Consider the following 263,910-nt stretch of genomic DNA (forward strand, 5'->3'; position numbering starts at 1 on the left):
ACCTTTCGGATTTCACCGGTCATTTTTTACAGATTTTGATTGCAAAGTTCTTCTCACACATTTGGGCCCCTAAATTGCCAGGGCAGTATAACTACCCCACAAGTGACCCCATTTTGGAAAGAAGACACCCCAAGGTATTCCGTGAGGGGCATGGCGAGTTCCTAGAATTTTTTATTTTTTGTCGCAAGTTAGTGGAATATGAGACTTTGTAAGGAAAAAAGAGAAAAAAAAAAAATCATCATTTTCCGCTAACTTGTGACAAAAAATAAAAAATTCTAGGAACTCGCCGTGCCCCCCACGGAATACCTTGGGGTGTCTTCTTTCCAAAATGGGGTCACTTGTGGCGTAGTTATACTGCCCTGGCAATTTAGGGGCCCAAATGTGTGAGAAGTACCTTGCAATCAAAATGTGTAAAAAATGCCCTGCAAAATCCGAAAGGTGCACTTTGGAATATGTGCCCCTTTGCCCACCTTGGCAGCAAAAAAGTGTGACACATCTGGTATCGCCGTACTCAGGAAAAGTTGGGGAATGTGTTTTGGGGTGTCATTTTACATATACCCATGCTGGGTGAGAAAAATATCTTGGTCAAATGCCAACTTTGTATAAAAAAATTGGAAAAGTTGTCGTTTGCCAAGATATTTCTCTCACCCAGCATGGGTATATGTAAAATGACCCCCCAAAACACATTCCCCAACTTCTCCTGAGTACGGCGATACCACATGTGTGACACTTTTTTGCTGCCAAGGTGGGCAAAGGGGCACATATTCCAAAGTGCACCTTTCGGATTTCACCGGTCATTTCTTACACATTTTGATTGCAAGGTACTTCTCACACATTTGGGCCCTAAATTGCCAGGGCAGTATAACTACCCCACAAGTGACCCCATTTTGGAAAGAAGACACCCCAAGGTATTCTGTGAGGGGCATGGTGAGTTCCTAGAATTTTTTATTTTTTGTCGCAAGTTAGTGGAATATGAGACTTTGTAAGAAAAAAAATAAAATAAAAAAATCATCATCATTTTCTGCTAACTTGTGACAAAAAATAAAAAGTTCTATGAACTCACTATGCCCATCAGCGAATACCTTAGGGTGTCTACTTTCCGAAATGGGGTCATTTGTGGGGGTTTTCTACTGTCTGGGCATTGTAGAACCTCAGGAAACATGACAGGTGCTCAGAAAATCAGAGCCGTTTCAAAAAGCGGAAATTCACATTTTTGTACCATAGTTTGTAAATGCTATAACTTTTACCCAAACCATTTTTTTTTTTTGCCCAAACATTTTTTTTTTATCAAAGACATGTAGAACTATAAATTTAGCGAAAAATTTATATATGGATGTCGTTTTTTTTGCAAAATTTCACAGCTGAAAGTGAAAAATGTCATTTTTTTGCAAAAAAATCGTTACATTTTGATTAATAACAAAAAAAGTAAAAATGTCAGCAGCAATAAAATACCACCAAATGAAAGCTCTATTAGTGAGAAGAAAAGGAGGTAAAATTCATTTGGGTGGTAAGTTGCATGACCGAGCGATAAACGGTGAAAGGAGTGTAGTGCCGAAGTGTAAAAAGTGGCCTGGTCATGAAGGGGGTTTCACCTAGCGGGGCTGAAGTGGTTAATGACACCATGAGGGGCAAGCGGCAATTTCGGCCTTGCCCCTATCATTCCTATGAACGGAGAATTCTACTAGACATATCGGACAGTTTTCTTTATGCCAGTTCTTGGTTGGCTTATTTTAGACTAATATTTTGTGCCAAAGTTTCATCAGTTTCCATCAGTTTTGTGCAGCATACTAAGCCCGAATTCTAGTGCATTTAGCTTACTAATCCCCCCCCCCCCCCTTTTTTTTTTGCGAGAACATCTGCAATCACAACATCTGTTGACATTTTGGTTGGACAAAACGTTGTCACTTCGTATCCTAGTAAAATGTGTCCAGAATGACCCTTGCTCTGCATGTTTTCTAGGTTTACAGTAGCAGGAATGTGTTTGGGTCAGAGTTTGGTTAGTTTCACATGGTCTCTTTGGATTTTGCTAATTAGACTTTTGCTGTAAAGTTGACCATACACATAAAATTACTGCCAGCCAGACACTAGTTTTACCAACAACTATAAACAACTATAGGATAAAAATCCCTTATGTTATATTTGAGATGAATAAATTACTAATCTGCATTTCTGGGTGCAGAGATGTAAAAATGTGATTGTGTGCTATCATAATTACATAGTACAATTGAAAAAAAAAGATATTGTATTTCTATACCTTTAAACGGGAACCTGTCATCAACTTTATGCTGACCTCACTGAGAGCAGCATAACTTAGTGACAGAAATGCTGATTTCAGCGGTGTGTCACTCATGAGCTAAAAGTAAGTAGTTGCTGAGAACCAGCATCATAATCACTGCAGCCCAGGCCTTGAAAAGAGTCAAATCTACCTGAGAAGAGTCCTGGTTATTCATAATCTCCTGCTCTCCCCACCCATCTGCTGATGATTGGCAGTTCTCTCCTCGAGAGAAGGGGAGAAATCTAGGTAGAAGACTGTCAGTCATCAGGTGGGCAGGAGAGGAGGAAGTCATGGCTAACGATGACTCTTCTCAGGTGGCCGTGACTCTTTTCAAGGCCCAGTCTGCAATGATTGTTGGTTTTCGGCAACCACTTACTTTTAACTTTTAAAAATCAGGCCGCTGAAATCAACTCACCTATCTCTACTTAATTCTGTCATTAGTATGGACAGCATAAAGTTGATGACAGGTTCCCTTCAACTTCAAGTCCTGTGATCACTTGACTACAGAGATTGCAAATACATATACAATACACAGCTTAATTATAAAGATAATAAAAGAAAGACGAGATTACACAAATTCAGCAAAGCACTAGGATTTGTTACATGAGATATAGGGACCTGAGGAGGGCCACTTCTCTAACTGGGGAGAGGGCAATTTCCTAAGATTCCGTCAGCTCTGCTGATTATAGAGAGAACTGTGCAGCAGTTAAATCACATGGTCCTCTCTCTGTCCCTTGCCTGCAGTGATCTGTGAAATTATTGAAGGGTAGGAAGGGAAAGCTTAACATGTGATCAGTTCATTGTGCTCCGCTACCTGTCAGAGACATGAGACATTATCAGAGACTAAGGAGAAGAGTACGACCACCTGGATTTTGGTACAGTACTATTGTATTTACTACCCAAGACCACTAAGTAAGCTGTCAATCTATCAGTATTATGTTATAGAGCAGGAGGTAATTGAGCAGATATATATATATATATATATATATATATATACACACACATACATACAGTCAGGTCCATAAATATTGGGACATCAACACAATTCTAACATTTTTGGCTCTATACACCACCACAATGGATTTGAAATTAAACGATATGCTTTAACTGCAGACTGTCAGCTTTAATTTGAGGGTATTTACATCCAAATCAGGTGAACGGTGTAGGAATTACAACCGTTTGCATATGTGCCTCCCACGTGTTAAGGGACCAAAAGTAATGGGACAATTGGCTTCTCAGCTGTTCTATGGCCAGGTGTGTGTTATTCCCTCATTATCCCAATTACAATGAGCATATAAAAGGTCCAGAGTTCATTTCAAGTGTGCTATTGGCATTTGGAATCTGTTGCTGTCCACACTCAAGATGAGATCCAAAGAGCTGTGACTATCAGTGAAGCAAGCCATCATTAGGCTAAAAAAACACAACAAACCCATCAGATTGATAGCAAAAACATTATACGTGGCCAAATCAACTGTTTGGAACATTTTTTAAAAAGAAGGAACGCACCGGTGAGCTCAGCAACACCAAAAGACCCGGAAGACCACGGAAAACAACTGTGGTGGATGACCAAATAATTATTTCCCTGGTGAAGAAAACACCCTTCACAACAGTTGGCCAAATCAAGAACACTCTCCAGGAGGTAGGTGTATGTGTGTCAAAGTCAACAATCAAGATAAGACTTCACCAGAGTGAATACAGAGGGTTCACCACAAGATGTAAACCATTGGTGAGCCTCAAAAACAGGAAGGCCAGATTAGAGTTTGCCAAACGACATCTAAAAAAGCCTAAAGTTCTGGAACAACATCCTATGGACAGATGAGGCCAAGATCAACTTGTACCAGAGTGATGGGAAGAGAAGAATATGGAGAAGGAAAGGAACTGCTCATGATCCTAAGCATACCACCTCATCAGTGAAGCATGGTGGTGGTAGTGTCATGGCGTGGGCATGTATGGCTGCCAATGGAACTGGTTCTTTTGTATTTATTGATGATGTGACTGCTGACAAAAGCAGCAGGATGAATTCTGAAGTGTTTCAGGCAATATTATCTGCTCATATTCAGCCAAACGCTTCAGAACTCATTGGACGGCGCTTCACAGTGCAGATGGACAATGACCCAAAGCATACTGCAAAAGCAACCAAAAAGTTTTTTAAGGGAAAGAAGTGAAATGTTACGCAATGGCCAGGTCAATCACCTGACCTGAATCCGATTGAGCATGCATTTCACTTGCTGAAGACAAAACTGAAGGGAAAATGCCCCAAGAACAAGCAGGAACTGAAGACAGTTGCAGTAGAGGCCTGGCAGAGCATCACCAGGGATGAAACCCAGCGTCTGGTGATGTCTATGCGTTCCAGACTTCAGGCTGTAATTGACTGCAAAGGATTTGCAACCAAGTATTAAAACATGAAAGTTTGATTTATGATTATTATTATGTCCCCTTACTTTTGGCCCCTTAACAAGAGGGAGGCACATATGCAAACTGTTATAATTCCTACACCGTTCACCTGATTTGGATGTAAATACCCTCAAATTAAAGCTGACAGTTTGCAGTTAAAGCACATCTTGTTCATTTTTAATTCCATTGTGGTGGTGTATAGAGCCAAAAATGTTAAACTTGTGTAGATGGCCCAATATTTATGGACCTTTCTGTATATATAGGTCATTGGTATCTGATTGATGGGGGTCAAACACCCTGGTCTCCCGCTGATCAGCTGTATGAAAAGGTACTGGCACTCGTGTGGGTGCTGGGGCCTTCTAACAGCTTTTCCTAGGCCAGTGATGACATGTTCATCACTCAAGTAGCCTATGAGCAGCTCAGCCACATTGAAGTAAATGGGGCTCAGTGCGATACCAAGCACAGCCGCTGTACAACTTACTGCACTGTGCCAGTACCTTCTCAAATAGCTGAATGGCAGGGGTCCTGGGTGTCGGGCCCTCACTGATCAGATACTGATTACCTATTCAGAGGATAAGTCATCAGTTATAAAATCTGGGAAAATCTCTTCTCATTATAGTCCTAGAAGTCCAAGGATGGTCTTTCTAAGTGACTGATAGTCATGCAAGCTCATATATCAATCAATGAATCTCTTCACCCTCTGGGCTTCCAAGCTCAAAATAAGAAGGAATTTCACAAAATGACAGGTCATACTGATTACTGATTCCTTATACATGAAGCCAGTATTAATCTGCTCAGCTCCTCCTGCTCTACAGTATAACCTCTTCTATAGATACAATTCATGAAATATTGCCTAATTATTATATTAATTGCGGTCACTTTATTTACCGATGCAGAGAGAAGCAATTATATAGAAATCCTCTAGGTGTCAGCACTCTGCAGTGAACTGCTGAGGTTTGCTTACTGGAGAATGCTGATTTTCTAACCTGTGACAGAAAATACCACGGGGTCAACTATAAAAGTGTACAAAATGATTAAGAACACAAATTGGACCTTGCATTTAGAAAAAAGCCTTGTTCATTGCCTGAGAAAATTCAAGATCAGCCAGCGTCTTTCATTCAGATCTTGCCATATCAGCCATCATCTTAAACTCTTCAGTACTTCCTTGCAGGCTAGAATACTTAATACTTAAGGTTTTGTGCGCACAGGGATGGTGTTTCAATACTGTAGATTTGTATAGCACTGCTACACTACAGGATCATCATTTTGATCATTTCGGTCAATATGCCACAAAGGCTAAGTTTGCACAACCCCTTTAAACATACTTCTTGTACCCTTTAACTAAAATGCTATTTACTAGAGGTGGGCGAATTTCTTGAAATTAGTTTCTGGTTAGATTCTAACTAGTCGGTCAAATTTTTTTATTTGGCTCTGAATCGATTTGTATCCAAATCATGTTCCAATTGACCTTAAAATTGGTATATGGCACTCTGGTGTCTTTTTCTCTTATTTTATTTTCTTTCTCTCTTCCCCTTGAAGGGGTTATCCAACCCCTAAAATGCCTCCCCAAATGCCCGGGTTCCTCACACAGATTGTACTTACCTCATTCCCCTGCTCCTGCGTCACTTCTGATGCCCGCCGAGGTTCCTTAGCATCGCGGGTGCGGCTATGGAGGCTCGTCCCCGTCACGGCCTGCTATTGGCTGCTCCTCCCGTCACCGGATGCAGGGAGATGCAGTAAAGGCTGTGTGGGCGTCAGAAGCGACGTGGGCACCGGGGAGCAAGGTAAGTACAATCTGTGTGAGGGGCCCAGGCATTTGGGGAGGCATTTTAAGGGTTGAAGAACCTCTTTGCTCTAACATGACATATATAGCTATGGGTAAACGCATGCTTGGTATTAAAGAAGAGCCTGTTTAAAAACACAAGTCACATCCGTTATGCTTTTTAAAACTGGTATTGCTGTACTAAAATGCGCAAAATTGTGCACTTATAAATGGTAGCAGAATTCTGTTAGCTTTTTTGTCATAAATACAGGCACAATTAAAGTCCCCTGCTATGAACACACTGAACACTGGTATTGACACACTAAAATGCGCTGAATTGTACACTTATAAGCAGTAGCAAAATTACAGCAAGTTTTTTAAAAGCAAAAGGTGCAATTCTGCAGAGTATGTAGACAGGAATCCACTGATAAGTCGCTGTTTTTTGGGGAATATGGGTTTCACCCGCAGTTTGGCACATTTTCTGGTTCTGATACTTCTATTATTCTTGAGGAACATTTTTTGTCATCATTGTATTCTATATGGCGGAAAATTCTAAATAACTTGAGGAATATGGGCAACAAGTATAAACGTATTGCTGACAGGAAACATATGAATGGTCCGGACTAAGAGTGGGTTATTCTGTGTGGCTGTCCACAAGAAACATTAAGTTGAAGGTACCTTCTTGGAAGGTTTATTGGTCCATGTAAGATCACTGCCATTATTAATCCAGTAGCCTTTTGTCTTGAACTTCCTCAGGCTCTTAAAATTCATAATGTGTTTCATAAATCTATGTTAAAGAGATATGTTGAACCTTGGGAACCGTCTTCCTTGCCACCCGCTCCTGTCATGGTGGACGATAGTTTGGAATTTCAGATCGCCAAGATAATTGACTCCCAATTCTCCATAGATCTTTTCAGTATCTCGTTCACTGGAAGGGTTATGGACTGGAGGAGAGGATGTGGGTACCAGCATCCGACGTAAATGCCAGTCGCCTGGTGAAAGTTTTTCACAGGTCTCACCCAGATAAGGTCGGTCCTGGGTGCCCGGAGGTCACTCGTAAAGGGGGGGTACTGTAACGGACGTTCCTGTGACAGGTGCTAGGAGATCAGTGAGACTGGCAACACGTGGTTTGATCTGACAGGTTCCTTGTGGATCAATTCATGTCTGTGTTGTTTCTGATAATGGCCACACCCCTTGCCTCAGGTGTTGCTTATGTGGTCATTTAACCTTCCCTATTTATTGTGCCTTTTCCCACCATGCTGTGCGGTTTAAAGCTTCAGTCTTGTTGTGGCTTGCTGGTGTTTGAATTTCGGCATAGGCCTGTGCTTCCATAGCATTTGAAGTTAAGTGTCTTCTTCCCCTTTTGTTTATTGTTTGGGTTTTCTTGTGTTGCTGTTTTCCCTGTCATTTGTGTTTAAGCCTGAGTGAGATTCCTGTTTGTCCTACCGTTTGGAGGAACAGTGTCATGGTCTTACCTCCTTGCTGTTCCCTTCGTTTGACATGTGCTGGCGGCCATCTTGGTTTCTGGGTTTTCTTGTAGCCTCCCACCCTGCGGCTCCTCCTTCCCACTGGGAGGAGCTGGATGCCCAGCTCATATATATAGGAGGTCTGTGGCTTCAGTTCCTTGCTTGGTCCTCCTGTGTTCACATGCTTCCAAGACTGCTGCTGCTTCTGGTTCCTGATCCTGGCCTCGTCTGACTACCCCGTTGGTTCCTGATTCCGGCTTCGTCTGACTACCCCGTTGGTTCCTGATTCCGGCTTCGTCTGACTACCCCGTTGGTTCCTGATTCCGGCTTCGTCTGACTACCCCGTTGGTTCCTGTTCCTGGCTTCGTCTGACTACCCTTCTGGTTCCTGACCTCTGTCTCCGCAAGACCCTGCTTCGGTTTAGCCATCCGTTCGGACTTTGCTTACGGCTTGCTCTTCAATAAAACCTTCTTATTTTCCACTTATCTCTTGTTGTACGTCTGGTTCATGGTTCCATGACATTAGGACCAAGCCATGAATTCTGACGGTACAGGGCCACCCTCGCTACCTACGCTGGTTGCCAGACTTGATCAGCAGGATCACCTGTTGGGTCGGTTCGCTGTGGCGTTGCAAACCCTGCTTGAACGCACGGCTCATTTAGCTTCCGTTGCCGATGGGTCGGTTGTCGCTCCTGGGCCCGCTCCTACTGCCGCTCCGGTTGTTGCGCCAGAGTCTACCCTGACACCTGTTGCTGCGCCTGTGGTGTTTCAGGGTATGACCGGTTCTGCCCCCCTTCCACAGCGCTTTGGGGGAGAGCCAACTCAGTGCCGAGGTTTCCTTAACCAGGTGGGCATTTACTTCGAGTTGCTGCCACATGCCTTTCCTACTGAGAGATCAAGGGTGGGCTTCTTGATCTCGCTGCTCTCGGACAAGGCCTTGGCCTGGGCCAGCCCTTTATGGGAGAACAACAATCCGGTGGTTGCCGAGTTTTCCGGTTTTGTTGCTTCTCTTCGGAAGGTATTCGATGTGCCGGCTCGTGCTGCCTCTGCTGCGAAGCTCCTTATGTCCATCAGACAGGGTTCACGATCCGTAGCTGAATACGCCATTGAGTTTCGTACCCTGGCAGCAGAGGTGGGCTGGAATAATGAGGCTCTGGTCGCTGCTTTCTCTCATGGTCTCTCGGATGCCTTGAAGGATGAGGTTGCAGCTAAGGACCTACCAGTGGAGCTCGAGTCTCTTATTTCTTTCCTGATTTTGATTGACACCAGACTCAGGGAGAGACCTTCCTTTAAGGAGAGCCTGCGGAGGTCTCCTAACAGATTGGCGCCTACGTTTGCTGTCCCACCCGTGCCTCCCTCTCCTCCCACGCCTCCTGGGGATGACTTGTCTGGGGGTGAACCCATGCAGCGGGGGTTTGCTCGCCTGTCTGAGGGGGAGAGGGTACTCCGGAGACGCGAGGGCCGATGCATGTACTGTGGTCTCGGTGGGCATTTTCGGTTGGCATGTCCGAACCGTCCGGGAGAACGCTCGCACCTGAGGTCCTGTCGGGGGCAGATCTTGGGTGGAGTCTCCTCGTCCCCGGTTTCCCGTGTTGACAAACCACTGATCACGGTTGTCCTCTCCTGGGTCGGGGGCTCGGTGACGACCCAGGCGTTGGTGGACTCTGGTGCTGGTGGTTTGTTCATTGATAGAGTGTTCGTTGCCGCCAATTCCATTCCTCTGCAGCCTCGAGGTTCCCCACTGGCTCTTGAGGCGATAGACGGCAGACCCCTTCTGCCGCCACACGTGACTCATGAGACCCTTCCAGTGGGGATAGCCATTGGTGCCGTTCACAGAGAGTCGGTCTGTCTCCAGGTTATTTCGTCTCCACACTACTCGGTGGTCTTGGGGTACCCCTGGCTCCAGAAGCATAATCCGACTTTCGATTGGAGATCGGTCGAGATCCTCTCGTGGTCACCGCAGTGTGGGGCTAGTTGCATCCATGGGCCTGTCAAGTTGCTGTGTACTTCCTCGGACTCTCTGTTGCCTCCTGAATACGAAGAGTACCGGGATGTATTCGATAAGGTGCGCGCGGTTGCCCTACCTCCGCACCGCCCATACGATTGTGCCATAGAGTTACAATCCGGTGCCGTTCCTCCTCGTGGCAAAGTCTATCCACTGTCAGTAGCGGAGAATGAGGCCATGGAGGAGTACGTGAGGGAGGCGCTTTCACGCGGACACATTCGCAAATCCTCGTCCCCGGCAGGGGCTGGATTTTTCTTTGTGAAAAAGAAGGGCGGCGAGTTGAGGCCTTGCATCGATTACAGGGGTCTCAATCGCATCACGATCAAGAACGCTTACCCGATACCCTTGATTTCCGAGCTGTTCGATCGCCTCAAAGGGGCCACGGTCTTTACCAAACTCGACCTGAGGGCGGCATATAACCTGGTAAGGATCAAGGCGGGCGATGAGTGGAAGACCGCGTTTAACACCAGGACCGGTCATTATGAATCCTTGGTTATGCCCTTTGGGTTGTGCAATGCGCCCGCAGTCTTCCAGGAATTCATCAACGATGTTTTCCGTGACCTGTTGCAGCAGTGTGTGGTGGTCTATTTGGATGACATCTTGGTATATTCTGCATCCATGGAGGCCCACATTCTGGATGTCAGACGAGTGTTGCAACGCTTACGAGAGAACAAGCTGTTCGGTAAGCTTGAGAAATGCGAATTTCACCGATCCCAGGTAACTTTCTTAGGTTACATCATTTCCGCTGAGGGGTTCTCCATGGATCCTGAGAAGGTTTCGGCTGTCTTACAGTGGCCCCAGCCCAGTGGGCTTCGTGCCCTGCAGCGCTTTTTGGGCTTCGCCAATTATTATCGGAAGTTCATCAGGGACTTTTCCATGCTAGCCAAGCCTCTCACGGATCTGACCAGGAAGGGCAGTAATCCTCAGGTCTGGCCGCTCGAGGCCATCCGAGCTTTTCAGGCTCTAAAGTCCGCCTTTGTGTCGGCTCCGATTCTGTCGCATCCCAACCCTGGGTTGCCTTTTGTCCTCGAGGTGGACGCGTCTGAGACGGGAGTAGGCGCCCTCCTGTCTCAGCGTAGAACACCAGAGGGTCCTCTGCTTCCTTGTGGGTTTTACTCCCGGAAACTGTCTTCCGCGGAGTGCAACTATCAGATTGGTGACAGGGAGTTATTGGCCATTGTGCAGGCCCTTAAAGAATGGAGGCACTTGCTCGAGGGCTCGGTGGTTCCGGTTCTCATCCTGACGGACCACAAGAATCTGACCTACCTCTCTGAGGCCAAGAGATTGACACCACGTCAGGCCAGATGGGCTCTGTTCTTGTCACGTTTTAATTACGTGGTCTCCTACCTACCCGGCTCCAAGAACATCAGAGCGGATGCCTTATCACGGCAGTACTCCGAGCTGTCCGGGGAGGAGTCGATTCCGACTACGGTCATACCCCCGAATCAGATCCTGGCCGCTATTCGCACCAGCCTGACTTCTCCTCTGGGTGAGCAGATTTTGGCGGCTCAATCTGGTGCTCCCTCTGGGAGACCCAACGGCAGATGTTTTGTGCCTGAGGAGTTGCGCACTCGGTTGTTGCGAACCTACCATAACTCCAAGGCCGCGGGGCACCCTGGAAAGAATCAGCTGTCCTGGGCGGTTTCACGTCTGTTCTGGTGGCCTTCTCTACGTTCCGACATCGCCGCATATGTAGCGGCATGCTCCGTTTGTGCCCAGAGTAAGTCCCCTCGGCACCTTCCGTTGGGCCTTTTGCAACCCATAGCCACCGGGGAGCGTCCATGGTCACACCTGGGGATGGATTTCATTGTGGACCTCCCTGCATCCCGAGGCCATACGGTCATTCTCATGATTGTGGATCGGTTTTCCAAAATGTGCCACTGTGTTCCTCTCAAGAAGTTACCCTCTGCACAAGAGTTGGCCTCGATTTTTGCCAGGGAGGTCTTCCGGTTGCACGGTTTGCCCAAGGAGATTGTGTCGGATCGGGGGAGTCAGTTTGTGTCCAGGTTCTGGCGCGTCTTTTGCTCCCAGTTGGGGATTCATCTCTCTTTCTCCTCGGCCTACCACCCTCAGTCCAATGGGGCCGCAGAACGATCCAATCAGGCCTTGGAGCAATTCCTTCGTTGCTATGTCTCCGATCACCAAGACAATTGGGTTGACCTCCTGCCTTGGGCTGAGTTTGCCAGGAACACGGCGGTGAACTCTTCCTCTGGGACGTCTCCCTTCATGGCCAATTATGGGTTCCAACCTGCCGTGTTACCGGAGGTATTCTCTCCCCAGGATATTCCGGCTGTGGAGGATCACCTTTCCGTCCTACGTGCTTCTTGGGTACAGATCCAGAGGTCCCTTGAGGTCTCTGCGCAGCGCCAGAAACTCCAGGCTGATCGCAGACGAGCGCCCGCTCCTTCCTACCAGGTCGGAGACCGCGTATGGTTGTCCACCCGCAACCTCAACCTTCGAGTGCCCACTCCCAAGCTGGCGCCTCGCTTTGTTGGTCCCTTCCGAGTGCTTCGCAGGGTAAACCCGGTAGCCTATGCCCTTGCGCTTCCTCCTGGCATGCGGATCTCCAACGTGTTTCATGTCTCCCTGTTGAAGCCACTGGTGTGTAATCGTTTCACTTCCTCGATTCCTCGGCCTCGTCCGGTCCAAGTGGGCAATCGTGAGGAGTATGAGGTGAGCAATATCCTGGACTCACGCCTGGTCCGCGGCCGGGTGCAGTTTTTGGTCCATTGGCGTGGTTATGGTCCAGAGGAGCGTTCCTGGGTTCCCTCCGCAGATGTCCATGCTCCTGCTTTGCTCCGAGCCTTCCACGCACGCTTCCCTCAGAAACCGTTCCTTACTCCGCGGAGGAGGGGCCCTTGAGGGGGAGGTACTGTCATGGTCTTACCTCCTTGCTGTTCCCTTCGTTTGACATGTGCTGGCGGCCATCTTGGTTTCTGGGTTTTCTTGTAGCCTCCCACCCTGCGGCTCCTCCTTCCCACTGGGAGGAGCTGGATGCCCAGCTCATATATATAGGAGGTCTGTGGCTTCAGTTCCTTGCTTGGTCCTCCTGTGTTCACATGCTTCCAAGACTGCTGCTGCTTCTGGTTCCTGATCCTGGCCTCGTCTGACTACCCCGTTGGTTCCTGATTCCGGCTTCGTCTGACTACCCCGTTGGTTCCTGATTCCGGCTTCGTCTGACTACCCCGTTGGTTCCTGATTCCGGCTTCGTCTGACTACCCCGTTGGTTCCTGTTCCTGGCTTCGTCTGACTACCCTTCTGGTTCCTGACCTCTGTCTCCGCAAGACCCTGCTTCGGTTTAGCCATCCGTTCGGACTTTGCTTACGGCTTGCTCTTCAATAAAACCTTCTTATTTTCCACTTATCTCTTGTTGTACGTCTGGTTCATGGTTCCATGACAAACAGGTTGTCTCTTGTCCTGACATTCGTACCAGGGTCCTACAGGGTGAGTTAGGACTTTAGGTTCCTGTGTATGAACTCACCTACCTCTGGGGTCATTTCATACTTGCAGTCAGTCAGGACTTTGATTAGGGTTTCTCCAGGAGGTGATTTGCTCCTTTCCCTAGTTTCCAGGCCTTTTCCCCTCACCCCTTTCCCTCCTACATTCGGTGTTGGCGTGACAATTTGACAGTAAGGGTGGGTTCACATCACGTTTTATGCCTCCGTTTGACATATACGTTACAAAAAAAAATATACAAAATGTAGCACACCACGTCCTTTTATCCTGCACAATGGTAAAAAAAAGCGTATACTTTTTTTTTTACAATGGAACTCTATGCCGAACAGATGCCACTGTATGGCAATAGTCTGAGGCATCCGTTTAACGTATACTTTTTTTGTATATATTAAAAGGAAAGGAAAAATGTCATGTGAACCCACCGCAATAGTCAATAGCAATGGTGCACCGATCTGCCACAAACAGATGCCTACTAGGTCAAGCCGGATTGCCTATAACTTTAGATATGACACATTGGAACTACTATCACTGATTGCCCCTACAAACTTCCATTGTAGACTCATGCAATAGTGATCCATTCAGGGTCTAAAAATTAAAAGGATTGTACCAAGGATTGTATATAATTCCACTAATCACCCAGACACTTCTCCACTTTTGAGACAGCATTGTAATTTCAAAACCATTTTGATGGATTGGGTAAAAGTTGTTAAAACCCTTTAAAGCATGCTTCTTGCCCTCTTTAAAGAGCATTTATCCAGAAATATTGCGACTTATAACCGATTAGTAATTGGGAAAAGAGCAATGGTGGATCAGTAAGGTGTCACTACAGTTTGCCTACTCTTCCCAGGGCACAAAACACCTTCTCCCGACCATGCCTATAAGACCATTCTAGCCATTTGTGTCTCGGTGCTTGTGTAGCGGATCTGAAGTGGTGTTACAGGGCTGGGGGGGCGTTAAGAAAACCGGTGCTACAAAAGCTCTGGCCGGCCGCTCAGTGCTCAAACTATCTAATTTGCATAATTATAAAACGAGGGGGCAACGCAGAATCCTAATGAAGGTAGTGTTTTAATCAGTATAATCAACCCTACCAGGCAGTGTGTCTGGTTTGATAGGGTAGATCATGCTGACAGATGTTCTTTATTACTCTGTATTTTGTAGACCTATGTAACATTGAACATTGATGATTCAGCTTCCCTAGGGGTTTTGAAACTGATTTACCTTGAACAATATTGTCCTCTCAGGAACATAGTAATTACCCTAATGCTTTCTTTCAAAATGACATAATAACATAGTACAGCCAAGGTTAAGCCACACTTATTTCCTTAGTCATAGTACAATTTCTATGTGACTTCAGGTCAGCTCAGAATTTTGTGAGGTTACATGGGAAGATTATTTTTTTGAGTGATCAGTGATGAAACTACAGCACAATCTCTTCCCTAGCGGTGAGCATGACATTATTCATAGATAATCCATGTTTCCTAAGAATTGGGTTGTTTAGATGGGTGTAGCAAGCATGCATGACAATCACAAGAACTTTCTGACAACTGACTAATTAAAGGGATTCTGTCACCTCGTTTTAGGTTATAGAGATGCGGACATGCACGGCTAGATCGCCGCTAGCATGTCCGCAATATACTGGTCCTATAGGGCTGTGTGCTTTTATTTTGTTTAAAAAATGATTTTAGAGATATGTAAATGAGCTTTGTAAGGTGCCCAAGGGGCTGTACGAACCTTCCTGGTGCCCAGCCACGCCCTTCTGTGAAGGAGCCCAGCACCGCCTATGTCCTCCGAATCTCCTCCTTTCGTCACAGTTAGATTGCCGTAATCTCGCGATGCGCGAGCTCGCGCATGAGCAGTGACGGTATAGTGTTCCTTCCCTGTGCTGGCATCAGCCTCAGGGAACGAACTGCTCATGTGCGAGCTCGCGCATCGCGAGATTACGGCAATCTAACTGTGACGAAAGGAGGAGATTGGGAGGACATAGGCGGTGCTGGGATCCTTCACAGGGGGCATGGCTGGGCACCAGGAAGGTTCGTACAGCCCCTTGGGCACCTTACAAGGCTCATTTACATATCTCTAAAATCATTTTGTAAACAAAATAAAAGCACACAGAGCTATAGGACAGGTATATTGCGGACATGCTAGCGGCGATCTAGCCGTGCATGTCCGCATCTCTATAGGGTAAAACGAGGTGACAGAATCTCTTTAAGGGGTTGTCTGAGACCTAAAAATAAAATAAAAATAATTGTGGGTGGGCATGGTCTTAAAATAAAAAATAAAAACCACTCGCTTTACTGAAGTATTCTAGTTCCAGCACCACAGCTCCTGTCCGTGGCACGTGTAGTCCGTGTCGGAACAGAATTGAGACAAGCTGCCTACATGTCACCTTTGCTGATCAATGGCCTCAGTGGTGATATGCAGGAACGGCATGTCACTGGTGTGGTCAACCTCTCAGCATCATGTGAGGTTCAGTGGTCATGTGATGTTCCTGCTATGTAACCGTTGAGTGTTTTGATTACCTGCCAATAGTGAGGTGTGTGTAGACTACATGTCACACTCCTGATCCAGCGTGAACTGAAAGCAGTGAACACAAGAGCAGCAGCGCTGGAACTGGAACGCTCTAACCAGTTTAGTGGTGATTTTTTTTTTGTTGTTTTTTTTTTGTAGACTAATGGGAGGCTTACAAGGTCCAAAAGTTGGGGGACGAACATTCATGCAAATGCTCGTTCCCAACAATCTTCCCGGCTAAAGGAGTAGCTGCTGTTACGATCAGTTTGGGGGGGGGGGGGCTCCACACTTAACACAGGAGGAAAGGGGAACAGTAACTGGGCCTGGAAACTAGGGAAGAAACAGGTCACCTCCTAGACAACCCTAATCCGGGCCCTGACCACCTATCAATATCAATAGACCTTCAAGGTAGGAATATTCATATGCAGGATACCTAGGCCCTGATTTCCCTATAAGGCCCTGGAATAGGTTTAGGACCAGAGACAACCCATTCCTCCCTAGATGGACGAATGGAATTTTCTGTCTCAGGCCCAGATACAACAACAGGGAATATAACAAATAAAAAACAATGCAACACTTAACATCTGCAGAGATGTAAGAACAGTAACACTAGAGACGACCTCACACCAGCTCAGCCAATTCCAAATGAATCTATCTACCACATAGTCAGAAGGGTGGGGTCAGACTATAAAGGGTAGAAGTGATGAACACTGAGCAACAGCTGAGAAAAGGGAAGTGGTCATTAACCCTATCAACACTGAATCAAGAGAAATCAAGGAGGCTGTTAGATTCCTCCACGCTCAGCCAATCTCCTTGATTTCCTGACATCCCTACATGAGGAACGGTAACAGCTGCACTCCTGATTAACTCGTTCATCGGGTAAAACTATCATTCATGCAGGCAAGTACGGTAAATTATTGTTTCTTGGCAGCAGATCGTGTCCAGAAACAATGCAGCTGTATGAGGATCCCTGTCTGAGAACAATCACAAATGGGATCCCTCATCCTCATACTGTGTAGGGTGATCGCTGCATGTAAATGCAGCTCTTCACCCCCACTGGACGAGCAGCCAGTTGTCGGGACAGAACACTGCTTTCCTAATAGTTGGCTGCTCCTCGCTCTGTGTAAACCCACCAGAAGACTGGCCACTCCCAAAAAATGTTGGGTCACAGTCAGACATTTTAAAGGGCTTCTGTCACCCCACTAAAGTGATATTTTTTTTTTGGGCTAGTGAAATTAGTTATATTGCGATATATGACAATATAATTGTGTTACTTACTTTGATCCAGCAGTTTCTGCAAAAAACGAAGTTTTAATATATGTAAATTCGGTCTCTACCAGCAAGTAGGGCGGCTACTTGCTGGTAGCTGCTGCAGAAATCCGCCCCCTCGTCGTGTTGATTGACAGGGCCAGCCGGGATCTCCTCCTCCGGCCAGCCCTGTCGGCATTTCAAAAATCGCGCGCCTGTGTTGATTCGGCGCAGGCGCTCTGAGATGAGGAGGCTCGTCTCCTCAGCACTCCCTCAGTGCGCCTGCGCCGATGACGTCTTCTATTTCGGTGATGTCATCGGATCAAAGTAAGTAACACAATTATATTGTCATATATCGCAATATAACTAATTTCACTAGCCCAAAAAAAAAAAAATCACTTTAGTGGGGTGACAGAAGCCCTTTAAGTAGTTAATAGTGACTTGAAGGGTGGAATTATCAGCTTGTAAACACCACCAAAAGGCGAAAACTGAAACGGCGTTCCCCCTTCCCAATGCCAATTTCTTAACCTATTCCCTTCCCTTCATCCCATGGCCCTTCGGCTGCACCAATCTTGCCCCTACCTGGTGCTGCCTGAGGCGATTGCCTCACCTGACCTCATTGGTGGTGCACCCCTGGAAGTGCAGATGCAGAATCAGTGTGGTATACACATAACCTGTGAATATTTATACCCGTGGGAAGTATTGTGACACTGTTGCAAATGTCATTTGTGCATTGCTACAAGTGTCCTATAGTTCAAGTTCAATGATACATTAGAGAAATGATTTATAGACAGATATGAGCCTTGACATGTATGCAGCTCTCCTTCTTATCAAGCTGTGATCAAGGTCCAGGGAGTTGACCGAAACGTTGGCCATTGCAATAGAGATACTGGATGAATAAATAAAAAGCAACACTGTCTTTTACATCTATTGTTGAGTGCTGTGCTTACTTTATTGACCCCTTAAGAACCCTACCATTTTTCACCTTAAGGACCAGGCCATTTTTTAGCAAATCTGACATGTGTCACTTTATGTGGTGATATCCTTAAAACGCTTTTACTTATCCAGGCCATTCTGAGAATGTTTTCTCGTCACATATTGTACTTCATGACAGTTGTAAAATTGAGTCAACATTATTATTTTTTATTTAGAAAAAAAATACCACAATTAAAAAATGGGAAAAATGTGCACTTTTTTACATTTTAATTTCTCTACTTTTATAATAGATAGCAATAACTCCAAAAATAGTTATTACTTTACATTCCCCATATATCTACTTCATGTTTGGATAATTTTGTGAATGCCATTTTATTTTTTGGGGATGTTAGAAGGCTTAGAAGTTTAAAAGCAAATCTTGAAATTTTTCTGAAAATTTCCAAAACCCACTTTTTAAGTACCAGTTCAGGTCTGAAGTCGCTTTGTGAGGCTTACATAATAGAAACCACCCAAAAATGACCCAATTTTAAAAACTACGCCCTTAAAGGTATTAAAAAATGATTTTACAAACTTTGTTAACCCTTTAGGTGTTCTACAAGAATTAATTGAAAATGGAGATGAAATTTCAGAATTTCACTTTTTTGGAAGACTTTCCATTTTAATCAATTTTTTCCACTAGCAAAGCAAGGGTTAACAGCCAAACAAAACTCAATATTTATTGCCCTGATTCTGTAGTTTACAGAAACACCCCATATGTGGTCGTAAACTGCTGTACGGGCACACGGCAGGGCGCAGAAGTAAAGGAACGCCATATGGTTTTTGGAAGGCAGAATTCACTGGGATAATTTTAAGCTGCCATGTCACATTTGAAGACCCCCTGATGCACCCCTAGAGTAGAAACTCCAAAAAAAGTGACCCCATTTTATAAACTACACCCCTTAAGGTATTTAAAACTGATTTTACAAACTTTGTTAACCCTTTAGGTGTTCAACAAGAAATTGTGGAAAATAGAGATTAAATTTATGAATTTCACTTTTTTGGCAGCTTTTCCATTTTAGTCCACTTTTTCCAGTAACAAAGCAAGGGTTAACAGCCAAACAAAACTCAATATTTATTGCCCTATGGTTTTTGGAAGGCAGATTTCACTGGGATAATTTCAAGCTGCCATGTCACATTTGAAGACCCCCTGATGCACCTCTAGAGTAGAAACTCCAAAAAAGACCCCATTTTGGAAACTACGGGATAAGGTGGAAGTTTTGTTGGTACTATTTTAGGGTACATATGATTTTTGGTTGCTCTATATTACACTTTTTGTGAGGCAAGGTAACAAAAAATAGCTGTTTTGGCACCATTTTTATTTTTTGTTATTTACAATGTTCATCTGAAAGGTTAGATCATGTGTAATTTTAATAGAGCAGGTTGTAACCGACGCGACAATACCAAATATGACTTTTTTGGGTTGTTTGTTTCAGTTTTACATATTAAAGCATTATTGAAAAAAATATTTTTTTTAGTGTCTCCATATTCTAATAGCCTTTTTTTTTTTGGGGAAGACTGTCTTATGTAGGGCTAATTTTTTTCGGTATGAGATGACGGTTTGATTGGTACTATTTTAGGGTGCATATGACTTTTTGATTGCTTGCTATTACACTTTTTGTGATGTAAGGTAACCAAAAATGGCTTTTTTGACAAACTTTTCATAATTTTGTTTAATAGTGTTCACTGTAGTTCATGTGATATTTTTATACAGCAGATTCTTACGGACGTTGCAATACCCAATATGTATACTTTTTTTTATTTATTTAAGTTTTACACAATAGCAGCATTTTTTAAACCAAAAAAAAGTTTTAATGTCTCCATATTCTGAGTGCGATATTTTAAAATTTTTTGGGATATTGTCTTAGTTAAGGTCTCATTTTTAGTGGGATAAGATGACGGTTTGGTTGGTATGATCTTGCGATTCCACTTTTTGTGATGTAAAGTGACCAAAAAATTTGCTTTTTTGACATAGTTTAATTTTATTTTTTTACCGTGTTCACCTGAGGGATAAGGTCATATGGTATTTTTATAGAGCAGGTTGTTATGGACGCGGCGATACCAAATATGTCTACTTTTCTTTTTTTACATTTAACACAATAAAAGCATTTTTCAAACAAAAAAAATCATGTTTTAGTGTCTCAATAGCCCGAGACCGAGTTTTTTTTATTTTTTAGGAGATTGTCTTAGGTAGGGGCTCATTTTTTTTAGCACAGTTTTTATTTTATTTTTTTGATGGTGTTTTTATTTATTTTTACTTCTTTTTACACTTTATTTTTTTGTCCCACTATGGGACTTCAACATTTCACGGTCTGATCCCTGTTTCAATACAGCACAATACATACAGGGTCCCGATGGGGATGTATAAGCTACCGCAAACCCCCTGTATGCCGCGGTCAGCGTGACCGTGGCATACAGGGGGTTAATCCGCCGGCATAGATGTTTTCACCGATGCTTTCTGATACAACAGGGGCTCGGCTGTCAGTATCAGCCGGGCCTCTGCTGCTGATTGCTGCAGCGCGTGGGGGGCAGCCAGTTAACCCTAGGACGAGAATGCTAATCCTAGTGCGTTAATTACCAGGCCAGTTAGGTCGAACATTCTCATCCTAGGTCAGCAACGTGTTAAAGGGGTTGGCCATTTTGGGACATCCTAAAACATTTAATGTGAAAATGGCTTAATGTAGCTTAATGTACCATAATGTGCCTAAACCTCAATCAATTGCCTTGAAACGTTGCACACCCAGTTCCCAGCTTCCCAAACTTATCCTGGAAGTTTCATGGATTTCCCCCAAACTTCCCATCCTACTGGACTCTCTCCATGCCAACATATTCTGAAGATTTGGGGTCATTTGAGAAAACATAACGAAAATTATTCACATTAAATTATTTTATTCCTTTTTGAAAACATTTAGCTTAATGTAAAAAGAGCTTAATGTACCATAATGTGCCTAAACCTCAATGAATTGCCTTGAAACTTTGCACAACCTAAGATTTCAGCTTCCCAAACCTCTCCTGGAAGTTTCATGGATTTTGCTTACCCACAAGGCAAATGAGTGACATTAAGCTTGTTTTTTGAGGAGCTTAATGTGGCTTAACGTACAAAAAACAACTCAGATGTATAGGAACACAGGCTGACACTGGGTATTGAGATCTTCACTAAGAGAAACAGCAGACTTGCTCTTGAGGTCCATTTCAGTACCATGTACCTTCAGTAGACATCCAGGTTCTCTGGTCCTCCTGCTCAATCAGCATGTGAGGCCTCCTGTAGGCTTCAGTCCTAGTCAAAGTTTTCCTACATTTGAGCATTCCCACCCTCAGACCAAACCTTGAGAGAGACTGAACTAAGACTTGGAAAAAGATGGTAACCACATAGATTTATAACCAGCCTTGATAGCAGGGTGCACATGGGAAGGCATACAACTTTAGAAAACACAAAAAATCCCCAGCTCACCTGCCAGCTGGCCTGCAACAAAACAAATTACCCTGTCTAACAGTATACATTAACAGCTGAGGTTTTATTTTCACAAACCTTTGGCCAAAAATATGTAGAAGCCACACTGCCACCGTCAAGGTACCTCTGTAAAGTGTGGTCCTAGTTCTAATTATATGAGTCTCCAAATGGAAGCATATTGATTCAGTTGATAAATTAAATGCAGGTGTACCTGGAGGTAGCCTACTCCTCCTCACCAGGTGCAGGGACTCATTGGAGGCCCAGCAACCACAGATGCATGCTGGGATACCTAATGCGTCACCACATCCAAGATAGACTAAGACCTGAGCCGGAGCTATGGCTGATCCTGCGGCTAGCTTTGTGAACAATCCTTTACATTTCTAATAGCCGCTGCACAAAAGGTAGTAGGGGCTATGCGAGCCTAACGTAACTCAATAAGAGAACTTAGGTTGTGCAAATTTTGAAGGCAATTAATTGAGGTTTAGGTACATTATGGTATGTTTTCTCAAATGACCCAAAATCTTCAGAATATGGTGGCATATAGAGAGTCTTGTAGTATAAGAAGTTTGGGGGAGATTGGTTAACATCCGAGTTGTTTTTTGTACGTTAAGCCACATGAGCTCCCCAAAATACAAGCTTAACCCCTTCCCGACCGCAATCTGTATATATACGTGATAGCTGCACATACTCCGTGCAGCTACCACGTATATAAACGTTCTGGCAGCTCTTTAATCCAAGCACTGCACAGCACTTGGATTAAAGCTTCTGCCCCTGCCCTGCTGCTGTCACAGACAGCATACAGTGCAGTAATGCCGGCAAGGGACCAATCAGAGTGGTCCCTTGCTGGAAATTCATCCGATTAGTTAGTCAGTGTAGACTAACTGATCGGATCGCGGCAGTGAAAAAATGCCGGTTTCAGGCTCTGATCTGCGCTCTGCTCTGAAAGCAGATAGTGTTCCTCATGCCCCCTTAATCTGTGCCCCTCCAAGCCCTTGGTGCCCCTCTGTGCCCCCCCCCCCCGATCTGTGCCCCCCCGATCTGTGCCCCTCTCCTGCCTCCTGCACTCATCTCCTGCCCTGATGCGGCCCGCCCCCTCCCCGCCCCATGCATTCATTTTCTAGCCGCCCCTCCTGCCCCAGCCTCCCTCAATATTGTCGGCAGTACCCCCCGACCCCCCATCCCCCTTTCCAGCGCTGCCCCCGATCCCCCTTCTGTGTGTGATGGCGGCGGCTCCATTACTGAGCCGTCGCCATCAGCAGAGAGTGTCAGCTCTATGCTGACACTCTCCTGTAACCCCATAGATGACCTTGTCAGTAGCTCCTTACCCCCCTGAAGAAGCCGCATCGCGGTGAAACATGTTGGGGGAGCTGCACTAGTAGTTTTTAAAGGATATGGCAGGGCAATGAATGACTAATTGAACGGCGATCTGCAGACGCCGCATATACATGCACATTATAGGGGCAGACAATAGGTATAAGTGCTGGCGGTAGGAGCCGCTATGAATGCCTGATAACATATCAGACACGCACAATACAGCACTGTAGGTAGGGCAACAAATTTGCAAGAGGGATAGCTGCAAGGTGTCTGATGTCGGCTGACATTACAGACACGCACCTTTAACTCGATTGCAAGAGATAAATAATAATCTTGGCCCACCAACAGAAAAACAGTGACTGGTAAACCTATAGTCCTCTAACAGCAGTTGCCCTCCATATGTCAGTTTTAAATTTATATGTTTTTGTGGCTATATTGTTTAGTAAAATAGAAATAAAAGTTATATTTTAAAAATTCAAAAAAACGGCCAGAAACAGGAATTATAGTCTTAGACTATTGAACCGTACCTCTATATCCCCTGGGTCCAGTGGATCATTTGGAAATATCATATTAGTACACACAGAACCTGTCCTGACTTCACACAACTGAGCTAAAGAGCTGCCACATCCTTCTCTCTGCTCTGCTTGTCAGGGATAATGATCCTGAATACAGCTGATAAGATCTTCAGCTGAATCTCCATAGGAAAAGAGTTCATGAGGAGATATGAAGAACAGAGAGGAGGTGTGGGTAATGAGCAGCAGCACTTGTATGCAGTCTCCATTACTACAGTCTGTCCTGTCCGCCCTCTCTGTAATTCGCGTCTCCTCATGGACTCCATTTCTACAGGGATTCAACTGAGCATCTTATCACCTATATTCAGGATCATAATCCTCGACAAGTAGGAGAAGAGTATGGGGCAGCTCTTAAGCTCAGTGTTGTGAAGTAACTTGTCCTCCTGGGTGTCAGACTGCCAGATAGATAAATGAGATTCGGCACTCCACAGAACATTTCCACTACTCTAGATTCCAGTGGTGGTGCATCAGACACTTGGCATTTTCCTTGGTGATGTAAAGCATGCAGCTACTCGGCCATGGAAACCCATGCCATGAAACTTCTGGTGCACAATTTTTGTGCTGATGTTAATACCCAGGAGTTTTGGACTCTGCAGCTATTCGGCAGAGCTAAAATGACTTTTATTTACTATGAAACTCAGACCTCGGTGACCCTGCTCTGTAACTTCATGTGGTCTGTACTTCGTGGCTGAGTTGTTGTGGTTCCCACTTCCTCTTTGCAATAATACCATTCACCATGGATGGTGGGATATCTATGAGGGAAGACATTTAACTAACTGAGCAACTACAATGATGGCATCTTATTACAGTACCACTCTGAAATTCAGTGAGCTCTTTAGAATGGCCAATTCTTTCCCAAATGTTTGTAAAGGCAGCCTGCATGACTAGGGGCTGGATTTTATACATCTGTGGCAATGGGACTGAATGAGACTCCTGTCCTGAATTTATTGATTAAGAGGTGTGTCCCAATTCTTTTGTCCATATAGGATAGATAGATGTCATGTTTTCATTTATACATAGGCAGTAAACATTAATTTGCCATGATTTATATTATACTGTATGTATTTGAAAGGCATTTTAATACTGCTCTTGTTATTTTTGCTTTTAGAAATGGCTAACCTGCTCGGCGAGTCTCTGTTACTCATATCTGGAGTGCAGTGATGGGTGCCTGATAGGAGAGGTTATTCAGGTTAATACCTAACTCTGAGATATTTTAAACCAGATATGACTTATTTACCACATGCACTTTACATAACTGGTAACCCTGTTGGTGTATTGTACACACAGCCATGTACTTATGGTACTGTTTTTCTTGTCTGCGCTACTTTTGTCTTTTTGTACTTTTCTTATTAAAACCCTATTTTAGACTAATTATATCTCTGTGTCTAGCTCTACAACTATGTATACTAGGGATCGACCGATATAGATTTTTTAGGGCCGATACCGATAATTTGTGAACTTTCAGGCCGATAGCCGATAATTTATACCGATATTCTGGGAATTTTCATTTTTGAAAAAAAAAAAAAAAAATCCCACAAATCTGCTGAAAATTTATGTTTATTGTTAATGTGTTTTTTTTTTTGTAAATCTTTCTTTTTCATTTATACTTAATATTTTGGTGTTTTTATTTTATTTTTGTAACCTTTTTTTTTTTTTTACTAACTTTTAGCCCCCCTTAGGGACTAGAGCCCTTGTCCTATTCACCCTGATAGATCTCTATCAGGGTGAATAGGAGCTCACACTGTCCCTGCTGCTGTGTGCTTTGTGCACACAGCAGCATGGAGCTTACCATGGCATCCAGGGCTTCAATAGCGTCCTGGCTGCCATGGTAACCGATTGGAGCCCCAGCATTACACTGCTGGGGATCCGATCGGAGGAGCAGGGAAGAGGGGATCCTGTGGAGGGGGGGGCGCACTGCGCCACCAATGTTTTTAATACTGGGGTGGGGGGGCCCTATGCGCCACCACTGCTTAATACTGGGGGGGCTTGGGGGGGAGGGGGGGCGCACTGCGCCACCAATGCTTAATACTGGAAGGGCTTAGGGGAAGGGCGCACTGCGCCACCAATGTCTAATACTGGGGGGCTTGGGGTGGCGCACTGTGCCACCAATGAAGCTTAATCTCTTATTTATTCATATACAGGAGGCGGGAGCTGGCTACAGTATCACATAGCCGGCTCCCGACCTCTATGAGCAGTAGCTGCGATCCTCGGCACCTGAGGAGTTAACTACCGCAGATCGCAGCTACAGCTCATAGAGGTCGGGAGCCGGCTATGTGATCCTGCAGCTCCCGCCTCCTGTATATGAATAAATGTGAGATTAAGCTTCATTGGTGGCGCAGTGGCCATAGCTCCTCCCCTCCTCTTGTCCCCTGTCCTTTCATTGGCGGCAGCAGCAGCAGCAGCACAGGGGGAGGAGACACTGCTCCTTCTCCCCTGTGCTGCTGCTGAGGGAACACGGAGAGCGCTGTCAGCAGCGCGATCTGTGTTCCCCATACGCTATCGGAATATCGGAAAAATAAATGCCGATACCGATAGCGTTCAAAATCCTGAATATCGGCCGATAATATCGGTAAATCCGATAATCGGTCGATCTCTAATGTATACTGTCAATTCTATATTTTTTCTAGTCTGTCTATGTCTAGTAAAAATATGTTGTCACTTTTGGCAGTATAGTATAGTATGGCAAGTTGGATATTAGGAGTACACAGGCAAAGTTTCACTGTTTTGTAATGATCTTCACTCCATTTTGTTAAAGCTTCAAAACGAGAATGTGTTATCGAGATTTTCTTCCCACTACTATGTTAGATTTAAAGGGATTTTCTGGGAAAATTTGATTAAGAAAGTGGGCCAGAAAGGATTAAAACAAAAGTAAGCATTATTTACCTCATCGATCCCATGTTCATGCATGCAGTACTGAGAACTGCTCTGATCTCTGCTGCTCTCCACTTCCTGATCCTGGCTTAACACACAGGAAATGGCTTGGAATGGCCACTCAGCCAATCACTGAGTAAAGTCACTGTGACCAGTGATTGGCTGAGCAGGCACTCCAAGCCATTTCCTGTGTCTAGTACCAAGAAATGGACAGCAGCAGAGAAACTGACAGAACTACAGCAATGGAGTATCAGTAAGGTCATATTTTTAAAAAAAAAACTCTTTTGACCCTTTTTAAAAATGTTCATCTCCTTGGAAAACCTCTTTAACAAAAGCACCACTACCATAATAAAAAAAGATTCATTTTGGGCAGTATTAATCTTGCAATTTCTGCACTCTACATTGACATGGGATTCTAGGTATTGAAGATCAGAGGAGGAAAGTTAGACACAAAGGTTTACATCTCAGTGGTCTACCTGCTCTACGATACAGATATGCTGGAAGAAGGAATAATAATAAGTTTGCACTTGATTTTAAACTATGTTGTCAGGAGGTGGGTGAGAAGTGATAGAAACACTTGGCAGGGATGATAGGAAGCAGGAATGTAATATGGGTACAGAAGAATGTAAAACCGGATTCCCAAAAAGTTGGGACACTATACAAATCGTGAATAAAAACTGAATGCAATGATGTGGAGGTGCCAACTTCTAATATTTTATTCAGAATAGAACATAAATCACGGAACAAAAGTTTAAACTGAGAAAATGTACCATTTTAAGGGAAAAATATGTTGAATTAGAATTTCATGGTGTCAACAAATCCCCAAAAAGTTGGGACAAGGCCATTTTCTCCCCTTCTTCTTACAACACTCAACAGACGTCTGGGGACCAAGGAGACCAGTTTCTCAAGTTTAGAAATAGGAATGCTCTCCCATTCTTGTCTAATACAGGCCTCTAACTGTTCAATCGTCTTGGGCCTTCTTTGTTGCACCTTCCTCTTTATGATGCGCCAAATGTTCTCTATAGGTGAAAGATCTGGACTGTAGACTGGCCATTTCAGTACCCGGATCCTTCTCCTACGCAGCCATGATGTTGTGATTGATGCAGAATGTGGTCTGGCATTATCTTGTTGAAAAATGCAGGGTCTTCCCTGAAAGAAATGACGTCTGGATGGGAGCATATGTTGTTCTAGAACCTGAATATATTTTTCTGCATTGATGGTGCCTTTCCAGATATGCAAGCTGCCCATGCCACACGCACTCATGCAACCCCATACCATCAGAGATGCAGGCTTCTGAACTGAGCGTTGATAACAACTTGGGTTGTCCTTGTCCTCTTTGGTCCGGATGACATGGCGTCCCAGATTTCCAAAAAGAACTTCGAATCGTGACTCGTCTGACCACAGAACAGTCTTCCATTTTGCCACACTCCATTTTAAATGATCCCTGGCCCAGTGAAAACGCCTGAGCTTGTGGATCTTGCTTAGAAATGGCTTCTTCTTTGCACTGTAGAGTTTCAGCTGGCAACGGCGGATGGCACAGTGGATTGTGTTCACTGACAATGGTTTCTGGAAGTATTCCTGAGCCCATTCTGTGATTTCCTTTACAGTAGCAGTCCTGTTTGTGGTGCAGTGTCGTTTAAGGGCCCGGAGATCACGGACATCCAGTATGGTTTTACGGCCTTGACCCTTACGCACAGAGATTGTTCCAGATTCTCTGAATCTTCGGATGATGTTATGCACAGTTGATGATGATAGATGCAAAGTCTTTGCAATTTTTCGCCGGGTAACACCTTTCTGATATTGCTCCATTATCTTTCTGCGCAACATTGTGGGAATTGGTGATCCTCTACCCATCTTGGCTTCTGAGAGACACTGCCACTCTGAGAAGCTCTTTTTATACCCAATCATGTTGCCAATTGACCTAATTAGTGTTAATTGGTCTTCCAGCTCTTCGTTATGCTAAAATTTACTTTTTCCAGCCTCTTATTGCTACTTGTCCCAACTTTTGGGGGATTTGTTGACACCGTGAAAATTTGAATCAACATATTTTTCCTTTAAAATGATACATTTACTCGGATTAAACATTTGATCTGTCATCTACGTTCTATTACAAATAAAATATTGACATTTGCCATCTCCACATCATTGCATTCAGTTTTTATTCACAATTTGTTCAGTGTCCCAACTTTTTTGGAATCCGGTTTGTACCTGTAGATAATGTACCACTGTTCCAATTGTTATCATGATTTTGTGGATCTGTAGGGACACGTCTCAGAGATCAGTATCAGCATATTTAAAAAAAAAAAAGTGTGCAAAAATACTATGTATACAGAAATACACATAAAATAACAATAGTGCTGTATTACAGGCCTTTAATGACATGTTTTGGTAAGGCCTAATATAATGTTTTTGCTGGCAAATGCAAATCATTCAGTTAAAATTGGACAAAGATATGATATGGTCCAAGGAAAGCTAAATAAAATAAATGTGAACAAGGTCGGATCCAGATGGGTTACACCCAAGTGGGCCAGACAACAGGTAGGTGCCCAACTAGGGTGCCCTCTTGCTACATAAGGGGGGGGCTGACATTTATTTCTATAAAAAAATTTTTTTACTTTCTAAATTAAATAATAAGCTTCTATTGTCAAAGCGCTCATTAGTCCAGGAGACCCAGGGAACGGTGAGTGTAGCTCTGCTAACGGTAGCTTTACTCACCACTCACTAGTCCTCCTCTCCAAATGCCAGCACTGTACTGTGTTCTGGCAACGTACAGTGGCAGGGACCAGAGCACATGTGGAGAGTTTTTTTTTTGGGTTTTTTTTTTGTTCTGGTCTGAGGTCTGCATTTAGGGTGCTCAGTCACCTAGGGCGGGTGGTGCAAGTAGGCAGGGACAGGGGACTGGGTGGCAGCTCAGGGGGTGCACCTCCGCTCTATCTTATTCCCGTGACTCTACCCGTGACAGGCTGATCTGGGTCTGTATGAATGTGGGGGCTGATCAGGAGTCTGTATAAAGATGGGGGCTGGCCTGCGGTCTGTATGAGGTTGTTGATTGAACGGGGGTCTATAAGAATTTGGGGTTTGTATAAATGTTGGGGCTCATCTGGGGTCTTAATGAATTTGGGGTCTGTAAAAATTTAGAAGCGGATTTGGGGTCTGGTCTGAGGCCTGTCTAAATGTGGGATGTGATCTGGAGGCTTATTTGGGGTCTGTTTTAATGTTGTACTCTGTTCTGTATTAATTTTTGGAGTCTGTATTCACTTTGGTGTTTTTATGGAGGTTTGTATTCATTTTGGGGTCTTATCTGGGAGTCTGTGTGAATTTTGGAGCTGGTATGGGTGTCTATTAAGCAGACACCCTGTGTCCTCACTGGTCTTTGTACTTCCAAGTCCCACTTGACACAGACATGTAACTGCTGTGGCTAGTGATTAGGAAGTAAAAAAATGGCAGATCAGTAAAGTATCACAGTTTTTATTACTTTATATTATTCCATCTACTGCTGCTTGCTGAGCAGAAAAGATTTTCAGTGCACAAGGGCCATGTTTGTTACCATCTGCGCAGGCGTGAGAACTCAGCTCCAGAAAGCCTAGCACTGTCAACCTAAGGGGAGGAGTGTGTGTTTAGTGCATGGGAGGCGTGTGTAATCAGCACCAGGAGCGCTACTGGAGCGGTGCTCAAACTATAGAACCTCGGCTCCTGGTGCTCCAATTCCTCATTTGCATAGAAATAAAAGTATGATTTTCCACAACGCCGGCACCTACAAAGAAACAACAGGTATCATTTTACACGGCATGATCAACCCTACCAGGATATATTTCAGGTTCAATAGGGTTGATCGTAGCAGAGCCTCTTTGGTGTGGAAAAGTGCAATGGGGAAGATTTACTAATACTGCTTAAAGGGACACTGACAGGCCCAATAACTATAATTAGCTGTACATATCCATGCACAGGTCTTCTAATGTGCATTAAAAACATATAAGTATTCCCCCTGTCCACATTATGAATACAGTTAACTCACGTTTTATAACCTGAACTAATCGCTGTTCTTTCTGCCCAAGGGGCGGGGTTTCAGCTCCACTTGCGCTCAGCCAGCATCAGCCCAACCGCCGTTTTTGAAGCGCCGCCCAGCTCATCAATATTCACTTAGCTGGGCGGCTTCTGCAGTCCCCGACCTTCCGAGATCCTGCGCATGCCCAATAGAAAGCTATGGGTACCGGGCGCATGCGCAGAAGCTGAAAGCGAGTCCGATGCCCATAGCTTTCTATTGGGTATGCGCCGGATCTCGGAAGGTCGGGGACTGCAGAAGCCGCCCAGCTAAGTGAATATTGATGAGCTGGGCGGCGCTTCAAAAACGGCGGTTGGGCTGATGCTGGCTGGGCGCAAGTGGAGCTGAAACCCCGCCCCTTGGGCAGAAAGAACAGCGATTACTTCAGGTTATAAAACGTGAGTTAACTGTATTCATAATGTGGACAGGGGGGATACTTATATGTTTTTAATGCACATTAGAAGACCTCTGCATGGATATGTACAGCTAATTATGGTTATTGGGCCTGTCAGTGTCCCTTTAAGGTCCTTGAAGAATATCATTAAACAATAAGGCTCTGGCTACACAGCGCAAGTTGTGACTGGGGTCGATATGTGACATTACATGCCTAGATTTTGACATGACTACTCCCAATTGGCTGTGAGGATCGTTGGGGTGAAAATAAATAAATAATAATGCTCTAGTTTATAGACAAACACAATCTGACTGAACTAGTAAAACACAAACATTTGTATCATTTGTTAATAAGTAGGTAGATAAAGTGTAGGCAGCACAGCTCTTGCACCAAACAAATACCTTTCAAGAGTCCCCGCAGATGTGTATCCAAAATAGTCAATGTGGTGCTCCAGCCTCAAGGCAATAAATGTGATATATGTAGAAAAAATTATCCAGTTCCTCCCAGGAACTTTGAAGTGGGACTTGGAAGTACAAAGACCAGTGAGGACACAGGGTGTCTGCTTAATAGAGACACCCATACCAGCTCCAAAATGCATACGTCTCCTCTAATGTAGATCTTCTCTGTCATCATCTTCTCCATTCCGTCCGGACAACTTCTCTTAGCCTCGTCTCTACAGAGTGTGACACACAGACATCTTAGGCTACTTTCACACTAGCGTTCATAGGTCCGTTCGTGAGCTCCGTTTGAAGGAGCTCACGAGCGGACCCGAACGCCTCCGTCCAGCCCTGATGCAGTCTGAATGGAGCGGATCCGCTCAGACTGCATCAGTCTGGTGGCGTTCAACCTCCGCTCCGCTCGCCTCCGCACGGACAGGCGGACAGCTGAACGCTGCTTGCAGCGTTCAGCTGTCCGCCTGGCCGTGCGGAGGCGAGCGGATCCGTTCAGACTTACAATGTAAGTCAATGGGAACGGATCCGCTTGAAGATGTCACCATATGGCTCAATCTTCAAGCGGATCCATCCCCCATTGACTTTACATTGAAAGTCTGAACAGATCCGCTCAGGCTACTTTCACACTTAGAATTTTTTCTAAGTTATTAATGCAGACGGATCCGTACTGAACGCAGCCTCCGTCTGCATTAATATGATCGGATCCGTTCAGAACGGATCCGATCGAACGCTAGTGTGAAAGTAGCCTTAGCTTCCTCATTTTTCTGTATCCCCAAATACTATCCTGAAGAAAAATGAGTGCTTCCCATAGTAATAGTGCTCCTCATAGTCCCACCAATAGTAATTCCCTTCTAGAATGCCCTTATTAGCAATACTGCCCCCTACAGTGCCCCCAACTGTAATAATGCTCCCCAAGAGTGCCCCCATTAGTTGAAGAGCCCTCCAGTATTAATAATGCCCTTACAGAGCCCCCAGTAGAAATAAGGCCCCCCTATTGTTCCCCCAGTGGTAATAAAGCTATCTACTGAACCCTCAGTAGTAATAAGACGCCCATAGTGCTCTTAGTAGAAATAATGCGGATCTATACGTTCCTCCTATAGAGTCCCCAGTAGTAATAAGAATGCCTAATGTCTCCTGGATTTAAAATGCCCCCACAGTGCCCCCAGTATTTATAATGCCCCTACTGTTATAATGCTCGCCCTGGAGCCCTCCCAGTATTTATAATGGCCCCTGCAGTGCCCCCTCTAGTTATATTCCTCTGTTTACTGTGCTCAAAAATTATAATTCCTCAGCCCCTCCACCATACAGTCCCATGTAAATAATATTATTTCCCTTCTCCGCCATAGAGTGCCATGTAAATACCATCACACCATCTCTCCAGCCCCCTCCAATATATAGTCCCATGTAAATAACATCCCTTTCTATCTATAGCCCCCTCTAAAATACAGTTCCATGTAAATAACATCACACCATCTCTCCTGCCCCCTCAATATACAGTCCCACGTAAATAACATTACCCCCTCCCCAGCTGCTTTCAACATACAGTCTCATGTTAAGAACATAACCCCCTCCCCAGCCGCCTTCAACATACAGTCCCATGTAAATAACATCACCCCCTCAATATTCAGTCCCATGTAAATAACATCACTTCCTCCCCCAGTCACTTTCAACATACATTCCCATGTAAATAAAATCACCCCCTCCCCAGCTACCTCCAACATGCAGTCCCATGTAAATCACATTATCCCTCAACATTCAGTCCCATGTAAATAATATCACTCCCTTCCACAGCCGCCTTCAACATATAGTCCCATGTAAATAACATCACCCTGCCCCAGCCACCTCCAACGTGCATTCACATGTAAATAAAATCACTCCCTCAACTTTCAGTCCCATGTAAATAACATCACTCCACCCCACTGTCCCATGTAAATAACCTCTCTCCCTTCATCCCTAACATAAAGTCCTAGTTAAATAACTACAACTCCCAGCATTTCTCTGCCTCTCCCTTCACTTACCTCTCCTTATGTAGCAGACCTCACCGCAGCTTCTTCCCAGGACTTCTCTTCACTGCTGAGCCATCCTCTCCTGCACTGGTCACATGACGGTGAAATCATCGCAGGTCCTTTTCAGCTACTACATTTAGCACTGATCACATGACCTGTGATGTCATCACAGGTCCTTCAGCTCTTGCAGGGCATTAGATTCAATTGTATTGCTATCCTGAGGACAGCAATACAGTTGTATCTAGCAGGCAGGCAGTACATTCGGGGCCTGGGACAAAACAACAGGGGCCCAGGACCCGAAGGTTTTAACCTAGCAATGCCCCTGGTGCTGACTATTTAAGGGAGTCTCCTAGTGGTAAATTGTGCATTCTCCATTCAGCATTATGGGACTTCTTAAAATAGATGAGTGCTCTTGCTCAGCTGTTTTCTAAACTCCCATAGCAGTAAATGGGGAGCATGCCACGCATAAGCAGTGTGCTCTCTTTTACTTTGGGGGCCCTTCTGGAAACAAGAGCACGTCCCAGAAGTGGGACCTACACCCATCAATGTCTAAGATGGGAATGCCCCTGTAATATTACTTTACACTCTATAGCAATGGCCAAATGAGAGTGGCAAAGTATATGGCAGTGATACCAGGGTGTGTGCTTTGTACTTCACATTCATATGAATGCGACAATGCTGGAGTACTTAGAACATCTATTAAAAATGTGATGTTCTGAGTGCTACCGTGCAAAGCTCACATGAGCTATGCCACACCTTCAAACAGCTGATACAGAGAGTCAGTCCCATACATCTAATATTGACTGCTTGTCCTGAGGATAGGTTATCAATTTTACAAAGCTGAGTAACCTCTTTAATTTTTTGGGATTCATTTCCAAAGTACTACAAAGAGGTGAAATCGCATGTGACTCCTCGCATTGAAAACCAAGTATGAGTCCTGTGATCATTGCATATAACATGGATTACAAAGTCTTGAACAGGGTCAGCCCTACGGTATATCATCCATCACTACTGGAGGTGTCACCGCTAGGAAGTCAATAGAAAGTATAGCACAGTGCACCAACCAACCTAGTCAACTGGACCTAGTCATAAATGACAACTGAAACTCCATTTAATAAAAACACCTGAAAAACATTTTCTTTCACAGTAAATATAATGCAGTGAGCCCAGAAGAGGGGGCATGGATAGGAGCCTTAGTCTAACTCTCTGCTTGGCCATGCAGTGATGAGAAGTGCACACCTTTTCTTCCCTTCAGGGCACTTCCAGACTTTGGGGCTCCTGCCTGGTATTAGATGGGGTGCCCTAGGTGTAGATGAGTTTTGTGCAAGGCAGGGCTCCCTAAGGTGTGAGGCAATGCAGGTGTTGGTCTATGCAAGTCCACTGTACTTTACTGAGACAGTTCAATAGATGGCTCACACAGACACTAATCACATTAAATGCAGCCTTTACAGTTGGCATATGCAGTTCCCATGGCTGTGTATGGGAGGCTAGTCTCAGTCTCCCTTTTAAATCAGGCGATACATTCTCTCCTTTCCGGACCTAAGGGTAAAAATGACCTCTCTGACTTTCACTATATGGTATCTCTGCAGTATCCTCAGTGGAATGTAGTCCCTGAACAGAGGGCCTTTCTCGCCTGGTGATATGATGGGGAACCTGAAGCTTATTGCTCCCACCAGTATGGACAGCATAAAAAACTCAAATCATACTTTATGAAATATAGAAAATGCCACAAAATTTCAACACAGCCTATATTAATAAGTGTCATATAATATTGTTAGAAACACATTGGTCAATAGTGACCAGAAAGTGGCCAACCCCTTTAATCACCCACAGCTTATTCTAGACTGACTCACTTCCTTTTAGAGAAGAAGGGGTGGTGCCAGCCCTGCCAAGCAACAGTAGATAGGAACCTCCCACTCTCTCCATATAAAGCCTATGGGATTTATAATGTACAAAACAAAGTACATTATAACTTGCAGTGGGACACATCCAGACTTTAATTTAGGTTCCTTTCGGAGTCAACTAGTGCACAGAATACTACTACCCATACAACATTTAGATGGAGAGACATATTTGTTTATTTTTATCCCTGCATTTAAATATATATATTTTTTTAAAGATGCCCTAGACCATGGATGCTAAACCTGTGGCCCGTCAGTTGTTGAAAAACTTCAAGTCCCAGAATGCTCTAATAGCTGTAGGCTGTCCAGGCATGCTGGGAGTTGTAGTTTTGCAACAGCTGGAGGGCCGCAGGTTGAGCATCCCTGCCCTAGACGTTGCTGTGTGAAGGGTGACAAACAGATCCCACAGTCTATAAATGTCATGGAGAGAGAGAAATTAATTAAAATAGAAAGAAAAAAAAAGAGTAAAGTCTGCTCTGTTTCCTGTACGCATCATCTACAGCTATCTATCCTCATGATTTCCAAGGAGTCTTAGGGTACTTTCACACTTGCGTTTTTCTTTTCCGGCATAGAGTTCCGTCACAGGGGCTCTATACCGGAAAATAACTGATCAGGCATATCCCCATGCATTCTGAATGGAGAGTAATCCGTTCAGTTTGCATCAGGATGTCTTCAGTTCAGTCGTTTTGACTGATCAGGCAAAAGAGAAAACCGTAGCATGCTACGGTTTTATCTCCGGCGAAAAAAACTGAAGACATGCCTGAACGCCGGATCCGGCATTTTTTTCCATAGGAATGTATTAGTGCCGGATCCGGCATTCAAAATACCGGAATGCCGGATCCGTCCTTCCGGTCTGCGCATGCGCAGACCTTTAAAAATGAAAAAAAAAAAAAAATGGATCCGTTTTGCCTGATGACACCGGAAAAACGGATCCGGTATTGCAATGCATTTTTATGACTGATCAGGCATTTTTCTGACTGATCAGGCATTTTTGTGACTGATCAGGATCCTGATCAGTCAGAAAAATGCCTGATCAGTCAGAAAAAATGACATCCGTTTGCATACAGTTTGCCTGATCAGGCAGTCAGTTCAGGCAACGGAACTGCCTGCCGGAATCAAGCAACGCAAGTGTGAAAGTAGCCTTAAAGGGATTGTGCAATGGCATAGTACTGATGACCTATCCTCAGGATAGATCATATAAATGGATGAGCGAACTTGTGTTTCAAGTTCGGAGTACAAGGTTTGGGTTATCTATAAATTTTGTTATGGAATCCGCTACCGCGGACCATAACTTATGGTCCGTGGTAGCGGATTCCATAACGGAATTCTTAGATAACCCAAACCTTGTACTCCGAACTTGAAACACAAGGTCGTTCAACACTAGTCATACAGTATATATCAGATTGGTGGGGGTTTGACTCCCAGGTGATCAGCTGTTTGAAGGGGTTGCGATGCTTGTACGAGCGTTGTATCCTCTTCAGTGATTAATTGCACACTGTTTCCTTTGCAATGGCAGTGCAGTGTAATTACAACTGCTTGACCCATTGAAGTGAATGGAATGAGCAGTTGTAATTACACTGCATCGCCACTACAGCGGAGACGACCTGCAGGGAATTACAGAACCACTGCAACTCCTACAAACAGCTGAGAGTTCAGAACCCCACCAATCTGGTATTGATGACCCATGCTACTGCACAACCACTTTAACAATAATTGACCAATATGAATGAAGAAGATGAATAAACAATAAAACTGAGGCTACACCATGCAGATTGTGAATGGGGTCGCTATGCGACATGTGACCTGTAGCGATTTTGACGTGACATTCACAAAGATTCCAACACTGTTGGATTTTCGGTTGCGGGTCGCTAGTCGTGCATGACGTAGCCATTATAGACCACAATCAGGGCCGTCTTTACCAAGGGGCAAAAGGGGCAGCTGCCCCAGGCCCAGTTGCTCCTGGGGGGCCCAAGGCAGCTACCTCTTGAGCCCTGCTAGCCACTGCCCTGGGTGTCAGGCTGTCAGCTACACAGGGGGTGCTGCTATGCCATGCCTGCCGGCACTGAGTCCAGGCATCGTACTGTTAGAGCTGTGAATGTGATCTAGGACCGTAATGACATCATCACCATGTGACCAGTAACCTAGCAATATTACTGGTCACATGGCTATGAGGTTATCACAGGTCCTACCAGGAGTGTTGCTGTAGAAGTTTGGAGCTTTTTTTGTGAAGATTACATCAGAAAAAGGTGACAGGAGCTGTTATGCTAATATACTGTAAACTACTGTATAGTGGGGTGCTGTATACTGTGTGGGGGCCTGTATATTGTGGGGGGCTGTATACTGTGTGGGGGCCTGTATACTGTGTGGGGGCCTGTATATAATGTGGGGGGCCTGTATATAGTGTGGGGGGCCTGTATATAGTGTGGGGGGCCTGTATATAGTGTGGGGGGCCTGTATACTGTATACTGTGGGTGCTGTATATTGTGGAGTGCTATACTGCTGTACTGTATACTGTGGGGGGGCTGTATACTGTATACTGTGGGTGATGTATAGTGTGGAGTGCTATACTGCTGTACTGTATAGTGTGGGGTGCTGTATCGTGTATAGTTTGGGGTGCTGTATACGGTGAGGTGCTATACTGCTCTACTGTATACTGTGAGGTGTTGTATACTGTGGGGTGCTGTATACTGTGGGCTGCTATACTGCTCTACTATATACTGTGGGGTACTGTATAGTGTGGGGTGCTATACTGCATACTGTGTGGTGCTGTATACTATAGGGTGCTATACTGCATACTGTGGGGTGCTGGTGTGCACTGTAACACTAGGGTGAGCCGAGCCCTGGTCTCCTTCCTGCAGAGCGGTGCCCACTTCCAGCCTGAGCCCAGCTGCCCAGAGCACTGATCCTGAGCCGCTGGAGTCTTCAGAACTGGAAGTATTTACAGTCATGTGAAAAAATTAGGACACCCTTTGAAAGCATGTGGTTTTTTGTAACATTTTTAATAAAAGGTTATTTCATCTCCGTTTCAACAATACAGAGAGATTAAAGTAATCCAACTAAACAAAGAAAACTGAAGAAAAGTCTTTTCAAGATCTTCTGTAAATGTCATTCTACAAAAATGCCTATTCTAACTGAGGAAAAAGATAGGACACCCTTGCCCCTAATAGCGAGTGTTACCTCCTTTGGCTGAAATAACTGCAGTGAGACTGTTCTTGTAGCCATCTACCAGTCTTCGACATCGGTCTGAGGAAATTTTACCCCACTCCTCAATGCAGAACTTTTTCAGCTGTGAGATGTTTGAGGGGTTTCTTGCACGTACAGCCCTTTTCAAGTCACCCCACAGCATCTCAATGGGATTCAAATCTGGACTTTGACTTGGCCATTCCAGGACTCTCCATTTCTTCTTTTTCAGCCAATCTTTGGTTGATTTACTAGTATGTTTTGGGTCATTGTCATGTTGCATGGTCCAGTTCCGCTTCAGCTTTAATTTTCTAACTGATGGTCTCACATGTTCTTCAAGCACCTTCTGATACACAGTAGAATTCATCGTGGATTCTATGATGGTGAGCTGACCAGGTCCTGCTGCAGCAAAGCAGCCCCAAACCATGACACTTCCACCTCCATGCTTCACAGTTGGTATGAGGTTCTTTTCTTGGAATGCTGTGTTTGGTTTACGCCAAACATGTCCTCTGCTGTTGTGTCCAAATAATTCAATTTTGGACTCATCTGTCCAAAGAACATTATTCCAGAAGTCCTGGTCTTTGTCAACTTTATCTCTGGCAAATGTCAGTCTGGCCTCGATGTTTCTCTTGGAAAGCAAAGGTTTCCTCCTTGCACACCTCCCATGCAAGTTAAACTTGTACAGTCTCTTTCTGATTGTAGAGGCATGTACTTCTACATCAACAGTAGCCAGAGCCTGCTGTAGTTCTCGAGATGACACTTTAGGGTTTTTGGAGACCTCTTTTAGCATCTTGCGGTCTGCTCTTGGGGTGAACTTGCTGGGGCGACCAGTCCTGGGCATGTTGGCAGTTGTTTTGAAAGCCCTCCACTTGTAGACTATCTTCCGGACAGTGGAATGGCTGATTTCAAAATCTTTTGAGATCTTTTTAAATCCCTTCCCAGACTCATAGGCTGCTACAATCTTTTTTCTGAAGTCCTCTGACAGCTCTTTTGCTCTCACCATGGTGCTCACTCTCACTTCAACAGTCAGGAGCACACCAAACTAAATGTCTGAGGTTTAAATAGGGCAAGCCTCATTCAACATGCAGAGTAACGATCTACTAATTATGTGCACCTGGTGTGATATACCTGTGTGAGATCTGAGCCAATTTAAGAGGGAATACATGTGAGGGTGTCCTATCTTTTTCCTCAGTTAGAATAGGCATTTTTGTAGAATGACATTTACAGAAGATCTTGAAAAGACTTTTCTTCAGTTTTCTTTGTTTAGTTGGATTACTTTAATCTCTCTGTATTGTTGAAACGGAGATGAAATAACCTTTTATTAAAAATGTTACAAAAAACCACATGCTTTCAAAGGGTGTCCTAATTTTTTCACATGACTGTATATCACTGTACTCTAGCAGGTGTGTGGATTTTGTGTGTGTGTGTGTGTGTGCTGTGGTGGAGGCCGTGATTGCCTGCTAAGGTGTGGGAAGGCGGGATCCAGGGGGCCCAAGTAAATTTTTGCCCAGGGTCCAATCAATATTAAAGACGGCCCTGACCACAATGAAAGTCATGTAACGTGGCTGCTTTTTTTTACAGCCAAATCACATAAAAATAGCTGTTGGCAGCATGACCTGTAGATGTAAATGCCGCTTGGAAAAACATTTATGTTTACAAGCTAGTATAACCCTGGGCATGACTCTCACAAGCACTGTCACCCTGCAACAATAATGCTCTTGATGTTGCCAAGAGAAGACTATTCTCTATTGGCTGTGAGGATCGTTGGGGTAAAAATTTTATAAAATGTGGTCTAGTTTATAGACAAAAATAATCTAACTAAACTAGTAAGACAAAATTTGTACCATTTGTAGATAATTAACTGCGGTTTAGCCCCTTCAGCCACCATGACGTACCTGAAAGTACATCTGTAAGCTGCTGCACTGAGCCCACTCCATACATGGTGCTTGCCGGCTGTATAATACACATATAAAGCAGGCACCCAGCCGCAAGGACCAGGATCAGCGTTGACGACGAACCTGGTCTTTTAACCCCTCAAATGCTGCAGTCAATAGAAATTGCTACATCTGTGTAAGACATAGGGAGTCACCTCCCTCTGCCTTCCAATCGATGCACCCACAGCAGGGCTCCGATCGGTTACCATGACTGCCTGGGACCTTCTGAAGGTTTCCACACCTGAAATGGTAATCTGCATGCAAAGCTGTGTACGAGGCACAGCTCAGCAGGCAGAGTGGCAGAATCTGGTGTATGGGATTAAAAGATGGGATCCAGGGGCTAAAAGTTATTATTTAAAACATAAAAAATAAGCCCTCATATAGCCACATGAATAGAAAATGTAAAAAAAAACTATGGCTATTGGAATGTGGGGAGGAAAAAACTAAAATGGCCTCTGTACTTAAGGGGTTGATGTACACCCAGGTTTTTAGCAATAATGCATTGTATCCATTTCATGCCTCATGTGTCTCTATAGCATGTCTTCTTATGTTTTTACAGATATATTGTATATTCAGCAGTGGACTAATATGTGAGGTACAAGCTGTAATTTATACCTCATACCTCATGTCAATACACTGCTGTATTGATATATCTGTACACACTGCATGAATTATACCTCGTACCTCACATAAAAGTACATTGTTGTATATACTATAAATCTATACACACTGCATCTATTATACCCCGTACCTCACATAACTGTACACTGCTGTATATACTTTATACCTGTACACACTGCATGTATTATACCTCATACCTCACATAACTGTACACTGCTGTATATACTATATACCTGTACACACTGCATGTATTATACCTCATACCTCACATAACTGTACACTGCTGTATATACTTTATACCTCTACACACTGCATATATTATACCTCGTACCTCACATATCAGTACACTGCTGTATATACTATATATCTATACACACCATCTATTATACCTCGTACCTCACATATCAGTACTCTGCTGTATATACTAAATACCTGTACACACTGCATATATTATACCTCGTACCTCACATAACTGTACACTGCTATATATACTAAATACCTGTACACACTGCATCTATTATACCTCATACCTCACATAACTGTACACTGCTGTATATACTATATACCTGTACACACTGCATATATTATACCTCGTACCTCACATATCAGTACACTGCTGTATATACTATATATCTATACACACCATCTATTATACCTCGTACCTCACATATCAGTACTCTGCTGTATATACTAAATACCTGTACACACTGCATCTATTATACCTCGTACCTCACATAACTGTACACTGCTATATATACTAAATACCTGTACACACTAGAACTATTATACCTCATACCTCACATAACTGTACACTGCTGTATAAACTATACATCTGTACACACTGCATCTATTATACCTCTTTTGTGTGCCAGGGCTGTTTTGTAATCCCAATCCGGCCCTGATGGCATAAATGATAAAACGCAGCAGCAAGAATAGTTCATGGAACAAAGAGAGAGGCCTGGAATAGGTAGTGGGAGGGGCTATAAAAGGGGAATGGGGGCCCAATTTCTATTCTTGCTATGGGGCCCAGTGATTTCTATGTATGCCCCTGCGTGTGTCCCTACACAGTCTGACACTGTCTAGCCAGTGCGAGTGCCAATGTGAGACTGTGCAGACATCCCCCACCACTGATGCTACAAGTCTGTTCCAGTCACTTTACTGGTTGCCCATCCACCACAGAATACAGTTCAAACTTCTCACCCTCACCCACAAAGCTCTCCACATTGCTGCACCTCCATACATCTCCTCCCTCATCTCCATCTACCACCCTACTCGTGCTCACCATTCTGTTAGCGACCTAAGATTAATAACCTCCATAATTCGTACCTCTCACTCCCATCTTCAAGACTTTTCTCGAGCTGCAGCTACTCTCTGGAATACTCTGCCCCGGAATATTAGGTCAGTTCACAAGCACCTAAAATGACTTTTCCCCGACTTAACCTCTCCTCCACCAACTCCTCTGGCCTGAACTCAATCCTCTAAGGCCCCTTTCACACGGGCGAGTTTTCCGTGCAGGTGCGATGCCTGCGGTGAACGTATTGCACCCGCACTGAATCCTGACCCATTCATTTCTATGGGGCTGTGCACATGAGCGGTGATTTTCACGCATCACTTGTGCGTTGAGTAAAAATCGCAGCATGCTGTATATTGTCCGATTTTCACGCGACGCAGGCCCCATAGAAGTGAATGGGAAGCGTGAAAATCGCATAGCATCCGCAAGCAAGTACGGATGCGGTGCGATTTTCACGCACGGTTGCTAGGAGACGATCGGGATGGAGGCCCGATCATTATTATTTTCCCTTATAACATTAGCTCTTGGAGAAGTCATTAACACACAGAGGTTATAAGGGAAAATAATCATTAACACACAAGTCATTAACACACATGGTTATAAGGGAAAATAATAGCATTCTGAATACAGAATGCATAGTAAAACAGCGCTAGAGGGGTTCAAATTTTTTTTAAAAAAAAATTTAACTCACCTTAGTCCACTTAATCGCGAAGCCGGCATCTCCTTGTGTCTCCTCTGCTAAACAGGACCTGGGGTGAGCTGCTGCATTAAATAGAGGTTAAGGACCTTTGATGACGTCACTCCGGTCATCACATGGTCTTTTACCATGGTGAACACCATGGTAAAAGATCATGTGACGTACCATGTGATGACCGGAGTGACGTCATCAAAGGTCCTTAACCTCTTTTTAATGCAGCAGCTCACCCCAGGTCCTGTTTAGCAGAGGAGACACAAGGAGATGCCGGCTTCGCGATCAAGTGGACTAAGGTGAGTTAAATTATTATTATTTTTTTTTAACCCCTCTAGCGCTGTTTTACTATGCATTCTGTATTCAGAATGCTATTATTTTCCCTTATAACCATGTTATAAGGCAAAGTAATACAATCTTCAGAACATCAATCCCAAGCCCGAACTTCTGTGAAGAAGTTCGGGTTTGGGTACCAAACATGCGCGATTTTTCTCACGCAAGTGCAACGCATGACAATGTTTTGCACTCGCTCTGAAAAATCGCGCTTTTTACCGCAACGCACCCACCTCTTATCCGGGCAAAAAAACTGACGCCCGTGTGAAAGAGGCCTAACAGTCTCAAACCTGAAGCAGATCGGCCGGCACCGCTCCTGTCAGTTTAATAATGGCTCGAATCCTACTTATCACAATCAACTACCTTATTTGTCACCCCCAATTCCTCATAGATTGTAAGCTCTTGCGAGAAGGGTCCTGACTCCTAGTGTTTCAGTTTTATATTAGCCAGTTACTTTTGTTATGTACGTGAACCCTATGAATTTGTAAAGTGCTGCGGAATATGGTGGCGCTATATAAATAAATATTATTATTATTATTATTATTTGCAGATTTATTAATAAACTTCTAGTAGCAATAACTGAGAATCGTTATTTCATGAGGAATGCAAGTAGCGACATGTCGGGAAAGGCAGCAGGTCCTCTTTAGTTGAAAGTCCTTTTGGTAATTAGCTCTTGGAGAAGTCATTAACACACAGAGGTTCCCTTACTTTTTCTCCCTGTGCTGTGGATGTTAACTCTATCTGCTCAGATATGAACTGAACACCTGGTTGTGACCACATTTAAGTAATGATCCATACGAAACCATGTAATTCAAAAGGTTGACTTACTTTTTCTTGCAACTGTAATATAGATGTATTAAAACGATCCCAAGTCCTTTTTAGTTATTTTATGCTCGTCAAAAAATAATGCACCACGAAGGAGTTGTTGGAACGGAAAGAAACTTTCTATGTGTGAATGTAATGAGGATATATGTAAGTGATTACAATAGAAAGGAGAAGTTTATAGGGGAAAACTATACAACTGAAAGGAGCTTCTAGGACCCTGTTTGGCACTTCTAGCTTAAATACAAAATGAGATATAGTTTGGTATGGAGGCATACAGGTTCCATATGGTATCCTGCTGCACATTTGCCCACAGATGTTACAGCTGGGCCGGTAGATCCTGCATACTCGTGGGCTGCTGAAGATGGAGTCCCAGTTGGTACCATAAATGCTCGATTGGTGATAAATCCGGCAACCGTGCAAGCCAAGGAGCTGTGTCAATCTGAGACATTCCTGGGAAACCCTTGCTGTGTGTGGGCGAGCACCAGTTCAAAGCCCTGCCATGAGAGGCAACACATGTGGCCACAGGATGTCCTGCACTTATATCGCTAAGCTGTTAGTGTTCCTCAAATCACTACTAGGGGTGACTGACTGTCCTATACGATGGCTCCTCCCTCACCACCAGGCCACCATACTTAACCAATACCATTGTGGGATCTCAAATTGAACCTGGATTCATTGCTGAAGAAGATATGGTTCCACTCAGGAGCAGTCCAGGTTTCTCGCTCACTATACCACTGCTAACAAAGGCAACAGTGGCTGGCTGTCAATGGCAGGACAATGGATGCTGTGACACCATGTTTCCCTCTGCTAAGCTCCTGGAAATGGTCCAGAAAAGACAGGGGTGTGTAATGAAGGTGCCACCTGTGCTTGGTAGAGACTACTCGTGCTCATTGGTCGATCAAATGATCCTATCATGACGTGCCGATCACATACGTGACACAAAGGGAGGTAAATGGGAAGGACCTGTCCAAGGGAGAGGGAAAGGTGGTGACCCCTAACTCACCTTGAGGCTGGCACCTGACTGCCCTGACGTCCCTAGACGGGTTCCTCACTCGTACGCCGATCACGTGCCTAAATCCTGGCTTTCCCTAAGATGAGCCCTACGTAATGAATAGGGCGGTGGGAACACTAGTCCTCACCACTAACACTAAAGGAAAACACAAGGGAGAGGACAGACAATACTGACGAAACATATAATCCCAGGTGGGCGACAACAGCAGACAACAAAAGACCAACAGGGATCCGGAGGGTAATGCTATGGTGCGACAACCAGGAATAACAGCTACACAGCTCCAGTGGGTCAGTATAGAAGACCAGGCAGGAAGCTCTATATCTGGCAACCAGAGAAGTGGGAGAGGGGAATATAAGGAGGTTGGGAGTGTCGGACAAGAAACAGCTGAGGAGAAGAAGCTACGGATCCCTGAGTGAGCCAAAAAGGATTGCAAGGCAAACCCAGAAAGCTACTATTAAGAAACAGCACTAGCTTTAGACATAGAGTGTGCAGCCAACCGCTGCGACTTCCTGACCCCGGGTATAACGGAGTCAGACGTGGCTCTTGACACCCTTGTGACAGATCCTCTCTACTGGTAGTCAGTTAGGGTCATCCAGAGCCTGTTCGCCAGGTGTGTGCCATTACGTAACTACTTCTCTTAGCACCTTCTAACAGCTAGGTCAAAGCAGCCTAGATGGTGTGCAGTTCGTCAAAGTGACCACCCTGCCTCTCGCAGTCCAACGAATCACCCACTCTCAAAGTCTGTCATCTGGACAAAATCTCTTTAAGTACGTCATAGAGGCATGTCTAGCAGTTAACGATCTGTAGCAAAGAGCTACACTACCCAAAAGTAGCTTCTGAGAGCTTTTCTTTTATAGGGCAGTGGGAGAAGCACTTTTACGCCCTCTTTTGGCAAGATCCAGTGTCTAATCAGACCACATCATTATTCATTTACATATCTGTCTGTGGCATAACTGCATGGCGAATTTTACAACAATCCAACACTTTTTTTTTTTTTTTATCAATGAGCGTATGGGCTCATACACATGGCCATGAGTGTTTTGCAGTGCGCAAAACACAGATCCCAGCCACGCGCAGGCCACCATCTTTTTTTAACTTCTATAAAAATGTCCTATCCTTGTTCACAAAACAGACAAAAATAAGGAATGCTCAACTTTTTAGCAGGGCCACAGAACAGACAGGCAGCGCACGTATTTAGATGAATGGGTCCGCCTCTGGTCTGCAAAAAACGTGGACCAAAACTATAGCCGTGTGTATGGGCCATATAAGTGATGACTTTGCACGGAGGTTGGGCCTATAGAATACATAACCATTTGGAGGTGGATTACTCACAAACACAAGCTTTACTGTATTTATCTCGCACTACAGCTTGTTCTTTGTGTGACTTGCAAACACAATGTTCTAGTTGTACTGAGTCAGACTGTTTGTCATGTGTTTTAAGTGCATACTTTCCAAACAAATGAAAAACAGTAGAATATAAAATATGTAATATGCTAAGGTATCGGAGAATTTTCATTTCTTTAATTTAAGAGAGATTACCATTTCATAAGGAATCCGATTACACTGGTCGTGAAAGGAACTTTGGTAGAGGGAAATGCAGAAATAAAATGAATGGAGTTTAACCCAGTCCTGTCCACAAAGGTAAGCTCGACAACTTTTCAACCAAGTTTGGCGAACATTTCGTTACGCTATATTGTGGCACTTTTTTATATGGAGTAGGGTACTTTCACACTAGCGTTAGGCCTCATGCACACGACCGCTGTTTTGGTCCGCATCCAAGCCGCAGTTTTTGCGGCTCGGATGCGGACCCATTCACTTCAATGGGGCTGCAAAAGATGCGGACAGCACTCCGTGTGCTGTCCGCATCCGTTGCACCGTTCCGTGGCCCCGCAAAAAAAATATAGCATGTCCTATTCTTGTTCGTTTTGTGGATAAGAATAGGCATTTCTACAATGGGCCGCCCGTTCCGTTCCACATATCGCGGAAGGCACACGGGCGACTTCCGTTTTTTACGGATCCGCGGTTTGAAGACCGAAAAAAAATGGCACGGTCGTGTGCATGTAGCCTTAGTATGATCCGGCAGGCAGTTCCGTCATCGGAGCTGCCTGCCGGATCCGCCGGGTGTGGATCCGTCTACAAATGCATTGCAAGAACGGATCCGTCTCTCCACTTGTCATGCGGATGGACGGATCAGTCTTGCAGTCTTTTTCACAGTTTTCCCGGTCTGCGCATCCGTCCTTCAGTTAGTTTTGCAATGCTGGATCCGGCACTAATGCAAGTCAATGGGAATTATCCGGCGAATAATCAGGCATCTTGGACAGACATAATACCGCAGCATGCTGTGGTATCATGTCCGGCCAAAAAGCCTGACAGTGACTGAACGGAAGGCATACTGATGCAAACTGAACGGATTTCTATCCATTCCGAATGCATTGGGATATGCTTGATCAGTTCTTTTCTGGCATAGAGCCCTTTTGACGTAACTCTATGCCGGAAAAGAATAACACAAGTGTGAAAGTAACCGTAGAGGTGCAGACACATAAGTCTTAGCCTGTGTCTTTCAGGACCCAGCACCTTCATGCATTGCACAAGCAGCCTATCGATTTTAAGGAACAACATTTAATTACCGGTATCCCTGTGGTGACACCGCAGGGGAACTGAACGCTTCTTGCAGGGTGGCTCCAGAGATGATTGCTGAGGACCCTAGCAGCTGAACCCTGTGATCAGCTTATTGCCAGGGTCCCCTCCTGACAAAAGGAGACTTCTAGAGTGAAAGACCATCAAGGAGTCCTACTGGCTATAGGATTTGAACTAGAGGTCCCCTTACATGCATGCTTGCACTAAAGCCTCATTCACACGTCAGTGTTCCACGGACGTGTGCTGCACGTGGTCTCCACGGACAACTCACGTCCCCATTCATTTTAACTCAAAACTTGTAAAGAGACCGCAGCACTCACTTGTCCTCTGCATTCAAAAAGGTATTCACCAACTTAGTGAACTAAGTTGGTGGATACATTTTGGAATGCAGAGGACAAGTGAGCGCTGCGGTCTCTTTACAAGTTTAGCGTTTAGCTGGGGGAGCTTCAGACTGGCTCCCAACACTGCTGGCTCCACCACTACAAAAAAGGTTCTGTACACCTAGATTTTGTTATCGTTGTGCTGCTACATTTTTCCATTCATTTTTAATGCGTGTATTCACACATCAGTGTTTTAGCACGGTCCGTGTTGCATCCATGTTTTACGGATCATTAGGAAGAGATGCTTTGAAAAAAAAAATTCAGCTGTGCAGGATCAGTGAAACACGGATGGCACATGGACAGCAAAAAGCTGAAACACGGACCCAACACAGATGCCTAACGGAGAGCTTCACGGATGCATCACTACCTTCTCACAGATTTGAGCACGGATGTTTGAATGAGGCTTAACTCTCCAGCTCTTAAAGGGTCAGCTGGTGCTTGTCCTAATACAGTCCTCATCCTATGGCTTACCTTCTCTGGGGATTGAAGGTACCTTTCCCTATGGGAGGATGCCTGAGCAAAAAAATTACTAGCTTGCCTAGTCCCTGCAAAGGTGTTTAGTATGGTCTGATCTTCCGTACCAGACCTCTGCCTATTGACTGTGTTTAACCTGTTCCAGACACCCTGACCTCTGTCTGTTTATCGGACGGTTCCTGTGCTGCCTGCCCCTATCTTTAGCCTGTTTACCTGATTGAACGAACTCTGCCTGCTCAGACCTCAACCTGTCCACTGACTACGATTCTACGTATCCCCTTTGCACAGGTGCTTCTTGACCTGCCTCAATTGAGCTGTCAGTGAACGAAAACGACTCCAACAGATAGCATCCTGGCTGTTCCCTTGCAGTGAAGACCAGATCCCTGATCTGGGTTGAAAGGGTGAAAACCAGGGGGCCACTTAGATAACACCCTTAGGACTAGCCCTAAGCCAAGTGCAGTACGCCAGTCCTGCAGGGTGAGCGATGGTGAGGTCACAGGGGCAGTTAACAGACCGAGGGTTGCTATTGGTACTCACAGTTTTTATATACCCTGGGCAGGCGTACAGCAGTGATGGAGAGGCTGGCACATAGATCCTTTGGGGCACTCTCTGGGTATAGGGACCAGGCCGGTGGTAGGTGAGGTGCCCTGGGTGTTGCAGGTTTAGTGTGCCTGTGGCAAGATCTCTTATAGTTCGTGAGGCCAGTGCCGGTAACGGTGGCACACCAATTTATTGTAGGAATAATTGAGGTACACACAGTTGTAGTGAACCAGAACTCCTTTTTACTGAACAGTTCAACTATATACAGGCTTCTGTTAGTTCCATATGCAGGGACTTGATAACAGGCAGGCTTCACATAAATGGCAGGCAAAGTTCTTGCAAGATACTCAGAGGGAATAAACACTCACAGATCAGGCTGTATTTTCTTCAGATCCTGTCTGGCTTTCTCCAAGGCCCGTATGCCCTATAGCTGGCTTTATCCTTGGGTAGGGAAACCTTCCTCTGGTGTAAATCCTCTTGCTGTAAATATCCTTCTGCCCTTCAGCTTTCTACTTGGCTGGATAAAGGTGGCTCCGCTCTGTACTTTTCAAGGTACTAGATATCTTCAGGAGGCAACTTCTTCTCCTGGATTAACTTCTGAGCTTCACTTGCTCAGCACTTCAGGCAGGCTAGACTGAGCTACTTAGCCTCCTGGACTAGACTGGACTGCCTCTTTCCTGTCTGGGCCTAACTATATATACTAGGGCAGTGATGGCTAACCTCCGTCACTCCAGCTGTGGTAAAACTAGAACTCCCAGCATGCTCCATTCATTTGCATAGAGTTCTGAGAACAGCCAAGCAAGTGTGCATCTTGGGAGTTGTAGTTTTACCACAGCTGGAGTGCCGGAGGTTAGCCATCACCGTACTAGGGGGTTCCCTAGCTCCCTCTAGTGTCTAGGAGGAGGAACTACACCCCTAACAGGCCTGGGACACAGGAGATAATATGACAACATACATTAAAATGCGATACAAAATACCATGACCATGTTCCACAGGAGGTGGAGAACAACGAAGCCCAATTGACCCTTGAGTAGTGCCCACATTTACATAGTGGGACACTACACAAGTCAGTGACAATAGGTGTCCGCACCCGCTCATAACAAGTATCATGTGTATATTTTTGTTCATGATAAAAGCAACACTACCAAATATATTATCCTTATTAAAGGGGTTGTCTCACTAAGATAACTCCATTATAAAAAGAAGCTGACAGGTCGGGCTTATTTAACCCCAAAAGAACAGCTGTTAACATCATCGAAAGCTGCATCCAACCTCTCATTTCCCCTGCAGAAGTACATAGCATGACATGAAGGCAGTCCATATAACATATGAGAATAGCAGGGAACCCCCTTCTATGATGTCCATATGGCTTAACAGGGCTTGTCTTTATAACAGCAAACACTATAAGACCATACATCCCTACTGTCCCGGACAGTCCCAGATTTTGGCGGCTGTTCTGCAGTCCAGGATGGCCGAGGAATGTTTTGATTTCCATTGTATCCGGAGGACACAGATATAGGCTACATGCACACGGACGTTGTTTGTTTCCGTGTCCGTCCAGTTTTTTTTGCGGATAGGATGTGGACCCATTCAATTCAGTGGGTCCGCAAAGAATGCAGACAAGCACACTGTGTGCTGACCGCGTCAGTATGTCCATTCCATAGCCCCGCCAGAAAAATAGAACATGTCCTATACTTGTCCATTTTAGGCACTGTTACAATGGATCTGCAAAAAAAAAAAAAAAAAAAAAAAAAAGGATGGCATACGGATGTCACCCGGGTTTTTTGGCGGACCGCAAAACACATACGGTTGTGTGCATGTAGCTATAGTTGGATGTACTGGTAAAGCAGGGAGCCGTCAGCTCCCTGCAACACCTTTTAGCAATCTTTACTCTCCCCCGCAGCAGGCAAAATGCCGTGAGTTCATCAAGCCAGCTGAGCTGAAAATGAAAGCGTACAGGCCGGGGGCCATCCCTCAGCTCAGAAGGTGCGATGGTGCATTGCCCATGCTGCTGAGGATAGCATGATGTGCTCCGTTCATCAGTAGAATGGGCTATATGAGTATTCATTTTTATTTCATTAACACTAAAGGGGCTTCACTGTTGTAAAGGGGGCACTACGGGGGCATAACTACTGTGTGGCGCCTTAGGCTACTTTCACACTAGCGTTCGTCGGTCCGCTCGTGAGCTCCGTTTGAAGGGGCTCACGAGCGGACCCGAACGCAGCCGTCCAGCCCTGATGCAGTCTGAATGGAGTGGATCCGCTCAGACTGCATCAGTCTGGCGGCGTTCAGCCTCCGCTCCGCTCGCCTCCGCACGGAAAGGCGGACAGCTGAACGCTGCTTGCAGCGTTCGGGTGTCCGCCTGGCCGTGCGGAGGCGTGCGGATTCGTCCAGACTTACAATGTAAGGCTACTTTCACACTAGCGTTCGATCGGATCCGTTCTGAACGGATCCGATCATAATAATGCAGGCGGAGGCTCCGTTCAGAACGGATCCGTCTGCATTATTTTAGCATATAACAGCTAAGTGTGAAAATAGCCTAGTACGGATCCGTCCAGACTTTCAATGTAAAGTCAATGGGGGACGGATCCGCCTGAAGATTGAGCCATATTGTGGCATCTTCAAACGGATCCGTCCCCATTGACTTACATTGTAAGTCTGGACGGATCCGCACGCCTCCGCACGGCCAGGCGGACACCCGAACGCGGCAAGCAGCGTTCCGCGGTCCGCCGGTCCGTGCGGAGGCGAGCGGAGCGGAGGCTGAACGCCGCCAGCCTGATGCAGTCTGAGCGGATCCGCTCCATTCAGACTGCATCAGGGCTGGACGGCTGCGTTCGGGTCCGCTCGTGAGCCCCTTCAAACGGAGCTCACGAGCGGACCGACGAACGCTAGTGTGAAGGTAGCCTAAGTCAATAGGGACGGATCCGTTTGAAGATGCCACAATATGGCTCAATCTTCAGGCGGATCCGTCCCCCATTGACTTTACATTGAAAGTCTGGACGGATCCGTACGAGGCTATTTTCACACTTAGCTGTTATATGCTAAAATAATGCAGACGGATCCGTTCTGAACGGAGCCTCCGTCTGCATTATTATGATCGGATCCGTTCAGAACGGATCCGATCGAACGCTAGTGTGAAAGTAGCCTTAACCTGGTATAACTATGAAGAGGGCAGGGGAGCAAATTCTGCATATCTGGGTGTAGCTCTGACGTGTCACAAGTTTTCCCTGTTATCATTTGCATATGCTTTTTTTATTATTGTTTTTCAAACCTTTTATTTGACCAAGAGTAAACACTGCCTGTGTTCACATGATATGACGCTCCATTATTCACTCACTGTCATGGAGCCGATGCTGAGTCATGCGTCTATCCTTTGCGTGAGAAGGAAGCTACCCTATTCAACTCCCTCTGATTAAATTACCTTCTGGAGAACAGAAGTTACATCCCCTTCTTTGTGTAATTTATTTTCATTTTAGTATAGTTTAGAATATTATTCCGCAGTGAAATCAATTATATTATAAATCATTTGCAATGGAAAATGACAAGTAGAATGTTGATTATCTGTCATCTGAAGAGTATTATGCTCAGAGGGAAAACTGGATGAACATCGCTAATGATAACCAGGCTTTTTTTTCTATTGAATTGAACAATTTAACTTAAAGGGGTTATTTCATGATTAATGAAAATAATGAAAATCAGGCATCATATAGTACATGACGACCTCCTTCTTACAAATCCACCCTGTGCATGAATCCAGAAAGCTCCCTGCGCATTGCTCTCTTCCTCTGCTCGATTTAGCTGGCCGTTCAAGGGCATGTCCTTTCTCAGGAGACATGTCCTATCTAATTCAGCTCACTTCCTGCAACTGTCGCAGCTTCTAACAGTAGATACGGCTTGCGACAGTTGAATGATATAAGTGAGCATGTGTGACCACCTCAGCAAGGTGGACTGAGACATAAGAGAAAAAACAAGCAGTAGGTGGCACTATACAGATTGATTTGAATAACTTAGTGACAATATTATATTTTTAATTACATGCAATTACAAAAATATTCATATCCATGTTCTGCTTTGAAAAAGTTAGAATAGTTTTCATTGGACAACCCCTTTGAACATTACGACATGACATTTACATTAAAGGGGTTGTCTGCGATCAAGACAAAAATGGCTCAATGGTGTAAAATTGTATAAAAAATTAAAAGAAGTACCCTTCCGTTTAAGCAGTGCCAACCCAATGCTACCGCCAGGGTTTGGTGCTGCAGGATTGACGTCACATCAACAGACATGAATGCTGCAGGCAATCACTGGCCTCAGCTGTGGTTCCAGACAACAATTTCAATAAATGTACTATGTGTACCAATTGTTATATATCATTGTCCATATGCTCGATACCTATAAACCTCAGGACAGATTGAAGCTGATGGGCCCACCTAGGGTATGCTTCTAATTTTATATAAAGATGTGTGTTTTTGTCCTTTTGACCCTTTGCAAAGAGACATATGTCTCCCTAATAAGGAGCTGTAGCGACTGTGCATGCTGCTGTACCATGCTCCATTATATGCCATATGTATGTACAGAGCAGAAGTAATAGCTTTGGGTTCATCATGGGAGAGGGCCACATCTGGGCACTGAGTGTGGCCTTCAAGTGAATGGGAGCAGCGCTGTAGGGACCAGACATGGATGGACCTGTGTAGTTCCAGTGCCTGGTTACAGCTAATGGGCAGGGGATGATGGGTATCACAGTACAAGCCCAAGTAATGGGCACAGTTAAGAAATATACCACAGAGTAGAATGTTCTCAAATGCTGTGTATAGGGGGTAGAAATGATAACAGTCCCCTCTGAGTCTCTCTTTAGCTATACAATGCAATCTTTCCAACTGACCAAAGGCATGTCATTTCTTTATCAATATTTCTGCAATTATTGCACCCAATTGCGGGATGCAGTCTTTTAACAAATGGCCAGTCAGTTTCTAAAGTGTGGAAGGGCACCAGAAGCAATATAACCCAAAACACATACAGTGAAGTCTATAGCCGTAAATGTACGTTAGCTTTCACTAGCTTTTTTGTCCATGCACTGTCCCTTTTTAATGAATAGTGTTTGACACCATGCTTGGCTGAACACTGCGTGTGCTTGAGCGCTATGCTCGAGTCTCCTCCCCGCACGTTTGTTGGCTGCTACTCAGCCAATAAACGTATGGGGAGGTACTGGCACTCACTGTAATGCCATAGCCATGTTGGTTACTTGTATCACAGTTACTGGCTGGCCGTGACGCGTCTCGGGTGCTATATAGCCAATTCAGCTCAGTCTTAGTCAGGGCGAGCTGCAGCATAACTAACAGATAGTGTAGGGACATGAATTAAAAAAATTTTTTTAGGCATGGTTTAGTGTTAAAAGGTGTTAGAGATCCAAAAGTCCTTTTAAGGACTATTGTTTTATATGGCTGCAATAAATATTATTAGCGCAACCTGGCAGTGACACCACCTCTGCTACATCTGTTGTGTTCCATTTGCGCATCCTAAATATCTGTGACATTCAGTGTAATTTTTTCTTAGCTGTTGGTGACAGCGACATTACCTGCGCTACATTTCCTGTATAACATTTGTGCATCCTAAATATCTGTGACATGCAGTGTAATTTTTTCGCTGCTGGTGACAGTGACATTACCTGCGCTACATCTCCTTTATAACGTTTGCGCATCCTAAATATCTGTGACATTCAGTGTAATTTTTTCTTAGCCGCTGGTGAAAGCGACATTACCTGTGCTACATCTCCTGTATAACGTTTTACGCATCCTAAATATCTGTGACATTTAGTGTAATTTTTTCTTAGCCGTTGGTGACAGCGACATTACCTGCGCTACATCTCCTGTATAACATTTGTGCATCCTAAATATCTGTGACATGCAGTGTAATTTTTTCGCTGCTGGTGACAGTGACATTACCTGCACTACATCTCCTGTATAACGTTTGCGCATCCTAAATATCTGTGACATTCAGTGTAATTTTTTGTTAGCCGCTGGTGAAAGCGACATTACCTGCGCTACATCTCCTGTATAACGTTTTGCGCATCCTAAATATCTGTGACATTCAGTGTAATTTTTTTGCCGCTGGTGACAAGGACATTACCTGTGCTACATCTCCTGTATAACGTTTGTGCATCCTAAATATCTGTGACATTCATTGTAATTTATTTGCGCATACACTTACAAAACCTGCGTTACTGTACGTGTGACATACTTGCAAGCATATATACCATTTAATATGCTCAAGGCAAGCAGTAAGGGATGGGGAAGTGGGCGTGCTGCTGATGGTGCACGCAGAGGCCGTGGCCCTGGGCACGGTCAAACTGTGCCTGCTGTAAGAGCACAAGAAACACACTCATCCACGATACCTAGCTTCATGTCTCAGTTTGCAGGGCTTGTCTTCCATAAAGTCCAGTCTCAGTAGCCAAGAGTCTGGTCAACAAAATCCTCTCCCTGATCCTTCTTCCTCCCACCATGGAGAGTCTTGGCAAACAAGGGATCCCACACTCAGATTTTTCCGAGGAGCTCTTTTCATTGCTATTCCTTGATTTGGGCCTCTCGCCAAGCGCGCTTGGATAGGGACATGAGGAGACCTTGTGCACTGATTCCCAAACTCTTGAGCATCCACAGTCAGAAGAAGATGAACGACAATTAGTGTTTCACGAGGTGGATGATGATGATGATGATGAGACACAGTTGCCAATAAGTCAATAGCAATTAGTGTCTCAAGAGTTTGATGATGAGGATGAGACACAGTTGTCAATAAGTGAGGTTCTTGTTAGGTCAACAAGTCAGGAGGATGACCAGAGTGAGGAAGTGGAAGAGGATGTGGTGGACAATGAAATCACTGACCCAACCTGGGAAGGTCGCAAGCCGAGCAAAGACAGCAGTACAGAGGGAGAGGGATCCGCAGCACCGCAAAAGGCTGGAAGAGGCAGTGGGGTGGCAAAAGGGAGAAGGCGGGCCACACCAAACAGGCCTGCAACTGTTGGCGGCGGCTGTCCCTCGTTACTCACTGGGGGAACGTTGTGGAGGCCGGGAGCGAGTCATACCCTGGAATGGCACAGGTGCCACTGACGACAAGGATTGCGGGCCCTACTTGCATCAGGATTTCCGCCACCACCTACATAAGTGGCTGCAACCCCCCCTTCTCCTCCTCCACTTCCACCTCTGAATTCTCATTTTGCAGCACCAGTCAGCCATCAGTCAGTAGCTGGAAGCAGTGTAACACTACAGTGGGGAAGCGGCAACAGGCTGTGCTGAAACACATTTGCTTAGGTGACAAACAGCACACCGCCGCAGAGCTGTGGCAGGGTTTAAGGGACCAGACTGAGCTGTGGCTCTCGCCACTGAACCTTCAACCAGGCATGGTTGTGTCTGATAATGGCCGTAACTTGGTGGCGGCTTTGAAGTTAGGCAAGCTCACACATGCCTAGCCCACGTGTTCAACTTAGTGGTTCAACAGTTTCTCAAAACCTACCCTAATTTGCCTGAGCTACTGGTGAAGGTGAAAGGCCAGTAGTGGAATACCAGCAGCAGCATGGTCGTCGCCTTTCCAGTCAGCTTCCACTATTCACAAGCGACGAGTGGGCATGGATGTCTGACCTCTGTGAGGTTTTACGCAACTTTGAGGAATCAACACAGATGGTAAGCGGCAATGCCGCTATTATCAGCGTAACCATCCAACTTCGGTATCTACTGAAACGCTCGCTGCTCACAATGAAGGCAGACGCTTTGCAGGTGGAAGAGTTGAAAATGGGGGAAGACAGTACACCCTTAGTTCGTCTTCTCAGCGCGAATTGGATGATGATGAGGAGGAGGAGAAGCAGAAGTCAGTTGCGTCCGCTACAGAGGGTAGTACCCATAGCAGGTTTATTCCATCTGTTCAGCGTGGATGGGCTGAAGAGGAGGAAGAGGATGAGGAGATTGAGAGTCATCCTCCTGATGAGGACAGCTAAGTCTTGTCTGTTGGAACTCTGGCACACATGGCTAACTTTATGTTATGCTGCCTTTCCCGTGACCCTCGCGTAATACGCATTTTTCCAACACCGACCCCCGCTACAAAGAGAACTTCTCATCTCTCATTCCTGTGGTGGAGAGGACTAGCAAAATGGTGCCAGAAGGTCCTTATGGAAAAATTGTTCCAAATATTTCCAGCTGACAACGCTGGCGGCAGAGTACGTAGTTCCTTATGCAACCGAGGAGGGGATACGAGGGAAACACACAGCAGTTCCAACAGAGGCAGGGCAACACTCTCCAAGGCCTGGGACAGTTTCATGACACCCGACCAGCACCCTCACTCTGATGCGCGGCCTAGTGTCACAAGGAGAGAAAAGTTTTGGAAGATGCTGAAGGAGTACGTAGCAGATCATGTTAGCGTCCTCAGTGATCCCTCTGTGCCTTACAACTATTGGGTGTCCAAGCTGGACTCGTGGTACGAACTGGCACTCTACGCCTTGGAGGTGCTGGCCTGCCCTGCTGCCAGCGTTTTTTCAGAGCAGGTATTTAGTGCTGCTGGGGGAATAATAACTGATAAGCGCATCCGTCTGTCAACTGAAAATGCTGACAGGTTGACTCTTATCAAAATGAACAAGGCCTGGATTGCCCCTGACTTCTCTATTCCACCAGAGGAAAGCTGATGAACATAAAGGCACTTTAAATGTGGCTTTTATGGTATATTGAATACACTGTATTGCCATGCACCCCTTCCACCACAAAAAAGGGTATATGGTTCAATCTTCCTTTTCTCGTCCTCCTCCTCCATCATATCAACATGCTTATTAGGCTGCCCTCGCTCCTAATGTTTTAGAGCAGACCCTCACCCCTAATGTTTTAGAGCAGGCATCCTCAAACAGCTTCCCTCCAGCTGTTGTAAAACTACAACTCTCACAATGCCCTGCTGTAGGCTGATACCTGTAGGCTGTTCGGACATGCTGGGAGTTGTAGTTTTGCAACAGCTGGAGGGCTGCAGTTTGAGGATGCCTGTTTTAGAGGGTCACCAGCAGGCCCTTGCTCCTAATGTTTTTGAGGGTCACCAGCAGGCCATTAATCATAAGTTTTCAACGGTGTGTATGATGCCCTCCTTTATGTGTAATAAAGGGTGTATTGGAGTGTCGGTTCCTTGTAATTTTTGGTAGGCCTTTCACTTAGTGCAGGCATGCTCAACCTGCGGCTCTCCAGCTGTTGCAAAACTACAACTCCCAGCATGCCTGAACAGCCTACTGCTATCAGCCTTCAGCAGAGTGGGAGTTGTAGTTTTACAACAGCTGGAGGGCCGCAGATTGAGCATCCCTGTAATTTTTTTAAACACTTTATATACAAGTAAATATACAGGAAAGAATGTTTCCTAACAATTTTTCTTCTAAATCGATTTTATCTTCGGTTTTGTACAAATTATTGTCAGTCTGTAAAAGTGGCGTACTACTTGGACCACATTGTTCCCAGCAGCGACCTGGGAGTCCAAGATGCATCCAGACATCCTCCCCATGCTGTTCCCGAACCATTTCAGTGGTGTTTCCATCACTTTCTGACCTTTTCCTGTGAACCAGACCCCCTCCCCTCTTCAGACCACGGGGTGCCTGGTTTAATGCTCGGGTTCTCCCATTGAGTTCCATTGTGCTCTGGTGCTCTGTAGAACGCTTGCTACAGCTTGCTACTCTAAAATTCCATCCTTATTTAATCTGAGTTAGGGTGCGTTTACACTAGCGTTAGGGATTCCCAGACAGAATGCAAAACAGAAGCCTTTAAAAGGCATTCTGTTTGCTTTCCGTCCTAATAGAAGTCTATGGGAAAGCATAACAGATCCGTCTGGGTCCTGTTATGCAAGACGGTCGATAGGACTTTGTTTTCCATCTTGCATAACAGGACCCAGACGGATCAGTTTTGATTCCCATAGACTTCTATTAGGACGGAAAGCAACCGGAATACCTTTTAAAGGCTTACCTTTTGCATTCCGTCATAATACAAGTCTATGGGCAGAAGAACAGATCCGTCCTTCCGTCTTATGGATTCCACTATTTTCGGTTATAACCCTGTTATAACGGAAAGCCATAACGGAATCCCTAAGGCTAGTGTGAACCCACCCTTAGCTTGTTCTAATCCATTTCTTAAGTATCCTCAACTTATTATTGCAATCCTGTTTTTTTTTTACAGTCAAATTTAGAGGGATGCCTGTAGGTCGTCCCCCTTACCTAACAGCACTAATGGTTTTTAAAAATAAAAAGAACAGCAAAGCAACCCCGACATGTTTCACCACATACTGTATGTGGCGTCTTCAGGATTTAGGAGCTTGTGTGGCTATTGATTTCCATAAGGCCCCTTGCTCAGACGGATTAGGTCTGGATGCGTTCAGGAAAACTCGCACTATTTCACAAGCAAGTTCAGTCAGTTTTGTCTGCGATTGCGTAAAAAAAAAATTGCACGGGTGAAATGCGCATTGATGCATTTTTAACGCGTGTGATAAAAAACGGAAGATTTGCAAACAACATCTCTTAGCAACCATCAGTGAAAATCGCATCCGCACTTGCTTGCGGATGCAATGCGTTTTTCACGCAGCCCCATTCACATCTATGGGGCCAGGGTTGCGTGAAAAACGCTGAATATAGAACACGCTGCAATTTTCACGCAACGCACAAGTGATATGTGAAAAACAAAGCTCATGTACACAGACCCATTGAAATGAATGGATCCAGATTTAGTGCGGGCGCAATGCGTTCACATCACACATTGCACCCGTGCGGAAAACTCGCTCGTCTGAAAGGGGCCTAACTCCCATCGTAGTGAAAGGCAGCTACACACACAGCATAGCAGAACATGCTACTCTGCTTCCGTAAATCTGGGAATGAAAAAGGCTAAATGAGACAACCCCTTTAATGAATACAAGTTTTGGCTAGTTTATATAAGAGGATAAATTCTTAGAAGTATTTGTTATCTTGTTTAGGAATTTAACATTTAAAAATCTCTGTATAGAAAATCAGCATTCATGCAAGTGTTACACCGACTGAAACCTAGAAGAGAACAAACCGTTTGATAAGTTTCCTGCAAACATTAATTTACAGGAACAAATTCCCCTTACAAATAAATGATAATGCTACAAACAGTGTACTTCTCACTGAATAAAACAATGAAAGTAGTCGGGAATCACTGATGACTTGTTTAGGCCGCATTCACACAGTATGTATTTTCGCTGTCTGCAAAAAATACGGATGACGTCCGTATGCATTCCGAGAAAAGCTGGCCTCTAATAGAACAGCACTATCCTTGTCCGTAATGCGGACAATAATAGGACATGTTCTATTTTTTTGCACAACGGAAATACGGACATACAGAAACGGAATGCACACGGAGTAAATTCAGAACGGACATGGAAAGAAAATACATTTGTGCGAACAGCCCTAAGTGTTTGGTCAGTGTTTGATCAGTGATTCCCATCAGTTATTGTGAGCCAAAATAAGATACAGCTCAAAGACACAGAACAGGTTAAAATATATCTCTTTTATACCTTATTTAGGGTACGGCTCCGTGGATAAAGGGAACCTGTCACCACAAAATGCAATGTAATCTGAAAGCACCATGTTATAGAGCAGGAGACGCTGAGCGGATTCATGTATATATTTGTGGGAAAAAATTCTATGAAACCTGTAACTTATACATTTATATATCTGCTTTTTCTACCTCCTGTGAAGAGCTATCAGTACAGGAGGGAGGGGTTATCAGTGCTTGGTAGCATTGTGTGTATAAGTGTGCATAGAGATCGCTGTCAGTCACTGATAACCCCTCCCTCCTGTACCGATAGATCTTCACAGGGCTGCAAATGTAAATGTCCAAATTACAAGTTTTACTGAATCTTATCTAGGGTGGCCACTGGCTTCACCCAAGAAAGCCGGACCTCACCGGCCATGTCCCCAAACCGATAAACCACGCCCACCGCTGTTAAGCCCTCCCCTGCCTCCGTGAAGCCATGCCCCCATCGCCAAGCGGAATGGGGGGAGGAAGGGGAAGAAGTTTCTGATGGGAAGGTGAGCTGGGGGAAGCTTCTCTTCCCCTCAGTCAGCCACAGGGAGCCATGTCTGCGGCTCTAGTGACTGACTGGGGGTGAGAGAAGCCTCTTTCAGTTGCTGCAGCTCACGCTCAGACAGCACAGTGCTGCTGTCTGAGCGTGAGCTACTGAGAGGGTGGACATCCCTGTGTCCGTCCAGGCACGTTGCCGGACGGAGGACAGGGAGACAGAAAACCGGACTGTCTGGCCTAAAACCGGAGGTCTGGCCTAAAACCAGAGGTCTGGCCACCCTAATCATATCCCACAAATATATACATCAATCCGCTCAGCTACTCCTGCTCTATAACATGGTGCTTTCAGATTGCATGGCATTTTTTGGCAACAGGTCCTCTTTAAGTTTCTAGATGCAGTTTAGAAAGCCAAGAGTGAATAAAACAAAAAAAGAGGAAAAGATGTATTTGTCCTTTATACTTCCTCTCCTTTAATTATCCATTCCTGATTCTGGCTTCTAAAACTGCATGCAGGAAACTGATCGTGTGTCTGCACCCTTAGGCCCCTTTCACACGGGCGAGATTTCCGTGCGGGTGCGATGCGTGAGTTGAACGCATTGCACCCGCACTGAATCCTGACCCATTCATTTCTATGGGGCTGTTCACATGAGCGGTGATTTTCACGCAACACTTATGCGTTGCGTGAAAATCGCAGCATGTTCTATATTCTGCGTTTTTCACGTAACGCAGGTCCCATAGAAATGAATGGGGTTGCGTGAAAATCGCAAGCATCCGCAAGCAAGTGCGGATGCGGTGCGATTTTCACGCATGGGTTCTAGGTGACAGTCTATTCACTGTATTATTTTCCCTTATAACATGGTTATAAGGGAAAATAATAGCATTCTGACTACAGAATGCTTAGTATAATAGTGCTGGGAGGGTTAAAAAAAAAAAAAAAGTTAACTCACCTTATCCCCATGATCGCCTAGTTCCCGGTCGGTCTCTTCTTTAGCTGTGACTAAAGGACCTGTGGTGATGTCAGATCACATGCTCCATCACCATGGTGATGGACCATGTGATTGGAGCATGTGATCTGACATCACCAAAGGTCATTCAGCCCAAGCCCACAGCTAAAGAAGAGACCGACCGGGAACTACACGATCATGGGGATAAGGTGAGTTAACGTTTTTATTTATTTTTAACCCTTCCAGCGCTATTATACTAAGCATTCTGTATTCAGAATGCTATTATTTTCCCTTATAACCATGTTATAAGGGAAAATAATAGAATCTTCAGAACATCAATCCCAAGCCCGAACTTCTGTGAAGAAGTTCGGGTTTGGGTACCAAACATGCGCGATTTTTCTCACGCGAGTACAAAACGCATTACAATGTTTTGCACTCGCGCGGAAAAATCGCGGGTGTTTCCGCAACGCACCCGCACATTTTTCCGCAACGCCCGTGTGAAACCAGCCTTAGGCTGCGTTCACACGGGCGAGATTTCCGCGCGGGTGCAATGCAGTAGGTGAACGCATTGCACCTGCACTGAATCCTGACCCATTCATTTCAATGGGGCTGTGTACATGAGCGTTTTTTTTCACGCATCACTTCTGCAATGCTTTAAAATCGCAGCATGTTCTATATTCTGCGTTTTTCACGCAGCCCTGGCTCCATAGAAGTGAATGGGGCTGCGTTAATAACGCATTGCATCCGCAAGCAAGTGCGGATGCAATGCGTTTTTCACTGATGGTTGCTAGGAGATGTTGTTTGTAAACCTTCAGTTTTTTATCACGCGAGTGAAAAACGCATCAAAACGCATTGCACCCGCGCGGAAAAAACTGAACAACTAAACGCAATTGCAGCCAAAACTGACTGAACTTGCTTGCAAAATGGTGCGAGTTTAACTGAACGCGCCCTGAACGCATCCGGACCAAATCTGTCACGCTCGTGTGAACTCAGCCTTAGGCCTCTTTCACACGACAGTATGTCCATTTCAGTGTTTTGCGGTCCGTTTTTCACGGATCCGTTGTTCCGTGTTTTGCTTCCGTTGTGGTTCCGTTTCCGTTCCGTTCCGTTTTTCCGTATGGCAAATACAGTATACAGTAATTTCATATTAAAAATTGGGCTGGGCATAACTTTTTCAATAGATGGTTCCGCAAAAAACGGAACGGATACGGAAGACATACGGATGCATTTCCGTATGCATTCCGTTTTTTTGCGGACCCATAGACTTTAATGGAGCCACGGAACGTGATTTGCGGCCAAATATAGGACATGTTCTATCTTTAAACGGAACGGAAAAACGGAAATACGGAAACGGAATGCACACGGAGTACATTCCGTTTTTTTTGCGGAACCATTGAAATGAATGGTTCCGTATACGGACCGTATACGGACCGCAAAAAACGGCCCGCAAAACGGAAAAAAAAAACGGTCGTGTGAAAGAGGCCTTAGGGCTGTATTACACCAACAGATTTTCCTCACCAATATCTGTCCAATCAGACCAGTAGTTGATGTGTATAACAAAAGATCTGTGTGTGTAATAGGCCATCTGGCCAATGATTGGTCAGAAAATCTGCCAGATAAGGGTACTTTCACACTTGCGTTTTTCTTTTTCAACATAGGGTTCCGTCCTAGGGGCTCTATACCGCAAAAGAACTGATCAGGTATATCCCTATGCATTCTGAATGGAGAGCAATCTGTTCAGGATGCATCAGGACGTCTTCAGTTCAGTCTTTTTGACTGATCAGGACGGAGATAATACCGCAGCATGCTACGGTTTTATCTCTGGCCCAAAAACCTGAACACATGGCGGAATGCCGGATCCGTCATTTTTTTTACATAAGAATGTCTTAGTGCCGGATCCGGCATTCAAAATACCAGAATGCTGGATCCGTCCTTCCGGTCTGCGCATGCACAGACCGAAAAAAATGTGAAAAAAAATCTAAACGCATCCGTTTGTCCGTATGACAAACGTATAGACGGATCCATTCTTGCACTCTGTGTGCTGTCCGCATCCGTTGCTCCGTTCCGTGGGTCTGCGATTTGCAGACCGCAAAAAACACAACGGTCGTGTGCATGAGGCCTTAAAATGCGATCAGTTGGCATACATTTTGCCTGATCCGGCGATGGAACTGCCTGCCGGATTCCTCTGCTGCAAGTGTGAAAGTAGCCTTATCTGTTGGTGTAATACAGCACTAAGGCTTCATTCCCAATTTTGGCTTACGATCACTGATCAAACTGTGACCAAAACTGACTGTGTGAAAGCAGCCTTAGGCCTAGTTCACACTTCAGTGTTTGGTCAGTGATTTCCATCAGTGATTTGTGAGCCAAAACCAGAAGTGGAGCCTCCATAGACATTAGGTAGAAGGGAAAGATCTGCTCCTGTTCTATGTTTAGAGCTGCACCTGGTTTTGGCTCACAAATCACTGATGGAAATGACTGACCAAACACTGAAGTGTGAACGAGGCCTTAATGATCACTCTTTAAACAACAATTACAATCCAATCAGGATCAGACTTAGGCCTCTTGCACACGAACTGTGAGTGTGCTGGTTGTGCCGTGCTGCTAACCGCAAATTGCGGCCCGCAATGCACGGGCACCGACCGTGGGACAGCCGCATGCGGATCGCAACCCCATTCACTTGAATGAGGTCTGCGATCCGCCCGTTCCGCAAGAAGATAGGACAAGTGAATCGGTCTGCATTCATGATGCGGAATGCACACGGCCGTTGTCCCGTGTATTGCGGACCCGCCGTATGCGGGGTGCAATACGACCACGGGGACACACGGCCGTGTGCAGGAGGCCTTAAGTACATTGGGCCCATCAGAGGAAACGATTCTCAGAGCCCACCCTCTGTGTATATAGGACCTTAAGGGCCTTGTGTTACTAGGAGTGCATTATTGTCAGAGTACCCTCTGGTACTCTGGTGGGCCAGTCCGACCCTGAATCACATTAATATTACCTGTTTAGGTCCAAATTATTATTATAATTTAAAGAGGTTGTGCCACCTAAAGGCCATATTATTGACATCTTAGAGAAGGTTCCCACACCTGGAAACCCTCTCAGTGAGCTAAAGCAGAGAGTCATTGACAAGCAGTGGCTCTTGCAGACACAAGGCCATTCATCTGAATGCCAACATGTAATGCTACACTAATACTAGAAGAAGTGCACCGTGGGACGTATTGTCCCTTTGCAATGGCTCTATTGTCTGTGATGAACCAACCCCTATGGAGTATGGCCACACATGGATTTTGAGCAGGGGAATCGCATGGAGAACATCTGCAATGTTTTACATTAGCAGCAATCGGGGTAAGATTCCAATCAATCCTATCCACAAGTTGTGTAAAAAAAAATCTGCAACGGAAATTGCTGTGTAAAGTGAAATTCACAGCAAATCCAAAGCAAAATCCATGACAGTTTTGCAGAATATATTCCACTGTGGTATCGCAGCAAAATCCGCAGTGGAAATCCTCCTTGTGTGGCCATATCTTAAAGGCGTTGTCTGACCCCCAAAGCAAATTAACTTATGTCCCCAAAGTGCACAGCATAAAGAAAAATCCACTCACCTATTCACCAGCGCTCTGGTCTAGACCAGCAGTGTAATGCTTGGGGACACATCGCTGCTGAGGTCAGTGAATGGCTGCAGTGGTGCACATGGCCACGGGATGTCACACGTCCACAGGAGACCAGAGGCACTGGAAATACGCGGATGTAAATGGGTTTCTATTTTCATTTTAAACACATTGGAGGACTTAATTAATTTTGGCTTGGGGGTCGGAGAATCCATTTAATATTAATTTGGCAGGCTTTGCTAAAGGCAAGCATGTAATCTTCATGTTTTTATTGTAACAGTATGGCCATTGGGTTATATTTTACGAGGAATCATATTTTCCAATTAATTCTAAGAAACTTGCTGCACTGATTATAAATAACCACAAGATTGAGGTTAAATTTTTAGAAATATTATGATCATATGCTAAAGGTTTATGGAACCAATTATATTCGTTTAAAGATCTGCACGTGTTCAGGAAGTGATTTGCAGTTAGTTCCTGGATCCTATGCACTAGACACATCATTGCTGAGTAATTCCCTATTCTACAGAGGTTGAAATGAAATATTACTCAGTGCTGTGAAATAAATATTTGCACCCTTCTAGATGTATCATAATATTATATATCCGTACCCACTGCATGTATTTTAATCTTAAAGCAAGATGTAATACCATGAAAGACAAAGAGACCCTGAAGTACTATGCTGGGGAAAAAGTAGGGGGCAGTCCTGCCAAGAGGGAAAGGTAAAAAGGAAGCCCTAGTGTCACCACTGATGAAAGACAAAGGGAAAGAGAATTCCTGCTTTGATCAATAGAAAAAGGAGGGCTAGCCGCAATGTGATTACTGGGGAAGTGGGACTCCCGTGGTCACCAGCTTGGATGGAGGTGGGCCCACCTGTGAACAAAGGTGAAAAGGTGGAAGGCCTTGTTGCGAGCGAAAGAGATAGAGGAGGCAATGCTGTGATCACTGGGGGGGGGGGGTTTATTCCTACTGAGGGGCCTTGATGTGGCTACTGGGAAGGTGGGCATCACTCCTACTACTACAGGAAGAAAGGAAGAGGAGGCACTGACTATGGTGGGAATGTGAGCAGTGGTGTAACTGGTGGGGAGAGCACTACTGTAACTACTGAGAAAATGGAACACTGTTATGACTGCAGGGGAGATGGCACTGCTTTGACAATAGGGAAAGGGGAAGCACTGAGAAAAGAGGAGCATTGTTAATAATCGGTGAAGAGTGGGGTAAACTGCTGAAATTGCAGTGGCTATGAACCCTTTCAGGGGAAATTGCATTTTACTCACCTTGGGCTAAAACTCTTATTCATTTATAAATGTATGTATTTATTAAAAATTTTCAGCTGCTTTTGTCATAAAGGGTTAACTCTTTGCCTAGCTGTGAGAATAGTTCTTTCTCTTTGATCCATTATCTGCAAGCTACATACAGTATATCCCTTATCTTTGAACTACTCAGCTCATAAATACTTATTTAAAGAGGCCCTTTATGGATTATTTTAGTTTAATTAAATACCTTTCCTTGCCAGGTACCCCCTGCTGATGCTGCCTCTCTGCCTGTTATTTTCAAATACCGCTTGTACGCCCCGCTGTGCCCTCCCCCCTGCTGTTTCCCCGCCCAGTATGTTAATACTGAGCATCGGTACAGGGAGGAGACGCCAGGGTTTCTCCCTGGCTGTGCCGTGGTCCAATCACAGAGGAGAGCGTCACAGCCTGGGAGGAAAAAAATCTGACCTTTTCCCTGGCTGTGATGCTCTCCGTTGTGATTGGATCACGGCACAGCCAGAGAGAAGGAGACGCCCATTGAGAAACCCTGGTGTCTCCTCCTCCCTGTACTGATGTTCAGTATTAACATACTGAGCGGGAAAACAGCAGGGGGGCACAGCGGGGCGTATGAGCGGTATTTGAAAAAAACAGGCAGGGTGACTGCATCAGCAGAGGGTACCCAGCAAGGAAAAGTATTTAATTAAACTAAAAAAATCCATGAAAGGTCCTCTTTAAGCCATATTCTTATCAGTAAGATAAGAATTGAGCTACAATCCCCATTTATAAGGTCAGGAGATCAGAGATAAGGAGCCATCAGCTGAGCTGCCTGATGGGAAACAGTATAAACACGGAGCCTGCTGCTAGAGAATGTCAAGACTGTACAGCGAAAGGGGCTGAAAATTTTTAATAACGACCAATAGAAAAAAAATATATTTTTTGCTCAAAATGAGTACAATGCAATAACAAAAAAAATTGCCCCAAAGGTGTCCATAGGCTTTAAGGACATGAGAACAATGGGGTGTAGCCTCAGATAAATGCTGCGTATTACTGCACAATTGTGTCATGCTTTTCTAATGAAATCTGTGACAAAGACCCCTAACGGAGCCTCTGATGCATAAGTAATGCTACCAAACCACAGGGGAAAACACGTGAGGCTAACGGTGGGCCAATGGGTGCAATAGTTCATGTACTCACGGTTAGCAGATGCCTCCCTGGGCTGGCGTACAGTGGATGGGAAGACAGCACGAAATCCTCCGGGGCACTCTCGGTTGCAGGGAACACCAGCCAGATGTAAGTTGAGGTGCCCTTGATGGTAATTAGTGTTAGGTGCTTTTGCGGCTGGGCCCCTGTGTTTGTGACGCCAGCACCGTTAGGTGCAAATGTTGAGAGTAGTAGTAGTAAGAATGAGGAGTTGTTTGTTGTAAACCAGTTGAACATTTACTAAATCAGTTGTCTCTGGACAGTTGGTGCAGTTCATCAATGGGAAGCGCTTTGTATAGCATAAATAACAATAAGTTCACTGGTAATCCTATTATCAGGTAGTGGCAGTTGTCAATGGAGGGATTCTTCTAATGCTAATACTTTACAGGCAAATTGAGGATTTACTTTAAAGGATAACTGTCATGTTAATTATTTTTTTTGCTAAAGTGTAGGGCAAGTGATAGGTAACAATTTTGCAGTAGACTTTATTTAGCCAAAATGTTTATTTTTGGTAGAAAACTGGGGCTGAAATGGCCCTTAGCAGCACTCTTCAAAAGAGCGTTGCTAAGGGCCATCCGTCCATTAGAAAAGACGGGCTGTGCAGACGCTGTGCTTCTGACTCGTGCTTCCATGGGAGACAGAAGGCTGGGCACAGGAGTCTTAGGAGTTAAAATTACATTTATATTCCCCTTTCTATGCAATCGAATGCTCCGTAACATTCACTGACCTGCGATCCCTGTGATAATAATTCATGTAGCAGCCGCCGGAAGTAGAAGCACTGTGCGCAGTGAGCCGGCTGAAGTGTTTTGTGGGACGCTGCACTTATGTAACCCTTGTTTGTCGAACCTGGTGAGAATGGCGGGTTCGGCCAGCAATCAGAGTGTGCGGGAGCTCCAGATGATGTCAGGGGGAGAGACGTGTCTGGCGATGTGAATATTTTTGCCTGATCCTTTTGTTCTGCCAGGAGATAAGCCACTGCCAGAATTGCCTGACAGCAGCTTTCTCATCTCGACCCAATGACAACACATACATGCTCGGCCAACTCGTTCGGCCAACAGCTATTGATAGAGGGAGGACTCTACATTTGCTATTGTTTGAGGGATACAACTGCATGCAGCAAGTATTAACAGGGGATGGGACTTTGCTGTATCTACTGTGGGGGTCTGCAAGGCCAGTTTCATGAATTTGGTTATGGAAAATGTTATGGAGAATGTCTAATAGCGGCATCTTATGAAGCAGGTCCGAACAATTACCAAAGAAAAGGTAGCTCGATGAGGAGTTGCTTGGGTTTTACAATGTATCTGTATATTGTGTAACTACATAATGAGCTTTTCATGTCTTCTGCTAAGTATTTGCCAAGAATCACATAGCTATAGAAACTAGTCTAAACAGGCAAAACGCTGCCCATCAGTTCATGAAGTGGATTATAAACTGCATAATAAATGAGAGATGAACAAACAAAACATAGATTTATCATAAAAAATGACATCTGTCAGCTGCAAAATTGCTTTACAGCTAACCACCGTGCCCGGTAGGGTTGCCTCCCCTTATTGCACACATACCTTTTGCTGCCAGATCTGAGACTGCAATTTAAAGAATTGAATCTTTAATTAATCTATATGCAAATCAGGATGTAAAGGGTATTCCCACTGTAACACGTTATCCCATATCCACACAATAGGGAATAACTATTAGATCAGTTGGGGTCCAACCGCTGGTACCCACACTGATGATGAGAACGGCAACCCTGTACCCCCAAAATGAATGCAGGGACTGCTGGAGATAGCTATTTTCAGCAGTGGCTCCCTGTGACAATAGATCACTTCTTACAACCGGAATGCCTCTTAAAGTGCACCAAGGATGGGTCTGAGCCACTCCGTGCACCATAGCTACTCATCTTTTTCCTCCCAGCACCCCCCACTCTAGCTTGATTGACAGGTCCAGGCTGTCCCCAGCGTCATTGTGCCTGGCCCTAAAATCCCACGCCTGTGAGGTGAATTCTCGCCTTGGCGCATGCACTGAACAGCGCTGGCCTGGCCTCAATAGACAGTACTGCACATGCGCTAAGATTAGAACTAATGCCACAGGACCAGGCCACAGGACTTCTACTAGCCCTTAAAGTGTAACAGTTTGTATTGTGTAGGGGCAGTGATACTGACCATTTTTGTAATATACTTTAATCACTGAAATCGTACATTTCTATTAGAAAAATAGCACTAAAGTGGCCCATTTTGAGCCTTAGCAGCGCTCCTCTGTCTTCTGTTTACATAACACACTCAGTGTTGTGGAAGTCTCCCCAGTTATGTAAACAGAAGACAGAGGAGCGTTGCTAAGGCTCAAAATGGGCCACTTTAAAGCTATTTCATAATAGACATGTACGATTTCAGTCATTAAAGTATATTTTAAAAAAATGGTCCGTATCACTGCCCCTACACATTACACAAATAAATTTAAAAAAACAATGACAATTACACTTTAACAATAAGTACCAGTTTGATTAGCTGATGTCATTGAATTTACTCAATATCTAAAGGCCCATTTACAAAGGGCGATTATTGCCCAAAAGATCGTTTTTATCAATGTTCATTCCTGATCATTGCCCCGTGTCCAGCAATCAAATGATGAACGATTAAACCCTCATGTGTTATTGAGCATACCTTTTACGTGGACATATAAATCATGTAATTGATGATATGCTGCCAGCTATTATGCAAACCATATGGGAATAAAAAATCATCAGAAAATACGATAATGTGTACAGACTTACTATATTTCCGATCTTACTATGAACAGGTTATCTGCCTGTGTAAATAGGGCCTTGCAGTGGACTGGTGGAGAGTGCGTGGAGGATGGAAGTGGTTGTTGTGGCATTGAGGGAAGTGGTACTACTCACGGGTAATGGTGGCAATCTCCCCTCTTGTGTTCCCTAGGGCTGTGCAGTTACTGCAGGGTGCACCCTTTCTTCCCTTGGGGCACAACCTGGTATTGAGGCTCCTACCTGGCATTGATGGGTGCAAGGCAGTGCTGGTGAACAATAGAGACAATGATTAGGCCCATTGTCTGCAAAGAATAAAGTATCTCTTTACTACGTTTATATAAGGGATTGTAGTACAGATAGCAACAAAGGGCATAGTTCCACCGTATGTCACAGTGCAATATGCTGTGATTATCAGCATATGGACGGTAACAATGATAATGGTTAGAGTATTCCCTCTCTCTAAAGACACTTTGCAGTCTCTCAGCGGAACCACAGACATGAAATAAGGTTCTTGTTAAGTCCTTCTGCAATTTCGGGACTGAGGGGTGCAGAACTAGGATACGGCTGGCCAATCAATCTCAAAGTATGGTAGGATGTTACAACAATCTTCCCTTCTACAACAGCAAAGCCTTTCTGCTATAAACGAGCACAGTCCCTTGCAGTCCGAGTCCAATGCATGGCTTTATGGTCTCTTTCTTTCTCTCAAGAGAACTTTGGTAGGGTCAGAGACTAAGGTTCTCTGTACTTGTACCTAGTTGGGCAGGAGGTTGAATAGACACGTATTTCCTTTAGGCTGCTTCCTCCAGGATCTAATCCTGTGATGGCTAACCTCTGGCACTCCAGCTGTGGTAAAACTACAACTCCCAAGATGTACACTTGCTTAACTGTTCTCAGAACGCCATAGAAATGAATGGAGCATGCTGGAAGACGTACTTTCATCGCAGCTGGAGTGCCGGAGGTTAGCCATCACTGATCTAATCCATCTCCTGACAACCTTAAACAATCTGACAAGTTGTTAACCATGTTTTGTTCATACAATGCCAATAAGTACATGTACAAAACAAATCATGTCATTTAAAGCGTAGTTTTCCATGGTACATCAGGGCAATAATTAGAATGAGTAAATAGACATTATGATATCAGGATTACAAATGATCTATCAACTTCAGAGATGGTGGGAAAAAACAGTTTTCTCTTAAAGGAATTTTCCCATCTCAGACAATGGGGGCATATCGCTAGGATATGCCCCATTGGCTGATAGGTGCAGGTTCCAGCTGGCAAAGTGAAGGAGGGTGCACTGTGCATGCGCCGCTGCCCTTCAGTAATTTCTATGGGGATTCAGAAAATAGCCGAGCGCATCACTCGGCTATTTTCGGCGGGCCAATAGGAACGATTGGTGGTGGTCGGACCCAGCACTGATGGCCAACACTTTGCCGGCTTCGTTTAAGAGATAGGTGCTGGTCCCAGAGGTGTGGGTCCTAGCGATATGCCCGCATTGTCTAAGATGGGAATACCCCTTTAGGGCCCTTTTACACTGACCAATGAACTTTCTTACGTTTGTTCCCTATCATTGCCCCATGTAAATATGCCCATCACTTGTTTGTCAACTGATTGCAAATGCAAACTGTATTTGGACCATCAGTCGTACTGACAGTATGATGATCTGCTACATTTAAAGGGGTTTTCTGGGAGTCTCAGGACAGGTCACCAATAGCTGATCGGTGCAAAAGCCAATATAGAGGCAGTGTCCCAGAGGACTACTGCAAAGCTTTAATTACAGTTAAAAGGGTTAATTTAACAGGGTTGTGCAAGAATGGGGGAGGGTTTTGCAACCCCCAAGCCCTTTCACCCCACTTGGCTGTACCTGTAGGGAAGCTTACTTACCTGCTTCTCAGCGCTGGTTCCCCACTCCTTCTCCTCCCAGCCTTGGCTGCTCTTCTGGGCTCCCTCGTTGTAAACATCTGGTCTGACACTGCCACAGCCTATCATTAGTTGCGGCAGAGACCATATCCCTATATCACCGCTGTGGCCAGTGATTGGCTGCTGGTGCGTCAAACTGAATGTTTATGACGAGGGTGCTTGGTGGAACATCACAGTCCTGGAGGAGAAGAAGCAGAGATCCAGCGCTAGGAAGCAGGTAAGGCCCTTTACAGGTTTGGCCAAGTGGGATGGAGGCTGCCAACACACACCCCCACCCCATTTTTGCACAACCCCCTTAATGTTGCTGAGTAAAGTCTTGATTTCCTTTTAAAGCACCTGTTTCTTTATTCACTATGTATACCTGATAGCAATCTATGGGCAATATATAGTAAACACTGGCATACTTGGTTAGGTTGCCATGATAGTAGACTTAGCCCATGCTCTGGTTAGGGACTCTTAGCAGAGAAGAGCTATAGACAAGACTTTGCGTGCAAGCTCCTGCAAACTAATCCACAGTCTAGAGAAGCTATATTTCTGAGGCTTCAGCTGCCACAGAAGATCCTGTATCATCAGAGTCCTCCTGAAGGTCAGCCATTTTAGAAGGTCCAGAACCATCAAGGCTGTGCAAGATAAAGACAGCAAGGTATTCACTATGGCAGAAAGACTTTGCTGCTGTGGAAAAGGGACTCTTGCCTCTGTGCCCACTACACCCTGAAAAGGACTGGCCATCCATAAATTGAATCTGCACCCCTCTGCCCAGGAGTTGCAGAAAAGGTTAACAGGAACGGGCTGGCACATCTGTGGAAAGATTGCAAAGTGTTTAGAGACTGAGGGTACTTTCACACTAGCGTTTAAGTTTTCCGGTATTGAGATCCGTCATAGGGAATGCCGGAAAAAAACTGCTTCAGTTTTGTCCCCATTGATTTTAAATGGGGACAAAACTGAACGGAACAGAACGGAGTGCTCCAAAATGCATTCTGTTTCATTTAGTTGCGTTCCCATACCGGAGAGCAAACCGCAGCATGTTGTATTTTGCTTTCCGTCCTGGGATGCGGATGCAAGACTGATCCGTCATTACCCCCAATGCAAGTCAATGTTTTCTCTGCCACAATCTGCCACAATAGAAAACGGATCCGCCCCCATTGACTTTCAATGGCGTTCATGACGGATCCGTCTTGGGTATGTTAAAGATAATACAACTGGATCCGTTCATAATAGATGCAGATGTTTGTATTATCAGTAACAGAAGCATTTTTGCTGAACCCTGACGGACCCAGTGTGAAAGTACCCTGACTCAGGGACTACAACCGTCATCATTGCTGCTGCCAATACACACAATGTGACATACTTTGGAATTGTGCCTTTGCTGCTATATGTACTACTAAGCCCATCATCATCAATTCAGTAAAGATAGACTTCATTTATGCCAACCAATAGACCCGGTTATTGCCTCCACCACCCAGGGGTGGATTAAGTGCATGATAGGCCCGGGGCTGTCTACCCAATTTTAGTTTTAGTTTTTTTTTTCTGTATCAAGAGGCTACGGTGCTTCGTAAGCACCAAAATCTCTTCCTAGGCCATATGACATCATTCACGTGGCCTAGGTGCAGCTCTGTCCCATCTGAGTGATTGGGGCTGAGCTGCAATACCAAGCGCAGTGCTAGCAAATGGACAGCGCTGTGCTTGGTAACGAGCAAAGAGGCAGCGGCGCTTACTTTAACATCACGGTTTCCTCAAACAGCTGATTTGTGGGGGTGCCGGGAGTCAGACCCTAACCATTTCATAACTCTCTGAGTACAGATTTCATAGATGTTACCTGCAGTCCTATGTAACACCCCACATAACACAGTGAACTATTGTGCTATGTGGGGTGTTACATAGGACTGCATGGAACATCTACTACATTTTCTGTACACAGAAAGTTGTCACTGTTATCTGGGCTGTTACATAGGACTGCAGGTGACAAATTAAAATTTTAGTTGCCAAATTTAAAATACATATGATTATAATAAAAAAAGACTTGGAGGAGAAGATGAGACGCAGGTCACAGTAGTGAGCCAGCTCTACATATAGGAGAATACAGCACCACATATCTGTTACTTCCACTGACATCTCCTGTCATGTAGATCTTCTCTTTCCTCTTCTCCTCCGTTTGACCCAGACCGCCATGACTAATTCTTTCAGCCGTATCTTGTCTCTACAGAGTTTGCTACACAGACACGTTAGAGTTCTCATAATTGGGGTCATTTATCAAACTGGTGTAAAGTACAACTGGCTTAGGTGCCCATAGCAACCAATCAGATTCCACCTTTTATTTTCCAAAGGAGCTGTGAAAAATGAAAGGTGGAATCTGTTGCAATGGGTAACTAACCCAGTTCTACTTTATACCAGTTTGATAAATTACCCCAAAGGTCTCTACAGCAATTATAATGTCCCCTAGAGTGCTACCAGTAATAATAACACCCTATATTGTGCTCCAGGTAATAATGCCTGTATAGTGTCCCCAAAAATAATGTCCCCTAATAGAAACACCCCCACACTGCCCCATATAGTAATTCCCCCAACACTACCCCCATATAGTAATTCCCCCAACACTACCCCCATATAGTCATTTTCCCCACCCTGCCCCATATAGTCATTTTCCCCACACTGCTCCATATAGTAATTTCACCACACTGCCCATTATATAGTAATTTCCCCCACACTGCCCCATATAGTAATTTCCCCACACTGCCCCATATAGTAATTTCCCCACACTGCTCCATATAGTAATTTCCCCACACTGCCCCATATAGTAATTTCCCCACACTGCCCCATATAGTAATTTCCCCACACTGCTCCATATAGTAATTTCCCAACACTGCCCCATATAGTAATTTCCCCACACTGCTCCCATATAGTAATTTCCCCACACTGCTCCCATATAGTAATTTCCCCACACTGCCCCATATAGTAATTTCCCCACACTGCCCCATATAGTAATTTCCCCACAATGCTCTCATATAGTAATTTCCCCCACACTGCTCCCATATAGTAATTTCCCCCACACTGCTCCCATATAGTAATTTCCCCCACACTGCCCCATATAGTAATTTCCCCCACACTGCCCCATATAGTAATTTTCCCCACACTGCTCCATATAATAATTTCCCCCACACTGCTCCATATAATAATTTCCCCCACACTGCCCCATATAGTAATTTCCCACACACTGCCCCAGATGGTAATTTCCCCCACACTGCCCCATATAGTAATTTCCACCACACTGCCCCAGATGGTAATTTCCCCCACACTGCCCCATATAGTAAATTCCCCCCACACTGCCCCATATAGTAATTTCCCCCACACTGCTCCATATAATCATTTCCCCCACACTGCTCCATATAATAATTTCCCCCACACTGCTCATATAGTAATTTCCCCCACACTGCTCATATAGTAATTTCCCCCACACTATCCCCATACAGTAATTTCCCCCACACTGCCCTATATAGTAATTTCCACCACACTGCCCCATATAGTAATTTCCCCTACACTGCTCCATATAGTAATTTCCCCACACTGCCCCATATAGTAATTTCCCCACACTGCCCCATATATTAATTTCCCCACACTGCTCCCATATAGTAATTTCCCCCACACTGCTCCCATATAGTAATTTCCCCCACACTGCCCCATATAGTAATTTCCCCCACACTGCCCCATATAGTAATTTTCCCCACACTGCTCCATATAATAATTTCCCCCACACTGCTCCATATAATAATTTCCCCCACACTGCCCCATATAGTAATTTCCCACACACTGCCCCAGATGGTAATTTCCCACACACTGCCCCAGATGGTAATTTCCCCCACACTGCCCCATATAGTAATTTCCACCACACTGCCCCAGATGGTAATTTCCCCCACACTGCCCCATATAGTAAATTCCCCCCACACTGCCCCATATAGTAATTTCCCCCACACTGCTCCATATAATCATTTCCCCCACACTGCTCCATATAATCATTTCCCCCACACTGCTCATATAGTAATTTCCCCCACACTGCTCATATAGTAATTTCCCCCACACTGCTCATATAGTAATTTCCCCCACACTGCCCCATATAGTAATTTCCCCCACACTGCTCCCATATAGTAATTTCCCCCACACTATCCCCATACAGTAATTTCCCCCACACTGCCCTATATAGTAATTTCCACCACACTGCCCCATATAGTAATTTCCCCTACACTGCTCCATATAGTAATTTCCCCACACTGCCCCATATAGTAATTTCCCCACACTGCCCCATATAGTAATTTCCCCACACTGCTCTCATATAGTAATTTCCCCCACACTGCTCCCATATAGTAATTTCCCCCACACTGCCCCATATAGTAATTTTCCCCACACTGCTCCATATAATAATTTCCCCCACACTGCTCCCATATAGTAATTTCCCACACACTGCCCCAGATGGTAATTTCCCACACACTGCCCCATATAGTAAATTCCCCCCACACTGCCCCATATAGTAATTTCCCCCACACTGCTCCATATAATCATTTCCCCCACACTGCTCATATAGTAATTTCCCCCACACTGCTCATATAGTAATTTCCCCCTCACTGCCCCATATAGTAATTTCCCCCTCACTGCTCCCATATAGTAATTTCCCACACACTGCCCCAGATGGTAATTTCCCACACACTGCCCCATATAGTAAATTCCCCCCACACTGCCCCATATAGTAATTTCCCCCACACTGCTCCATATAATCATTTCCCCCACACTGCTCATATAGTAATTTCCCCCACACTGCCCCATATAGTAATTTCCCCCACACTGCCCCATATAGTAATTTCCCCCACACTGCTCCCATATAGTGATTTCCCCCACACTGCCCCATATAGTAATTTCCCCCACACTGCCCCATATAGTAATTTCCCCCACACTGCCCTATATAGTAATTTCCACCACACTGCCCTATATAGTAATTTCCGCCACACTATCCCCATACAGTAATTTCCCCCACACTGCCCTATACAGTAATTTCCACCACACTGCCCCATATAGTAATTTCCCCTACACTGCTCTATACAGTAATTTCTTCCACACTGCCTCCCATGTAGTAATTCCCCCCACAAAGTAATTTGCCCCCCACACTGCGCCCATTAGATAATGTGCCCCACACTGCCATCCATATAGTAATTTGCCCCCACACTGCCATCCATTAAGTAATTTGCCCCCACACTGCCCCATCAAGTAATAACCCCCCCCCACACTGCCCCATTAGATAATTTGCCCTGACACTGCCATCCATTAAGTAATTTGCCCTGACACTGCCATCCATTAAGTAATTTGCCCCCCCACACTGCCCCCACAGTATTATTTTTTCTCCACAATCCCCCCACAGTATTAATGTCTCCACACTGCCCCCACAGTATTAATTTCTCCACACTGCCCCCACAGTATTAATTTCTCCACACTGCCCCCACAGTATTAAATCCCCCCATGGTAGTAATTGTCCCCCACAGTATTAATTGTCCTCCACACTGCCCCCACCATATTATTTCCCCCACACTAGTAATTTGCCCCCATGTAGTAGTTTGCCCCACACTGTCCCTTCAGTAATGTCCCCCAAAGTTGGCACACAAAAAATTTAAAAAATAAAAGCTAATACTTACCTGTGTCCAAGTCGCCGCTCACTCGTAGATGGTGCAGGCGCACTGCGCACACACGTAAGTGTGCTGCGTCCGTGCGCAGGCGCAGCGCGATGACGTCATCACCCCACCTGCGCCAGGATTTTACTACTGCATAGGCTTCAAGCCTACTAGGTCTGAAGCCTATGGTGGTGATCTGCAGACGGCAGCAGGGCAGGGAACTATGCGCTTCCGTGACCCGCCATAGTTTGTGGGCGTTTGGGTCGGTGTTGGGCCCCCCAGCAATGCCGGGCCCAGGGCTACAGACCCAAACGCCTCAATTATAATCCTCCACTGCATACACCTTGACATTTTCCAAATTTTTCCATGTCACACCCACAAACGTAAATGTATTTTATTGGGATCTTATGTGATGGACCAACACAAAGTAGCAAGTATGTGTGGACTGAAAATAAAATCATAATGACAATTTTGAATAAATAAATATCTGAAAATTGTGGCATGCCTTTGTATTTAGCCCCCTATACTCTGATACCCCTAAATAAAATCCAGTCTGACCAATTGCCTTGAGAAGTCATCTAATTAGTACATAGAGTCCACCAGTGTATAATAAATTCTCAGTATAACTACAGCTGTTTTGTGAAGGCCTCAGAGGTTTGGTAAAAAACATTAGTAATCGAATAGCATCATAAAAAGTTTGAAAACCAAGGAACAAAGTTGTGGAGAAGTGTAAAGCAGGGTTAGGTTATAAAAATATCCCAACCTCTGAACATCTCACAGAGTACTGTTCAATCCATCATCCGAAAATGGAAGTAGTATGGCACAACTGAAAACCTACCAAGACATGGTCGTTCACCTAAACAGACAGCCCAGGCAAGAAGAGCACTAATTAGAGAAGCAGCCAAGAGGCCCATGGTCACTCTGGAGGAGCAGCAGAAATCCACGGCTCAGGTTGAAGAACTATTTGTCATGTACTCCACAAATTTGGCTTGTATGGGAAAGTGGCAAGCCATAAGTCCCATTTGCAATTTGCCACAAGCCATGTAGGAGACACAGCAAACATGTGGAAGAAGGTGCTCTGGTCACATGAGACCAAAGTTAAACTTTTTGGCCTAAATGCAAAATGCTATGTGTGGTGACAAACTAACAACTGCACATCACCCTGAGCAGCACATCCGCACCATGAAACATGGTGGTGGCAGCATCATGCTGTCTTCAACAGGGAAAGGGAAGATGGATGGAGTTAAAGGGAACCTGTCACCAGGATTTTGGGTATAGAGCTGAGGACATGGGTTGCTAGATGGCCACTAGCACATCCGCAATACCCAGTCCCCATAGCTCTGTGTGCTTTTATTGTGTATAAAAACTGATTTGATACATATGCAAATTAACCTGAGATGAGTCAGAGCTTGAAGATATGACTCTTCTCTGGTCACACCAGTAAGATATGACTATTTTATGTTAATTTGCATATGTATCAAATCGTTTTTTTTACACAATAAAAGCACACAGAGCTATGGGGACTGGGTATTGTGGATGCGCTAGCGGCCATCTAGCTACCCATGTCCTCAGCTCTATACCCCAAATCCCGGTGACAGGTTCCCTTTAAATACAGGGCATTCCTGGAAGAAAACCTGTTAGAGGCAAAAGACTTGAGACTGGGACGGAGGTTCATCTAACAGCAAGACAACAACCCTTAGATTCAAAATTTCAGCCTCTAGATGTGCAAAGCTGGTAGAGACATACCCCAAAAGACTTACAGCTGTAATTGCAACACGCCAGACCTGCAGGGTATAGCGACAGTGAGGTCACGGTATGGGCAATCAAGGGTTAATCACTTTCTGGAGGCAGACACTAATTCCTCTGGGGCACACTCTGGGTGTAGAGACCTGGCCTGATTTTGGGTGAGGTGCCCTGGTTGTTGCAGGTGTTTAGAGTGCCTGAGGCAAGGTCCGCTTTACTTATAACAGTCCAACTTTGTACATCAAGATGGTAATACAGTCCTTTACAGTCCCAAATGCACAGCAGGTTTATATCACAGCAGGTTGAAATCTTGCAAGATACTTGGAGGGTATATATAGTTAATGCTTGGCAGTGCTACGCTGCTCTATCCCCACAGCTATTCTAGCTGGCTGGATCCCAAGGCCCGAATGCCTAATTGCTGGCTTAAATCCTTGGTATAAATTCCTTCCTCCAGTATTGGCACTTGCTCAAGGTTACAATACCTTTGTTTCCTAGCTGTCTCTCTTTGCTTCAGGTGACAGGTGGCTGCAGGTTGCTCCCAGGAGGTGCTGTCCTACTACTGGGGTATCTCAACGGAGCTATCCTTAGCCTCAGGAGCTTCAGGCTGACGAGGTAACTCCTCTAGTCCCCTGGAATACACTACAGTCTCCAAGCAGGCTGTACTCCATCTAGCCTCCTGGTGCAGCTAGAAACCAGGACTGTCCAGCTGCATGTCAGGAGGAGGCCCTCAGCATATCTCAGGCTGGTGCCTTCTCACTTCTGTCTTCACAGACTCCTGACTATGACCTAACCACTCCCTGTCTGGGCCTGGACATTTATACTAGGGGCTCCCTATCTCCCTCTAGTGTCTGGGAGGCTAAATTACACCCCACTAGGCCTGCAAAGCATATAACAGGGGAAACATTGCATGTAAAACACACAGTAAATGACATTAAATGCATGGATCAATACAATATCACTGTCCCTTTTGAGTAGAAGTAACACGCTACCCAATTGACCCTTGTGTAGTGCCCACTCCTACCTAGTGGGACACTACATAATTGCAGCGAAAGTTGGTCCTACAAAGTATTGATATGCACGCCACACTTTCCAGATTTTTCTTTTATTATTATTTATTATCATTTTCTTTTTACTTCACACATGCTTGCTATTGTGTGTTGGTCTATCACATAAAATCCCAATTAAATACAATTAAAGGTGTTTTCCGCTTTCAGACCAGAACCCAGACACAACCCGATCTGCACTTATTCACCATGAATGAGTGGAGCATCTGAGCTTTTCACACTCCGATGCTCCCCCTTGCTCTGCGATGCATTGCACAGGGCAAGGGCTGTTTGACAATGCTAGGCGAAGGCTAGGTCAGCGCTAAAGACCGCCCATTAGTGTCGGTGATGTCACCGGGCTTACTGCTAGGTGGAAGCCTCTGATTAGCTCACCCATGGAGAGCCCAATATGTCAACGGATCTCAAGAAAATTCCCTTGTCCTGCGCATTTCAGAGAAGGGGAAGGGGGATCATTGTAGCGTGAAAATCTCTGATGCTCCACTCATTCATGCTGAATGAGTGCAGATTGGGTTGTGTCCGGATTCAGATCTGAACCCAGACAACTCCTTTAAGTCTGTGGGTGTAACGTAAAATGTGGAAAAGTTCAAGGGGTATGAATACTTTTTCAAGGCACTGTACATCAGCTTTTCTTGTAGATAAAACAAAGTCCAGCTCTCAAGTGGTAAAGGTGCTCTGACCTTCTCCGCACGGATCCGGGCTGTGTTCACACCCAACGTAGATGTAGCAAAAAAGTCCAAATGGATCCAGCGAGTAAAATCAATGATTATGTATAAACAAGTAATCCTCCTGCATAAAATCAACTCCTTTCAACCATAAGACAGTTCTTCTTCATGGATTCATAGTATAAAGTCATACTATACTATACTATACTATGAGTCCATAAACACGTTGATTTTATGTAGAAGGAATACTTGTTTATACTTTTTTTTAAATGAAAAAATAAAAAAGGATTGATTTTACTCGCTGGATCCATTTGGACTTTTTTGCTACCTCAGTCTTTCTGCCTTGCACCCTGCCAACTACCACCAGGCTGGAGCCACAGAAAGTCAGAGTGTGCCCCGCAGGAAGAAAGACTGCACCCTCTATACACTGTGCATGGCCCGGGGAACACCAGAGGGAAGATTGCCATTGTTAACTGTGAGCACCACTACCACCATCATAGCCATTAACACTACTTCCATCTGCTCCTTCCCTGTGGGCCACTGCATAGGCCGTGTGACCGATGAATGTGACATCGTTGGCAGTGCCCACCTTTTCTAGGCCAGTGATGTCATGTTCATTGGTCACACGGCCTATGTGCAGCTCAGTACCATTCAAATGAATAACCCCGGACTGCAATACCAAGCACAGGAGCTATACAATGTACAGAGCTGTGCTTGGTATGCCATGAGTGGCCTGCAGTACTCACCGGAGCAGAGGATAGGTGGTCACCAGAAAAAAATTCTCAAAAACTCCTTTAAAGGGGTTGGGCACCTTTTGGAGAGTTTTTGTGAAAAGCTTTCTCTTGGCCAGACATCCAAAAGTGAAGTATACTTACCTGCTCCCTATCCGCGACTGTCTTACTTGGTTCTCCTGCTGTCAACATCTGTCACAACGGTGACCTGGTCCCCTTGTGCGGAGAGAGGCAGGTCACCATTGCAGCCTGTAAATATCTCAGGCGTTGCTTACTAGGTAAACAAAGAAATGTGCACCATAGAGTTAAAAACGTATAAAAATTTGAAATGCACTCCAAATGGAGGCTCACCTTAGGCCTCACCCATTTACTTCAATGGGGCCGCAAAAGATGCGGACAGCACTCCATATCCTATTCTTGTCCGTTTTGCGGACCGCAAAACACACAACGGTCGTGTGCATGAGGCCTTGCAGGTTGTGCTGACAGTAGGCACAACACTAGTGTAGACTTATCGGTAATAATATCTTTCCCCAGAGAGGTCGGTATGCAGCCGCGGATGTAGATCTTCTCAATGAGCGTGCCTGAGCTCCCATAGAAGAATTACATGAAGTAGATAGGGATCATCCTTTGGCGCGAAGAACCAACCGGAGTGCATATGATGGCAGAAGGAAATCTTCAAACTTTTATAGCAGAATCACAAAGCATTTCCAAACGTGTTGTGAATCTGCAATAAAAGTTTAAAGATTTCCTTCTGCCATCATATGCACTCCGGTTGGTTCTTTGCGCCAAAGGATGATCCCTATCTACAACATTGCAGCCTGTGACTGGCTGCAACGGCGTCAAAGCGGATTTTGATAGCGGGGACCCGACAGGGATGGGGAGCGATGGAGCTGGGAACCAGCGGTGCAAAGCAGGTAAGCATGCTCCCCTTTTGCAGGTCTGGCCAGGAGAGGGGTTTGCCAAAGCCCCCCCCCCCCCCCCAAAAAAAAAAGGTGGCCCCCTTTAAGAAAAACAGCACCAAAAACTACATGTGTGATCTCATCCTCTAGTTTTGTTTTTCTTATTTTCATGAGAAAAAATGGTTAAACTCTTGCAAAATATCACCGCATGTAAATGATCAGCTCAGACATTGTCTTATAAGTCAATAACGGGAGAGCGCAAATGAGTGATAACTCCTTAATCCGTTTCAATACGTACAGCCAGTAAAGGTAGACTTGTCCGGGACTAATCCATACCTATCATACTGTAATAAGTCTACTCAGGCAGACGGTATGAACGCCTCATGAACACAGTGTGCAGCTTCTTATTTCTACAGAATCAATAGATTGCATGATCTCTTCTGACAAACACTGCATGGATTATAAGTAATTACAATGGCCTCCATAGTAACATAGGTTATAGGCTGAAAAGAAGACATCTGTCCATCCAATTCAGCCTGTTATTCTGCAAGTTAATCCAGAACAAGGCAATGTTTCATGAGGTTAAAGCCAATTTTCCTCATTCCAAGCAATCAGAATAATTCCCTGGATCAACGACCCCTCTCTAGTAGCTATAGCCTGTAATATTATTACACTCCAGAAATACATCCAGGCCCCTCTTGAATTCCTTTATTGTACTCACCATCACCACCTCCTCAGGCAGAGAGTTCCATAGTCTCACTGCTCTTACCGTAAAGAATCCTCTTCTATGTTTGTGTACAAACCTTCTTTCTTCCAGGCGCAGAGGATGTCCCCTCGTCACAGTCACAGTCCTGGGGATAAATAGCTGATGGGAGAGATCTCTGTACTGATCCCTGATATATTTATACATAGTAATTAGATCTCCCCTCAGTCGTCTTTTTTTCTAAAGTGAATAACCCTCATTTTGATAATCTTTCTGGGTACTGTAGTCCATCCATTCCAGTTATTACTTTAGTTGCCCTCCTCTGAACCCTCTCCAGCTCTGCTATGTCTGCCTTGTTCACAGGAGCCCAGAACTGTACACAGTACTCCATGTGTGGTCTGACCAGTGATTTGTAAAGTGGTACGACTATGTTTTCATCACGGGCATCTATGGCCCGTTGTATGCAACCCATTACCTTACTGGCCTTGGCAGCAACTGCCTGACACTGGTTATTAACCCCTTTCAGACATATGACGTACTATTACATTGTGGAAGTCAGTGACTTCCCGCATCTTGACGTAATAGTACAGAGCGATGCGCGCCTGATCACTGCAGGGGTCCGGCAGTCAATGACAGCTGGGCCACTGCTGTATCCGCCAGCATCACTGTAAGAGCCGATGCTGGTGGATTAACCCCTTCTATGCCGTGGTCAGTGCTGACCGTGACATAGAAGGGGTTTGCTGCGGGTGAGGGAGCTGCTGTGGCGGGGACCCGATAGGTGACAAGGCAGCCCGAAGCCGTGCAGAGGCTGCCCAATGCCTTGCACGGCATCGGGACCTGCCTTCTACGGATGCCTAGGAGATCCAGCCTCAGGCTGCGTCTCCTAGGCAACTGTGTAATCCACTAACAGGCAATGCATTACAATACAGATGTATTGTAAAGCATTGCACAGGGGATCAGACCACCAGAAGTTGAAGTCCCAGAGTGGGACAGAAATAAAGTTTATTTTAAAAGTTAAAAAAAGTGTTTTTAATAAAAAATAAAGTTTCAAGTAAAAAAAAATATAAAAAACGCCCTTTCCCCATATTTTATAATAAAAAAGAGAAGAAAAACACACATATTAGGTATTGCCGCATCCGTAGCAACCACATGATCCGCCCCGTCCGATAAACACCATGATTTTTTTTTTTCAAAAAAAGCCATTTTGTCACCTTACATCACAAAAAGTGCAACACCAAGCGATCAAAAAGGCATATGTCCCACAAAATGGTACCAATAAAACCGTCACCTCATCCCGCAAAAAATATAGCTCTCAGAACATGGACACACTAAAACATCACTTTTTTTGTTTCAAATATGCTATTATTGTTTTAAAGTGAAATAAATAAAAAAAGTATACATATTAGGTATCTCCGTGAAAAATATCACATGACCTAACCCCTCAGGTAAACACCGTAAAAAAATAATAATAAAAAAGTGTCAAAAAAAGCCATTTTTTGTCACCTTACATCACAAAAAGTGCAACACCAAGTGATCAAAAAGGTGTATGCCCCCCAAAATAGTACCAATCAAACGTCACCTCATCCTGCAAAAAATTAGACCCTACTGGAGACAATCAGTCAAAAAATTAAAAAACTATGACGCTCAGACAATGGAGACACTAAAATATAATTTTTTTTGCTTCAAAACTGCTATTATTGTGCTAAAGTGAAAAAAAAAAGGAGACATATTATGTATTGCCGCATCCGTAACAACCAGCTCTATAAAAATATCACATGACCTAACCCCACGGGTGAATACCGTAAAAAAAAAAAACGGTGCCAAAAAAGTCATTTTTTGTCATCTTACATCACAAAAATTGCAACACCAAGCGATCAAAAAGGCGTATGCCCCCCAAAATAGTACCAATAAAACCGTCACCTCATCCCGCAAAAAAATTAGACCCTACTAGATCAGTAGGGTTAAAAAATAAAAAAGGTATGGCTCTCAGACTATGGAGACACTAAAACATATTTTTTCTGGTTTCCAAAATGCTATTATTTTATATAAATAAGAAAAAGTATACATATTAGGTATTGCCACGTCCGTAACAACCTGCTCTATAAAAATAGCACATAATCTACCCTTTCAGATAAATGTTGTAAAAAAAAAAAAACTGTGCCAAAACCTTGCCTCACACAAAACGTAACATAGAACAATTAAAAATAATATGTACCCCAAAATAGTACCAATAAAACTGGCACCATATCTCCTAGTTTCCAAAATAGGGTCACTTTTTGGGAGTTTCCACTGTAAGGTGCATCTGGGGGACTTAAAATGGGACATGGCATCTAAAAACCAGTTCAGTGAAATCTGCCTTCCAAAAACCATACGGCGCTCATATTCTTCTGCACCCTGCCGTGTGCCCTTACATCAGTTTACGACCACATGTGGGGTGTTTCTGTAAACCGCAGAATCAGGGTAATAAATACTGAGTTTTGTTTGAGTGTTAACCCTCAATGTGCTAAAGAAAAAATGGATTAAAATGGAAAATATTCCAAAAAAGGGAAATTTTTAAATTTCATCTCCATTTTCTTTTAATTCTTGTGGAACACCTAAAGGAGTTAACAAGTTTGTAAAAATCAGTTTTGAGTAACTTAAGGGGTGTAGTTTCTACAATGTGGTCATTTATGGGGGGTTTCCACTATGTAAGCCCCACAAAAGTGACTTCAGAACTGAATTGGTCCTTAAAAAGTGGGTTTTGGAAATTTTCTTAAAAATATTAAGAAATGCTTCTAAAATTCTAAGCCTTCTAACGTCCTAAAAAAATAAAATTACATTTACAAAATTATGCCAACATGAAAATTGCAAATTTTTTTAAATTTTAAAAAAGGTGAAATATATTGACTCAAATGTATAGCTATCATGAAGTACACTTTGTCATGAGAAAACATTCTCAGAATGGCTTGGATAAATAAAAGTGTTCCAAAGCGATTACCACGTCAGATTTATAAAAAAATGGCCAGGGCAGAAGGGCGAAAAACTGGCCTGGGGTAGAAGGGGTTAAACATTGTGTTATTAAACATTTTAACTAGGGATGAGCGAATCGACTTCGGATTAAACATCCTAAGTCGATTCGCATAAAACTTTGTTTCACAACTGTGTGGACCGAGCACTCCGTTCAGTACTAGAATGTATTGGCTCCAATGAGCCGAAGTTATTGCTTCACGAAGTCTCGCGAGACTTCGAGTAATAACTTCATAAATGTATTTCTACTGTAAAAAAAACTATTTCCCGAACTCAGGTTCGGTTCCAAGTGGTACCTTGGAACCGAACTCGATTCACTCATCCCTAATCATATTAGATATTATATCTGGTATTATACAGTATATAAACATTAATAATTATAAGGAAACTAAATTGGGATATTAAGTATGATTAAACTTCCTGTTTCCTCATAATGTTGACAAGTGATTTATGTGACAATTCTGTCCATGTTGGGTTATCACAAACCAAACACAAACATGTTGCTAACACTCAGATACTAGGGGAGGTCATTTATCAAACTGGTGTAAAGTAGAACTGTTGCCCATAGCAACCAATCCGATTCCTCCTCACATTTTCCAAAGGAGCTGTCCAAAATGAAAGGTGAAATCTGATTGGTTGCTATGGGCAATTAAGCCAGTTCTACTTTACACCAGTTTAATAAATCTTCCCCTAGGTGTCTATCTTTATATAGCTACCATCACCCAAATAAGAGAGAAAGCGAGCATTACTGTAGGCTGGTATAATAGCAGGGGTTTTCTAGGAGTAGAATATTGATGACCTATCCTCAGGATAGGCTATCAACATCAAGTGGGGGTCTGACTCCCGATCAGCTGTTTGAAGAGGTTGCCACTTCCTAGGCCAGTGACGTCACCTTCATGGCCTAAGTGCAGCTCAGTTCCATTCAAGTGAATGGAGCTGAGCTGCAATACCAGGCATGGCCACTATAAAATGTACGGCGCTGTGCTTGGTAAACTGTGAAGAGGCTGCAGCTTGGCCTCTTCAAATAGCTGATCAGTGGGAGTGCTCAATCAGATATTGAGGGCCTATCCTGAGACCTTTTAAGCCCAAATTATTTATCAACAACTATCCAATGGATCGGAAATAGATGCTAGATCAGTGAGAATGCTTCCACTGGGACCCCCACTAATCACCGGAATAGAGACCCCAGTCCACAAGAGCGCAGCTTGGAGGAATATGAATGGAGTGGCGGTTTAGCGTGTGTCCTGCCGCTCCATCCAAAGCATGTGTTGCTGATGAAAGCCTCTGCTTATGTTTCAGTGTAAGTGGATCTGCACAACGGGGGCCTGTTCTTGAGATAGGAGCGGGTCACAGAAGTGGGACCTACACCTGTCACACTATTATAGCACGTCCTGTCCAGACGAGATTACCGGTTTAGTTGTGGTGATTATGAAGTGTATTTTGGCAGGTAAAAAGCCCAGTTTTTGCGCTGTAATCCACTTCCTGTTGTTTTCAATGGCAAAAACACACCACAGTTCACACAGACACTTCAAGAAGTGGCATGAGTCTGAAAGAAGGAATACACCCAAAAAATGGGTCTGAAATTGTAACCGCTCCGTATTTTTCAGCTTCAAAATGATGCTGTGTGTAGGAACAGTATATGGTTGGAAATATGTACTCCTGTATAGTAAAAGGAACCATAAGAATATATAGACATCGGCTTTCAAGATTTAAATGCAATATTATGTTTGGGGGTAGATTTATGAAACTGTCTAAAACAGGGATGCCCAACCTGCGGCCCTCCAACTGTTGCAAAACTACGATTCCCAGCATGCCTGGACAGCCTACAGCTATTAAGGCATGCTGGGAGTTGTAGTTTTGCAACAGCTGGAGGGCCGTAGGTTGAGCCTCCCTGGTCTAAAAGAAGTAACTGTCTTTGTTGCCCATAGCAACCAATCAGAGTGCAGCTTTTATTTCTAACAGTGCGCTTGAAAAATGAAAGCTGCGATGTGATTGGCTGCTATAGGTGACAATGAGAGCTTCTCCAGTTTTAGAAATCTGCTCCAAAGGGTATCTGTGTTTGAATTCCTTGTCATTTTTCAGACCTGTTTGCTGTCAGTGAATATTGTGGTTCACATTCAGAGGCTGAACCCAGTTAGGCCTAATGCTTTTTACAGCTGAGTCAGATTTTTTTTGTGTGTATTTCAACCTTTGCAGTGCAACAGTAAGATCTTCGTAAGGTCTCTTGCACACGAACATGTGCGCCCCGTGGCTGTGCTGCGGGCCGCAATACACGAACACCCACTGTGGGGCAGCCGCAGAGGATCGCGGACCCATTCACTTTAATGGGTCCGCGATCCGTCCGTTTTTCAAAAAGATAGGACATGTTCTATCTTTTTGCGGAACGGAAGTACGGGACAAAACCCAGCGGAAGCACTCTGTAGTGCTTCCGTAGGGTTCCGTGCTTCTGTTCCGCACCATTCCGCATCTCTGGATTTGCGGACCCATTGAAGTGAATGGGTTCGCATCCGTGATGCGGAATGCAGACAAAACGGTGCCCATGTATTGCGGATCCAAAAATGCGGTCCGCAATACGGCCACGGAGCGCACACGTTCGTGTGAAAGAGGCCTAAATCCACACCAAAAACTGAAAGTAAAAAATGCTGCATTTGGTGCAGAAACGCATAGAAATCAGCATGAAAAACCGCACGGAATTCGTGTTTTGAAATCTGTACTCGTGTGCAGGTACCCTTAGACCAAAAGGAGTAAGATGTACTATAGGTAGGCAAATAAACATGTAGAACGCGCAAATTGTGAGGCACGTCCCTTCATTACATCACCTCAGGGCTCTTTTAAAGGGCCTCTCCAGCACCAAAGTATCGATGGATCCTAAGGCTACATTCACATTTGACACGATGTGTTTTGCTGTCCGCAAATTGCAGATCCGCAAAAAAAAAGCATGACGTCCGTATGGCATCTGTTTTTTTTTTGCGGATCCATTGTAACAATGCCTATCCTTGTCCGCAAAATGGACAAGAATAGGACTTTTCTTTTTTTTTTGCGGGGCTACGATAGGACACGGAAACAAAATGCGTTTGTGTGAATGTAGCCTAAGGAAAGGTCATTAATATGAGACTGGCGGGGATCCAAACCAAGTGAATGGGAGCATTGCTGCAGTAACCAGGCACGGCCACTAAGCAGACTATGGCGCTGTATAGCTCAGGTGCCAATTTCTGGCACCCGCAAACAGCTGATTGGTGGGGCTGCCAGGAGCTGGGCCCCCACTGATCTGATACTGATGACCCAACCTAAGGAGGCCATCAGCAGTTTAGTCCCGGAGAACCTTTTTAAGGCTACATTTACATTTGCTGTTCCGAGGCGTGTAGCATTTTTGTCCGGGCGATTCTAGGCCTATTTGCCAGGTAGGAGTCAGATCTCTACCAGACCCTATTATAGTCAAAGGGGTCCTCATTTCTGTACGCATACTACTTCATAAATTGCCCCCTAGAAAAACAGGTTGAGTCTGGCCCTTTAAGGCTGGAATCCCACTTGTAGTTTGAGGTGCAGTTTTTGAGCTAAAGCCAGAAGTGGGTCCCGCACCTGTACTGAGATGACATCTCCTGGCAGATAATGATTGTTATACTGAAATAATTGAATTTAATGGAGCATTACATGACAGACATGTCCCTCCCCTCCCCGTGCGGATTCCTTGTTGTCTCTGTCAGCTGTTTCCACTGACCCTCCTCCCCTCTGTGTCTCCCTCTGCAGGGGCTACACGACTGTCAGTCATCCGGCTACAAGAGGAGGGCGCCACACTGACAGTTCCTCCGTCCTGCCAATCAAGCGGCTAGAAAAGGCGGTGGGTGGAGCTACGATCCGTGTGACTGACAGCTGTGGGCGGAGCTACGAAGTCCGGGCGCTTCGACGTCACCGCGCACAGGAGGAGGACGCCCGGAGCATGGGTCGGAAGCGGTGCGTGGGAGACTGTTCCAAGATGGCGGCGGGCTGCTGCGGGGTGAAGAAGCAGAAACTGTCCAGCTCTCCGCCGTCTGGCTCAGGGGGTCCCGGTGGGCCGCACTGCAGCGGGGAGAGCCAGTGCCGCGGGGCGGAGCTGGGCCTGGGAGGCCCCGGGAACGGGCCCAGTGGAAACAGCCGGGTGAACGGCCTGTCTTGTGGTAATAGCCTATCGCCGGGCTGTGGGACTCTCTCTCCGGGCTGTGGCTCCAGTTTAAGCCCCGGCTCCCGGAAGATGGTGGTGTCGGCTGAGATGTGCTGCTTCTGCTTCGATGTTCTGTATAGCCATCTGTACGGGTACCAGCCGCCCCGCACGCCACGCTTCACCAATGACCCATAGTAAGTGTCGGCCGGGCTGTCAGGGGAGACGCCGGGAGGGGGAGCGCAGGCTGCTGTGTGACTGACTGGGACGTCTCTGCATGGAAACAAGTGTGTGTGTGTGTGTGCCTGTCAGCATACCTCCATGTTATAATCACCTGTGTATGGGGGTATACAGCTGCCCTGGGTGTACATATGCTATATGTGTGTGCCTGTCAGTATACCTCCATGTTATAATCACCTGTGTATGGGGGTAAACAGCTGCCCTGGATGTACATATACTATATGTGTGTGCCTGTCAGTATACCATCTATGTAATATATATATATATATATATATATATATATATATATATATATATATATATATATATATATAAGCACCTGTGTATGGGGGTATACATCTACCCTGGATGTAAATATGCTATATGTGTGTGCCTGTCAGTATACCTCCATGTTATAATCACCTGTGTATGGGGGTATACAGCTGCCCTGGGTGTACATATACTATATGTGTGTGCCTGTCAGTATACCTCCATGTTATAATCACCTGTGTATGGGGGTAAACAGCTGCCCTGGATGTACATATACTATATGTGTGTGCCTGTCAGTATACCTCCATGTTATATATAATCACCTGTGTATGGGGGTATACATCTACCCTGGATGTACATATACTATGTGTGTGCCTGTCAGTATACATCCATGTTATAATCACCTGTGTATGGGGGTATACATCTACCCTGGATGTAAATATACTGTGTGTGCCTGTCAGTATACCATCTATGTAATATATATAATCACCTGTGTATGGGGGTATACATCTACCCTGGATGTAAATATATTATGTGTGTGCCTGTCAGTATACCTCCATGTTATATATAATCACCTGTGTATGGGGGTATACATCTACCCTGGATATACATATACTATATGTGTGTGCCTGTCAGTATACCACCATGTTATATATAATCACCTGTGTATGGGGGTATACATCTGCCCTGGATATACATATACTATATGTGTGTGCCTGTCAGTATACCTCCATGTTATATATAATCACCTGTGTATGGGGGTATACATCTACCCTGGATATACATATACTATATGTGTGTGCCTGTCAGTATACCACCATGTTATATATAATCACCTGTGTATGGGGGTATACATCTGCCCTGGATATACATATACTATATGTGTGTGCCTGTCAGTATACCATCTATGTAATATATATAATCACCTGTGTATGGGGGTATACATCTGCCCTGGATGTAAACATGTGGGTGCCTGTCAGTATACCATCTATGTCAGGGAAGGCCAACCTGCGGCTCTCCAGCTGTTGCAAAACTACAACTCCCAGCATGCCCAGACAGCCTACAGCTATCAACTTACAGCAGGGCATGGTGGGAATTGTAGCTTTACAACAGCTGGAGAGCCACAGGTTGGCCAGCCCTGATCTATGTAATATATATATAATCACCTGTGTATGGGGGTATACATCTGCCCTGGATGTACATATACTATATGTGTGTGCCTGTCAGTATACCATCTATGTAATATATATAATCACCTGTGTATGGGGGTATACATCTACCCTGGATGTAAATATATTATGTGTGTGCCTGTCAGTATACCACCATGTTATAATCACCTGTGTATGGGGGTATAAATCTGCCCTGGATGTAAATATGTTTGTGCCTCTCAGTATACCACCATGTTATATATACATCTATGTACCGATCACCAGTGTATAGGGGGAGGGGGGTATACATCTGCCCTGGATGTAAATATGTGTATGCCTGTCAGTATACCACCATGTAAAATATATAAAATTATATAATCTACACATCTATGTACCGATCACCAGTGTATGAGGGGTATACATCTGCTCTGGATGTCAACAAGTGCATGTCACTATAAAATATATATATATTTGTACCAATCGCCAGTGTATGGGGGAGGGGGGTATACATCTGCTCTGGATGTAAACAAGTGTGTTCCTGTCAGTATACCAGCTATGTAATATATACATCTATGTACCGATCACCAGTGTATGAGGGGTATACATCTGCCCTGGATGTAAATGTGTGTCTGTCAGTATACCACCATGTAATATATATATCACATCTGTGTACCGATCACCAGTGTGTAGGGGGTATATATACATCTGCCTGGATGTAAACAAATGTGTGTGCACCTGTCCAACCCAGCGCCATGAAATATATATATATATATATATATATATAGGCGTCTAGTGTACCAATCACCATTTATAAGGCCCCGACAACATATACAACAGCCCTGAATGTAAATGTGTTCCTGTCACTTATAGCACACAGCACCATGTAATATATGGGCATCTACTTGATCGATCTCCATTTATATAGCGCCGACATAGTCTGCAGCGCAGTACACTGGTGGACAGGGATCTGGTTATACTGTCACTAGGTGCTCTGTTTGGCCTATACCAGGCAAGCTCAACCTGCGGCCCTCCAGCTGTTGTAAAACTACAACTCCCATCATGCCTTGATGTAGGCATGCTGGGAGTTGTAGTTTTGCAGCAGGGTGGTCATCCCTGGCCTATACTATGGCAGCCATGTTGGCCGGCTAGCTGTATAAATGACTAGTCACCCCCTGGTCTGTGTAAAGCCACTAGAGAGAGATATTATGTGCACTGCCTAGCGTTATGTACTCTGTATGTATCTCATAGATATGTGGATGTGGTAGGGCAGCATTCCTAGAGATTGCCCCACTGTCTAGTCATCTGCTGTGACAGATTTGTTGTAGGTTGGCAAACAAAGAGATGCCAGGATGGTGCTCGTCACCCGGTGGAGGTTACATCAGGCTGCAGACACGGATCTGACTGAACATGCTGGGTGATGCTAGACGGGCCCTGGCTGACAACTGTTTTGTCTGGATGGGGGAGGGGGAGCTGTTTAAGTTCACGTTTTGTTGACATTATAGGGGGAGGGGGAGGAAACCTGAGAACTCCGCCATAGCTCCAACCAGGGCGAGAGGAAAGGGTGAAACATGAGGATCAGTAGACGCTGCATATATGTACAGGATAACAGGGAAGTGTATCGGGGTGTCGCTCAGCCATTTACAGGGGCTCTCCTTGGGGGTGGCCTGTGTTGACCCCCGCTGTATTAGTGGTTAGTATTGGTGTCCACCACGTATATGAGCTTTAGGAAATCCTTTACTGCCCTGTAATCCTCTAAGTGAATGTCGCACAGCAAGCCTCGTCACAATGGACCTCCTTTGTTCTCCCGGTCTGAGGATCCTTTCTGTGTGATGGTTACATATGTTTTTGTTATCTCTATGTGATCCAGCTGTTGCACCTCTGTATTGTCAGGGCTTTGTTGTGGAGATGTACATAACAGCGGGTGGATCCAATCCCTTATCTTCTGTCTGGCTCCATCGTCTTATTGTGACTGGTTACACCGAGCGCTCATGATATTATGTTTCTTCCCAAGCATTAGAAGATCTAATTGATCGTTTTGCGCCTCTCTGTTGGGTAGTGATGGTTAGGATCCCTTGTTGAAGCGGGATTTCACTCCCCGCTGATCTGATATTAATGACCTAATCTGAAGATAGATCATTGATAGTAAAAAGCGGACAACCCCCTTTAAACAGCACTGCTTTCTTGGGGTACAGCTACACAGTGATTTTGGCTGTGACAGGTGTCGCGTCCAAGTATCTCTGTGTAGCAAGGCAGCCATAAGAATGAAACCGGTAGCAGCGCGACCCACGTGTTGCACTCACAGCAGACATACGGGTTGCGCTGCGACCCTATTCATTCCTATGGCAGCTCTGCTACACTGTGATACTTGGGCGACGTCACATCCAGAATCCTGTACGCTTACATTGGGCTTCATTTAATATTTGGAGGCCATTTCAAACTTGGGGTATGTTCACATATGAATTTAATCAGACACATTTACTAGAGGATCCGCCAGCAGAAATCAGATGTGCCCAAGGATTAGCCCCATTGCCATTTAATGGTACTAATATTTGGTTTTCTATTTTTCTCATGCGTCCTCCATGACGGCATACTGGAAGAATTGACCCTTGACCTCTCTAGGAGCAGGAACAGAGAGAATAAATTGCTCCCTCCCACCAGAGATTCTGATATTGATGACATATCAGATTGGCAGGGGTCCGGGGCATCAGCTGTTTGGAGCGCCGCAGCTTACCAAGCACAGAGCTGTCCATTGGATAGCGGCCATGCTGGGTATTGGAGCTCAGCCCCATTCACCTGAAGTAGCGCCTAGGCCAGTGGCATAACTAGAGTGTTATGGGCCCCAGTGTAAACTTTGGATTGGGCTCCCGCCCCCATTTTTACAAAGAGGCGGCAGATTTTCTTTACACTAATGGCTCTTTCAAACGAGCGGATGCCGTGCGGGTAATCCAGTGCATGAAAGAGAGCCAAGCCCTGTTCCGGACAGCAGAGACACGGAGCAGTAACATGATTGATAATGCTCTTTGCCCCTTTGTGATCTTTTTACTACATCACAGTGAGATAAAGTTGTCACCGTGATTTTGTAGTAAAAAGATCACAGAGAGGCACGGAGCATTATCAGTCATGTTACTGCTCCGTGTCTCTGCTGTCCGGAACGGATGAGACGCACAGGATCTGCTTGTGTGAAAGAGTCCTGAGCCCAATGCATGGCTATACTCGCCCAGTCCTAATAAAATCTGATCGTACCTCATCCAGGGTGTCGCTGGCGTCGGCGTGATGTCCACTGGATCCAGAACAAGGTCCCTATGGTCATTTAAAAAATAAAAATAAAAAAATTTCATAAGGAAGGGATGGTGACTGCCCCTGTGAGATCACCAGCAGGGGGCGCTGTGCTGGCCTGTAAGACTGAGTCGTGCCAATGTATAACAGGGTAATCTAGGACATTTCCCCTAAGTGCTACCACACAGTACTAATACCCACATTGTGGCCCTTCACAATAGTTATGTCCTCCTTGTGGCCCCCTCACAGTAGTTATGCCCACCATTGTTCCTGTCACAGTAGTTATGCCCACTTTTGTGCCCTCTCACTGTAGTTATGCACAGATGTGTCCCCTCACAGTAGTTATACAAGATATGTTCCCCCCTCACAGTAGTAATGCCCAGATACGTGCCCCCTCATAGTAATGTCAGATTATATGCCCCCTCACAGTAGTAATGCCCAGGCCTGTGCCCCCCCCTCACAGTAGTAATGCCCAGATACGTGCCCCCTCATAGTAATGTCAGATTATATGCCCCCTCACAGTAGTAATGCCCAGGTCTGTGCCCCCCCCCCCTCACAGTAGTAATGCCCAGGTCTGTGCCCCCCCCCCTCACAGTAGTAATGCCCAGGTCTGTGCCCCCCCCCTCACAGTAGTAATGCCCAGGTCTGTGCCCCCCCCCCTCACAGTAGTAGTGCCCAGGTCTGTGCCCCTTCAGTAAAAATGCCCACTTTTGTGCCCCCTCACTCTTGTTGTGGCCCCTCTTTTGCCTCCAGTCTTCAGCTTTATTTAAAAAAACACATACATACCTTCTTCCCTGATAACGCGCTCCCACACTCGCATCGCGCTGCTGGCTGTGCTGGAGGCCGATTCCCCGGTTCTCTCCTCCCACAGCCAGCAGTGTGATGTGCGGCCTGCAGGGGGAGCCCCAGAGCTCAAAAGAAAAGTGCAGCAGGGAGTGGAGACATTTTCTCATTAGTCCACATCATACTTCATTTTAGTGGTGAATTTGAGTTGATGCGTTTTACCTTTATGCATAAATAAAATCCCAAATTTGCAGAAAATTTGAAAACAATAGCTATTTTCAAAATTAGAATTTCTCTGCTATTAAGACAGATAGTGATGCTTCATAAAATAGTTATTACTTTACATTCCCCATATGTCTACTTTATGTTGCCATTATTTTGTATGTCATTATTTTTTTTTAAATCTTTTTTTTATTTTTATTTTATTTAGGAAGTTAGAAGTTTAGAAGCAAATTTTAAGAATTTCCAAAACCCACTTTTTTGAGGACCAGTTCAGTTATGGAGTCACTTTGTGCGACTTACATAGTAGAAACAACCCATAAATTACCACATTTTAGAAACTACACCCCTCACGTTATTCAAAACTGATTTTACAGACTTTATTAAGGCTACTCTCACACTCGCGTTTTGTGCGGATCCGTCATGGACGGATCCATTCAGATAATACAACCGTCTGCATCTGTTCAGAACGGATCTGTTTGTATTGTCTTTAACATAGCCAAGACGGATCCGTCTTGAACTAGGGTTGGACGATATCAAAAATATACCCACGATAACGATATTAAGAAATTTATCGCGATAACGATATATATCGCGATAAATGCCCATTTAGAAGAAAAAAACACTTGGGGCCACAAGGAGACGTTACACTGTATGGGGGCAGCCAGGCAGCCACAGGGAGACGTTACACTGTATGGGGGCAGCCACAGGGAGACGTTACACTGTATGGGGGCAGCCACAAGGAGACGTTACACTGTATGGGGGCAGCCACAAGGAGACGTTACACTGTATGGGGGCAGCCACAAGGAGACGTTACACTGTATGGGGGCAGCCACAAGGAGACGTTACACTGTATGGGGGCAGCCACAAGGAGACGTTACACTGTATGGGGGCAGCCACAAGGAGACGTTACACTGTATGGGGGCAGCCACAAGGAGACGTTACACTGTATGGGGGCAGCGCAGCCACAAGGAGACGTTACACTGTATGGGGGCAGCCACAAGGAGACGTTACACTGTATGGGGGCAGCCACAAGGAGACGTTACACTGTATGGGGGCAGCCACAAGGAGACGTTACACTGTATGGGGGCAGCCACAAGGAGACGTTACACTGTATGGGGGCAGCCACAAGGAGACGTTACACTGTATGGGGGCAGCCACAAGGAGACGTTACACTGTATGGGGGCAGCCACAAGGAGACGTTACACTGTATGGGGGCAGCCACAAGGAGACGTTACACTGTATGGGGGCAGCCACAAGGAGACGTTACACTGTATGGGGGCAGCCACAAGGAGACGTTACACTGTATGGGGGCAGCCACAAGGAGACGTTACACTGTATGGGGGCAGCCACAAGGAGACGTTACACTGTATTGTATGGGGGCAGCCACAAGGAGACGTTACACTGTATGGGGGCAGCCACAAGGAGACGTTACACTGTATGGGGGCAGCCACAAGGAGACGTTACACTGTATGGGGGCAGCCACAAGGAGACGTTAATTGTATTATTGGCCACAGGGTCCCCCTCCCATCATTGGTGGCAGTTGGCCCCCCTCCCTCCCCAGTATTAATCATTGGAGGCCACAGGGTCATCCCCCCATCATTGGTGGCAGTGGGTAGTTCTGATCGGAGTCCCAGCAGTGTAATGCTGGGGCTCCGATCGGTTACCATGGCAGCCAGGAAGCTACTGAAACCCTGGCTGCTATGGTATGTTAGTAAGCAGCATTATACTCACGTGCGCCGTGGCCGCCGGGCGCTCCTTCTTCTGTCTGTGCGGCGCATTGCTAATGCTTATAGCATTAGCAATGCGCCGCACAGACCTATGAGAAAAAGAAGCGCCCGGCGGCCACTGCGCACGTGAGTATAATGCCGCTCACTAACATACCATAGCAGCCAGGGCTTCAGTAGCTTCCTGGCTGCCATGGTAACCGATCGGAGCCCCAGCATTACACTGCTGGGGCTTTGATCGGAACTGCCCACTGCTGCCACCAATGCAGGGACTTAAGAACATTCCCGGCACCCGACCTCTGAGAGGACGCTGTGATCACCGCGCTGGGATTAATTGCGCGGATCACAGAGTCCTCTCAGAGGTCGGGTGCCGGGAATGCGAGTCACAGTATTCCTTCCCTCCCTCACACCGGCCGAATGGATAAGAGCGCCGCAAGTACTCTGTAAATGTGCCGTACGGTACTTCACGCTGGGGCGGGCGGCCGCGGATTTAGAAGCGGTCAGCGAACATGACCGCTTCTATGACGTCACGAAATACCGCGATATTTAGGAAACGGCGATATCGCCATATCGCCGTTTTTTTAATACCGCGGTATATCGTGATACCGGTATATCGCCCAACCCTATCTTGAACACCATTGAAAGTCAATGGAGGACAGTTCCATTTTCTAGTGTGTCCAGATTGTGTCAGAATGGATCCGTTTGTCCGTCTGATGAAACTGAGCCAAAGTGGAATCGAGATTGAACTGATGCAAACTGATGCCATCCTTTTCCATTCAGAATGCATTAGAATGCAAACTGATCCGTTTTGGACCGATTGTGAGAGCCCCGAACGGATCTCGCAAACGGAAAGCCAAAATGCGAGTGTGAAATTAGACTTGGGCTACTTTCACACAAGCGTTTTTTTGCGGATCCGTCATGGATCTGCAAAAACGCTACCGTTACAATAAGGCTGGGTTCACACTAGCGTCATGAAGTCCATTATGGCTTTCTGTTATAACGGAATCCATAAGACGGAAGGACGGATCTGTTTTGCTGCCCATAAGACTTGCACATTCCGTTTGCTCTCCGTCCTAATAGAAGTCTATGGGAATCAAAACAGATCCGTCTGGTTCCCGTTATGCAAGACGGAAAACAAAGTCCTGTTGACAGGACTTTATTTTCCGTCTTTCATAACGGGACTCGGACAAATCCGTTATGTTTTCTCATAGACTTCTATTAGTACGGAGCAAAACGGAGTGCCTCTTAAAGGCTTCAGTTTTGCAGTCCATCCTATGGATTCAGTTATGTTCCGTTATAACCCTGTTATAATGGAAAGCCATAAGGGACTCCATAACGCTAGTGTGAACCCACCCTAATACAATCGCATGCATCCATCATGAACGGATCCTTTTGTATTATCTGTTACATAGCCAAGACGGATCCATCATGAACTCCATTGAAAGTCAATGTGGGACGCATCCGTTTTCTATTGTCAGAGAAAACGGATCCGTCCCCATTGACTTACATTGTGTGCCAGGACAGATCTGTTTAGTTTACGTTTGCATGCAGCGTTTTGGTGTCCGCCTCCAGACTGAACAGAGGCAAACGTATGCATTCTTAGCGGATCCTTTTCCATTCAGAATGCATTGGGGCAAAACTGATCCGTTTTAGACCGCTTGTGAGAGCCCTGAACGATCTCCGAAACGGAAAGCAAAAAATGCGAGTGTGAAAGTAGCCTAACCCTTTAGGTGTTCCACAAGAATTAAAGCAAATTGGAGGGAAAATTTTAATTTTTTCTGTTCAGATTTTCCATTTAAATCCAATTTTCCTGTAACACAGCAAGAGTTAAAAGCCAAAGAAACCACTATTTATTACCCCGATTCTCCAGTTTACATGTGTGGTCGTAAACTGCTTTATGGGCACATGGCAGGGTGCAGAGGGTAAGGAACGCCATATTGTTTACGGAGGGCAGAGTTTGCTGGAATGGTTTTTCTGGTGCCATGTCACATTTGAAGAGACCCTGAGGTAAAAGAAAACCCCAAAAAGTGACCCCATTTTGGTGTATTGTACTGTATTATACAGACATCAGACCCACTGGATCTTCAAGAACCAAGTGGCTCTGGGTCAAAAAAATGTGAAAAAAAGATGATAAAACCACATTTATCACTGAATAAAAATTAAAAAAATAAAATACACTACACATTAGGTATCGCCGCGTCCGTAACGACCTGATCTATAAAACGGTCATGTTACTTTCCCTGCACAGTGAACGCCAAAAAAAAAACTATCAGGAAATTGAAATTTTGCCCACCTTACTTCCCAAAAAAGGTAATAAAAGTGATATTGTGTAAAACTAACATAAATAAAAAAAGTATACATATTAGGTATCGCTGCGTCCGTATCGACCAGCTCTATAATATCACATGAGCTAACCCCTCAGATGAACACCGTAAAAAATAAAACTGTGCTAAATAAACAATTTTTTGTCACCTTACATCTCACAAAGTGTAATAGCAAGCGATCAAAAAGTCATTTGCACCCCAAAATAGCGCCAATCAAACCGTCATCTCATCCCGCGAAAATCATACCCTACCCAAGATAATCGCCCCCAAAAACTGAAAAAACTGGCTCTTAGACTATGGAAACACTAAAACATGATATTTTTTTTTTTTGTTTCAAAAATGAAATCATTGTGTAAAACTTACATAAATTTTTTAAAAAAACTATACATATTAGGTATCGCTGCGTCCGTATCGACCGGCTCTATAAAAATATCACATGACCTAACCCCTCAGGTGAACACCGTAAAATAAAATTTAATAAAAACGGTGTAAAAAAGCAATTTTTTTTGTCATCTTATGTCACAAAAAGTGTAATGGCAAGCGATCAAAAAGTCATATGCACCCCAAAATAGTGCCAATAAAACCGTCATCTCATCCCACAAAAAATGAGACCCTACTTTAGATAATCGCCCAAAAACTGAAAAAACTGTGTCTCTCAGACTATGGAGACACTAAAACATATTTTTTTGTTTCAAAAATGAAATCGTAGTGTAAAACTTAAATAAATAAAAAAAATTGTATACATATTGGGTATCGCCGCGTCCATGACAACCTGCTCTATAAAAATACCACATGATCTAACCTGTCAGATGAATGTTGTAAATAACAAAAAAGGTGCCAAAAAAGCTATTTCTTGTTACCTTGCCTCACAAAAAGTGTAATATAGAGCAACCAAAAATATGTACCCTAAACTAGTACCAACAAAACTTCCACCCTATCCCGTAGTTTCTAAAATGGGGTCACTTTTTTGGAGTTTCTACTCTAGGGGTGCATCAGGGGGGCTTCAAATGGGACATGGTGTCCAAAAAAACTCTCTAGCAAAATCTGCCTTCCAGAAACCGTATGGCATTCCTTTCCTTCTGCGCCCTGCCGTGTGCCCGTACAGTGGTTTATGGCCACATATGGGGTGTTTCTGTAAACTACAGAATCGGAGCCATAAATATTGAGTCTTGTTTGGCTGTTAACCCTTGCTTTGTAACTGGAAAAAATTTATTAAAATGGAAAATCTGCCAAAAAAGTTAAATTTTGAAATTGTATCTCTATTTGCCAATAACTCTTGTGGAACACCTAAAGGGTTAACAAGTTTGTAAAATCAGTTTTGAATGCCTTGAGGGGTGTAGTTTCTAGAATGGGGTCATTTTGGGGTGGTTTCTATTATATAAGCCTCACAAAGTGACTTCAGACCTGAACTGGTCCCTAAAAATTGGGTTTTTTTAAAGTTCAGAAAAATTTCAAGATTTGCTTCCAAACTTCTAAGCCTTGTAACAACCCCAAAATATAAAATATCATTCCCAAAATGATGCAAACATGAAGTAGACATATGGGGAATGTAAAGTAATAACTATGTTTGGAGGTATTACTATGTATTATAGAAGTAGAGAAATTGAAATTTGGAAATTTGCCATTTTTAAAAATTTTGGGTAAATTTGGTATTTTTTTATAAATAAAAATATATATATTTTTTAACTTCATTTTACCAGTGTCATGAAGTACATGTGCCGAAAAAAACAATCTCAGAATGGCCTGGATAGCCTTAGGCTACTTTCACACTAGCGTTCAGAGCGGATCCGTTCTGAACGGATCCTGTCATATAATGCAGACGGTGGCTCCGTTCATAACTGATCCGTCTGCATTATATTGTATAAAATTTTCTAAGTGTGAAAGTAGCCTGAGCGGATCCGTCCAGACTTTTACATTGAAAGTCAATGGTGGACGGATCCGTTTGAAGATTGAGCCACAGTGTAAGTCTGGACGGATCTGCACGCCTCCGCACGGCCAGGCAGACACCCGAACGCTGCAAGCAGCGTTCAGGTGTCCGCCTGCTGAACGCCGCCAGACTGATGCATTCTGAGCGGATCCGCATCCACTCAGAATGCATTAGTGCTGGACGGAAGCGTTCGGGTCCGCTTGTGAGCCCCTTCAAACGGAGCTCACAAGTGGACAGCCGAACGCTAGTGTGAAAGTAGCCTAAGTCAGTGTTAAAGTTATTACCACATAAAGTGAAACTGGTCAGATTTGCAGAAAATGGCCTAGTCCTTAAGGTGAAAATGAGCTCTGTCCTTAGGCTACATTCACACGTCAGTATTTTTCTATAATCCGAATTTCGGTCCGTTTTTTGGGGATCCGTTGTTCCTGAAAATGTTTCCGTATGTCATCCGTTTTTTGCGGATCCGCAAAAAACGGAAACATGTATACATTTCAATAATCAAATAAAGTTGTTTGGATTTCTTTGAAAAAAATAAAATAAATATTTGCTATGTGTTTCCAGGAACGGATTCCGCAAAAAACGGAAGACATACGGAATGACATCTGAATGTCTTCCGTTTTTTGCGGAACCATTGACTTTGCATTGTACCAGGATCCGATTTTTCAGGAACATAATAGGACATGTTTTATATTTAAACGGACATGCGGAACGGAACAACGGAAACGGACAGCACACATTGTGCTGTCCGATTTTTTCCAGGACCCATTGAAAATGAATGGGTCCTGATCTGGTCCTGATCTGTTCCGCAAAAAACGGAACAGATCAGGAAAGAAAAAACGGACGTGTGAATGGACCCTTAAGGTGTTAACCCCAAATTTCCTTTTTCACAAGGGATAGCAGGAGAAAATGCACCCCACAATTTGTCATGCATTTTTTCCTAAATACGGCAACACTATGTCATAAACCGCTTGGGGACACGGCAGCATTCAAAGAAGGGGGAAGGAGCGGCATCAGGATTTTCTAACATGTAATTTGCTGAAATTAGTTTAGGGCCCATAAGATTTTTCTTTTTTTTCGCCACTATTGCTGTATGTGGGTTTGTTTTTTGCGGGACGGTCTGTAGCTTTTTATTGGTATCCTTTTTGTTTACATGTGTCTCTTTGATCACTTTTTATACCATTTGTTGTGGACTGGAAGTGGGCAAAAATGGCAATGCTGTGTTCATTCATCTGACAGGGTAGATCATGTGCTATTTCTATAGAGCAGGTTGTTACACAATGATAACAAATATGTCTACTTTGTTTCAGTTTTACATAATAAAGCATTTTTTTTTAAATGTCTCTCCATTTTGTAAATGCCATATTTTATTTTTCTGCCGATCGTTTTGGGCAGGGGCTCTTTTTTGGGCTGGAAGAGTTGACTATTTTATTAGTACCATTTTTGGGTACATATGAATTTTTGATCATTCATTATTACACTTTGTTGGGCAATGTGGCCCAAAAATTGGTTGTTTTGGAACAGTCTTTATTTATTTGTACAGCGTACACCTGAAGGGTTTGGTCATGTGACTTTTTTATAGAGCAGATTTTTACTTATGTGGCAATACCTATTATTATTATTATTATTATTATTATTATTATTATTATTATTATTATTATTATGTATACTTTTTCTTGTTTAAATTTCACACATTTATAGCATTAAAAAAAAAAAGTTTGTCTCCATAGTATGAGAGCAATAGCTTTATTTTTTGACCAATTGTCTTAGAGTCTCTCTTTTTTTTTTGCAGGATGAGCTTATGATTTGGTACTATTTTGGGGGTCATACGCCTTTTTGATCGCTTGGTGTTGCACTTTATGTGATGTTAGGTGACAAAAAATAGCTTTTTTGGCACTGTTTTTATTTAATTTTTCTTTTTTTACAGTGTTCACCTGAGGGGTTAGGTCATGTGATATTTTTATAGAGCTGGTTGTTACGGACATGGCGATACCTAATGTGTATACTTTAGTTACAGTGAAGAACAGAAGTATTTGAACACCCTGCGATTTTGCAAGTTATCCCACTTAGAAATCATGGAGGGGTCTGAAATTCACATTGTAGATGCATTCCCACTCTGAGAGACAGAATAAAAAAATGAGGAAATCACATTGTATTATTTTTTTAAAGAATTTATTTGTCTTGCACTGCTGAACACAAGTATTTGAACACCTGAGAAAATCGGTGTTAATATTTGGTACAGAAGCCTTTGTTTGCAATTACGGAGGTCAAATGCTTCCTGTAGTTCTTGACCAGGTTTGCACACACTGCAACAGGGATTTTGGCCCTCTTCTCCACACAGATCTCTTCTAGATCTGTCAGGTTTCGGGGCTGTCGCTGAGCAACACTGAGTTTCAGCTCCCTCCAAAGATGTTCTACTGGATTTAGGTCTGGAGACTGGCTAGGCCACTCCAGAACCTTGATATGCTTCTTACGGAGCCACTCCTTGGTTATCCTGGCTGTGTGCTTCGGGTCGTTGTCATGTTGGAAGGCCCAGCCACGACCCATCTTCAATGCTCTGACTGAGGGAAGGAGGTTGTTGCTCAAAATCTCACAATAAATGGCCCCATTCGTCCTCTCCTTAATACAGTGCAGTCATCCTGTCCCCTTCACACAAAAGCACCCCCAAAACATGATGTTACCACCCTCATGCTTATCAGTTGGGATGGTGTTCTTGGGATGCAACTCATCCTTCTTTTTCCTCCAAACACGATGAGTGAAGTTTAGACCAAAAGGTTTTACTTTGGTCTCATCTGACCACATGACTCTCCCATGCCTCCTCTGGATCATCCACATGGTCTTTGGCAAACTTCAGACAGGCCTGGACATGTGATGACGAGCAGGGGAACCTTTCGTGCAATGCATGATTTGAAACCTTGACGGCGTAGTGTTCTACCAACAGTGACCTTTGTAACTGTGGTCCCAGCTCTCCATGTCATTGACCAGCTCCTCCCTTGTAGTTCTGGGCTGATTCCTCACCTTTGTTATGATCAGTGATGCCCCACAAGGTGAGATCTTGCATGGAGTCCCAGTCTGAGGGAGACTGACAGTCCACAATTTTGTCTCTGGTGTCTATTGACAGCTCTTTGGTCTTGCCCATGGTAGTAGTTGGTGTCTGACTGTGGGGTGCACAGGTGTCTTTAAAGAGCTCAGACAGGTGCTATTAAGTTATATTGATGAGTGTAGTAGAGGTGGAATTCTTGCTATTTCTCAGGTGTTCAAGTACTTGTGTTCAGCAGTGCAAGACAAATTCTTAAAAAAAATCATACAATGTGGTGATTTACTGAATTTTTTTTTTTATTCTGTCCGAGTGGGAATGCACCTACAATGTAAATTTCAGATCTCTCCATGATTTTGAAGTGGGAGCACTTGCAAAATCGCAGGGTGTTTAAATACGTCTTCTGTTCCTGTATTTCACTATTTTTTTTCTTTTCTTAGCGATTTTCTTGTGTAGGGGATAATTTTTTGTGGGATGAGGTGACTGTTTTATTGGTACCATTTTGTGGGACATACGCCTTTTTGATCACGTGGTGTTGCACTTTTTGTGATGTAAGGTGACAAATAGCTTTTTTTTTATTTCTTACATAGTGATATATTTATAGAGCCGGTCGTTAGACGCGGAAATACCAAATGTCTATTTTTATTTTTCTATTAACTTTTTTTAATTACTGGAATTTTTTTTTACATGTGAAACTTTTTTTTTAACACCTTTTTAAAGACATTTATTTTTATTTTTTTCACTATTGATTTCTCCTGTGACTGGGGCTGACATAGTAGCCCCAGTCACAGCGGAAATACAGCCCCAGATAGGCTGTACAGCCTCAATGCAGGGTTGATCGAGGTCTGTGGAAGACCCGACAGCTCCTGCACTCTCCTGGCCCTGGCGGTCTCGGCCCTGATCTGTATACACAGCGCTCCTTGATCTAGAAGTAACACTATCCCTGTCTTCTCTCTGGGGTCCCGTGCTGTCACTGACAGCAGGCCCCCCGCTCTGCAGATGCCTGATTAGTGTGCAGCTGCCATCTCTGAATGGACTTTCCAGAACATCCATTCAGAGATAAACATCCACTCATAGGACGTTTTATTTCCTATGGTCAGATGTGAAGTGGTTAAGGACCCTATGAATAAAAAAACAGAATGGTTGATCAAGAAAAAGTGGGAGATTACTACTTTATTGTTTCGTCCAAATGTGTCCGCAACTTGTGTCGCTAGAGCACTCTGTATTTGGTTAGATAAATTAGAATTCCACATTAAAGAAAAAACTCCTAGAGATCATATCCTATCTTTTATCCCAATTAAAATGGCACCCGGATTTTTAGCGGATTCCTCAGCTGAAGCTGTTTCTATGGCAGCGAGAACTTCAGTCTAGCTAACTCAGGAGAGTTTTATGGCTGAGATCATGGAAAGGGGATGTAATATCTAAAAGTAAATTATGTTCCATACCTTCCATGGAAAATATGTATTTGGGCCCGACCTGGATAAAATATTAGAAAAAGTGTCTGATAAGAAAAAAAGGTTTCCCTTAAGATTATAAATTTTGCAATGTAAGACCCTATAAAAGATGTAATTTTCAGAGCCAAAACAGGACAGACAAAGGGAAATCTGGGAGATAGTTACATGAAGGGGGGGGGGGGGGAGAATAGATCTTTCCTTTTAGAATTTAGACAGTTCCCCTCAACCTCTAAGTGGTGTCAGAAGAGTGAGAGGAAGGCTACCTGGCTTTATACATCAATGGCGGTTAATCACCAACAACAGTTGGTTTATTCAGGTTCTACGAGACGGATACAGAATAGAATTTTCGGCCTCTCCTCAAAAATTTTGTCTCGCATCTTTTCCTCCAGGTCCAGTTTAAAAAAATCTGCAATAGGGGGTAGAAGAACGGGGGGAATTATGTGCCATAGAATCGGTCCCAAAGATAGAAAGACACTTAGGGCATTACTATCGCCTATTTCTAGTAAAAAACCCAATGGTTCCCACAGAACAATCATAAATCTCAAACCCTAAACAAAATCTATTGTATACAGGAAATTCAAAATGAACTCTATAAAAACGACAATTCCTCTGATTTCCAAACATGCGAGAATGGTCACGATCGACCTAAAGGAAGCTTATTTTCATATCGTGATTCATCCGGACAATCAGAAACTTCTCAGATTTGCTCTGCCAGGAGGGGAAGGTACTACCTTTGCCTTCTCTTTGGGATATCTTCCACCCCCAGACTGTTCAAAAAAATCATGGCGTAAGTAGTGGCCTTTTTCAGATTAAAGGAGGTTCTAGTTTTGGCCTATTTGGATGATCTATTAATAATAGAATCCAAAAATTACGACTTTCAAAGTCAACTGAATTTTGTTATAGCTACCTTACAAAACCTAGGTTGAATCATAAATTGAAAACAAATCTGATATCTGTCTCAAAGATGAGAAAAATCCTGGGAATCATTCTAGATTCAGGGAGACAAAAGACCTTTCTCCCTCAAGAGAAGGAAGAAAACGTAATCCTAATGCTCAAATACTTCAGAGGTCGGAAAAAGGTATCTGTAAGACAAGCCATGAAGATACCGGGACATATGATGTCCTGTATCCTGATTGGCACAACATCACTTCAGAACACTTCAGGATCAGATTTTAAAGGTATGGAGTGGAAATACATTACATCTGGAGTACATGTTCAGTCTCTCCTTAAAGGTGAAGAGATCCCTCAATTGGTGGCAGAGAAAAGACAACCTCTTATTGGGCATAGAATGGACACAGGAACCACTTGAAGATCTATTCGGCTAACATGACTACAGTGGCACTTCTCCAACATCATGAAAGTACGAGGGGGCAACAACTGAAGAAAATATTGGGTTCACCTCAGGGGTCAAGAAAATTTTGTAGCGGACTTTCTAAGCGGTAATCGGATCATCACGGGGGAATGTACCCTTGCAAATCAAGCATTCAATTTAATCACAAGAGCCTGGGGGTACCCATACACAGATCTCTTTGCAAGAAGAAACAATTGAAAACTGGCGAGTTTCTGCTCCCTGCACTCGGAGGACATCCCGACTTATGTGGATGCGTTTTCCATCAAATGGACTCCGAACCTCTGTTATGCCTATCCCCTGATAAACATACTGCCCAGGGTGCTTCAAAAGATAGAGAGAATGCCTAAGTTATACTGGTTGCTCCATTCTGGCCCAGAAGAGTGTGGTTTTCGCTTTTAGCAGAGATGAGTAAAATTTCCCGTCTCCAGCTTTCACATATTCCCAATCTGGTCATGCAGGGTCCAGTCCCACACCCAAGTCTAAAAAAATCTAGATCTAAGAGCCTGGATGTTGAACGGGTCAACCTAGAGAACAGAGGATTCTCATCTACAGTGGTGGACACATTTGCTGTTGATTAGAAAGATTGGCACTAAAAACAGTAAAGTAGTAGTAAAGCTTTGAAAGAAAATCTTAATGTACAAGCTGCAGAGCATGATTTGTCATTTTTTAGTCGCATCGTCCCCTTTTGGTGGTTTATTTATTTTTCTCCTGGTATCGAGTATCTCAATACTTTTTTTATGGTATCGAAATCGAATCACAATTTTGGTATCGTGACTTGGGTTGTAGTGGGTATTGAATTATGGATACCTAATCGATACTTTTGTACCAGTATTGATTCGATACCGGGATTTGACATCTACCGATACTAGACTGCACAGCCTAGTATGCAGCGTGCGCCAGGTTCTCCTCAGTAGCACAGGTGAGAAGGAGTTTCTTCCTCCCCACCCCCTGTGCCGCTGCTGCCAGTGAGAGAGAGGGGAGGGGCTGCGGCCACTGCGCCACCAATGATAACTCGCTCATTAATACAAATATAGGCGGTGAGTGTTGGGAGCAGAATCATATAGCCAGCACCCGACCTCTGACAGGGCGCTGTGATCCACGGCAGTTAACCCCTCAGGTGCTGCGGATCGCAGCGCCCTGTCATGGAAGTCGGGTGCCAGCTATGTGATTCGGCCTCCGGCACTCGCCTCCTGTATTTGTATTAAAAGGTTACTTATCTTCATTGGTGGCGCAGTATTATAACCAGCCCCTTCAGTATTATAACCATTGTTGACAGGGTCCCATCCCATCCTCTTTATTCATTGGTGGTGCAGTGGCAGCTTCTGATCAAAGCCCCAGCAGTGTAATCCTGAGGTTTAGATTGGTTACCATGGCAACCAGGATGCTACTGAAGCCCTGGCTGCCATGGTGATCTCCCTGCTGCTGTGTGTACTATGCACAGAGCAGCAGGGAGAGTGTGAAGTCCTATTCACCTTAATAGAGCTCTATTAGGGTGAATAGGACAAGGGATGAAAAGATCCCAGGCTCTAGCCCTTAAGGGGGCTAATAGGTATTAAATAAAAAGTAAAAAAAAAATGTAATCACCAAAATATTAAGTTTAAATTGCCTACTTTCCCAATTTTAGATATAAAATATATAAACAATAAACGTATTACATATCGCCACGATTCGCCTTTATTTTTATTTTTTGTCACCTTGTTTCCCCTCCTCCGCCCCCCCCCCCCCCCCCAAAAATAAATAAATAGGATCTGACTGTTTGATTATGGGCCGGACGTTCCATAAAATGCGGAATGCACGCTGCTTTTTTGGTGTTAGATTTTTATTTATTTTTTTCACGTGGTATCGAATGGTATCAAGTATCGCAATACTTTTTTATGTTATCGCAACAACCCTAGAAGCGACTCTATTAACTTGAATACCCTAAGGACTCTTGCACACGACTGTGATCGGCCCAGGAAACGCGGGCCTCGTGTCGGCTGCATCTCCCAGGCCGACCATGGCTCTCCTGACCTGAACTGACTGTATAATAGGTCAGTCAGTTCGGGTCAGGGGAGCCGCGGTTAGACTAATGTGGTATATGAAAAAATGTTTTGTCTAACGGTGAACCCCCTTTTAACGATCATCCCTGTATCTAATATGCATGCCTGATTAAAAGTTTTCTGTGTTATTAGATGATGTCTGTGTGTATATAGAGATTTAAAAAACTAAAACTTGCACTAAATGATCAATACTAAATTTCCCCTGCAAAGATGGCAATGCCTATGCTGGCCATAGTTTCCCCTGGCAATATCTGTGGCCAGACCAGTGACAGTCACCAGGGTATGTTCATTTGCAGAGGCTGTCTCCCCTTTTTCAGAAATCTGTTTTGAATATTTTTCAATTTAAGCTACTTGGCACAGTTTTACACCAAGGTCATATATTACGTTTCTGTAAAGTGTACCTGACATTTCAGATGAATTTTCAGAATAAACTGGTATGTGTGTATGTATGCAAGGGGTAGGTACCACTTTCTGGCCGTTATATGACTTCTGCTTTTTTTCTCCAGTTTTCTCCTCTGCAGGCTCCATCTCTAATTGTCAGTTTTCCTTGAGCTAGTGGGTGGAGACCAGCTGCTACAATGTCTCCCATTTTATAGCACACAGAGAAGAGAAGATCCTGCTCTCCTAATATCTCTGTAGCACACCCTCAGAAGCAGCAGCAGCATGGAGGACATTATGCAGCAATACTGAGCAGTGTAGCTGTGAATCCAGTGCTGGGGTGAGGTAAAACTCTTACTAGATGACACAGCATCATCTGCGGTCTCTGTGCAGCTGCTTTCTCTCCCTCCCTTCTCCGTGGACTTCTATGAGTAGCATGTAACCTGATCTCTCAGTGAGCTGGTAATCCGTCTTGTAGATTTTTGCAGTGAATTGAGAGTGAAGGATCGATTCTGGAGGCAGGGTTTTAAGAGAAGTGGAGCAATGTGTCCAATGCTAGGATGTAAAACGGGAATTTTTTTTTATATTCACCTAAACTATTGATTAATGTGGAGTTTGAAATGACTATGCCCATTCAAAAGGTGACGCCTTTTTTATTTCCTCGGTATAATCATTTTTACGTTTTTTTTATATTTTTTTTTTTACTAAAGACCGTTTGCTACTAGATGTCCTTTTTAAACCTTCTTCTGGAAATGGTAAGACTCCAGAACAGTTTACCTTAGAGTACGTTACCTGTTCTATTTATGCCGTGTAATCCACTCCCTGTGGAACTGCTTAATATCATTGCCTAGTGACAGGCTCCGGCCTGGCATCACTGGATGCATGGCCACACTTCCCTGGGAGTATATAAATAGGGTTAATGAGCTGAGCACACAAAGTGCTCCAATTTCTCAGTATGACTTCTTCTTAATGTTTGGTCCCTGAAAATGCTGCTCTGGAGGGCTTTGATGCAGGGAGTCATTCTATGCAGCATCCGCTGGGCATCTCCGATCTGTTCGGAAGGATGCCGGATACATGGGGCGCTAATGCTATCAAATGCTATGTTAATAATCATAGCAGATAGGGTTGTTGCGGGTATCGAAATTTCGATACCCAATCGATACTTTTGTCCCGGTATCGTATACCGGGATTTCCTTTTTTTTTTTTTTCGATACTGGGCTGCGCTTCTGCACAGTCTAGTATCTCTGAACATGAGCGCACTCATGTTCCCTCAGCAGCACAGGGGAGAAGGAAGCAGTCTCTCTCTCCCCCTGTGCTGCTGCTGCCACCAATGAGAAGAGAGGGGCGGGTGCACTGCGCTACCAATGATACGACTTTTCCTACACAGAGCGGCGCCCACCGATGTCCCAGGACTTACTACTATTCCTGGGTGCCGCTCCGTTCACCCGCAGTGCCCCATTACTGTCTCCTCTCCTGCTCCATACGCTAATTATCGGAGCGATGGGGTGGAGACATCAGCTTCTCTAGTGGGCGTTCCTTCTCGCTGCGCTGCGATTGGACAGCGCTACAGCCAGGGAGAAGGAACGCCCACTAGAGAAGCTGATGTCTCCTCCCCATCGCTCCGATAATAATTAGCATATGGAGCAGGAGAGGAGACAGTAATGGGGCACTGCGGGCGAACTGAGGGGCGCCCAGGAATAATAGTAGGTGCTGGGATGTCGCTGGGCGCCGCTCTGTGTAGCCTAATACTTAGTCTGAACCCAGGAAAAGTAGTCAGTCTTTAACACATAATACAGGAGGCGGGTGCCGGCAGCAGAATCGCATTGCCGACACCCTGCCCCTGACAGGGAGCTGCGATCAGCGGCAGTTAACCCCTCAGGTGCAGCACCAGTACCTGACTCGTGTATTAAGGGGTAATTATCTTTGGTGGCGCAGTGCGCCTTCAACCCCCCAACCCCATTAAAATCATTGGTGGCACTTCTGATCGGAGCCTCAGCTGTGTAATCCTCGGGCTCCAATCGGTTATCATGGCAGCCAGGACGCTACTGAAGTTATTACGTAAAAAAAAATTAAAATAAATATTAAGTATGAATCACCACCTTTCCCAATTTCACATATAAAATTTATAAATAATAAACATATTACATATCGCCACGTCATCTATGCGGTGAACCCCGGATCAGAAAAAATAAATAAACTGCGCGATTCGCAATTTTTAAAATTTCGGAATGCACGTGGCTTTTTTGTTTTCTTTTTTTTGCATGGTATCGAGTATCGCAATACTTTTTCATGGTATCAAAACAGAATCAAAAACTTGGTATTGCAACAACTCTAGTAGCAGATACTCTAAAGAATGGGTTGTCTGGGATTGGGGACATTGGTCTAATAGTACTAGACTGTCTTACACAGTGCTACCTTTTGCACATATTTCTCAAGCCCCGTTTTCATCCAGTAAATTCTTGCCCGGAAGTGACCGTTTTCTTGTTCTCGGTGACGTATCGGGTCCTTTGCAGGTGAGCAAAGCCTCATCTTCCGCTGCTCAGGGAGTCTGGTGATGTCACTGGCAGCCTAAGTAATTATGCAGAGTGGATGGAGGGGCGGTAACTAGGCGGACATCATGCTAAGCCCCGCCCCTCCGATCCGTTGACGTCACTGGGCATGGTTTTTTATAATGAATGGAGGCAGATCACTATGCTAGTAAGCATAGAAAACTCCTCCCATGTAATGTGCATGAATATGTATGAGGGCGTTGGGTGCAGGGAAGCGATGTTAGAATGTAGAAACCGGGAGATGCCGGACTGCGCTGGGACCCACAGTGCAGTGCGGCAGGAAGTGATCGCGCAGATAAACAGATATGTAAACAATCTGTTGGTGACTGTAGGAGCCATGCTGCAGTATAAAAGCTACCTAAAAACATCTGGGGAACATAGACTCGGCTAGCCACGTAGAGGTAAGCTGTTTTAAAAAAAAGTTTGATCCCGGACAACACCTTTAATAGCAACAGTGGGGTACGTTCGATTATGTATCTAAAAATAAAAATGGTTTGGTTTCTTATACAATAAAAAGCGTCCCTAAATCACTTTGTACAAAATTAGAAATGCGGTTGATAAAACACAACTATAAGGCACATGGGTGTGGGTTTTCATGCGGATTTCTCTGCGTTTCAGCACCAAAAGCCACATGTTTCTTGTAAATTTTGTTGTAGAGTTCTCCCATAGACTGCAGTGATTTTGTCTTCCAGCATACATGTACATAAATGGTCCTTAAAGTGTTAACCTTAAAATGCTAACTCACCAGCAGTGTAATTTGTTTCATACCAGCTAAGTTAAATCCATAAATATTGAACTCCCAGTCTGACCACCAGTCTAAGAGATTGTGATCTTGTGTAAACAGGATGCCAATCTTGCTTAGCTGATGTCTCCCCCCCCCCCCCCCCGAGCCCCCCCCCCATTCCTCTATATGCCCCCCCCCCACCCCCCCCTATAGAGTGGTGCTGCAGAAGAGATAACATGTTTGCCTCATCAAGACCAGAAGATAAGTGATATGAAGGTGAGTCTCTACAATGGTTAGCTAAAGTTATAAAACTTCCCTGACTCTAATTTTCTCTGGGTGCTCTGTGCAGAATCTCCAGTGTATTCTTCTGAGATACAGCTTAACAGTGTTTGATGTTGCATCATTTAGGAGTCCCTTTTGTAACTGATATCCTGGCACCCCAACTGGGTACCTCCGTTGATGGATGCTCCTAGTGCTTCCTGAGGACCCCAAGCACTCCACTTGACACCGTAAGCACTGCTGACCCCACAAACCGCCGTATTTTGGTTGGGATCTCGCCGTCTTCTACCCACCCTGGACCTACAACATGGTTTCCAGGTTCCAGTGGTTGATCCTCTCTTCTTTCAAAGAGCGATGCAGGAACAAGCTCTTACAAGAGCTAGGGATTATGCTCTGGAGAGTATAATGATTATAGCAATCCCCAGAGTGTAATTCTCCAATCAACCAGACACTTTAATGGGGCAACATATCAGGCTTTGATGCAGGTCTTCCAGCAAGGGACACTCCCATGGCGGGGAGCCTTGTGGAAGACTGAGACAGTGTCTTACATAAACCAATCACATGCATTTACAGGCAGAAAACACACACACACACACACACACACACATGTGATACAATGAATCAACACAATGGGATAACGTAATCGCTCACAGGCAGAAGCAGCACACGTTTTTTCTTTTCCTTTGTAGAATAATGAGTAGGGGCGGTGGTTGGTGGTCAGTAGATTCCTCTGCCGAACTAATAAAACATGGCCTACAATACTCCACACATAAATCTCAGGGTTAATAGTTCCTTGCAACCCCAAGAGACTGAGGGGGGGGGGGGGTTCCAACTGTAGTACCTATTCCAACTGGTCCACTTTGCTGCAGCAAAGTGATGCCACCCATATCATCTCCTGGGTAACCACACTGCCGCTGGGGAGAGAGGTCGGCTACCTCTTCTCCCTGGAACTCCCTCTGCGCTGGGGAGATCGACCGATTGTCTCCACTCCCTGGAAAGCTGCTGGGTAGGGGTAACGACCATCTCCACTCCCAGTGATGCTTGCTGCTGAGATGAGGGACCGACAGTCTCCTCTCCCTCTGACACGGGCTGCTGCTGGGGAGAGAAACCGGTTGTCTCTTCTCCCTTTATAACACACTGCTGCCGGGGATCTGGGCCGGCTGCCCAGCATTCCTACAGGGCAGCATCCCTGCAGGGCCGGTAGAGAGACTTCGGTCCCATCTCCACCTGCCGACTGGGTCCTCCCATAGTGCCTGGTATGCGTCATGCAGCCAGGTCTCCTGCCATACCATTGTCTCGCACTCCAACACCCACCCCTTCAGGGGCTGCTCTCCCAGTAGAGGCATTTGCAGCTCCAAACGCATCCGCAACCTCTGCTCCTCACTGGGGAAACTCTCGCCCATCCGGGCCTCGTGCCATAGTCCTTTCCGGACTGCATCCCTGTAATAAGGGTCATCCTCCTCTTCATCATGCAACGCTGTCCAAGAACTAGTGGATTCCATGGTGCTGTAGCCAGGGGCCCTGTATGCGGTCAAGCATTGCCCTCAATTTTGGAAATGCTCTACCAAACTAATAAAACATAACATGGCCTATAATATTTCACACACAAATCAGGGTTAATAGTTCCTTTATGAAAGAATAACTGGGGTTCCAGCACCAGATAGTGTCTTTTGTAGCTTGTCTTTATTTGATTTTCATAATCATAAGAAACAAACGGATATCGCCTCCGGTCAGGTTTACATGTTTCGAACTTTCAAGTTCTTTTTTTTATTTATTTTTTGTTATAATACAAAAATTTATATCGTTATTACATTTATAATATTATAAAATCCATAAGTCCGTCAATTCTAATTTATGAACATGAATGACAATGGTTTCATAAAAATGTCCAAAATTATGTAAACATTAAAAATCAAGTGGAGATCTCTTGCTGGAAAGAGTAGCAGGATTCTCCCGGCATCCAAAACGTAATAAAGCGGATGGGCAAAGCATCTCATTTAACGTAGTATTACCTATAAGGGGCAGAGATCTGAGGCCCACAGCGCAGGGGGCCGCCGGGCAGCGAGCGTGCATTGCGTACGCCCTCCCCCGTGCATGAGTAAGCGTGAGCGGCCAAATTAACACTCTTGTGGCCAATTCCCTGGTGCTCATGTGCACCATACGGGGCGGGCCTCCGGCGATCTTTAATCGCATACATTTCGTAAGGCAAAAATAGGGGGTCCAGAAGTCTTCTATAACAGTGGTAGAAAAACCCACTCAGAAATTTTACTGCCTCATTCCCATGTAATTAAGTTAAATATTAATGCCATGCTTAACTGTAACTCACATGTATTCCCTTGGGGTCTCCTGTGCCAAAGGACCGGATCGAGTATAGTTTGGCAATCGCTGACCATTAAAGAAGATGTAGACAAAAAACACAGCCCAAAGCCGATTCTGTCCCATTGAAAGAACACGTAATAGGACCCATAGCGCACATATGTCATATCGCTACCCACAGTCAAAACTCATGTCTGACAGAAAGAGCCGCACCACGAGTCCCGCCCGGTACCCGGACGACCCAGAGCCCCGCGCCCCAGACCCCCGCCCCTATACTGCTCAGTATTATGAGTAAGTCAAAAAAAAATATAGTTTTTTTTCCCGTTATTTAATGCCGGAGGATCCTGCCAGCATTCCTAGAGATCCTCCGATACTCAAGTATGACTTCATATTCTACTCCAGTACAATACACATAGAAGAGGGGAAAAAAAAAAAAAAAAAGGAGAGGGGTCCTGATTAATTAAGTGTCCCAGTCTTTCCACAATTTATTCCACTTTAGGTAGGCTCCTCTTTGTTTGTACAAAATCTTTTCGTAGCTTTTCACTTTCTCAACCAGGCCCAACCAGTTGTTGCAGTCTGGAGCGGAAGAGGAAAACCATAATCTAGTGATAAGGAGCCTAGCCAAGAACATAACCTTGATCAACATTCGGCGTTTTGTAGGCTGATAATTAACCTCCGATAAATCTCCCAGGACCCATATCCTGGGGGACAAAGGGACAACAATGTTACGTTTACAAGCCAGGTCATTTTGGACCAAACTCCAGTATCTACTCACCATTGGGCAGTCCCAGAACAGATGTAAATGATCTGCCTCGGGATCGCCGCAATGTGGGCAGTCAGAGGAGGCCCTGAATCCTCTTTTATGTAACCATACGGGTGTCACATAAATTTTGTGCAAAATATTAAATTGTACAACAATGTGATTAAAATTATGTGAAACCAACTTTAAGCTTTCCCCTATGCTCTCCCAGTTTGGAGAGCCCACCTCTGATAGTAGAGAGGACCAGGCTCTCTGTCCTGGAGAGAGAACATCCGAGAAAAAATTATTCATTAAGTGCCTATAGCAATGTGATACTTTAATTCTCGTGTCAATTTTCTTACAAATTAAATCGTGTAAAAATGCAGGAGTATCAATAAAAAAGTGACTATTCGAAGTGCAAGATAGTGCTGACCTCAATTGAAAATATGCATACCAAGCCACCTCGCCTAAATTTGCCCTTTGCTTTACTTCCGTGAGGGGCAATATTTGTCCATCACTAACCACTTGGTGTAGGTACTGAACATTTTTGGTCCTCCAATACTGGCAGCAACTTAAATCATTTAAATTAAGGAGCTTTGAGTTATGCCATAGTGGGGTGCAGATGAGTGATGCCTTAACTCCGCACCAACTCCTTATGGCCAGCCAAGTCTTTGTAGCCATTCTGCAGAAAAGTGTGTACCCACTCAGGGTGTTTGATAAATAATCAGACTCCAGTACGGGAAAGAAATCCGAGAAACCTGAGTCTTTCACCACTCTGCTGCAGAAAGGACTATTTTCCCAGTCATTAAAAAGACAAAGTTGGGAGGCCTCAAAGTAGCCCCTGAAATAGGGGAGGTTAAGACCTCCCCGTTTGTAGGGCATAGAAAAATAAAGTGCCTTCAGTCTCACGCGCTTCCTCCCCCATATTAAATCATTGAGCATCCGCTCTACCAATCTAAAATACTTATCTGCGATCCATACAGGCGAGTTGCGCAGGACGTAAAGAACCTGGGGCAGCACTACCATTTTTATTAATGAAATTCTGTCCGCTCTAGAAAGCAGAATTTTTTGCCATATCTTAATTTTGGCCCTCAACTTCATCAACAGAGGAATCAGATTTAGTTGTAAATATTCCTGCGGTTTGGCAGAAACTGTTATCCCCAGGTACTTTATTGAGTCAGAGATCGTTAACTGGTTATCCCATTCACCACGCAACTCGTCTACAGGAAGGAGAACGGTCTTATCCCAGTTGATCTCCAAGCCAGAAGGATCGGAGAAGGGCCCAACCAGGTCCATTATACGAGGGAGAGTGGTGTCTGTTTGATGAATGAAAACCAGGATATCATCTGCGTAAAGTGATACACGATCATACTTCCCCAAAACCAGCCACCTTCGGGTCCTGCCTTATGCTAGCCGCTAAAGGTTCAATGTAAATATTGAATAACAGGGGGGAAAGGCGACGGCCTTGACGGGTGCCTCTTCCTAAGGTGAATCTCTGTCGTAGTCCCGTTAATCCTGACCCTGGCAACTGGGGAGTTGTATAGCAACTGAGTCATTGCCATAAATTTTGGGCCAAAGCCCATTTTTTTTTCATTACCTCCCAGAGAAAAGTCCACTCCACCCTGTCGAAGGCTTTGGTAGCGTCCAACGACAGGATGGAGCGAGCACCACCTCCCGGAGACTGAATATTCATAAATAATCTGTGCAAGTTATGCTGGGTACCCCTTTTTGGCATAAAGCCATTTTGATCTGGGTGGATAATGGTGGATGTAACCTGCGAAAGCCTCCTAGCCAGAACTTTTGATAGTAACTTAGCATCGGTGTTTAATAAGGAGATTGGTCTATAGGAGCTCAATTCTGCCGGGTCTTTATCCTTTTTTTAAATTAAAACAATGAGAGCCTCCATCATAGAGTATGGTAATCCCCCTCCCTGTATTGCTTGGGAGAAAACCTCTAACAACTGAGGGAAAATCACATCGCTATACTTACGGTAAACCTCGTATGGCAGGCCATCCAGTCCTGGCGATGAGTTCCCCGAGATGGACCCGAGGGCCTCCTGCAGCTCCGAGAGAGACTATTCCTCTTCCAGATATTCTATTTGGGCTTCATTTAAGGTACAGAGTGGAATTTTCTCCAGGAACCGCATCGCCAGTTCAGATGACAAACCAGAAGAGGAGCTATATGTCTGAGCAAAGTAGTACAAAACGGTATTCCTAATTCCTTCTGGATCTGTTATAGTTTCCCCCTCTGCGTTCCGGATCGAGATAATAGATGGATTTTTCTTGTCTTGTTGTGAAATTATTCTAGCGAAGAGCTTACCCGGTCGTCCAGACTCGGGAAAAATAATTGAGCCCCTTAAAGAATACCCTGTGATTTTGCCTTCTGTTACATAATTCTCCAAGAAGCAGCTAGCCTTCTGCATCTCTTCCCTATTATACTCAGTAGGTTGCCTGGTGAATCGCTCAGTTGCAGATGCCGCAATCTTAGCCAATTCCTCCTCCTTCCTCTTAAATGTTCTCTTTGCTGTAGCAATCTCACTTATGAAAACCCCCCTCAGGTATGCTTTCAAAGCGTCCCATACCATATTGATGTTAGCAGAGGGTAGATTCACCTCCCAAAAGGAAGAAATCAGCAATTTGATGGACTGGAGATTATCCATAATAGTGAGCCAATATGGATTCAACTTAAATCCTAGCCCCCTCATGTCCTTGTTCTCCCCATTGCAAACCTCAATCCATACGGGTGAGTGGCCCGAAACTGTTCTTACTCCGTATTGCATCTTACGGATATTGCTCAAGTTGCTCTCATTAGTGAATGCTAGATCAATCCTAGACATTGCTCTGCCACCCCTGCTGACGCAGGAATATACTCTTTCTTCCGCCAAGATGCTCCCATATATCCGCCACCCCCACCTCCGAACAGAACTGGGGCAGCGGGGAATTACAAGAATTCCTCCTGCCTTTCTGCATCTGATGTAAATCTATCTCTGTTAGGGTCCATAACCGCGTTAAAATCTCCCATCAAGATCAACCGACATTCTGGTCTTTTTTCAGAAAAAAGCATTAACTGGGTCAGTGAGTACATTGAAAATGGCGGGGGTATGTAAAAAAAAAAGCGAGGATATAGCTGTAGCCATACAGCTCACCATGCAGGAAAATGAATCTACCCTGATCATCTATATGGGATTTTATAAGGGTGAAGTCTATGGAATTATGAATAAGAACTGAAACACCCCTAGAGGAGCCACTGAAGGTGGAGTGATAAGATTGAGAATACCATCCCGTTGTCAGGCGGGACACTGTTTCTTTAGTTAGATGAGTTTCTACTATTTCAGATGATTGCTGGAAGGTATCTTTTTAATGCATCCATAATCGCCTGCCTTTTTACCTTTTCCTCGAGCCCTCTGACATTCCAAGATGCCAATCTAGTGGACATCAATTACAACCATAAGAAAAAAAAAAAAAAGTTTCAAGTTCTTAATCATAACAAGTTTGAAACGTAAACCTGACCGGAGGTGGTGGGAGGTGATATCCACCGTTTTTTTCTTATGATTATGAACGTCAAATAAAGACGAGCTACGAAAGATACTATCCGGTGCTGAAACCCCATTTATTCTTTCATATGTGAGAAGAGCTGACCTTGACTTGTTCCGTGCACGGACATTGGTGGGTGAGCTGGACTTATTCCATTTTGTTTTAATAGTTCCTTGTAACCCCAAGAGACTGAGACTGGGGGGGGGGGGGGGGGGACTAGAGATCTCCATAGTTCTGGGTCCATAGTCTGTAGGGAGGACGCGAACCCTCAGGCCTCTCCAGCAGCCCCAGAGACGGTTCAGGCCGTCACACCTTATATCTTGAGACTTTACGTTATGAGGGGGATAGCAGTTTTATGTCAATGATCTTTTCCTGGCTGCTCTTAGATAGGACACAAAGCAAGTGCAGAGTAAAGGGGTATCTGGCCCATAGCTGAAAGCTGAGGCATAATGGGAAATGTAGACTGCATCATTGGAACCAAGTCAGAGGGGAGGGAGCCACGTTAGACAAACCCATAAATGACATATCAACTGAAACCGCCGTACGCAAAAGCCTATGGCCTGTGCTGCACAATATAGACCAATATAACACAGGGTCACTAACTTTTCAAAAAACTTTTGATATGTGCATGCTTCTCTCCCTTTGTTTTAGGGATCTTGGGGGTCTTGACGCTTAGATCCCTCACCGATCTAAGCTTTTGATAAGTTAGAGACCTTTTTAATGAGGTCTCACAAAGACAACCCCATTTTAAATAGGAGTTGGCCAGGTCTTTTGTTTCAAACTCCTTTTGATCAGCTGCCTTTTCAGGGGTAACTGCATCTGGCGGTACAATACATGTCAAATGAGTTGCTAGCAAGTGTATTGCATAAACCAACCTGGCCCCTGGCTTTCTGTTCTGGTTCTTGGGATGGGGGGAGCCTTCTGCCCCCATATGATGTCCATATGCCTTAAAGGCCGTATGACCACTGTGTTGTATTAGTGGGATGCCCCCTTTTTAGATATAAGCAAATACAGACATACTGCTTCATTGATGTGAACCTATAGCCTGGAGCCTGAGCCGTTTGCACCTGGTGAGACTTGTGCTGACTACAATGGAAGCTTCTGTGTTTCTACCCTTAACTAGCTGCACTTCCAGAGGTTGTTTTAAAGGGGAGATAAATGATTGCATTGTCTTCCATCAGGATAAGAGAGGGTTAAAGAGCGTGCGTTCATGGCCTATTCATGCAGTCTCCATAGCTGCTTCCTTGACCGCACCCTCTGGGTAATGTATTTCCAGCCGGTATCATGTGATGGCTTTACACTTCTGCTGCTAAAGTTGTCATCTGAGATCATGAGAAACTTGTACTTCATCTGTGGCGAGCCGGCTGGGACATCTGGGTCTGGTTATGCGGACATCTATGCTGGATTGTTGACTTCTCGTTGAGCAGCTCATGTTCAGGGTGTGTGTAGTAATTCGGTCAGAAGTTGTGTGTGCTGTGTTTAAGATGATTCTGGGACATGATTCAAGTGTACAGCGTTGTCAGAGAGCATTTTGACTTCCCATGGACGGGTCCACATGCAGCAGCCACAACGTGGCCGATATGGGCACTAACATACAGTTTTACTGCAAATCCGCTCAGTTTTCTAATAAGGCTCCATTCACACGTCTGTATAATGGGTCTGCAATGGGACCCATTCATTCTCCATGGGGAGGGAATGGATGCGGAGAGCACACTATGTGCTCTCCGCCTTTCCGGAGCGCGCCCCCGATCTTCCGGTCCGCGGCTCCAGAAAAAAATAGAACATGTCCTATGGCATAGGCAGTTCTATGGGGGTGCCGGCAGGGTGTATTGCGGATCCGCAATGCACTACGGACGTCTGAATGGACCCTTAATGGCTGCCTGTTTCTTTTTTTGTTTTACCTGAAAAACCAACATGTTAGGCTACATTCACACAACCGTGGTAGGGCTGTGCCTGTTCTGCAAAACACCGGCACTGGCTGTGTACACTCTGCATCATGGTGCGGATCCGTTGACTTCAGTCGGTCCACGATCCACAAGATGCGTCTGTATAGGACATGTCCTATATTTTGCGATACGGTCTTAGAAACACACGGAAGCTTTTCCATATGCTTCGGGGTTTGTGCCTCTGTGCTGCAAAAGATAGGACATATCCTATACAGGCGCATCTTACAGAGTGCATGCGGTTTGTGGTCTGCAAAACATGCACAGCGGCCCCACTGTCGCTGTCGTGTCATTGGTAAAACACACCTCAGCCCATCTTTCAACTGCAGAAAGTATGCCACATGAGGACTCTCCATAAGGGTCCATTCACACATCTATGTGTGTTTTGTGGATCCACAAAACACAGACACCGGCAATGTGCGTGCCGCATTTTGCGGACTGCACATCGCAGGCACTTAATAGAAAATGCCTAATCTTGTCCGCAATTGCAGACAAGAATAGGACATGTTCTATTTTTTTTTTTCGGGATCCGAAGTGCGGGACCGCATTTCCGGATCCGGGCAGTACATCGTGCGGCCCCATAGAAATGAATGGGTCCGCAATTCCGTTCCGTAAAATGCGGAACCTGATTGCTGACGTGTGAATGGACCCTAATAGTATGTCATGTCTGACTGTGCAATCTGAAATGGATCAATTAAAGGTAAAGGCTAATAAAAATAATTGGTTAGACCTTCAGTAATGCTGGTATAATTTCCCTATTGCGAGCGGCTGTAAGTTGTATAACACAGCCAGCACCATACACTGCCTTCTCTCATCCACTGTACTTATACAGCAAATGTAGCTAAAGGGTTGGCTAAACCTGCTGGCTGTCAGCAGTCACCACTAGAGGGAACTTAGCTGCATACTGTCTTATTGAGTTTAAAGGGAGTCTGTCGCTTCCATATGGCCATATACAGTGCTTACATGGCTCTGTAGCACACCTATATAGGATTGTAACAGTACCTTTTTCTTTGTCTTTAGACTTGCACCAGCAGGAAAAACGAAGTTTAATTCATATGCAAATGAGCACTCGCAAGTGCCCAGGGGCAGCGTTCAGCGTGTAGGTGCCCAGGCTGCTCTGACTTCTTTTCACTTTACTCCTCCCCAGCCTCTGCCTTTGCCCGCCCTCCAAGTCCGGACCTATCGATGAGGCAAGAGACTTGGAGGGCGGGCAAAGGCAGAGGCTGGGGAGGAGTAAAGTGAAAAGAAGGCAGAGCAGCCTGGGCACCTACACGCTGAACGCCGCCCCTGGGCACTTGCGAGTGCTCATTTGCATATGAATTAAACTTCGTTTTTCCTGCTGGTGCAAGTCTAAAGACAAATGTACCGTTACAATCCTGTATAGGTGTGCTACAGAGCCACGTAAGCACTGTATATGGCCATATGGAGGTGACAGACTCCCTTTAAAGGGGTTATCCCATCTTAGACAATGGGGGCATATCGCAAGGATATGCCCCCATTGTCTGATAGGTGCGGGTCCCACACCTTTTAACGAGAACTGAGCCGGGGAGAGTTGTGGGTGGAGGACCCCGGGTTTCCCAGGGTCCGACCACCACAGGCGCAGCTCCCCGCCTCTCCCATTGAAGTTAATGGGAGCGCACCGCACATGCGCGGCCAACGCTCCCATTCATTTCTATGGGGCCGACGGAAATAGCCGAGCCAGCGCTCGGCTATTTTCGGCGGCTCCATAGAAATGAACGGAGGGCGGCTGCGCATGTGCAGTGCACCCACCTCCACTTTCTCTGCTCCGTTCTCCTTATAGGTGCGGGTCCCAGCGGTGGGACCCGCACCTATCAGACAATGGGGGCATATCCTAGCGATATGCCCCCATTGTCTAAGATGGGATAACCCCTTTAATGTATGATAGCATGCAGTAAACTCCTGAGCTCCCTCTAGTGGTAAATGCTGGTCATCAGCATGTTTTATGTCTGTCTGTCTGGGATTAGGACCTCTGTAACAAAAGTAGGGCTGCAACGATTAATCGATGTAATCGATTATATTCGATAACTGGATTCGTTGTCGACGAATCCAGTTATCGAATAATCGCCGATTCGTTGCTATTCGGGCGGGCGGGCGGTCGCTGCATCTTTATTTTACCTTTTTACAATGACGCTCCCGCTCCTGTAACAGCCAGGCAGAGCGGACGGCGGCGTAACGTCACTCACTCACGTGACACGCCTGCTCCGCCTCCTTCATTCATGAAGTGGGCGGAGCGGGCGCGTCACGTGATTGAGTGACGTTACGCCGCCGTCCGCTCTGCCTGGCTGTTACAGGAGCGGGAGCGTCATTGTAAAAAGGTAAAATAAAGATGCAAGCATCGGGATCGGGGCCGGGGCTGTTAGGGGGTAGGGGGAAGGGGGGATCTGTCTATGGCACTGCTATGGGAAGGGGGGTCTGTGTATAGCACTGCTATGGGGAGGGGGGAGGATCTGTCTATGGCACTGCTATGGGGAGGGGGGTCTGTGTATAGCACTGCTATGGGGAGGAGGGGGGGTCTGTGTATGGCACTGCTATGGGAAGGGGGATCTGTGCACTGTTATGCCCATAACAGTGCACATATCCCCCTCTCCATAACTACGCCGTCCACAGATCCCCCTCTCCATAACTGCGCCACCCACAGATCCCCCTCTCCATAACTACGCCGTCCACAGATCCCCCTCTCCATAACTACGCTGTCCACAGATCCCCCATAATAGTGTGGTCCACAGATCCCCCATAATAGTGTGGTCCACAGATCCCCCATAATAGTGTGGTCCACAGATCCCCCATAATAGTGTGGTCCACAGATCCCCCATAATAGTGTGGCCCACAGATCCCCCATAATAGTGTCCGCCCACAGATCCCCCTAATAGTGTCGCCCACAGATCCCCCATAATAGTGTCGCCCACAGATCCCCCATAATAGTGTCGCCCACAGATCCCCCATATAGTGTCGCCCACAGATCCCCCATAATAGTGTCGCCCACAGATCCCCCATAATAGTGTCGCCCACAGATCCCCCATAATTGTCGCCCACAGATCCCCCATAAGTGTCGCCCACAGATCCCCCATAAGTGTCGCCCACAGATCCCCCATAAGTGTCGCCCACAGATCCCCCATAAGTGTCGCCCACAGATCCCCCATAAGTGTCGCCCACAGATCCCCCATAAGTGTCGCCACAGATCCCCCATAAGTGTCGCCCACAGATCCCCCATAGTGTCGCCCACAGATCCCCCATAAGTGTCGCCCACAGATCCCCCCATAAGTGTCCCGCCCACAGATCCCCCATAAGTGTCGCCCACAGATCCCCATAAGTGTCGCCCACAGATCCCCCATAAGTGTCGCCCACAGATCCCCCATAGTGCCCCACAGATCCCCATAAGTGTCGCCCACAGATCCCCCATAAGTGTCGCCCACAGATCCCCATAAGTGTCGCCCACAGATCCCCCCATAAGTGTCGCCCACAGATCCCCCATAAGTGTCGCCCACAGATCCCCCATAAGTGTCGCCCACAGATCCCCCATAAGTGTCGCCCACAGATCCCCCATAAGTGTCGCCACAGATCCCCCATAAGTGTCGCCCACAGATCCCCCATAAGTGTCGCCCACAGATCCCCCATAAGTGTCGCCCACAGATCCCCCATAAGTGTCGCCCACAGATCCCCCATAAGTGTCGCCCACAGATCCCCCATAAGTGTCGCCCACAGATCCCCATAAGTGTCGCCCACAGATCCCCCATAAGTGTCGCCCACAGATCCCCCATAAGTGTCGCCCACAGATCCCCCATAAGTGTCGCCCACAGATCCCCCATAAGTGTCGCCCACAGATCCCCCATAAGTGTCGCCCACAGATCCCCCATAAGTGTCGCCCACAGATCCCCCATAAGTGTCGCCCACAGATCCCCCATAAGTGTCGCCCACAGATCCCCCATAAGTGTCGCCCACAGATCCCCCATAAGTGTCGCCCACAGATCCCCCATAAGTGTCGCCCACAGATCCCCCATAAGTGTCGCCCACAGATCCCCCATAAGTGTCGCCCACAGATCCCCCATAAGTGTCGCCCACAGATCCCCCATAAGTGTCGCCCACAGATCCCCCATAAGTGTCGCCCACAGATCCCCCATAAGTGTCGCCCACAGATCCCCCATAAGTGTCGCCCACAGATCCCCCATAAGTGTCGCCCACAGATCCCCCATAAGTGTCGCCCACAGATCCCCCATAAGTGTCGCCCACAGATCCCCCATAAGTGTCGCCCACAGATCCCCCATAAGTGTCGCCCACAGATCCCCCATAAGTGTCGCCCACAGATCCCCCATAAGTGTCGCCCACAGATCCCCCATAAGTGTCGCCCACAGATCCCCATAAGTGTCGCCCACAGATCCCCCATAAGTGTCGCCCACAGATCCCCCATAAGTGTCGCCCACAGATCCCCCATAAGTGTCGCCCACAGATCCCCCATAAGTGTCGCCCACAGATCCCCCATAAGTGTCGCCCACAGATCCCCCATAAGTGTCGCCCACAGATCCCCCATAAGTGTCGCCCACAGATCCCCCATAAGTGTCGCCCACAGATCCCCCATAAGTGTCGCCCACAGATCCCCCATAAGTGTCGCCCACAGATCCCCCATAAGTGTCGCCCACAGATCCCCCATAAGTGTCGCCCACAGATCCCCCATAAGTGTCGCCCACAGATCCCCCATAAGTGTCGCCCACAGATCCCCCATAAGTGTCGCCCACAGATCCCCCATAAGTGTCCGCCCACAGATCCCCATAAGTGTCGCCCACAGATCCCCCATAAGTGTCGCCCACAGATCCCCCATAAGTGTCGCCCACAGATCCCCCATAAGTGTCGGCCACAGATCCCCCATAAGTGTCGCCCACAGATCCCCCATAAGTGTCGCCCACAGATCCCCATAGTGTCGCCCACAGATCCCCATAAGTGCGGCCCACAGATCCCCCATAAGTGTCGCCCACAAGATCCCCCATAAGTGTCGCCCACATATCCCCCATAAGTGTCGCCCACAGATCCCCCATAAGTGTCGCCCACAGATCCCCCATAAGTGTCGCCACAGATCCCCATAAAGTGTCGCCCACAGATCCCCCATAAGGTGTCGCCCACAGATCCCCCATAAGTGTCGCCCACAGATCCCCCATAAGTGTCGCCCACAGATCCCCCATAAGTGTCGCCCACAGATCCCCCATAAGTGTCGCCCACAGATCCCCCATAAGTGTCGCCCACAGATCCCCCATAAGTGTCGCCCACAGATCCCCCCATAAGTGTCGCCCACAGATCCCCCATAAGTGTCGCCCACAGATCCCCCATAAGTGTCGCCCACAGATCCCCCATAAGTGTCGCCCACAGATCCCCCATAAGTGTCGCCCACAGATCCCCCATAAGTGTCGCCCCAATCCCCCATAAGTGTCGCCCACAGATCCCCCATAAGTGTCGCCCACAGATCCCCCATAAGTGTCGCCCACAGATCCCCCATAAGTGTCGCCCACAGATCCCCCATAAGTGTCGCCCACAGATCCCCCATAAGTGTCGCCCACAGATCCCCCATAAGTGTCGCCCACAGATCCCCCATAAGTGTCGCCCACAGATCCCCCATAAGTGTCGCCCACAGATCCCCCATAAGTGTCGCCCACAGATCCCCCATAAGTGTCGCCCACAGATCCCCCATAAGTGTCGCCCACAGATCCCCATAAGTGTCGCCCACAGATCCCCCATAAGTGTCGCCCACAGATCCCCCATAAGTGTCGCCCACAGATCCCCCATAAGTGTCGCCCACAGATCCCCCATAAGTGTCGCCCACAGATCCCCCATAAGTGTCGCCCACAGATCCCCCATAAGTGTCGCCACAGATCCCCCATAAGTGTCGCCCACAGATCCCCCATAAGTGTCGCCCACAGATCCCCCATAAGTGTCGCCCACAGATCCCCCATAAGTGTCGCCCACAGATCCCCCATAAGTGTCGCCCACAGATCCCCCATAAGTGTCGCCCACAGATCCCCCATAAGTGTCGCCCACAGATCCCCATAAGTGTCGCCCACAGATCCCCCATAAGTGTCGCCCACAGATCCCCCATAAGTGTCGCCCACAGATCCCCCATAAGTGTCGCCCACAGATCCCCCATAAGTGTCGCCCACAGATCCCCCATAAGTGTCGCCCACAGATCCCCCATAAGTGTCGCCCACAGATCCCCCATAAGTGTCGCCCACAGATCCCCCATAAGTGTCGCCCACAGATCCCCCATAAGTGTCGCCCACAGATCCCCCATAAGTGTCGCCCACAGATCCCCCATAAGTGTCGCCCACAGATCCCCCATAAGTGTCGCCCACAGATCCCCCCATAAGTGTCGCCCACAGATCCCCCATAAGTGTCGCCCACAGATCCCCCATAAGTGTCGCCCACAGATCCCCCATAAGTGTCGCCCACAGATCCCCCATAAGTGTCGCCCACAGATCCCCCAATAAGTGTCGCCCACAGATCCCCCTAAGTGTCGCCCACAGATCCCCCATACGTGTCGCCCACAGATCCCCCATAAGTGTCGCCCACAGATCCCCATAAGTGTCGCCCACAGATCCCCCATAAGTGTCGCCCACAGATCCCCCATAAGTGTCGCCCACAGATCCCCCATAAGTGTCGCCCACAGATCCCCCATAAGTGTCGCCCACAGATCCCCCATAAGTGTCGCCCACAGATCCCCCATAAGTGTCGCCCACAGATACCCATAAGTGGCCACAGATCCACCTAAGTGTCGCCCCCAGATCCCCCCATAAGTGTCGCCCACAGATCCCCCATAAGTGTCGCACAGCCACCCATTAAGTGTCGCCCACCCCATCAGTGTCGCCCACAGATCCCCCATAAGTGTCGCCCACAGATCCCCCATAAGTGTCGCCCACAGATCCCCCATAAGTGTCGCCCACAGATCCCCCCATAAGTGTCGCCCACAGATCCCCCATAAGTGTCGCCCACAGATCCCCCATAAGTGTCGCCCACAGATCCCCCATAAGTGTCGCCCACCAGATCCCCCTAAGTGCTGCCCAATCCCATACGTGTCGCCCACAGATCCCCCATAAGTGTCGCCCACAGATCCCCATAAGTGTCGCCCACAGATCCCCCATAAGTGTCGCCCACAGATCCCCATAAGTGTCGCCCACAGATCCCCCATAAGTGTCGCCCACAGATCCCCCATAAGTGTCGCCCACAGATCCCCCATAAGTGTCGCCCACAGATCCCCCATAAGTGTCGCCCACAGATCCCCCATAGTGTCGCCCACAGATCCCCCATAAGTGTCGCCCACAGATCCCCCATAAGTGTCGCCCCACAGATCCCCCATAAGTGTCGCCCACAGATCCCCCATAAGTGTCGCCCACAGATCCCCCATAAGTGTCGCCCACAGATCCCCCATAAGTGTCGCCCACAGATCCCCATAAGTGTCGCCCACAGATCCCCCATAAGTGTCGCCCACAGATCCCCATAGTGTCGCCCACAGATCCCCCATAAGTGTCGCCCACAGATCCCCCATAAGTGTCGCCACAGATCCCCCATAAGTGTCGCCCACAGATCCCCCATAAGTGTCGCCCACAGATCCCCCATAAGTGTCGCCCACAGATCCCCCATAAGTGTCGCCCCACAGATCCCCCCATAAGTGTCGCCCACAGATCCCCCATAAGTGTCGCCCACAGATCCCCCATAAGTGTCGCCCACAGATCCCCCATAAGTGTCGCCCACAGATCCCCCATAAGTGTCGCCCACAGATCCCCCATAAGTGTCGCCCACAGACCCCATAAGTGTCGCCCACAGATCCCCATAAGTGTCGCCCACAGATCCCCACATAAGTGTCGCCCACAGATCCCCATAAGTGTCGCCCACAGATCCCCCATAAGTGTCGCCCACAGATCCCCCCATAAGTGTCGCCCACAGATCCCCCATAAGTGCCCCACAGATCCCCCATAGTGTCGCCCACAGATCCCCCATAAGTGTCGCCCACAGATCCCCCATAGTGCGCCCACAGATCCCCCATAAGGTGTCGCCCACAGATCCCCCATAAGGTGTCGCCCACAGATCCCCCATAAGTGTCGCCCAAGATCCCCCATAAGTGTCGCCCACAGATCCCCCATAAGTGTCGCCCACAGATCCCCCATAAGTGTCGCCCACAGATCCCCCATAAGTGTCGCCCACAGATCCCCCATAAGTGTCGCCCACAGATCCCCCATAAGTGTCGCCCACAGATCCCCCATAAGTGTCGCCCACAGATCCCCCATAAGTGTCGCCACAGATCCCCCATAAGTGTCGCCCACAGATCCCCATAAGTGTCGCCCCAGATCCCCCATAAGTGTCGCCCACAGGATCCCCCATAGTGTCGCCCACAGATCCCCCATAAGTGTCGCCCACAGATCCCCCATAAGTGTCGCCCAACAGATCCCCCATAAGTGTCGCCCACAGATCCCCCATAAGTGTCGCCCACAGATCCCCCATAAGTGTCGCCCACAGATCCCCCATAAGTGTCGCCCACAGATCCCCCATAAGTGTCGCCCACAGATCCCCCATAAGTGTCGCCCACAGATCCCCCATAAGTGTCGCCCACAGATCCCCCATAAGTGTCGCCCACAGATCCCCCATAAGTGTCGCCCACAGATCCCCCATAAGTGTCGCCCACAGATCCCCCATAAGTGTCGCCCACAGATCCCCCATAAGTGTCGCCCACAGATCCCCCATAAGTGTCGCCCACAGATCCCCCATAAGTGTCGCCCACAGATCCCCCATAAGTGTCGCCCACAGATCCCCCATAAGTGTCGCCCACAGATCCCCCATAAGTGTCGCCCACAGATCCCCCATAAGTGTCGCCCACAGATCCCCCATAAGTGTCGCCCACAGATCCCCCATAAGTGTCGCCCACAGATCCCCCATAAGTGTCGCCCACAGATCCCCCATAAGTGTCGCCCACAGATCCCCCATAAGTGTCGCCCACAGATCCCCCATAAGTGTCGACCACAAGATCCCCCATAAGTGTCGCCCACAGATCCCCCATAAGTGTCGCCCACAGATCCCCCATAAGTGTCGCCCACAGATCCCCCATAAGTGTCGCCCACAGATCCCCATAAGTGTCGCCCACAGATCCCCCATAAGTGTCGCCCACAGATCCCCCATAAGTGTCGCCCACAGATCCCCCATAAGTGTCGCCCACAGATCCCCCATAAGTGTCCGCCCACAGATCCCCCATAAGTGTCGCCCACAGATCCCCCATAAGTGTCGCCCACAGACCCCCCATAAGTGTCGCCCACAGATCCCCCATAAGTGTCGCCCACAGATCCCCATAAGTGTCGCCCACAGATCCCCCATAAGTGTCGCCCACAGATCCCCATAAGTGCCCAAGATCCCCATAAGTGTAGCCCACAGATCCCCCATAAGTGTCGCCCACAGATCCCCCATAAGTGTCGCCCACAGAATCCCCCATAAGTGTCGCCCACAGATCCCCCATAAGTGTCGCCCACAGATCCCCCATAAGTGTCGCCCCAGATCCCCCATAAGTGTCGCCCCACAGGATCCCCATAAGTGTCGCCCACAGATCCCCCATAAGTGTCGCCCACAGATCCCCCATAAGTGTCGCCACAGATCCCCCATAAGTGTCGCCCACAGATCCCCCATAAGTGTCGCCCACAGATCCCCCATAAGTGTCGCCCACAGATCCCCCATAAGTGTCGCCCACAGATCCCCCATAAGTGTCGCCACAGATCCCCCATAAGTGTCGCCCACAGATCCCCCATAAGTGTCGCCCACAGATCCCCCATAAGTGTCGCCCACAGATCCCCCATAAGTGTCGCCCACAGATCCCCCATAAGTGTCGCCCACAGATCCCCCATAAGTGTCGCCCACAGATCCCCCATAAGTGTCGCCCACAGATCCCCCATAAGTGTCGCCCACAGATCCCCCATAGGCACAGACCCCATAGTCGCCCACAGATCCCCCATAAGTGTCGCCCACAGATCCCCCATAAGTGTCGCCCACAGATCCCCCATAAGTGTCGCCCACAGATCCCCCATAAGTGTCGCCCACAGATCCCCCATAAGTGTCGCCCACAGATCCCCCATAAGTGTCGCCCACAGATCCCCCATAAGTGTCGCCCACAGATCCCCCATAAGTGTCGCCCCACAGATCCCCCATAAGTGTCGCCCACAGATCCCCCATAAGTGTCGCCCACAAGATTCCCCCATAAGTGTCGCCCACAATCCCCATAAGTGTCGCCCACAGATCCCCATAAGTGTCGCCCACAGATCCCCCATAAGTGTCGCCCACAGATCCCCCATAAGTGTCGCCCACAGATCCCCCATAAGTGTCGCCCACAGATCCCCCCATAGTGTCGCCCACGATCCCCCATAAGTGTCGCCCACAGATCCCCCATAAGTGTCGCCCACAGATCCCCATAAGTGTCGCCCACAGATCCCCCATAAGTGTCGCCCACAGATCCCCCATAAGTGTCGCCCACAGATCCCCCATAAGTGTCGCCCACAGATCCCCATAAGTGTCGCCCACAGATCCCCATAAGTGTCGCCCACAGATCCCCCATAAGTGTCGCCCACATATCCCCCATAAGTGTCGCCCACAGATCCCCCATAAGTGTCGCCCACAGATCCCCCATAAGTGTCGCCCACAGATCCCCCATAAGGTCGCCCACAGATCCCCATAAGTGTCGCCCACAGATCCCCCATAAGTTGTCGCCCACAGACCCCCATAAGTGTCGCCCACAGATCCCCCATAAGTGTCGCCCACAGATCCCCCATAAGTGTCGCCCACAGATCCCCCATAAGTGTCGCCACAGATCCCCATAAGTGTCGCCCACAGATCCCCCATAAGTGTCGCCCACAGATCCCCCATAAGTGTCGCCCACAGATCCCCATTAAGTGTCGCCCACAGATCCCCCATAAGTGTCGCCCACAGATCCCCCCTAAGTGTCGCCCACAGATCCCCCATAAGTGTCGCCCACAGATCCCCCATAAGTGTCGCCCACAGATCCCCAATAAGTGTCGCCCACAGATCCCCATAAGTGTCGCCCACAGATCCCCCATAAGTGTCGCCCACAGATCCCCCATTAAGTGTCGCCCACAGATCCCCCATAAGTGTCGCCCACAGATCCCCCATAAGTGTCGCCCACAGATCCCCATAAGTGTCGCCCACAGATCCCCCATAAGTGTCGCCCACAGATCCCCCATAAGTGTCGCCCACAGATCCACCATAAGTGTCGCCCACAGATCCCCCATAAGTGTCGCCCACAGATCCCCCATAAGTGTCGCCCACAGATCCCCCATAAGTGTCGCCCACAGCTCCCCCATAAGTGTCGCCCACAGATCCCCCATAAGTGTCGCCCACAGATCCCCCCATACGTGTCGCCCACAGATCCCCCATAAGTGTCGCCCACAGATCCCCCATAAGTGTCGCCCACAGATCCCCCATAAGTGTCGCCCACAGATCCCCCATAAGGTCGCCACAGATCCCCCATAAGTGTCGCCACAGATCCCCCATAAGTGTCGCCCACAGATCCCCCATTAAGTGTCGCCCACAGATCCCCCATAAGTGTCGCCACAGATCCCCCATAAGTGTCGCCCACAGATCCCCCATAAGTGTCGCCCACAGATCCCCCATAAGTGTCGCCCACAGATCCCCCATAAGTGTCGCCCACAGATCCCCCATAAGTGTCGCCCACAGATCCCCCCATAAGTGTCGCCCACAGATCCCCCATAAGTGTCGCCACAGATCCCCCATAAGTGTCGCCCACAGATCCCCCATAAGTGTCGCCCACAGATCCCCCATAAGTGTCGCCCACAGATCCCCCCATAAGTGTCGCCCACAGATCCCCCATAATAGTGTCGCCCACACAGATTCCCCCATAAGTGGTCGCCCACAGATCCCCCATAAGTGTCGCCCACAGATCCCCCATAAGTGTCGCCACAGATCCCCCATAAGTGCGCCCACAGATCCCCCATAAGTGTCGCCCACAGATCCCCCATAAGTGTCGCCCACAGATCCCCATAAGTGTCGCCCCACAGCTCCCCATAAGTGTCGCCCACAGATCCCCATAAGTGTCGCCACAGATCCCCCATAAGTGTCGCCCACAGATCACCCATAAGTGTCGCCCACAGATCCCCCATAAGTGTCGCCCACAGAATCCCCCATAAGTGTCGCCCACAGATCCCCCCATAAGTGTCGCCCACAGATCCCCCATAAGTGTCGCCCACAGATCCCCCTAAGTGTCGCCCACAGATCCCCCATAAGTGTCGCCCACAGATACCCCATAAGTGTCGCCCACAGATCCCCCATAAGTGTCGCCCACAGATCCCCCATAAGTGTCGCCCACAGATCCCCCATAAGTGTCGCCCACAGATCCCCCCATAAGTGTCGCCCACAGATCCCCCATAAGTGTCGCCCACAGATCCCCCATAAGTGTCGCCCACAGATCCCCCATAAGTGTCGCCCACAGATCCCCCATAAGTGTCGCCCACAGATCCCCCCATAAGTGTCGCCCACAGATCCCCCATAAGTTGTCGCCCACAGATCCCCCATAAGTGTCGCCCACAGATCCCCCAATAAGTGTCGCCACAGATCCCCATAAGTGTCGCCCACAGATCCCCCCATAAGTGTCGCCCACAGATCCCCCATAAGTGTCGCCCACAGATCCCCCATAAGTGTCGCCCACAGATCCCCCATAAGTGTCGCCCACAGATCCCCCATAAGTGTCGCCCACAGATCCCCCATAAGTGTCGCCCACAGATCCCCCATAAGTGTCGCCCACAGATCCCCCATAAGTGTCGCCCACAGATCCCCCATAAGTGTCGCCCACAGATCCCCCATAAGTGTCGCCCACAGATCCCCCATAAGTGTCGCCCACAGATCCCCCATAAGTGTCGCCCACAGATCCCCCATAAGTGTCGCCCACAGATCCCCCATAAGTGTCGCCCACAGATCCCCCATAAGTGTCGCCCACAGATCCCCCATAAGTGTCGCCCACAGATCCCCCATAAGTGTCGCCCACAGATCCCCCATAAGTGTCGCCCACAGATCCCCCATAAGTGTCGCCCACAGATCCCCCATAAGTGTCGCCCACAGATCCCCCATAAGTGTCGCCCACAGATCCCCCATAAGTGTCGCCCACAGATCCCCCATAAGTGTCGCCCACAGATCCCCCATAAGTGTCGCCCACAGATCCCCCATAAGTGTCGCCCACAGATCCCCCATAAGTGTCGCCCACAGATCCCCCATAAGTGTCGCCCACAGATCCCCCATAAGTGTCGCCCACAGATCCCCCATAAGTGTCGGCCCACAGATCCCCCATAAGTGTCGCCCACAGATCCCCCATAAGTGTCGCCCACAGATCCCCCATAAGTGTCGCCCACAGATCCCCATAAGTGTCGCCCACAGATCCCCCATAAGTGTCGCCCACAGATCCCCCATAAGTGTCGCCCACAGATCCCCCATAAGTGTCGCCCACAGATCCCCCATAAGTGTCGCCCACAGATCCCCATAAGTGTCGCCCACAGATCCCCCATAAGTGTCGCCCACAGATCCCCCATAAGTGTCGCCCACAGATCCCCCATAAGTGTCGCCCACAGATCCCCCATAAGTGTCGCCCACAGATCCCCCATAAGTGTCGCCCACAGATCCCCCATAAGTGTCGCCCACAGATCCCCCATAAGTGTCGCCCACAGATCCCCCATAAGTGTCGCCCACAGATCCCCCATAAGTGTCGCCCACAGATCCCCCATAAGTGTCGCCCACAGATCCCCCATAAGTGTCGCCCACAGATCCCCCATAAGTGTCGCCCACAGATCCCCCATAAGTGTCGCCCACAGATCCCCCATAAGTGTCGCCCACAGATCCCCCATAAGTGTCGCCCACAGATCCCCCATAAGTGTCGCCCACAGATCCCCCATAAGTGTCGCCCACAGATCCCCCATAAGTGTCGCCCACAGATCCCCCATAAGTGTCGCCCACAGATCCCCCATAAGTGTCGCCCACAGATCCCCCATCAAGTGTCGCCCACAGATCCCCCATAAGTGTCGCCCACAGATCCCCCATAAGTGTCGCCCACAGATCCCCCATAAGTGTCGCCCACAGATCCCCCATAAGTGTCGCCCACAGATCCCCCATAAGTGTCGCCCACAGATCCCCCATAAGTGTCGCCCACAGATCCCCCATAAGTGTCGCCCACAGATCCCCCATAAGTGTCGCCCACAGATCCCCCATAAGTGTCGCCCACAGATCCCCCATAAGTGTCGCCCACAGATCCCCCATAAGTGTCGCCCACAGATCCCCCATAAGTGTCGCCCACAGATCCCCCATAAGTGTCGCCCACAGATCCCCCATAAGTGTCGCCCACAGATCCCCCATAAGTGTCGCCCACAGATCCCCCATAAGTGTCGCCCACAGATCCCCCATAAGTGTCGCCCACAGATCCCCCATAAGTGTCGCCCACAGATCCCCCATAAGTGTCGCCCACAGATCCCCCATAAGTGTCGCCCACAGATCCCCCATAAGTGTCGCCCACAGATCCCCCATAAGTGTCGCCCACAGATCCCCCATAGTGTCGCCCACAGATCCCCCATAAGTGTCGCCCACAGATCCCCCATAAGTGTCGCCCACAGATCCCCCATAAGTGTCGCCCACAGATCCCCCATAAGTGTCGCCCACAGATCCCCCATAAGTGTCGCCCACAGATCCCCCATAAGTGTCGCCCACAGATCCCCCATAAGTGTCGCCCACAGATCCCCCATAAGTGTCGCCCACAGATCCCCCATAAGTGTCGCCCACAGATCCCCCATAAGTGTCGCCCACAGATCCCCCATAAGTGTCGCCCACAGATCCCCCATAAGTGTCGCCCACAGATCCCCCATAAGTGTCGCCCACAGATCCCCCATAAGTGTCGCCCACAGATCCCCCATAAGTGTCGCCCACAGATCCCCCATAAGTGTCGCCCACAGATCCCCCATAAGTGTCGCCCACAGATCCCCCATAAGTGTCGCCCACAGATCCCCCATAAGTGTCGCCCACAGATCCCCCATAAGTGTCGCCCACAGATCCCCCATAAGTGTCGCCCACAGATCCCCCATAAGTGTCGCCCACAGATCCCCCATAAGTGTCGCCCACAGATCCCCATAAGTGTCGCCCACAGATCCCCCATAAGTGTCGCCCACAGATCCCCCATAAGTGTCGCCCACAGATCCCCCATAAGTGTCGCCCACAGATCCCCCATAAGTGTCGCCCACAGATCCCCCATAAGTGTCGCCCACAGATCCCCCATAAGTGTCGCCCACAGATCCCCCATAAGTGTCGCCCACAGATCCCCCCATAAGTGTCGCCCACAGATCCCCCATAAGTGTCGCCCACAGATCCCCCATAAGTGTCGCCCACAGATCCCCCATAAGTGTCGCCCACAGATCCCCCATAAGTGTCGCCCACAGATCCCCCATAAGTGTCGCCCACAGATCCCCCATAAGTGTCGCCCACAGATCCCCCATAAGTGTCGCCCACAGATCCCCCATAAGTGTCGCCCACAGATCCCCCATAAGTGTCGCCCACAGATCCCCCATAAGTGTCGCCCACAGATCCCCCATAAGTGTCGCCCACAGATCCCCCATAAGTGTCGCCCACAGATCCCCCATAAGTGTCGCCCACAGATCCCCCATAAGTGTCGCCCACAGATCCCCCATAAGTGTCGCCCACAGATCCCCCATAAGTGTCGCCCACAGATCCCCCATAAGTGTCGCCCACAGATCCCCCATAAGTGTCGCCCACAGATCCCCCATAAGTGTCGCCCACAGATCCCCCATAAGTGTCGCCCACAGATCCCCATAAGTGTCGCCCACAGATCCCCCATAAGTGTCGCCCACAGATCCCCATAAGTGTCGCCCACAGATCCCCCATAAGTGTCGCCCACAGATCCCCCATAAGTGTCGCCCACAGATCCCCCATAAGTGTCGCCCACAGATCCCCCATAAGTGTCGCCCACAGATCCCCCATAAGTGTCGCCCACAGATCCCCCATAAGTGTCGCCCACAGATCCCCCATAAGTGTCGCCCACAGATCCCCCATAAGTGTCGCCCACAGATCCCCCATAAGTGTCGCCCACAGATCCCCCATAAGTGTCGCCCACAGATCCCCCATAAGTGTCGCCCACAGATCCCCCATAAGTGTCGCCCACAGATCCCCCATAAGTGTCGCCCACAGATCCCCCATAAGTGTCGCCCACAGATCCCCCATAAGTGTCGCCCACAGATCCCCCATAAGTGTCGCCCACAGATCCCCCATAAGTGTCGCCCACAGATCCCCCATAAGTGTCGCCCACAGATCCCCCATAAGTGTCGCCCACAGATCCCCCATAAGTGTCGCCCACAGATCCCCCATAAGTGTCGCCCACAGATCCCCCATAAGTGTCGCCCACAGATCCCCCATAAGTGTCGCCCACAGATCCCCCATAAGTGTCGCCCACAGATCCCCCATAAGTGTCGCCCACAGATCCCCCATAAGTGTCGCCCACAGATCCCCCATAAGTGTCGCCCACAGATCCCCCATAAGTGTCGCCCACAGATCCCCCATAAGTGTCGCCCACAGATCCCCCATAAGTGTCGCCCACAGATCCCCCATAAGTGTCGCCCACAGATCCCCCATAAGTGTCGCCCACAGATCCCCCATAAGTGTCGCCCACAGATCCCCCATAAGTGTCGCCCACAGATCCCCCATAAGTGTCGCCCACAGATCCCCCATAAGTGTCGCCCACAGATCCCCCATAAGTGTCGCCCACAGATCCCCCATAAGTGTCGCCCACAGATCCCCCATAAGTGTCGCCCACAGATCCCCCATAAGTGTCGCCCACAGATCCCCCATAAGTGTCGCCCACAGATCCCCCATAAGTGTCGCCCACAGATCCCCCATAAGTGTCGCCCACAGATCCCCCATAAGTGTCGCCCACAGATCCCCCATAAGTGTCGCCCACAGATCCCCCATAAGTGTCGCCCACAGATCCCCCATAAGTGTCGCCCACAGATCCCCCATAAGTGTCGCCCACAGATCCCCCATAAGTGTCGCCCACAGATCCCCCATAAGTGTCGCCCACAGATCCCCCATAAGTGTCGCCCACAGATCCCCCATAAGTGTCGCCCACAGATCCCCCATAAGTGTCGCCCACAGATCCCCCATAAGTGTCGCCCACAGATCCCCCATAAGTGTCGCCCACAGATCCCCCATAAGTGTCGCCCACAGATCCCCATAAGTGTCGCCCACAGATCCCCCATAAGTGTCGCCCACAGATCCCCCATAAGTGTCGCCCACAGATCCCCCATAAGTGTCGCCCACAGATCCCCCATAAGTGTCGCCCACAGATCCCCCATAAGTGTCGCCCACAGATCCCCCATAAGTGTCGCCCACAGATCCCCCATAAGTGTCGCCCACAGATCCCCCATAAGTGTCGCCCACAGATCCCCCATAAGTGTCGCCCACAGATCCCCATAAGTGTCGCCCACAGATCCCCCATAAGTGTCGCCCACAGATCCCCCATAAGTGTCGCCCACAGATCCCCCATAAGTGTCGCCCACAGATCCCCCATAAGTGTCGCCCACAGATCCCCCATAAGTGTCGCCCACAGATCCCCCATAAGTGTCGCCCACAGATCCCCCATAAGTGTCGCCCACAGATCCCCCATAAGTGTCGCCCACAGATCCCCCATAAGTGTCGCCCACAGATCCCCCATAAGTGTCGCCCACAGATCCCCCATAAGTGTCGCCCACAGATCCCCCATAAGTGTCGCCCACAGATCCCCCATAAGTGTCGCCCACAGATCCCCCATAAGTGTCGCCCACAGATCCCCCATAAGTGTCGCCCACAGATCCCCCATAAGTGTCGCCCACAGATCCCCCATAAGTGTCGCCCACAGATCCCCATAAGTGTCGCCCACAGATCCCCCATAAGTGTCGCCCACAGATCCCCCATAAGTGTCGCCCACAGATCCCCCATAAGTGTCGCCCACAGATCCCCCATAAGTGTCGCCCACAGATCCCCCATAAGTGTCGCCCACAGATCCCCCATAAGTGTCGCCCACAGATCCCCCATAAGTGTCGCCCACAGATCCCCCATAATAGTGTCGCCCACAGATCCCCCATAATAGTGTCGCCCACAATTTGTTTTAATATGGCCTTTGAACATAATTTTTTAAGTAAGATCATATAAACCTCTGTTTTGTAATTTTGTCGTTTTTCCCGATTAATCGAAGAAATTAATCGGCAACTAATCGATTATTCAAATAATCGTTAGCTGCAGCCCTAAACAAAAGTTAGATAACTATAAATGTATATTTTCAAATTGACTAACACAATTTTGTACGAATTAAGATTAAAAATAAAAGCAGAAAATGGAGTTCCAGTGTAGAAATTTTCACCCTGGTCTCGGAGGAAGGTAGCACGGTATGACATCCTCAAATTCCATACTGCCTAATTAGTAGGACTATAGCAACAGTAAGTTTAAGATTTGTGGGTGCAGTGGTGCAATTCTGTCATTGAGGATTCCAGATGTCATGGCCCCCCCCCCCCCCCTATTATCCTAATAAAGGCTACTGCGCTGCTAGTTTAGGTTATTTTCACACTTGCGTTGTTAATTCCTCTGCCGGATCTCAATACCGGAACTGAACACATCCGTTTTGATTTTGCACATCAGGATGCATCTGTTCTGTTAGAATGTGGTTGTGTGAAATCAAATCAGCAAAAACGGATCCGTCACTAAATACATTGAAAATCAATGGGTGACCCTTTTTTTTTTTTTTTTTTTTTTTTTTTTTTTTTGGCTCCTAAAAAAAAATAAAAAAAATGGACCCATCACCATTGACTTGGTGTTTTCAGTACTGCACCTGATGCATCCTGAACATCTCTTTCCATTTGGAATGCAGGAGGACTAGACAAATGTTTTTGTTTTTTCTTCCCCCTGTATTATCCTCTGCTGGATCTGAATGCCTAAAAAAACACCAAGTGTGAACGTAGCCTTAGCCCTGCACCTCTTCTGCATTTTCCTTGCACAGCAGAGATCCAGTCTTCTGGCTGTGGTTTATTAACCCCTTCTATCCTTTTGGTTTATTATTAACCCCCTACACCCTTATATTTATACATTCATTTTTGTATAGATGTCACAATAGAAAAAGCGTATGTGTCTACAAGGCAGGCGGTCTTACATTGAGGTTCCTCCTAGCAGGGTATAACACAAAGCACTGCCTGCTCTGTTGTTTTTTTTGGCACATTTTGCTTGGCTTGGAGGGATGTGCTCAAACCAGTAAGGACACTTATTTGTGTTCTCCCACTGCTGGATTCATATGAGGTCACGTCTGAATGGCGAGGTTCTCTCTGCCAGCACTGCTGGGATATTTTTTTGTTTTTATAGTTTTTTTTTATTTTTTATTCATGAACCTTGCAGCCTGAATAAAGTGCTGTAGTTATACTGTAGTTCATGGCTAAAACAAATGCTGTAATGCACATGATGCAAAATCATAGTTTGTAGTATGTGGCGCATGTAGTCCTGTGGGGGTTTATACTGGGATGATGTGGATACTGAGCTGATCACCAGGGGTCCAGCTGCTGGAGTCTCCTGTCATCAGTAAACCACTGAGGAACTGGCAGCTCTGTAGTGGAAACGTATAACGTCACCCGTTAGAAAGTAATGTTGGGATCGTATGATGATTGAGAACTTTCTTGGGCTGGAATCAGCCAGAAGTGGATCCAAAGGAAAAAGAACATCAAGAAATCACTTCTCTTTTCTGCTGAATGAAGACTCTTCAGATTTTATTTATTTTTTCCGCGCAAGTGCAGTGTTTTAATGCGTTTTGCACGCGCGTGAGAAAAATCGGCATGTTTGGTACCCGGACTTCTTCACAGAAGTTCGGGTATGGGTTAGGTGTTCTGTAGATTTTATTATTTTCCCTTATAACAGGGTTATAAGGGAAAATAATAGCATTCTTAATATAGAATGCTTAGTAAAATGTCCATTGAGGGGTTAAAAATAATAAACCAATTTAACTAACCCCATCCACTTTGTTGCGTAGCGGATCTCCTCTTTTTACTTTCTCCAGCACCTGCCTAAAGGACCTTTGATGTCGCTGCGCTCATTACATGGTCCATCACCATGGTGATGGACCATGTGATGAGCGCAGTGACGTCTTCAAAGGTGGGTCCTTTAGTCAGGTCCTGAAGAAAATAAAAAGAAGAGGAGATCCGCTACACGACAAAGTGGATGGGGTGAGTTAAATTGGTTTATTATTTTCAACCCCTCAATGGACATTTTACTAAGCATTCTATATTAAGAATGCTATTATTTCCACTTATAACCCTGTTATATGGGAAAATAATAAAGATCGGGTCCCGATCGTCTCCTAGCAACCATGCGTGAAAATCGCACCGCATCCGCACTTGCTTGCGATTTTCACGCAGCCCCGTTCACTTCTATGGGGCCTGTGTTGCGTGAAAAACGCACAATATAGAGCTTGCTGCAATTTTCACGCAACGCACAAGTGATGCGTGAAAATCACCGCTCATGTGCACAGCCGCATTCAGTGCAGGTGCAATACGTTCACCTCACGCATTGCACCCGCGCGGAATTCTCGCCCGTGTGAAAGGGGCCTTAGGGAACTTTCACACTTGCGGCAGAGGATTCCGGCAGACAGATCCGGATCCGTCTCACAAATGCATTGCAATACCTGAGCCGTCTTTCCGGTTGTCATCTGGAAAAACTGATCCGGTATTTATTTTTTCACATTCTTTAAGGTCTGCGCATGCATCGACCGCTAAACCTGATCTGTTTTGCTGGATCCCGCCTTCCAGCAAGTGTTCAGGATTTTTGGCCGGAGAGAAAAAATATAGCATGCTGAATGGATTGCTCTCAATTCAGAATGCATTAGGATAAAACTGATCAATTGTTTTCCGGTATTGAGCCCTGAGGACGGAACTCAATACCATAAAACTTTGACGCAAGTGTGAAAGTACCCTTATCCGTTCGTTAAGAATTTATTAACAGTGAGCGTTTATGTGCCGTCAGGAGTTCAGAGATGATGACTACAGATTGAGCCCTGAAAGAATCAGTGAGGCAGAGAGCAATAGTAGATACACTAAAATTAAAAGATGCAGAGAAAAAAATGTTGGAAATTATTAATCAAGAAATTGTTTTGAAAAAAGGATATTTAGCTCAATGATAAATTGGGCCCAAAGGTGTCTATTGCCTTTAAAGGTTATGGGCATCAGTGCATCTTTTGTCATCAAAGTACATTTATCACTGGTTTTAAAAAAGTATAGTTTTGCAGCTGCGCAAAAAAGTATAGTTTTGCTAGATACTGTATTGCAGTATCTAGCAAGATGCCTGTTCCCGTTCCTTCAAATGGGCTTTCTTAGGCCTCGTTCACATCACCATATCTCCTTTCCGTTCTCTGACTCCGTTGAGGAGCAGGAGAACGGAAAGGACTGATTCTGCAGATGACTGAGACCTAATTGAGCGTAACGGAGCCTAAAGACCCCATAGATTATAATAGGGTCTGTTCGGTGTCCGCTCAGAACATGAGGGGCATTTATCAAGGCATTTACACCACTGTTGTGGCATAAATAAGTCACTAACTATGGTGCACGTCATATGAGGTGGGGGTTCATGTGGCCCACCGGAGCCAGATAGTAGCGTAAGTTGTAGCCGAAGTCTACACCAGCCCGAAGTCTGCACCAGCCCCTAGTCTGCATAGATTTGACTTTTTGGTGCATGAAAGGGCAAGAAGTGCACCTAATTTATTATTAATAAAGTAAGCACATCTCACGCCAGCGCAAGGAGATCAAGACTGGCGTATGGGTACCTTGTATGTTCCTTATGGTGTAGTGTAGCTCTGACTGCGGTGTACCCAGATATACCATCCATTTTGCAGCTGTACGTGCCGCCAACATCTGAGATAAAAAAATTGTAGCGGCCTCCCAAGCATTTCTTCTAGAATACAGTGCTCATGGATGTGATAAGATACTGGAGGAAGCAGAAACCATATTTAGAGTTTTAAGAGAGACCACCAACTTGCTGGAAGAACAGGCCCTGGAGTCTTTTGATTCCTGAAGTATGGCAGATACTTGGAGCACAGCGTTCTCTATTCCTCCCTCATATGTTCCAGCATGAAACACTGCTAATTAAAGGAATCGGGACTGAGACGTTGCTGAGGGCAGACATACTTGAAATTCTCTGCTTTTCATTTATATTGGTATTTATCTATACAGTACAGGATTTTACTTTTCTATCATTAAAAGGATTCCCCCAGCAATTAAATATTTCATAATTAATCTCTTACCTCAGGCAAAGTATACACTGGAATGATGCTTGTGTCTAGATATTACTTTTACACATATTTTGTATGTGAACAGTTAAAATATTTTATGTTATGCTGCACTAAGCAAGAGTGGCATGTAAGACTATAGGGCTGCATTATTTTTTTTTTTAAGTATTTTGCAACTCCTCGTTTTCCAGACACTTGAGTATGGTGCAAAAATGTCTTTAAAAGACACACTAAATGTTGGCCCAAAATGTTTAAAGGGATTCTGTCATGAGATTTGAGCCCTATAAGCTAAACATATGGCCATGTCCGTACTAATAACATTAATCCTAAACTGCCCTTATTAAACCTGCTTGTAGCTCTATTAGCCCAAAAAACAGGTTTTTATAAGCTGTCACTCACCTACCTAAGGTGTCCAAGGGATTTTACGGTACTCCTGGCAGCGGCTTTGTTGAGCGAAGTGCGCATGCGCCGGCCTGACGCGCATGCACACTTCGCTCAACGAAGCCGCAGCCATGAGTCCGCGGCGCATCAGGCTGAGCCTAGTGCGCAGGCGCCGGATCTTGCAGAGGGACGGGAGGATTGCGGAGGCGGCGCTGAGGAAGGCGGCGCTGGGCACCAGATGGCGAGGGGTGCGGGCGGGCACCATGGATTAACGTAAAACCCCTTGGACAGCTTATAAAAACCTGTTTTTTGGGCTAATAGAGCCACAAGCAGGTTTAATAAGGGCAGTTTAGGATTCATGTTATTAGTACGGACATGGCCATATGTTTAGCTTATAGGGCTCAAATCTCACAACAGAATCCCTTTAAGATAAAAAAAAAATTCGATGAGACATTTGTTGTATAACGGCTACTGTGTAATTATAACTCCTACAGCAATGGCTTATTTCTGACACACTGAAAGGTTAGTGACCCTTCCATGTGGTCTGGGACTTACAGCACACGTTAAACTGCATGCCTAATTATTTTTAGCCGTCGGCGTCTGATTGTCCTCAGAGTTGGAGATCCTCCAGTTACACTATGCAAAGTAGGTGCAGTGTCAGCTGGTAAAAAGCAAACCACCTCAGCCTTTCTGATAAGGCAGACCCATTAGAGAACCCATACAGAATCACTTAAATCAGGGCTGGCCAACCTGTGCCAGATGTTGTAAAACTACAATGCCCACCTTGCCCTGCTGTAGGCATTCTTTGCATGCTGGGAGTTGTAGTTTTGCTAGAGAGCCGCAGGTTGGCCATCCCTGACTTAAAGGGTTTGTCCAGGAGGTTTAAAAATTATGGAGTAAGCAGGGTATGTCATAAAAAAGCCAAAAATAAATACTACTTGTCTGTAAAATCCCCCGCTGCTTTAGTGCTCCCACCATTCTCTGCTGCTGTCCTGCAGCACCTCCCTGCATGTAGCCGCTGCAGCCAGTCACTGTGCACTGATCGACTATAGTTCTCAAGTAACATCAGCACTGCAGGACAACAACGGAGCAGCTGGTGATTTTTCATTGGGGAGTTTTAAATGCAATATAGAATTGTGGTTCTGAGCAACTTTGTAGAATGTTGACAGTTAAAGCATTTTGGACAGAATGGATAGGCTGCATGCGCCATTATTCTTGCGCACAAAAAAATTGGAAACCATGACTGGCCCCATTATAACTTAGGGGTTTGTTGTACGCTTTGGTTATGAATAAAAACCTAAACGCTTATGTGAACAAAGCCTTAGGCTTCGTTCACATCACCGTTCAGCCTTTCCGTTCTGCTCCGTTTAGGAGCAGGAGAGTGGAAAGGACGGAGAAGGCATATAACTGAGCCGAACAGAGCCTAAGGACCCAATGGGGTCCATTATAGCCTATGGGGTCCTAAGGGCTCCGTTTGGCTCAGTTATATGCCTTCTCCGTAGTTTCCGGCAAAGACTTTCTATCTTTATCTTACAACAAACCTGCTTCTGGCAGTAAGTTAACTGGCTGCACCAAGAGCCGTCTCCTACAGTTCTGGCTTCTATAACAGACCAGTGTGCTGTAAACATAAAAAAAATAAAAAATCGTTCTATATTTTTTTTAACAATGTAACTGATGGATCCAAACATCTGCTCTGCCTGTGCCGTTCATAGTGCGTCCTGTGCTGATGAATGGCAGGAAAAGTCTAAAGCATATTGGTACGCCATAGACTTTTTCCAAGCCGTGGGTGCCCACAGAGAGGCCTCTGAGTGCCGCCTCTGGCACCCGTGTCATAGGCTCGCCATCACTGTCCTAGAGAGTGTATTTGATCTGGCCAACTGTTTCTTTACCAGGCAAAGACTTCTTCGGTCATCCACCACAGTTGTTTTCCGTGGTCTTCCGGGTCTTTTGGTGTTGCTAAGCTCACCGGTGCGCTCCTTCTTTTTAAGAATGTTCCAAACAGTTGTTTTGGCCATGCCTAATGTTTTTGCTATCTCTCTGATGGGTTTATGTTTTTTCAGCCTAATGATGGCTTGCTTCACTGATAGTGACAGCTCTTTGGATCTCATCTGGAGAGTTGACAGCAACAGATTCCAAATGCAAATAGCACACTTGAAATGAACTCTGGACCTTTTATCTGCTCATTGTAATTGGGATAATGAGGGAATAACACACACCTGGCCATGGAACAGCTGAGAAGCCAATTGTCCATTACTTTTGGTCCCTTAACAAGTGGGAGGCCCATATGCAAACTGTTGCAATTCCTACACCGTTCACCTGGTTTGGATGTAAATACCCTTAAAGCTGACTGTCTGCAGTTAAAGCACATCTTGTTCGTTTCATTTCATATCCATTGTGGTGGTGTATAGAGCCAAAAATGTTACTATTGTGTCAATGTCCCAATATTTATGGAGCTGACTGTACACACCAAAGAGAGTTATCGTTGTAATCCGCATAATAAACCCTACCAGGCAGTATGCCTGGTTTAATAGGGTTGATCATACTGACAGACTGTTTAACCACTTCCTCCTATTCTAATGATTAATGTGAACTTCATGGGAGTGTTTAAAAAAAAAAAAAATTGTTGCTTCATGTCCCACAAAAATTGAATTAAGTGATACACACCCCAATCTGGTATCATTGAAAAGTACTGATCGCCCCGCAAAAAATGAGCTTCCACACAGCTCCGTACACATAACTACAAGCAAGTTATTGAGGTCAGAATATGGCAATGGAAAAAAAAAATTGTTTACATTCCCCCCCCCCCCCCCAGTATTAAAACACAAGAAAAACGATATAAATGTGGCATTGCCGTAATCGCACTGACGTGGAGAATGAAGGGGAAAAAGTCAGTTTTCAAACACCATGAAAACAAACTCCATAAAACTGGTTTCCAGCTTACCATAACATTGTATGCAATATTAAATAGTGCTATTAGAAAGTACAACTTGTCCTGCAAAAAAAACAAGCCCTCATACGGCTATGTGAACGGAAAAATAAAAAAGTTATGGCAGGGAATGAAAAATGAAAAATCCTCCAGGGCATGGGCTGGGCAGACCATCATTGAAAACTATTGGCAATTCAGTAAGAACTTCTAGCAGGAATAATGAACAAATGGTACTACATAGTCATAATAGATTCTCCAGAATTGTTAGGAAGAAGAATACAAGTACTAGTAGTACCTAACCAGACATATCAGGACCTCTCACCTCCCCTCTTTAAATCTTCTATGTATGGCCTCATGCACATGACGTTGTTGTGTTCCGTTCCACAAAATGGGTTTCCGTTGTTCCATGATCCGTTTTTGTTTCCGTGTATCTACTTTTATTTTTGGAGGATCACCAGACATGAAGGAAAGTAAAAAAAAAAGTCTAACTCAAGTTTGCCATGCAAATGATAAGAAAAAAACGGACACGCAGACGCGGATGACAATCTTGTGTGCCTCCGCGTTTTTTCACGGTCCCATTGACTTGAATGGGTCCGCAAACCGTTTTCCATGAAAAAAATAGGACAGGTTATATTTTTTTGACGGACTGGAATCACGGACGCGGATGACAAGCGGTGCATTAGCAGAGTTTTCAACGGACCCATTGAAAGTCAATGGGTCTGCAGAAAATCACGAAAAACTGAACGGACACGGAATGAAACAACGGTCGTGTGCATGAGGCCTAATTCTATTTAAAGCTAGCAGTGCAAACTACAACGTTTCTTTTTTCATTTAGCAGCAGAACATTTGCACTTCATTTGTTTTCAGGTCATGATTGCAGGCACAAAGTGCTAGCAATGGTGTCTCATAGATGGTGGACATTTAGTGCTCTTATAATAGAGTATGGTATCAAGTAGGTTTCAGCAGCATCATTTTCCATTACATAAAGGGCTCTGTAGTCAGAAATGTTCAGATTCTAGCTTAAAAAGAATAGTATCTGTTATTGTGCAATTTATTAACTTTCAAATAAATGTAGGAAAGTTTGATATATTTTATGTTCTATAAAATCTAAAGCCCCTATAAGAAAATTGGTGATAAGCAGGATGTTCTAGTGGTGATAGAGAATCAGTTCTCACCTCTCCTTATACTATAGTTGGTGATAAGCAGGATGTTCTAGTGGAGATGGAGAATCAGTTCTCACCTCTCCTTATACTATAGTCGGTGATGAGCAGGATGTTCTAGTGGTGATAGAGAATCAGTTCTCACCTCTCCTTATACTAGTGTCGTGATAAGCAGGATGTTCTAGTGGAGATGGAGAATCAGTTCTCACCTCTCCTTATACTATAGTCGGTGATGAGCAGGATGTTCTAGTGGTGATAGAGAATCAGTTCTCACCTCTCCTTATACTAGTGTCGTGATAAGCAGGATGTTCTAGTGGAGATGGAGAATCAGTTCTCACCTCTCCTTATACTATAGTCGGTGATGAGCAGGATGTTCTAGTGGTGATAGAGAATCAGTTCTCACCTCTCCTTATACTAGTGTCGTGATAAGCAGGATGTTCTAGTGGTGATGGAGAATCAGTTCTCAACTCTCCTGTGTTCTCTCCTATCCCGTATACTCGGTATCTTCATGCTGCCCCAAGGCCTTTAGTTACAATGCCTGAAATTGTGCTGCACATGCTCAGTAGTGAAGACCAGAGGAGGAAGTTTACTACTGGGCATGCCTGCAGTCATCTCGGGAACTTCTAGACAGAACAGGAAGACAGCATTAAAGCTGTTTGTTGTGTGGGAATAAGTAACTTTTCACAAGTGCTGCAGCTTGCGTCTGCTATGGATAGAATCATACATATTCCCTGCCGCTCTGGTCCTGTGCACCAGCTCCCGTCTGTCCATTCTCCAGTCCATGGCATGTTTAATTTGTCCTCGGCATGGTGAGTTGCTCCACTGCCGCCAATGACTGGTTTCAGCAGTGATGTCTCTTGTGGACACCAGTCATTGGCTGCAGAGGAGAAGATAATTGCCTTGCCCAACAGGAAGTAAACAAGTCGCAGACCGGAAGATAGACACACGGGAGCCAGCGGGCTGGATGGAAGAGGCACACAGCAGGTAAGTATGAATCTTTCCATAACAGAGGCAGCCACCTGTGATATGGTACTTATTCCCAGATAACCCTTCTAGGACCAGCACTGAATATACCAGCTACACTTTTACCTGTTTCTTTTATTCCCATTTAGACTTCCACATGATTCTCTGCATTTCCACGACATTTTATAGTTTTTTTTTTTTTTTTTTTTTACCTTTTTCTGAGGACAAATGCATAGATTTCTTGGTTATTAATGGTGTAACTGTGTTCCAGTTTTTGAATGCATAGAAGACTGCATATTTACTTACCAGAATTTAGAAAATATAAGGAATTTCAGAAACTGTAATCCAATAAATAAGGTATAGTAGTAAGAGAAAATGGTGTTTCCATTTTACTACAGGAAATTTGTTACTAAATTATTGGCCGTTTGAATTACAGCGGGAGCTGACTCAGAACTTTGGCTTACCGACTCCATAGCCCTGGTTACATAAATCCTGTTCGCTCATCCATTTACCTTGATTCACCTTTTTAATTAATATTGAAGTAGTAGCCGCTTCCTGCATTATTCAGAAATTGCCCAGCATGTATGCAGACTTGCTTGCAAAATGTCACTTCTCATTGTTTCATGTCCTCCATTAAACCCTATTATGCTAGGTGTCTTCCAGTCTGCATTCAGTTTGCAATGCAGTTACTTTTTTATTTGTTTTCATTTATATAATATACTAGCAGAAGGACCCGGCTTCGCACCAGTATATTTCATCTATTTCTATTAATGTTTGTGTGTTAGAAGATATCAACAATATCCCCCATAACAGTGACCTCTACAGCACCCCACCACTTAACATTATCCCCCCCCCCCCGCCACTTTAAAATGGGACCTCCACAGCATCCATCCCCTTAACTTTGACCTTCACAGCAGCCCGTCCCTTTAACAGTGAGTTTCACAGAACCCCACTCCATTGACAGTGACCTCCTCAGGGGCCTGCTGCCTTAACAGTGACCTCCACAGCAGTTGCCCCTTTTGTGGCGGCCCCTGCCCCTTTAACAATGACCTCCACAGCGGCCTGCCTCCTTAACAGTAACATCTACAGTGAACGCCCATTTAAGTGACCTACACAGTGCCCTGCCCCTTTAATGCCACGCGACATTTTGTCTCAACAATTTTCATATTTTGTTATGGGAACCTGGAGTCAAACTGTGTGTATGTGGAGACTAAGGACCTGCGAGCTTCTATTGGCTGATAAGGGACATGTGACCGGGTGTATGGCAGTTGGGATATGAAGAGAACGACTTGCAGGCTTGTATTGGCTAATGCAGGTCATTTTGGGGGAATATCTTGGGAACGGTACGCCCTAGAGAGCTGAAACCCCCACAAGATTTCTTTCCAGGTAGCAAGAGATGGGTATACCAAGTTAGGTTGAAATCGATGGTTGCGTTTTGAGTGATCGCGGAACATACATAAACACACATATATAAAATATACATACATACATCCTTTATATATAAATATAGAAGATGCATTTTGGCAGTGTGGCAGGGCTTCTTATCCTTCTGAAAGAAGCTACTTCTGTTAGGTGGCTGTACAGCAATGATGGGGGTTGTGCTGTGAATGGGGACAGAACTATCTGTCTGTCTAATCATAGTTCTGGTTGACCAGTCTATACATAGATTTCTAAAAAGCCCATACACAGTAATGTTTGATTCTGGATGCAACCATATGACTTTTATTTCACCCCCGTTGTGACAGTGAGGGCCCCCAGCTGCCCTGATATTGAAGATGTCAACAGAGGAAGCTGGCACCCTCCACTTCTGTAGGACGACTCAGGATGGCAGAGGTCGTGTAACAGCTTCTCTGGGTGGTTCTTGACTCCCTCCACTTCAGTACATGTGCTATATGGTAACTGGACCCATCCAGTGCATGTGTAGGGAGATTCTCCTTGCTGTAATCTGCACTTGCGCTGGTCGTGTAAGTCATGTGACTGTCGCTCAGACTGTCGTTTTTGGGTCCATTCACACGTCTGCAACTGTTTTGTGGTCCGCAAATTGCAGATCCGCAAAACGCGGACACTGGACATGTGCATTTTGCACATAGCCGGCACTATAATAGAGATGCCTGTTCCTTGGCTGCGGACAAGAATAGGACATGTTCTATTTATTTGCGGGGTCGCAGAACGGAATGAATGGGTCCGCACTCGTTCCGCAAAATTGCGGAACGGATGCGGACCCATTATGGGGAGGTGTGAATGAACCGTTAGAAGACCTGGTGTGTACTGCAGTCATATCAGAATTTTCAGTTTACTGGACCCTTCTTGCCCACCCTTTAGATGCCCTGTGTGCTGGATGTGCGCGGTGTCATGGTAAATGATGTGCACTTTGACAATTTCTGTATTATGCAGTGGAACAAACTTAATGCAAAGGCTTTTTTATCCTTAGTTTTCAACTTTATATGCAGTTTCACGCATCTGACGATGTCTTGTAAGATCCAAAGCCTTTCACATCTTTGGAAGGGTTCCTAATCTTGGAGATCATGCTGTAAGCAGTTGGGGAAATGATTATCAGTCACTAAAGCTTCAGCGGGACATAGGAACATAGGGACTTCCATACTACGCATGGGATTTATTTCCCTTTGGTGCTGGTTGTGGACATACAGTAGCGGTGACGTGTAGCACAGCACTATGTGATACTTGTGCTTTAAGTGTGTGAGCAATGGTATCAGACTTCATAGTGGTGGTGAACTCTGTAGAAAAATTAGGCTACTTTCACACTTGCTGCAGAGTGATCTGGCAAGCAGTTCCGTCGCCGAAACTGCCTGTGAGATCCGTCAAAACGTATGCCAACTGATGGCATTTGACAGACGGATCAGGATCCTGATCAGTCTTACAAATGCATTGAAATGCCGGATTAATCTTTGCGGTGTCATCCTGAAAAACGGATCTGGCATTTACTTTCTTCAGATTTCTTTCGGTCTACGCATGCGCAGATCGGAAGGACGGTTCCGGCACGAATACATTCCTATGGAAAAAAATGCCAGATCCGGCATTCAGGTAATTGTTCCGTTTTTTTGGCCGGAGATGAAACCGTAGCATGCTGCGTTTTTTTCTCGGTCTTGATCAGTCAAAAAGACTGAACTGAAGACATCCTGATGCATCCTGAACGGATTGCTCTCCATTCAGAATGCATTAGGATAAAACTGGTCAGTTCTTTTCCGGTATTGAGCCCCTAGGACGGAACTCTATGCCGGAAAAGAAAAACGCGAGTGTGAAAGTACCCTTAGGTGTTTAGTAGCAATGTTTTTATTTTGTGTAGGTATTGATGACTCTTGTGATTTGGAGCAGTATATACCTCTAGTAGAGTAACACCACCATTAAAGGGGTTGTCCAGATTCCTATATTCATGACCTATCCTCAGGATGAGGGAGAGAACGCAATGCTCAAAGGAACACGGTGTTCTCTTCAAATAGTCAATTGACTTGGGTGCTTGGAGTTGCACCCCCACCAGTGTGATATTGTTGACCTATCCAGAGGATAGGTCATCAATATAGGAAACCCCTTTAAGAACAGGAGCCTGGAGATCTGGCAGTTTGTTGCAAAGCCTCCGCAGATTCTGACCTACATTTCAAGGGAATCTGCCACCAGTGACCTCCCTATCCAACTGTCTGCATAGACACATGGCTGTGGTTCATCTGATTAAAACACTGGTTTCTTTTGTTCGATCCGAGACTCTGTTCTCGAGTTATACTTTTTCTTAATATGCAACTTAGGCCTTTGGTGCAGTGAGGGTGCCACCATTGCTCTTGTTTCACCCAAGCTCTGCTCCTTTCTGTGGCCAGCCACTCCCTTGCTGCTTTGATTGACAGGGCCAGGCAGCAGCAAAGCAGTGAGGGAGGGGCTGGCAACAGAAAGGAGCGGAGCTTGGGTGCAACAAGATCAGTGGTGACACCCTCATTGCACCGAAGGCCTAATTTGCATATTAAGAAAAATTATCAACTCTGGAATGTAACCTCTGGTAAACAAAACAAGCAATGCAACAGCTCACTGCAAACCAAATAAAGTACAAAATTGCATCATAATATCAAATGCTGAACTAATAAGTTAGAGATACTTGGCAAATCATTTTGTACAAAATTATTTGAGCCAGTCTGCCAAACGTCAAGGCAATCTCTAGTTAGACGGGTTCCTAACACTAAATATACCTGTTATAGTGTAACTTCTGGTACACTTCAGGTAAACCACAGCCAGGTGTCTATGCAGATAGTTTTATAAGGAGGTCGTTGGTGACCGATTCCCTTTTTAAAAGGGGTTTTATGGTATTGTAATATTGTGTTGTCCTTAGGAAAAACCATCAATATAAAATTGGTGCGGCTCGACTTTCTGCACCCCCACTCATCAGTTAAATCAAGATGCCATAGCACTAAGAGGTTGTCCAGTCCCAAAATAAAAATTATTTTTATGTGCTCCTAACACCCCTCACCATGCATACATATGCCCCCAATACCTGTTTTTCATGTCTGAGCTTCTATTCCCACTTGGAAGACATCACATTAGGGTACTTTCACACTTGCGTTTTTCTTTTCCGGCATAGAGTTCCATCACAGGGGCTCTATACCGGAAAATAACTGATCAGTTTTATCCCCATGCATTCTGAATGGAGAGTAATCCGTTCAGGATGCATCAGGATGTCTTCAGTTCCGTCGTTTTGACTGATCGGGCAAAAGAGAAAACCGCAGCATGCTACGGTTTTCTCTCCGGCAAAAAAACTGAAGACATGCGACGACGGGACTGCCCACCGGATCACACTGCCGCAAGTGTGAAAGTAGCCTTATCCTGGCAGATCTGTTTACTTTCTCCCCTTCTTGTTTTGTTGAATACATAACTTTATTGATACACAAGCCTGGCTGCACTGCACAGAGATGAGTCACAGGCTGGACACGCCCCCACTGCTCTGCCTGCAGCAGCTACTCCATCTATAACTCCTGTGTCCATCTTTCTACACCCAGACATGAATCTACTTATCACCCAGTGTCTAAATCCCATCACTGACTGTCCACAGTCTCTGCCCTCATGTGTATCTAATCCTATCCTGTGTGATATAGCCTGCTGAGTTGTGTATCTAATCCCATCACTGACCATCCACAGGCTCTTCTCTCACTATCTCCAGAGTGTGATAAACAGCTGGAATCAGCAAGCGTATCCAATCACATCTGTATCTAATCCTATCCTGTATGTGTGCCTGATACACATGCTGTTGTGATACTGCCTGCTGAAGTGTGTATCTAATCCCATCTTCTATGATACAGCGTGTTAAAATGTGTATCTAATCCCATTTCTTATGATGCTGCCTGCTGAGCTGTATATCTAATTCCATTTTGTATGACACAGCCTGCTGAGTGGTGTATCTAAGCCTATCTTGAATGATCCTGTCTGCTGAGCTGTGTATCTAAACCATTATGCATTTTTTGCAGTCCCATTTTGTTCTATGGATTTTAGGTCCTCATTTTGAGGACCAGAATAGGACATGTTCTGTCTTTACTGGAACTGACATACGGATGTATGTCCTATTCTGGTCCTGATAATGCAGATCTAAAACCCATAGAACTCAATAGGACTTCAAAAAAAATGTGAACCGCACAGACAGTAACCTTATTCAGTGGATCCGTGCAGACCGCAACAGATACGGTTCTGTGCACAAGCCCTATCACTTATACTCGGCGCCCGTAACGATGATGCCCACAGTGCCCCCACAACAGTGACGCCCACAGTGCCCCCACAACAGTGACGCTCACAGTGCCCCCGTTTACCATCCAGTGCCCCCTGTGACATGCACAGCATAGGGATCAGCCTCTGTGGCTGATGGCTAAGCTGTCACTCCTGCACAGTGCTTACATCGCGCTGTGCAGGAGTCGGTACAGGCTTCACATAGAAGCTTGTACTATATAGAGAGCAGCCGGCGGTCCTGCACATGCGCACTAGCATTCAGCGCTGTGAAGATTGCCGGCTGGTGCTTTCTCCAGCAGGAGGCGGTGACGTCACTCGTGACGATCCGTCTCCTGCTGGAGAAAGGAAGAGAAGACAGGAAGATAAGATGGACTTTGGCCGGAAGCACTGAAAAGCCATCTGGAGGGACCACGTGACCTAGAGGCAGATCTCAAGAACAGCTGCACTCTGGAAGGTAAGTATGTGACCAATAATCTTTCCTCCACAGGTTAGCATGTATTGGCCAAAAAAAGATTAAGCCGGAGAACCCCTAAACAGCTCTGTCTCATTCAAGTGAACGGGACAGAGTTGCAATACCACATACAGCCACTACAAGATGTATGGCACTGTGTCGTGTAAACAGTGAATTGGCGCTTCCCACCTATCCCCTTCGGTCAGCAGTCTGTCGGGGGTGCCAGAAGCTGGACTCCGCTGCTTTGATATTGATGACCTATATGGATAGTACTGCACCAGAAAACCACTTTAACATCTGATGTCCTGTTTGTTAGACACTGCATTGCACTATGTATCATAGTATACACAAAGTATAGATTTAGTAATTGTCCTATTTTATGTGCTTTTCTTTTGCAAGCCCGCTGTTTGTAACATGGAAGATTGGACGGGACAAAAGGCTGCGTGGATGCATAGGAACCTTTTCTGCCATGAACCTGCATTCTGGTCTCAGGGAGTACACACTTACCAGGTAACACATCTGTTTTGGTGCTGTGGAAAGTTTCTTTATATTATGTTTTTTTTTTTCCATTATTGAAGCCTACCTGATACACAAACGGATCAACCAGTGTGTCTCTGTTGTTTCCTTGTCTCCCATAGACTGCAATAGACTATTCCTGCCAGAGTTTTCTTCTTGTGCATAGTCAGAGAATCATGTACCCCAGAGGGGATCCCAGTGTTTGGACCCCAATCAGATGATGTGACCTCATAAATTGGTATGCCATAAATGATATTTGCGGGAAACCCATGTAATGTTTGCCAAAGCAAAATTAGGAAAGATCTAATAAGACATTGACTTGGCCACTACAAAACTTTAAAGGGGTTCTTAAGGTCTAATTCACAGCTCATCTGTACCTGTAGATCTATTTTCATCAGCCTCATGGCTCTCTTCACTGGTCTTCAGGTCCCCCTCTACCGAATTCTGCATGGACAGGGTCAAGTGTGCTGCTGTAGCCAATGGCTGGCCTCAGCAGTGAGGTGCTGCTTGGGGACTCTTAATAAAATTAGATGCCCAGCAGCACTCTCCAGTATGCAGTTTACTTACTGCATGGTCAATAATATAGGGACTCTCTCACCCGGAATGCAAACATACAGAGGCAGACTGACAGCCTCCAAGCCTATGTTTGACAAAGGCCCTTAGGGATTGAAACGTTGCTTTGCTGCTGTGCTTTGGACATGTCGTTAATAAAGAAGAATCTTCATAACACTACTGGATGCTGTCTCTTTGCTTTTATTTGCCACTTGGGGACATGTCACCAGTTATGGGCTGCAGCGGCGCACAACTGGAAGACCAGTGAAGAGAGCCGGAACGAGCTGCTGGGAGCAGGGGAGTGTGGATTTACGGTGCAAATTACAAAACAAAAATTAACCTGGATATCCCTTTTCTAGGGGTTGTGCGAGACTAACAGATTAATGACTTTTTCATAGTTTCATTCATAAGCAGTTGATAGCTGCGGCCCAGAAGTAAACCATGTATGACCCGTAACACAAACGCTCTGTACTCTGTGTAGTGGCCATTCTCTGGTACTGCAGCTCATTTCGCAGCCAGTGTAAACTGGCATCATGTACAGTAGGTTGCTGTGTGAGCCATACAAAACTGGAAATCTCAGGGCCATTGCTTTTAGAAATAGCAGCACCCAAAATTTTACGTTATTTCTATTAACCCCTTCCTGAGCAACGATTTTTATGTTTTTGCTTTTTTTTTCACTACCTGCTATAACTTCTATATTTTTTTCCATTCAAACTGACCTTCTCCCTTCATTCTCTGGATCAGTACAATTGTAATGATATCACATTTACCGTATGTAGTTTGTCAACAAATAAAGTTGGAAAAAAGATTTTTTTTACAATTTTTCTTTGACATATTTTGAGCCGCATAACTTTTTTTTAGATTTATGTCTATGGAGCAGTGTGCGGGCTAATTTTTTGCAGTAAGATCTGTAGTTTTCGGTGATGGCATTTTGGGGAGGTGTATTACATTTTTTATCACATTTTATTAAGTTTTTGGGAGACGGTGACAAAGAACCTGCAGTTTGCCCAGTTTAGATATTTTATTTTTTTCTGTCACTTTGTTCACTGTACAGGATAAATACATTTATATTTTGGGAGAATTTTGTGACACTGCAATACCTGTATTTTATTTATTTTTTTCTTTTAATTGAGGAAAGGAGTTGATTTTGAATTTTGATATTTTTTTAAAACTTTCTTTAAACATTTTTTTTGACCCCCCCCCCCACCCTTTTCCCCCAGCGGCTTGAATCTTAAAATCGCTTATGCCATACATTCCGACATTGTAATGACGGTTGAATTTGCCATGTTCTTACTGTGTCCTGCCACCTGCATCCCTCCTTAAGAACTTAAACTTTTAATAGCATGGGTTTCTTCATAGAGACTGATTCTATTCCAGACAATGAACGGCTCCCCTGATCACTGCATGGGAAGCAGTTCCAGCCCCAGGGGTGCAGCCGAAACCAGTTGCCATCTTTAAAGGGAACCTGTCACCGAGATTTTGTGTATAGAGCTGAGGACATGGGTTGCTAAATGGCCGCTAGCACATCCGCAATACCCAGTCCCTATAGCTCGGTGTGCTTTTATTGTGTAAAAAAAAAACAATTTTAATACATATGCAAATTAACCTGAGATGAGTCCTGTCCCTGAGAGGAGTCAGGGACAGGACTCATCTCAGGTTCATTTGCATATGTATCAAATAGTTTTTTTACACAATAAAAGCACACACAGCTATGGGGACTGGGTATTGCGGATGTGCTAGCGGCCATCTAGCAACTCATGTCCTCATCTCTATACATGAAATCCCGGTGACAGGTTCCCTTTAAGGCCCTGACATCCACAAATGTCCACAAGGGGTTAAAAGAGGCTTTCTACACTGAGCAAAAATATAAACGCAACACTTCTTCGGTTTTGCTCCCATTTTGCATGAGCTGAACATTTTCTACATATGCAAAAGACCCATTACGCTCAAATATTGTTCACAAATCTGTCTAAATCTGTGTTAGTGAGCACTTCTCCTTTGCCGAGATAATCCATCCCACCTCACAGGTTTGGCATATCTAGGTGCTGATTAGACAGCATGAATATTGCACAGGAGTGCCTTAGACTTCCCACAATAAGGGTCCATTCACTCTGCCCGCATTCGTTCCGCAATTTGCGGACCCAGTCACTTTCAATCGTACTGGAACGGATGCGAATCCGCATTTTCGGGATCCACAATTCCGTTCCTGAATAAAATAGAACTTGTCCTATTCTTGTCCGCAACTCCCCACCCCCCATACCAAATTCTCAACCAAACCTATTCCCTCCTTACATTACATGCAGCAATACAAAACATGCAAGGTAAAGCTACTTTCACATCTGCGGCACTACAATCTGGCCACCAGATCTGGCAGAAAGTGCAAGGAATCGTACAGACACAAACTGCAGCGATTTGTGTCCCGCTGATTCTCTGCATTTTTTGCCAGATTGCGGCCTGATCTCTGCCAGACCCCATTATAGTTCATCGGGCCAGCGGGCATTCTGTCTGCATCCAGCAGTGGCGGATCGGGTGAATTACTAACCCAGATATGAAGGTAGTCTAATACAGCGCCACATACCTCTTACATCCAGTGACGTCTCAGTTGATGTAAATGTTCTTTCCTCATCTTCTCCATTCAAACCAGACCGCCATGATGATTTCTTTCAGCCGTCCCTTGTCTCTGCAGTTTGACAAACTGACATCTTATTTTTTTATTTTTCCATCATCCTCCAACCTTCTCAACATCCCATTATGCACCCCCAATACTGTGCCCTCTGTGCTCCCCAAAACTATACTGCAGAAACAGTATACTAGTACCACACAGATAATGCCCCTTCAGTAATTATTGGAACACAATGCCCTAAATAAAATAAATAAATAACTGAACCTTGCAAATACTGCCCCTGACACTAATAGTGTAACCATAATGTCCCCAAAAAGAACTGTGTTAAGCTGATACCATGCCAGGGTGCACCCCACGATAATAGTGCTCCCAAAGTCCAAACAATAGTAATAATTCTCTGCCAGAGTGCACTTAGTAGTGTTAGTGACCCTACAGGGCCCCCAAAAGAACAAATGTCCCCACTGTGTCCCAGAAATAATAATGCTCTCATAGTGCCCATACTAGTATTCATGTTCCCCATAATCCCCAGTTGTAACAAAGCCCACCAATATGCCCCAGGTAGTAATAATTCTCTTTATAATGTGTGACAGTAGAAAAAGGCCCCCTTATAATGTGCGCCAGTACAAAAAATTCCCCGTTGTGTGGCAGTAAAAAAAAATACTTCTCCATAGTGCCCCCCATAATGTGTGCCAGTATATAGGGGCCCCCATAGTGCTCCCCCCTACACACTTCTCCATAGGGCCCCTAGTGCTCCCCACCCCCCCCCCCACCACCACCACACACACTTCTTGAGTGCCCTCCATATTGTGTGCCAGTATATAGGTCCCCCTTAGTGCCTCATGTGTGCCAGTATATGGGGCCCCCATAGTGCCCCCAATAATGTGTTCCAGTATATAGGGACCAGCCTCCCTTCTTCGCCAAACTATACTAAAAATAATAAAAAAAAAATAAACACTAATACTTACCCCCATGCCACTTTGGCCAAAAACATTGGAAATTATGATTAAGTGACCGCGTGCTATGTGGGATTGTTTGTTTACTGGCATAATGGTAACTTTTTATTGCCTTGTTATTCCAGCGACTGAATATCACATGGGCATATTATATATCCATATTACTCCGATGTGTCACAGCACGACCACAGGTTTAATTCTGTGGAGCAAAACTACTTCCCAGTTAACTGAAGTTTGTTCTTGTTTCACATATATGACAAGGGTTCAGAGCTGGCTGACTGCAGTACACGATTGAGGCTTGACATGTACAGTCATGTGAAAAAATTAGGACACCCTTTGAAAGCATGTGGTTTTTTGTAACATTTTTAATAAAAGGTTATTTCATCTCCGTTTCAACAATACAGAGAGATTAAAGTAATCCAACTAAACAAAGAAAACTGAAGAAAAGTCTTTTCAAGATCTTCTGTAAATGTCATTCTACAAAAATGCCTATTCTAACTGAGGAAAAAGATAGGACACCCTTGCCCCTAATAGCGAGTGTTACCTCCTTTGGCTGAAATAACTGCAGTGAGACGGTTCTTGTAGCCATCTACCAGTCTTCGACATCGGTCTGAGGAAATTTTACCCCACTCCTCAATGCAGAACTTTTTCAGCTGTGAGATGTTTGAGGGGTTTCTTGCACGTACAGCCCTTTTCAAGTCACCCCACAGCATCTCAATGGGATTCAAATCTGGACTTTGACTTGGCCATTCCAGGACTCTCCATTTCTTCTTTTTCAGCCAATCTTTGGTTGATTTACTAGTATGTTTTGGGTCATTGTCATGTTGCATGGTCCAGTTCCGCTTCAGCTTTAATTTTCTAACTGATGGTCTCACATGTTCTTCAAGCACCTTCTGATACACAGTAGAATTCATCGTGGATTCTATGATGGTGAGCTGACCAGGTCCTGCTGCAGCAAAGCAGCCCCAAACCATGACACTTCCACCTCCATGCTTCACAGTTGGTATGAGGTTCTTTTCTTGGAATGCTGTGTTTGGTTTACGCCAAACATGTCCTCTGCTGTTGTGTCCAAATAATTCAATTTTGGACTCATCTGTCCAAAGAACATTATTCCAGAAGTCCTGGTCTTTGTCAACTTTATCTCTGGCAAATGTCAGTCTGGCCTCGATGTTTCTCTTGGAAAGCAAAGGTTTCCTCCTTGCACACCTCCCATGCAAGTTAAACTTGTACAGTCTCTTTCTGATTGTAGAGGCATGTACTTCTACATCAACAGTAGCCAGAGCCTGCTGTAGTTCTCGAGATGACACTTTAGGGTTTTTGGAGACCTCTTTTAGCATCTTGCGGTCTGCTCTTGGGGTGAACTTGCTGGGGCGACCAGTCCTGGGCATGTTGGCAGTTGTTTTGAAAGCCTTCCACTTGTAGACTATCTTCCGGACAGTGGAATGGCTGATTTCAAAATCTTTTGAGATCTTTTTAAATCCCTTCCCAGACTCATAGGCTGCTACAATCTTTTTTCTGAAGTCCTCTGACAGCTCTTTTGCTCTCACCATGGTGCTCACTCTCACTTCAACAGTCAGGAGCACACCAAACTAAATGTCTGAGGTTTAAATAGGGCAAGCCTCTTTCAACATGCAGAGTAACGATCTACTAATTATGTGCACCTGGTGTGATATACCTGTGTGAGATCTGAGCCAATTTAAGAGGGAATACATGTGAGGGTGTCCTATCTTTTTCCTCAGTTAGAATAGGCATTTTTGTAGAATGACATTTACAGAAGATCTTGAAAAGACTTTTCTTCAGTTTTCTTTGTTTAGTTGGATTACTTTAATCTCTCTGTATTGTTGAAACGGAGATGAAATAACCTTTTATTAAAAATGTTACAAAAAACCACATGCTTTCAAAGGGTGTCCTAATTTTTTCACATGACTGTAGTTAGTCTGAATATATAATCTCTTTTGTGTTGTACACCTGTTTACGGCAGAACATGGTTAAAGGGGTATTGTGGTGAGAAGCAGTTATCGCCTAGTCTCTATAGTTGATAACCCCTAGATCATTGGGGGTCTCACCAGTTGGACCCCACCATCACTAAATCGCTGTGCTCTGCTTCCATCAGTGCCATAGACTTTGAATAGAACTGCAGGGAGCATGCTCCACCAGAGCTCCATTCAAACTCCAAGCTATACTCTAGCGATCATTGGGGGTCTCAGTTGATGGCCTCCCTACCAATCTATCATGTTAAACCTTCCGGAAGTGGATCTTAATTTTTTTAATACAAAACATATTTCTCAATAATCTTGATGGCCATTGCGAATGCTGATTATCGGTTTGTCGCTGTTGACATTGGAGCTTTTGGGCAGACAAATGACTTGATGGCTTTCAAAAACTCAGCTATGGGACGCCTCCTGTATTCAAAGGAATTTGGGTTACCACCTCCAAAACCTTTGCCAGGCACTGATGGACCTCCAAAGCCATTTGTGGTATTAGGCGACGAGGCGTCCAAAATGTGCGAGAACCTAATTGAGCCGTACTCTAGCTATGACTTGAACACTACAAAGCGCATGTTTAAAGAGGTTTTCTCATCTCAGACAATGGGAGCATATGGCTAGGATATGTCCCCCATTGTCTTATAAGTGCGGGTCCCACCGTTGGGACCCGCACCTATATCGAGAACGGCGCCCCAAAAGTGAAGCGCAGCCGCCCTCCATTCATTTCTATGGGGCCACCGAAAATAGCTGAGCGCTGGCATGTGTGGCACGCTCCCATTCAGGTCTATGGGAAAGGCAGGGATTAGCGCTTGGTGGGAAATCTGTCGTCCTCCAGCCACAGCGCTCCCTGCTCCGTTCTCGATATAGGTGCGGGTCCCAGCGGTGGGAGCCGCACCCATCAGACAATGGGGGCATATCCTAGCGATGTGCCCCCATTGTCTAAAATGGGAATACCCCTTTAACTACAGACTGACACGAGCTAGACGACTGGTGGAGTGCACCTTTGGCATTTTAGTTGCCAAATGGCGTATTCTCACCAAAGCCATTAATCTCAAAGTGGAAACCATAGATGATATTGTCAAGGCTTGTGTCGTTCTACATAACTATCTTTTATCAGAGGAACCACTGTGCCTGGACCCGCAAGAGGTTGATTGAACACTCGCCAGGCTGCAAAATTTGTCATATCGGTCAAACGTTGCAGTCGCCAGAATGAGGGACAGTTTTGCCGATTACTTTGTTTCAGAAGCGGGCAGAGTGAGTTGGCAGGATAATGTTGTTTTAATTTCTTTTAACTGTTTTCTCTTTTATTAAATAAAAAATGTTTCTTTAAGCACCTTTGTTGTCTTTTTTTAATCAGCCTCAAGAATGGTTCTCCTACCCTTGTGATATATTTGATTTTACTACATCTAGTGGCATCACCAGCACTATTGGGCCGGCTGTAGCCCTGCCACAGCCTGTAAAACTGCTAGGACATCGCTAAAGCCTGCCCATTATAGACTGTGACGTAAACATACACAGTTTGGCAGAATTCTCTGCTTAGTGTGTTTTTGTCCGCCCTTTTTCTGCCCTATCCTGCGCAGGACAAGGGAGAGCATTGGAGACTGAATTGCTCAGTTCTGTACATCCGTGGGGTCGGCTGGGTGCAGGTCTGGCTTTGGCTCTGAACCCAGACATCACCTTTAACAGCATCCTGTCCCTTTCCTGTCCCTTGTGGTAATGACGCTAGTTTGTGACAGCTTCATCTGTACTAAAGAGCGAAATTTTAAATTTGGCGCTCTCTAGTAAATGAATTGTTGATGAGGCTGATTCACATGTCCCATGACTCCCACAAGGGTTCATGTGAATTTGCACAAGATTGACTGATGAACAAGCATTTGCTTGTTCATGTGTGAATCAGCCGGATTGTGATCAATAAGGAGCTATATTAAAGCCTGTTATTGATCGTGCAACATCAAAGATTCAGCCACCTGAAAAATAAAACTCCTAGAAACCTATTTTATTTTTATTTTTTTCCTACAAGCATTATGAAAAACACAAAGTTTTGTGTTGCTGGGATTTCTAGTTTCCCAACAGCTGGAGGGGCCAAAGTTAAGGATAGCCTGTAACAGGAAGTGAAAAAACACACACACACACCTAAAGGATAACTGTCACATTTAGACCAAAATTTCAATTTTCAGATATGTAGTTACTAATAACAGGATATTCCCGAATCAATAACAATTAGACTTACTTACCCCATATTTAATAAGATTCAGCCCTTAGCAACCAGTCTGCACAAAACTACAATCTCACTCTTGTTAAGATGGACGCCGATGCCCTCACCCCAAGACTAAAACAGCCTGCCCTCACTACCCACAATGCATTCAGCTCCTCTATTCTAACCTGGAGGCGTTCCCATGGTGATGGGGATGCACCTCTGACAGGGCGCTGCCATCCGCGGCACCCAAGGGGTTAATTGGCCAACGGCAGCTCCCTGTCAGAGGTCGGGTGCCTTGTACAATGTTTACATTGTACAAGTGCGCCCCCCCCCAAGTATTAAAATTATTGGTGGGCACACAACTGAATGAGGGACAGCCCCTTGGGCACAAAGTAAGGTAATTTGCATATTGATAAACACTTTTTATAAGTAAAGGAAAGGCAGCGAGGGGTGATAATGGTATAGTTAATTAAGCATATTAAGACCAATAGAAGAATATATGTCACTTTATATGCTCCAACGGCGGCCTGTCAGTGTCCCTTTAATACTGGGGGGGGGGGGGGGGGGGCGCACTGCCCACCAATGATTTTAATACTGGGGGGGGCGCACTGCCCACCAATGTAAACATTGTAGAAGGCACCCGACCTCTGATAGGTGCAATTAACCTCTCGGGTGCCGCGGATGGAAGTGCCCTGTCAGAGGTGCGTCCCCATCACCATGGGAACGCCTGGGGGTTAGAATATACCATCAGATTTGAGTTTTCACAATCTCACTGAGATCGTAAAAACTCAGATCCGATGGTATATTCTAAGCCTTTAGGAAGAATTAATATAAAATTTGAAGATGGCCACTAAGGTGATACTAATCACCTTTATAAAAATATGGAGAGAAAAAAATGACAGTTATACTTTAAGTAAATTAAAGGTATTAAATAAAATGATCAATAAAAACAAATATTAACTGAATAAAGCAATAAACTATAAATTTGCTAAACATTTAGGGGAGGTGGACCGTTGCGGGGTGGACACTCTTGGTCCGGCAGCGCTAGCCCCCTTGTCTTCGGTGGCAGGATAAAAATAACGGGCTGCAGGAAAAGATGCAGGTGGGATTTGAGGGGTGTGAAGAGAGGAGGGGTTGGAACTGGAATGTTCCTGAGCATGTGTAGAAGAATGAGTTTGAAAAGAAGTGGGAGCGGTATAGTGAGGAGGAGAAGGCGTAGAAGAAAAAGAAGAATCATTGAACACACGGCACTGATGGGCGGGATTTGGCTCTGCCCTAGCCAGTAAAACAGCTAGGGCAGAGCTAAAGCCCGCCCCTCAGAGCCGGTGACGTCACCGAACACACCGCTGGGCGGAAGTTACCGCCCGGCAGTGTGTTATTGAAAACACAAGAGCCTGTGCCCTGCGCGATCTAGCGCAGGGCACTGGAGCGCATCGGAGCATGAGATGCTCCGATGCTAGGCTCAGGGGGGCTGCCGGGGTGAAAATAAGGGTATGTCCGGGTTCAGCTCTGAACCCGGACAACCCCTTTAAGGTTTTCACATAATGTTGGTGACTGCTGAGTTGACGCGCCACATCTGTCCCCTCCAGGCGACGTGCCAAGTCATCTATCCTTCGCATCATTTCATCGGCAAAACCTTCTAGAGCTTTGGAAACTATCTCTACAAGGTTCCCATAATCCTCCTGACGGCTCCTACCGGATGTCCTACTATTCAACATAGCTCTCACATTTTCTCTCCAAATTGAGAGCGTATGTTGAAGAGAGGGATCCGGTAGGGGACCAGGATTATCCTGAACAGGTGCATGATGGACAGGAGGGCTGGGAGTGGCGGCCGGTTCCGGGTCCGCTTCAATAGCTGGATCAGGCGCCTGAGTGCTGCTGGCAGTTCTGTAGAGGAAAAAAATAAAATAAAATTGTGTCCGGGTTCTATGCTATGCCTACCTCTTACTGTAGGGGGCTGCCAGAAACAGAGGGGCCCAAACGCTCTTCTGTCTCAGACAGCCACTTGCACTCAGAGGGAGAGGAAAGCAAAAGCATTTATCATTTATTTTCTGAAAAAATAACAACAAAATAGCTTCTAAGCGCCAGCGTCCGTCGTAGGAACCCCAAGGCCGCACTATACATATATGGTAGCCTTAAGGTTGCTCCGGATCCACTCGGTGCCTGAACCTCCTTGTTGTAATCTCTCTTGAAGCGGTCCCGGATTGACCGACACTAAATGATAACCTTGTCAACTGTGATAAAAAAAATAAAAAAAAATTAGCATAGTGTTAGGTTAACATTAAACATGTGGTAAAAATACATCTTTCTGTACTTGCCACATTCTTTCTGAGCCGCTGCAGTGAGATTCCCCCAGCTAGTGAAAAAGGATTCGCTGATCTCCCTCCAGAGCCGCCGGATGCGATGATGGGTCGGCATAGTGGTGGTCAGTGTGGTCCCATAAAGCGGGACGCACCTCCACCAGTTGGATAAGGAGTTTGTTGTCTATGTGAAGGACAACAAACTCCATATTTTTCCCAGTGGAGACTCTGGAACCCTGGAAGAAAAAGGAAAAGAAAAATCTGAGAAAGTACAAAAAACTAATGCAAATTAAAACTATATAATCAATACTTACACGTCCCCAACCGCCACAGGATATCCCACAGACTCTGGAGGACACTGGATCCTACCTGGCGGCTCCAGTTTAAGGTTCCTAAAACCATTTAAATTAAATTAAATTTATATATATATATTTTTTTAAACTAAATATATAGAAATATACTTACTTGCTGCCGATCCTGGTCTGTGCTTTGTCCACCTCCCCTTGGTGACGCCGAGGTCAGAGGTGAGCCGCCCACAGGTGAGGGTGCTGCAGCGGGTGAGCTGGTTGATGATCAAGACTAGAACAAAGACACAATTAGATTCATTGAATTAATCAGTATTTATTAGAAAATCCAATTGTCGCTTTACCGCTTGTTGTATTCGACTGCATTGCATTCTGACGCTTCAGACATCTGTGTGAGACATAATCCAAAAGCAAATATTGATTAAACACGCTATATGAGCATGTTTACACCAACATAGACAGAGATATTACAGTTATAAAATATTTATTTTATGAACTTACTTTTAATTAGAATTATTTTGGGCTTCAAAACCACTTTACTCTTGTATTGCAGATGCTAAAAAAAAATAAAAAATATCTCATGATCTTGTTTTTGATGACCCCCTCAGTGCCATCAACTCCCCCATACCATAATCTGCCCACATGCCAACAGCCCCCCCATTGCCATCTGCCCTCCCTCAGTGCCATGTGCCCTTCCTCCAGTACCATAGACTCAACCCCCCGTGCCATAATCTGCCCACATGACTTGAGCCCCCAACAGTGCCTCTTCCACCCCCTGCTATCAGTTACACCTCTCTGCCATCTGACCCCATTCAGTGCGATCTTTGCGCCCCCCCCCCCAGTGCAATAATCTGCCCCCTATTCCATTAGTCCAAACCCTGCACCAGTGCCTCTCTCTCTCTCAGCCCCACCTCTGTCGTGTCGTGTGCATGAGGCCTTAAACGGTGTTGCAGACAGAGCCTAATAGACTGTGTGTCACTGTTAGTGACATGCTATAATGCATAGGTAAACTAGTGCATTGTAGAAGTGATAAAACATACATGTATATGACAGCGTGTTCCAGTGGCCTTTTTATTGTGGGCAGTCTAAGGCATACCTGTGCAATATTCATGCTGTCTAATCAGCACCTTGATATGCCACACCTTGAAGTGCTCACCAAGACCGATTTAGGCCGAACGCACACGGCCGTGTTCCGCGGCCGAGAGCGGTCCGTGGTAACACGGCCTGGATTCCTGCTGAGAGCAGGAGCGCACGGCGTCATTGCCAGATCATACCAGTGTATTACTATACTGCGGCAGCAGGAAGCACATGGCGTTATAGCAACCAATGACACCGTGCGCTCCTGCTCTCAGCAGGAATCCAGGCCGTGTTACCACGGACCACTCTCGGCCGCGGAACACGGCCATGTGCATTCGGCCTTAGACAGATTTGTGAACAATATTTGAGAGTAATGGGTCCTGTGTATATGTAGAAAATGTTTCAGATCTTTGAGTTCAGCTCATGGAAAATGGAAGCAAAACCGAAAGTGCTGCGTTTATATTTTTGTTCAGTGTAATTAAAGGTTAATACATTTTATTTAAAAAAGAAACCTAAAAAGAAGTTTTATGTTGTTTTGGCAAAAAAAAAACATACTGTTTGCCGCAACCCATAAAAGATAACGTTATTAAACTGCCAACTGGATTATTATTTTTTCTTCCTATTTAACCCCTAAAAAAAAGTATGTTAAGTCCCTTGAACCCTGAAATGGTATCAATTAAAACGACATCTCATCCTTCAGAAAACATGCTGCCACAGCAGAAAAATAAGTGACACTGCTTGGAATGCGGCAATATAAAAAACTTATTTTTTTATGAGATGTGCTATTATTGGGCAAAATAGTTTCAGTGCGGTAATCATTACTGACCCATAGAATGAAAGTAACATGCTAGTTGTGCTGTAAAGGTGAACTTAACCACCTCTGAAATTTAGTTTTAACTGTACCCCAAAATGGTGTCACTAAAAAATTACAATTTGTCCTGAAACAGTCAAGCCCTCTGTTCCCCTCACCCAAATCTACACAATTTGAATGGTCTTGAATTGCTCTTGAGATGGTATCTAGAATGTTGTGTCGTGAAGTGTTTTTGGCAATTTGTGAGTGGTAAGTTACAATGGGTTATTTTGAAACCATCTCACACGTTAAGGGAACCTGTCACGTTGACCATGGTGTCTAAGCTGCAGGCAGCATGTTATAGAGCAGGAGGAGCTGAGCAGACTGATGTATAGTTTTGTGGGAAAAGATTCAGTAAAACTTGTATTTCATTTATTTATATTCCTGCTCATTCTGGGTTTTGAAGTCAATGAGTCGGTCCTATCAGTAATTGACAGGTATCTCTGTATACATAGTCATAGAGGGAAGTCTGTCAATCACTGATAAGACTGCCTCCCTGACTTCAAAGTCCAGAATGAGTAGGAATTTTAAAAAATAAAATGCAAATTTTACTGAATCTTTTCCCACAAAAATATATGTAATGCTAATCTCCTCCTGCTCTATAACATGCCTGCAGTCCAGACACCATGGTCAATGTGACAGGTTCCCTTTAAATCTTACCTGTGAAGGAACAGTTATGTTTGGACTTCCCTAATGTTGGTTTTTTTCCAGCCATATTCCCTTTTTCAGTTGCACAGCTAGTTGCATTTCTATCACAAGCAGGGGGCGTATCTCTTCTATGTAAGTCATGTCAGCACTGTACTGCTGTGACTACTTTTTCCGTACTTCCCACCATGTTTTCAGCCCTGGAGCTCACAGAACAGATAAGGAGGGATAAATCATAGTTAAAAAAAGGCGGAAGGCTCCTGTAATCGGGAGCAGTTCTCGATCTCAGCTACCTCTGACACGCCCCGACTTCCTCTCTGCTGTCTTCTGTGTGTCTGTTAGCAAGGACAGATCGTGCTGGAGCTTTGTTCAGGTAGATGCAAGCAGATTGTTTTTAATGACTTGATTTAGACATTTGCCCCAGTCACTTGAATGGGACTGAGCTGCGCCAAGACCGCCTCACCAATGTACGGTGATGTCACTGGCCCAAGAAGAGCTTAAGGACTCGTGGAGCACTGCAGCCTCTTCAAATAGCTGATAGGCAAGTGTCCTGGGAGTCGCACCACCGCTGATCTAATATTGGTGACCTATCCTGAGGATAGGCTATGAATATCAAACTGAAGTTTGAACGTTATGGACCCTCTCCTTATGTGCCATGTATTTCTGAAGGTCCAGTGTACGTCGTGCTCTGTCCTTGTCTTCTCTAGCAGAGCGCTCGATGTCTTTGCTCTGCTCGTGCAGATGCTGAATGAAGGCCACATGTGCCTGTGGTGAAGAACGGTTTCTATTTAGAGATTCAGTCTGTGTAGCTCAGTGCTTTCTTACCTAGTGATTTTTTTTAATGGATCTGTAATTAAACCCGGGAAGGATAGGTCACCAGCAAAGTGCTCTCTTGAGACGGCAAGTACATTTTGTCTGGTTGGCCTGTGTTGGGGCATTCCAGGTCAGGTTCCCTATACAAGCAGATGCTTTGTACCATGTAGGATCTCAACGTGGTTTGGTGACATTCCGTGTAAATATTAAATTATGTGCTAACAGCGCCTCATTAAAGGCACTTGAGTTTGAGGCTTTAGTTGAGAAATTGTGACGGATCGTGTCATTGTGTAGCACAGGCATGGCCAACCTGAGGCTCTCCAGCTGTTGCAAAACTACAACTCCCAGCATGCCCACACTGCCTAAAGCTATCAGCCTACAGCAGGGCATGGTGGGAGTTGTAGTTTTGAAACAGCTGGAGAGCCTCAGGTTGGCCATCCCTGGTGTAGCGGAACCGCACATTCACTGCACTATTGCAAAACCTCATGTATGGTTTTTGTATAGATATTATTTTTTTTTCCCCATTGCATATAGCTTTAGCCTGATTGTAGGTAAAACAGCATGTACTTACCTGCTGTTTATACACTATACAATGATACTGGTAAAAGGGGAAGAATGCTTACAACTGTGATGGCTAACCACCAAAACTCCAGCTGTGGTAAAACTACAACTCCCAAGATGAACAATTACTTGGCTGTTCTCAGAACGTCACAGACATGAATAGGGCTTGCTGGGAGTTGTAGTTTCACCACAGCTGGAGTGCCGGAGGTTAGCCATCACTGGCTTACAATGAGCGGCTGTCATTGCTCTTTCCATTAACTGTTTAATGGAAAGAATAGTTATCTCCCATCTGTGAGTGTTTCTCCTGATTTTTATTCATTGCATACGGTCAGTGTTATGCAATACATTCCAGAACTGTAAGGGTTACATAGCATCATAAATCAATATAATGCTATGTGACCCTGGCAGTGCTGGAAGTTCTGGACACTAGCTCGTCTGAAAGCATCCTTACACTGCCTGGCCCTGTCACAGTGGAGAGGGTGTGGCAGTTTCTTAGAGAGCTGAGCCTCAAGATGTAACAGTAATGCCCCCGTTGCTCTTACAGGCTAAGGCTACTTTCACACTAGCGTTCGGGCGGATCCGTTCTGAACGGATCCGCTCATAATAATGCAGACGGAGGCTCCGTTCAGAACGGATCCGTCTGCATTATTTTTAGCATAGAACAGCTAAGTGTGAAAATAGCCTAGTACGGATCCGTCCAGACTTTCAATGTAAAGTCAATGGGGGACGGATCCGCCTGAAGATTGAGCCATATTGTGGCATCTTCAAACGGATCCGTCCCCATTGACTTACATTGAAAGTCTGGACGGATCCGCACGCCTCCGCACGGCCAGGCGGACACCCGAACGCTGCAAGCAGCGTTCAGCTGTCCGCCTGTCCGTGCGGAGGCGAGCGGAGCGGAGGCTGAACGCCGCCAGACTGATGCAGTCTGAGCGGATCCGCCTCCATTCAGACTGCATCAGGGCTGGACGGCTGCGTTCGGGTCCGCTCGTGAGCTCCTTCAAACGGAGCTCACGAGCGGAAACCCGAACGCTAGTGTGAAAGTAGCCTTATTTGCATATATTAAAACATGATTTTCCTCAGCAATGCGGGCACATATGAACATGGGACCAACACAGACGTCTTTAGCTGCCAAGTGCACATGTAACAGGTCAGCGAGTGTCATGGGTACAAATCTGCTGACAGATGCCACTAAAGGAGTTTTCCAGCACACCTGCTGATCAGCTGTTTAAAGAGGCTGTGACATATTCCTAGGCCTGTGACATCACATTATTCGGTCACATGACCTATGTGCATGTCAGTCCCATTAAAGTGATTGGGCCTGGGCTTCAATACAAAGCATAGCCACTATACAATGTACAGTATCTTCAAACAGCTGATTGTTTGGGATGGTTTGAGTTGGACCCCCCACGAGCAGATATAAGGTCTCATCCTGACCATTTAGTCTCCATGGTGACCTGTAAAAATGTCTCACTTTTGACAAAAACTATAAATTTAAAGGGGTTGTCTACTTTATTTTATTTTTTTATGTTGATGACCTATCCCCAATATCAGATTGTTGGGGGGCTGACTCCTTGCACCTGTGTCAATCAGCTGTTTGAAGAGAAAGCAGCGCCCTTGTGAGTTCTGCCTTCTCTTCATTTATATACAGTTGCAAGAAAAAGTATGTGAACCCTTTGGAATGATATGGATTGCTGCACAAATTGGTCATAAAATGTGATCTGATCTTCATCTAAGTCACAACAATAGACAATCACAGTCTGCTTAAACTAATAACACACAAAGAATTAAATGTTACCATGTTTTTATTGAACACACCATGTAAACATTCACAGTGCAGGTGGAAAAAGTATGTGAACCCCTAGACTAATGGCATCTCCAAGAGCTAATTGGAGTGAAGTGTCAGCCAACTGGAGTCCAATCAACGAGATGAGATTGGAGGTGTTGGTTACAGATGCCCTGCCCTATAAAAAACACACACCAGTTCTGGGTTTGCTTTTCGCAAGAAGCGTTGACTGATGTGAATGATGCCTCACACAAAAGAGCTCTCAGAAGACCTATGATTAAGAATTGTTGACTTGCATAAAGCTGGGAAGGGTTATAAAAGTATCTTCAAAAGCCTTGCTGTTCATCAGTCCACTGTAAGACAAATTGTCTATAAATGGAGAAAGTTCAGCACTGCTGCTACTCTCTCTAGGAGTGGCCATCCTGTAAAGATGACTGCAAGAGCACAGCACAGACTGCTCAATGAGGTGAAGAAGAATCCTAGAGTGTTGGCTAAAGACTTACAAAAGTCTCTGGCATATGCTAATATCCCTGTTGGCGAATCTACGATACGTAAAACGCTAAACAAGAATGGATTTTATGGGAGGATACCACAGAGGGAGCCACTGCTGCCAAAAAAAACATTGCTGCACGTTTACAGTTTGTACAAGATCACCTGGATGTTCCACAGCAGTACTGGCAAAATATTCTGTGGACAGATGAAACCAAAGTTGAGTTGTTTGGAAGAAACACACAACACTATGTGTGGAGAAAAAGAGGCACAGCACACAAACATCAAAACCTCATCCCAACTGTAAAGTATGGTGGTGGGGGAATCATGGTTTGGGGCTGCTTTGCTGCGTTGGGACCTGGAGGGATTGCTATCATCGAAGGAAAAATGAATTCCCAAGTTTATCAAGACATTTTGCAGGAGAACTTAAGGCCATCTGTCCACCAGCTGAAGCTCAACAGAAGATGGGTGTTGCAACAGGACAACAACCCAAAGCAGAGAAGTAAATCAACAACAGAATGGCTTAAACAGAAGAAAATACGCCTTCTCGAGTGGCCCAGTCAGAGTCCTGACCTCAACCCGATTGAGATGCTGTGGCATGACCTCAAGAAAGCGATTTACACCAGACATCCCAAGAATATTGCTGAACTGAAACAGTTCTGTAAAGAGGAATGGTCAAGAATTGCTCATGACCATTGTGCACGTCTGATCTGCAACTACAGGAAACGTTTGGTTGAAGTTATTGCTGCCAAAGGTGGTTCAACCAGTTATTAAATCCAAGGGTTCACACACTTTTTCCACCTGCACTGTGAATGTTTACATGGTGTGTGCAATAAAGGAAAATGGTAGTGCGTGAGAACGTTAAAAAAGACCAGGCGTAGGGCGCCAAAACCCTTGAATGCGAATACGGGATAGAAGTGGGTCCCTTTTAAGAAAACTAGGGATCCTATAGTGTTGCCCACCAAGTATATAAAATCAGACGTTAAAAGTTATTAGTATCATATAAAATCACATATAAAATTGAAAAAACATATAGTATAAATAAATATATATATATATATATATATATATATATATAGAGAGAGATATATTATTAATGACTCACTTCACCCAGGAGGGTAATGTGGGATAAAGCTCAAGACACCCACACCACACCTCCTGCGCCTGGGTCGCCTGTAGAGATGTCAGAATCGGGCAGACACACACTCAGGAGTCTTTTTCCTTTTTCTTCCCTTTATTTCAAAGCCAGGGTTAGGGGAGTGGACAGCTCAACGCGTTTCGGGGCCTCTAAAAGGGTCCCCTTCTGCTCCTGATGATGGTGTGTGGGGGGGGGGGTGCTTTGCTGTTGACACTGTTAGAGATTTATTCAAAATTGAAGGCATACTGAACCAGCATGGCTACCACAGCATCTTGCAGCGGCATGCTATTCCATCCGGTTTGCGTTTAGTTGGACCATCATTTATTTTACAACCGGACAATGACCCCAAACACACCTCCAGGCTGTGTAAGGGCTATTTGACCATGAAGGAGAGTGATGGGGTGCTGCGCCAGAAGACCTGGCCTCCACAGTCGCCGGACCTGAACCCAATCGAGATGGTTTGGGGTGAGCTGGACCGCAGAGTGAAGGCAACAAGTGCTAAGCATCTCTGGGAACTGCTTCAAGACTGTTGGAAGACCATTTCAGGTGACTACCTCTTGAAGCTCATCAAAAGAATGCCAAGAGTGTGCAAAGCAGTAATCAAAGCAAAAGGTGGCTACTTTGAAGAACCTAGAATATGACATATTTTCTGTTGTTTCACACTTTTTTGTTATGTATATAATTCCACATGTGTTAATTCATAGTTTTGATGCCTTCAGTGTGAAGCTACAATTTTCATAGTCGTGAAAATAAAGAAAACTCTTTGAATGAGAAGGTGTCCAAACTTTTGGTCTGTACTGTGTGTGTGTGTGTGTGTGTGTGTGTGTGTGTGTGTATGTGTATATATATAATTTATACTATGTTTTTTCGATTTTTATGTGATTTTATATGATAATAACTTTTAACGTCTGATTTTATATACTTGGTGGGCAACACTATAGGATCCCTAGTTTTCTTAAAAGGGACCCACTTCTATCCCGTATTCGCATTCAAGGGTTTTGGCGCCCTACGCCTGGTCTTTTTTAGCGTTCTCACGCACTATCATTTTCCTTCCCAATCACCTACCCTGTGGTCATCAGGGTTAGGTTGTGACCAGTGGCAGCCTGCCCAACGACTTGATTTTCTGTTTTTCACTATTAATTATTAGCAACTCTCGATTATTGCCCTCCTTTGGCGCCCTGCAAATTTTTTTTTTTTTTTTTTTTTTTTTTTTTTTTGGGACCCTCGATTTTGAAGGTCTGGTGATTTAACCCTCTCCTTTTCTTCTCCCGCTCTGACGTGTTCAATAAAAACATGGTAACATTTAACTCTTTGTGTCTTATTCATTTAAGCAGACTGTGATTGTCTATTGTTGTGACTTAGATGAAGATCAGATCACATTTTATGACCAATTTGTGCAGAAATCCGAATCATTCCAAAGGGTTCACATACTTTTTCTTGCAACTGTACCTGCTTGGCGTCGTAACCACAGCAGTGAGCAAGTGTAATTACAACAACGCCATCCCATTCACTTCAATGGGACGGCTCCTCCCTATTCAGGTGAATTGTAAGGAGCTGGCCTATTGAAGTGAATGGGACGGCTTAGTTGTAATTGCACCTGCTCACCTCTGCGTTTGCAATGGCGAGCAGGTAAACTGTGAAGAGAAGGCAGTGCTCTGCCCCACACCAATCGGAGTGGACTACCCCTTTAAGCCTGAGACTTCTGTTACTGTTTGACGCTAGCTGTAAAAACATTTATCCACATCTATAATGGCTGTAGCCTGCAGAAACATCTGGCTAGGGTAACACTATAATTTAATTACATGGCGGTCTAAGCTAAATGAAGATTCTTAAACTAATTTTTATTTCCAGACTAAAGATGTTAATACTGAAGGTTGGGGGCCTCTGCTCTGCTTCTCGAGCCCAGTAGTTTGTGGGTTCCTTTTTCTATTTTAATCCTCTTTGGACAGATGCAGGATATTCATCCTTTAAAACCAGAACATTTGAGGTTAAGTGGAATGTTCCCAGGCAGACTCTCTTTTAAAAATTTTTATAATCTCTTATCCTCACGCAGCATTTAAGCTATTTCTTTGTTTCTTGCAGTGCCCTTAAAGATAGCCGTTTTCCCCCAATGACGAGGGATGAGCTGCCACGGCTATTCTGCTCAGTGTCTCTGCTTACAAATTTTGAAGATGTATGTGATTACTTGGACTGGGAGGTAAGAGCTGAAAGACATCTAGTACATATTATCCCGGGGATCAGCACACTTGCTCAGCTGCTGTTGTAACTCCCATAGGAAGTGAATGGAGCATGCTAGGTGCTGTAGTTTCAGAACAGCTGGAGTGGCAGAGGTTGCTGATCCCTGCATTATCCATTTAAAAATATTGACTTCGACATTGAACAGGGGTAACTTTTGTGATCTGTCTGCATTTACTTGGCCTACATTAAAACACACTTTGATTTGCAGTCTAGTGACTACTGTTCAAACGGATTCCAGACTGTCTCCCCATGCATGTTCAAACCCCCCTTCCCCACCTCCAGTAACCAAAATATGTTCTGTATATCATTGTCCTAAGTTAGGCGCATCCACTGCCGACCTAAATCTACATCAGCTCCATTGATGGCAAAGATTTAGATAATTTTCTACACCTAAAACAGGTGCAGAAAAAGAGACAGGCCGTCTCGCCACCTTCTCCTCCCATGCCACAACCCCTTTTTTTAGACCTGACGTGAGGGGGGAAAAGTCGCAGATTTGGCAGCAAATCCCCTTTTGCGGCTGAATCTGCGAATAATAAATAACCCCCCCTAAGTGTTTTCCAGGAATGTAATATTACAGTGCTGCACTACCATTCATAGCCACTACTCAGCGTGTGGTGCTGTTCTGTATTGGAAACATTGACCGTTCAAACAGCTGATCAGTGGGGGTCCATTACATCCGATTTTAGAGCAGTAGTCACTGAGCAGTTCACCTTGTAGATGTTCAGTAGAAGCTTTTATAGGGCCTCTGTCAGCAGATTTGTCCCTATGACACTGGCCGACCTGTTACATGTGCACTTGACAGCTAAAGGCATCTGTGATGGTCCCATGTTCATATCTGTCCGCATTGCTGAGTAAAATATTTTAATATATGCAAATGAGCCTCTAGAAGCAACGGGGGCGTTGTCATTACTCCTAGAGGCTCTGCTCACTCTGCAACTGCCGCATCCTCTCCACTTTGATTGAAAGGACCAGGTGTGGTGAAGTTTACACTGCCTGGTTCTGTCAATCAAAATGGAAAGGGCGTGGCAGTTGCAGAGAGAGCCGAGTCTCTATGTGTAACGGTAACGCCCCCGTTGCTCCTACAGGCTCATTAGCATATATTAAAACATCATTTTTCTCAGCTGTACGGGCACATATGAACATGGGACCAACACAGATGTCTTCAGCTGCAAAGTGCACATGTAACAGGTCAGCCAGTTACATGGGTACAAAACTGCTGACAGATGCCCTTTAGTTGCTTGTTTAAATTCTGGCTCACAGATTCCTCTCTCATGGCTAGCAATTCTAAGAGTCTCCTCAATGTCTTTGCTTCTTATGATTTCCAGGAATAGCAACAGAAATAACTCGACAGCTTGTATAATTTCTCTGACGTATGCCGCGCTCATGGACTCAACAGGGATTTGGCTTAATCTTGTCTGATATACGTTTTGAAGCTGTCCAGCTGCTTTACTCCCATGAATGGCTGTTCTGTGGAGGTTCTCAGCCTCTTGTCATCCGTGCCTTTGTTTTGGCTGTAGCCCTGATTTTACCCTGCCTGGTTGTGGGGCTGAAAAGGCACGCTAATACTAAAGTCTGCTCTTCTGCTTTTTCTGCAACTCCCTCAGAAGTAAATGGAGAACTGTGCAAATGGGCACTCAACTCTCCAAAAGGGAGCAATGGTTCCCCACATAGGTGCAGGTGGCAGAAGTGGGACCTGCGTCTATTAAACATCTATGGTAAAGCCATAGTGAGGACAAGGTGGGATTGTCCAGCTTTTTTTCGTCACCTCCTGTCCACCGGTCCTGTGGAGGGAAGCATACTTACCTGCTCCCCACCGATCTGTTCCAACTCGTATGGTCCACCTTTGCAGCACTCATTGACTGCAGCAGTACTTGTGACCCACCAGGAAGTTTACAAGACGCCACCAGAGCGCAGCGATGCACTGAAGGAGCCGTAACCATGCGCCGGGGAACAGGTTAAATATGCTTCCCTCCACGGAACCAGCTGATAAACAAAAAAGCTGAAACCCCTTATAATACTGATACATGTAAATAACTCATCATAAAGGAAAATACCCACTGACAGTCATTTTTTTGCGCCACCATAGTCTACAGCAGTATACAGAATGAATTTCATAGAAAGCCTATGGAAAGAATACAAACCTAATAACTTTAAGGCTTAATGCACACGATCAGGATAACGTGCGGATTGTCCATGCGGAAAATCCGCACCGTAGGTCATGTACACTGTATTCTATAAGAATTTGAAATTCTCAATGTACACGATGCAGATTTTTATTTCCACGCAGATTTTGACCTTTTCAAATCCGCAGCATGTCAATTTATTTTTATTTTTCCTGACCGGATTTTCTTAATTTACTTAGTAAAATCCGCATACGGCAAATCCCCACCAATTGATGCAGATTGACTGCACAGATTCTCCGTACATGAATCCTGAATGTGTGCATGTTACCCTAAAGGCAATTATGTGTTACCCTGGGTGTCAACATGTATGCTGTGCCTGTCCAAGTGTGTGTCTATATGGGGCAAAGGCTGCTGGCTTTGTGTGTATGACCAACTCTAAGGTGACCATACATGTTAGATGGTTGGTTGAAGAAACATTTGTCTGGTAGACAATCATGACGCTAAAGCAGCCATGCAATTTAGATTATATTAGCCATTGCAGTTGTTCAGTGGCGCTCCATGTTCAGTTACACTGCGTAAGTAATTGTGTTTCTAAAGTGAAGAACAATCGTCCATCAAACATGTGTAATGGGCACTGTCCTCCTCCATATGGTGTTCTTCACCGACACTCGTGTATTCACCCAGTGACCCATCAAGCACTAGGTACTGTCGATCGTTAGCACATGATTTCGGCGTCATCAGTCGTCGAAAATGATTGTTCACTGCTAAAACTCTACCAATTGATTGTTCGCTCTGGCAGAAATTTCTGGCCAAGTATGATTGCAAGTGACGGTAGCCATTATCTTTGTATGTGTTCTACAGAGCTGATGTGCTTTACGTTTAATCCATTCCTGCCTCCCAGTTCCTTCTGCAGAACTTTGACGGTGACGTTGTCGGACCTCAGGTTTAACGGGCACACTCCCTTTTTTCTTTGCAGCATTAACTTCTAGAGGACAAGTACAGCAAAAAAAGGGGCCAAATTTTACTTTGTGACCTTCCACGAAGCACTAGAATTATTGTTCTCTCTCCTGAAATATACTAACAAAACTACCGGTTTCTTTCAGGTGGGTGTACATGGCATTAGAATAGAATTCATCAATGAAAAAGGATCCAAAAGAACCGCCACGTACTTACCGGAGGTTGCAAAGGAGCAAGGTCATTGATGCACTTTATTTCATAACAATTGGTTAAAGAGTTTTCAAAAAAAAAAGCATAAAAGCAAAAATTCAAAATGTGACCTTGCACTGATTTCAGATGGTGGATCAGATTTTAATTGTAAGGCTTTTATCTTATACTAAATATATTGTGATATTACATATGCTTGTGTGTAATATACTAACGCTGTTCCTCTGTAGGTCAGTAAGAAGATAACATTTAAAAGCCAATTACAGGTGGAGTTGTCCATTGTTAGAGGTACTCCAGTAAATATCATCAAACCCAGTCAGGATATCCGATCTTCAGGGGTCCACCTCTTAGCACCTCCGCCAATCAGCTTTTTGGAGAGCCCTTCAAACAGCTGATCAGTGAGGATGCCGGCAGTTGAACCCCTGCCGATCTGATATTGATGACCTATCATGAGAGAAACCTGAACAACCCCTTTAAGTACATTTTTAACAGTATTTGGTATCCTGAAACCTTTAGGCAATTTAAAGGTAATGTATCCCCTGTATTTATTTTTACCCATTAAAACCAGATGAGCAGTACATATTAATGTTATTTCCTAATCTGTTTTTATTTTCTGATTGGAGAGTTTATCTGTACATGATTATGGGGGCTGACATCTTGCCTGAGCTGTTAACAGCATCTAGAGAGAGTCTTTACAGCAGCCACATGAACCATGGCCTCTAGTAGCTATGGATGCTCATTTATGTCTGTGGGAGAGTCTTCTAGGCATGCTGTGTTTATCAGTGCAGAGAGGGAGAGTAGATAGGCTGTGATATCATCTATTGAGAATGGTAGATCCTGTGTTTTATACAGTATATATAGGCAATATCGGTCATTGATAGAGATGACTGTTGAAGTGATCATCCCAGATCAGAAAGTGTTATATTATTGGGTTGTTTTCCATTGTGAAACCTGGAGATTTTTATTTTATTTTTTAGAATGAAACACGGAAACTTCAAAATAAAAAATAATTAAGAAAAAATGGAAAAAAAGTGTTTAACAGAAAAACTTAGTTTTGGGCTTTTACTAAAATTCCTATGTCTTCTAACCTATGGAAGCAAGATCAGCCGTACTTGCCGTTCCTTCGTCAGTTCCACTGTCTCTGCTGCGCTTATGTGACTGAAGTCCTGACCAAATGTGTTCCTGACGTTTCATGTTCAGCTGCATGATGTAAATGCAGCTGAAAGGAAGTTTCAGGAGCACATGCAGTCGTGTCCTCATTGGAAGAGCCCGCTGGTGGTCACTTGAGCACAGCAGAGATGGCAAAATCAGCAGCGCAACGGAGTACTGCTGAAAGGATCTTGATCCCACTGATTAGCAGAGAGAGGGGTTTTCAGATAAGTCTGGAGTAGGGCTGCAACGAGTACTCGATTTAAATCGACACAAAAAAAATCGTTTGTCACGTGACCACGGAGCGGGAGTGAAGCGCTTGCTATTACTCCTGCTCCGTGGTCTCCCGCTGGCCCACAAAGCACTTGGAATACTCACCTTTTCAGCAGGGCCTCCGGACACTCCACAGCACATCCATGGTCCCGCGCTGCACTGACGTACGCACGCCGTGACCTGACGCGCTGTGTGACGTCACGCCCAGAGCAGCGCTTAACTATGGAGTGTCAGTGGCACCCCTGCTAGAAACATAAGTTGGTGATACCGAGGGGGGCGACGATGACTATGGCCGGGTGCCAATAGTGCACAGCGCCATAGCAACCAATGACGCTGTGCACTCCGTGTGTCAGAAGGGGGAGCAGAGACTATGACACAAGGGGGGGAGCAGAGACTATGACACAAGGGGGGGAGCAGAGACTATGACACAAGGGGGGGGAGCAGAGACTATGACACAAGGGGGGGGAGCAGAGACTATGACACAAGGGGGGGGAGCAGAGACTATGACACAAGGGGGGGGAGCAGAGACTATGACACAAGGGGGGGAGCAGAGACTATGACACAAGGGGGGGGAGCAGAGACTATGACACAAGGGGGTGGAGCAGAGACTATGGCACGGAGGGATAGTGGAGCTGATGCATTTGGGCTGATCGCACAGGGGGGGAATGAAGGGTGTTGGGGACTGATGGGGGTCTGATACATTTTTATAACGGAAAACAGTCTATTAATTCATTTTTTTTCTTATTAGAGTACTCTATTAATCGTAAAAATAATCGGTAGAATACTCGATTGCTAAAATAATCGTTTGCTGCAGCCCTAGTCCAGAGAACCATTTTAATTTAAACAATAGGTCATTTTCTTGTTGAAAGAACTGAGGCTGGATATATGGCTTCTTTATTATTCATGCCAATTGTATTTTCTAATCAGAAATGTACCACTTGTCCAATTTTCTGCTTTCTTTAAAAGAAAAAATCAATAAAAAGAGAATTGAAAAGGAAGAACTGAGAAAAGGCATTCAACAGAATTCTATGAAAAATGTTTCAGAATTATGTCAGGAGGGCAGGCAGGTCCTCTTTAACCCCTTCCCGACACATGACGTACTATTACGTCATGGAAGCCAGTGCGTTCCCGCATCTTGACATAATAGTACGTCATGGTTAACTCCGGTCACCAGTGTGGTGACCGGAATGAGATGGCTGCACTAATCGGCAGGCAGCCATCATAGCTGAGGGACTGTGGCATTTTTTATTTTATTTTTGGGGGGGGGGGGGTTCCAGCTCTGCACCACTTTTTCTGCGTGCGAGCTGTGACTGGCAAGTGCTTTTCCGCACTTGTGCTTTTTTTTTTTGGTGCTAGATACCTATATATGTAAATTTTTGTTAGTACTAGGTTAGATTTTTGAACCCACACACGTGCTGTCTGCGTGCGTGGATCCTGCACCTGCTGAGCGCCGGTCAGTACTGTCAATTACTTAGTGCTTTTTTATTTTAAATTTATTATAAGCCCCCTCACGTGTTAAATCACTACATGCACCTCCCTGACACTTTTCATTTTACACACACCAATAAAAATGGACCACACCGCCTGAGGATTATGAGCCCCAAATTCCAGAGTTTGTGGGAAACTCTGGAATTCAGATTGACTGCACGGTCTTCACAGAAATAGATTTTTTTTCAAAATCTTTTTCTCTGACAAATTCATAAATTGGTGACCCAAAGAAATGTATACGTCCAGCAGTTTAAACCTCAAAACCACACATCCTCATATGCTAGACCCTTAGGTTGGACCCTAGTAAATGCAGCTGACATTATGACATTTTGGGGGCTGTTGCTGCATATGGGCCTGGTAAAAAAAAAAAACTAAATGAGACAATATTGGAGTTCAGATGTCTTGTTCCAAACTCCAATTTACAATATGGCCATGCCCCGCTCAAGATTTGAATCCATTTTGAAATTCCTACATAATGATAACACACAGTGGCCCCCCGCCCCCCAAAATGACCCACAATTTGACTGTCTATTCAAAATAAGACCCCTCCTGGAGCACCTAAACTCCAAATTTACAGAGGTGTTCACCCCAGAAAAAGAAATTGGCATAGACGAGACAGTATGGTATCAAAATGTACAAGCTGTGAGAGAGTACTCCCTACAGGTTCCGGGTTTATGAGGGGAAAGATTCCTGGATGCAACCCCCTGAATGCCCCCCCCCCCAGGAGTTACTGGGAAGATTGTGTGGGACTTACTGCACCCACTGCTGGATAAGGGTTTCCACTTCTGCGTGGATAACTTTTATACCAGCATACCAGTGGCTTGTGGCACCACAGTATGTCAAAAATCTGAGAGGCCTCCCTAGATCTCTGGTAGGGCAACTACTCAGAAAAGGCAACAGTAAGGCTCTCTGCCATGAGAACATCCTGGCGGTTAAGTACAAGGACAAGTGGGATGTCCTTGTACTGACCACCATTCACACTCACACCAGTTCTCCTGCCCGAGTGCGAGGAACCACAACCACTGTCAACAAGCCAGACTGCATCCTTGATTACAAACAGGCACATGGGAGGGATTGATCTGTCTGAATCCCTACAGTGCCATGTGTAAAACTAAGGTGTGGTGCAAAAAGCTGGCTGTATACATTGTACAGATGGCACTGTACAATGTGTAAATTTTACATAGAGCTGCAGGCCACACAGGAACTTTCCTTCAGTTCCAAGAGGTGGTCATAAAGGCTATAATTTTCCAAAGTCGGGAAAGGGAGGGCCCGAGTACTTCAGGAGGTCATGGTTCCCGTGTTGTACCAGGACATTATTTCCCTGGTGAAGTCCCACAAACAGCGACGAGGGGAAAGACCCAAAAAAGATGTCGGGTTTGTGACAAAAGGGGAATACGAAAAAACACCACTTATCGCTTTGACACCTGTCTAGATAAACCTGGCCTCTGCATAAAGGACTGTTTCCGAACCTACCACTCATCCATGGATTTTTTTTATTTCATCCTTTATGCGCCCCGTAATGTTTCGACTTTATATCTGATTTATTCTACCTCGCTTGCATATCCACTTTCGAACAACGACTACATATTCTTTTCTTTGAGACAACTGTTAGGTCAAAAGTGCCCTTTCCACCCCTTAAAATGTTCATACGGGGGTGCTCTTTCCGAAATGGGGTCACTTCTTGGGGTTTTTCATTTCTGGGGACCTCAGCAAATTTATTTAATGCGACATGGCAGCTAAAATCCATCTCTGTTTATTCAGGCCTGCAAAAACCCTATTTTGCACCTTGCTTCTAGAGCCCTGCTGTGCGCCCTTACAACAGGCTACAGGCACATATAGGGTGTTTGCAAAAAGGGGATAACATCGGGAGCATATAATGGGGTGCATTTTCTCCTTTAACCCCTTGTGAAAGTGCATAGGTTTACTGCAGGGAGATCATGTCAAACTAATCCTATAGATTTTTTTCATTGGGTGACTAAAATAATAGATGGAGGAGGTGCAGTAGACATCGCTTATCTAGACTTTAGTAAGGCTTTTGATACTGTCCCACATAGAAGGCTTATCAATAAATTGCAGTCTTTGGGCTTGGACTCCCATATTGTTGAATGGATTAGGCAGTGGCTGAGGGACAGACAACAGAGGGTTGTAGTCAATGGAGTATATTCAGACCATGGTCTTGTTACCAGTGGGGTACCTCAAGGATCTGTTCTGGGACCCATATTGTTTAATATCTTTATCAGCGAAATTGCAGAAGGCCTCGATGGTAAGGTGTCTTTTTTTGACACAAAGATTTGTAAAGGGGTTGATGTTCCAGGAGGGATACACCAAATGGAAAAGGATTTAGGAAAACTAGAGGAATGGTCAGAAATCTGGCAACTAAAATTTAATGTTGATAAGTGCAAGATAATGCACCTGGGGCGTAAAAACCCAAGAGCAGAATATAAAATCAGTGATTCAGTCCTAACCTCAGTATCTGAGGAAAGGGATTTAGGGGACATTATTTCAGAAGACTTAAAGGTAGGCAGACAATGTCATAGAGCAGCAGGAAATGCTAACAGAATGCTTGGGTGTATAGGGAGAGGCATTACCAGTAGAAAGAGGGAGGTGCTCATGCCGCTCTACAGAGCACTAGTGAGACCTCATTTGGAGTATTGTGCTCAGTACTGGAGACCATATCTCTAGAAGGATATTGATACTTTGGAGAGAGTTCAGAGAAGAGCTACTAAACTAGTACATGGATTGCAGGATAAAACTTACCAGGAAAGATTAAAGGACCTTAACATGTATAGCTTGGAAGAAAGACGAGACAGAGGGGATATGATAGAAACTTTTAAATACATAAAGGGAATCAACAAGGTAAAAGAGGAGAGAATATTTACAAGAAGAAAAACTGCTACAAGAGGACATAGTGTTAAATTAGAGGTGCAGAGGTTTAAAAGTAATATCATTAAGGAAGTATTACTTTACTGAGAGAGTAGTGGATGCATGGAATAGCCTTCCTGCAGAAGTGGTAGCTGCAAATACAGTGAAGGAGTTTAAGCATGCATGGAATAGGCATAAGGCCATCCTTCATATAAGATAGGGCCAGGGGCTATCCATAGTATTCAGTATATTGGGCAGACTAGATGGGCCAAATGGTTCTTATCTGCCGACACATTCTATGTTTCTATACATGGCACTTAAAGGGTTTCTACCACTTGGATTTCACATAATTAGGTGTCAGACACTAGCGCTCCGCTAGTGTCTGCTCTGCCAAACTATCCTGCTATAATAGATTTTGGGGCAGCCGTTTACCTAAAAAAAGAACTTTTATTAATATGGATTTAGCTGACCGCAGGCGCAGTGGAGATGTCTGAGCAGGGAAGCGGTCGGACATTCACTGCGCATGCGCCGAATACAGCCGCGCACGGCGCATGCGCGTGAAGTCGTCCGTTTGATGCATTCCGAAGCAGATGGGCGGGCTGGAGGGAGGCGCTGAGCGGCGGCATCTTGAGAAGGTAGACCGATCCTCTAGGTGCTAATGACGCCCCCATAGCACCTAGAGGGTCATTAGCATATTAATAAAAGTTCTTTTTTTAGGTAAACGGCTGCCCCAAAATCTATTATAGCAGGATAGTTTGGCAGAGCAGACACTAGCGGAGCGCTAGTGTCTGACACCTAATTATGTGAAATCCAAGTGGTAGAAACCCTTTAACCCCTTAGGGACACAGCCTTTTTACACCTTAGGACCAGGCCATTTTTTGCAAATCTGACCGGTGTCACTTTAAGTGCTGATAACTTTAAAACGCTTTGACTTATCCAGGCCGTTCTGAGATTGTTTTTTCGTCACATATTGTACTTCATGACACTGGTAAAATGAAGTCAAAAAAATTTTTTTTTTTGCACAAAATAATACCTAATTTACCCAAAAATCTCAAAAATTTGCAAATTTCAAAGTTTCAGTTTCTCTACTTCTGTAATACATAGTAATACCCCCAAAAATTGTGATGATTTTACATTCCACATATGTCTACTTCATGTTTGTAGCATTTTGGGAATGATATTTTATTTTTTGGGGATGTTACAAGGCTTAGAAGTTTAGAAGCAAATTTTGAAAATTTTCAGAAATCGTCAAAATCCCACTTTTTATGGACCAGTTCAGGTTTGAAGTCATATTGTGAGGCTTAGATAATAGAAAACTCCCAAAAATGACCCCATCTAAGAAACTACACCCCTCAAGGTATTCAAAACTGATTTTACATACGTCGTTAACCCTTTAGGTGTTGCACAAGAGTTATTGGCAAATGGGGATGAAATTTGAGAATTTCATTTTTTTGTCTATTTTTCCATTTTCACCCATTTTTTCCACTAACAAAGCAAGGGTTAACAGCCAAACAAGACTGTATCTTTATTGCCCTGACTCTGCCGTTTACAGAAACACCCAATATGTGGCCGTAAACTACTGTACGGCCACACAGCGGGGCGTACAGTGAAAGGTGCGCCGTTTGGTTTTTGAAAGGCTGATTTTTATGGACTGGTTTATTTACACCATGTCCCATTTGAAGCCCCCTGATGCACCCCTAGAGTAGAAACTCCATAAAAGTGACCCCATCTAAGAAACTACACCCCTCAAGGTATTCAAAACTGATTTTACATACATTTTTAACCCTTTAGGTGTTGCACAAGATTTAATGGAAAATAGAGATACAATTTCCAAATTTCACTTTTTTGGCAGATTTTCCATTTTAATATTATTTTTCCAGTTACAAAGAAAGGGTTAACAGCCAAACAAAACTCATTATTCATGGCCCTAATTCAGTAGTTTAGAGAAACACCCCATATGTGGTCGTAAACCACTGTACGGGCACACGGCAGGGCGCAGAAGGAAAGGAATGCCATACGGTTTTTGGAAGGCAGATTTTGCTGGACTGGTTTTTTGACACCATGTCCCATTTGAAGCCCCCCTGATGCACCCCTAGAGTAGAAACTCAAAAAAAGTGACCCCATTTTAGAAACTACGGGATAGGGTGGCAGTTTTGTTGGTACTAGTTTAGGGTACATATGATTTTTGGTTGCTCTATATTACACTTTTTGTGCGGCAAGGTAACAAGAAATACCTTTTTGGCACAGTTTTTTTTTTTTTGTTATTTACAACATTCATCTGACAGGGTAGATCATGTGGTAATTTTATAGAGCAGGTTGTCACGGACGCGGCGATACATAATATGTATACAATTTTTTTTATTTATGTAAGTTTTACACAATGATTTCATTTTTAAAACAAAAAAAGTTTTAGTGTCTACATAGTCTAAGAGCCATAGTTGTTTCAGTTTTTGGGCGATTATCTTGAGTAGGGTCTCATTTTTTGCGGGATGAGATGACGGTTTGATTGGCACTATTTTGGGGGTGCATATGATTTTTTGATCGCTTGCTATTGCACTTTTTGTGATGTAAGATGACAAAAAATTGCTTTTTTTACACCGTTTTTATTTTTATTTTTTTACGGTGGTCACCTGAGGGGTTAGGTCATGTGATATTTTTATAAAGCCGGTCCATACGGACGCGGCAATACCCAATATGTATACTTTTTTTTATTTATGTAAGTTTTACACAATGATTTCATTTTTGAAACAAAAAAAATGATGTTTTAGTGTTTTCATAGTCTAAGAGCCATAGTTTTTTCAGTTTTTGGGCGATTATCTTAAGTAGGGTCTCATTTTTTGCGGGATGAGATGACGGTTTGATTGTTACAATTTTGGCGTACATGCGACTTTTTTGATCACTTTTATTACCTTTTTTTGGGAAGTAAGGTGGGCAAAATTTCTATTTTATCATAGTTTTTAATTTTTTATTTTTATGGCGTTCACCGTTCGGGTAAAGTAACATTACCGTTTTATAGATCAGGTCGTTACGGACGCGGCGATACCAAACATGTGTAGGGAATTTAATTTTTTTCATTTTTAATCAGTGATAAATGTGTTTTTTGATTTTTACTTTTTTTTCACTTTTTTAAACTTTTTTTTTTACCCAGACCCACTTGGTTCTTGAAGATCCAGTGGGTCTGATGTCTATATAATACAGTACTGTACTCTATATAGGGTACTGCACTGTATTTTACTTACACTGAACAGATCTATGCTTTCAGCATAGATCTGTTCAGCACCATGGACAGCAGGACGCCTGAGCAGGCGTCCTGTTGCCATGGGAACCTTCCCCGTCTGCCACAACTTCGCAGACGGGGAAGGGTAAGGACTGGGGTGTCGGGGGGCTGTCTGGGGGCTCTCTCCCTCTCCCATCGGGGGGCTGCAAAGGCACAGCAGCCCCCCGATCGGAGAGGGAGGGAGCTCCCTGTGCTGTTAACTTTTTCCATACAGCGGTCCGTACGGACCGCTGTATGGAAAGGGTTAAACGGCTGACATCGCATCAACGATGTCAGCCGTTTATACCAGGGTGCCAGCAATGTGCTGGCACCCTGGTATACCCACTAGAAACCAACGATTACGCAATGGGAGGCGGGCGGGGGATCGCGATCCCGCCTGCCGCACCTCCCGCACCGCCCGCAACCCTCCCCCTGCACCACCCGCCCACATAATATCATTCAGGGGTGCAGGGGGAGGAATAACATATATATTCTGGGCATTGTAAAGTTTCTGATCCCCGCGGTCAGGGACCGCGGGGATCAGAAACGGCAAAAAGCGCATCAAACCGCAGGTCTGAATTGACCTGCGGTTTGTTGCGATCGCCGACATGGGGGGGGGTCACGGGACCCCCCCGCGCATTTAGCCTAGGTGCCTGCTCAATGATTTGTGCAGGCACCTTGTTCCGATCACTGCCAGCCGGGCGGCAGTGATCGAAACAACACATGACGTACCGGTACGTCATGTGTCCTTAAGTACCAGGGCATCATGACGTACCGGTACGTCATGTGTCCTGAAGAGGTTAAATTCCATGTCTGCCAATTCAGGCCCGTCAGCAAAATTCATATTTGTCCGTTTGCCTGCTGTGCGCCCATACAGCAGGCTACAAGCACATATGGGGTGTTTCCTGAATGGGGAGAAAATGGGGAACACAACCTGGGGTGCATTTTTTTCCTTTAACCCCTTGTGAAAAAAAATTGGGATCTGCTAGTAATTTTTTTTTTTTTTTTCAACAAATGTGGGATTTGAAATGCTTTCTCAAGTATTTCTGTCTTCTGTGAGACACTTGTTTGCTGAAAAGTACCCTTTCTACGGGGGTGCTCTTCCCGAAATGGGGGTCACTACTTGGGGTTTTTAATTTCTGGGGACCTCAGGAAATTTATTTAATGCAACATGGCACCTAAAATACATGTCTTCCGACTTAGGTCAGCTAAATCCATATTATTTTTTTTCTCATTTAGGCTTTATTGAGATTTTCCAATATAACACAGTAGAACTGTTAGTCATGTGACATGAACATTTCAAGTATGATGTTTATACAACTGTAAAGGGTATATATATAACCCAGTATCAAACAATATGAACCATGAAACAATGTGGTGTTAAATGACCAAGTGGACATAAGTTACGAGAGGAGACGTACAGATAAGACATTAGACAAAGGGGCAGGGAAATGGGAAAGGGGCTGCAGTTTTCCTGGAAGCGATTAGACCTGTGCATCCCTAAATCAGTTGTTAAATCCATATTTAGCCATTTGACTCTATAGCCCTGCCATGCGCCCATACATAATTTTTTAAGCACGTGTGGGGTGTTGGCGTATTCGGGAGGGGGGGGGGGGGGGGAATAAGGAACAACATGCGACATAACTCACAATTACCATTCCAGCTAAATCCGCTCTCCTAATGCCATATGGTGCTCCTTCCACTCCGAAGCCTGTTGTGCGCCCATGCATCATTTTTTCAGCACATATGGAGTGTTGTTGTATTCGGGGGGATGATGGGGAAAACAAGTGGGGTGCATTTTGTCCTATTACACCTTGTGAAAGTGAAAAATGTGGGTGTAAAGCAACTTTTTCTGGAAAATATAAATTTTTTTCATTTTTAACAGCCAAGCGTTTCCTTAATCTGTGAAATGGCCGATGAGTCAAAGCGCTCACTACACACCTTGAAAAATTCCTTGAGGGGTGTAGTTTCCAGAATGGGGTCACTTTTTGGGGGTTTCCACTCTAGGGGTACCTCACGGTGTGTTCAATTGAAAGATGGCACCTTTGAATTATTCCGGTGAAATTTGCCTTACAGAAGCCATTTGGTGCTCTTTTCCTTCTGACCCCTGTGGTACACGCATATAGCAGTATACAAGCACATATGGGGTATTGCTGTAATCAGGAGAAAATGGGAAATAAATTAGGGGGTACACTTTCTCCAGTTCCCCCTTGTGAAAGTGAAAAGTTTTGACCTAAAGTTTTTTTCTGGATTTTTTTATTTTTTTTTTTCTTTTTCGCAGCCAATTCCATGAATCACCTTTGAGGAAAAAGTTCTAGCTAGGGGTACCTCAGGGTGTCTTTATATGCCACATAGCTCCCAAAAGCCAATCCTGCAAAATCTGACCTCCAAAAGCCCTCTGGCGCTACTTCCTTTTTGAACCCTGCCATGCACCCAAACATCATGTTTTGAGCACATATGGTGTGTTGGCATTTTCGGGGAGAAATGGGGAACAAAATATGGGGTGCATTTTATCCTGTTTTCCCTTGGGAAAGTGTAAAATGTGGGTGTAAAGCAACTTTTTCCAGATTTTCTTTCTTTTTCACAGCCAAGCGACTCCTAAATCTGTGAAACACCAGATGGGTCAAAGCGCTCACTTACACACCTTGAAATATTTCTTGAGGGGTGTAGTTTCCAGAATGGGGTGACTTTTTGGGGGTGTCCATTGTAGGGCCACCTCAGGGTGTCGTCATATGTGTCATAGCTCCCAATTACCATTCCAGCTAAATCCGCTCTCCAAAAGGCATATGGTGCTTCTTCCACTCTGAAGCCTGCTGTGCGCCCATACATCAATTTTTGAGCACACATGGGATGTTTCTGTAAACTCCAGATTCAGGGTAATAGATTTCGAGTTTTGTTTGGCTGTTGCAGAAAAAAAAATTATAAAAATTTAAAATCTGCTATTCAGTTTTGAATAGCTTGAGGGTTGTAGTTTCTAAAATGGGGTTATTGATGGGTGGTTTCTAATATGTACAGTGGATATAAAAAGTCTACACACCCCTGTTAAAATGTCAGGTTTCTGTGCTGTAATAAAATGAGACAAAGATAAATCATTTCAGAACTTTTTCCACCTTTAACATGACCTATAAACTGTACCACTCAATAAACTGAAATCTTTTAGGTAGAGGGAAGAAAAAATATAAAAATAAAATATGGTTGCATAAGTGTGCACACCCTTAACCGCTACAGGACCGCCGTACGCAGGATTGCGTCCTGCCGGCGGCCCTGCTCTTCTGGGTGGACGCATATACGCGTCCTCCCGCGATAGCCAAGATTTCCTGTGAACGCGCGCTCACAGGAACAGAAGGTAAGCGAGTGGATCTCCAGCCTGCCAGCGGCGATCATTCGCTGGCAGGCTGGAGATGTGATTTTTTTTTTAACCCCTAACAGGTATATTAGACGCTGTTTTGATAACAGCGTCTAATATACCTGCTACCTGGTCCTCTGGTGGTCCCTTTTGTTTGGATCGACCACCAGAGGACACAGGCAGCTCAGTAAAGTACCACAAAACACTACACTACACTACACCCCCCCCCCCCCTGTCACTTATTAACCCTTTATGAACCACTGATCACCCCTGATCACCCCATACAGACTCCCTGATCACCCCCCCCTGTCATTGATCACCCCCCTGTAAGGCTCCATTCAGACGTCCGTATGATTTTTACGGATCCGCGGATACATGGATCGGATCCGCAAAACGCATACGGACGTCTGAATAGAGCCTTACAGGGGGGTGATCAATGACAAGGGGGTGATCACCCATATAGACTTCCCGATCACCCCCCTGTCATTGATCACCCCCCTGTCAGGCTCCATTCAGACGTCCGTATGATTTTTACGGATACATGGATCGGATCCGCAAAACACATACGGACGTCTGAATGGAGCCTTACAGGGGGGTGATCAATGACAAGGGGGTGATCACGCTTATAGACTTCCTGATCACTTCCCTGTCATTGATCACCTCCCTGTAAGGCTCCATTCAGACGTCCGTATGATTTTTACGGATCCATGGATCGGATCCGCAAAACACATACGGACGTCTGAATGGAGCCTTACAGGGGGGTGATCACCTCATATACACTCCCTGATCACCCCCCTGTAAGGCTCCATTCAGACGTCCGTATGCGTTTTGCGGATCCGATCCATGTATCCGTGGATCCGTAAAAATCATGCGGACGTCTGAATGGAGCCTTACAGGGGGTGATCAGGAAGTCTTATATGGGTGATCACCCCCCTGTCATTGATCACCCCCTGTAAGGCTCCATTCAGACATTTTTTTTGGCCCAAGTTAGCGGAAATATTTTTATTTTATTTTTTGCCAGGGCAGTATAAATACCCCACATGTGACCCCATTTCGGAAAGAAGACACCCCAAGGTATTCCGTGAGGGGCATATTGAGTCCATGAAAGATTGAAATTTTTGTCCCAAGTTAGCGGAAAGTGAGACTTTGTGAGAAAAAAATAAAATAAAATCAATTTTCGCTAACTTATGCAAAAAAAAATAATAATTTCTGTGAACTCGCCATGCCCCTCATTGAATACCTTGGGGTGTCTTCTTTCCAAAGTGGGGTCACATGTGGGGTATTTATACTGCCCTGGCTTTTTAGGGGCCCTAAAGCGTGAGAAGAAGTCTGGGATCCAAATGTCTAAAAATGCCCTCCTAAAAGGAATTTGGGCCGCTTTGCGCATCTAGTCTGCAAAAAAGTGTCACACATGTGGTATCGCCGTACTCGGGAGAAGTTGGGGAATGTGTTTTGGGGTGTCATTTTACATATACCCATGCTGGGTGAGATAAATATCTTGGTCAAATGCCAACTTTGTATAAAAAAATGGGAAAAGTTGTCTTTTGCCGAGATATTTCTCTCACCCAGCATGGGTATATGTAAAATGACACCCCAAAACACATTCCCCAACTTCTCCCGAGTACGGCGATACCAGATGTGTGACACTTTTTTGCAGCCTAGGTGGGCAAAGGGGCACACATTCCAAAGTGCACCTTTCGGATTTCACCGGTCATTTTTTACAGATTTTGATTGCAAACTTCTTCTCACACATCTGGGCCCCTAGAATGCCACAGCAGTATAACTACCCCACAAGTGACCCCATTTTGGAAAGAAGACACCCCAAGGTATTTTGTGATGGGCATAGTGAGTTCATGGAAGTTTTTATTTTTTGTCACAAGTTAGTGGAATATGAGACTTTGTAAGAAAAAACAAAAACAAAAAAAAATCATCATTTTCCGCTAACTTGTGACAAAAAAAAAAAAGTTCTATGAACTCCCTATGTCCATCAGTAAATACCTTAGGGTGTCTACTTCCCGAAATTGGGTCATTTGTGGGGTGTTTGTACTGTCTGGGCATTGTAGAACCTCAGGAAACATGACAGGTGCTCAAAGTCAGAGCTGCTTAAAAAAGCGGAAATTCACATTTTTGTACCATAGTTTGTAAATGCTATAACTTTTACCCAAACCTTTTTTTTTTTTATCAAAGACATGTAGAACAATAAATTTAGCGAAAAATTTATATATGGATGTCGTTTTTTTTTTTTTTTGCTAAATTTTACAACTGAAGTTAAAAATGTAATTCTTTTGAAAAAAAATCGTTAAATTTTGATTAATAACAAAAAAAGTAAAAATGTCAGCAGCAATGAAATACCACCAAATGAAAGCTCTATTAGTGAGAAGAAAAGGAGGTAAAATTCATTTGGGTGGTAAGTTGCATGACCGAGCAATAAACGGTGAAAGTAGTGTAGTGCAGAAGTGTAAAAAGTGGCCTGGTCATTAAGGGGGTTTCAGCTAGCGGGGTTGAAGTGGTTAAACTAATACTTTGTTGAAGCCCTTTTTTTTTTTTTTTTTTTTTTTTTTTTTATACAGCACACAGTCTTTTTGAGCATGAGTCTATCAGCATGGCACATTTTCACTTGGCAAGATTTGCCCACTCTTCTTTGCAAAAACACTCCAAATCTGTCAGATTGCGAGGGAATCTCCTATACAGATTTTGAATCTGATTCAGGTCTGGGCTCTGGCTGGGCCATTCCACCAAAACTTCAATCTTCTGGTGAAGCCATTCCTTTGTTGATTTGGATGTATGCTTTGGGTCGTTGTCATGCTGAAAGATGAAGTTCCTCTTCATGTTCAGCTTTCTAGCAGAAGCCTGAAGGTTTTGTGCCAATATTGACTGGTATTTGGAACTGTTCATAATTCCCTCTAGCTTAACTCAGGCCCCAGTTCCAGCTGAAGAAAAAGCCCCAAAGCATGATGCTGCCACCACCATGCTTTACTGTGGGTATGGTGTTTCTTTGGTGATGTGCAGTGTTGTTTTTGCACCAAACATATCTTTTGGAATTATGGCCAAAAAGTTCAACCTTGGTTTCATCAGACCATAACACCTTTTCCCACATGCTTTTGGGAGACTTCAGATGTGTTTTTGCAAAATGTAGCCTGGCTTGGGTGTTTTTCTTCATAAGAAAAGGCTTTCGTCTTGCCACTCTACCCCATAGCCCAGACATCTGAAGAATACGGGAGATTGTTGTCACATGTACCACACAGCCAGTACTTGCCAGATATTCCTGCAGCTCCTTTAATGTTGCTGTAGGCCTCTTGGTAGCCTCCCAGACCAATTTTCTTCATCAATTTTGGAGGGACGTACAGTTCTTGGTAATGTCACTGTTGTGCCATATTTCCCCACCTGATAACTGTCGTCACTGTGTTCCATGGTATATCTAATGCCTTGGGAATTCTTTTGTACCCTTCTCCTGACTGATACCTTTTAACAATGAGATCCCTCTGATGCTTTGGAAGCTCTTTGTGGACCATGGCTTTTGCTGTGGGGTGCGACTAAGAAAATTTCAGGAAAGACCAACTAGAGCAGCTGAACTTTATTTGGGCTTAATCAGAGGCAATTAAAATGATGGCAGGTGTATGCTGACTCCTATTTAACATGATTTTGAATGTGATTGCTTAATTCTGAACACAGCTACATCCCCAGTTATAAGAGGGTGTGCACACTTATGCAACCACATTCTTTTAGGTTTTTTTTTTGTTTGTTTCAGTTTGTTTTTCAATTGAGTGGTACAGTTTATAGGTCACATTAACCTTCTGCCGTCACACTAACGCCGAAAGGCGTCAATGCTGCGGCGCTGCCAGGTCACACTAACGCCGATTGGCGTCATCTCGCGTGAGCCGAGATTTCCTGTGAACGCGCGCACACAGGCGCGCGCGCTCACAGGAACGGAAGGTAAGCGAGTGGATCTCCAGCCTGCCAGCGGCGATCGCTCGCTGGCAGGCTGGAGATCCGAATTTTTTAACCCCTAACAGGTATATTAGACGCTGTTTTCATAACAGCGTCTAATATACCTCCTACCTGGTCCTCTGGTGGTCCCTTTTGTTAGGATCGACCACCAGAGGACTCAGGTAGGTCAGTACAGTCGCACCAAACACTACACTACACCCCCCCCCCCCCCGTCACTTATTAACCCCTTATAAACCCCTGATCACCCCATATAAACTCCCTGATCACCCCCCTGTCATTGATCACCGCCCTGTCATTGATCACCCCCCCTGTCAGGCTCCGTTCAGACGTCCGTATGATTTTTACGGATCCACGGATACATGGATCGGATCCGCAAAAAGCATACGGACGTCTGAATGGAGCCTTACAGGGGGGTGATCAATGACAGGCGGGTGATCACCCATATACACTCCCTGATCACCCCCTGTCATTGATCACTTCCCTGTAAGGCTCCATTCAGACGTCCGCATGATTTTTACGGATCCATGGATACATGGATCGGATCCGCAAAACACATGCGGACGTCTGAATGGAGCCTTACAGGGGGTGATCAATGACAGGCGGGTGATCACCCATATACACTCCCTGATCACCCCCCTGTCATTGATAACCCCCCTGTAAGGCTCCATTCAGACGTCCGCATGCGTTTTGTGGATCCGATCCATGGATCCGTAAAAAATCATGCGGATGTCTGAATGGAGCCTTACAGGGGGGGTGATCAGTGACAGGGGGGTGATTACCCTGATCACCCCCTGTCATTGATAACCCCCCTGTAAGGCTCCATTCAGACGTCAGCATGCGTTTTGTGGATCCGATCCATGGATCCGTAAAAAATCATGCGGATGTCTGAATGGAGCCTTACAGGGGGGGTGATCAGTGACAGGGGGGTGATTACCCTGATCACCCCCTGTCATTGATAACCCCCCTGTAAGGCTCCATTCAGACGTCAGCATGCGTTTTGTGCATCCGATCCATGGATCCGTAAAAAATCATGCGGATGTCTGAATGGAGCCTTACAGGGGGGTGATCAATGACAGGGGGGTGATCAATGACAGGCGGGTGATCACCCATATACACTCCCTGATCACCCCCTGTCATTGATCACCCCCCCTGTAAGGCTCCATTCAGACATCCGCATGATTTTTTACGGATCCATGGATACATGGATCGGATCCACAAAACACATGCGGATGTCTGAATGGAGCCTTACAGGGGGGGTGATCAGTGACAGGGGGGTGATTACCCTGATCACCCCCTGTCATTGATAACCCCCCTGTAAGGCTCCATTCAGACGTCCGCATGCGTTCTGTGGATCCGATACATGTATCCATGGATCCGTAAAAAATCATGCGGATGTCTGAATGGAGCTTTACAGGGGGGGTGATCAGTGACAGGGGGGTGATCACCCTGATTACCCTGATCACCCCCTGTCATTGATAACCCCCCTGTAAGGCTCCATTCAGACGTCCGCATGCGTTTTGTGGATCCGATCCATGTATCCATGGATCCGTAAAAAATCATGCGGATGTCTGAATGGAGCCTTACAGGGGGGGTGATCAGTGACAGGGGGGTGATCACCCTGATTACCCTGATCACCCCCTGTCATTGATAACCCCCCTGTAAGGCTCCATTCAGACGTCCGCATGCGTTCTGTGGATCCGATCCATGTATCCATGGATCCGTAAAAAATCATGCGGATGTCTGAATGGAGCTTTACAGGGGGGGTGATCAGTGACAGGGGGGTGATCACCCTGATTACCCTGATCACCCCCTGTCATTGATAACCCCCCTGTAAGGCTCCATTCAGACGTCCGCATGCGTTCTGTGGATCCGATACATGTATCCATGGATCCGTAAAAAATCATGCGGATGTCTGAATGGAGCCTTACAGGGGGGGTGATCAGTGACAGGGGGGTGATCAGGGAGTCTATATGGGTGATCACCCCCCTGTCATTGATCACCCCCCTGTCATTGATCACCCCCCTGTCATTGATCACCCCCCCCTGGTAAGGCTCCATTCAGACATTTTTTTTGGCACAAGTTAGCGGAAATTTTTTGTTTGTTTTTGTTTTTTCTTACAAAGTCTCATATTCCACTAACTTGTGTCAAAAAATAAAATCTCACATGGACGCACCATACCCCTCACGGAATCCAAATGCGTAAACATTTTTAGACATTTATATTCCAGACTTCTTCTCACGCTTTAGGGCCCCTAAAAAGCCAGGGCAGTATAAATACCCCACATGTGACCCCATTTCGGAAAGAAGACACCCCAAGGTATTCCGTGAGGGGCATATTGAGTCCATGAAAGATTGAAATTTTTGTCCTAAGTTAGCGGAAAGTGAGACTTTGTGAGGAAAAAAACAAAAAAAAATCAATATCCGCTAACTTATGCAAAAAAAAAAAAAATTCTAGGAACTCGCCAGGCCCCTCATTGAATACCTTGGGGTGTCTTCTTTCCAAAGTGGGGTCACATGTGGGGTATTTATACTGCCCTGGCTTTTTAGGGGCCCGAAAGTGTGAGAAGAAGTCTGGGATCCAAATGTCTAAAAATGCCCTCCTAAAAGGAATTTGGGCCCCTTTGCGCATCTAGGCTGCAAAAAAGTGTCACACATGTGGTATCGCCGTACTCAGGAGAAGTTGGGCAATGTGTTTTGGGGTGTCATTTTACATATACCCATGCTGGGTGAGAAAAATATCTTGGTCAAATGCCAACTTTGTATAAAAAAATGGGAAAAGTTGTCTTTTGCCAAGATATTTCTCTCACCCAGCATGGGTATATGTAAAATGACACCCCAAAACACATTCCCCAACTTCTCCTGAGTACGGCGATACCAGATGTGTGACACTTTTTTGCTGCCAAGGTGGGCAAAGGGGCACATATTGCAAAGTGCACCTTTCGGATTTCACCGGCCATTTTTTACAGATTTTGATTGCAAGGTACTTCTTACACATTTGGGCCCCTAAATTGCCAGGGCAGTATAACTACGCCACAAGTGACCCCATTTTGGAAAGAAGACACCCCAAGGTATTCCGTGAGGGGCATGGCAAGTTTTTAGAATTTTTTATTTTTTGTCGCAAGTTAGTGGAATATGAGACTTTGTAAGAAAAAAAATAAAAATAAAAATCATCATCATTTTCCGCTAACTTGTGACAAAAAATAAAAAGTTCTATGAACTCACTATGCCCATCAGCGAATACCTTAGGGTGTCTACTTTCCGAAATGGGGTCATTTGTGGGGTTTTTCTACTGTTTGGGCATTGTAGAACCTCAGGAAACATGACAGGTGCTCAGAAAGTCAGAGCTGTTTCAAAAAGCGGAAATTCACATTTTTGTACCATAGTTTGCAAATGCTATAACTTTTACCCAAACCATTTTTTTTTTTGCCCAAACATTTTTTTTTTATCAAAGACATGTAGAACAATAAATTTGGCGAAAAATGTATATATGGATGTCGTTTTTTTTGCAAAATTTTACAGCTGAAAGTGAAAAATGTCATTTTTTTGCAAAAAAATCGTTAAATTTCGATTAATAACAAAAAAAGTAAAAATGTCAGCAGCAATGAAATACCACCAAATGAAAGCTCCATTAGTGAGAAGAAAAGGAGGTAAAATTCATTTGGGTGGTAAGTTGCATGACCGTGCAATAAACCGCTAAAGTTGTGGAGTGCCGATTTGTAAAAAAGGGCCTGGTCACTAGGGGGGTATAAACCTGTGGTCCTTAAGTGGTTAAAGGTGGAAAAAGTTCTGAAATTATTTATCTTTGTGTTTTGTTTTGTTTTTTACAGCACAGAAAACTGACATTTTAACAGGGGTGTGTAGACTTTTTATATCCACTGTAAGCCCCAGAAAGTGACTTCATAACTGCACTGGTCCTGAAAAAGTTGGGTTTTGGAAAAGTTATTTTTAAGATTCTTTTTAGGTTCTTTTTTAAGATTTGCTTCTAAACTTCTAAGCCTTCTAACGTCCCAAAAAAGTAAAATGTTATTTTTAAAATGATCCAAACATAAAGTAGACATAAGGGAAATGTAAAGTAATTACTATATTTGGAGTTATTACTATCTGTTACAAAAGTAGAGCAATAATTTGCTAGTATATCCAAATTTTTGGTAAATTTAGTATTTTTTTAATAAATAAAAATTACATTTTTTGACTCATTTTTATAACTGTCATGAAGTACAATATGTGACGAGAATACAATCCCAGAATGGCCTGTATAAGTAAAAGTGTTTCAAAGTTATTACCACATAAAGTAACACATGTCAGATTTGCAAAATATGGTCTGGTCAGGAAGGTGAAAACTGATCCGGGTTAGAAGGGGGTTAAACTACCTGAAGTGTACATTAACATTCCGGAGTCCTGTTATGTATGTACTGTCAGTGTATTATCTGGGAAAAACTGAATGGACGGAAAGCCTCTTTCTAAAGGGAATCTCTCACCAGTAAAATCCCGCGCCTTCCCGTTTAGTGTTCGGCGCAGGCGCAGTGAGGAAGCCGGCAGCAGGCGAGCGTCCTTCACTCACTGCGCCTGCACCGAACACTAAACGGGACGGCGCGGGATTTTACTTTCAAAACGCAGAGCTGAGATATCCATCAAAGCAAAATGGGCGTGCCAAACGGTGAGGAGACGGAGCCTCTAGGTGCTGCAGGAACGCCCCAATAGCACCTAGAGGCTCATTTGCATATTTTTAAAGTTAGTTTTCTGGGTGAATGGCGGCATGTAGGCAGCTAAGTTACACGGTTATGTACTGCTGACATTAGCACATCGCTAATGTCAGCCAGCTACATAACGAATTTTGTGATGACAGAAACCCTTTAAGGCCAACATAAAGAAGTAACAGCTCCCCCTAACAAAATATTATGTTTTTAGGTTATGTAGGGCATAGCGCAGGGATGTAATATCGCTTACTAGTTTGGAGCCGCTCCGTTTGCCCATTGCTACCTCCTAATGGGCGTTCCTTCTCCCTGGTGTAGCGTGGTCTACACAAGAAATACAAGCTCAGTTCTGCGTGCTATATGTAACAGGGCCAATTTTTTTGTTTGTTTCATAAATAGGTTGCCAAGAGCAATAAAGACTTTAATTTAGGCAGTTTTCAGAAATCTGCCCCGTTGTGGTTACACCTGGTTTTCCCCTGTATTTATCTCTTTTAAACTACATTGTCATTAGGTTTGAAAAACTAAAGAGAGGGAAAATTTTAGTTTGTTACACAATCATATACTGGCACTGGAGATTTGTTTTAGGCCTCATGCACACAACAGTTGTTTTTTTGCATCTGTTTTTTTGCATCTTTTTTTTTAAGGATCCGTTTTTTTCCACAGATCCCTTGTAATAAATGCCTATCCTTGTCCGTAAATGTGAAAAAAGTAGGACATGCACTATTAATTTTTTTTTGCTGAAGGGAAACACTGACAACGGACGCGGAACACAAACGGATGAACTATCAGCATTTTTTTGCTGACCCATTGAAATGAATGGGTCCCCATCCTATCCGCAAAAAAAAATGGAACGGAGGACGAGAAAAACAACTGTCGTGTGCATGAGGCCTTATACTGTGCCAGGGCCGACCAGAGCTATCGTGCCATTTCCGTTTTTGATGTTTTATTCTATATAAGCTTTAGGAATGTACAATGTAATATTCATGGTGACATCTTTAGAAACCTTTTATGACAGTATAACCTTCTAGTAGCTGTAGTAATGACGCATAGTTTCCCATTACAGTTGAATGTGTCTGCATTTGTGAACAAATTGTTCACAATGGGAATTGTGTATAAAATGTGGCTAATTTGTCTCTGCTGAGCAACAGATGAATGAGAACAAAGTGGTATAAACAATATGTTGCTCATAAGACCGAATAGTGCAGGACAGATAAACGCCTCATGCTATGTTTTTCTGTCCGGCATTATCAATCTGTAGTCATCGGGCCTGTGCACTGAAGTGAATTACACATGTCGGCGGTGTCCCACTCCCAGACGGACACAACTGATATATCTGCACTCAGCCTAAGCTGAACAGAGTGGTAAGTGCACTGGTTGCCTATACTGAATAATCAGTCCTTGTGCCTATAGCAACTACTCACTCAAGCTTATAGCTTCAGTCTGTGTGTCAGCGCAGCTTGAGCTGGTGGCTATAGGCAAAAAGTACAGGCTTCATACAGGCCCAGTGTTTCTCTCTATGTAAAGTTGCTGAAAACTGTCCCAGGAAAAATAAAAAAAAGAGTTGGGGCTCATGCACACGAAGGTATTTTCTTTCTGCTTCCGTTCAGTTTTTTTTGCAGACCGTATGCGAACCATTCACTTCAATGGGGCTGTAGAAAATACAGAAGTTACTCCAGGTGCATTCAGTTTGTCCGCATGGCCGTTCTGCAAAAATGTAGTGCATGTCCTATTATTGTCCACAAATCACGGTCAGAGGCCCCATTTAAGTCAATGAGTCTGCCAAAAATACGTAAAGCATACGGAACACATCCGTATTTTGCGGATCCATACATGAGCTCATATTGCTCATGTGTTTGGTGATTAATAATTTACTGTTTCTGTAGACGATCCGCAAAAAACTGATCAAATACGGAAACCATATGGATATATGTTGTGCAATAACGGAACGAAAGAGGACTTAAATCGGAGAGAAAAAACCTCAGATACAGAACAATGGATCAGTGAAAAACGGACCGCAAAACAATGGTCGTGTGCATGAGCCCTTAATAACAGAATACAAGCTATAGAGATGATGAATGCAGGTCATGATGGCCATGGGTAGCTTGCTAATACTGTTTACTTCTGTAGGTTGGGACCACATACAAACCATTGATTCCTTATTGAGGAAAGGTGGATACAAAGCTGCAATCAGTAATGACTTCAGGAAAACTATTAAACTGACCAGGTATGTCCAGCACTGAGGTGCAGATGAGCATCTAACATGCGACACGCTGACATATTGCAAAAGTTCAGAAAGATGTGTGCCAACTAGTCATTAAATGAGCAAACACTGTATTGAATGAGTCAGGACTGATGCAAGGAAGCATTGGCTGAGTGCTCTTGTCTTAAAGGGGTTTTCCCACTAACAATACTTATTCCCTGTCCACAGAGTAGGTGGTGTGTCTGATCACTGGGGGTCCAACTGCTGGGACCCCCTATGATTGGAAGAATAGAGATCCTGGAGAAATACATGAGAATGGAATGGTGGTGTGCATGCGTGCCCGCCACCCCATTCACTTGGGGTTTCAGCAGTTGGACCCCAGTGAGCAGAGGATAAGTGTTAAGGGGAAAACCCCTTTACAGGCGTATTACCATTTCAGCAAATATACTTATCCACTGTATAATGAAGTTTTGTCCCTTTCAACGTTCAAGATCTCTGCTTGTGGTTATTTAGTAGTAACTTTTATTGATTAATTCTATGCACCTGTGTAATCATCTCAGACCCACTCAAACTGAAAAAAGTCCCTATTAAATGACAGCAAGTTAGGATCTTAGAGAATGTGAATTTATACAGAAAGCGTATTGAAAGTGGGTCAATTTACAGTGAATAAGCTTTATTTGCTGTAACCAAATATACCTTTAAAGCATATGTGTTTTTTTTAAGTTTGCATAATAGCTGTACTACTTTGTAGAATCATACCTGTGAAGAAACTGTTAATGTTTTTTCCGCCATGTTATTCCTTGTTTTATTTGCACAGCTAGATGCATTTCACTCAGAATCGGGGGACGTATCCCTTCTGTGCAGTCTGCCAGCACTTACTGCTGTGATGTCTTTTTCACGCACTTCCCACGGTTTGTTTTCAGCCCCAGAGTGCACAGCACAGATAAGGAGAGATAAATCACATCTAGGGCTCATGCACATGAGCGTTTGTGCCCTGTGCCCGTATTGCGGACTGCAAACAGCGGGTTCGCAATATACAGATACTGGCACTGTAGGACCATTGACTTGAATAGGTCCACAAGATGCCGAGCGGAGGCACGGATTGGAAGCACTACAAAGCTCTTCCATGGGATTTCAGTCTGTGCCTCCGCACAGCAAAAAAAATAGAACATGTCCTGTGGGTCTACATCTTCAAACAGCATGCACAAGGACGGTGGCTGTGCATTGCTGTCTGCAGCACAGGGCACACACCTTCATGCTAGTTCCACCATTCTCTATTAATTTGCTAGTTCCACCATTCTCTATTAAACAAAATTAACGCTTCAAGGATTCAAAAGAACCAAGTGACCAACACCATATGAGAATGAAATTGTTAATTTGTGTAGAGTATGGAAAGCTGCCTAGGGGTGTGAATTGTGAACAGTATCTGAGTGGTGCAGGCGCTACTCATTTACAGTGGGACAGAGTGCCAGTTAACGGGGTTCTATGAGAATTAAGAAAATGAAAATACTTAAATATTACTTTATTATAAATATATTCTTAAATACCTTTCATTATTTATAATGGCTCGTTTTGTCTGGGGAGCAATCGTCAGGGGAAACAAAATGGCCGCTGTCACATTAGTTCACACAAAACCTGTCCTGATCACACATGAGGACAAGTTACTTTACAATACTTGGGTAAAGAACTGCCTCATTTTCCTCTCTACTTGTCAGGGATTATGATCCTGAATGCAGATCGTAAGAACTTTAGCTGAATCTCTGGGGAATTTAGTTCATGAGGTACAGAGAGGATGGACAGGACAGGCTGTGGTAATGGAGACTGCATAAAAGTGCTGCTGCTCATTAGCCACCTCACCCTCCTCTCATGTCTTCTCCTCATCTCCATTCCCACAGAGATTCACCTGTATTCAGGATCATGATTCCTGACGAGCAGAGAGGAGGATGATGCAGCACTATGGCTCATTGTGGTGTGATTAGGACAAGTTTTGTGTGTACTGATAGGACGGCGGCAATTTTATTTCTCCTAATGATTGCTCCCTAGACAAAACAAGGCATTCTAAGTAATGAAAGGTACTTGTGAATCTATTTATTATAAAATAATATTTAAAGGGGTTCTTCAGTTTTTTTTAAACTGATGATCTATCCTCTGGATAGATCATCAGCATCTGATTGGCAGGGGTCCCACACCCGGGACGCCTGCCAATCAGCTGTTTGAGAAGGCAACGGCGTTGGCAGTAGTGCTGCGGCCTTCTCGCTGTTTACCGCAGGCCCAGTGACGTCACGACTAGTATCAATGGCCTGGTTGGGGCTAAGCTCCATTCAAGTGAACAGGGATTAGCCCTGCCCAGGCCAGTAATACTAGTTATGACGTCACTGGGCCTGCGGTAAACGGCGAGAAGGCCGCGTAACTACTGCCAGCGCCGCTGCCAAACAGCTGATCGGCAGAGGTCCCGGGTGTCGTACCCCCGCCGATCAGATGCTGATGCTCTATCCAGAGGATAGATAATCCGTTTAAAAAGACTGCATAACCCCTCTAAGTTTTTTTATTATTTTTTTCCTATTCCTGGAGAACCCCTTTAAGTGAAAGCAGGCACATTGGGCCTCATTTATCAAACAGTTCTTGTTCTTTCCTGATGACCAGCTCCCGAGGAAGGAACTTTATTAGGAAAGAATGTCATTCTTTAATTGGTGAGGGTCCAGCATCCAAGACCCTCACTGGTCAGCACAGGGACTGCCGTGCAGCAGCTTGTCCATGTAGGTGGCTGTGCCTGGAGCTGCAGTGATTACATGCCTATGTGCCTACACGCATCCTCTGCTCATTCATCAAGCCTTCCATACTTAGTCAGTATGCAGATCGCCAATAGGCTTATAGAGCATTATTCCATGGTGACATTTATCCCACTGAGCTACTCTGTATTACACCAGTCCCACACCAGACTGTCCATCCACAGTGCTGCCGTACACACGGTCTCGGTACAGCATATCGCCCCTACAGTAGTGGCAGTGCACTCATTCATATGTACACCCAGTAGAACTGTGCTCTTACATGACAAATAATTGGCTCTCGGCGAAAGTTAGCCTGGTATGGAGATGAAGCTCCGTTCATGTGGAGGGATTAGCACAGTCAGCTGGGGACGGTATACTTTTGACACGTACTGTGTAAGCCTGCATCCACCGCTCTCCTTTCACTGGGGCTGCCCTTGTCCTGCCCTGACCTACATTCACAGACTTCATTAGTTGCCAAGCTGTTGGTTAAGTTTCGTTGCACCGTGGGATTTTGCTGGTAGATCTGCATACGATGTGCATTGGGTTTTCTTTACGTTCCATTTACCGTCTCCTCTCTTGTATACACTCTCTGGAAAGTGATCTTTGTATTCATATGGAGGCCACGTTTCTGTCCCTTATGATGCTGAAAACGAGGATTGTCGATGAAACATTAAATGGGATCTGTCAGCAGATTTGTACCTATGAAACTGGCTGACCTGTTACATGTGCGCTTGGCAGCTGAAGGCATCAGTGTTGGTCCCATGTTCGTATGTGCCCGCATTGCTCAGAAAATTGTTTGCATATATGTAAATGAGCCTCTAGGAGCAATGGGGGCGTTGCCGTTACACCTAGAGGTTCTGCTGTCTCTGTAACTGCCCTGTCCTCTGCACTTTGACAGGGCCAGGCAGTGTAAACGTGATTCCGCCTGCCTCTAACTTCTCCTAAAATCTCATGCTGCGTAGTACAGGAAAGAGGCTCACCAGCAGTTTCTTCTGTACTTTTGAGCCTCTTTCCTGTACTGTGTCTGTGCCGGATACTGAAGTGCACAACGTGAAACTTTAGCAGCGATCAGGGCCAGTTGTTATGACGTTTACACTGCTCGCCCTGTCAAAGTGCAGAGAACACGGCAGTTGCAGAGCCTGTAATGGTGACGCCCCCGTTGCTCCTAGAGGCTCATTTGCGTATATTAAAGCATCATTTTTCTCAGCAGTACGGACACATATGAACATGGGACCAACACAGATGTCTTCAGCTGCCAAGTGCACATGTAACAGGTCAGCCAGTGTTATAGGTACAAATCTGCTGACAGATGCCCTTTTAAATATCATTGCAAGATTCAAAAGCCAAAGGCTTTCAATACCTGTTCTTGGCCATTGCTAAAACGTAACTTTTATTCTTTATTATTAAATATAGACAATGATTAAAAGAATGATACGGGCCCTAAGCTTGTGCAGAGTAATACTGAATATCTTTCACTATCGATATATAACCATAAGGCTCCATTCAGATGTCCGTAGTGCATTGCGGATCCGCAATACACCTGGCCGGCACCCCCATAGAAATGCCTATTCTTGTCCGCAATTGCCGACAGGAATAGGACATGCTCTATTTTCTTGCGGAGCTGCGGACCGGAAGATCGGGGCCGCAATCCGGAAACGCGGATGCAGAGATCACATAGTGTGCTCTCCGCATCACTTCCGGCCCCATAGAGAATGGGTCTGCACCCGTTCCGGATAATTGCAGAACAGATGCTGACCCATTATACGGACGTCTGAATGGAGCCTAAGGTTCGCTTATTATCACTCATGAAGCTCAGGGAAATATAACTGGGATATTATATTCATATCCCTAGTATTCTCCTATACTGTGACAGTGTCAGTAATTTATTGTATTAACTTTACCGACACTAAAGCAACAAATATAGTAACTGTTCTGTATCTGATTTGCCACAGTATATTAAGGGAGTATATACTGATGGTGATTGGTTTTGGCCCTTAGGAGTATATATATCTTTATTTCTACTGCTATTATATAGTGTGCCTCGTGTCTGTTCCCAATCGCTAACTGTCCCTGGCTATAGTGACTGTCACAAACACATGGATTACAATGCCTGCAGCGCACCCTATCACAGTGCTATTTTAACAAAGGGCCAAGCATTAGTTTAAGAGCATTGAACACATCGCTCCCCCAACATGTTTCACCACTGAACGTGGCGTCCTCAGGGGTAATGGAGCAATTGCAAACCAATGTTAAATCTTTCATTGTTATATAAATCTGGGTCTATTAAGGTCTCATTGGCAATGTTTAAGTATCATACAACTCCCCTACAACCGGGAATATCCTAAAAAAAATGTAGACGGTGTCCGCGGTTCTGTTAGTGTGTAATGGGCATAACCTAGGTTTTCATAGCCGTATAAGGATCAGTAAGACCCTAGAGATTTGCTTCCGTATCAGTGTGTAACGTCGTATTTTATATGTGGTGTATAAAATATTTAGTTCCATGTTGCATCATTGCAATTACATTGTGCCACTTCGTACACGCCTAACCTGTTAATTTTTGTCTCTCCTGTGCAGATACCGTAGCGAGAAGATGACAATGAGCTATGCCGAGTACCTTTCCCACCGTCAGCACCACCACTTTCAAAATGGCATCGGGCACCCGCTCCCACCATACAACCATTATTCCTGACACTGAGCCGCATGACCAGTCACTAGACCTCTCAGCAGAACTCTTCCCAGGGGACCTGGCTCCCTCTTGGTCTAGCTATCTCTATTACTGTACCATTTTATGATGATTGTTTCCGTTGTCCTGTTTAGACTTTGCTTTTTATGGCAAAGCTAACCAGGGCAACGGGTGGGAAGACATATTAAGTACCCACAATGTTTTTTTCCCTATTTTTTATTAGAATTGTTTTGAGCTACTGAGTTTTTTTTGCAGCATATACATTTTTTTTTTTTCTTTTACATTTACTTCTTACCTTATTTTACAGTTTGTGTTTGCTAACCTATATCCCTACTGATCAGGGTTTCTCAATGAATGTGGATGGAAGGACGTGTTAAGTAATGAAGGGTCTGTGATTGGCATAAGGATAGGAGTTCTATGTGCGTGCTTAGCTAGTTAGTGTCTGGTAAATATTATTAGATCCATGTATTTTTCTTTTTATCAGTTTAAACTCTTGCACACAACCATGTCTGCAAACCACGGACCCACAAAATCCGGATCACTTCCATGTGCCCTTTGCGTTTTTCTGGCTATTCTCATCTGCCATGCAGAACAGATTAGGACAAGTTCTATAATTTGTGAAGCGGCCATGCGGATCCTCAAAAGATACGGATATGAGTACGACCCCATAGAAATTAATGGGTCTGTCTTCTATCCACAAAAAAATGCAGGTGGCACACGAATGACAAATATGGTCGTGTGCATGAGGCCTTACCCTTTTCCGAGTCGGCTTTTGTTGCTTCACATGTCTTGGCGTTCCTATAATAGGATGTTTTCTTGGCATTTCCATTGATTTTCAAAATCAGATTTCTACCGTTCAGAATTTCAGGTCATAGATTCACTCGCACATTGGTTGCTTATTAAGTTAATGTTGAATGTTTCCATTTTTGTGTTTGGCTGTGACCTAGAACTATAATGGCAGCACAAGACATAGAGGCATATGATGGAACGCTGTATTTGTATCGGTCAGATGTTTTCAACCCTACCTCAGAATTGCCTTGCAGTGTTAGATAACATACATTTACATGATTGATGTGTTTCGCTCTTGCTTTAATGCACAGTGTTCTACCTATCTGGTGTAAGTTCCATCATCTGTCACATCTAAAATATGCATCTCTACCTTACAATCTTTGTGAATGCCAAGGGGGCTCCATGCTACTGAATGCTTCTGTCACTGCTAAGTTGTATCGATGGCTACTTTTAAGAATGGCAACCTGGGTTCAGATTGGCCCAACTATGGTAGCAGCGGGCTGTGTCTAGATAAAAAGGCTACATGTTTGGTATCCAAGTTGTAATATGACTACCATTGAGCTGGAGCCAGACTTCCTGCTTAAGGAAATTACTGGGAGCTTTAAATTTGGAAGGACTGTGAGCAGGGTGTCTACTCATTGGCATGGAATGTGCTTTTTATAGAAATCTAACTTTACTTTTCTCCTGCTCAAGTGCCATTAGCCTTATCATAGCTTTACAGATCTCTCAAGCACAGAGTTGCTAGACATTGTCATCGCAGTGAGCACGGTTGCTGGTGATGCCTAATGTTGGAACGGTGGACATAAGCTCAGCTGGCCGCTTTTGAAAGCAGAATTTGCATGCTGGAACCATTAACTTGTATAAAGAACATTGTAGTAGAGTTGATACTCACAGAGACGTCTAGATTAGCTTGTGAGATATAGTAGCCAGGGTTTTTAACCTCATTGTCGTCAGAGAGGCTTATACTGAGACAGCACCATAAGCCACTCTTGCGGCACTGGTGCTTGACTCTTCAGCGGTTCCTTCATCCACATCATTTGCTTGAAAATTGGCAATCCTCACTGCTGCTGACAAGAGTTAGCATGTATCCTTTCCCCTTTTGGATGCCTTAAATAATTCATATGCTGCCAGCACATACTGCAGAGTAGATTTTGGTGTCTGAGCAGCTTCCAAAGTTTGTCAGACCATTACATTGTAGGTTCTCTTGGCAACAGGAGAAACCAGGATTTTTTTTTTCTTTTATCCCTCCGTAACCCCCCCATACTCAGGTGTACACAGTAAAAAATCTTTTTATTTTTATATTTTTTTTTTTTACCCTTTGTATGATGCAACATTGAGGGAGAGTCACAAAGTAGTGTCTCCTACAGAGAGGTTTCTGCTGACATCCCCTCACCTTAGATCTTTGTTTTATACCCATTAAACAAAGTGAGCACAAGTGAAATCATGGTTTTTGCTGCAAAAAATCTGTTCTTTTACCAATACTGGCACAGCAAAACTTTTTGATTTTTGTTGGCGCAGGTTGCAAATTTTTTTATTTTTTTTCCATGAATGAGCTTTAGAATTTACTTTCTATTTTTAAACTCTATGTATTTAAAGGTGCTAATCATCCTTGCACAAGGTCCCGTGACTGGTCATGCCAACTCCAAGATCATATCAGATTTTTTACTAATACTCGATATATGCAGATGTTCTACAGATGTTTCTTACTTGTGTAATAATGAGATATTGATGAAATGCCAATCCTGCAGGTTTTGATAGTACAAGGTCAGCAATACTTCCCAGCATGGCTTAGGGGAGATTGAAAAACCACAAAAAAAGGATTGTTTGTGTGTCCTTTTGTATACAGCTTAGTGCAAAAATGCATCTGTCTCTTAGTAGCTGTTAATTATCTTAAAAAAAATGTCTAAAGATTGTTATGCAACTGGGATGGTGCAATCTGCATCAAGAAATTGATACTTGAAGCCCAGGTCTACCTAGACTCAAAGTTCAGTTCTAATGCTGTCAGTCCGATATTTCACATCCCATCCTTCACATTGCACAAGCAGGGTGAGATCTTTTTTGCGGTTTGCCAAAATCCCCACTGGTTGTTGGTAGTCACCTGAGATTTATCCCTGTCTAAAGTTGGCCATACACCTTAGATAAAGGATGGTTGAACATTCATCTGGTCAACAATCTGTTCACAGACATGGTCATACACATTTTGGATCTTATTGGCCGGTACAGTTGATCATACATGTTCAATGAAGTCAGGCGATGGCCGAAAGATCTTTCTGGGAACATTATTTCAAAGAAAGATCTTCCATCCGACTATCGTATGAAAATATTTTAAACAAAAATGGTCTGCCATCACTTGGTTTAAACATTTTTTTTTTGTTCAATTTCACCTGACAAACATTTGTTTTGGTTGAAATTGTCAGTTTTGATCAACTTTAGACTAATATGTACTGGTACTGTAATGGGATTCTGTTGCCGACGACCTCCCTATCAAACTGTTTGCATAGACACATAGCTGAGGTTTACCTGATTTAAAACTTTTCTTTTGTCGATGCGAGCCTCCATTCCCGAGTTATGATACTTTTTAATATGCCAATTAGGTCTTTGGTGCGATGAGAGCGTCACATTTGCTCTTGTTGCACCCAAGCTCCACCCATTTCTGTGACCAGCACCTCCATCGCTGCTTTGCCACTGTCTGGCCCTGTCAATTATAGCAGTGAGGATATTAAGAAAAAGTATCATAACTTGGGAACGGAGCCTCAGATCCACAAAAGTAAAGCAGCTGTTTATTCAGGTGAACCACAGCTAAGTGTCTATGCCAGGGATGGCCAACCTGAGGCTCTCCAGCTGTTGCAAAACTACAACTTCCAGCATGCCCAGACTACCTACAGCTATTAGTCTACAGCAGGGCATGGTGGGCGTTGTAGTTTTACAACAGCTGGAGAGCCGCAGGTTGGCCAAGCCTGGTCTATGCAGACAATTTGATATTGAGGTTGCTGGTGACAGACTCCTTTTTAGAATACATTTGGGTTATCTACAGTCACATCTGATCCTCTTCTAATGTGTTTCATGCCAGTGAATCCAGCTATGCAATTACATTCACCACTAAACCTTTCTTTTAATTTTTGATTTTATGTATGTTGCTTTGTTATTACACTATATTTTAGTTTCCTTTTGAATATTTTTTATTTAAATAAAAAAAAACTCCACAACCATTAGATATTTTAAAATCACATTGAACCATGTAGCTGGAATAATATAGTTTTCATGTTTTAATCTAATCTTGCAGAGAAAGTATGCATTTTAATCTATGTTCTTGTCATACGTATGGAAAACCACATGTCTACTGTGACTAATATTGTTCTCAAACTCCTCTGTCATGTTTTGTCACCTTTTTTAGTTTTTGGCTGGTCCTGCGGCTGCCATCTCTGTCTTCACAGTTATAACTTGTGCTGCTTGCCTATGAGATTTAAATATGTTTGATTGCAGAAGACTTCATACCGATTTTGCACCATCTTGAGTTGGTTATTAATTGTCCTTCAGTACAAAACTAAGCTGCTAAAGAAAGGCTGCTGTGTTATGCAATGATAATAGTCCTTTATACAGTGCATACATGAAAAGCACAGACAAATGCCAGTGTCTGCAACTCCTCCGTAGTTATTAGGAAGAATCTGACCCTGAGCAGCACGACTACAGATGCACCTCTCACTTGTATAACACTCTACTTAGTGCTCGTCTTCAATTGTGCAGGTTTCTTAAAAATTAACAAATAGTAAATCTGTCTGAGATAGATTTCATCTCTTGTATGTTAGACCAAACCAAAGAAACCTCTGGCCATACTTTAAATGCTGCTCCTTAAAGCCTTTTCGTTCTATCAAACAATCCTGCAGGATTATAATGTGTTTGTTTTTTTTTTGTACAGTTTCTAACAGATTTTTTTTTTTCTAGTGATGTTTAAGTGAATCAAGTTTATTTGAGGAGACTGGAAAAATGCATTCTCTGTATAAATAAACTGATAACTTTTTTTTTTCCCTGTTCATTCTTTTGTCTAAGGAGCCCTTCATGTGTGCCTCTGAGAATTAAAGGGTTCCATGTTACATTCATTCTTAAGACCAGCAAAGATTCTTTCTATAAGAAGATTCTTTATTTTTTTTCATTTTTTTTTTTCTTTTCCTTTTTATATTACTGTTCCGGGAAAAAAAAAAAGGTTAAAAAATTATATATATATATAAATATAAACACTTTGCGCTGGACCCAGTAACTAAGCTGGTTGAAAAACGCACTGAGAAAATGAACTTATGTTTGAAACTTTTGTATAAAACATACAATGACTGTTTTTGTATATCAAAGTTGATTCTTTTTTCAGAAATTTTTTGGGATCTAGTTTCTAAGTTTAGTGTTTTTATATGTTACAGAAGAAATTGCTTTGACTACATCACCAGCTTGATGTCAATGCATTGGTGATCACCTTCACAGCTCAAGATCCTCGGAATGCATTGTAGAGCAATGTCTTGTGGGCTTCTTCAGCTACGAAGGACCTATATAAAATGGGCCACGTGGCTGCCTGGCGTAGCTGCGCCCCAGTAATTTCTCTACTTATTAACTTGATTACAAATTACAATAATGACAGAGTACATGCCCCTCTCCTTTCCATTATACTAGATCCTTCCCTCCACATATAGTTGATATTAGTGTGAAACTGTTATAATGGGCATTTTATTACGATAGGTAAGGTTAAAAAAAAGGTAAAAATGGAGAAAAAGGCAAAAAAAAAAAAATCTATATATAGAAGGTTATTTGTGGGTCTGTGAGCTATGGCTGTGGAAAGATATTGTAGTAGTTTTAACACTATTGTTACCTTTTAAATTACCCAAATAAAATATGGAAAAAGACTGTCAGCTGCTGTTCTTGACTTTCATTTTGTGACTTTCAGTTGAGTTTGTGAAATTTCACACTTAGAGGGTTTTTCCCAGGAGTTTAATGTTGATGGGCTATCCTCAGGATAGGTCATTAATATCTGATCTGTGGGGGTGTGACTACTGGCACTTCTGACAATCAGCTGTTTGAACAGGCTGTGGCTGTCCTGTGAGCGCTGCGGACCTTTCCTAGGCCAGGCATGCTCAACCTGCGGCCCTCCAGCTGTTGTAAAACTACAATTCCCACAATGCCCTGCTATAGACTGATAGCTGTACGCTGTTTGGGCATGCTGGGAGTTGTAGTTTTGCAACAGCTGGAGGGCCGCAGGTTGAGCATGCCTGGGCCTTTGGTTTTGGCTTACTTGCCGCTCAAGTGAATGGGCTGGGCTGCAATACCAAGCACATCTACTATACAATGTACAACACTGTCTGTGGTTTTACATGAGAAGGCTGCAGCACCCACTAGAGCGCTACAGCCTCTTCAAATAGCTTATCAACTGGTGTGTCGGGAGTCGCTCCTGCACCAATCTGACATTGATGACCTAGCCTTAGTATAGGTCATTAATACTGAACTCCCAGAGAACCTCATCAACACTTGGAAAACAGAAGTAATGAAGGATGCTGGAAGATCCGGGAGTACTGATCTGATTATTGTTGCTCTACTGAATGACCTCAACAGATGACAATTCTCAAGATGCCCATACACATTAGGTTAAATTTGCCTAAACCCACAGTTTTCGTCTGAACCATCTAATTCTGATATGTATAGGGCCTGCAGATGTCAGGGGGGAAAAGATTCAACATGCCAGGTAATTGTTCCCATGAGAGAAAAGGCACTTCCAGACGGGAAGGGGGTTCTGGCCCTAACTTGTTCTCCTCTCCTGCCTGAAAACACATGCGCACACAGTAAGGCAGTAAGGAGGAACAGCTCTTGGCCAAATGATTGTGCCGACATTCTGCAAAAATGTGTAATAACCATGTCAAAATCTAACTATATATTTTTATGTTGTGTGTAAACTAAGGCTGCTTCTATCAGTCCACAAAATGTTGCACCATTTCTCTTTGGGAAACTTGGCCTCACTTAATAGTCTTCTGATGTAGCAGTACTCTCTGGTAACTTCAGATCTTCTTAAATCTTTCTAGAGCTGATCATTGGCTGAGCCCTATCTTCGATTTATTCAAACAATAGTTCCCTGCTTCCCTCTGTGTCTTTCAGGTTTTGGTTGCCACTTCAAGGCACTTGAGATTTTAGCTGAGCATCCTATAACTTGCTGCACTTCTCTGTCTTTTCCTCTGCAATCAACCCATAAGATGCACCTAGGTTTTAGAGGAGGACAATAAGATTTTTTTTTTTTTTTATTACACCTCAGGTCAGACCCCCAATGTTAATCAGACCTCCGATAAGAGCCCTATGCCTCTCATCACCCCTATATTAGCACCCATGCCTCTCATAAGCCCCTATGCCTTTCATAGCCCCATCAGCCCTTATGCCTCATCAGCCCCCATTATCAGCCATTATGACTCATCATCCCCATATCAGATCAGCCCCAAGCAGCCTCAAGTTTTATAAAATAAAAAATCACTTACCTCTCCTGCTCCTGGTTGCCACCGCTCCTCACCGACCACGATCTTCCTCCTGCTGTCGGCTGTGCTGTGAACTGGCGCGCATAGCGTGAGGTCACAGAGCGCCCTCACGCTGTGCGCAGCCACTGCACAGCCAACAGCTGAGGACCAGGAAGCGGTAAGTACAGAGCCTTCACCGTTTTCTGGTCCTCCGGTACTAATGAGCGCTTCCATAACGGAAGTGCTCATTAGTATTCGCCCCATAAGACACACTTATGGGGCAAAAAATATGGTACTTACAGAACAATGTCTGGAATGACCCATTTCTCCTAGTATTTCAGAAGGAACGCAACTGTGCTGCAGTCAAATTAGGTGCGGCAGTACAGGCTGCAGTGAGCTCTAATTAAAATAATGAGGACTGCACTGTTTAGTCGGTCTGCATTAATAGCCACACGGCACCTTCAATACAGTATGGCTATTAACAATGCAGACTGACTAAACAGTGTGATCCTGCACCGTGTGGTCGTACTCTAATAGCAATTTTTCTTTTAGACTTCTGAGGCATGAACAAATAAGAAATACCACTTACTAAACCAAAAATTATATATTTTTTTCAATAACCTCCCAGCTTTTGCACGCTAGTTGTCATAAATGGAAGGACATCAATTAAAGTTATAACCAATATCGCTGAACAGAATTTATATCTGTTTCTTTGCTTTCTGTTTTTCAAAAGTGACAAGATTGACAGCCTCCAGCCAGATAGAATATGTATGGGGCCACTGACGGACTGTTATTTTAGGGTGTTCTGTTCTTGTGGGTGAAAATACTAAATACTAGCTTGTCCTAGCTCCTGTATCTTATTACATATCCAACCTATTTCTATACTGCACCAGTAAAGCTGCAGAGACTCCTACACAGAAGCCACAGCACCTCTCAATTATGGGGTGGCCAAGAATACCAGCCACAAAAAATGATTTAGTCTATATATTTGAAGCACAAAAAAAAAATAAAAAAAATCTTTGACAAAGTTTATAACACTGTATACATTGTCTTATACTCTCACGGTTTCCTATCCTTGCATTGCAGAATGTGACTTGCCATTAAAAGAGAAATCAATAGGACCCTGTTCCAGTGGCTACAGCCTGTGAACTAGATGGCCTGGGTCAGGGTAACTGAGTGAATAGAGCAGGATACAACTGGGCATAAGCTGCTGTGCAAGACTGGTGTTTAAATGGAATGTGTCACCTACATTTTTTTCTGCCAGTTAAAACCAGAAAGTGACACCTTGACACCTACATGTATCTCTATTTTAGGTTTTATTTCCTGAACATGGAATGGCCGTCTTGCCTAAGCTTTTAGAGAGATGCTTTACAGCAGCCACAATGTGCTATAGACACAATGCACAGGAGGGGACTCATTGATTTCTGCAGGAAAATTTTCTAGGCATGATCTATGTATGACCTGTGCAAAGGTCAGGGGGAGAAGATAAGTTGTGACATTTAGCTATTGTGAATGGTGGATCATGTGATGTGAGTGTGTATACATGTGTATATATATATATATATATGTGTGTGTGTGTGTATATATATATATATATATATATATATATATATATATATATATATATATATATATAATTTATTACACACACATAGATATAGATAGATGACCTATAGTTTAAATATTTTTTTATGTTAAACATTTTTCCATGTCACTATCTATATTTAAATGCACTTTTTGCACTGGTCAGTAAGCGTAATAATTCGTCAAGATTTCCTGTTCTGTAGATATCACTTTACAGCAGTCATCTTACTATAACAGGCTTGATTGCAACAAAAGATAAACCTCTGTATAGATAACACAGAGGAGTTGCAATTGGGTCTGGGGGGATGGGAATGATGATTAATGGGTGGGCGCCTCTCTGAACTGTATTAACATCTGCAGGATAGTTGATCTGTGTGGTACTGCAGTGAGCCACCTGCCCTATTTGCTATCTTGGGGGCTTAAGGCAGCCTAAGGCCTGCAGCCTACAGTACACCAGGGCCAAGCAGGGATGTAAGTGTCCTTGTGCAAGCTGTACAATGACGTCACTGCATTGTGCTGGGGGGGGGGGGGCAAAAAAAGGGGTATTATTACTGCCTTTTGTGCCCTTCTGTGGGGTACATAACATGGCATTTATAGACAGAATTGGGGGATCAGCAGAATGTTGAATTTGTGTAGGGGAAAGGTAGTATGGATGCTTTTAAAGCAAGAAGCCAAAGATGTCTCTGCAAACTGCATACACAAGTTGTGGCTGGAAGACGTCGTCTTGGTGGTCTGGGCCAGATGGAAAAGAAAAAATAATGGAATGACTACAATATAAGAACACATGCATTAATTGTAAGTCATTGGATTTTACTGTACTGCATTTACGTATATGCAGAATACCTGTATAAATCGGGAGTGATATGCCGCCTGTGCAGCCAGTACAGCTGCACAGGGGCCCAGCATGGAAGGGGGTCCTGCCCTCACCTCTCCCTTCCAGCTGACATCGACCACAGCAGGATTGTTCAGTGCTCAGGAAGGAAGGTCCTACGCTGTACTGATAGAAGATAACTCTAGTACAGCTTAATAAGCTTTGATGATGTCCTCAACGGGAGAAGTCAGAGCAGGAAGACTGTATAGCCAGCACTGTTTACTAAAGATGCTACGAGTGTGTAGGTGTGTAGCAGAGCTGTATGTATATAACTGAACTGTATGTGTGTAACTAAACTTTGTGTGTAACTGAACTGTATGTGCGTACCACAGTCTTTGTGTGTAGCAGAGCTGTATGTATGTAACTGAACTGTGCAGGTTAAGAGACCTGCATGTGTGTATGGTATAGCTGTGTGTGTATTAGAGCTGTATCTGTGTGTAGCGCAGTTGTATGTGTGTATGGCTGTGCTGTGTGTATATAGTAAACAAATACTTAAAAATAATTTAGCAGAAAAAGCACGGCCGGACACAACAGCGCAATAGAGACACATTTATTTGGATAGGTACAATTAATGAGGTGACCACATCCACAATTGCTGGTTGTTACAATGCTCAGCAGAGGACACAGTAAGGCCTCTTTCACACAGGCGTCATGTTTTGTTACCCGGATAAAATGCGGGTGCGTTGCGGGAAAATGCGTGATTTTTCTGCACGAGTGCAAAACATTGTAATGCGTTTTGCACGCTCGTGAGAAAAATTGGCATGGTTGATACCCAAACCCGAACTTCTTCACAGAAGTTCGGGTTTGGGTTAGGTGTTCTGTAGATTGTATTATTTTCCCTTATAACATGGTTATACGGGAAAATAATAGCATTTTTAATACAGAATGCATAGTACAATAAGGCTGGAGGGGTTATAAAAAAATATAACTCGCTTTAATCCACTTGATCGCGCAGCCCAGCTTCTCTTCTGTCTTCTTCTTTGCTGTGCACAGGAATAGGACCTTTGATGATGTCACTGTGTTCATCACATGGTTCATCACCATGGTGAGGGACCATGTGATTGGATCATGTGATGTGACATCACCACAGGTCCTTAGCCGGCAGCTCAACATTACAGAAGAAGGCAGAGATCCGCACCTACGCGATCAAGTGGACTCGGTGAGTAAATTTTTATTTTTATTTTAAACCCCTCCATCACTATTTTACTTTGCATTCTGTATTCAGAATGCTATTATTTTCCCTTATAACCATGTTATAAGGGAAAATAATAAAGATCGGGTCCCCAGCCCGATCGTCACCTAGCAACCATGCGTGAAAATCGCACCACATCTGCACTTGCTTGCGAATTTCACGCAGCCCCATTCACTTATATGGGGCCTGCGTTGCATGAAAAACGCACAATATAGAGCATGCTGCCATTTTCACGCAACGCACAAGTGATGCGTGAAAATCACAGCTCATGTGCACAGCCCCATAGAAATGACTGGGTCAGGATTCTGTGCGGGTGCAATGCGTTCATCTCACGCATTGCACCTGCGCGGAATACTCGCCCGTGTGAAAGGGGCCTAAGGGTTACAGGAGCTGACCAAAACTATCCCCCCCCCCTCCCCGTACACTACATCCTATAGTTACTGACCTTGACCCCTTCATTTCCGTAAAACACCAGTAAACCACATTACCTTTAAAGAGGACCTAGAAAGTATTTTATCAGATTTTCTGTTGTGTAAAACTGGGGTGTGCCTTATAGTCCGTTGCGTCTTATAAAGGAAAAAATACGGTAGATATATTTCTGTGGCCGCTGCCACAATTCAGTGGGTCGCAGACGTGACAGTTGCGGCGTTCCCCTAAGGCCTCATTCACACAGTCAGTGTTCAGTCAGTGATTTCAATCAGTGATTTTAAGCCAAAACCAGATGCGGCTCTACACACAGGCCAGGTGCAGATCTTTCCATTGTACCTTATGTGTGTGAAGGCTTCACTCCTGGTTTTGGCTCACAATCACTGATGTAAATCACTGACCAAACACTGATGTGTGAATGAGGCTAAGTCAGGGGTCCACAGGGCCCCCTTGCCAGTTGCACACTGCTAATTACCGTATATTTCACTTTATAAGACACATTGCGTCTTATAAAGTGAATACTAGTGAGCTCACTAGTCTGCAGGAGGCGGGGGAGTGAAGCGCATACTCACCCCTCCACCCTGGTCTCCTCCAGGCCGCGCTGCAAACAGCATCAGGACGTACAGAGCACACTATCACCTGACATTGTATGCAGTCAGGTGACAGTGCAGCTCGGGCCAGAGGAGACCAGCGAGCGTGGACTGCAAGAGAGACAGTCAGACATGGAGAGCAGTGGCGGAATAGGAGAAGTAAGTTAATTTATTTTGAGTCTGAAGGGGGTCTGAGCATTGATATGGGAGTCTGAAGATCAGATGTGGCGGTTTGATTTGAGATCTGATCTAAAAGGAAAGGGGGTATTTTTTGTATTGTCACACATTATAGGGGGTATTTTTGTTATGGTGGCACATTATAAGGCCTCATGCACACGACCGTTGTTGTGGTCCGCATCCGAACCGCAGTTTTTGCGGCTCGGGTGCGGACCCATTCACTTCAATGGGGCCGCAAAAGATGCGGACAGCACTCCGTTGCTCCGTTCCGTGGCCCTGCAAAAAAAATATAACATGTCCTATTCTTGTCCATTTTGCGGACAAGAATAGGCATTTCTAAAGTGGGCCGCCTGTTCCGTTCTGCAAATTGCGGAAGGCACACGGGCGGCTTCCGTGTTTTGCAGATCCACAATTTGCAGACCGCAAAAAAACGGAACGGTCGTGTACATGAGGCCTAAGGGGGTATTTTTCTACTGGCACTCATAAGGAGAATTATTACTACTGTGGGACTATGGTAAACATGATTACTAGTATGGGCACTATGGAGGCATTATTAGTTTCGTGGCACAATAGGGACATTATTACTATTGGGGACACTGTTAAAACTCAGTGTACTCTGGCAGATAATTATTTCTATTGGTGGGACTTTGTGGAGCACTATTATTGTGGGGGGCACCCTGGCACAGTATGAGCTTTGCGCAATTATTTTTGGGGGACATTATGGATACACTATTAGTGTCAGAAATACAATTTCCTGGGCACAGTTTTATTTTGTTATTCTATTTATCATCACGGCTGAAAGAAATCATCATGGCGGTTTGGTCTGAATAGAGAAGATGAGGAAAGAGAATGTCTACAGCAAAGAAGATGTCACTGGATGTAAGAGGTATGTGTGCTGTAGCGCTGTATTCTCCTATATGTTTTGTAGCTCTGTATGTAATGGTTTCCCAGTATGTCTTTAACAGTAGGGCTGGAGGGAAGGGGTTAGGTTGAAAATTAGGGGGGGTGGACTTTTCAACTTTTGCTTCTGGCAGCAGAAAGGCTAGAAGCACCCTTGCCACAAAGCAATGAGGGAGGAGGAGAGGGGGGCAGGCACATTATTTGCACAGTGGCCCCTGTAGGGGCGGACTAGAAAAATACTAAAAGTGGCCCAATTTTGTAGTCGTGTCCAAATTGATGGAAGGCATGACCAACACAAGTAGGCGGGCCAGGGGGGCAGAGCCGGGCAAGCATGGAGGAAGATGTCTGATTCCTGAGCTCCGTACCGTGTTCCCTGGCCTAGCAGCATACAGCCATCTATAATACCTAAACTATGGGGAAACTGAACTAAGAGCGGGGTACTGCCATGGAGGGCACCCCTAGCGTGAAAATATCGCAGGGGGACATGGATAAGTTCCTCAAACAGAAGTCCTCTCCGACTGGAAGAGAGAAAATGGCGCAGGAAGTGCGAGCTGCAGCAGCACACGAGGAGGACTCGGACGGAGACGGCTCCTGTGCCCTATCTGACATGCAGGGTGAGTCAGACTCTATGCCGATCACTCTGGACTTTTTAAAACAGTCTTTATTGCAAGCCTTGTCTCTGGTCATGAAGGAATTAGCCGATATAAAGGCTGAAGTGAGACAAATGGGGCACAGAGTAGAAGCGCTGGAAGACGCGCAGGAAGGGTTAGTGCGCTACAGCTCTGGCATACAGTCGCGACTTGAAAAAGTATACACACAGCTTAATAATGCCTACCTATACATCAAAGATCAGGAGAACCGCGGGAGGCGGAAAAATGTGTAGCTGAGGGGCATCCCGGGGGTCGATCCCTCCGGAGGCCTTGTCGGACACGGTGAGGCAGATTTTTGCATTGCTGATAGGCAAAGAGCTGGCGCCATTGTGATTGAGCGCGCACACAGAGCGCTTAGGCCCAAGCCATGGGCAGAAGACCCTCCTCGGGACACCGTGTGTGCGCTGCTTAACTATCTAGACACCGCAGATATTCTTAAAGCTGCCAGAGACTCTGGAGAAATCCTGCTAGAGAATCACAAGATTCTTATTTTTCAAGATCTAGCTGCCAATGAGGTGGCTATTCCCTTTTGGAGTAAGCACAACAGTGGACGGGGAACAATTTACTGTTCGAGTACCTGGACATTTACAGCGGCTTTGGGAAGCCCTCAAGATGGAACTGATAGACATCCCATCCTGGATGTCAACAGACCTGACTGGGAAGCTACCGGATCTTCCTACCTCACAGCCATGGCGTCTATCGCAGAAACTCAAATCCCCCCCCAAGAAAAAAACATCTTCCTTAGTCTGAAGCGGAGTCCGGTGATCTCTTTATGCTATGTTTCTTTCGCAAGCTGACTTTTAGCATTTAAATGTCTACCCCTTTAAACCCCATAAGTTAGAGGAGGGAGCCTGGAAATGTGCTCCCCTACAGAGTTATATAGGCCTAGATGGCTGGCCATCATTTATGTTGTTGTAACTACTTGTTGTTGGCGGGGGTCGTGTACGTGTGCAGATGCAGAGTTTGACCACCCATGTGTCCCCCTGAGCCTTATATGCAATTTCTCTTTGCAATACGGCACTGGGGAGTGCCCATAGGACCCTTGAAGTCCTCCCCCATGTTGATACGTTTTATACTCTTCATTTTTCATTTTTATATGTTAAGTATGTCGCCTTTGTTCTACCCAGATTATAATCACCAAGCTCACTGTCTTTATATGTAAGATATGGCGGAAACTAGAATAGTTTCTTTAAATGTCAACATGAATGCCCCGCAGAAGAGGAGTCAAGTATACCATATGCTTAGGAAGGAAGGGTCAGACTTGATCTTTTTACAGGAGATGCATTTCTGACATCTCCACCTTCCTAACCTGCATAGTAAACATTTTCCTATTTGGTACCACTCAACGTACTCCTCTGCCGCTAGGGGAGTGTCAATAGGGATGAGTAGAAATTTGCCCTTCACTCTTCTATTCAAGTTGGAAGATGTTTAAATGTGAAGGTGACATTTGCTAATTTGTACTCGCCTAATGTGCACCAAGTTAAATGGCTTATCAGGGCACTGAAACAGCTGAAAGCCTTTGCGGAGGGTCTTGTGATAGTGGGGGACTTAAACCTAGTCATGGATCCTGTGTTGGATACCTCGTCAAAAACTAGGCCGGTCCCTAAACGGCAAATGCGTAAACTCCATTTTGTATTGGCAGAGTTACAAGTGTCAGATGCTTGGAGGGTTATAAATCCAGCAGAGCGTGATTTTACTTAACCTAACTAAGGCTCATGACTCCTACAAGCGCCTAGATCACATCTTTAACCACTCCCTGTCCTCATTACGGGAGGTGAAAATTGGCAACATTTCAGTGTCAGATCATGCCCCTGTTAGCGTTCTGGTCAATCTATGTAACCTCCCACCCAGAGCTTGATCTTGGAGGTTAAACAAGACCTTATTGGAGGACGAGGCCCATAGATCCCATATTAACCGTAGATTGGCTGAATTCTTTCAGGAGAATGATAATGACCAGGTCTCACAAGGCTGTCATCAGGGGGGAACTGATTAGTATTGGGACTAGAGTTAAAAAATTGAGAACGCAAAAGATGAACTACCTGTTAGAACAAATTAAAGGGAACCTGTCACAGGGATTTTGTGTATAGAGCTGAGGACATGGGTTGCTAGATGGCCGCTAGCAAATCCGCAATACCCAGTCCCCATAGCTCTGTGTGCTTTTATTGTGTAAAAAAAACTATTTGATACATATGCAAATTAACCTGAGATGAGTCCTGTCCCTGACTCATCTCACGTACAGGACTCATCTCAGGTTAATTTGCATATGTATTAAATCGGTTTTTATACACAATAAAAGCACACAGAGCTATGGGGACTGGATATTGCGGATGTGCTAGCGGCCATCTAGCAACCCATGTCCTCAGCTCTATACACAAAATCCCGGTGACAGGTTCCCTTTAAGTTGTTTGATACTCTACATAAGAAATCGCAAACTCCTGATGTACAGGAAAAATTCAAGAGCTTGCGTTTGCAACTAAAGGACCCCCTCAACAAGTCGGCATGTAGCTTGCAGTCTCTACGCTTTAAATATTATATGCATGGGAATAAAGGGTCTAAAGTGATGTCTAATCTGCTGAGGGCACAGCGAGACAGGGCCTTTATACCTGCAATAAGAGCTAAAGATGGGACCAGACTGCTTAACACCCCTGCTATAGCCCGGGAGTTCTGCAATTTCTGTGCTTCTCTTTATAACCTGAACCAGGGCATTGTCCAACATAGGCAGTTGCAGACAAGGATAGATGATTTTCTGATAGATGATTTTCTAAGCTCGGTTAAAATACCCACATTATCGGAATCCGACAAAGTTAAGCTACTTAGTCCGTTCACAACGGAGGAGGTAGAGCAAGTACTTCGAACCATACCTGTGGGTAAGAGCCCGGGCCCAGGTGGGTTCTCCATCTCTTATTATAAGAAATTTACAGACATCCTCCTTCCACACTTTGTGCGTGTTTGCAATGCCCTGTTGGATGACCCGGGATTGGAGAGTAGGGCGAAAGCTATGTCCCCTTTTAAGTGGCCTGTAAGTGCCATCAAATACCTGGGAGTGAATGTCCCCTGTAACCCTAACCTCCTCTTTCGGCTAAACTTCCCCCCTTTGCTTGATAAGATTCAGGGATTTCTAGCAAGGAGCTCATCTTCACTAATCTCATGGTTAGGCAGAAAGAATACACTTGCCACCTATGTTCTTCCCCCAATTCCTCTATCTGCTGCTATCTCTGCCCTTGGTTCCGCCAGACGGCTATCTGCGTAAGCTGAAGACGACGTTTAGTACATATTTATGGGGTGGCAAGAGGGCTAGACTCTCCTTTGCTATATTGACCAGACGGAGGAAAAGAGGAGGGATTTAATTTCCTGAGGTGGGCCTGTGTCTCCAAGCTATACAGCTTGAGAGATGGCAGTCATTGGTAAGGCCACCTCCCTTTACCATGCAGGTAGATCTGGAACGAGCGTTATTGGGGTACCAAGGAGAGCGATTGTTGTGGCTTCCCAAGACTAAGACAGACAAGGTAATTTTTGGTCTCACAAAATGCACTATTAACATGTGCGGTAGATCTTAGGCTCTGAATATGTGGGACGGCCGCCTCACTCCTCTGGCCCCTCTTCATATCTTGCCACTGATTATAAATGGCAAATTATCAGAGGGATCTGCTCTGTGGCGAGAGGTCTCAAGCCTCAAAGTTGGGGACTTGGCCCATATTTCTACATCGGAGGATTACTTTGCTGCCCAAACAGGGACATCAAACTGTATAGGCACTTTCCTACAAAAAGGGGAATTCGAGGTGACGTGCCACAAGCTTCTGCCGCTACCTGACCCCACTTGGTTGGAAAACTATGTCATGCTGCCCAAGTTGCCGCAAAAATGTCTCTCCTTTAAATATAAGCAATTGTTGACGGTGAGGGATCAGACTGCCCTGCTGTATATCTCTGCATGGGAAAAGGAGCTCAATATACAGTTAGATGATAAGGAGAAATTACAGGTACTGGCCAACTCACACGTTTTTTCGAGGTGTGTTAAAGTGCAAGAGAACTCCCTTAAGATCCTAACCAGATGGTATAGGATCCCCTGTCTTTCTACACATTATAGGGGTGCTCTCAACAGATAGATGCTGGAAATGTCTCGACGGCACAGGGAGCATTTCCCACATCTGGTGGTCCTGTTTGAAATTGAGGGCTTTCTGGCGGGAGGTGGAATCCTCTATAAACCAGATTTGCTCAACACGCATTAAATTGTCGGCTTCACTTGTTCTGTTATGGCTACCATGTAACACTCTGACCCCTAATAGACATAGCCTCCCAACTCATATGATCACAGAGGCTAAGCTCCTTATCCCGTTGAAGTGGAGGGAACTCGACCCCCCCCCCCACGATTGAGATGTGGCACGATGGGCTGCAGGATATTTGCCGGCTGGAGGAATTAGCAGGTTGGGAGAGTGGGAACAGAGTGGGCTATCTGAGAAAGTGGAAACTGTGGCTAGATTATTGGAAACAAATGCATGGCGGTTGTACTCAACCAAATCCCTCTGCGAGCTGAGAGAGGGCGAGTGAAATTACATCTCCCACTTTCTGAGTGGTAATGCATATAGAAGCCTGTTTGTACCTCAATAGGTTCATACTGCCATTTATACCATCCTCGATCTAATTGGTGATCATATACCTAGGCTTATGGTAAAGAAGGAGACAACATAAGTTGTGTGGTTTTTTTAATTATTTAACCAATTATTGTAGGTTTCATGGACTCTGAGTCGAAGTTAATTATATTACAATTCTGTCATGTGATATTTGATTCATGATTGCCGAGCTTATGCTCCTACCACTGAGTCATACATACTGTAACACATGCATCACTAAAACTTCCACTGGCCGGCCATGAGAAGGGCTCATTGGACATTGGCCCACCAGGAAATTTCCCTGTAAGGTCTATGGACAATCTGCCCCTAAGCCCCTGACATAAATATCTACCACTATATGGTCACTGTATGGTGGTAATATTGGTCTTTGTATGATGTGGGGGTTTTATCAGTAATAGTATGATAATAGTATTTAGTTCCTATTTAGTGGTATTGGTAGTGGTCCTGGTGTGGCATTACCTGGGTTGAGAGACCACTCAGTCCTCAGATGTGCTTCACCCATAGCCACACCTCTAACAGGACTCACAATTCATACACTTGCTTCTCAAATTCTCCCACAGACGTTGACACATCCTCTCCAGTCTATTGTGCCTATGGACTATGTGGCTGCTATAAAGTGGTTTAAGGGGTTGTGCAGAATTGGAAAAACATGGCTGCGTTATTCCAAAAACAGCACCACACTTGTGGGTTGTGTCTGGTAAAGCCTTATTCACACGTCAGTGTTTTGGTAAGTGATTTCCAACAGTGATTGTGAACCAAAACCAGGATTGGAGCCTCCACAGACATAAGGTATAAGGGAAATTCTGCACCTGTTCTGTGTTTAGAGCCGCACCTGGTTTTGGCTCAAAATCACTGACCAACCACTGACGTGTGAATGAGGCTTAATGAAGCTCAGATCCAGTGAAATGCACGCCACACAATATGTGGACAAGTGTGGTGCTGTTTTAAGATGAAAATGGCCATGTTTTCTAGTCTTGGAGAACCACTAACAACAGCCAAGGCAAAATGGCTTTTCTATAATCTTGCATAGAAAAAAGACTAACAACTTCTACAATCACAAAAAAAGAATTGAGACAGTATATTTGAAAGGGCTCACACTAGAGAGAAATAGATACGGGGGGTTCTCTGCCCACTGGACCACCCTCAGTCCAGAAGAAAAAAACAGAAAAATCTATATGCTGGACTGAGGGTGGTCCAGTGGGCGGATAACCCCCCGGTATCCATTTCTCTCTAGTGTGAGCCCTTTCAAATACACTGTCTCTACTTTTACATTCACACGGAAAGTGAGCTCCACAAAAAGAATGGCTATGTGGAATTGTATGGAAAACAAAAATAAAAAAGTAGGTTTTTCATTTACACTTAAAGGGAGTCTTTCACCTATACTCCTATACTGACCATTATAGAACACTAGCACCATTCAGCCTTATAGTCCCCATATTGGAATGCTACTTACTGTTTAGCTGTACGATGCTTATTTTCTTTAAAAAACACTTTTATTCAATATGCAAATTAGGTCTGAAGGTGCCGAGGGGCGGCGTTCAAGCGGTGCTAGTCAAATGAAACCACTCCCCTTTCACCCCTCTGGCCCTTGAATGCCGCCCCTGGCCACCTTCAGACCTAATTTGCATATTATATAAAAGTGGTTTTTTTTTTAAAAGCAATGGACAGCTAAACAGTAAGTAGCATTCCAATATGGGGACAATAATGCTGATAATGGTGCTAGTGTTCTATAATGATCAGTATAGGTGAAAGACTCCCTTTAATGAAATTATTTCAAATGATAATAGATCTATGGCAGAGACCTTCAGAAGTTTAGAGACATTGTTACAAAAGCAGTTAAGACAACACTGGGAAATTAAGTCCCTGATTCAGTATATATGGAGTGGAAAAATTCCAAAGGGGTTATTATTAACAAAAAACCCAGCACAGGATTTATGTTGTGAACAGTTTGATAGGGAATGGGATTTACTACTTAGGACACAATCGTTAGCACTGATATAATTTAAGCGTCGTACAGAGATTTTAGAGGACACTTCCCAACAAATTGAAGGTATAAAAGAGATCATAGATAATTTTCCTCATAGTGAAGAATTTAATGAATGGCAGGTCCGTATCTGTAAAAGTTTAGATAGTTTAGAACAAGGAATTATTAATAAGAAAATAAAGAAGTTACACCATAATGGGGTTGAGGGAAGACGTCTGACTGATAGAAAATCAGATAACACTCAAGAATCTCAAAAGAGCACTCACAATTACAAACACACCTATAAAGACACAAATAACTCGCTAGTAGAACCAAAAGGAACATTTAACATACCAGTAGCAAATCGATACGAAGCCTTATCGGATGTACATTTTTTTTACACAAGACACCACCTCATCACAGGACACGAACACCACATCAAATAAGACCAAGATCACCCAGGAGGGACTATCAAAAACAAAGACCACAGCATCATGGATACAAGCTTAGACACAGGGAAGTGAGTCTGAATACATACACACACAAGAGAACACACTCGATAAAGAGGACCTTTCACTAGAATAAAAAATCCAAACTAAGCATACAGACATGGAGAGCGGCGCCCAGCACTTACTATTATCCCTGGGCGCCGCTCCGTTCTCCCGGTATAGGCTCCGGCATCTTCATATTTTTGGCTCAACTGGATGGAGCCTGCCGGCGTCTCCTTCTCCCAGGCTGTAGCGCTGGCCAATCGCAGCGCTCAGCCCATAGCCTAAAAAAAAAAAATAATCTCAGGCTATGAGCTGAGCGCTGCATTTGGCCAGCGCTACAGCCTGGGAGAAGGAGACGCCGGCAGGTTCCACCCAGTTAGCCAAAAATATGAAGATCCTGAAGCCTGTACCAGGAGAACGAAGCAGCACCCAGGGATAATAGTAAGTGCAGGGAGATCCCTGGGCGCCGCTCTACATGTCTATATGCTTAGTTTAGATTTTTTTCATTCTATTGAAAGGTCCTCTTTAAGGAAAGAGAGACAAATACCTCACTCGTCTGTAACACGTTACCACAACTCCCAGGTATATCATAGAAACATAGAATGTGTCGGCAGATGAGAACTATTTGGCCCATCTAGTCTTCCCAATATACTGAATACTATGGATAGCCCCTGGCCCTATCTTATATGAAGGATGGCCTTATTCCTATCCCATGCATGGTTAAACTCCTTCACTGTATTTGAAGCTACCACTTCTGCAGGAAGGCTATTCCATGCATCCACTACTCTCTCAGTAAAGTAATACTTCCTGATATTACTTTTAAACCTTTGCCCCTCTAATTTAAAACTATGTCCTCTTGTAGCAGTTTTTCTTCTTTTAAATATTCTCTCCTATTTTACCTTGTTGATTTTCTTTATGTATTTAAAAGTTTCTATCATATCCCCTCTGTCTCGTCTTTCTTCCAAGCTATACATGTTAAGGTCCTTTAATCTTTCCTGGTAAGTTTTATCCTGCAATCCATGTACTAGTTTAGTAGCTCTTATAGAAACATATCAAGGGTCTCCAACATCATCCAGAATACATATGCAGAATACAAAAGCACAATCAAAGAAGGATACGGAGAGGACGCAGGAAACATAACCAACAGGAGCAGCAGACAGAGGATTAACAGATAGGTGATACGGATGCGATTATCAATCTCAGTGAACATGTACTAACTACAGGCCAGACTAGTTTACTAACAAGGGGTTGCAATTTGCCCCTACAACTTCCCTAAATAAATTCAATGCCTAGGTTCCAGCCCGTGCTGTGAGAGCATTCGTCGGGGAGAGATATCCATGCAGAAGAAGAAAGAAACGGAACCTTTAGGATGGCGCTGTCAGCAGGAGTCGGAAGCAGGTAAGTATTGGTAACACAATACTTTTTATTTACAGTCGACGTGTTTCAGGGGGGGAGAGCTGCCTTCATCAGGACAATATACAACATGAAGCAGCATTCACATATAGCGGTTATTTAAACCCCAAATTGGCGCATGAGAACCAGGAAAGGTGGAGCAAAGGGAGGGAGAGGGGCAGGGAATGGGCGTGTATCACAGACAATGAAAAATGTCATCAAGCATTCAAGGTCCCTATGGACCTGTTTGGTAATATAGCTGGTTTCTTTTTAGAAGATATTCATTGTAGAGCGTACTGTGAAATATGACCGTACTGATGTAGTAGGATTGGCCACATTTTGAGTTGTCTGCGGGTGTATTAATCTCATACTAGTTTTTTAGAGAGGGATCAGGCAACGGGTGATTTAAAGTATAGTGGTTTAATTAATATTATAACCTGATTAAATACCTAAAAATCGTTTGTTTCAAAAATAAAAAAATATATAATATATATAGAAAGAAAAAGGAAGGAAGGAAAAAAGGGGGGGAGGAGAGGGACCGTGCCAATCAGAAGGTGTATTCATTTCCTACTGGCATATCTGGGAAATAGAGCAGAGTATAAAATACAGTTGGAGTATAGTAATTTTATTGGATGATTTCTCATATGAGTAAATGTTGGAAACTGATTTGTTTCAGAGAAAGAGGGAGAAGGGAGCACAGGAAATTATCCTCTCCAAGTCCAGAGAGTAGTAAGTATCAACATGATGTAGTTATGTGTTTTTGTTACGAAACTGTATCGACTATTATCATCGACACAGTTTTATAAATGCAACTAACTCCCCTTTTGGAACTGCAAGCGTGTGCTATATAAGAATAGTATTGGCAGTTAGACTGGAAAGAATAGATGGGCTGGTTTGCAAGAAACATAGGGGGAAAAAGAAAATATAATATCATAAAATATTCTGGTATATAAATCCATTATGTGAATATATAAAAATGATTCTTGGTGAAGTCCCATTAGTAAAATATCACTAGATATAAATTATTAGTGAATTTTTTTTTTTTATAATGAATAACAAAAAAAATGAGAAATAAAAAAAATGATAAATAAATATAAATTTAAATAAAAAGGAGGAGAAATAAATTGCCCTAGAAGATGGTCTCATTTATTTCATTTAACCCTTGTGGCGCAAGGTTATCTAATTGGTACATCCAATAGACTTCTCGTCGCTGGAGGGTACTAAACCGAATTTATGGGTTATCTGGTATGTAATCAATTGGTGTGATCTTGATTGGGTGTTTTTCTCTCTCTGATGTAGAGGGACACTGTCTGGAGAGGCTATTTTTTGGTAATGCTTTTGGGCATTGTGCCTCTACATCACAGAGAGAGACACGCCCAATCAAGATTACACCAATCGATTACATACCAGATAACCCATATAATCGGTTTAGTACTCTCCAGCGACGAGAAGTCTATTGGATGTACCAATTAGATACACTTGCGCCACAAGGGTTAAATGAAATAAATGAGACCATCTTCTAGGGCAATTTATTTCTCCTCCTTTTTATTTTTATATTTCTCATGTCTTTTTTGTTCATTATTAAATATTTTTTCACTAATAATTAATATCTAGTGATATTTTACTAATGGGACTTTACCAAGAATAATTTTTATGTATTCACATAATGGATTTATATACTAGAATATTTTATGATATTATATTTCCTTTTCCCCCTATGTTCCTTGCAAACCAGCCCATCTATTTTTTCCAGTCTTTAACTGCCAATACTATTCTTATATAGCACACGCTTGCAGTTCCCCCCCCAAAAAAGGGGATGTTAGTTACATTTATAAAACTGTGTTAATGATAATAGTCGATACAGTTTCGTAACAAAAACACATCACTACATCATGTTGATACTTACTACTCTCTGGACTTGGAGAGGATAATTTCCTGTGCTCCCTTCAACCTCTTTCTCTGAAACAAATCAGTTTCCAACATTTACTCATGAAAAATCACCCAATAAAATTACTATACTCCAACTGTATTTTATACTCTGCTCTATTTCCCAGATATGCCAGTAGGAAATGAATACACCTTCTGATAGTGCACAGCAGTGCCATTTTTCATTATATTGGCACGGTCCCTCTCCTCCCCCCCCCCCCTTTTTCCTTCCTTCCTTTTTTCTTTCTATATATATTTTATATATTTTTGATTTTTTGAAACAAACGATTTTTAGGTATTGACTCAGGTTATAATATTAATTAAACCACTATACTTTAAATCACCCGTTGCCCGATCCCTCTCAAAAACACTAGTATCAGATTAATACAGCCGCAGACAACTCAAAATGTGGCCAATCCTACTACATCAGTACGGTCATATTTCACAGTACGCTCTACAATGAATATCTTCTAAAAGAAACCAGCTCTATTACCAAAAAGGTCCATAGGGACCTCGAATGCTTGATGACATTTTTCATTGTCTGTGATACACACCCATTCCCTGCCCCTCTCCCTCCCTTCGCTCCACCTTTCCCGGGTCTCACGCACCAATTTTTGGTTTAAATAACCGCTATATGTGAATGCTGCTTCATGTTGTATATTGTCCTGATGAAGGGGGCTCTCCGCCTCTGAAACGCGTTGACTGTAAATAAAAAGTATTGTGTTACCAATACTTACCTGCTTCCGACTCCTGCTGACAGCGCCATCCTAAAGGTTCCGTTTCTTTCTTCTTCTGCTTAGAAGCAGAAATAAGAGATATTAAGATCATTCCTCCCCATAAGAACCAATATTATAACTTAACAAAAAAAGAGTTTGAAGCACTCAAACGACTACAGAAGATGGACAAAATTACAATTCGCCCAGCAGATAAAGGGGGAGCAATAGTAGTACAAGATACGAGGAAATATAACGAGGAATGTAGCAGACAGCTTGGTGTTGAGTCAACCTATATTAAACTTAAAAAGGACCCCACTAATGAATATTATGAGACTCTAAAGCTGTTATGCAAAAAGGGTTTGGAGAAAGGAGTTCTATATGAAAGGGAATACAGATTTATTATAGAAACTGAAAAAAAGATCCCCATGTTCTATTGCCTACCTAAGGTTCATAAAGATAAAAACAATCCACCAAGTCGTCCCATTATATCAGGGATAGGCTCTACAACTTCGAACCTCTCGCAATATATTGATGAGACCTTAGGGTTATGTGAAGATGATCCCGTCATATATTAGGGATTCCACAGAGGTTATAAAACTAGTGGAGAGTCTGAGCTATAAATCACATTGGATCTTAGGGACACTGGATGTGAGTTCGCTTTACACCATTATTGACCATCAACAGGGACCTGAAGCATTCAATAAGATATTAAAAAGAGAAGGCACACTTAAAGATGATTTAAATAAGTTTTATAACAGAGTGTTAGGCATATTATAAACTATAATTACTTTTGGTATTCATCTGAATTCTATCTTCAGGCCCAAGGGACCGCCATGGGTACCAGATTCACCCCCAGCTATGCAAATATATTATTGGCTGAGTGGGAGTAAGAGGGAATTGGCCCACAGCTGTGGCTGGATCTGGTACTCTGGCATAGATATATAGACGACATATTTTTTATTTGGGATGCAGGTGAGAATAAACGGAATAACTTCTTGTCTGGTCTAAATGATAACACCAAGAACCTAAGGTAAAATCTGAGAATGAATATGAGGACTCAATTAGAATAATCTTGGCATTTAATGCCCAATACAAAAAAGTTGAGAAGATAGTGAGGAACCACTGGCATCACCTTCTCAGGGACAAAATAGTTGGCCCCCTCTTCCCTCTATCTCTGAGAATCACCTATACGAAAGTGCCCTCATTAGCCTTAAATATAGCCCCAAGACCAAAACCCTAGAAAAACATAGGGATTTAAACCAGTGGATGGGACTAAAAGGCTTTTATCGCTGTGGGAAATGAGGAAATTGGAAAACCAAAAAGGTTAATAAAAAAACTGAATGGGATATTTAAACACCAAATAAACAAATGTGAGATAAAAGAGTTTTTAATGTGTAACACCACAAATGTGATCTATATGCTGCAATGAGCTTGCAAAAAACAATATATTGGGAGAACAAAACTGTCCTTGAAGAAGAGGGTCTCGGAACACATTAATAATATAAGAATTGGGTACAAAAAACACACTGTATCAAAACATTTTAAGATCTATCACAACAGCGACCTGAGAACTCTAACGTACACTGCATTAGAATCAATTAAACCACATTGGAGAGGAGGAAACCACATTGCGAATTTGCGAACATGTCACGAGTTGAGTCCAGAAGAATATTCGAATTTAACACACTAGTACTATATGGTACTAGGAAAACTAGTACCATATGATTTAGGAAAACTAGAGGAACTAAAATTGAATGTTGATAAGTGCAAGATAATGTACCTGGGGCGTAAAAACCCAATAGCAGAATAAAAAATCTGTGATACAGTCCTAATCTCAGTATCTGAGGAAAGGTATTTAGGGGTCATTATTTCAGAAGACTTAAAGGTAGGCAGACAATGTCATAGAGCAGCAGGAAATGCTAGCAGAATGCTTGGGCGTATAGAGAGAGGAATTACCAGTAGAAAGAGGGAGGTGCTCTAGTGAGACCTAATTTGGAGTATTGTGCTCAGTACTGGAGACCATATCTCCAGAAGGATATTGATACTTTGGAGAGAGTTCAGAGAAGAGCTACTAAACTGGTACATGGATTGCAAGATAAAACTTATCAGGAAAGATTAAAGAACCTTAACATGTATAGCTTGGAAGAAAGACGAGACAGAGGGGATATGATAGTAACGTTTAAATACATAAAGGGAATCAACAAGGTAAAAGAGGAGAGAATATTTAAAAGAAGAAAAACTGCTACAAGAGGACATACCGTATTTTTCGCCGTATAAAACGCACTTTTTCTCCCCCCAAAATGGGGGGAAAATGCCCCTGTGTCTTATACGGCGAATGCTGTCAGTTTTACATCGCAAGCTGCGATGTAAAGCAAGAGGGGGCTCGGGGAGGGACTGGGAGGAGGAGCTGGGGCCGGCAATAGTGGCGGGGCGGTGCAGTCACTGTACTATAGCCCCGCCGCTCCGGTATACTAATATAATATGTCATATTCAATTAATGGTTATTAAATATGCCCCTTTATGCCTAATAGTACCTTAAATTCTAAGCGTTTCAGTACAATGCAGGCCGGTCGGGCAGCAGCGTAACTCCCTGATGTCACGTGCCTGCGCCGCCTACTTTATGAATGAAGCAGGCGGCGCAGGCAAGTGACGCGACGCGCCGGCCGGCCGCCCGGCCTGCCTGCCGGCATTGTACTGAGGCGCTTAGGATTTAAGGTACTATTAGGAATAAAGAGGCATATTTAATAACTATTAATTGAATAAGATGTATTATATTAGTATACTGGAGCGGCGGGGGATCTGTGGATGGCACAGTTATGGGCTGGGAGGGTCTGTGGATGACACATGTATAACAGTGCCATCCACAGATCCTCCCCTGTAACAGTGCCAGCCACAGATCCCCCTGTAACGGTGCAAGCCACAGATCCCCCCCATAACAGTGTCCGTCATCCACAGATCCCCCATAACAGTGTCTGTCATCCACAGATCCCCCATAAGTGTCCGTCATCCACAGATCCCCCCATAACAGTGTCCGTTATCCACAGTTCCCCCATAAGTGTCCGTCATCCACAGATCCCCTCCATAAGTGTCCGTCATCCACAGATCCCCCCATAACAGTGTCCGTCATCCACAGATCCCCCCATAAGTGTCCGTCATCCACAGATCCCCCCATAACAGTGTCCGTCATCCACAGACCACCATTAGTTCCAAACCCACCAAACACACAGCACACCTTTTGGTTAAAAATATTTTTTTTCTTATTTTCCTCCCCAAAAACCTAGGTGCGTCTTATACGCCGGTGAGTCTTATACAGCGAAAAATACGGTAATTTTAAATTAGAGGGGCAAAGGTTTAAAAGTAATATCAGGAAGTATTACTTTACTGAGAGAGTAGTGGATGCATGGAATAGCCTTCCTGCAGAAGTGGTAGCTGCAAATACAGTGAAGGAGTTTAAGCATGCATGGGATAGGAATAAGGCCATCCTTCATATAAGATAGGGCCAGGGGCTATTCATAGTATTCAGTATATTGGCAGACTAGATGGGCCAAAGGGTTCTTATCTGCCGACACATTCTATGTTTCTATGTCTGAATGCTGATTTAGAATTTTTTGGCTTTTTGTGATATCGGTGGCCTGGGTTTGATGGGACATTAGGTCAGGCTGTTCTTTACCAGCACCCCAATCTCCCCTTGACCCTGTCTCCGTTATCTTCTGCTTTAAAGATTACACTCTGTATATATCTCCATATGTATGAAGATGCTAGAACTGCAAATAGTAAAAAACGCTTTATAAAGAAAAAAAATTGCAAAGAAAAACCACAATGAAAACACAAGGGAGCAAAGTATATATATTTTTGAGAAGGAGCAACAACATATTCAATATGAATGTGGGACATTTGATATGAAAGGTATCCCTTTAATGATGTCGGCCTACACTCGATGCTTCTTTTCCGAGTGTAGGCTGACATCATCGGTGCAGGCGCACCGAGGAAGGAGCGGGCAAGCAAGCGTCCTTCTCTCAGAGCGCCTGCGCCGAATGAGGACCAGTACAGCGCAGGCGCCGGATTTTATTGGCAGAGAGGGCCTTGTCAATCAAGTGGAGGAGGGGGCGTTTTTTTAGACCGAGGATGCGGCGGCTACCAGCAAGTAACCGCCCAACTTGCTGGTAGTGAAGAGATTTGCATATCACAAAAGTACTATATTTTAAAGAATTTAAAGCACAGCCAGAGGTAAGAGGCGTATATATGGACTCTGCGTACATTAGCAATTAAATTAAGTCCAATACTGAAAGTTGCTGTTTGGGGGGTGACAGAAGCCCTTTGTCACCCCCCAAATCTTTATAGCGTGTACTACATACTTAATAATTACAGTTTGCCTATTATTCATTACTTACAACTAGTACCTAATGGTTGTCTGACATTTGCAGCCACTTTTTTCTAGCTGAGTGTACTTACTATATATATGATATCTGTACTGATCTATTGATATATTATTACTATCTGGGCATTTTTTAAGGAAAGGGGGAATTTCGTTATCCATGTTTTTAATTTATTTACTTTTAGTTTTGCTTTAGAATATATGTATTAGATACACATGTTTACCTATTAAAGTATATTTGATTCCCCTTGGACCGTGTTCCTGCAATATGAGAAGGGGATGTGCCTGCCCGTTCTACAAAAAAAAAATGATACATGTCTTGTAAAAATGTAATGCAGCATTCCAGAGAAAAAAAAAAAGACTTATTCTGTATGCAAATGAGAGCTTCAGCGCACTGAGAGGTTTGGCCAGCACTGGAAAGCTGGTGCAATAAGGGGCTAGGCCCCATCCTTTGATGCTCTGATGTCCTCATTTGCATAAATAATACATTATTTTTTTCTCAGCTGCAGCTGATTTTCACAAGACAGGCATCAATTTAACTAAAAGGATCAACCATATGAGGCAGTAAGCCTGGCTTAACTCCCTCCCGACCGCCTAACGTAGGGATGCGTCCTGCGGGCGGCCGGGTTATTCCTCCTTGGCGCGTCATCTCGCAAAACGCGAGATTTCCTGTGAACGCGCGCTCACAGGAGCACGCGTTCACAGGATCGCGAGGTAAACGAGTTGATCTACAGCCTGCCAGCGGCGATCATTCGCTGGCAGGCTGTAGATGCGATTTTTATAACTCATGTAAAATTTAATTTTTTGTCACAAGTTAGCATAAAATGATTTTTTATTTTTTTTCTCTTACAATCATTTTCCTCTAACTTGTGGCAAAAAATAAAAACGTCCATTAACTCACTATGCCCATCAGCGAATACCTTAGGGTGTCTACTTTCCGAAATGGGGTCATTTGTGGGGTGTTTCTACTGTCTGGGCATTGTAGAACCTCAGGAAACATGACAGGTGCTCAGAAAGTCAAAGTGCGTAAATAATTTTTTTGCACCATAGTTTGTAAACGCTATAACTTTTACCCAAACCAATAAATATACACTTATTGCATTTTTTTTTTATCAAAGCATGTAGAACAATACATTTAGAGAAAAATGTATATAGAAATGTAGTTTTATTTGAAAAATTTTACAGCAGAAAGTGAAAAATGTCATTTTTTTAGCAAAAATTTCGGTCAATTTTGATTAATATAAAAAAAGTAAAAATGTCAGCAGCAATGAAATACCACCAAATGAAAGCTCTATTAGTGAGAAGAAAAGGAGGTCAAATTAATTTGGGTGACCGAGCAATAAACGGTGAAAGTACTGTAGTGCAGAATTGTAAAAAGAGGTCTGGTCATTAAGGGGGTTTAAGCTAGGGGAGCTGAGGTGGTTAATAGGGTTGATATTTCTGCCAGGTGCTTTTAAAGGGATAATAGATGCATACAAGAGAATTCCGCGTAAGTTTTTGTGAAAATAGGCAATAAATGTTGACTGGTGGGGGTCTGACTCCTGGTCTATCATGAGAATGGGGGCCCTGTGTTTCCCCGTTTTAATGGAGCAGTGGTCATGCATGCATGCTACCACTCCACTCAACTCTATGAGACTGTCGGAGATAGCCAAGTACTCTGCTATCCCAAGCTGTGCAATAGAGCTGAATAGAGTGGCAGTGTGCATGCTGGACTGCTGCTCAATTCATATGGGGAAGAAGGTGATAATACAGGATTCACAGTCTCTTAATTGATGTGAGGACCAAGCGGTTGGATCACCAGTGATCTAGCAGTTATGCCCTATCCAGTGGATAGGGAATAACCTGATGTTAATGGAATACCCCTTTAAATTACATGCTTGCTGTCAGTGTCTGGGGTTAACCCCATAGTTGAGCTGTAGTAGTAAGCAGGACTGGCCTTAATGGTGTGCGACCATAGAAGGTACAGTCCCCTGGATTTCTTAATGGGCGCTAGATGGTCTCCTTTGCTGGGCACCCAGTCACAAGGTTGTTTCACCTGGCTTCCAAGTGCCCCTGGCAGACCTGGACTGGTAAAACATTAATTAACCTAATGCAAAACCAGCATCATCCGTGTATTTGGAGGCTTGGAAAGTTCAAGGACCTGTGATGAAGTCATCACAGGTCCTGAACAAAGTAAAGGAACTGCACTGATAATGCTGCTTCACTGCTGCAAGTCCCCAAGAGAGGCAAGACATTTAAATGGAGACAGTGATGCTGCCAGTTGTGGAGTGGTTGTCAGAAGACAATGCTGCTGCCAGGGGGAGGGACTGTCATGGGACAATGCTTCTTCCAGTGGGGGAAGGTTGTCATGGGACAATGCTTCTTCCAGTGGGGGAAGGTTGTCAGGGGACAATGCTACTGCCAGTGAAGGAAGCGTTGTCAGAAGATTGATGCTGCCAGTAGAGGAGGGATTGTCAGAGGAAATTCTACTGCCAGTGGGGTAGAAGTTGTCAGATGACAATGCAGCTGCCAGTTGGGGAGGGACTGTCATGGGACAATGCTTTCCACTGGGGGGAAGATTGTCACGGGACAATGCTACTGCCAGTGGAGGAAGGATTGTCAGATGACTGATGCTGCCAGTCAGGGGAGGGGTTGTGAGGGGACAATAATGCTGGGTATTTTGTACTACATGGGGGTATTTATTTGGCACTACTGGGGAGATACTTGGTGTTGTACTGTGGTATTTGGCACTGCTGGGACGTATGTTACACTGCACTGTGATATCTGATACTCGTTGAAGGTATTTTGAGCTTTATCATGTTATGTGGTGCTAAGGGGGAAGCACTGTATGTCTGACCATGTGATTAGGAATTTCTTTGTTCTACTTTTATTTCCTTTTTTTGTATTCATGGTTTACATAGGGGAATGGCCAAGTAAATTGGAGATTTTCCTAGCTATAGTGCTGGAAAATATAGATTTTTTTGCCATATAGTGCTGGAAAATATAGATTTTTTTGCCATAAATGTAGTAAAATGCTTATTTCATCACACCCGCTGCTGGGGAGAGCCGTGGCCGGTGTATGGCATCAAATATTCATTTATATCTGCGTATACAAATGAGTGAAGGGGCCAGGGCCGGACTGAGATTATTACACAGCCCTGGCACACAAACCCCACTAGCCTACTATTGCATAAAAATAATGTGAAATGCACCTGGTGGTAAACTTTGATTTTATTACAGCACACGAGGCTCACATTATGCGTTACTTTCTTTTTACTGAATCCGCAGCTAAAGAGTTAAACATTAATACATGAAAGAAAAACTTGTTTAGGTACAACCTAGTGTGATTGGACATATGGATGTACCAGAGTGTATATAAGTAATGTGAGGACAAACTCCACCCTCTTTCTTTAGTAGTATAACATGGATAAACAGTTAAATAATGAGGGTCACAGGAACAGGAATTTCTCTACATCAGTTGATATTGGAACTCCGGGTATGGAGAGTGAATGGCAGGAATTTCGGGAGATTCTCGTGGAAAGCTTTTATTCGGAGGTCAGGTAGACGACGGGTATTTATTAGAACCAACACATACCTCAGATATAACAACAAGTAGTTATAGAGGGACCTAGATATATATATATATAGTACAACTCCTACACCGACTGAACAAATAACCTCTAATAATAATGAGAAGGTACTCGCATATATTGTAAAGCGAAAATCTTTATCAATAGTAAAGGTTTTAGACAAAGTGAAAACATAAGGGAGAAGGTGGCCATAAAACCCCCTCACCCCAAACCCCTGGTAGTGGAGACCACACTGGAACAACTGAGGTTGTCAGCCCACAAGGATAATGTTAATAATATCCACAGGTAATACATTTGCATGCAGCCCAAGTAACGGGATGACACGGGAGGCCACGTGAACACATGCCGCTTCGGCTGCGGAGAGATGGGTGCCGCGCTATGATGACGCGGCCCAACTAATCATGCTGGATATGCATCATTGATCTACCTCAGGTGCGATTATTAAGATAAATACCCACTTTTAAATCACTTGTCTAAGCCTCCTGACGAAGCCAGAGGGTTGGCGAAACGCGCATTGGGGCAGCAGCACACTAAGAGCCTCGGTTATACAGTCCATTATGGGTAATTGATCTTTGTCATTTCCAGCTATATGTTGTAGTGTTTTGCATCTCTGACATACACACTTTGGGGTGCGGACCCACCATCACGCTATATTGTGATACTGGTGACCGCACCTTCTTCTGGGGTTATCTGGCCCTTACACATTGTATGTATGCAGCACATCTTTGTTCTCATATTTTTAACTGTCTCATCGTGTTCTAACTGTGTGTTACTTGGGCTGCATGCACATGTATTACCTGTGGATATTATTACCATTATCCTTGTGGACTGACAACCTGAGTTGTTCCAGTGTGGTCTCCACTACCAGGGGTTTGGGGTGAAGGGGTCTTACGGCCACCTTCTCTCCCTTATGTTTCCACTTTGTCTCAAACTTTTACTATTAATAAAGATTTTCGCTTTACAATATATGCGAGTACCTTCTCATTATTATTAGGGGTTATTTGTTCAGTCGGTGTAGGCGTTAGACGACGGGTATTTCCCAGAAGCTTGAATGTTCCTTTCTATTGTTGATAAGCTGAAAAAAAATAAAAAATGAGATAAGAGTATAGGGATGGGTTAAATAGGGTGGGATAATGCTCGCCTCGTGTCCTTAATAAAAATCTATATTTTCCAGCACTATAGCTAGGAAAATCTCCAAGTTTATTACAGAACACGAGGCTCACATTATGTGAGTTCAAAGCTTGTTATATATCACATTATAATACCTAACCAAATCAATAGCATAAAATATATAAGTAAAAGAATTACAATGACTATAAAATGAGTCTAGTAAAGTAGTTGAAACATGAGAAGAAGGATGGAAATAAAAGGTTCGGAAAGTAGACTCTGAGGACCAGTTAGCAGCTTTAAGAAGATCAACTAGGGAACCACCTGATTGAATAAGTTTGGTAGACACGACTCCCCTAAGAGAATGGGCTCCAAAAACTGAAATATCGATGTTAGCCAGGGACATGACCTGTTTAACCCATCGGGTTAGAGTGGGGGAGGACACCGGCAAATGTGGTTTGCAGTAAGAGATCAGTAGTTGAGGTTTAGAGGGATGTCGAAGTGAAGCAGTCCTAGATTCATAAGAATGTAAACATTTGACCACACATAGGTGTTCGTTGTGTGGAAAGGCTGGATAGAAGACGGAATGAAGGTTGGTTTTAGTTCATCTAACTATAGTAAAATGTACACCGTTAGGGGAAAAGGATCTGTTAGAGATATCCAGTGATTTTACATCTGAGACCATTTTAATGGATATAAGACATAATAAGACAGTTTGAAAGACAAAAGTTTTAGAGATAAAGAGTCGTTATCTCCCCAAGATGATATGAGGTCCAGGACAACGTTAACGTCCCAAGTTGATTGGTATTTTAGCAAGGGGGGCGTCTGAAACGGATGCCCTTAAGTAGTCTACAGACGAGAGGGTTTTTCCCAATGGGTAAGGATTAAATAGGAACATGAGATGCAGATATAGCCGAACAATAAAGGTTTATGGTGCGGTAAGCTTTACCGGGTTCAAAAGAGGCAGAAATAAAATTTAAGATGTGGGTGAGAGAGGCATGTAACGGGATCCAAGTCCTGTTAACTGCACCAATCAGCCCAAATTTTCCAGGCTGATCCATAATCCTTTGACTGCAAAGAATCAGGCTAGAAGTTCTAAGCAGTTGATATGTAAAGAAGCTTCCGAATGAGACCATTTGCCTCCTGTGGAATTGGAACCGCATCTGGCGCCCCAGCCGGAAAGACTGGCGTCCGATTCTATGATGAGGTCTGGAATGGAGTTGAAGATAGTCTTCCCTTTCCATTCTTGAACACGTTGAAGTCACCAAAGAAGTTCTTCTTTGGCGTCTGACGAGAGGTGAACCTCGTCTGAGTAACCCAGACCATTCCGAAAATGTTACATTTTCAGTCGTTGAAGCGCTCTGTAGTGTAAAGGGGCTGGAAATATGGCTTGAATGGAAGCTGATAAAAGGCCGACTATACGAGCAATGGTTCAAAGGGAAATAATTAATATGTTTGAGAATCTAACAAATCTCTTTCTGGATTACTTTCAACTTCTTGGAAGTGAGGCTCAACATGGCCGATTGGGTATTGATCATAAAACCCAAAAATTCTACTTCTTGGGAGGGGGTTAACACTGACTTCTCATAATAGAGGTCCGTCAAAAGAGTTATTGTCCAATTCATGTGAAGAAGTGCTAGTGATATGGAATCTGCCAGGATCAGAATATCGTCCAAATATATGAGGCATACTCCACGGGAACGGAGGGAGTCTACTACCAGTATCATTAACTTGGTGAAGCACCAAGGGTCTGAAGAAAGGCCGAAGGGAAGGCAGGTAAACTGCCATCTCTGACCTTCCCAAACGAATTGTAGAAATGGTTGGGAAGAAGGATGGACTGGTACTGTGAGATAGGCATTCTTTAGGTCTATTTTTATTAACCAATCGTTTTTTAGTAAAAGGTCGCGAAGTAAGTGAATCCCTTCCATTTTGAAGTGTCTGTACTGTATGAAATTGTTTAATAGGCGTAAATTTATTACTGTCCGGAATCCGCCGTCTTTCTTCTTGACCAGAAACAGATTGCTCAGAAACCCTGAGGAATGCAAGGGGATTTTAATTATTGTCTGTTTGGAATATAATTCCTTGATTTCTAGGTCTATTAATAATCGATCTTCAGTCAAAAATTGTATGGGATGATGGATGTGTGACTGTATTGGACAGGACACAATGTCTATTTGGAAGCCCTGGACCATATTGAGGATCCAGTAGTCTGTAGAAATCATAGCCCAATGATGGATAAAATGTCGGAGTCTGCCTCCTAGGGGTATAAGAGAAGAATAGAGAGAGTGTAGACTTACCGCCAGGTGTTCTTGAGCGCGTGAAACCGCATTGACCTTGGCCACGCCAGGACCGTCCCCGATAGGGGAAGAACGGTGTAGGTAGGCTAGGTGGAGTAATGAACACTGTTCTCTCAGGTTGGTAGGAACCTCTGTTATTGTATTTCTGGTATGCTCGTCCGGGAAAGCTGCCCCTATTTCCTTTCCCGGCCCGAGAAAAAAACTTATTCTGAAATACCTTCTTCAGGCTGGTTTGTGCACGGTCAAGAGAGGAAAATAATCCCACATATTTATTATTCGCTTTTATGAACGGTTCTCCGAAGAGAGAGCCGCCTGTGGGAAGTTCTGGTTCTGAGGTAGCTAGTTGGGACAACTGTGGGTCCAAGCGCATTAGCACTGAACGTAGTCTTTCCGCACAGAGAGCGGCATTGGCGTTGCCGAACAGTACCATGGCTCTTTGAGCCCAACCTTTCATAGTAGGTATATCAATAGCAGTTCCAGAGACTGCAGCCTCTTCAGTCAAATTAAGTATTTTGGTAAGAGTTCCCAAAACATCCAGGAGCTTATCTTTTCACACTCGAAACAAGCGGTCTATCCCCTTCTTGTTCCCCCCCCCCCCCCTGATTTTAACAGGTATTTGATAAGAATGCCATCTATGTCTGGAGTAGCAGCTGTGTTTCCTGGTAATGTAGGCCGTGGGCATTCAGCTTTTAATATTTTTCTGGCAGTACGGTCTAGCCCTTTTTTTGATCCATAGGGAGATAAACGGTTGGACCTGTGGATTAGGAACCCACTCTCCGAAACAGGGATGTTTAATTAAGGAGGGGTCGAAATAAGGAGTCCCTGTGCCATCTAAAATTAGGGACTCTGACAAAGGGGGATCTTGAGAGACATTTTTATCATAATCTGATTCTTCTCCCAGGTCATAATAGCCCTCATTGTCTGAATTATCGGACTGATCTAGAGAAGTCCTGTCTGAAGACTCCATATAAGAGTCTGGTTTAAGTCTTTTAACAGCAGTCCGAGCCCGTCTATATGTATCGTCCTCACGGGCGGTGGGTCTTGGAGGCATAGCATGAGCATCAGTATGGGTACTGCATGATTGTCCTGAGTCGTCATATATTGCTTGACCTTTCCCGGTATGGGCAGACTTAGTCTGTTTGTTGGGAATATGGTCGTCACTCAGTAAATGCCGTTTGAGGGCAGGTTTATGTGATATTTTAAAACCTTTAGCTAAATTAGTTGTAGAGTCAGTTGTTGACCAAAACACCTCGGATGGGGTTTGTGATGTAATTTGAGCTGATTTTTGAGGTTCCGATTGGGCAATTACCATAGTGAAATTGAATCTTGTACAGATGACATAGCTGAGCGCATAGCTTCCTGTACAGAGCGTGACACAGACTAGTTAACTAAACCTTTGGTCTCCAGCCATAAAGTCTGTATCTTTGTTTTGCTTTGGTGCAGATATGACTGAATATATAAAAATATAGGCGGCAATGTAGCCACAGAATTTCACAGTTATAGTGAGGTATTAAAGATAGATAAATTAACTATCTATAAAAAGATATAATATATAAGTGTATATATCAAATATTTTCCTCGGGTGAGGTATTCAGAGGTTTAGAATTAATATATTGTATATACAGGGAGTGCAGAATTATTAGGCAAATGAGTATTTTGACCACATCATCCTCTTTATGCATGTTGTCTTACTCCAAGCTATATAGGCTCGAAAGCCTACTACCAATTAAGAATATTAGGTGATGTGCATCTCTGTAATGAGAAGGGGTGTGGTCTAATGACATCAACACCGTATATCAGGTGTGCATAATTATTAGGCAACTTCCTTTCCTTTGGCAAAATGGGTCAAAAGAAGGACTTGACAGGCTCAGAAAAGTCAAAAATAGTGAGATATCTTGCAGAGGGATGCAGCACTCCTAAAATTGCAAAGCTTCTGAAGCGTGATCATCGAACAATCAAGCGTTTCATTCAAAATAGTCAACAGGGTCGCAAGAAGCGTGTGGAAAAACCAAGGCGCAAAATAACTGCCCATGAATTGAGAAAAGTCAAGCCTGCAGCTGCCAAGATGCCACTTGCCACCAGTTTGGCCATATTTCAGAGCTGCAACATCACTGGAGTGCCCAAAAGCACAAGGTGTGCAATACTCAGAGACATGGCCAAGGTAAGAAAGGCGGAAAGACGACCACCACTGAACAAGACACACAAGCTGAAAGGTCAAGACTGGGCCAAGAAATATCTCAAGACTGATTTTTCTAAGGTTTTATGGACTGATGAAATGAGAGTGAGTCTTGATGGGCCAGATGGATGGGCCCGTGGCTGGATTGGTAAAGGGCAGAGAGCTCCAGTCCGACTCAGACGCCAGCAAGGTGGAGGTGGAGTACTGGTTTGGGCTGGTATCATCAAAGATGAGCTTGTGGGGCCTTTTCGGGTTGAGGATGGAGTCAAGCTCAACTCCCAGTCCTACTTCCAGTTTCTGGAAGACACCTTCTTCAAGCAGTGGTACAGGAAGAAGTCTGCATCCTTCAAGAAAAACATGATTTTCATGCAGGACAATGCTCCATCACACGCGTCCAAGTACTCCACAGCGTGGCTGGCAAGAAAGGGTATAAAAGAAGAAAATCTAATGACATGGCCTCCTTGTTCACCTGATCTGAACCCCATTGAGAACCTGTGGTCCATCATCAAATGTGAGATTTACAAGGAGGGAAAACAGTACACCTCTCTGAACAGTGTCTGGGAGGCTGTGGTTGCTGCTGCACGCAATGTTGATGGTGAACAGATCAAAACACTGACAGAATCCATGGATGGCAGGCTTTTGAGTGTCCTTGCAAAGAAAGGTGACTATATTGGTCACTGATTTGTTTTTGAATGGCAGAAATGTATATTTGTGAATGTTGAGATGTTATATTGGTTTCACTGGTAAAAATAAATAATTGAAATGGGTATATATTTGGTTTTTGTTAAGTTGCCTAATAATTATGCACACACACAGAGATCCCCCTAAAATAGCTAAAACTAAAAACAAACTAAAAACTACTTCCAAAAATATTCAGCTTTGATATTAATGAGTTTTTTGGGTTCATTGAGAACATGGTTGTTGTTCAATAATAAAATTAATCCTCAAAAATACAACTTGCCTAATAATTCTGCACTCCCTGTAGAGAGCAATCCCTAATATGGCCACTGGAGGTCAGTATGGGACCACAGAGGATACTTATGAAGAACCTGTGAGGTAAATCTTCTCATACAGCAAGTCCGGTGAGAGAGCAGCGCTCACACTGACTGGAATGGGCGGGAGACGAAGGCTGACGACCAACCAACATCGGGGTCACGTGACGCACAGCTAATTATAGTTGCGATGTCAGTGACCGGGCTGCTTGGAATTGCTGTGTAGGCCAAGGGTGTCGGTGTTCTGCCGAATTTCTATACCGGAAGTGACCAGGCCGCCAAGGAATCAGCTGGAGGAGAGTGTGTGCAGCGCTGCGCAAATCCACTGACTTAGCAAAGAATTATTGCAGCGCCGCAATAGAAGTACTTCGTACACCGCGCATGCGCACTTAGGGGTATAGAGATTTTGCTGCGCAAAATGTTTCAGCAGATCTCCCTACCCTTGAGTGCGCAGGCGCCCACAAATCATCAGTTGCAGTTCAGCTCTACTATGTGGTGAGCTCGGTATCCAGCACTCAGCTCTGCGGTAAGGATGAACTGCAACTGATGATTTGTGGGCGCCTGCGCACTCAGGGGTAGGGAGATCTGATGAAACATTTTGCGCTGCAAAATCTCTATACCCCTAAGTGCGCACGCGCGGTGTACGAAGTACTTCTATCGCGGCACTGCAATAATCCTTTGCTAAGCCGGTGGATGTGCGCTTGCACAACGCCGCGCACACCCTCCTCCAGCTGATTCCTTGGTGGCCTCGTCACTTCCGATGCAGCCGTGTCATGTCCGGTATAGACTTTTGGCAAGGTATAGAGATTTGGCAGAACACCGAGATGTGTGATATATGACAGAAAAGACTGTGTGGTAGGTGGTAATCGGAGGTAATTGAGAAAAAACTGAAATAAAGTAAATATACGCTGTAGAGCAGTGGAGAAATGGAGTTAAAAGTAGATATGAATATAGAGGATATGGAGAAGTGGAGGGCACTCAGATGACTGGGTATATAGGTAATCAATATTGTCAATGCAGGTATAGTATGGAAGATTTATTTATTATATAAAATATAGTATATATACGCAATACTGGATCTGTCGATTCTGTAATGTTTAAGGCACATATAAATGATAAAAGGTCGGTTTGTTAGCTCAATACAAATAGTCTATTGAACTATATGTTAAGGCTAGCCTGCTTATACAGGTGATCAGTCTGTATAGAGGTGCTGCTTAGAATAAAATCATGTGCACAGTAAATAAAACTATTAATGCTATGGGTATTGCTGCTTAAGTCCTGGATAAGTATTTACAGCCGTATGTACTATGAAACAGTCTTACCCCATCAGTTGTGGGTCTCAGGGGACGGCTGCAAGAGATTCTACGTACACAGTGTCCCGATATACGGGCAGCGGTCCAGTCCTGGATGGCGTTGGTGCGCACGTGGTGTGATGCTCCCACGGCGTCTTTCTCCGCTGCGGCGTCCTGGGTTCCTGGTTACGCTTCATGTGTCCCACGTGATGCAGGGGATGGCGTCTCACGTGACCGGAAGAATAGCTGTGGTGCTCCGGTCAGCTGAGTGTTTACGTCACTGCTTTGCAGCCTGCTCGGATGGTTGTCAGCTAGCGATTTTTCTTTACAGAAAGTCCTCAGATTAGTTATCAGCTAGCGATTTTCTTTACAGGATATCCTTGGATAATTCAGTAGTTATAGACCCATATACTGTCTCTATTCTTACCAAGCGCGTTTCGGTGCACTCTTGCACCTTCATCAGTGGTGGACAGTATTACTGATCTCCTTCCTATTTATAGGGGAGGGATCATTGTGGTATATGGGTAACTGGTAAAATGTGAGCTGGATCCGATCAGTGTCTTTTTTATATATATATATGTATATATATATATATATATATATATATAGATAGTATAAAGGCTCTTAATGAGTTTCTCATATATTCAAAGACAAGGTAACATACGATAGTGATATTAGAACAAATTTAAGAGAATAATATAAATTTAAGAGAGTAATATAATTAGCACTAAATGTCCAATCGACAAAATCGGCGATAAAATGTAATCGAGAGCGAAAATCAATGGTTGACAATAGTCGGCAGAAAAAATAATCATTATATATTGTATCTTCGAACTGTTCGTAAAATGCAGTAATGAGATAATAGTAGTTATAATAATATGTGAGTGGGGAGGAGGGCCCGACGAGGAGAGGCTGTCGAGGTGTTGATAGACAGCAAGATCTCGACAGTCCGTCCCCGAGGGGCACACCCCCCTATAAAAATCCAAACAGTTCTAATTCTGCATTCAGGCCGGCAGGAATGATGATCTCAAATTCAAAAATCTCCCGGGATTCGGCCCTGGACATATTTGATACATGGTTGCCCCCTCTCCACGGTTTCTGAATTTTCTCTAAAGCTTGTAGATTAAACCGGAAGGATCTTTATTATGATGTGTTGAGACACTGTATGGTTCTCGTAACCCTTTTTTATATTGCCAATATGCTCGGCTACTCTTTTTTTTTAAAAAGTCTTTTAGTGCGGCCCACGTACTGTCTGTGACACGGACATTCCAGAATGTAAATAAAGTCCGTGGAGTTACAGGACAGACTATCTTTAATTGTGTGACTAAAAGAGTTCTGTCTAGACTGGACCTGTAGTTTTTTTTTTTTTTAGGGAAGTGTGTTAATTTGCAGTTGTTACAGCTTCCACATCTATAAAAGCCCTTTAGATTGAGCCAATTCGATCTGGTACTTTTTTAAAAAAAATTTATGGTAGGGGCAATCAGACCTAAATTGGGTGCTTTAGTATAAGAGATTAAAGGGTAGTTCGGGAGAGAAGGGCCTATGATCTTGTCTCTTTGTAAATGGTGCCAATGTTTACGTATTAGAGCATTGATTTTCTTGTATTGTCCATGGAAGGGAAGGATTATCCGTATTTTGTCCACTAATTTTTCTTGTTTCTTTTTACTGTCAAAAAAGGATTTTCTTTCCATATTCCTTACCTTAATTAGGGCCGAATCTACAGTCTCTACTTGGTATTGTTTAATTAGGAACTGTTCTTTTAGTTTTATCGCTTCTTTTTCGAATTCTTCATCTAGAGTACAGTTCCTCTTTAGCCTTCTGAACTGGCTCATTGGCATATTAAATAACCAACGGGGGAGATGACAACTAGTGTATAATATGTGTCCATTTTTCATCACCGGTTTGTGATATGTACTGCATAGGAGTTCAGTACCTTTTAATTTGGATCTTTAAATCAAGGAATTCGATCTCAGAATTACAGATTTTTGTAGTGAATTTCAGATTTCTATTATTCTGATTAATTTGTGTTAAATATTCATTTACATGTTCCTCAGTGTCCTGCCAGATAAAAATGATATCGTCGATATACCGACGCCAGAGCACCAGACTTGTCCCCAGCTGAGGTGTGATGACCTCATGTTCCCAATGCGCCATAAATAGATTGGCGTAGCTGGGGGCAAATCTGGTGCCCATGGCTGTGCCCATGGCTGTGCCCCTTTCTTGAATAAAAAAAATCTGAATCATAATAATAATAATTGTGCGTTAAAATATGCTTAACTCCTTCCATTATATACTCTAGCTGATCTGTTTGTAGTACCTTGGCAATTCCTAATTCCTGACCTTGTTCATGGTCTATAATGGTATATGATGAACTCACGTCCATAGTGCCCAGATGCCAATGTTCCCGAAATTCCAATTGTTCGAGTGTTTGAATGATGTCCGTTGTATCCTTTATATATGAAGGAATCTTTTTGACTGCGGGTTGGAGTAGTTTATCTAGGTATTGTGAGAGGTTAGAGGTTATGGAACCTATTCCCGATATTATGGGTCTGCCTGGTGGTAATATAGGGTCCTTGTGGATTTTTGGCAAACAATAAAAAATTGGTATCCGTTTTGGGGCATTAATAATGAATTTATGTTCCTGTTCCACTAGTATGCCATTTGCATGGCCTTTGTTGCAGTATTTTATCAGATCGTGAATTGTGGACAGTAGAGCCTCTGTAACTCTCTATCTATTACTTGTCTTGCATTATACCTAACAGTAGTGCTCCTGTCCTGACAAGTCATGGATGTCTGGGATTATATAGATAACAAATGTAAGAACATAGATGAGTACACCTTTGACTCACCATCTGACATTTACAATACAATGCCACAACCCAGATCGACCTCAGCTGAAAAATTATTACATCGTCAACTGAAACAGAAATGGGAGATCAAATCCCTAACTGATTATTTAGGGAGGGATATGGTCCCAAAAGGCCTCCTAATAACTAAATTATTGTACTTAAATAAGTTTGGATCCACATTCCTCTGGGTGTTTTGAGAGACAGTATATGGGTCTATAATAACTGAATTATCCAAGGATATCCTGTAAAGAAAATCGCTAGCTGATAACTAATCTGAGGACTTTCTGTAAAGAAAAATCGCTAGCTGACAACCATCCGAGCAGGCTGCAAAGCAGTGACGTAAACACTCAGCTGACCGGAGCACCACAGCTATTCTTCCGGTCACGTGAGACGCCATCCCCTGCATCACGTGGGACACAGGAAGCGTAACCAGGAACCCAGGACGCTGCAGTGAAGAGAGACGCAGAGGGAGCATCACACCACGTGCGCACCAACGCCATCCAGGACCGGACCACTGCCCGTATATCGGGACACTGTGTACGTAGAATCTCTTGCAGCCGTCCCCTGAGACCCACAACTGATGGGGTAAGACTGTTTCATAGTACATACGGCTGTAAATACTTATCCAGGACTTAAGCAGCAATACCCATATCATTAATAGTTTTATTTACTGTGCACATGATTTTATTCTAAGCAGCACCTCTATACAGACTGATCACCTGTATAAGCAGGCTAGCCTTAACATATAGTTCAATAGACTATTTGTATTGAGCTAACAAACCGACCTTTTATCATTTATATGTGCCTTAAACATTACTGAATCGACAGATCCAGTATTGCGTATATATACTATATTTTATATAATAAATAAATCTTCCATACTATACCTGCATTGACAATATTGATTACCTATATAGCCAGTCATCTGAGTGCCCTCCACTTCTCCATATCCTCTATAGTGTAAATACAATTGGCAATAGGTACTGCCATTTGGAGAGAGCACCAACCCGTGAATTGTGGACAGTAGAGCCTCTGTAACTCTCTATCTATTACTTGTCTAGATATGAATATAACCATAGTAAATTCAAATTTTTTCACTTAGCTTGTTATCACTGCGGACGTTACCATATGTCCAATCACACTAGGTTGTACCTAAACAACTTTTTCTTTCATGTATTGTTTAACTCTTTAACTGCGTATTCAGTAAAAAGAAAGTAACGCATAATGTGAGCCTCGTGTGCTGTAATAAAATCAAAGTTTACCACAGCGTGCATTTCACATTATTTTTATGCAATAGTAGGCTAGTGGGGTTTGTGTGCCAGGGCTGTGTAATAATCTCAGTCCGGCCCCGGCCCCTTCACTCATTTGTATACGCAGATATAAATGAATATTTAATGCCATCCACTGCCACGGCTCTCCCCAGCAGCGGGTGTGATGAAATAAGCATTTTACTACATTTATGGCATATCCTATTGATATGCTATGAATATCCCTGTTGGGACAACCTCTTTAAGCACTAGCTGTGCTTTTTTTTGTCTCCATAAAATGGTTACATTTAAAAATTAATGCTACTAATTTGTTACAAAGGTGCATGTTGGGGGAGGGATGTCGGGTGCCATGTAACCTATGGCCAATCCTGGCAGTGAGAATAGTATTGTGACAAAAAGAGCTGGATTAGCACTTCATAGAAGTTTATAAACTCATATTATTGTGCATTGTATATTTACAACCATCTATTACAGCTACAACTTCATTTTAGTGAAGCAGATTTATATCAGGTAGATTAATGGCGCCTATCACATGAGCGCTAGCAGCGAGACCTCATTCTTTCAGGCGCTCTATTCCCACATCATTTGGGTACTACGATCTGCAGATAAAAGTGCTGCACATCAGAGCTATGACTAAATGCTGCAGACAATGCTGAACGGAAAGAACATACATCATCTGCTTCATTGCTCATGACCCTTCCTTTATTCTGCACATTTCATATTTTAGAAAGGTTATTTTCAAAATTCAGGTGTAATTAATTCTGACTATATAGGATCTATAAATGCTGTAAAATATGGTAAGTAGTATGAGATGGCTCTGTCTTGAAGGATCAATTTGTCTGTATTATGTATGTATTCCCTCTTATCATATGTACAGCGCTATGGAATGAATGGCGCTCTAATAATAATTGACCTTTTCACATGTGGCTGAGTGTACTATAAAAAGCAATGTTCTTGTCAGCTCTACATCCACTACAGCTACACCATTAACAAACCGCTTTCCAGTTACTACAGTCCAATACACTTAAAAGGGTCTTCTGAGTTTTTTGAACTGATGGCCTATCCTGATAGGTCATTAGTATCTGATCAGTGGGGTCCGACACCTGGAAACCCCCGCTGAACAGCTGTTTGAGAAGGCACTGGCCCTTGCAGTTGCACCGCGGCCATCTCGCTGCTTTCTCAGCCCTATTGAAGTGAATAGGGCTGAGCTGTGAGACCAAGCACAGCCACTATGAAAGGGATGACGCTGTGCTTGGTGAGCAGAGAGAAGGTTGCAGCCCTACTGCAAGCGCCAGTGTTTTCTCAAACAGCTGTTCATCAGGGGTCCTGGGCGTCAGACTCCCACCGATAAGATACTGATGACCTATCCTCAGGATAAGTCATCAATACCAGCTCAGTGGAGGTCTGACACCTGGGACCCCCGCCGGTCAGCTGTTTGAGGAGGCTGCGGCTCTCCAGTGAGCACTTCCTTGTAGTTTACCAAGCTCTGCGCTGTCCATTGAATAGTGGTTGTGCTTGGTATTGCAGCTCAGCCCCAATTTACTTGAATGGGACTAAACTGCTCCTAGGCTACGCGACTGATGAACAAGATAGGTCATCAATATCAGATCAGTAGGTGTCCGACACCCGGGACTCCTGATGATCGGCTATTTCAGTTGGCTGCAGCTCTCCAGTGAGCACTTTAGCCTCCTTGTAGTTTACCAAGCACAGTGCCATGTGTCTGCCTCTATCTCAAATTGGTTAGCTTGTGTGCAATTTCTCTTCAATCGTCAAAATTGACTTTTTGGTACATTAACTAACCCTCTAGGTAGATGGCAGCTTGTATGTAAAATAAAACTATTTTTAGCTAAATTTTTGGGGAATGTATTACAGATACATCTCTCCCTGCATTTCTATTTTGAGATCTATTTTATTTGCACTTGGTTTGATGCCGTAGGGTGAACGGCTGACTGAGCTCCACAATAGCATGGCGCGCTCCCTCAAATTAGTAATAATTTATAATATTATATAAGTAATACATGTCTATAGGTCAGATACTAATAATGAGCACATTACCAGCACTTACTATAATCTCTAAATGCTTAGAATTACAATCAAAATGACCTGCTCAAACACCACCAGCCTAAAAAAAAAAAATCACGGGCACATTTTTTTTTTTTTAAGGATTAAAGGTAATATAAGTAATGTTCTATTTACTGTAATGTATTGGATAGGTCCGGTATCTCCATGTAGGGGGTGTTTTAGTGGCAGGGGAACGAATACCCTGCTACTTTTATTGGTGCAATTGTATTAAGCACTCTTACTCCCTCTTGGTTGATGCCTGATGTTTTTATTATGTAATTGTTAAATGTATTACTACTGCTCTTTTTGTACTTTACTGGAATAAATAAAAAAAAATATATGATCGTGTGGTACACAGCTTGTCTAGTGTTAAATCCCTATGCTGCTACCATTGACCACACAAGACTTAGTACTGGGATCAGCAGGCGCGTGCTTGGCAAATGCCAATACAGTTTTCTAACATTTTGCTCTTCTGGGCCTCCAAGTGTTCATTGTGGGAACTGCAGGCATGTGAACCATGCATTTTGTAGCTCTGTACAAATAGTGGATTTTTGACCATTATAGGGCTGCAACGATTAATCGATTATATTCGATAACTGGATTCGTTGTCGACGAATCCAGTTATCGAATAATCGCCGATTCGTTGATATGCGGGCGGTCGCTGCCTCTTTATTTTACCTTTTTACAATGACGCTCCTGTAACAGCCAGGCAGAGCGGACGGCGGCGTAACGTCACTCACTCACGTGACACGCCTGCTCCGCCTCCTTCATTCATGAGGTGGGCGGAGCAGGTGCGTCACGTGAGTGAGTGACGTTACGCCGCCGTCCGCTCTGCCTGGCTGTTACAGGAGCGTCATTGTAAAAAGGTAAAATAAAGATGCAGACGTGATTAGTCCGACTTATAAGCGCCGGGGCCGGGGCTGTTATGGGGAGGGGGGAGGATCTGTCTATGGCACTGCTATGGGGAGGGGGGTCTGTGTATAGCACTGCTATGGGGAGGAGGGGGGTTCTGTGCACTGTTATGAGGAAAGGGATCTGTGCACTGTTATGCCCAGAACAGTGCACAGATCCCCCTCTCCATAACTGCGCCGCCCACAGATCCCCCTCTCCATAACTGCGCCGCCCACAGATCCCCCTCTCCATAACTGCGCCGCCCACAGATCCCCCTCTCCATAACTGCGCCGCCCACAGATCCCCCTCTCCATAACTGCGCCGCCCACAGATCCCCCTCTCCATAACTGCGCCGCCCACAGATCCCCCTCTCCATAACTGCGCCGTCCACAGATCCCCCTCTCCATAACTGCGCCGCCCACAGATCCCCCTCTCCATAACTGCGCCGTCCACAGATCCCCCATAATAGTGTCGTCCACAATTTGTTTTAATATGGCCTTTGAACATATTTTTTCAAGTAAGATAATATAAACCTCTCTGTTTTGTAATTTTGTCGTTTTTGCCGATTAATCGTAGAAATTAATCGGCAACTAATCGATTATTCAAATAATCGTTAGCTGCAGCCCTAGACCATTAGCTAGAATAATTTAAAAACGCACCCTTTTTTTTATAAAGCTTTTTGTGTTCAGGACACTGTAGTTACTTTACATTTTGTGAAGGTATTTTGTGGCACATCCTTGTGTCAAATACATGCTAGTTCTGTCCTGTTAGGACAGAAAAAGGTCTCCACACAGCAGTGGTGTATCTTGGTTTTGTGCTGCCCTAGGCGAAACTAAACTCGGGCACCCCCCTAACGCGCGGACGCAAAAGGCAGGGGAGGTCGGGAGGAAGACAGTCTTTCAACTCCTTCACTATCTGGCGCCGGCGATGCCGCTCGCATAGTGAAGGATCGAATCGGACAAGGGGCAAAAAAAATATTTAGCATATTGTGTAACTATCACTAAGCAAACAAGGCATTTTGCTGCCCCATTGGCAAGTGCCGCCCTAGGCAAATGCCTTGTTTGCCTTGTGATAGATACACCCCTGCCACACAGGAGTTTTTAGTAAGAAAAAGGCCCACAACAAGAAAATAGTGTAGGTAGGTGGCTCAAGGTATGTCGGTCATCGGTCAGAAATAACTAGTGGGGTCTTTTGCTTGTTCATTGGTTGACTTTTGGTCAATTATAGGGAATGTGCATTCTACACTCATCCCGATAACTGACTAGATTATTGGTTTGTGTAAAAGGACCTTCACCAGTGTGCCCTGCATGGTCTGCCTCCCCTCAGAGGTTGGGGGTTATCTTCATACAAGTTATACATTTTTATAGCACATAGATATCTTAGAAGAAAAATTACTGATGAAACAGTGTTTTTGTGTCTCTTTGAATTTAATAAGCCCCACTGATTTCTAGGATGAACTGCTATGGATCATATCTTCTGTACCCTTCCAAGGGACAAAATGAATTCCCATTGTTAGGAAAATCATTCAAAATCCTAGCCCAAAAAAAAAAAATCTTAAAAAGGGGTTGTCTGCGTGTTTAATATCAATGACCTACCCTTAGGATAGACCTTTAGTATCTGATCAGTTGGGGTCAGACTCCTGACAACCTGCCGATCAGATGTCTGTAGCGAGTGCTACAGCCTCGTCCTAAGCCAGTGATGTCACGTTCATTGGTCACAGGGCCTAGTGAATGCGTTCAAGAAAATAGGGCTGAGCCACAATCCATGATAAGCTGTGTGGTGGTTGAAGAGGCTGCATCTCTCTGGTGAGCACCACAAACAGCTGCCTGGCGGTACCTGCCAGGCATCTGACCTTCACCGATCGCATACTGATGACTTATAAAGGGGACAACCCCTTTATCCATCCATTACTTTTCTCCCATCATGGACACATTTTTGCCAGTTTCATAGTTGACATTTTTGAATGTTTCTATTAATAAGGGATAACACATCACTTGTCCACAAATAACATTTTATTTTCAAATATTAACAAAATTTTTAATTGCACAAATTGTAGTAAAAACAAGTTAGAAATACACCATACACCCACTATACTACAATACAATAGTCACAGACAGACATTAAGCTTCCTTGCTGGACTAAGTAGCAAAAGTGGAGGTTTTCTATTAAACACAGCTAGTGAAAAGCATATAAAACACAAATGCCACCACAACAGGGAAACAATGCCTTGGCTGAATCATTTGCAATAATGTACTTGTCACAATATATGTGAAGTGGATTTTTTCTCCGAACCATGATTGAGACATTTGGAATGGTCAAACTGGTAAGTGTGGAAGCTGGAACCTTTGGGATGTCCTGAATTAATCTTATTTCCACTCAGAATGGAGGCACATGTGAAACACCAACGGTGAACTCTACGCTGACATTAGTGATGTAACCTAGTTATTTAGGACATCTTCTAGACCAGGGATCGGCAACCTTCCGCACTCCAGCTGCTGTGAAACTACAACTCCCAGCATGCAAATGTGAATTCTGAGAGTTGTAGTTTCTAAACAGCTGGAGTGCCAGAGGTTGCGGATGCCTGCTCTAGACTTTCACCAATGTGATGTTGAAATATCTGAATCATATGTTAGACAATATTAAAAGCTTTTTATGGCTCGTTAGTATCATATAAGGCCTTGTGCACGACCGATGTGCGTTTTGCGGTCCGCAAAACACGGATGGCATCCATGTGCATTCTGCAATTAGCGAAACGGCACAGACAGCCATTGAATTTACTGCCTATTCTTGTCCGCAAAACGGACAAGAATAGGACAGGTTATATTTTTTTGGGGCGGACCACGGAACGGAGCAACGGATGCGGACAGCATCTTTCACTGAAGTGAATAGGTCCGCATCCAAGCCGCAAAACTGCGGCTCGGATGTGGACCAAAACAACGGTCGTGTGCATGAGGCCTAACAGGCAAAATTTCAATAAAATTCTATCGTACGTCTAGGGAAATAGTAAAAGTACAAATCCCTCAAATGGTGGTAGACCAAAGGTTACTGAGCCAGTCCCTGCGGTGTGTATAGCACTTGCTTCTGTCTGAGGGGAATGGTAAATCTCTTTCAATTAGGTCAGCACCTAGGTGCCACCACCTTTACAGCAGTGGAGCAGCAATACACTCCAACCATGTTCCACTACACACCACCTTTTTCATGTTCTACGCTCAAAGCGCCATGGGTTAAAAGTGGAATGATTAAGCTGGAGATCATGCCAAGCAACATATTTCAGGCATCTACCTATGTTACTGTCCTTTCACAAATTTCCCTTATAGAGTGTTCCTGTGAGTAAAACTGAAAATGTGCAAAATAGTGTTGATTCTGGCACTGGACTATATGGCACATATAAAAAAAACGATCAATTATTTCCCGTAAACCGCTATTAACCCCTTAGTGACCAGCTTGTTTCTTGCAGGACAAGTTGTACTTTTTAAGAGTGCCATTTTGGGACTAACTTACTGATTTGCTTTTTCTTTCTTTTTTGGGGGGGGAGAGATAAAAAAAAACATGCAATACTGCCACAGTTTTTAGGTTTATAAATTTATTTGATTGCATATGGCATTTTATTTTATTTTTTGCTTAAATATCATGATAACTTTACTCTCTGGGTCAGTACGATTACAGCAATGCCAAATAGTTTTATATATTTTTTTTATATTATACTACTTTCCATTTCATTCTACAGAACTGTGAAAGGGATTGATTTTAGCAGCACAACTTGTATTTTTTATTTGTATCATTTTGGGATACATAACTTTTGGACTTTTTTGGTGGCAAATAAGCAAAAAACAGCAATTATGGCTTTTTTACTCTGTGTGGGACAAAATTACATGATAATTGTGTAGTACAGGTCATTAAAAATGCAGCGATACCAAATATGTGGAGGGGATTTTATTTTTGCATTTTCCATTAAACAGCTTTTTTTTTCCAAACTGAACCTTTTTTTTAAAAAAAAATTCAAATAACCTTTTTTTAACAATTGACTAGTACTACAAGGGGACTTTAACAGGCGATCTTTTGACTGCTTCTATAATACATTCTACTGATTAATCAGTAGAATGTATTATACTGTCACTGCTATATCGACAGTCACAAGCAGGGTGCACGTCCGCTAAGCATGCAGTGCAGGCAGGCCTCAATTAGGCCTTAGGCTGCCATGCAAAGACATCAGCACCTTGCAATCTCATTTGCAGGGTGCCTATGGGAAACTGAGGGAGCCCCTCCCTCTAAACCCCTTAGATGCCACAGTCGCTATCAACCGTGGCATCTAAGGGGTTGAACAGCCCACATCAGGGCTTCCGGTCTGTTAGAGCTATAGTGCTCTCAAGTGAGTGTCACGTCCTCTGCATGGGAGACCAGTGTAACAGGCATATTGGTGGTCACTAAGGGGTTAACAAACACATTACTATGATAACTTATGGACACGACCGTGCTCTGTCAGGGAAACAGATAATCATGTGAGTTCTTATCTAAATCGCTGGTCTAAATCAGAGGGGCTCAGTTGGTCCGGGAGATGCAGCCAATGCATGGGCCATGTTTCCCTACCCGAGCAAGGGACGACAAGTCTTTGCCCTCAGGGGTATCAGTCCTCAATCTCCAAGCTATATAAGATAACCACAATGAAGTAATTACATTTTTATCAAGTGGGTTTTATAAGCTGTCCAACAAATCTTCATCCTTTTTTCCTGTCACTGTGTACACTTTTCCCTGAAACTTCTTCCCATGGGGTCTCTAATCATAACAGTCAAAAAATCTAAAAGTAATTTTGTGTGTTTGAAGAATGAGAAGATCTTTGGTCCTGCCAACTGGTGACAGGTAAGCTGTGTAGTCCGGCTCTACTGCCGATTGTGACTTACAGTAAGTAGTGAATATACTGTATATGATCAGGATCCTAGTAAAAGCTAAATATAATTTTAGTTGGGATGGTTGCAGGATGGCATTGTCCATTTACGGTAAAAGGTTATAAATTCCTGTGAGAGGTGAATTAGTGACCTGGAAATAATACTCCTCATCGCTCAACAAATCCAAATGGTTCCAAGTTCTAAAGAAGGCTAAAGTTTAAATAAACTTTCAGAAAATTTTAGATACAGTACACCTTTTGATTGATGGGGATTCAAGTGCTGATACACCAACCGATCGCTAAAATAAAGGGGCAGATCTGCTAAGCTGAATGCAGTCTCTCCTTCCTACCTTATAGGAACTTGCACTTTGAACAGAGCCAGAAGCACAGCTTCGTTCAAAGTGTAGTGGCCCGCCAGGCTACTGAAGCTTACCACCATCAGGAACCTGGAAATCTCTAGGCCCATTAGCTTGTCCAACTCTTGAGGACAGGCAGCTCTTGGATGGGCACTTCTGCCCCTTCGTTTTGTTGATCAGCAAGATTATAGGCATGTGGACCCCCATGATCAAACCTGATAAATCTCTATGACATGTCAGAAGCTTAGTAAAAGTGGTTATAACCTATATTTTATACCTGCCATTCAACATCCAATGATGCTCTTACTTTTAATACAAATATGATAAATTATTAAAAGGAGTTATCCAAGAGTATACGGCGTCCCCTCATATGGAATATACTTACCCCGCTTCTGGTCCCCACACCGCTGCCTCTCCCTGTGCATGGATGAAAACATTCGGTTTCGGGGGAGGAGGGAGCATCCAACGGCAGATGGGAACGAGCCTCCCTAGCGTCACCCGCGAAGCTAGGGAGGCTCGTCCCTGTCCCCCATTGGCTGCTCCCCCCAACACCGGATGTTTTCATCCGTGTAAGGAGAG

The 263,910-nt window shown here is 44.7% G+C and overlaps 1 protein-coding gene across 2 annotated transcripts; it reads left to right on the plus strand.

Annotated features, from left to right (window-relative positions):
* Positions 1-46,509: 46,509 nt before the first annotated feature.
* AMMECR1 (AMMECR nuclear protein 1) lies at positions 46,510-216,129 on the plus strand. 2 transcript variants are annotated; one of them, XM_044305880.1, is made up of 7 exons: positions 46,510-46,613; positions 90,922-91,506; positions 157,867-157,977; positions 178,340-178,454; positions 181,722-181,812; positions 204,925-205,021; positions 210,340-216,129. In XM_044305880.1, exons 2-7 carry the CDS (start codon positions 91,112-91,114, stop codon positions 210,452-210,454), a joined length of 924 nt encoding a protein of 307 aa, XP_044161815.1. In that variant the 5' UTR covers positions 46,510-46,613; positions 90,922-91,111; the 3' UTR covers positions 210,455-216,129. The 2 variants fall into 2 exon arrangements, with proteins under 2 accessions (XP_044161815.1, XP_044161817.1); XM_044305882.1 differs by lacking the exon at positions 46,510-46,613 and having other exon boundaries at positions 90,872-91,506.
* The last annotated feature ends 47,781 nt before the right edge of the window (positions 216,130-263,910 follow it).

Source organism: Bufo gargarizans, chromosome 9 (assembly GCF_014858855.1).
Source record: "Bufo gargarizans isolate SCDJY-AF-19 chromosome 9, ASM1485885v1, whole genome shotgun sequence".
NCBI classification, from domain to species: domain Eukaryota; kingdom Metazoa; phylum Chordata; class Amphibia; order Anura; family Bufonidae; genus Bufo; species Bufo gargarizans.

Excerpts from the sequence above, each read along its gene's own strand:
- AMMECR1 (XM_044305880.1), top strand. The coding sequence starts at position 91,112 with ATGGGTCGGAAGCGGTGCGTGGGAGACTGTTCCAAGATGGCGGCGGGC. Across the intron at positions 178,455-181,721 it reads GTGATTACTTGGACTGGGAG|GTGGGTGTACATGGCATTAG; the intron begins GTAAGAGCTGAA and ends GGTTTCTTTCAG. Across the intron at positions 181,813-204,924 it reads GGAGGTTGCAAAGGAGCAAG|GTTGGGACCACATACAAACC; the intron begins GTCATTGATGCA and ends TTACTTCTGTAG.